Genomic DNA, 273,938 nt, shown 5'->3' with positions numbered 1-273,938 from the left:
CAAACCCAGTTACTTTCTGCATCTGTACTTCTCATCTGTCCACTTTGGCACCAAACTTCTGTTAAAGTGTGGAAAACTTTCACAGGTGAAATGTGTGCTTACCTTTTCTCCTTTTTTTACACGTTACATTTTTTACCAAAAATGCGATGAAAGTCAGGGTTGGATCAAAGTAATCTGGGTTTTTTTTCTGCTCTTATCTTTTGTCAGGTATTGATGGTTTGTCAGCTATAATAATGAGCTGTCATGAGGTATGTCTGCTCTGAAAGATTAACTGTTGCAGCAGGTGATTTCAAACAGCAGTGTAGTTAATGTTTGTTTATCCACCTGGTGTTCAGTACACAAAGAAAGTGTAACCTTCATTGACAATGGCCATCAAACGTACAAGCAGAGCCTTAGAAAGAAAATGTGAAGTTGTTAAAGCAGTAACATGAGTGAGCAGGAAATGATAATCCAAAAGCTTTTATTTTCTACAAAGACCTTCTTGTTGGGGCAAAAATTATATATCCATAACTTGTGACGACAACTTATAGCAAGCTATGAGCACAGTCTGGTCCTGTTGAAAGAGGTGAAACTGCTCACTGAATTGTGTTTACAGTAGTCAGCACTCTGATATACTGAAAGTATTGTGTTCTTTGTTTTCTCATGCCCATGCCAAGAGGTTGTGAACATGGAAATTTGTAAGACTGGGCATGATTTATTTTCCCTTTTATGACTGCATGATGATGTTATCACATTGTCCAAATTAGATGTGTGTCCTGTTTGCATCTTGTCATATTTTGTAAGCTTGTACCCTGCGATGAGCTCTACATCCCTTTCATATTTACATCAATGTCCTAGACTTTCATTGCATATTCAGTTTTTAGTTTTTATCAACTGGCTGCTAGAGGCATCCCTTTTTGTTTTGGACTGAACAAAAACAATCCTGCATGCTGTTGTGATGATGTTTGAGATTTCTCCCATACCAGTCCTTGTCAACCGTCTTCCAAACTTGGGGTCTCTGGAATAGACTCCTTTGGTTTCCACTGACTCCTTCCTTTCAGCTCTGCTCACATTACTTCTGTGAGTTTTATTCATGAAAATGGATTGTTAACCATTACATCTCTGGAACTAATTTAACAATGCAAACATTTTGTTGAGGAATCTACCTCTCAAAAGACAGACTGTCTTTGAAATCAGCACTACAAATTGATAAGGACAAGTGACTGAACAATGGCCTTATAGGGAACTATGCTCTGGTTATCACTGGCCTCTGTGGACTAACAAGAACCAGAAGACTGTCTATAGCAAGGACATTGAAATTGACTGTCTCAAGCTAATATATTTTAAATCAAGGCACTCTGAGGAGTACAAAGGACCTCCTTGATTGGGACAAGATTTGATTGTGCATGATGGGGGCAGCACGCGTTAAACGGCGTTTCAGTGCGGTGGTGGATGGGCCAGTGGAGGAAGAGGAGGTCATGAGGCTGGCACAGAGTGCTGCAGACACGGCTAGGGCAGGGGGGAGCCCAACAGGGTCAGGGACCCCAACAAGCCCCTCCCCAACCCATGCCCTGAACGGCAAAACTCTACCTCTCCAGAGCAACACCAACAATGCACGGAGGCAGAGCACAATTGGAGAGCCAGTTAGGGGAGACACAGGAGAAGGCGGGGTGAGAGCAGGAGGAATGTGCTCTGGGATAAAGAGTGGAAAAGGCAGTAATGTAGGAGGAAGAGGGAAAGGCTGGCCTTCTTCGGATCAGGGTTCTCTCTCTTCCCCCTCCACTACCAGCCGCCGGCGCAACAGGCGCTCAAGCCGCCGGCCCCGACAACGCTTTGTAGGCAAGGACGGACGCTGCAACGTCACCTTTGTCAACATGAGCGAGAGGGGCCAGCGTTACCTTAGCGACCTTTTCACTACCTGTGTGGACATCCGCTGGCGCTGGATGCTGGTCATCTTCACCCTCTCCTTTCTTCTCTCCTGGCTGCTCTTTGGATTTGCTTTTTGGCTTATTGCCTCCGCACATGGGGACCTCTCCATCCGACTTGCCCCAAGCTCGGATTCCTCTCCAGGGTCAGGAGAGGCTGGGTCTGGTGCAGAGTCTGATAGAAAGGCTGTGGCTGAGGAGCCATGCTTCTTCCAGGTGAACAGCTTCATGGCGGCCTTTCTATTCTCCTTGGAGACACAGACATCCATCGGTTACGGATTCAGGAGCGTGACCGAAGAATGTCCCCTGGCGGTGGTGGCGGTCGTTTTGCAGTGCATTGTGGGCTGCATTATTGACGCCTTCATCATCGGGGCAGTCATGGCAAAGATTGCCAAGCCCAAGAAGCGCAACGAGACTTTGGTGTTTTCAGACACAGCTGTAGTGGCGTTAAGGGATGGAAAGCTCTGCATGATGTGGAGGGTTGGAAACCTACGGAAGAGCCACCTGGTAGAGGCACATGTACGAGCACAACTGCTGAAAGTAAGTCAAAGTTGATGGATGATGGCCATAATGTAATAAGGAAGGGGCTAGAGCGTATGGCAAAAAACAAAGGAAATACAAGAGGAAATACATTTGGTAAAAGAGATAGAGGATGGTAATGAAATGCACCAACAACTATAGTGAGTCACAAGAGTGAGAGACAGTTAGAGGTAGAAGGAAAAAGGTTGCTGTAGTGAGAGAGTGAGCTGAGACCATCTGGCCTGTATTCTTTGGACCGTAGTTAATGAGAGCTTGTTTTATTTTCCCTCAGGGGTCAGGAAGATTTACCATGGATTAACTTCCCCACAATTCTTTAACTGAGAACCATTGTCCTTCATCATCTCATTTTCCCTTGTTTGCACTGTATGTGGGATAGGTGATTGTATTATGTGTGTGTTGGTTTGAACCTTGCTGTCCAAAGGAATTTTATACATGATCCTTTTATTTGACTGTGTCGGGTCATCATCCGGGCAGTTTGCTTCGACAAATGTCCAGAAGGTCAAAATCTGTGAGAAATTGGGGCCAGCACAGTAAATGTGATCGCTATTATAAAAACAATCACCTCTAAATTCTGACAGGGCAGATGGGATTATGTTTGCAAGGACCAAAGAAATACTACTCTAATTACTGGTACCGGATACTGTTGAACTGTAAAAGCTGAGTGAATGAACAGCCTATACATGGATGGTATAAGTAAAGACTCTTGAGCCAAACTCAAATAAATATTGTAACCAAATCCTAAGCTTTTGACTCAGGTTAAGACATTTATTTTTCATTGTTCTGTTTAAAAAGTACTTAAAATGGCAAATGAATTCCCACATTTTCCATATAAGGGTATTATGTGATATAGATGGTGACATTATAATCTCATTATCTGATCATGTCACATCTGTCCTGGCTGTTGTTTGTTACATCACTGGAAACTGTTTCTTGTCATCATTTAATATTTTCTATTAGGTAAAATCTAACTTTGCAACAAATGTGGAAAGTTGTATGTACTGAATTGTAACTTTATATTTCTACTTCTCCCCAACTTAAGCCAAGAGTGACGGAAGAGGGGGAGTTCCTCCCACTGGACAACGCTGACATCAACGTGGGTTTTGACACCGGCACAGACCGCATCTTCTTGGTCTCTCCAGTGACAATTGTCCATGAAATCAATGAGGAATCACCCTTCTTTGAGATCGACCGAAAGACCCTAGAGAATGACTCTGAGTTGGAGGTGGTGGTCATACTTGAGGGCATGGTGGAGGCCACAGCCATGACAACTCAGTGCCGTAGCTCTTATCTGGCATCTGAAATCCTCTGGGGACATCGATTTGAACCAGTGCTCTTTGAGAGGAAAGATTGCTACCAGGTTAGACACGAGGAGAGATGTACTACACACCCATTCAACCACAGTTAATTAGCCTTGGTTGTTTTCAGTGTAAATGTGCCAAAATTAGGTCAAAACCGGACCTTGTAGAAGTGGTGTCAAAGAAATGCAAACATAGTCTTTTCTTCATTCCATACTATTGATTTGTGACTTTGTGAAAAAAGGGACTTCATGCCTTGTCCTCTGCTTTTTTTCAGGTGGATTACTCGTTCTTCCATCGGACTTATGAAATTCCAAACACACCTTCATGCAGCGCTAAAGAGCTGGCTGAGCAGAAATGCATTGAGAGCTCACGCTCATCATTCTGCTATGAGAATGAAGTGGCTCTGCAACTTGTCTCCCCTGATGAAGAGCCTGACCAGGTTCCTGAGAGACCTTCTCCACCATCAGGAAGGCCATCCCTGGCAGAACATCTCTACTACAACTAAACCTGTCAGTTAAGAGTTATCATGGAAAACTGATGGAAGTTGTGCATTTCCCGGGAGAACAGGCATAGAGAGAAGGGCAGAAAGGTAGAAATGGACTGAAAGAAAGGCAGGGATAAAAATGGGTAGAGAAATCAGGGTGCTAATGCCAGGATGGAGCATGATTACACAGTGGAAAACTGGGATCAAGTCTTGAGACGGGAGATTTTTTTTTTGAAAGTGTGCAAGTGTTAGTTAGATAAGCCTAAATATGCAGATAGGACAGATAGGAGTAAAAATAAGAGAAAGGCGAACAGAGAAAAGTTCTAAGATAGTCCAAAAGACGGCGCAACTAGTTGTCTGATTGGTCCTGGCAGTCTTTCGGAATCATGAAAAATTGTTCTGCCAAGTCTCGCAGCTGGCCCATCACCACCACAACATGCCGCATCGTCTCCCAAACCTGACTGGCAGAATATGCAACAGCACCCCAAGGTGTCTATAATCTGCAACTGCACCTTCAAGTGTAATGATCTGCAGGCATTCTTAACCTCCACTTGGAGGAGCTTCATGTGAAATGAATAGTATTGTACCTGCTGAAGTATAACTCAGGAATGTTTTCCACTCTGAGGCTGATTTATCATTTTAATGCTTTATTTTCTTATGGTAAGTATGGAAAATGCACATTTCTTTTGATACTTGGGGTGTTTGATCAGAATCTAAATGGTCATTGTTAAGCTAGGTTGTGTCTAGAGCCAAAATAGAGCAACAGTAACATGAAGAAGCAGCTGAAAACTAGCAGCGGTTTTAAGCGGTTTCTTTTCAGTGTTACCTGTTGAATGTTGTTTGTTTTTTGGCTTTTCTGCTTTGCAAAAATATGTTCACAGATTGTAACACTCGCTTTATTTAACATATTGTGTTGAGTTGAATACCACTTGATCAAAGAAAACATTTTAGCGTTAGTTATTTTCAAGTCACTGCAGATGAAGAATGTTACATCCAGACAAGTTGAAAACCATACTTTGTTTCCTGTGCTACTATCTACAGTATCTTTACATTCTGTGTCGCTAAAATCGATAGAACTCTTTTTTTTGCTTCATAACTTTTGGATATTTTTAGTGTCTTGGTACTTGGAGGAGTGTGGGATGAATTAAGGGTAACTAAAACTTTGTGCAGGAAAGCTTTCCATGTCCTCCAGCTTTAAATTTGATAGAAAACTACTCTGTATTTTTTATGCCTATACACTCATGTGACATCCCCCTCTTATTCTGATGTTTTACATTTGGTTTCTCTCACACAGTGTAGTTAGTGGTGCCTTTTGAAAGACAAGAGATCCTGCAACTGTATCTTAATCTTCAGCATTTAACTTCATGTTTTAAAATGCTAACAGCTCTTCAGTTTTTAAAGTACTTTGTTAAAAGTCAACATAAATGTTTATTTAAATTAACTATGGGGGAATAACTTATTAAGTAAGAAGCCTAAGTATGAGTTTGGACATGCACCAACAACATAATGAAGCATTTATCTGAATTTTCTGTAATAGTTGCACTTTGTAGTTCTGTTGAAAGACATCTGGAATATGCTTGTCTGTTTCAAATCTTGTTGCAGTAAAATTTGCCACCTGAGTATTTTTTTGTTTGATTAAGGAGGTGCTACAGTGACTGAAACAAATATTAAGAGCTCAAACCCATTATCTGCATTATGTGCTCTGCTCTACATTAGAAAATATCAATAATGAAGCTCTACAGCAGTATTTCAGGCTGAGCGTGGGTAAACTTTGATGCATCAGTTTATTTCACATCGAAAAGACATACATGTTATCTGTGCTCTAAGGTTTGTTTGTGTCCTTCCCCACACTTCTACTCCATGACCACCATGTTCTATTTATGGGTTGCATGGCAGGTCATGTTGTCCTCCCTGCCTCCACTTCCATGAAATGTAACTTGAATACACAGCACCACTTTCCCCAATGAAAGGGGCTTAACTCCAGAAACAATTAGACTGGTGCTTTAGATAATTTCACAGGGTCACTTGGGATGCACAACTCGCCATAGACATACAATTTTCAAATATTCCTTATCAATGGCTTTAAATCTTCATACCATATGACAGCTGAAAGTGCCTATACTGTTCTCTGCCATATTCAGTATTACTTGGTACTTCATGCAGCCATGAACTTTCTAAGCTTTTACGAAATAATGTCAAAAAAAAAAAATGGAGATGACGATTTATTCTAATTTTAATTCACTAACTCAGACTCATTTAGTCTGGTCTTTACATCACATTTATTTTTTCTCGGTGTTAGTTTTCAGTTTGACATTTTCACTGGTAAGCTACTGTTTCATTAAACAGTAGTATTTTTGTTCAAAATAAAAACCACCAATTTCATATAATAAGGTAAATGTATCTCTTGACAGTTAACAGAAGTGAAAAGATTAGATTTTTTTTTAATTTCTCGTTGAGCTGAAAAAGTGGGCTCACAAAACTTTACGACTGATGAAAAATTACAGTTTGTAAAAACCTAAATTACCCTTGAACCTTTTTGACAAATATGCAAAATATACTTATTCTGCCTTGAAATGTCAAGTGATGTTTTACTGGAATAATTTTATATTTCAATTGCTGTTCATGTTTGTTTAAATTAGCTTTTTTAGGTTCGATGCTACTCTGGTGCTCATTATAACCAGTGTATAAGTAGCAAAAACAATCTTTACTGCATGTTTGTACAATAATCATGGCAGAGCAGTTAAAATATTACTTAATATACAGCTGTATAAGTCTAAATGATTTAATAAGTTAGGGCTTCTTAGCCTAGCAAGACTTGGAGCTGCACCTCACAGTCTTCATGATTTCGTATTCTGTTTCATTCATTACCTACCTTGATCCGTATTAAGATGTAAAACATATCAGAAGATTCAGTCATGACTCTTGATTTTTTTTTTTTTAACCTGTGTCAGAATTTACACACAGCCACGGAATCTTGGCACCTTGGCAAGGATTTTCTGGGATGATCTGAATCACGCCTGGTGTCAGATAATTCCAAGCAAAACGTCGCATGTGTTCCAATGGGGGATTCACAGAAATCTGACCCCAGATCTGTGTCTGCAGACGTTCGCCGCCACAGAGTGGTAAACAAAGGGCGCGCAAATCTCCCGTCTTTAGCGCGAGACTGCCGCACAGGCACCTGCTGCAGCGCTCTTATTGGGTGATTAACGCGTCAGTCACAGTTAACCCCGCCTCTTGAATGTTACCATTGGTCAACGCTTGGGCCTCTTGTGCTATCGCTAGCCCCATTCGTCACCGCACCAGTTTCATGCCAGCTTTGGGGCGGAAAGTTCCTGTTGTGTTGAAAGGGCGGGTCTAACACTCGGTTGTAGATTTTCATTGGAGTTATGTCTTTCTGATACTTGAGTGAAAACCGTCTTCTCGTACGTGGTTGGTTTCCCAGCAGGAAGCTCGTCTCCAGGACTGAAGCCGCCGCCTTGCCCTCACTGCTTTCTGTCTGTTTTATTCTCAGTGAGAAGTGTGAGTGCGGCTCCACAGTGAGCGGTGCAATGATAAAAGCCGCATATGCGGTAGGCTACACACCTATCAGGCAGGGAAATATCTAAGAAACAGCCTCACCCCGGTTCTCCTCGCTTCACAGCCTTATCCACGACTCAGAGCGGAACCTGAAGGTGAGAGATTTAATTGCCTTTACTCTAATCCAACTCGTAAATAGCCAGTGTAATATCCCCATCGTATCATATTTCTGTTTAGCAGGCTAGCCTCGCTAGGTTGGTCTGAATACAGTGGCATTATGCTGAAAAATCAAACGTTGCTGGGACCAGAGTGTTTCATAAAGGTTTCGTCTTTATTTTCTTCATAGAGGGATGGCTTTTATCCAGATGACCTGAAGTCCGACTGAGGGAAACTGTAGCTTTATAACGTTGACGTTATGAAAGAATTTGCACTATTAAATTATAGAGTTAAGGCCCACTGTGATCTATGTTAAATCAAAACGGACATGAAATGTGTTTCTTGTGAACTCGACTTAGTTTTGTGGCTGCCAAATGCATGACTCAATTAAAGGCTGGGGCCCATGTGATTGTTCATGTCTAATGTTCAAGGTGTGGTTCTCTTCGCCAGTTTTGTGCTGGAGTCACAGCACCCTGAAATGCAGGTAAACCTAAAGGCGCAGCTGTAACAGTGATCTGCAGCCGCACTGTAATTAATTATCATAGCCAGTGGCTTCATAATGTCACCTCTCCTCACTGTCCGCTGAAGTGCGCAGTTGCCACAGTATCATCACCGATGCAATGCCACTTCGCATGAAAGCTGAAGAAAAAAGGCGTCTCCACTTCTGCTCCCCTACCCGTTTATCACACGCACATTCACGCATCTACATTAACTGCACACACACACACACATACACAGCAGTATACCCCCCGCAGTGAGTGACCTCAGTCAAAACTCAGGGTGTATTGTCTGTGGGCTGCTGCTCAGTGCTCAGGGTGTTGCTATGGAGGAGAGCAGGCAGGTTTTGGCAACTCCAGCTGCTGCAGGACGAGTTTGATGGTCAGTATAGAATGTACTGCGACAACCTGTGAGGTCCCTGTCTTCTTTGTGTGGGCGTGTGTGTACTGACTTACTGTAGGGGTATCGTTACCATTGAGGGGACCAAGCAGCATCCTACACTGCAGCTATTGTGTCAGTCTTCTTCTATGATCACTGTTTAAGGTGATTACAGAACATGGGTGTGTTGTAATAAATGTGTGTACTTGTTGAACCTTAAAAGGGTAGCCCAGTAGTTGTGATTCCTCTGAGGACTGTTGGCAAATGTTTTATAGATAAGAGGGCCAGTGTTCTATATTTATCTTACCGGTAACAAATCTATTAAAAGACCAAAACCAACAATGAACAGTGAGGGTTTTTTGTTTTTAGAATAATTTTGAAGCCTATATTGATCAGAACTGATATGGATACTTCACAAATGCTTGCTAATTTGTAAAAAAAAAATACTTCTCAGCAGATGTATACGTAGCATTTTTTGCAAAATGTTGTCTTGGTGAAGGTGTCTGTCCCTTGCTGGAACACTTTGGCTTTACAATTAGACGAAAGATCTGAAAAACCCAAAGTCAGACAATGCTGCCTTTGGTCTTTTCATGAGTTGGACAATAAGTTAAGAAAACTAACACCCACCTTTTAATAACAGATACACAGCTGTTTAATGCCACTGAGGGATCACATAGTTTCCATACTGAGTGGCTGGGTGGTGGCAGTTCTTTTGTCATCATGTTCTCTCCACACCCAGAGTCATATTGGAGTAACAGGTATGGTTAAGGCAGGGTTGGGGACCAGCTCCTGTCATGAACAGACAGAGCAGAAACAAAAAAAAAAAAAAAACTGAGACAGCAGGAATCAGGCCAGATGACATACCTGCTGAGGCATGGAGACGCCTAATAGTTAACAAACACACACATACTCACACACACACCACACAGACAAATGCAATAGTCCTACCTGTCTGATCAAAGTTGACTCTGCTCAAACAAAAGTGTGTTTCATCCCGTCCTAGAAAAATATAACAGGATGCAGAAGCTCACAAGTTATCTGGGTTTATTATTATAATGATGGTCAAAGACTGAGCTCTTTATTTCATAAACGAAAAAGGCATATTTTCAATCAATCATCTGCTTTTTATGAAGCCATATTATTATTAGTCCTTAAATTACAAAACTGTGAGCCACATGGATGTCAGTGGTCTTGTGTTAGCATTTAACTGACTGTTATCAGTTTTGTTGCTATTAGTATATTCAGGATTGATTCATCTACCAGCTATTTTCTCCACTCATTGTTTGGTCTGTCGAAAATCTGCAACAGGGCAACCAGTCAGCATCTTAATCCCTCCTTTGTCTGAGTTTAAATCCAAACTATTTCTGAGTACTATCACAAAATACCAAGATGCTTTGTTTGCACATTAATCAAACAGCTTGAGTTTATCCTCTTTCTCAGCCTTACTCATGCTGCTTGAAGTGCAACAGACAAATACGCAATAAGAATGAAAACACAAGCACTTAGAAATTTTATCTTCTTTGATATTTTTTTTATTAGAAGAAACTGTAGCATACCAGACAAGTCTTGTGCTTTGGGGGTTGTAATGTTTGTAAATCCTCTGACTTCTACTCCAGGCTCATAGCAAAGCTCTAAGATCTATCAAATGTTTTGCTAATCGATTTATCTCGGTAAGTCCGCCCATTCTTTCAGCTCAGCAGAAACCAGCCTGTCTGAAACAGTGTCAGCTGTAGTTGCTCCACTGAAAGTTTAAGTGTCTCCTCCACCCTGAGAACTTTTCTCACACAGCCACTCCTCCACACTAAATCCGAGCTGTCACAGCAAATCTCTCCCATCCTGCTGTAGTAACCACAGTCGCTCTGGCTGGAGATGCTCTTCACGTTTTAGAGTAGTAACCACTCTGGAGCTACTGTCACCTCGTCTTTCACAGGAAGGATCATCCTCTTACATTTTGGTTGCGCTCGCCCTCAGTGAGTCCTGCAGCCTGTCGTCGAAGGATGCTTAATTTTCCCTGAGTTTGCTCTAGATTCAGTCCATGCCAATCCTCTCCCTCCTCTGCTATCCCACCCTTATGTCCTCTCCCTCTCCTCCCTCCCCTTCTCACTGTCATGTCAGTTTACTCAGTCAGTTGATGTATCTCGCTGTTCCCTCCACCCTTCCACCCCTGTCATTCTTCCTCCTTTCCTTCTCCTTCATTTGATGTGTCTCTCAATTAGGCCATCCCTGACCCAATCTAAGCTAGATGTAGCCTGCATGCTCCTTGCGTGCTGTTACTGCTCTTCCTTTTTGTAGTGGGTGGGTGCACATGCAGTGTATCTTGACACAGAATCACATCAGTGTCACTGTCAAACACTCCTTTACATCATCCTCGGTGCTCCAGTTCATAAATGCCTCACTTTATTGTCTCTGTTTTTTTCTCGCCAGTGCCAGTTTAACCATGACCAAGCCAGTGGGAGGCGGTGCCAATGATGTTACCCGCTTCCTGTCATCAGGGGCGGGGACAGGACCCGGGTCTCCTACCGCCAACTCTGTGTTCTCTGCTGCCAGCCAGGCCGACTGGGCAGCAAAGAGGCTGGTGTGGGTGCCGTCAGAGAAGCAAGGCTTCGAGGTGAGCAAAAAATGTTGATGATGACACAATCAGCATCTGTGTACAGCAAGCACTGGCAGGGGCAGATGTGACTCAGTGGTGGAGTGTCGGGGAATCGATCCCAGGCCCTGCTCTCACCAAGTCCTCATGGTGTGATGGAGTGAATGTTACATGTAATGTGAGAGCTCTCTGAGTGATCAGAAGATTAGAGAAACAGCTTCACAATTTACTATTTGAGCGTTAAACCAAAAGCACTCTGGAGTTGAAGAGCTTACACGTTTCATGACAGGACTAAATATGTTACTTTATATGTTTATGACTCAGTTTTCACATTCCAGCTTCCCCTTTATCTTACTATTAATCCTTGAGGTAAATAATTACCCACAAGTGTGGGCCTTTAACTGAAGGTGTGTCAAACAGGTAAGGCAAAGCAGCGTAGGGTGTGAGTAAAGTCTTACGCATGTGTGAAATGATGTTTTATGAGGTTCTTGTCCCCATGAGTGTTTTTTCCCACACTTTTCTGTCTTCCTTAATAATCCTTGGCACAGTTTTATAGATTTAGACCTAATAAAGATCACAAGATTGTTCCACTTATCCTCTGTTCTTGTAAAAAGCAGATTTATAAGTTTTCATTGATGCACAGGACGCTGTAGGATGTGACATATGAATTCGATGTCCTATCTCTGAGTGTCTCTCTCTCTGTTGGACTGCTTTCATAGAGCGCTCTATGAATAGAACAATAGTCTCCTTCAGCCTCCTAATGTTGAAGAGGCCGTTGTAGAGACACTGACTTCATTTTACACTCGCGATCAGAGGACAGCACTTTTAGACAAACACACATTTACACATTGATGCCGTACAGCACAGGGAGACACACTAATTTCTTCTAATTCAATATTCTGAGCATTGTAAATCAGTGTGTGACTAATACACACCCACAGACACAGACACAAACATATTTTCAGTGTTGTGCGTGTCAAGGAGCAGAGAGAATGAAGCAGAGCTGAATCCTGTGACCTGGTAAGACCCAGAGTTCACCACTTCCTGTCCAGCAGCATGACAAGACAGCTCCCCTCCTCCATTTTCAGTCAGCAGCTATTCTTGTCTGCTGTCAAAAACAATGACTGCTCTGACTCAAACACTCGCCAAGACACTCCAAACATTTTCACTCACCTATTTTCAATTTGTTTGCCTCTTGTTAAATGTAAACCAGCTAGTTTACTTGATTACTTTGATTGGGCTGAACCAGATTTTTGTGTTCGTTGAAGTTGGGCTGTGTATCACCAGAATCAAAACAACATAACATTATCACAACAGTGAAGTCATGAAATTACTACCATGCTTTCATAACCGCTACTGACTAATGACTGCTTGATCCAGTTAGATAATTGCTTTAGTACACATGAATCCAGTAGCTCTATAATTGCTGTAATATGGAAAAGTTAAGAAAAGAGTCAAGCTAACACTATCATAAAATCAGAGGGGAGGATTTAAACTCTTGTACTCCAACTTAACTAAATGCAAATGCAGCTGCATCATTACAGGTATTCAAAATAATGCAACTCATTTAAAAACATGCAGTGCCTTAAAGGTACAGTGTGAAGTTATTAGCAGTTTTTAGCAAAACAGACTCATTAAATATGGAAATATGATGTTCATAAGTATGTTTGAATCAGTGCGTAATCATCTTTCTTGTTGACTTAGAGTGAGTCTTTTATATTTTCCTTGGCCAGTGTCTTGAACTTCTATGTTTCTGATTTCATTCCTTTAAACTTATAGCAACTCCTTTTTTTCTATCCCATGAGTAGCTGATGAAGAAGAAAAAAGTGATACTTATGTCAAAGAAGTTGTATTGGTAGATTTCTTTGCAGATTATTTTTGGGCTCTGTTGATATGGTAGGAGTAAGAGTGGAACAAAAGGAGAATCACGTGTGGCAAAGGGCTGCAGGTTGAATTTTCACATTAGCCTCCTACTTAAAGGACAATGGGGAACATGGTTTAAAGCACAAGGTCAAATGGACACCCTTGACAGACGTTTTTTAAGGGGTAAAAATTTGACAAATATAGGATAGTACTTTTCTTGCATCACTGGAGCTCTTTGTCTTCCACCAGCAAATGGGGTGAGCAAGGCTGCATTTTAATCTACAATCCACTTCTTCACACTGTACTTTTAAGCACCGGTCTCAATCTATGTTAATCCAAAGTTTCTTTCATTGTTTCATGATTTAAGGTTTGTCAGTGGATCATATTGCTGGTTACAGTACAAGTACAGTGTTGCCTAACCAAATATTATGACACAATGCTGTGTCTTTCCCCACCCTTGTGTTACATCCTAATACCACCAACAAGATAAGATTTTGCCATCAAACACTAACACCCTTAGTTAACCCTCTTTCTTCCTCTCTTCCTAGTCGGCCAGTATACGTGAAGAGCGTGGCGATGAGGTGGAGGTGGAGCTCACAGACAGCCAGCGGCGGGTCACCCTGTCCAGAGAGGAGATACAGCGGATGAACCCCCCACGTTTTAGCAAAGTGGAGGACATGGCAGATCTCACCTGCCTCAACGAAGCCTCTGTGCTCCACAACCTGCGAGAGAGATATTACTCTGGCCTGATCTATGTGAGTGCATGAAACAGTTAACAGCAACACCTTCATCATGACTCTGGTGTACAAAATGTTTGTACATGCCAACAGAAACAGTCCAGTCTGTGACGTTGTGTACATGCATGTGTTAGCAGTTAGCTCACCTTTATCTCCTGTGTAACTGATACAGGCCGGTAAGAGGTGAGGAGTCAGTTTACAGAGTTATTCATGTGTGAGTGGTGACAGTGGGAGGCATCTCGAGTTTCTCCCGTAGAAAAGATGAGAGTATCACACAGGAATGGAAGCCATGACGTAAACCAACGATGAGTGGCTTATCCAGGAAGCATACCTAGTGTTTTATGCGTGATTAAGGTAGAACAATAAACAGGCAATGAAGGTGGTTGAGCTGTCAGCAGTGGGATGAATGAGTGGATGAAGCTGAGAGGGCAGATTAAGAGCAGGAGAATGAGGAGCTGGCAGAAATAGTTGGAATAGTTTTTTGAGGCGTATTACAACTCAAGATAAGATACAGTGGGTTAAATATCATTCATGGCTTTCTCTACAGTTTGAAACGCAGCAGCACTAATCTCTGGGTGTGGATGGACACTTAAAAGAAATATGATAACTGGCCGCATTTACAATCGCCACTTTATGAATAAATATGTAGATAAGTCCTTTTTAAATCGGCAAAACTGAAGATGCAGTCTTGAGAAAAAGTCTTTTAACAACAGCCTTATTGTTATCTCATGCCTATTTAATTTGATTCTTTGTTTTTCTCAAATGTGCCACGTGGTTTGTTTTTTTTTGTCCCTTTTTCTTTGTCAGTTTAATTTATTATAAACATGTGAATGTTCAGGTAAGGTTTCCTGTTTCCTTGTATCTAATAAATTATTGAGTAGAATATTGCTGGCACAGAGCTGCCCTGTGCTTAATATATTTTAAGGCAAAGCTAAAGTTTATTGAGAGTGTTTCATCTGCAGTTATCAGACAGGGCAAGTCAGGCCCTCACAGTGACAGTTAAGCATTACTTGAGTTTGAACTCTGAGTAGATTTCTTTGTAAATAAAAAGGCTACCGTTAAGGAAAAGCTAAATGAGAAATCTTCTGTGTGTTTTTCAGACATATTCAGGGCTGTTCTGCGTCGTGGTGAATCCTTACAAGAACCTGCCCATCTACACAGAGTCCATCGTGGAGATGTACCGGGGCAAAAAACGTCACGAGATGCCCCCGCACATCTACGCCATATCAGAGGCTGCCTATCGCAGCATGCTACAAGGTAATCAACACTATCTGCAACCTCTGACCCCAGACTAACTCTGACACTTTAACAAACCACATACATCTGCTATCAGCTCAGCTGGAACTTACATCTGGTCTGTGATCTTTGCTCACCGAGCCACACAGCAAACTCTGATGAAGGTGTGGTGTTGTATGCTGACTCGTGGCTGTTATCAAAAACAGTAAAAGTGAAAACAATCACACTGAACATTATTTTGTGTGACAGATGATTTTTTTCAGGTGTGGCAGCCCTTGTTGAAAATAGTTTCAGTGATAGTGTCTTTGTTGCGGTGATGATAGTAACCATATATTATAATCCTGGCAACAATGCATGTCAGACATTTTTCTGAAGGCCCTGCCCGTCGTGGTGAGTTCATGAGATGAGGCAGAGAGAATTCCCAGCAATCACTTAAAAAGCAGTTAAGGCCCGATTGAGCAATGTCTCTGCCCCAGGGAGTCTTTATGAGATAACAGGAAAGGACAGATGAGGCTGTGCCTATGTGTTTGTCACCCTCTCACTCCACCCCCTCGGGGTTTGTTGTAGGTGTGTTTCCACAGTGATTTAAACCTGTAAAACCAGTATAAATTCTTCTAGACTGAACATGTGGGAACCTTTAAAGCCATATGCAAGCCTCCAAACAATTGGAAACCAGTGTGTGGTAAAGCAGCCTGTAAAGAGGGACCTGTTCAGCCAGTGACCTGTTTTCCTGGACTCTGCACACTCCTGAAGGAGGGATTATCTGGTGGGAGTCAATCAGTACACATATAATATGTATTAATTTATCCATGAAAACATGAGGTGAGAGCACTTCTCAGAGCACCTCTCACCTGGTTAGTCGGTGTGCAGTAACATGACCTAAGCAGAGGCATAGAGCTCTCTGATTCAGCAACCTACCGTGTGTTTTTTCAAGGAGTCATGTGTCAACATACATAGCCTCTCAAAGAGGGATGTGATCCTTGTTGCTGTTTGATGTTGACTCTGATGTCTTGCCAGTCATTGATTTAACCCCGTGTGTAACCCAGTGCTAAAATTAAATAACCTCTAACCGCTAAAGGATCTAATACTGCATCTTCATTAAGGCAAAAATTTGTTAAAGTATCAAAGTGTTACATTTTTTATCATGGAGCATATTTTATAAAGAAATCCTGGTAGAGAGTGAGGAAAGACATTTTCAGATTTACTTTAAAAATATGCCACACCCAAATTACTGCACGCATAGGATTAAACCTTTTACCCCCTGCAGTGTGTGTGTGTGTGTGTGTGTGTGTATGTGTGTGTGTGTGTGTGTGTGTGTGTGTGTGTGTGTGTGTGTGTGTGTGTGTGTGTGTGTGTGTGTGTGTGTGTGTGTGTGTGTGTGCGCAAATGTCTGTAGACAGAGGGGACTTTTTCCACTTGTCTTGGTTGGATGAACAAATAAAAATAAAATTTGCCACATCAACTTTGGAGGTAGTTTTTTTTCTTTGATGGGATCCTGTGAGGTAAACAGTCATCTGTCGATGTCAGACACATAGACTGGATGGATAGATCTGTCTGCCGAAGGCAATCCTCTCATCCATCTATATTTTCTGTCATCCACTGTGGGTGAGATTTACAGTCTGTCACTAATTTGTCCTCATATTCATTTTTCTTCCACAGACAGAGAAGATCAGTCAATTCTTTGCACGTGAGTAGCCTTCTGTAAGACGCCAGTGTGTCTGCGTGTGTGACTGTAATTTGCCGTGAGGAAAACCATTATGAGGTTATCTTGAGAATGTGTGCTCTGCTGGAGTGTGTGCATGATTTCTGTGTCTTCATTTCTGTTGTTTGGAGCCTGCTAGCACATATGCATGTTATAGTAATTGGTTAGATTAAGCAATTAGCTTTGTTTAAATCTGTCTCTTAAAAATTAAAGATTCACTATTAATGCTCCCTCTGGTGTTTGTCACGGGCTGGAATCAAACACATTTGAGGAATCCAAACATCTTGTAATCCTCCTGACCCTTTGCACCCTTGCTCTTTACCTACCTGCTTGCCTGAGGGTCTGCCATCACTCTCCGTCATCTTGTCTTCCTGCCAGACATTTCCCATCATTGTCTAGAATCTTCTTGAATCATGGTATTTCTGATGAGGCGCCTGCTTCTTTAGATCTTCTGCAGTTGCTATTTTTACTCCATTCTTCTTCATTCTTCTCCAAAAACAACAGCACTGACACCGCCTGTATCCCCTACACCTGCTTTCTGTTTAGACCTGCGGCTTTGAACGTTCCGCAAGGGCTCCAAATTTACTAGTGCAATAAATGTGGGTTCGGTCACTTTTTCCTGTGTGCTCCCTCTCTTTAAAATGCTTTTTATATACCTTTGACAATTTAGCCCATATGTATGTTTGGATCAGGCTGCTCAGGGTGCACATGTGTGTTTGTGTGTATTTCAGAGGCGAGTCTGGAGCTGGGAAAACAGAGAACACAAAGAAAGTCATCCAGTATTTGGCTCACGTGGCCTCCTCCCATAAGGGTGGCACTCTGGGTAGGAACAAGGAAGCTTTACAGGTATGTTGCTCCAGTGACACCACAAAGGTGAAAGTGAAAAAGCTTATGGAAAAACAAAAAATAAGGAGACAATAGTTTACACACAACATTCAAGGCAGAGGTAGCTTCTTTACTTCTATAGTTTCAAAATAAAAGCACATATGTTATCAAAGCAGGAACCATGAAAAACTTTAATGTGAACCCAGCAAAGAAAACTGAATCCTTAGGTGTATTGTATTGTATTATACTGTAATGTAATGTTAAGTAACATCAGCTAACATGATGTAATATGTTGTATCCAAGGTTATAATAGTTTGGGATTTGTCATTATAGTTAAGTTTTAGTTAGTTAAGATTTTTTTTTCCCCATTACAGTTTAGTTTTAATTAGTTTTAGAGCAGGCATTCTAGTTTTTATTTAGTTTTGTTTTTTTCAACAAGGCTTTGTTTTAGTTTAGTTTTAGTTTACTGTCAGTTTAGTTTTAGTTTTTCATACCTTATTAACCAGGTGCAGGATTGAAAAAGGTCAGAGTAAATATTTTGTAATACTGTTTATTTTCCAGTCCAACATAGTGCTCACTGCTCAGTTAATGCTGATACTGAACTGTTGGCTGCTGCCTTCATCACAAAAAAATAATATAAACTTAATATAAAAAATATGTACACAAATTATATAAAAAATAATGTTAACCTAAATTACATAAAAATAATATAAACAAAAACTATATAAAACAATATAATATGAGCTTAAATCTTTAGAAACTTGGACTCTAACAAGAAAGACAAACCCACATGCAATTAAACTATTACAGATGCTCTAATTCATTGCTCCACCACGTTTCGTGGCAGCACAGCGCACAGCCAGTCAGTGCAGTAAACAAGCATGTCCTCGTACGTTGCTATGATGGTGCCGTACGGCACTAACAACTGCCTAAAACTGTCGTTAAATTGGTTGGGAAAATGTGTCGGATTAATTTAAATCCTAAAGGCTATTAATATTGTCAGAAACTAAAACTAAGGGCATTTTCTCTATAATTTTAGTTAGTTTCAGTTAGTTTTGTGAACACAAGATACAGTTTTAGTTTACTTATCGTTTTTGGGTTTTTTTTAGTTTTTATTAGTTTGAGGTAACTGCAATGTATTTTAAATTCTAGTTTTCGTTGTTAGTTTTGTTTTAGTTAACTATTATAACCTTGGTTGTATCACACCACAAATCTTAAAAATTGTATTGTTGTGTAACATGAAGAAAATTTAACTCAGCATAACAAAGCTAATTTAACATAATATAACATAACATTATGTAACATACCATAAAGTACCATAGCAATATTTAACATTACATAATGTAACATTTCATGACGAAACATAATGTAATGTAACATAATGCAACTTGACCTGATGTAACTAAACATAATGCAACAAAATGTGATTGATATGTCATAATGTGACATATGTACTATTTCATGAGTTGAGTTTATTGTTTCAACCTTAACCACAACTCATGTGGTTCATTATTTATGTCATAATATAAGTTGAAAAATGAGCACAGAGTTTCATATTGCAAGTTCTTGGTGTTGAACCGACCACACGCTTCTTCATTTTAGAATCTTATCTCCTGGTAATGTTAGATGTTATATGTAAATTGATGAGCTTGCTATGTGCTACAAGGTATTAATCAGTGTTAATCTTTTACTTCCAAGTGAAGATGCGTAATTGTATCCCCCATGATGCCTCTTGGTTTCTTTTAACCTATGTGACCCTCCTTCTATTGCAGTTTTTATTGTGATTACTTTATTTTAAGTGTGCTGCTTTCTTTGTTCACCAAACCTTGTGAACATCATTGCCTTCTTTACTTCTTCTATACTGATTGATTTTGTATAATAAAAGCTGTCATGGGTCTTCTCGCATGCCTCATTGACTGAATCTAACTTCACCTTGGAGTGGGTTTTCTCAGGCCTATTTATCTGCATGCATTTCCTTCCTTCCTGCACTTTTCTCCTCATTCTCCTCTTTCTGCATTGTCCTCCTGCTCTCTTTCCTGCATGATCAGATGGATGGCTCTCGGTCCTTAACAAGAGGCAGCACTCTGGTGAACAGGGTGAGTTATCGCTATCCTGCTTCCCTGTCCTTTGCTTTCATCCTCCTCTGTTTCCTGCTTAATGATACAGACTAACCACAGAGTAACCTTTAACAGTCAGTAATGATGACGTTCTTCATAACCTTGTACACTGTATTTGATTTTGCTTCTTTGTATTTCTTTGTTTGTTGTTACTGTTGTCTTATTTGTGTTTTTTCATTTGTTTATGTCACCCATTTTTTCACTCATTCTCTTCCCATAAAACTTCTTTTCCCTACACTTCGTCAGAGTATGCAATATGTGAGTATAAAGAATTTAGACAACTTGGGGTTTCTTCGCTGGGGATGATGTTGTGCAATCATAGAATATTTACCAGACCTGATCTGATTCGCTTGATACATAATAAAAATCATGTCTTCTGTTTAAAGAGCTTCTCTTGATATGTAAATGGATAAATCCTGGCTTTCTTGGTCTTTAGCTTTGGGCAGATTTTATTTTATTCTTCTCAGTGGGCTCAGACATGACTCCCCTCGTCCCCCTGCTCTTAAATGCCACAGGTTTTTAGGTACCTGTAGAACTGTGTGGCATTTCTGCTGTAGAGTCATCACCTGTATGTTGAATGATTGGCTGTGAGAGTGGATGTGGCCGTGATCTATATGTACGCAAAGAAACACATGAAATACTTGGCCTGTGTGTGTATGAACAGGATAAGAAGCAGCGACCTTCTGCCCTGTGTGTTTGTGTATCTGCTTCTGGTGTTGGCAAGCTAGCATTCCTCTGGCAGTCTACTGTCAAGCCACCACCTTTAGCTATAGTCACTCCTCATCACTGGCTGCTTCTGCTGCTGCTGCATCAACAGCTGCTGCACTGGCAATGCGACAACCACAGTAACACTTTGCAGCAAGCTCGAATCAGCCTATATGTAGCTTGTGTGAAGTGTTAGCATCAAAGCTGCAGCTTCCCTTTGCCCTTCTATTTCTTCAGCAGTGGTTCTCAACTGACTTGTGCTAGTTTGTGTCTGGAGATTGCCTTTTAATAAAGTGGGAGATTAAATTTTAATAAGTTAAACTGTTGCCCTTGTTATTGATTGCCTCACTAACGAGGACCCATTACTCTTATTGATGTTGAGAACCATTTGTTTCTGGGTGAAGGGATGGTGTGTGTTGCAGATGCTATTTACAGCCTTAAAATGCACCATTTTGTGTCGATGCTTTTCAAACATGAGTCATAATTTATTGTTTTACATAACAGATCAGTAGATACTCTAAAGGAATCTGGAGGAAATGGTGCATTTTAATAAATCAGACCTTGTGGATATCATATGTTGAAGTTCTCTCATATGTAGCAAGATGTTTCTGATGTGATGTCTCCTGTGTGTCTCAGGGCGAGCTGGAGAGGCAGCTGCTGCAGGCCAACCCCATACTGGAGGCCTTCGGCAACGCAAAGACAGTCAAGAACGACAACTCCTCAAGATTTGTAAGAGCAGACCTGATTATTAACTACTGTTAACTTTTATTGCCACCAGAAAGTTCCCTCATCACTTTCATTTGTTTGAGTGAGCATAGAAATAAACTGAAACATTAAATCACCTGTCTTCTACTTTTAGGGTAAATTCATCCGCATCAATTTTGATGTTGCCGGGTATATCGTTGGTGCCAATATTGAGACCTGTATCCTTTTACAAATCTCAGCCAGTTCAAGTTAAGTAAAAAAAGGTATACGTGCATTGTATGTGACTTTTGTGACTGCATGATAAGAGACTTCTAAAAATCCAATGTGTATTAGCTTTTTCATGAAAAAGGGGCAGAAATGATTAACATCTTTAAAAGTGTACCAGGAAAAAAAAAATTAATTGACAGAGAATTATTCCTCCAACTACATCAGGATTAACCCATTAACCAGCAGGCCGCTGTTCTAACTTCAAGTTGAATACAGAACCTTGTCGATTCTGCGAGATGTTTCTAGTCTCAATGCTGCAGTGTCAACATTGTAATCCTTTGAATGAAAAAAAAAAACAGGAAAGGACAAAAGCATAAATTTTGTGTACATTCTTACTTCGCAACTACATACTAGTTACAGTTACTTGTTATTTTAGAAGTTACTACTGCTACACTGCAAAAAACTGAAATCTTATCAAGTGTTTTTGTCTTATTTACAGTAAAAATTGTCTTATTGCACTTGATGTGAGCCACATTAAACTTATCAGCCCAGAAAAATATCTTGTTTCAAGTTATTTTAAGACAAGAATGAGGTCTGACTTGCTTGTAACAAGTTCAAAAAATCCACCAATGAAACAAGAGAAATTTACTCGAAAATTTGCTTGAAACTAGATTGACATTTTCCTTTAAGTAATTTTATTTTTGTTCCATTGGCAGATTTTTTTGAACATGTAACAAGCAAGGCAGAGCTCATTTTTGTCTTTAAATGACTTGAAACAAGACATTTTAGTGAGCTAGTCAGGGGAAATCGGCTCATATTAAGTCTAAAAAGACATTTTCTACTAAAAATAAGACAAAAAACTTGATAAGATTTCTGTTTTTTGCAGTGTAGGGTTAAGATTCCACAGTGTTACCTTTACAGAAAGACCAAACTTTGATATGTACTCCAGATGGTTCAAGAATAGCATCTAATTTGGTTTGAGTACACCTTTTACATAGAGGGGTTATCGGGGTTTAGTGTAGTATCGATACTTTTGCATGCATCCCTGACTGTTTCAACCCAGACCTCCTTGAAAAGTCCCGGGCCACCCGTCAGGCCAAAGATGAGAGGACTTTCCACATCTTTTACCAGCTGCTGTGTGGCGCCACAGAGGACACGAGAAGTAAGAAAGGGGTCAAGCATAGCGTGACAATCAAACACTTTGATCCCGCAGTACAAACTACACGTTTTTGGAAGGAATTAGGTCGTCAAATGCAGTAATTCATGTTTTTGACTTGAATGTGTCTCACCTTTTTATTTTTGTCTCCCGTCCACAGGGGACCTGCTCTTGGGAACTGCTGATCAGTACCGCTTCCTTAGTGGAGGTTCTGTTCCTGTTCCTGGTCAGAGCGACGCAGAGAACTTCACCCAGACTATGGACTCCATGACCATCATGGGCTTTACCCCTGATGAGTCACTCTGTAAGAGACAGGGTTCAAACAAAGAAGAGAAAAAGTCATTTATTTGTCCTTTATTTGATCCTTGCCGGACTAATAAACCACTTTTCTCTCACCCCCTCTTTCCTCTCCACAGCCATGCTGAAGGTGATCTCTGCTGTGCTCCAGTTCGGGAACATTTCCTTCACAAAGGAGAAGAACCAGGACCAGGCTTCTATGCCTGATAACACAGCTGCTCAGAAACTGTCCCATCTGCTTGGCATCAACGTGCTGGAGTTTACTCGAGCCATCCTCACGCCCAGGATCAAAGTGGGTCGAGAGTATGTGCAGAAGGCCCAGACGAAGGAGCAGGTAATATGTAACGTACACCCTCACGGACAAACAGAGGTGTCTCTGTGGAGTGTGTCTCATCACTGTCTTTATTAAACAGGCTGACTTTGCTGTTGAAGCCTTAGCCAAGGCCACGTATGAGCGTCTGTTCAGATGGCTGGTGCACAGGCTCAACAGAGCTTTGGACCGCAGACAGAGACAGGGAGCCTCCTTTATCGGTATCCTTGATATCGCTGGATTCGAGATCTTCCAGGTTTGTTAATCTAATGATGGTCTGTTTACAGACAACAGGTTACCTTCTTAAGTTTGGCTCAAGGGAGGATGGTGTACTTTCACTGTACTGCAACATTTGTTATGACATGATTGTGGTAAATGATCCAGCACAAAGTGATAAATGTAGTTCATACATTTGCATTGAAATTAGACAACTGCAAGTAATACAAAATGTTGCTGAAGTCATTTGAACACACAGGTGTTAGGCTGTGTTACATAAATTGATGATTTGAATTTATTAAATTTCTTGTTTTCTCCTCTGCAGCTTAACTCCTTTGAGCAGTTGTGTATCAACTACACCAATGAGAAGCTGCAGCAGCTGTTCAACCACACCATGTTCATCCTGGAGCAGGAGGAGTACCAGCGCGAGGGCATCGAGTGGAACTTCATCGACTTTGGCCTGGACTTGCAGCCTTGCATCGACCTCATCGAGAAACCAGTATGCACTAACAAGAAGTCCACATTTCAGAATCCACATTTAGTGCTTTTTTAAGTGAATGGATTTCATCAAATTGCTTAACATGCAGACACATACTCTGCTTTGGCTGAGTTTCCCTCAAAGTCAAATTTGTTTGCCTTGTTGCTGCCAGACTCATCCGCCTGGTGTTCTGGCCCTGCTGGATGAAGAGTGCTGGTTCCCTCGAGCGACAGACCGCTCGTTTGTGGAGAAGGTCTCCGCTGAGCAAGGCAGCCATCCAAAATTCTTCCGATCAAAGCAGCCTCGACAGGAAGCAGACTTCTCCATCATTCACTATGCTGGAAAGGTATACCAGTAATTCCTCTTCATCTCCCTCCATGTCTGCCATGTCTCCCAATTAGAAAAATCAAAACCTAAAATGCTTTCTGTGCCCCTTGGTAATGTCTTTTAGGTGGACTACAAGGCCAATGATTGGCTAGTGAAGAACATGGATCCCCTAAACGACAATGTGGCTTCTCTTCTGCACCAGTCGTCTGATCATTTTGTGTCAGAACTCTGGAAAGAGGGTGAGACTTTAAATTTCTAAAACTTATACCCAAAGCATCAAGTCTTTAAAGTCCACCTTTATAAATCTGATACCTGTAGAGGGTAAAACTGGGAGCACCTGGAACATTTTTGTGTCTAACTATAAATACTGCAATGGAAAATGCACTAACTGTATTTTTTCTCCTCTCCTTTTCTACAACGCTACTTCTCTACCCCCTGTCACCTCTATGTTCTCTCATCTTGTCTCCTGTGTCCTTCTCGCTCTTGCTCCAATTTCCTTCTGTTCTTTTCTCACTCCTCTCCACTAATTTGGCTCCCACCTCCTTCTCTTTCCTCTCATCTTTCTCCCTCCCTCCTTCCTGAATCAGATATTCAAACTCTTCCTCGTGTCTACTTCTTTGACTCATATGCCACAATACAGGCCAATGGCTCAGACAGTAGGTTTATCTCCTCTGCTTGCCAAACTCTTCGGTCCTTGTGTCGCTCTTGTGTTTCTGTCTGCCTTTGATTTTTTTTTAGTGTGTTTTGTCTCTTTTTTTTTTAAACCTTATTTAGTTGTCTTCAGTAGTTTCATGACGTCTGTGTATTAACGTAGTTGAGTGTCTGGACTCTTTCAGAGTTTTAGCTTGTAGTGGCAGTGCTGTGTTTTGTGATGTGAAACATCTGTCTTTAGTTTAGTAGAAATCTGTGTCACAAAACAAAATTCAGGATCACAGTGTTGTGCTGCACAATATTTTCATAAACTTCAGTGAAAACCAACATCATGCAGACATATGTGATACTGATCCAGCTCTAGAGATGCATCATGTATGAAAATTTAAATTTAAAAGCTGCAGAATTGGTCTAATTAGTGTTTTTACATTTAAAAAAAGTTGAGAAAAATTTTGAGGATATATCTCTGAGTGTAAAAGTCAAATGAGGAGTCAAATTAGTAATCTTGGTCTAATCTTGAAATAGTAGTTCGACACACCTGTAGTCACTCCTGTCTGAACTTGTTCAAGAGTCAGACAGAAAACCTGTTATGCACCTGCACAAAGCTAAACAAACACCAAAGTTAAGTGTGTGTCACTCACTCACAGGCTGATTTAACAGAGCAAATATTCTATTTGTCTCTGCCTTGAAACATTAGGATTGCATCTCTAATGAGCGGAAAATCCACTGTTCACTATCTGATATCATCCGTCCAAAGCTTGATAACAGATGTGAAAACAGGCGTGAAATCCTAACACAACAGAATTAGTGTGACAGTCGCACAGATAAAGCCGCACCGATTCCACAATGTTGGTATGTGCTGCTGAAACTGGTCTTTTTGCGTGCAGTGGACAGGATCGTGGGTCTGGACCAGGTGTCTTCTGGAGAGAGCAGCGGACCAGTCACGTTCGGTGCTTCCGGTCTGAAGACGAAAAAGGGTATGTTCAGGACTGTCGGTCAGCTCTACAAGGAGTCTCTCACCAAGCTGATGGCCACGCTGAGGAACACCAATCCTAACTTCCTGCGCTGCATCATCCCTAACCACGAGAAGAGGGTGAGCTGGGAGAGCAAAACTGATTAGACAGCAGAAGGAAGAGGATGAAGCTAAAGAGTTAAACTTTCATTTCTTTTCTTGTGCTGCTCAGGCTGGGAAACTGGCACCTAATCTGGTTTTGGACCAGCTGAGGTGTAATGGTGTTCTGGAGGGGATTCGTATCTGCAGACAAGGCTTCCCAAACCGCATCCCATTCCAGGAGTTCAGGCAGAGGTGTGTGTCATCTTTTTGAAGTGTGCAGACACATCTCATCTTATCTCATAACCACCTAAGCTCCTCTCTCCACCTCATACACACACTGAAAACTTTTCAAAGTCACCTACTCATGAGAATTTTCTACACACAATCTAAAAACTCACATTTGTCTCCCAGGTATGAGATCCTGACACCCAACGCTATCCCTCGCACCTTCATGGACGGCAAACAGGCATCAGAACTCATGGTGAGCATAGTTTCTGACTAAACGTGTTAAAATGACGGCATTTTGCATGCCTCTGTAACCTGGATACTGCCTCCTTATTCAGATCAAAGCTTTGGAGCTGGACCACAACCTGTTCAGGGTTGGTCAGAGTAAAGTCTTCTTCAGAGCCGGAGTCCTGGCTCACCTGGAAGAAGAACGAGACCTTAAGATCACTGACACCATCATACGCTTCCAGAGCGCTTCCAGAGGCTACCTCGCACGCAAGTAAGAGCTTAAACCTAGAGGAAACGTAAACAGATAGAGGAAGATATGATCAACAGATGTCTTGATGATTTAAATAAGTAAAACTTAAGCAATAGAAACAGACAAGGGTTTAATGCTTGGGATGTTTTGTGTTGTCTCTCTGAAAGGAGCATCAATTTTTAATCAGCTGTCATCAGCAACTCAGACGTTGAAATAGCATTGACAGATATTTGGCATAGCTGATTGAAACTTGTTAACAACATGAATGATGAATAGATTCTGGGTTGTTCGTACAGCACATCTCATGCCTAAAGGTAGTTTACAGAGATCAGGTTCATGCACCAACATGAAATAAAACACCAAAAAGTGTTAACATGAAACAAAATGTCCCCACAGTGTCCTTACTTTTTAAAGTGCATCTTCATATGTCTTTACAAATATTTAACTGTCAGTGTGATAGAGCTGCCTGTCGCTGAGCAGTGTTGTGAAATGCAGCCAGATAACTCTGTTACGCTGATCCCTTCAATCTGTTTAATGTCCGTCAGTCGTTTTGATTAAAAGCAGAGATTTCCTTCCAGTGTATTCTAATTTGTTATGTTGTCTTTATTGATTCTCAGAGCCTTCATGAAGAAGCAGCAGCAACTGAGCGCTCTGAGGGTGATGCAGAGGAACTGTGCTGCTTACCTCAAACTCAGGAACTGGCAGTGGTGGCGGCTGTTTACAAAGGTACAATTCAAAGATCTCATAGACTGATGAGAGGTATGGACTTGGTTTTTGTGACATCACCAATCTGTTTCTGAAGAGGAGTTTCAAAGTCTGTCTTCAGCGGATGCCATATTGGAAACACTAATTCAACTTTACTTTGGTCGGCCTAGCTGACCAAATGGGAGCCTTTAGCCTTTTCACTACCAGCCACCTGACAGTCAAGTCAGGTGTCCTTCTAATGATGCAAAACTTGTAATCTTAAAGGATAAGTTCGGTTTATACAGCTTTTACATTGTTTATAGAATGAAGTAGAACAAAATACTCACCCAGAAGGCTTTCCTGATCCAAGCAGTGCTTTGGGAGATATTTAGATCCAAAATCGTGCAGCGGACGTCCGTATAATGGGATCCATCGTGGCAAAGACAGTGCCACTCCTAAAACTGCATTAATCGTCCAAAAACTCATGTTTTTCACCAATATTCCATCATAGTCCGCTCCGGGTTAGATATTGATGATCTGCTAAAGTCTGTGTTACTCCAGACAGCGCTGTGTGGCTGTAATGACCTCTGAACTGACGAAGACTTTGTTTACGCTTGCCCCTCAAAGAAAGGAGTCAGCTCTCCAGAGAGTACTGCGCATGCGCTCCTACTACTCCTTTCTTTGAGGGGCAAGCGTAAACAAAGTCTTCGTCAGTTCAGAGGTCATTACAGCCACACAGCGCAGACTGCAGCAGATGACCAACCCCGAGCGGACTATGATTGAATATTGGTGAAAAACACACGTTTTTGGACGATTAATGCAGTTTTAGGAGTGGCGCTGTCTATGCCCGGATGGATCCCATGCTCCGCTGCTCCATTTTGGATCTAAATATCTACCGAAGCACTGCTTGGATCAGGAAAGCCTTCTGGGTGAGTATTTTGTTCTACTTCATTCTATAAACAATCTAAAAACTGTATTAACCGAACTTATCCTTTAATATCTTTGAATCTGCTGATACAAGAAAATTTGCAGTAGTTCTCAGTAGTTGTCATCATGTTTAGGGATGGGAATCAAAAACCAATTCCAGTTGAGAATCGTTAACAGTTCCTTAAAAGAATCGATATCATAAATCTTTCTGCTAATCAATTCCCTCATTAATTCCATTCAGTTGACAGGGTTCAGAAGCGTCAGAATTGTGGCTCAATTTTAATTACACCTACTGCACAACCTTAAGTGAGTGGAAACACCAGCAACTTGCAGAAGCAGTTATCTATACTGGGATGTATGTTTGGCATTGTTGCCACCAGAAATCAGACCATTTGCCCACATGAAAAATTTGCTGGAATCGATAGGGGAATCGTTAAAGAATTGGATGGATTAGCAGGATCATTAACAGCATTGGTATTGATAAAATCTTCTTAATTCCCATCCCAAATCATGTTTATTTGTATTATAAAGATGGGCCAAACTATGTTAAGACTAGCTGTGTTGGTACACTCCTGATCTGAAAGGTCAAACCTAAGAAAAGGCAAATAGAAATTATAAAAGAACACAGAAAAAATTCTGCGTTCAATATCTCTCTTAGGATTTTAGAAAGAATGAAACCAGCCTGATTCAGAATTAATATTAGACACTTTCTTTTTTCTAACTTTGTCTGTCTCTTCCAGGTGAAGCCCCTGCTGCAGGTGACCCGGCAGGATGAAGAGATCCAGGCCAGAGAAGCCCAGCTCCAAAAGGCCAAAGACAACCTCACCCGAGTGGAGCAAGACTATACGGAGCTGGATCGGAAACATGCGCAGGTAAAAAAAAAAACTAAGCCTCCACTGTTTCCACTCCTGTTCCCCTGTTTTCTATGAATCAGAGCCTCACTCCCCCCCCTCATCCCCCTCTCTATCTTTGTCATGGTCCAGCTGGTGGAGGAAAAGGCAGTACTGGCCGACCAGCTGCAGGCAGAGGCAGAGCTGTTTGCGGAGGCAGAGGAGATGAGAGCCAGGTTGGCCGCCCGGAAACAGGAGCTGGAGGAGGTGCTGGGCGAGCTGGAGAGTCGGCTGGAGGAAGAGGAGGAGAGGGGTGTGCAGTTGACCAATGAGAAGAAGAAGATGCAGCAGAATATACAGGTCAGGAGATGAAGTGACCTTTCAAGAGATGTGTGAACAGAAACTGACTCTGACTCATCAGACTTTCTTCCTGCCAGATTTGCTTAGTCATAAAAACAGCACAGAGTCAGGAAAAAAAGAGCTCTATCTCTCCTCACTGCATTTTTCTTAACATTTTCAGGACTTAGAGGAGCAGCTAGAGGAGGAGGAAAGTGCACGACAGCGCCTCCTGCTGGAGAAGGTGACTTTGGAGACAAAAGTTAAGAGTCTAGAAACAGATCTGATGGGTGCAGTGGAGCAGAGAGACCGGCTGAGCAAGGTGGGCATCACATTAAAAACTTTATTTTAAAGTCTGATAAAAAAAACTTTGAAGAATTTTTTTAATAATTCATAAAGAAATATGGGCCAAAGGGTGACTCAGCTAACGTGTATGGGTCATGTGTCTGATGTTTCGTTGCTTTTCTCTGAGCAGGAGAAGAAACAGTTTGAGGAGCGTCTGAGTGAAGTGACCGATCAGCTCACTGAGGAAGAGGAGAAAACCAAAAGCTTGAACAAACTCAAGAACAAACAGGAAGCTGTTATCGCTGACCTTGAAGGTAAATATCCTCATGTGGGTTGGGTGCGTGGTGATAAATACTTTTCATTTGTTTCCATGCTGTGATGGTATAAAAATATATGATTTATTTAGATTTACTGCTTTTATGCTTGGATATATAATCTGACTCTTCATTAATGGTGTTTAGAGCGTCTGAAGCGTGAGGAGCAGGGTCGCCTGGAGCAGGAGAAATGGAAGCGGAGGATGGAGACTGAGTCCCAGGAAGCCCAGGAGCAGCTGTCTGACATGGGCATGCTGTCTGCAGAGCTTCGGGGCAGTCTGGTTCAGAAAGAGAAAGAAATCACCGTCCTGCAGGGCCGGTGAGACACAAACAAAAAACAGAAACATATGGAAAGGGCTTTTTCAATTTACATTGTAACCGTTCTCTCTTTCTCTTTGTTTCTGTCAGATTGGAGGAAGAAAGTGCACGTCGTACAGAGGCTCAGCGATCGCTGAGGGAGGCCATGTCCCAGGTGTCTGAACTGAAAGAGGAGGTGGAGAATGAACGAGGGATGCGAGAAAGGGCAGAGAAACAGAGGAGGGACCTGGGGGAGGAGCTGGAGGCTTTGAGGACTGAACTGGAGGACACTCTGGACACCACAGCTGCCCAGCAGGAGCTCAGGTAAAGAAAATGCAAATTTAAACTAGAAAAGCACTTAGAGAGCACAGACCTCCGCCAAGCATATTGTGATTGTCACCAACACTTTAGTCCTACTTTAATGTTATACTCCCTTTCAGCAGACTGTCTGCTACAATTTGGTGTTAGTTGCAGGTTTGTACCATAATTTGTTTACTGACAGTGTTGAAAATTATGATGACCCAGGACATATTTCATATTCTAGATCTTAGTATCCAGAATATTACCAGGATCTAGATCAAACTTTTACATCTTTCAGAGATTATTGTGACCTTGTCTTGTATTTTTTTGTAAAGTAATCTGACTATTTATTGTGGAGTTATATACACATATAATTCACAATGATAAAGAATCCTTTAAAAAAAATCCAGGATCCAGACGGGTCACCTCCAAAATGTAATCACTTCTTCCTTATCTCATTTTGAACATTTCCTGAAAAATTCATCAAGATCTGTTCGTTACATTTGAGTTATGTTGTTCACAGACAAAAAAAAACAGACAAACTCTCCCAAAAACATAAGCTCCTTGGAGGAGGTAATGAAGCTGTTAAAATCTGTTTCTGATGTCAGTTCATTGAATTTTGATAAACTTTAATGCTTGTCTTCTTCCAGGTCTCGTCGTGAGGCAGAGTTAAGCGATCTACAACGATGTGTTGAGGATGAAACACGCCGCCATGAAGCTCAGCTCTCAGAGCTCAGAGTCAAACACAGCGCTGCAATCGACAACCTGCAGGAACAGCTCGACAACAGCAAGAGAGTGAGAGAAACACTCAACACAACCATTTAAAAAAGCTTTGATCATGTAAACTTGCACCATCACTCATCCATGCTCTCCTTCAGGCACGTCAGTCACTGGAGAAGGCCAAAGCCATGCTGGAGGAAGAGAGGCAGAGTTTGAGCTCTGAGCTGAAGAGCCTCCAAGCAGGTCGCACGGAAAGCGAGAGAGGCCGAAAGAGGGCGGAGAGTCAGCTTCAGGAGCTCAACGCCCGACTGGCTCAGGCGGACAGAGAGAAGGAGGAGAGGGAGGAGCGAGTGCACAAACTCCAGGTGCGATTGGATGTAGAGTCACTGAAACCAAACCCTAACGTCTTAATTTCATCAATTCTTCTGACTTTTGCTTTATTTGTCCTGATGAATTGACTTCAATATATCTTTTATCTACTTTTACAGAGTGAGATTGAAGTCATGTCCGGCAGTCTTTCATCCTCTGACACCAAATCTCTCCGACTCTCTAAAGAGGTGAACAGCCTGGAGAGCCAGCTGAACGATGCAAAGGTAACACAATGCAGCATCCAGAGACACTTAGAGCCCTTCTCTCAATATCTGAGAGTATAGAAAAACTGAAACTGACCCAGAAACACCCACACAAATGCCGACTGTCACAGAGCTCTGGTTGACACTTGTGTTTTCTCGTCTCTCAGGAGCAGCTGCAGGATGAAACACGTCAAAAGATGGCTCTGGGCTCCAGGGTGCGAGCGCTAGAGGAGGAGAAGAATGGACTGATGGAAAGACTGGAGGAAGAGGAGGAGAGGGCCAAAGAGTTGTCTCGGCAGATTCAGACTCTTACCCAGCAGGTAAACAAAGAGAGGCTCAACTCTAACTAGAAAAATTAACCGGGAATATGAGACTTAAGTGGAACATCTCTGGTGTGTATAAACTCCTCAGCTGGCAGAGCTCCGCAAGCAGTCTGAGGAGGTGAACACGGCCGTAGAGGCAGGAGAGGAAACACGCAGGAAGCTCCAGAGAGAGCTGGACAGCACCACACAGAGAGAGAAACAGAAGGAGGAGGAGAAGGAGAGAGTGGAGAGGCAGAGGGAAAGACTGCGGGAGGAGATTGAGGACTTGGCGCTCGCCTTGCAAAGAGAGAGACAGAACTGCATGGCCCTGGAGAAGAGGCAGAAGAAGTTCGACCAGGTCAGTGCCTTTTATTTCTCTATCCTCTATTTCTCTAACCTGAATAAAAACTCCTCAAATGTCTGCTTGATCTCAAACTTTTCCCCCATCTCCTACAGCTTCTGGCAGAGGAGAAGGCTGTGAGCGCTCGGCTGTCAGAGGAGAGGGACAGAGCGGAGGCAGACAGTCGAGAGAAGGAGACGAGATGTCTGTCACTTGCCCGAGCCCTGGATGTAAGCTTGCTGAGAGCAGATAAAATAAGAATGGTAGTTATGTATCTGTGATTGTGGTAGTGATTCTGTTTCTTTGTCTGTGAAGGATACCAACGAACAGATGCAGGAGCTCGAGAGGGCCAACAAGCAGCTCCGCTTGGAAATGGAACAGCTTGTGAACCAGCAGGATGATGTCGGCAAGAATGTGAGACTCTCCATCCTCGGACTCACAGATTTGCATTGTGGCTGTCTCAGTCTTCAGTAACTCAGAGCTTCCTTTCTGCTCTTGTTTCAGGTCCACGAGCTGGAGCGCACCAGGAGGACCTTGGAAACAGAAGCCCAGAACCTGCGGGTTCAGACGCAGGAGCTGGAGGAAGAGCTGTCGGAGGCAGAAAACTCCAGACTGCGGTTGGAGGTCACCCTGCAGGCGCTCAAGGCTCAGTTTGAGAGAGAGCTCAGCAGCAGTGAGGAGAAGGGAGAGGAAAAGAGGAGGGCGCTTGGCAAACAGGTAGAGAGGGGAAGAAGGGGAAGAAGGGAGGAAATACAAACAATGACTTTGTTTGCTCTTTGGTTTACCTTTTTTTTCAACCCACTTAGAAAATGTCACCCTCTCTTTACTAGGTCAAAGAGTTGGAGATCCAGCTGGAGGAGGAGAGGACTCAGCGGGCTCAGGCCGTAGCGGCGAAGAAGCAACTGGAAGCAGAACTGCAGGACTCTGAGGCCCAGGTGGAAACATCCAGCCGTGGCAAAGAGGACGCTGTGAAGCATCTGAAGAGGCTACAGGTAAAAAATAAATAAATAAATGATCATTTTTGAATTCTGTTTGCACATGATAAGCTGTAGTTCACCTGCACATGTGCAGCAGAGAACACTGTTTACAGCAGACACCAAAATCAACACAACTCTGAAGTTCCTCACGGAAGCTCTGATCAATTAAACCCAGCTAAAGAGGAGCCTTAAAGACTCCAGGATTATTATCATCATTGCACAGCTCTGTCAGTGAATATTTTAAGTTGTCATATATATTTTGGTGCAGCTAAAGAATGAAATAAATCTCTTATTGTCTCAGGGCCAAATGAAAGAAGCTTTGCGTGAGCTTGAAGAGAGCAAGCTGTCCAGAGAGGAGGTGATCACACAGTTGAAAGAAAGCGATAAGAAGATCCAGACACTGGAGGCAGAAGTCCTGCAGTACACCGAGGTGTGTATAACTCACTGAGACTCTGCCAGAAATACAGTGCTCTTTAAAAAGCCTCAAAGTGACCATGAAAACCTGTTTGTTCATGTAGGAGCTTGCTGTGTCGGAGAGACAGAAGAGACAAGCCCAACAGGAGAGAGATGAGCTGGCTGATGAGATGGTCAACAGCAGCTCTGGAAAGTTAGTATCTCTTTAACCCAGATGTGTGTTTTATTACGCTTGTATGTTTTGGTATGTCTGACACTGTGTGTTTGTTCAGGAATGCTCTGTTTGAAGAGAAGAGGAGGTTAGAGGCACGGGTCAGTCAGCTGGAGGAGGAGCTGGAGGAGGAGCAGACTAATTCTGAACTGGTATCAGACAGACAGAGGAAGACTGCTCTACAGGTGTTGTAGAATAACCTGCACTTTCACACACACACACACACACACACACACACACACACACTCTTCATAGACAGCATGCAGGCAGAACTTCATGGGCTCTGCTCTGTTTGTGCTCCACAGTTGGAGACGCTGACTGTGCAGCTGCAGGGAGAGAGGACTCTGGCTCAGAAGGCGGAGGCTGCTCGGGAGCAGCTGGAGAGGCAGAACAAGGAGCTGAAGACCCGGCTCACAGAGATGGAGGGAGCAGTGAGGGGCAAGCACAAGCTCAGCGTCGCTGCACTGGAGGCCAAGATCGAGTCGATGGAGGAGCAGCTGGAACAGGAAAGACAGTAAGACACCACATCCGGTCAAAAACAGGTCTTAACAAAACTACACTGCCCCATTTAGCATGACTGGCCTCACCTCGTGATGTAGTCAAACGCAGTCTTGTGTGATGACAGAGATTTGGAGCCAACATGAGCTAAAATCCAATCATCTGAAATCCCTTTCCAGCACATTGAGCAGCTCATGATTTATGCACAAGCTCATGTAAGATGTGCTGAACTTTTTGGTCCAACATAACACTGATAGTGAACTTTCCTTCCTCCCAGGGAACGAGCAATCGCCAACAAACTGGTGCGAAAGACGGAGAAGAAACTGAAGGAGGTGATGATGCAGGCGGAAGACGAGAGGAGACATGCAGACCAGTACAGAGAACAGGTACACAGACAAAGAGTGATTCTCTGTCATTTAGTGCCTGTTGGTGCAGCTGAACTTGCTGCTCTAATTGTGCCTGCCGCTATCAGAGAGTGTTGAAAAATCATCCTAAAATGAGGGATTCATCCGGCTCAATCCAGCCTAATCCTAATCCGTCCCCCGGCATCTGTGTGTTCATTGGAAAGAGAGAATACAGTCTATGCTGGAAAAGCAAATCCCTCATCCACAGTGGAGACACCGACTCTCCTCCAAAAACATCATCAGTGATAATCTCCCAGGTTTAATCTGACTCCTGATCCCTATCACTCCCACTCAGACTAATCCCCTTTTTTCATACATTGCTTCTCTTCTTTTTCTCCTCTTACCCTCCTCCTCCTCTTCTTACTCCTCCAGCTGGATAAGTCGATGGTCCGCCTGAAGCAGCTGAAGAGGCAGCTGGAGGAGGTGGAGGAGGAGAACTCTCGCTCCAACGCTCAAAAGAGGAAGCTGCAGAGGGAGCTGGAGGAGGTCACCGACAGCAGCCAGACCATGACGCGGGAGATCACCTCTCTCCGGAACCAGCTCAGGTAGCCACATGTGTGTGTATGTTTAGGTGTGTGACCATTCATGTGTGTGTGTGTGTGTCTGTGCAGTTTGTTCATCATCATTCGTTGTTCTGTTTGTTTTTAACCCCAACATTAACTCGACATGATTTGTTTTGTTTTGCTCTTTCATTTCTTTGTTTCTTTTTGTCCATCTAACACTGACAAACTGTCCACCTGTCTCCGTCACAACAACTCTCAGCGTCCCAGAGTGGAGGGCCGATAAGTAGGTCACTGTGTGTGTCATTTTTTATCACATTTGGGTGTTTAAAGGTGGAGGTTTAACACATGTCAAATTCACTAAGTTCCCATGTTTACTGTTTGTTTTTGTTATGTTGTCATATTTACACATTTTGAAAAGTCAACTACTCTTTGTCAGATATTTCAATATTGATTATTTTTTAATTTAGAATATTGGAGCAAAACTATCATTTCTTTTTAGAACTTTAAAGCTCAAACATAATTTCTCCACTGTCTCAAACATTTTAGACCATTTTTCTGAAAGCAGTTGTCAGCCGACTTATTCTTTCGTTTTAAGTCGTTCAAAGACTATTTAAAAATGTTTTCTTTAGTTTTATGTCAAAAATGAACATTTTTATAATCATCAGGGATCTGATGTTTCCTGAATCCCGATGGCTGTCTTTCAAAGTTAGAAACAGTGTTAGAGCCCAGTTTAACCCAAAAAGTCTTTTTTGACTGCTCCTTAAGGGCTCTTTTTCAAAGTCATAAGACATTAAAAGAATGTGAACAAAAATGTCTGCCCTGCGCCCGTGTGCACATCTAGTTTTTGGATCCCCTTTTGTCTGTAGCGTTAGCTGCAAATAACTGGTAAATAAACTTAATGTAATAAACAAAAGGACAGAACCAAAAGGACTGATCATGAAATGTCAAAATGAAAAGCAGTCTAATAACCAGGGTGAAATAATCTCCTTTGGGGAATTGGAATTAAAAATCTTCTTTAGTTCCATGTATGGTTTGTACAAAAGAAAAGATTTCAGGGATGACATCTTGTCTGTTTGACACATTATAATCTTCAAAAAATGTCAGCTCAAGATTGTCTTAAGTTTTAGAAAATACTTAAGTGTAACGTTACTATGCCAAAAGCACTTTTTGCACCAAACTACCTTAAAGCCGGCCCTGGTCTAACTTTCACTCTTGCCTCGTTCAGGCGTGCACCGTTGCCACTCTCAATGCGTGGACGCAGAGCACTGGTTGACGACCTCTCCTATGAGAACTCTGACTCAGAGGAGCCCCCCGCCTCCCCAACCCCCTCCTCTGGACTCCCTGGGACCCCGACTCCCTCCTCGGAACACAGCCTAGACCCTCCACCGCCCTACAGCGTCAACAACACTGAGTGATGCACACATAGACTCATTCACACATAAACACACACACCTACAGATAATGGCCTCTCACAGCCTCGACGACTCAGGGGTGAATGAGTGACTCACATGCGCACACACACACATATGCAAACACACACACACACTCACACACACAAAGAACAAACATATACTAGTTTATAAAGTAATTTAGAATGCATACATCGGGTGCTTTAACCTCAGTGACAAACATAAATATGTCAAAATGAGATTTTACTAAAGAGGAAACTGGAGTTGATTTTGGTTTTGTAACAAACTGTGACATAAAATCAAAACAACAGACTGGAAATTTCTATGTCTCTGTAATGAACTTCTGAGAATCTTAACTACATCTCCCACAATTCAAATGGGAACATGAATTGTTTTCAACTAACACCATGATGCTGTACAGCTATTAGAATGCAGAAAACATTATGATAGTGACATCTTTTACACTAGGAGGTATTTCAGAATCAAGCCATGTCTTAACTCTTTGATAAGAGTTGAATATGAAAAAACTCATTTTAAAAAAGGTTAAAAATATTTCTAAAAGGTGTTTAGACAATCTATAAACATGTAACAAAACAAGGAACGTCTAACATGCAAATGGAACAGAGACATTTTATGTCCGTTTTGAATAAATAGGATCAGAATTAGAGAGATCAAAGAATGGCTGACAGCCAATAGGAAGGTGATCAGACATACTGGAGTGGCTTAGCAATAGAGAAAGGGCAACTGATAAAAATCTGTTAATTGAAAAGGGACTTCACTAAGTTCAGACATTTTGATCTCATGTTGTGTCCAGTTGTAAAGACACAATCACCCGATCATAAAGAGCAGCCTGGGTGCAGTTCATCTGCATCAAAGATGTATTAAGTGATAAATCCTTTTACTGTAGATTAGAAACAGTTTGTTGTTAGGTACCGCAGAAGGTAGTATTAGATAGTTTCTTGAACTAAAGTCTTAACATATTGCTTCATAAATTTGTATAATTTATATCCAATGTGAACTTAAGTTATTAATCACAGGTTATGTTCTGTGTAGTCTGGTTATTTTGGCCTGAACTGGGTCGCATCATGGCTCAGACGTGTTTCAGTCAGCGTCACAGCATCAGATCTCAGAGGGGAAGTTGCAAAGATTAGTGGTTGGAAAAGACATATAGATTTATGAATTCTCTACCACAGCAGCATGAGTGGAAAAAATAACCTGTGGAGGGTGAAGTTTACCAATTCACCTTTTTATCCAATCAGGACAATTTGTGACAGCAGATCTTCTTCAGCTGTTCCAGACTGACAAACACATCACATTTATTTCCACAAGCATCTTGTACATTGTAATTTTTACTGAGTAACTTTGTAAATTATTGATCATCAAGCTTTTTTTTTGTTTAACCAAATGGTGGGCGTATGGATGAGAAAAAGGGACTTAAATCAGTAGTTAATGTAGAGTAGCAGTAGAAAAAACTACATGACGCAAGTGGAGGCTTGAGGTTTTCTACGATTGTCCGGTGACTCTGCTGGAGATCAACCCAGTAGCTTAAGCTCAGTCTCTGCTTGCTGTTCATGTAGAAAAAGGTAGAATAACTGAGCATGAGACTCAAAACATTTTAGATACTCATAGAGTTAGATTTAAAAAAAAAAACAGAAAATTGAGGCACTGAGGAATGAATTTTTATGAAGCAAACAGCAAGTAGAACAAAAAGTAGATTTTTTTTTACCCTAGCTGTCAGCTCTAAAAGTCATGTGTGTGTACGTGGTGTTAACACACACACAGCTTGATGACCCTGCTGTCAAACAGATAATGTTTAATGGAAACCTGTTTTGTCCTTCAGTGGAATCTCCTCATTTTAATGATTCTGTTTTAGTAATTTTCATAAATTGTCTTTTTTTTTTCTTGTTTGTTCATTTTTTTTATTTTATTACAACCGTCTTCAGCACCTGTTTGCCTATTGAAGCTTTAAAGTTGTCCAGGAACTTCATGTGATGTATAAATGATGATAATTTTAAAGGGATAGTTTAGAAATTTGGGGAATGCTCAAAGATTGACACAAATCTTAGCAAAAGCAAGCCGCTGGTTAGCTTGGCTAAGCATAAAGGCTGAATTTAGGTAAATGGCTGTAACATAATCTGCTCTCAAGTTCTTCCAAAAATCACTTATTTACTTTCATGTTTACAATTAAAAGGAGGCTTTTATGCAGATCTATTTCCAGAAAAGCAAAGTCTAGATGAAGTCACCAAATCAAGTAATCATCACAAAGATGTTGTTGAAACACATATTTGGCTTATTTCCATACAGCCTGTCTAAATGAGCAAATAGAGGCAGATAGTTTGAGACCTGCTATACGGTGGATTTTGTAATTTCCTTGCACAAAATTGTCATCTTTTTTCAGTCTAAAACATCCTTTGATGTCTTAATTGTATTTATCTAAGCATCAGACTAAACAGAAAAAGTAATGAAGGATATTTCCCAAAATACTATCCTGTCCCTTTAAATTTGAAAGAATGTCACTGGTGCATTCGTTTTTAATTGGAACTAAAGAGCTAAAGATTGTCTGGTAAGAAATCAAACATCCTGTTTCTTTTACTGCAAAGAATGTTCTTTTTATTTTTGTTATATATAAACATATATATTCATGACATATGGAAAGGATTAAATGATTGTGTTGGTGTTTACCACTGATGACTCGCCAAAACGTAGTTTCTGGTGAACAGTGTTGTCATGACAGGTCCTTCTTCTTCCGTCTGTTTTAATATTGAATGAAATACAAAGCTCGCGTAATAAGTTGATCAAAGATCAATAATCACACAGACCTTATGTTCCATGTGTTTCCATATTTTCAGACATTTAAGCTTTGTTTTTGCCATATCAAGTTCACCATGATTACCACTGGGTGTCGGGTGAAGAGAGATCAAACCCGTCAGGTCTAGAAAGAGTTCTGACATATATTTAACGCCCTGACGAAGGGCTTTTTTTAATTTTCTGAATGTACAATTCCTTTATCTTGCAATATGCAAAGGATTTCGTTTGAGGCTTTGTTTTTTAAGATGTTGTGTAAACGCTGCACTTTACACATTACGAGTAGAGATAAACACAGCCGGACATTGTCAGCACATGATGTTCGCTCTGGAGGCTTGTGATTTATCTCAAAGAGGCCGACAGCATCAAGCCAAATGAGCTAGCATCACACGTCCTGAAGTTCATATTAATGTTATCTCAAAATGTCGTATCAACGTCTGAACGTGGCGGCTGTGTTCACGTCTCAAAAGACCAAAATCTGAGGACATGTGGATTTAAACTGCTGAAGTGAGAACGGATGAGTTCTGTTCATGTGTAGCAAGAAACGAGGCCGGTGCTTCTGAGGTGTTATTTTTTTCTCTGCGTTTGTTTATGGCTACTGTGGAACTTGAAACATTTTGGAAAAATGTGTTTTATTGTTTTAGCCTTTTTTGGTTGATGATGCTGTTATTATAAAACATCTGACTGGGGTTAACTTTAATACATGTTCTTGGTTTGGATCTTTGTGTTTCTGAGTGTTTTTTGAAAAGCTGGACACACACATACACACATACACACACAATCATTATGTCTCTGTACTTAAAGCAGAGGTTTTAGCTTTACATGATTTACAGCTCCAACATTACTTCCTTATCTCAGGCTGGTCTCTGTTTCGCCATCATTTTATTTTATCTTCTGCCTGAAAATACTTCATTTTCAGCTATACTCTTATTCTGGCCTACCCAACTCTCTGTTCCCATGTCTTTCCCTGTTACCATGTAATAAAGTATTTTTTTCCTTTTTAAAATGACAAAATCTGCCTTTTGAAGGGGCCCATCAACTGGTGGTGTCAAAACTTGAGCAAATCTCACATTAATCCCATTGGATTCTCTTATGATGTTCTGAACAAGCTGTGGAAAGCAGCTGGAAATCTCACAAAGACTGTTTGAATTATGGTTTTGAAACTGCCTGTTTTTAGACATTTAACCTAACATTGTTTTGAGTATAAAAAAAACTTTAACACTGTAAGAGCGGTAGTGTGTTGATTTAAGTTCATTTAAAATACAGACTAAAGTTCATGAATCGTATATTTTTGGTTATTGTTAGAAGTATAATTGATGCCTGGATTGTTAAATAGTAAGAGTCATTAAGTAGACGAGGGATTAGGGTTGATTGGGCTTCTCCCCTTTAATCTGCCCTTTACGTAAATTTGTGATGCCTCATGCATGGGTAGAAGAGCTGGCATGGCATGGGATTATAGTTTCCTAACCGTGTGATGACGTAAATAAAGCTTCTTTCATTAAAAGTTTAAAAACTAGATACATCTCTCATCATTTGCGCTGAAACTATGTTGCTATCCCTGGAGTTATTTATGACCTATGACACCATAGACAGAGTGGACAGTGTGGCTCCGCCATTAATCATTGTACGGTTTTAGAGCCAAAATACCGTCGTCACAAGCGCAGCCATTGGTAGCAGTTGTGGAGCTAGAGTTTGCGCAGTAGATTGTGAGGGATTCTGGGAGAATCTGAGTGGAGCTGGGTGACAAAAATAAAAAAATAATTATTTATATTTTTCTTTTGAGAGTGTAATCACTTCTTGACTCTACCTCTCAACATATTTTACAATCCCTGAAAAAAATACACGAGAAGGCAGCTGTCAGTCATCATTAAACATTACATAAAGCCTCGTTTTTAACCTCATATAACTAATGAAAACGAAACTTTTCAGAAAGAAGAGGACTTGAATACAAGACAGCCAAATGATATCTTCAAATCAACTCAATAATGGGACATGAGAAACATTTCTACGAGGAGTATTAATTCTTTAAAGTTTGACCACAGCCCATCTGGAATGACTGGAAAGCCAGATTTTTTTAACCTGTACTGCAGCCAGCCACCAGGGGGAGCAGTTTTTGTGAGACATTTTTTTACTGTCTTTATTTGACACTCAAGGGAAACGCCACTTGAAGTCTTGAAGTATTTCTCACCACCTCTTGACAGTTAAACATACTATATAATAATATTTATTGATGTAACTTTTATCTTGGTTTAATAGCATCATAAAAATACGCTTCACCACTTTACCATAAACAGTTCGTATTTCAGCAACATTGCCTCTGCAACTATAACACAGAGGAAGAGTTACACAGAATCAGGAACTCAAAATATGACAAAAAGTAGGTCTGCATTTTGTTTTGTTTTTTTAAATCACCAGGAGTCTCAAATACTGCAAAACAAGCAAAGATAATTGAGAGTCTTTGAGGCAAATGGGATGAATGTTTTACAACCAAAAGAAAAAGTAATCAATGCAAGATGAATAATTATGTTTACCATTTGTTGTTAGCTGGCCCCAGGAAGCATTCCACTTCTCACCCCTGTGAGAGAAGCCACCAGGATTGTTTCACTGGCAGTGCACATCTTGAAGCTCTTGCTCTTGCAGGAGCTTAGACAAATTGAAATCACCTTAAAATTTACATAAACACCAGGAATAAGAGCAAAATTCAAAAAGCGCTGTGTCAGAAAAGATTTGATAAACCTAAATTGTGTATTCAGCTTACAAAACAACATTAAATGATTGACATTATGAATATATACATTGCACAAATAGACTTCCACTATCCAACTAACTGCATACTGCCCATCATAAGTTAAAAGCATCATTAAATAGTACCACACACCATGTTTGAACCCATCTTAGCCTTTCTAAAACACATTGCTGATGGTTTTTTTCTTTGAAATTAAGAAACAGAGATGGGTCATACACTTAACTTTCCCCCCTAATCTCAAGAGAGGAATCAATCCATGCATCACTTTTGAAAGGAGACACATTTTCCTGGCAGTCAGGTGACTTTCTGTCCTTTAAGATATCAGTGAACAGCCAGTCATCCTCATGCGGTGGTGTTGGTATTGGACGGTCCTCAGGAGTGTGAAGTGGGACAGAAAAAGATTGGGCAACACCCTCAAACGGTGTCAAGTTTTGATTGTTTTCACGATTTATCAGCATACAGGAACTCTCTTGGTTGAGATTTTGGTATGTCTGCAGCTCTGAGGGGTTGAGGTAACTGATAGCTGTAGAGAGCAGGTTATGTGTGCTATAAGTATCTGAGGGCAGCTTACAATTGTTAAACTGTGTCTCTTTGTTTTGTCCCATGTAGTTTACACTCAATCCTTGATTTCCACAGCAAATATATCCATATTCATATCTATAGCCCCTTGAATTAGTGTGCATATCCTCCACTTCAAGTCTGTCATTACAGATTTTTGTGTAACTATCTGACTGATCTGAAAATCCCACATCATCTACTCTGCCTTCCTGCCCATCCTCACTTTGACGAGCACAGATACTTTCAAGATAAGCTTCCACGTCCATGCAGCCTCCTAAATCCTTACTGCCAGCACTAAAAAGATCTATGAAATCTGTCCACTGACTCTCCGTAATGTCTGCAGCGTTTTTCTGGGTAAGCACGTCTTTAAACACTTGCATCGAGAAGTCACAAGAGTCGAGAGATAACGGGGAGAGTTGTGGAGAAAAGGAAGAGGAGATGTCCACATTTTGACCAAAGGGGAAGAATGTGGTATCCTGATGAGCTGTTGGAGAGCCCTCTTGGGAGAAGTGGGCTGATCCTGGCTGATTCACTTGCTCCGACCTAAGGCAACTGTCCATACCACTTGCAGAGGCCAAAAAAGTGAAATCCACCAGCTTGTGATTTTGACTCTCTGTCATCTGTCTCTCTTTGCTCTGGTTGGTCTTTCTAGAGCTGCGCATGTTGTGCTGGGATTTGGGGTGTCGTTTCCAAAGATGTCCCACCTCTGGCTGTTTCCTTTCTCTGGTCTCTGTTTCATGTGATTGAACAGACACGGCAGTCCTGGACGTATTCATGCCATCTCTTCCTGAAGGATGGCTGCATTTATCCTGATCTTGGAAGTTAGTATCCTCGGAAGGGAAAACTGACTGGTTAAGAGTCTCTGACTTTTGTGATGGCAGAGACAGCACGTTTGTCTCCTTCTCGTTATTACTAAGAGCAGACGCCAGCCTGTGATTTGCTGCTTCTATGTCTGCAAACTTTCTGTTGAGAGAGACAAACAAGGAGAAAGATGTAACATTTACCATCAGTTGTTCTGGAAATCCCTGAAAACAGTAGATACTTCACTTTGTAGCTTATATATATACATAAAACAGAAAATGAACTCTTGCTAGTCCACGCTACTACATAGAAGCTCCCTCAGACCTAAAGGCAACTTGCCAAAGTGAAAAAATAAAAATAAGTCTTTAAATTGTCGCTAACAGATTTACTCCTACAGACTTACAATTTCTTTCACCAAGATCTACTATCTTAGACTTAAATTCTTTCTTATATAAGCTAAAATCAATTTTTTTTCTTCTGGATGCTCCAACACACCTCTGAATCATGTTGTGAAGGAAGCGGCGATGGTTAACCTGCCGTTTGGACGGTCGGTTCTTTCTGGGTTTCTGAAGAGTCCTCATCATGTGCCCTGCTGCTGAAGTTACAAAGGTGTAGAGGTCACGGCCACAGGGGACCCCTCGATCCAGCCCAGGCTCCAGAGTCAAAGAGATGGACGGACGCATGACTAGAAGAGAGACTGCTGGAGTCAAAAGGTGTGTTTGGAGAGAACAGATAGTGAGACAATGGGTTGAAAAGAAATTCATGATGAGACAGTTAGGGAGGGTTACGAGTCTACATGTCTCTTTTACATTTTGTCTGCACAGAAAAAGGGAAAGAAATTTATTCACAAGGACAAAAAAGATGTCACAATACTGAATCTACTTTGCATCTGAAATGATAATAAACACAAAGGAATTCTAGGCTGTTTAACTGTTCTATTGAGGAAGGATAACTAATAACGTTATTTATCTGCGAGTTAACACTGCTTCTCCTGTATTTCTGAAACAGCAACAGGAACATTTTTCAACAAAACAATGTGACTCATATAAAAACTGTGAAGAAACGAGTTATATCTAAAATTAAGAATGCTGGTTTTTATTTGTTGTACATTATTTTAACACTTTGCTATTTTACATAAGATCTAAGTATTTCATTGCTGTTATAGCAGAAAACTGATCATTTTGACAGATCCAGAAAGTGTCCAAATCGTGTTTCATAGTGCTCAGCTTTGTAGAAAAATACAGTATGAAAAATGCTTACCTTATTCCTCCTCAGGCTGCTGTCTGCTCCTCGTCCCACAAACTGCTCTGAAGACTGAGAGGCAGGCTGCTTCAGGGCGAGAGGTGTGGTAAATTCATTGTCTGTGTACGTCAGGGTGTGTGTTGTATGTCTGCGAGCTGCAAATTAAGTCAAGTGACACAAGACCTCAATGCAAATACTGAAACACCCCACCACCCCGCCCTTTTTCTCCCTTTAGCTGTTGAATGGAAGTCAACTCTACAAATCGATAGAGGAAAAGGAAGTGGAACAAGATGAGAGGTTCTGAAAAGAAAGAGGCAATTATCTGAGAAAGTCAACCGCTGGTGGAGGTGTGTGCACGCGTGTCCTTTGTGTGTCACACTAAAGCCAGCTTGTTAAATACTGAGGGACACAAATGCACCATTTGAGGCAGTTAACAAACCCTTAATTGATCAGTTTAAACTCTGGCCCTCATTACCACATTCTCAGGGGGAAGAGACAGCATGGTTGCTAGTGGCTTTAATTGACCTTTGCAGTTCAATAGCATATCTTCTGTTGAAAGGGACTTTACATATCTATGGTAGCACCACCGCCTTTTCACTAAGATGAGAAACAATTAAGACATGGAATCAAATTATTTTTATTTATCAATACAATTTCAAACTGTTTTTTCAGTATTTTCTTATCGATTATTTCAAGTGTTTACTTTAACTACCAATGGATGGATCTGCCGTTCTGTCAGGGAAAAATTTCACACCAACTGTTTTTCCATCTGCCAGGTGGATGTAGATTGTTCAGTGTAAAAGGAACTAACATATTTGTCAGGTAGTATTTGTGTCATAACTCACCACCCAGCTGATGTATTGCAACACAGTCAAACTTTCTGTACCAGGAAACATGACATCTGTATCACACAAATTGCATCCTTGGTTGGACTCTCCATTTATTATTTCAGCTGTTTTAAGAAATGTTCTTATGTTCTTTTTTGTGTTGGATCCAAGGAAATCACTTATTATGCCATTGTTTTAGCCAAAGAGCTAACTCCTGTTTGAGCAGAAATGACAAGACTTCCATTCATTCACTGCTTTAGTATTCAAAATTGAATAATTTATTAATGCAGATAGAAAATTTTTTGAATGTAAAAATCAGCAACTTTTGTCTAATTTCTCATGTCACAATGACCTGCATAAACATGTGCATCTTAAGAAACCTTACTCAAAGCAAGAACCCTTCCTGTGGGTGTGTCTTCTATTTTAAGACACCATGCATGCTTCTGACAGGGAGCTGAACAGTTAGCTTCTTACTGTGGTCTTAACTTAAACACTTCAAAAAGTGGAACAAATCTGGGGTAAGTAACTCTGTCATTTTAAAAGTATAAAAAAGTAGAGTGCTTGATCACACTGCCACAGAAACTGGACACAGTGGGCTCACCTACACTGCCAAAGGGGTTTAAGCTACTTAATCAAGCTGCAGAAGAAGTTTGTCAGACATACTGTGTTTCTCCATGTTCTTTGTGTATTCTGCTGCAGATTATTACTTCGTTGCTCACTAGTCCTCACATGTGCTGTTTTCTCAGACTCCCCTACAGCCGGCTGATAAAGGTGTTATCACACATTCTCTGCAACAGAGGCAGAACTTTGACCTGGTAAGGAGGAAAACTTCCCTCACTTGGTAGTGCAGTGTCCTCGCCGGCTTTGGATTTATGTCACTACCTCCTCCTCTTTGCCAAACAGGACCAATCAGAAAAGAGCTGAATTTTTTTTTGCTTTCCAACTTTAAAGAGCGGGTTGAGAAGAGCTGAACTGAAAGGTAGGTTTCACTTTTTTTCTGCATAAAATGCCAGGTAAACTACAGTTTCATGTAAAAAAAAATGCAATTTTAAGAAATTAGTGAAGGGTTTGCTGTATATAGCTTTTTTCTCTTTATTCAACACTTTTAAAGTCACAATCTAAACCCTCCATTGGATTTGAACAAATTCAAAAGCCTTACTTTCTGTAAAAGTGTCACCTTTGTATTTAGTGTAGTTTTTTCATCATGAACCGGGCCTGGGCTGCGTTCAAAGCTCATCCATACATCAGCAACGTCCTGGGATACACAACATTGTTTGCCTCTGCTGACCTCATACAGCAGAGCGTGCTCGGAGGCAAACACAGTGCAGGAACCACAGCGGAGAAGTCAGCAAAGATCGACTGGTCTCAGACGGCTCGAGTAGCGACTGTCGGCTTCTGTTTTCATGCCAATTTCAACTACCACTGGCTCAAAGGGCTGGAGAGAATGCTGCCAGGAGGAGGGGTAAAAGCGGTGACAGGGAAAGTTGTGGTGGATCAGCTGATTGCAGCACCTCTCACCATAAGTGCCTTCTATATTGGTAAGGGTGAAAAAGGACACTGTTTGTATGTACATCTGTATTGAAATAACATAAAAAACCCTCAAACATCCTGAAATCGGTGATCAGTAAAATATATTTTTTTCTGTCAAACATCACTGAGAAAATCCTTGTTTTTTGCCAAAACTTATTAAAAAAAATAAAAAATTTGTCTATGAACTTTGATTCCTCATAAAGTTTGTTTGCGTGTATGTTTGATTGAGGAGGCAGCGCTCTCTCTTTCAGGTTTGAGTTTACTAGAAAGGAAAGATGACCCACTAGAGGACTGGAGACAGAAATTTTGGACTTCTTACAAGGTACCATTCAGTGAAAGATTTCTTTTATTAGATTATCATTTCATCAATAAACTGGTATCTATATTTGTCTAACAGTTATTCTGTGATTTGTCTCCCCTTTAAGGCTGGAGTTGTGTTCTGGTCAACAATGCAGGTGACGTATTCTTGTATTACCTTATATTTCAAGTGCCCATATGTTTGCACTCACACCCTCACAACCATGTGCATACAAAACTGGGATAATTTAATGTTTTTGTGTCCTCCTCCATCATCAGGCAGTGAACTTTGCCCTGGTTCCTCCTGTGGCTCGGACAACATTTCTTGGGGGCATCGCTCTGGCTTTCACCATCTTCCTGTGTCACCTCAGACAGCAGCCTGACCATAAGCTCAAATAAAGTCAAGCTCCATGGCTCCATGATGCAAGTTTCTCTGAAGAAAGACTTTTTTGTGAAAGAATTTTGCAAATGATGAATAGTTACATCTTGTTTTTGAAGAAACAAGCAGAGGGCTCTCAATAAAGGCAATACTGACTGAGTGAGTTCAACCTCACTGCTGCATGTTAATGAATTATTTTTAGGCCTACTGTACGCCAAGAGAAGACCATAGCTGTAAACTTTTTGTTGAACTGCTATTTTTTCTCTTTTTTTGTATTACAGAATGACTTTGTTAATAAAACAAAAGTATTTTTTAACTTTGATTTAGATTGTGAAATTAAATGTATCATAATATACCAAATATTATTATTATTATTTTTCAAACACAGACCTAAATTTGGAAACACAAGTGTGGGGCTAAATTTGAACTTTAAGTAACCCCTACCCCCATTAAACCCTTCAATTGATAATACTATGGTCCACAAACAGGCTTTAGCTAAATAAGGAAAGGCTTGACTGAGCACCAATGTTTTCAAAAAGCCTTTAATTAAAGGAAACAACTAACAGGAATGTCCAACTTGAATAACGAGTAAAACGATGACGAAAATCCAGCATGTCATTGCATTCGGTGCAAGCGCTTGACGATAAATATAGACCTGTGTGACAATAGTGGAGTGTAAAATCTGTTTCTTCAGTCTACAATCACAATTTACGCGCCCGCACAGAAAAAGATCAAAAACATAAATCAGAATTAGCCATGCCAACTACAGTATAGTATGACAGGGATTGTTGTGGTCTCTCGTTGTTCTTACCACACGAGGCGCCATCCTCAACAATGAGCACATGTGTTGACTCTAGCCAGCAGGAAGTGCATGCTTCGTAGCCAATCAGAAAGCCGAGACTGCAGCGCAGTGTTTATCGCGAGACCTCAGCTCTTCCTTTTCCCTTTTCGCTCTGAGCCCAAGATGGTAGGTGTCGCTAATAGAAGTTTTACCATACAAGACTATCCACGATCATCCTTTTAATTGCAGAGTCACATCATCTCAGTGGCAACCTCAAATGGTTCTTAACACCACACATGTTATAAACTTATGATTATTTTAACTTCTTTTATAACATAGATCTTTTTAACGAACGCTCTGCTGTACCGATCCGGTGCTGTCTATAGACATAGCTTCATGTCTTAATGGTGATCGAGGGAACCTTTGAAATTCGTTCAGAACCCGAGATACTTAAAACAACAAGAATGTGTGTTTCCCGTAAGCTAAAATTTGTCCTTTTATGGGAAAAATCAGCTGAACTTAGAATGTTTAGCCGCTTTGCTCTGTTACCTGCTAGAGCAGCTAGCTGGAAAGTCAACGTGTGAACCGGCCAGTGCTAACATTTCATGCTAGGTGCTCGTATCGTTAAATATCAAAGGAATATACCTTCACAGTGATTTAACATCCCTGTATTTAAACAGTGCTGTAAGTGTGGTTTATCATTGGTCTCCGTGTGTGAACATAAAAGCATCGGTAGTAGAAGCTGATTGTAGTTATTGTGGTACGTGTCAATGGTGTACTTGATTCTTCAACTTTCATATGCTGTGTATTAATCTCATGATCTTATTCCTTTCTAGGGAGTTGACATCAGGCACAACAAGGACCGTAAGGTTCACAGGAAAGAACCAAAAAGCCAGGATATCTATCTGAGGCTCTTGGTTAAGGTAAATCCTTAAAACTACAGTCATTCACTTTAGCGTATCTCTTGTAAACCACAACTTTGAAACAGACTCATGTTGTACTAACAATGCTGCTGGGGACTCACAGTTGTACAGGTTCCTGGCCCGCCGCTCCAATGCTCCCTTCAACAAGGTGGTCCTGAGGAGGCTCTTCATGAGCAGGACCAATAGGCCCCCCATCGCCATCTCTCGTCTGGTGAGTGTCAAACATCTCTTCCTCTTGTCCAGCATTAATAAGCTCTCCTACTATAAAAAGGGATATTTCATTGGTTAAGCATGTTTTCTTAAGGAAGGTTATTGCTCTTCGTAGCCTTTAATGCATTTTTGACAGTTTGAAGTTATGGGTCCATGTCAAAACCATAAAGTGACATCTGAAATGGGACTTTGCTGTTTTATAAATAGATGGATTAGATATTGTGTACCAGTGTTTGAACTTATTGCAGCTGTTATTGCCATGCGCAGATTCATCATCAGACTCTAAACCTTTATTAAATTTTACTGTTATGGCTAGGGATGCACGATATAATCGGCACAATATCGGTATCGGCTGATAAAAGCTTAAAAACACGTTTATTGGTATCGGCAGTTATGAAAATTTCTGCCGATAGGCACAGCCCATAAGTATTATTTTCCATCTGAAAAATAAGCTCCTTAAATAAAATGTAGCACTTCATTTATTTGCACTGCAGAGCTCTGTGTCTGTCACCAGGTTGTTACAGTAGCTCTAAAATAATCAAATGCAACTTGGTTATGTTTAAAACTGCATTGTACATTTAAAGTTCATGTGATCTAAAGAAATTATTTTTCTGTATTTCAATATTGAATGTCTTGAGTTTGAAAAAATAATACATTTCTTGTTTATGGTCAAATCTATAATGTCTTGTTTTATGTGTGTTTCTTAAACAAGTAAGACCGTCACAATAAGAGTAACATATAAATTCCAGTACAGGATAGACTTAGCTTTCTTTACAGTGAAAAAAACAAACAAACTTGTGATTATCGGTATCGGTATTGGGCAAAAGGGGTTTCAATATATCGGCACATGGGCAAAAATCCAATATCGTGTGTCCCTAGTTATGGCCGAGAGCAATGTCTAGAGGAAGGGTTAGATTTTTTTAAACCAACCTCAGATTAAAATGCAACTCAGTGTTCTAAAATGTGTTTTCCCCGCCTGACACTGTGCCTGTTTAGAGAAAATTTCCATTGGCAACTCAGGCTTTCTTGATGACAACTGAATCATTTGGAGAACCCTAAGCATGCAATCTTCATTCGTGAAGCCACCTTGAGTAATGTACATGCAAGAGCGGTGTATGAGCTTTTGTATGACAGTTTTGCTTGTAACCCCCATATTCACACAAATTTTGCCTATGCGTATTTGGTTCTGTCTGCAAGTTTGCTTTGGCCTACAAGTTTGTTCTAGCTGTCGGAAAATATGTTCTAATTTGATATATACTTGAATAAACCACACTGAATTATTTTCTGTAAAAAGCTGACCATTTGCGCTCATCAGGAAATTCCATCAAATGTTTTTATTAACATGTCAGCAAGTTGTGATCATATCATTTTGCCATACTGTAAAACTTAAACACTTGTACTTGAGTCAGTCCCTGCATGCTGGCATAAATTCATCACCGCAGCATGCCTGCCTTTATCAGTGGAACAAGGAAACACCTGCATTAAATCACATTTAATGAGTAAACTCCAATATCCAGTCTAGATTTTTCTGTTGAAAAAAAAACAAGATTAAGATTCAACTCTCATCAGTATTTCATCCATTTTGGTTAGACATTAAAATCGTATGAATCTAGGAAATCTTAAACTTGAGCAAAGAAGATTCATGAATGTTGAAGTATCAGTCCTGTGGCTTCTTCAGACCTCTAAATTCTGCATGCTACAATTCCTGACTTTGTCTCCATTGTCACCAGATCCGTAAGATGAAGATGCCTGGCCGTGAGAACAGAACCGCTGTTGTGGTGGGAACTGTCACTGATGATGTCAGGATTCAGGATATCCCCAAGCTCAAGGTAACTCCTCGTTACAAGAATGTCCACGTTCCTCTGTTTTTTTTTTTTTTTTCTCTTTTCATTCTTATGTATTGTTGTTGGCAGTCAAAGAGATGGTTCTAACATCCTGTTGTCACACAGATCTGTGCTCTGAGGGTCACTGACGGTGCCCGCCGCAGGATCCTGAAATCAGGTGGTCAGGTGATGACTTTTGACCAGCTGGCTTTGGCTTCTCCCAAAGGACAGGGTACAGTTCTGCTGTCAGGTAATACACTTTCGGATTCATTGACATACTATCAAAAACATTATGAAATTTGGGTTGATTGCATTCATTGTTTGCCTGGTTCCAGGCACCCTCTGGGGTCATTTGTTTTTGAGCCTGGTTGTAGGCAAGTGTGCTTTATCAGCACTTTGCTAAACAATAATGAGGTCAAAACAAACATTTTCCAATGTATTTCTTTATTGGCGAGATCAGGGACTTACTGACGTATGTGATGTTTTTCGGTGGAGCCAGAATTGTGTCGCTGGAATACACTAACATACTTTGCACTCTAAATGTTTTTTGCTACAAAATATTTGTTTGAACTGTGGTGCTATGATACATAGTCTTTAAGTGAGATGAGTATAGGCAAAAGACAACTTTCTGCTTTATGAACCACTTTAATGTAACTACTTCCACAGGCCAGTAAAGATGTGCATGTTTATTGATATCTGATGTGTTATAAAATGTGTGAAGGGAAATGTAATCATGTTCCACTTGCAACATTTAAAAAAATGACATAAAGCTTCAATTTTTCCATTAAAAAAATTTTATTTTATTTTTTAGGACCCCGCAAAGGCAGAGAGGTGTACAGACACTTTGGAAAGGCCCCTGGAACTCCTCACAGCCACACCAAGTACGTTTATATATATCTTTTTTTTGAAAAGCCCAACTGACTCCTTTAATTTTGTTAATGCCTATAATGTTAGCTGTGATTGCGCAACTAACAATTTGATCCAGCTCAGTGGATTTCATCAATTGTGAATTTTTTTTTTTTACTTTTGTAAAAAGTGCTTTTTATCATTAAATGTCTGTCCCTTCTGTGATAGACCTCTGTCTGTGTTGTCCATGTGTATATTTTTGGATACACTCTGAAGCTGAAGAGTAAAAAAAATTTACAACTCTACAGATGACCTCCATTGATTTGTAATGCAATGTTACTACAAAATAATTACCCAAACCCAACACTGAAAATGTTATTAACCAAGGCCTGGTTGGAAATAAAGAACTTGACATTAGAGACCATACAGTGGTGTTCAGTTTATAATCGAATTCAACAAGGGAAATCATCAGCTCAGCTGAGCTATTTGTGAATTGATGATGTCAGATAGTTAGAGCCAAGCATTGATTGAACAAAATGGACTGAATGTTGTGATTGTGTTGCCATCAATTTAACATATACTTGTCTTTTTCTCCCCCTTTAGGCCCTACATCCGCTCCAAGGGCAGGAAGTTTGAGAGGGCTCGTGGTCGCAGAGCCAGCCGTGGCTACAAGAACTAGTGTGTCTTTGTTTTCGATGCAATCTGATAATAAAAGATTGACTGTTCAATCTCAGTTGTCTCTTTGTGTGTTGTTCGGCCTCTTACACAACCTGTCAAATACACAAATAACTGAAAATTGTGGTTAGATAGTTAGGGAGAGGAGTAAATGTTACTTGACATTACTTCAGAGGACTGTATTACACGTTAAGATATACTCAGAAGTGTTTAATTTTTTTTACTACCTTGTTTTCCATGTATAGTCTGGACTGAGGGTTGTTGTTGAATCTTACGTCACAATTCTTTGATCAGTATTGATATGAGCTGGCCAGGAGAAAACATGACTTGGCCAGGAAGTTGTGGGCTGTCTATGATTGGAGAATGTCGGTGGGTGTTGCAATGTTTTCCTTATCGCCATTGGATTTCCTCTCCGCCGCTCAAAGCTGCTGCTTCTGAGTCTCCAGGCACTTCCTGCTCGAACCACAGTTTACAGGGCAAGCAAGCGACAAACTGTCGTCTCCAGCCGGGAGCGAAGATGAGGTACGTTGGATGATAGATGTGATAGATGTGATAGATTTTACATGGCTGTTCCTGAGATGGTGCAAGGAAGATTCAACTCTTTCACCAGTTATTGTGTGACTTTGCTCAAATGGAGTGATATTAAAACGCCAGTTAGCTTACGTTAAAATCTGCTGTTATCTGCGGTAACTTGAATACCTTAGTAAACTTATCTAAAAATGAAACCTTAAATGTCAAATGGGAGCCTTTCAGTTTGACTATAGTGACGCATTGCAGACAGAATTAAGTTTTAATCTTGTTGAAAACAGGCTTAAACTTGGGCTACATGACAAGTAGCAAACCGCTAGCCACCGCTAACTGACAACGCTGTGTTGTTGCTCTTGTGAGGTAGCAGTTTACAGTAGCGACTGTATCCATAACATAAGCTAGCGTTTGCTAACTCCTCGATTTAACGTTTGAGGGATTTTTTTTTCCACATGTACAATTTTTATAACTTATTTGTATTCCACAGACTTCACATTCGTGAAACAGCCTTTGAGCTTGTAGATAACTGTCAGTGCAGCTTTAGTCCAGTTAGTCAGCTGGCTAACAGCCTTTCAACCTGCTAGCTAGCGTTTAATTGGATGCCAACGGTTAAGTTTGACGGTCTAACTGCTTCCTCTCTGTACAATCGACGTGATTGGTTTCATTGTTATCACTTCTCAGAAGTTTCTAGAGGTGTGCTCAGACCGCACCGGAATGCTCTTGAGATCAAAGTAAAAGCCAAATGCAACTTGCCTAAATCACCCCGAAGTCACCCAACAGCAGGCTCATTGTGTTGGAGACAGAATTAGCTCGCTGACATTATTTTCTGGGTGTCCCCGCCCTGCATTTCAAGGACGTAAGGTGTAACAATGGGCATCTGTGCGGTCCTTTTTTTTTTTTTTTTTTACTGAGATTTACTATCAAGACAGGACATCAGCCAAGTATTGATTCTGTCTGCACCTAAAATTACATAATGTTTCTTGACCGTTATAAAACTTCAAAGGAAGATGTGACTTGTGAATTTATACACAAGTCCCTCTGTGAAAGTCTGATAAACTTTTCTTTAACAAAGTTTATGTGTTGATGTTATTTGGGAGGGAGTTTTCTTCAAAGAATTTAAAGTTAGTGCACATAATAACTAGAACCCACCAACTTCCCACCCAAAAGGAGGGTATACAAATTAGTATCAAAATACTAATAAGCTGTACACTGTGAGATACAAAAAGTAGAAAAACACACAACAGAGAGGAGAAGTGACAATGATCCAAAGTGAAATCTTAAGAATCCATTACGTTTTTTGTTTCTGATACACATATTTACTTATCTTCTCCAGGTTGATCAAATGTAGCCTGCCTCTAAACCACTGTGTACATATTGGAGGGTTACAGTCTTTCCATCACATCAAAATGTGTGTTCTGGCAACAAGTTTTTGTGTACTCCTTCAAAGTTAGATTTTGTGTCACCACACCAAACAGTGCAAGGAAGGCAGATAGTTTTGTAGCTCCACCTATAATTTTGGAAAGCATATCAAATATGTAAGGCCAGAGATAAGATAACTCAGAACATTCCCTAAACAAGTCTGATAAACTGTAATCGAAAGGCTTTGATGACTCGCAGCTTTGATCGCTGTACCTTGACACTAGGGCTGCACGATTATCGCAATCGCAATGTCAGCACATGCAATTACGTAATCGAAAGAGGATATCGCAATCGCAATCGCAATGTCAGCACATGCAATTCAGATTTTTCTCCATGATAACCAAGCAAGTCTGTAGACTCATCATGACACAACTTTTTTTTATTAAATCGCAAGCACAATCGCAATCGCAATATTGCCCACCTAATCGCAAATCGCACCTTTTCCCCAAATCGTGCAGCACTACTTGACACCTTTATTTTTCAAATATATTAACTTTGTTAATAATTGGCCCTTAATTGTGATGTTTACAGGAAAACATTCACAAACATGTAACCAGTCAGATTTTTTTTGTCTATTTGGGGAACTGCAGTTTGAGAAATGAGTTCCAATCTTCTTTAGTGTCTTAATAATGAGCCTGCTTAGTCGTTGGATTTTTTTGTTTGCAAAGCTCCAGTGCCCATGTGGGTCAGAAATACACAGACTTCAGATTGTGAAATATGGTTTCCCTAAATCTTGTTAGACAAAAGCCCTACACATGAAAATATCAACCAGCTGTGGTCATTACTCGCATGCAACCTTTCATCCATAGCAATGTGGTGTCTCAGCAAGGCAGTAGAGGATGTGTGATTGTGAGTCATTGTGTTCTGAGACATGCACCTAAGGTCGAGGGGCATAATAGATCTGGTATTGCTTCACACCGTGACCCTAATCTCTTCCTCTTATCGTGGCAGTTCTGCTCTGTTCTTTTTTGACTATTATTGTGAAAATGTGATACAGAAATGTTAACCTTTGCACAGTGCAATCACAGGTGAATTGGCTGCACTGTCAGTTTACTTCATTTGGCTAATGTTCTTTTTAATGATGTTTCATCTCTCTGTGGAGTACATCAGATATTTGCCTTTCACCTACTTTAACAACTGACTATTTTTCTATTGTTTGTTTGTGGTCCAGGAACAGAGATCTTTGGGCAGGAACGTGAGGCTTGACTCAAGGACTTTACAATGACATAAACTTAGGACCCTCCTGGAACTGTCTTCTTGTTTGTCTTTTGTTTTTGTTTTTGTTTGTTTGTTTTTTGTATTTTTTTTTTTTTGATGTCTGCCTGTCTTACCTGTGTTCACCTGCTCCCTATGAAGAACTAAAACTGAAGTTAAGAAGGTGTAAGAGCTTGCATGTAACTTATTTGTAACACTACTGTCCTGGGCTCTGGCCTTGCCATTCCTCTTGTCTGCCTCCTTTAGATCACTGAGATAAAGATTGCAATAGAGGTATCAAAGGTCTTGAAAAAGTCTACACTTATCATATCTTTTTGGCATCACTTTTTTGCAGGCACTTCCAATGCTGCATAATTTGAGACTTCTCAACGTGAGCATATATTTAATTCAATCGTCATAGCCTCCTTGTCAAATCAAGGTGTGTTTGTCTGTCTTATTCATACTTAATGGATCCTTAAGTTTCAGTTTTGTCCTTTTGTGTAATTATTTAAGGATTTGTCGTAAATGTTGTGTAGCGAGTCAGCTGCCTTGTGTTGTTAAGTTGAAACATAGACCTCCTTTTACTAATGTAATCTTTGTGAAGTAGAACACTTGTTAGGATGCCTGATCTCATAGTGAAACATTTACACCAGTAGGCAGTGTTGTCCTTGAGTATGTTGAAGTATTGCTGGCATTAAACTGTAGAAGCTGACAGCTTTTCAGATCAATCTGCAGTGGGAGCTTTAAAACTGTGACACAAAGACTGGTTTTACCAGATTCTGTCTCCACTGGATAAATACTCTAAACAGAATCACCTTTGAACTGGAGGAGATTGTTGTTTTTTCAAATGAAAATACACTTTGCATGGACAGATGGGAACAGACACTTTTTCTGACTTCTTGAACTCAAGCACTGAAGAGGAGGATTGACTTTGCTGAGATTTCAGGGATAAAGTTCTCAGACGGATGTTCATGTATGTTTTGATTTGCCCTGGAAATCTTGAAGAGCTGACAAACTGTATTCTTCAAGCCTCTAACTGTAGGTAGTACTACAGTTAACACTACAGTAAAGCTCGATTGACTGACATTTTCTTGTTTAGCTGAGAATGAGGTCCCCAGAACCTTCGTCACCCTCTACAGCAGAAGCCCTCCTTCATGGCCAGTTTGCCAGCTGGGGGTCTGGCAGCAACAGCAACAATAACAGCTGCCCCAACAGCCCTGGTGGTCCAGGGGGACTCTCCCCGGCTGCATCCCCTACTCCAGCTCTGACCTCCAACTATGCCTTGACCCTCACCCACACCCATATACACATCCAACGTCTGTCACCGCGGCCTGGAAAGGAAGCCCGTCTTCTGCTGCCTTTATCTGAACTAGTGGGATGCAGCTGCCCTCGTGCCCCTGCACCCCCTCTCCTGGTGCTGTACTGGTATCCCCCAGGCAAACGACGGAAAGGGGTGTCCCGGCGCAGACAGGTGAGGGCGTACCTGGCAGAAAGCAGGCCTGATGCTGAGAGGTGGTCGGCTGCTGTGCAATGTCTACTCAGGGATGTGACTGTCACTGCTGACACAGGTGAGTGTGTGTCTCACTAAAGGCTTTCTTCTCAGGTTTTTTAATATAAGTGGATTATACTGTACATCTCTGTTAGAGTTGTTGTACCAGGTACAGAAAAAAACAGAAATGATTTCTGAAACAAAGATCTACAGCTTGGTAAAATGTTAAATAAAAAAGTAGTTTTATACGAGGATTTAAATTTAGCAAATTGCCAGCGATCAGTGTTTGACAACCAATATTATGAACATCTGTTCAATTACACTTGTATCAGGGGTATACCCTGTTTTACTCGATCCTAAAATCTTGGTACCAAAAAGTAAAAGTTCTGTCAGAATCTTGTAACTTTATATAGCTTATGTCCGTTCATGTGAGATCATGAGTTGTCTGATTTTCCAGCAGCCAATTGTTTCAGTTTATCAATTTGCAAATGTCGAGGATTTTCAAAACAAAACGCAGTTGATAACTGTGAATCCAAAAATGCTACGTAAGCAACAAGGAACCCTTTGTATGAAGGATTCCTTGTTGCTTTTACACACAGAGTTTTGGTGGTTAGCCTCATCAGAGCCGCATGTCTGTAAGTTTATTGCTGATAAATGTTTGATTAATGTTGGCTGACCTTTATGCTTAATCCTTGAGTAAGACTTTGCCTGATACCGATGGAAGCGTATTTAGGATAAAATTTGAATGAAAATGCTAACAAAAAAATGAAAATACAATACAGGAAATACATTTTCATTTCAAGGGTATAGGCACATTTTTTGAGTCAAAATGAGTACTTGTTGGATCAATTGCAGGCAAAAACACACCGCTACCTGCTATTGAAGATAATGTACAACCAAGAAGTTTGCATTTCCGTTTCATTTTCATGCTGGTCTGAGGTCTGGTTTGAAAATGAAAATAAAAATGTTCTTTTCCTTTTCATTTGGATTTGTCATACATTGTGCTTGCTAAAGTTATAAATGAAAATGTGATTACTTTAATGTATTATCATTTTCACATTTGCATTTCCATCTGAATTATGTCCAGTATATAGCAGATATAGTTCTTAAAAATGAAAATGCAAACACCCTTTTCATTTTAATTTTAATTATATCATAAAAGTGCTGTCTTCAAAATGAAAATTATATTTGAATATTTGACATTTAATTTTCATTTTGACTCAAAAAATGCACCTATATTTGTTTTTGTGTCTGCATTTTCATTTGAATTTTGTCCTAGGTACGCTTCCATAGGGTGCCAGCTTGATTTATGCCTGCTTTGTTAATGTTTGCTAAGTATAGCTCAACGTCACATTGACCTTAGGCTTCTCTGTACCTTCAGCATACACATGCTGTCTTATGATAAACACTGATATGGGCTGAGGCTGTGATATTTATTTTCCAAAGGAATTAACTCAGATTTTGATTGTTTTACATTACTACACATGTCTTCACTTTATTTGCCTAATGCTTTTTTGTTTTTCTGCCCTTATCTGTCCTGCACACATGGTCTGTATCATGCAATGTTAAATGTAGAGACAGAGAGGGTGGGGCTCCTGCAGCTTGCCACCCCTTCCCACGCGTTGTATCCCCCCAGCCTAAATAATCGAACAGATAGCAAGACCCTGAAGTGTTTACTTTTACTGTGTCCCCCTGCATCTCTTCCTGCCTCCTTCTCCATTTGTAGACATAATCTTTAACCTTTAATTCTCTTTAATCTCTCTGCCACTTCTTTATCTCAGACATTACCTATCACACCACAGCCCTCTTCCTCTTAACATTGATAAAACTGTTGTTTATTCTAAAGTCCTACCACTCTTGTGTTTGTCGCTTGTCCTCTCCTGCCTTATTCATTCTCTGCTGCAGTATTTTGACTGTCTTGCTGAGCCTGATGCTTGACCCCTTGTTTCCATTCCACTGCTCATTTAGCCTTGATTCTCGTATCTAACCACTCTGTTTGTGAATCATCGCCTGTGTTGATTCTGTCAATTTTTATTGCCCATGGACGTTATAACCACAGCAGTTGGAAGTTGTGTTGATTTACTTGAGTGTCATTTGTTGCATAACTCAGGACTATCTGGGAGTGAAGTCACGTCATTGTTTACCCTGCAACACCGGCAACCATCTTTACCTTCCACCATGTTCTATTGATTTCTAGATGCTCTTTGATTATTTATACCTGATCAGATGGCAGATAAGTAAAGAGTGGTTTCAGTTTTCTTCCAGCTGGTCAGATCTTGAAAAGTTTTTAGCCATGCACAGCAGTTTTGGTTTTCACAACCTTGTTTTGTATCATTCCTCTGTTCACGATTCGACACATTATCCTATGTGTCCAAATACAAATGAGTTATTAATGACCATGTTCTCAAGTGGAAGCTTTTTGCACTCTGACTGAGATCCTATAAAGGGGCTCAAATGGTTGATTGCACTCAAAGTCCGGGGTTTGGCAACACTGTGGAATGATAGCTCCCAGTTGGCTTGAAAGTGCAGTGAACCTTTAGTTCCTGTCTTTGTTCTGGGCAAAAATCTGCATCAGTTTAAATGCTCTAATGCACCCCTTTTATTTCTGATAACAGAATTTTCAAGAAGTCTCCTACCTCGTCCCAGGCGACTACTGTTATTGGTCAATCCTTTCAGTGGGAGGGGCCAGGCGATGCAGTGGTGTCAGACCCACATCCTGCCAATGATTAGAGAGGCCAACATCAGCTATAACCTCATACAGACAGGTAACACATCAAAGGCTCCTCAGCACCAAGCAGACACGACACATAAATAAATAAAAGTAGATGTCCGAGATCGTAACCAGATGAATCCCTTACAGAACGTCAGAACCATGCCAGAGAGCTGATCAGAGAGATTTCACTCCCAGAGTGGGATGGTATCATCATTGTCTCTGGGGATGGCCTTCTGCATGAGGTACATGGTTGAACAGAGAAACTGAAGCAAAGATTTTCATTTGTCTTCTCCCCCCTCCATACAATTTCGGCATTAATGGTGCTCACAGATACATTTTTGCATTGCGTTCCTGCAGGTTATTAACGGGCTGATGGAGCGTCCAGACTGGGAACAAGCAATAAAAATACCTGTCGGCATTTTGCCCTGTGGTTCTGGGAATGCGCTGGCTGGTTCCATCAACCACAATGCAGGGTGAGCATGTGTCTTTTTCATAAACTAGAACAAGGTATTTTATTTATTTCCAAGTGAAGGCTGAACATTTAGCCGTGAGGACGCAGGAGGTGTTGGAAGAGTAGACCAAACCTTTTTATCTTCAGCTACATTTTCCTGAGAGTTTACACCCTGATCTGTGCTTTTATAAGTTCCTGTATACCATCAGACATAAAGCATAGAACCATGTTTCAACTGTTTTAGTGCTCTTTGTGCCGATGCAAAAGCTGCTTAGCTCAAATTAAACAGATCTAAACTTCCAGGGCACTTGACAGGTTTTCAGTGTGGTGAGTCCAGAAGATCCAAACGTGGTCATTTAATTGGACCCTGGAGAAATCAAATGGATCTCTAATAAACTTTGGTATAAAATCATAATGAATCTTTAAATGTACTGTATTATTAGATATTTTTCAGAACCTAGTATTTTGTGCAGATAAAATAAGCATACACACACTCACTGTAAGGATAGTCACACTAAATACAGAGGATGTTTTAAGCTTTTTCATTTATACCAGTTCAAATTAAATGGCCATACTGAGCTAGCAGCAAGTATCCAAAGCCTGTATGATAGCTTGTTTACATGAAAAACTTTTGTTTGATGATTTGAACTTAAAGGACATATTAATGTTAAAAATTGTGACCTGAGCACACCTATTCCCACAGAGTTCAAGGTCACTTGGAGGACAAAATGTGCTTCCTAAAGACAGATTGATAAGGAGTTTGCGCCATTCTTTGAGCTTTAATGTGTTACAAACATGCCTTGAAACATCACACTGGATATGTAGATTTTTTACTGCATAAAATCAAAAGCGTCTTATTACATAATCATAAACTCTTATGTTTTATGGAGGCATAGCATTATTGCGGTATCATCATTTGCTTATCTGTGCAGAGATATCTCTGACAGCTAAAGGACTTTGTATTGACCTTTTATCTGTTTATCAGTTCTTTTTTTTATCTGTACTTTAAGCACATGTTGTTGTCTCTTTCTTTTATCTCCCTTAGGTATGATATGTGCCTTCGGGAGCCCCTTCTTTTGAACTGCTGCTTCTTGCTCTGTCGAGGTGGTGTCCAGCCCATGGACCTGGTCTCCGTGACTACAAGCCCTGCTCCAAACAGCCGTACCGCAGCACCCAGGAGACTGTTTTCTTTCCTCTCTGTTGCCTGGGGATTTGTCTCTGATGTGGACATAGAGAGTGAGAGGTGGGCGTTTAAATGCCTATGTTGCAGCAGCATATAGGGCGTAAAACTGAATTAGTCATGCAGTATTGTACACTTTAAACTTAAAGAAAGCTTTATGCTGATTCTGTTTTATTATTTCAGGTATCGTGGCTTAGGCTCAGCTCGCTTCACCTTGGGCACCCTGGTGCGAATTGCTTCCCTTCGATCATACAAAGGTCGCCTCTCTTACCTGCCCCCCTCCATTTGCACCACGTCACCAGATGCCACACCCCCTCCACCAAGGAGACCCCTCTCCCGCAGTATCACTGAAGGCCTGGAGGGCTTCTGCCGAACCCCCATCCATCGCACCTGTTCTGACATGGGCATCAGCGAACAGAGAAGCCTACGGAAGGGTGAGGGGGAGAGGGAGAAAGAGGAGAGGCAGAGAGAGAGGGAGAGGAGAAGGGAAAGGGCCAGGGGAGGTGGAACTGGTGTGGTGAGGGCAAGCAGCTTGGCAGAGGACAGAGAGAGGGAGGGGGAGATGGAGATGGGAGCAGAAGAGGAGAGGTCAGGGACATGTTCGGAGAGGTCGGGGACAAGCTCAGAGTCTAATGAAAGGGAAGACTTTAGTATGGGAAAGGAAAGACTGGAGGGGATCAAGGATGAAAGGGAAGAGGAAGGAGTAGTAGAGCAAGACTCCAGTGAGATGGAGGAGGAGGATAGGGAGAAGGATGGGGAAGGGAGTGGAGGATCTGAGGAGAGGAGAGAAGGCAGCCTGGTGGACATGGGACAAGAAATGAACGATGAGCCAGAGGATTTAGGTTACCAAGATAACCTTCAGGCTGCCAGGCAGGCAGTCAGAAAGAATTCTGCCCCTTCCAGCCAGATAGCCAATGCTCTCTTCAGCCAGCCTCTCAGTCAGGAGGCTGACACAGACTCTAGTGCTTCTTACGGGGTTGACAACGTGGATCTGAACGGAACCTACTACCAGAAAGAGCCCTACCCTGTGGACATGGCCCGAGAACGATCTCTCACCATTTCCTCTCCCTTCCGTCACTCTCCCTTTTCTTACAAACCCAAAACTCTGGACCAAAACCAAAACGCTTCCCGGCCGAGGCCTCTCTCCCTCCTCCAACACTCCCACTCAAACTCCCTCCCCCCTAAACTCCCCTCCCTTTCACTTTCTCTTTCTCCCACACCCCCTTCATCACCCTCATGTGCCTCCCCACACTCCTCATCCTACCTCGTTCCACGTCCGAACACCCCAAACTCCGCCTCACCTTCACCCTTGTTACGCACACCGTCCTCCTCTTTTAACTTTGACATTGCCGAGCCAGCAGGACCCCAAAAGAACCGTCCTTTTGTCTCCCTGCCTTTAAATCTTCCTAGAGATGACTTGTTACCCCCTCTAGATCAACCCCTTCCCACTCGAGACTGGGTCACTATTGAGGGGGACTTTGTCTTGGTCCTGGCCCTTTATCAGACCCACCTTGGAGCTGACCTACATGCTGCACCCCAGGCCAGATTTGACGATGGTCTGATTCACCTGACCTTTGTGCGGGCAGGGATCTCCAGAGCCACTCTACTGAGACTGTTCTTTGCCATGGAAAGAGGGACCCACCACTCTGTTAGCTCGCCATATGTGAGCCATGTGTCCTGCAGAGCCTTCAGGCTGCAGCCTCTTTCCACACGGGGGACACTCACTGTGGATGGAGAGCTGGTGCCCTATGGGCCTCTCCAAGCACAGGTAAGAAAGAGGGGAAATGGTGCAAGTTGGTGAATGTATGCATGTCCTGAAGTACTTTAATGCAAGTGTGAGAAGTATAGATGATTGGATGGGACAATCTCTGCAAATACACAATTCACTTGCTCTTTATACTGTAATGTGCTTTACTGGGATGTGTTGTAAGAGTGTACAAAGGCCCACAGAATCAAGCTTAATTTCATACATAGAGAAATATACTAAACATCGATACAGCAATAAATCATTGTCATGGCTTGTATGATAACAGTTATCTTTCACAGTTGATAAACAGTGTTTTGAATTGAAAAACAATATGGTTCTGTAAATAGATTCCCTCTCTAATGTAGCTCACATCACCATGACTGCTTGAGGCTAATGACATCAATCCCGTACAAACCGCTCTAGGTGCAAATAGCACTCTTTATTTACTCAGTTATTGTGCTGTGTCATTATACACATCAGTTATCATAGAATTACTGTATGATGAAGTGGAGAATGAAGTGGAAATGGCTGCTGATTCTGACCTGCACAGTCTACAGATCCTTAGTGGAGGTTCATTTCTTACAGTTAAAAAATAAAGTCAGCACACAAAATGTCCTTTTACAACTTTTCAGGTCTCACTGGGTGTTCTATCTGGTTAAATAATATAGTTATAACTGTCACTGTCATTATTGATTATTTTATGGAGACTAATCTTACATAACCAGAAAGAACCTATGTTGTATCTCTGGCAGATAAACTGTTAGCTTCAAAGTACAAAGTAGTACTGCTAATAACTTAATTTTGGTCTATTCTTGTTTTGCAGGTCCATCCCTCCTTGGCTCGTCTCATCGTTGGTGACTGTGGAGTGAAAATTACCAGATTGTAATCAGGGGGGGCTGTCTGTGCTGCTTGACAGACACAACACTCTACTGAATTATGTAATCTGTGCTGCCATCTTTTTTCTGAAGGGGGAGGGGGGTGTCTGAGAGACTTATAATAGCCTGGATTGCAGAATCTGCTTTTCTGGAGTTTAATGAAAGGGATAACCCGCCGAGCCATGCATCATTTAAGCGTGACTGCAGGGATTAATAGCAAATTTGAAAATGGATGAAAAATGCGCCTCATTGCAGCTGTTGGATTACATTCAACATACACTGAGAAGCATGAAAACTGCACAGCCTGGGATAATTAGAGGGAAGAACAATCGAATGTGAATGGATTTTTTTTTGTGCAGATAGTGCATGTGTTGGATGTATACATATTAGTATGCATGCAGATAAGCACTACCTGATTGTTGCCTTTCAATGAGATAGAAAGAGATCAGATTATTTTCAGAGACTGTTGTTCTTAAATTTGGAGGGTCATTTAAATTCAGTGGGGCCAACATTCTAACAAAACTGCCCCTAACCTCTAACCTTCTGCCCACTTCAAGAACTTCTGTCCCTGATAGTAATGCCTTATCTGACACTGGACAGTACACTTGTACCTTTGCCCTTATGTGCTCATATAAAAAATACATTTTTTTTCAATCTCTATCTATCTTATCAGCTTCCGTCCACTATAAAACATAGCTGTCCTTGTACATTTGCAGTAGACATGTTTGTAGGCCCACCTACGTACTCTTATTTTTGTGCAGCTCTTCACCATTGGTTTAAGGATCAGCGGAGATAATTGTTGATAAATTTACACTTCAATGACTTAAATTTTGTGCAGTGACTGAATGCACAGCAGCTAGATCAAGCTTTTCAGCATCATATCATTTGTAGGAGCATGGGACCGTTGAACGGTGACCATTCCTGACATTTTTACGTAACCTGCCAGCTTTTCTTTATCAGTGGGTGCATGACGATGAGCATATTGAACTTAAAAATGTGTGAAGCAAGGGTCTTTGTCAGTTGGATTTAAGACTGGTTGTTTCAAGAATTGTATCAGAATGACACACAGTTGCCCTAAGCACTTTTATGTCTAAAGTTTATCAGTAACTCTGAGTAATCATCTTCAGAAGCCAAGAGTAGAAATATCAAGCCTTTTTAAAGTTATAGTAAAATAAGTGCATTTATTTTGCACAGTAACTGGAGCACAGAAATCACAAACACTAGAATGCATATTTATCTGTAGACACTTCTAACTCATAATTAGATGTTCTAGAAATGGGTGCACTACTATTAACAGTCTATTTCAGATTCTGTAACAAATAGATTAAATTACATTCCTGTACTGAAATGAATTGAATGTCTCAGTTTCAGCACTCTTAGCTTTTAAAAAATAGGACTGTCTTATTACATCATAGATACTTTCTGCTGCAGAGAGAAACAAATGCATCAGCAGCTTTGTGTTGTCACATCAGATTGTTTAATCTGGAGTGGAATCAGATGAAGGGAAATCAATGTTCACAATTAGAAATCATGCAGCAATAGAGCCATATGAGTAACTGATAGGTTTGGTCGGAATTTAAAAATATCTAGAGCATCACGACTTCCACATGATGACTTGCTCCTCTGTGAAATGAAACACCATACTTTAGAACCCTACTATGAACTGTTATGTTTTATAAATAATATTTGAAATGTTGTAATAGCAACCTGCTGATATATTTGGTCTGAACAAAGGAGGAATCATTAGCATGTGCAGTGTATCAATCACTGAGATCATGTACCGACTGCCTGGGTCATCAACATACTGTATATGTCTTGGTTTTGCCTGGACAAATGAATGCCTTTGTATAATTAGCCTGTACATTCTGGCTGTTGATCAAGAACTGTTTAAACCTGACTGCAGAAAATGGAGTAAAACTCTTTGCTCATCAGGCTGCTATTTTTTTCTTTGTTTTATCCTTTGAGCACACAGGGCAGCTGGTCTGCCACACAACCTCACTCTGCTTGTACAGCTGCAGTGGGTTTGTGCAACACTTGGAGTCAACGCTTGAACCATCACCAACAGAAGAACCTGTAAACTCTTTACCTGGACTGTTCTGCTAAAAAGTTTACACTCTGTTTTGAGAGCACTAGTTATTGCATTTACCTTTATTTAACCCTTTTTTTTTCATAACCATAGCACAGACTGCATGGTGTTATAGACCAATCTGACTTTGCAATGTCTGGTGTTAACCCTTCAGCTGATAGTGTCATTTGTGTTTCTAAGATGAATCTTCAAAATGAGTCATAAGAACTGATCAAAAATAATATGCTAATAAATAATACAGTTGATAGATTTATGTACATTTTTGGATAAACATTGATGCTTATCCAAAGCAAATTTTCTGTACTTTGATCACACCAATATGTTTACTCATTTATCTAACACACGCATTTGTCATTGGGAATTCTTGGATTATAACCACACACAGAAAGAATTGAAGCTCTGTTTGGCACCCTGAAAACTGAAGGTTCAATCAAAAGTAGTCGGATAAATTCAATAAGCTTTATTGTTTGAAAAGAAATTAAGTTAAACTACGCTTCCAAAAACAATGCATGTCATTACCTTGATATCCCTGTAAAAGTGGGTGTATCACAAGAGGGTGAACACATGTTTTAAACCTGTGCAGGCCAAAGGGAAATTTTTCAATATGCACCTGGCATCAAATTCGGTACACAGGTAAACATGCACGACATGGAGTAGTACACATCAGACATCAGACTTATTAAAAATACCCTCATCTCAAGTTTCTATTTGTGAATAAAAAAGTAATATTAGGTCAGGCTCAATATAGAAAATACTTTCAGCCAGGTACCATGAAAATATTTTGTGAACAATATCCTACTTATATACAAAGTGTGCCATTTATGAATAAATTACCAAATTTCAACATTTACACAAAATAATTGCTGGCACCCTATCCTTTAAGAAAAGAAACCAAAATTAATAACTGAAAGAACTTGAAAATGGCGAGGAAAGTAGTTAATAGAAATGAACTTTTAATTAACGAATGGAAATCAGACATTGCCTTTTTTTAGTTAATTTTTTTTTTTTTTTTTGAAAAAGAAACTATTAATGCAACTAGCGCATCTAACAGTAGTCTACGTGGCTTTATTTTGGAAATCAACTGACCGGAAGTAGTCTACTAAAAAAGTCTGACACCGCTTCCGGTGTCGCCACCTTCTTTGTCTCCGGCCCAACATTTCGACACCAGGGGTTGTCTTTTTTTCTTTTAGTTTTGGGGATATATTTACACATATATCCATAGTTTTCTGATATTGAATGACAGTCGACTCTGAAATATTTATGCCTAAAAGTAAAGCTCCCAAAATGGATGACCTGGACTACAGTAAGTTATTTCTGATTAGACCACAGGCTACCGCGAGCTAACTGCGGCTCGTTAAAGCTTGTGGTGTAGTTTATTTTCAATAGTGTATTATTTAGATGAATCCGGCTAAAATGACTGATGTAATCCTTATTCAATAAATTTTTCTATCTTGTTTGAATACTAAGCGCTTATTGATTATAATAAGTCACACAAATGTATTAGCTTAACCTGTCGCCAACTACCTATTGATTAGTATACTGCAGCTAACCTTTCAGCTATCGTTAGTTAGCATTTAAAACCGCGACTGGCCACTAGGCTTTACGTTGGTCTGATACATTTTGGGTTGTTTAGACTTTCTTAACCGCCTCCTCATACCTTCAGCGCTCTGCTGTAGCATGATTCAAAGTGTACAGTTAATCCAGACTGTGGGCGTGGTTGGTGCTGTTTTTGAGCAGCTGTTTGTTTAGCTGAATACACACACTGGTCTCGTGAGGATTTGGGGGCTACCAACCATCACTGGTCACAAGCTGCTACCTTGAACTTTAAAACCGGAGTGTTTTGGACTACATGATTCATCACAAGATTTTTTCTGCCACACATTTTTGTCGAGATGACGCTACATTGTTAGGCTCTCAGACACTGCACAATAATGTCAGTATTAGGCGCTCCTACCCAAAGATAATCCAGCTAAGACATATACCCTTTATGTAAGACACATTTTGTCGAATATTATGAGCGTTTCTAGTGGTATAGTAGCCTTGCATAGCTGTGTTGAGATTATTGTTTCGTTTTTGTTTTCTGGCATTTTGTCTAGCCCTCTCAATACTTGCACAATACTGAAAAAATACCCGGTGCTACAGAAGACAGCGACCTGTCAAATGTGAAAGTAAGGTTGAATCAAGGTTAAAAACGAAAAAGAAAGAAAAGAAACCACACTGCACTGGTTACAAGAACTGTTTAACTTTGGTTGAATAAAGAGCCCGACCAATATGGGATTTTGGGGGCCGATGTCGATACCGATACTGGGGGCAAAAAGAAGCCGATATCCGATATATCGACTGATATCTGATATATGTAATAAATTCATTGATATACACAGGATAAATACTGTATATGAACACAAATTATGACTAGCTATTAAAAAGTTCCATCTTCCATTTAATGCATGGGACTAAACTAGATTTTAAGAAACAATGTCGCTGCTTTCAAAACATGCAATACATACAATTACAACAAAACACATTTAAACATTTTCAAAAAATTATTTCAACCAAAACAATAACTGGTGAATTTATAAGCCCAGGTTAATCCTGCATTGCATTATAAAGTGAGGCGCTGTGTAGTAGCCTTATATTAATTAACACACAGAAACAGGAGCAACATAATCTCTGTGGGGCAAAATTTTTTTATAATCAGCTACATTTTGGCCGATGTTGATTAATCGGTGACAGGCTATAATCGGCCCGATTAATCGGGTGGGCCGATTAACCGGTTGGGCTCTAGTTGAATATGTATCCCTCCAAAAAACATGAAGACAAAAACTGGCTAGATTATTTACAGATGTCTGAACAAAAAAACAAATAAAGAATGTATGAAGACCCTGCAGGCAGCCTGGTCATTGTGGCTACTGTTGACTAATGTTAATTCCCCCTTAATAATAACCGATTAAAATAAATATTTGTCACATTCTGAAATCTATAGCATAACACGATTTCTATTTCATGGATTGATAGAAATCCATATCAGTGACTGTGTATATTAGATTATTTTGTGCAAGGCTAAACAGATTTGATTATTAAATTATTGTAATTTTATGCAAAATTAAAACCAACAATATTGTGAAATTGGTTTAATACATCACCATTAACTGACCACTCTAATTATTGTCTTAAAAATGATATTTAGGGATAAATCACATGAATTTAATGAATGTGCCTTGGTTAACTACAATCATGTCTTGCAATTCATGCATAGGAGAAGGACATTGTTCTGTATCCTCCCACTAACACCAGATTCATACAAAGCTGTTTTACCTGTTATAGAGCAATGGCAGAACTATATCCCCAATTTCATCTTAAGAAACCCCGTTCTCTGAGGTTGGGTCTGTTTTGTCTGGGTTGTCAGTTGTTGTTGTGTATTTATGGGATCGTCTCAGAGGGCTCTAAAATAGTTAAACCTTGCTGTGTGACTCAGGGGTTTACAGTGGCCTTGTGCTCCTGTCTGTATGGGTTTCTGCTGAATTTAGAATATATTTTCTGCCCAAGTGGGCAAGACTGATAATGCTCTCATAGATTACATTGCCATGAAGTGAGCTAATTTTTAGAATGTTTTTTATGGATCATGTACACTTGTTTCAATAGGAAGGGATGGGAATGGAAAAAGCAGGGAAAGAGAAACATCTGAGCAAAAAAGGGGAATCACAGTACTTTGATCTTGAATTAAAGTCTTTTGTACCACACACACACACACACACACACACACACACACACACACAAGTAACCTCACCCTCTGCTTTCTTTGGTTTCCAATATCTCAACTCAACTCAAGCTTTATAGAGCACATTTAAAACATCCAAAGTTGACCAAAGTGCTGTACAAATTTAAAAGCAGCACAAATTAGTTTTGTATCTGGTTTTGGGAGTGACAAGAATCAACTGACCAGTTGATCTCAGTGTCCTGGCAGGGACATAAGGACAAATAAGTACAATCAGATACTCAGAGCTTCAAAAACAAACACTAAAATTTCAAAATCTGTTCTAAACGCAATTGGAAGCCAGTGCAGTTTCTACAGCAGCGGCAGCAGACACTAAGTCTGTCTTCTTTTCTTACAGTCCCAGTAGACCTGAGCCCAGAGGAGCGCTCTGAGCTGGAGGACATCCGCAGAAGGAAGGGCGTCCTGTTGCAGGAGATCCAGCGGCTCAGAGAGGAATTGAGAGAGGCAATTTTGGAGGTGGAAGGACTGGAGACCAGCACAGAGGGCAGGTAAGCCAAATATCAACAGCGTCATAGCTGCCTTACTCCAAACAATGTGAGATTCACTGTTCTTTATTAACACAGGACCAAAGATAGGATTGTGCATCAGTCACCACAGTTTGCACCAACTCATTCTTTATTCCTAAATGCTTTATTCACATTTTTTAGTCCACATCACATTTTATGGTTTGGATTTTTTCATCCTTCATCTCCTTTTTAAGTCCTACACACATTTGCTCAAGTCATTATATTCTGTAACTGGTAAACAACATTTACACACTCTTCAGTTTTATTTCAGCTTCAGTTTGCTGCTGTGTGGGCTGTTCTTTGTTACATTTCCCTCATTTTCTCTCTGCAGTAAAACTCTACAGAAAAGCAGACATGTGGCAATGGGAAGGAAGAAATTCAATATGGACCCCAAAAAGGTTAAAAGAAAAAGACTCTTTGTTGCATGTTAGTTTCTACTCCACCTGTATTTTGCCTCAGTGGTGTTGACACATTGTTTAATCTCTCTGCAGGGAATTGTGTTTCTGGTGGAGAATGAGCTGCTCAGACACACACCAGAGGATATCGCTCAGTTCCTCTACAAAGGAGAAGGCCTCAACAAGACCGCTATTGGAGATTACCTTGGAGAAAGGTGCATTGTTTGTAAAAATCTCCCCTTTCTCTTCTTCTGTGTCAGACATTTGTAACTGTGATCTTTTTGTTGTTGTTCTGCAGAGATGACTTCAACATCAAAGTGCTTCAGGCTTTTGTTGACCTCCATGAGTTCACTGATCTCAACCTTGTCCAGGCCCTCAGGTGAACACTTTGTTGTTTGTGTTTTTCACCTAAGTTTCCTGGCTCTATCTCATAAACAAACCTGCAATGGAAAGTCTTGCTTTCATTGTAATCATGTTAGATGGCAGGAACATTTCGCAACAGATGAGCTGGGACTCTCAAACTCTACCTTGACTGGAGAATTTGTTCTTACTTGTTCTTAACCCTGACCTTTCTCCTGCAGACAGTTCCTGTGGAGTTTCCGTTTGCCCGGTGAAGCTCAGAAGATTGACAGAATGATGGAGGCCTTTGCTCAGAGATACTGTCACTGCAACCCCGGCGTCTTCCAGAGCACTGGTGAATATGTACACATTTACAATTCAAAAAACTGTCATGTGGGTGGTGCAGCCTACTTTTTGTTACCTGCTGGAGGATGTTTTGACTTCTGTATGAGTTCAGGAGCTGTTCCCTTAAAACAAGCTTTATCTTCCTGGATCACAGGAAGTGGGATTTTCCAGAAAGTGTGCAGTTACATCTACAGCGAGGCTCTTACCAGAAACGACCTGATGTGTGAGCCAACAGAGTCTGCCAGTGTGTAAACACACACTTCATTTCAGTTTTTTTTAATAAGTTATTTCCTTTAATTGTTTGAGATGAGGTATGTAGAGCATCCAGACTTTTGTCTTAAGAGGGCAAAAGTTGGAGAAAGCAATTATCTGAGGAGTGAGAGCAGTAACAATGATATTAATATCTTCATTTATGTGGCAGCTTTAAAAACAAGAGTTCATGAAGTGCTTTTACAGACAAGAATAAGAAAAACTACATAATTAACTGAAACATCACAGGAAACATGGAGAGCCAGGTGATTTGCTCTGGCGCTGTAGCAGTGGGCCTTCCTGCCTCGCAGTAAAAGATAATTGATGGAATCAGGTGAGCTTTAAAAGAAGTGGGCTGTCTACTGGTCAGAAGGGGGACTGTAAATGCTGCAGTTTCAATTGCTACATATTGTTGTTTCACGTAAACCCAATTTATTCAGCATTTCAGTTCAGATTTTTTTTCCCATAACAAAAGTATTCTGTAGTTGAAATATCTTTATTCTGAAACCATCATGTCAGGAGATTGCATGTGTTTGGTAGTACCCTAACATAGCTCAAACCTTTTAGCTATGTAGGTCATTTATGTAGTTATGATGAAGTAAGAAGGGGAGATAAATGAAAATTCAGATAACATAAAGTTAGTTCGAGGTTATGGCATACTAACTACTGAACACACAGTTGCTTTAAAACCACATTTCTCTGGGCTCGGGCACAGACATGAGCTAAGTATTGCATCACAGATTTGTCCAAGAGGGTGAGTGAGTGAACATGTATTCAAATGTGTGATCCCTTTTTATTTGGTAATACTGCAGTATAATATTATTACTTGCAAAGGACAACAAACAGGGTCTTATTGATGGAAGGCCATATCCTCCCAGTCTGTGTGTGGGAACAAGCCCAGCATATTTAATCCGCCTACTTGTCTTTCCTTCCTCCAGATACATGTTATGTGCTGTCATTTGCCATCATTATGCTGAACACGAGCCTCCACAATCCAAATGTGAGGGATAAACCTGGAGTGGACCGTTTCATCTCCATGAACCGAGGCATCAACGAGGGAGGAGACCTGCCAGAGGAGCTTCTCAGAGTATGATGAGCTCGCTTTTCTTCAGAGAAAATTTTAAAAAAGGTTTTTTTATTAAGTTTTTTTACTGACTCATTTATGATCACAGAATCTCTACGAAAGCATCAAGAATGAACCCTTTAAGATCCCTGAGGATGATGGCAATGACCTGACACACACCTTTTTCAACCCAGACAGAGAGGGCTGGCTTCTTAAACTTGGTGAGATGATGCCAGGGTGTCTTCTCTGTGTAGCATTATATCCTTCATGTTTGCTTTAACATATTTTCAGTTATTCTTCTTAAATTCAGATAAAAAAGAGACATTTCCTCTTACACAAGAAAATGAAATGTTTTGTACTCTGTTCTCTTGGTTTTACTGCTTTTTTTTCTGATGAACTTACCCTCCTGTTCCTGACATTTGCTAGCTCTTTGGGCACTTGAGTTGTCACTGTTTCGACATTTATTATTGCTCTAGAATGATGGAGACCAACACTCACTTTCTTGCACAACAGCATCTTAAAATCTGATTGTTTTCTTTTGCATGGCGGGGCCTGTGATCTCTGTCACTAATATACATTTATAATCTCCTTTTCCTCTTCCTCCGTCTCTCTCTTTCTCTGTTTGTCTTCTAAATCCTCTGGTCTGTTTTTGTCTCTGCTTCATCCCTGCGATTTCCACCCTCTACTGCTGCTGCTTGTTTTCTCAGGAGGTATGTACTGACAATGTTGATGTCGTTTAAAATTTTGGAAGTATTAGCTGTAAAGTTAGCTGTGTAGTTAGCACGTAGATTGTAGAGCAGTGTCCTTCAACTTTTACATCCAGGAGAGGATTTTTTCCCTTTCTTTGAACTCACTATTGTGATGGCGTCTTTGTGTTTCAGGGGGACGAGTAAAAACCTGGAAAAGGCGATGGTTCATTCTTACAGACAACTGCCTTTATTACTTTGAGTACACTACAGTAAGTCCTCCTTTCCATGTGCATTATTATTTTTAGGGTTTTGAGAGACATATCGCCTGGTGTATCAAAATGTCCTCAAAGGATTTGGTTGTTGTATTTGCAGTAGCCTCTCTGAATAATTGATTCAGAATTTGGATTTTTGATTTATCTTGTAACAAAATCTTGCATTTAGTCGGCATTGCACAGAGGCTCACACACAAAAACAGTTGTTTATTGTGTCTGCAACGAAATCTGGTTACTTAACTTGAGGGTTGGATGGAAAACATATTAATCTGCAGACAAAAAAATACTAAGCTGGGTTGCTTATGAAGGGCCCACTAAAGGGACAAAAGACTGTGACACAATAGATGATAAAGCACACGTATACTTTACAATAAACTACATACCTCTTTGGGATACAACGACACACAGAATGCGCACCTATTCAAAGAGGACATTGATCCAACTGAGACTTAAAAAACAAAAACAAGTAAAAATCTGTTTACTCCAAGGTTATAAATAATGCAGAAAAGAACTGAATTACAGGTCAATATTTGATGTAATACTGAAGATTATAGTTTTTTTCAGGAATTGTAGAGCAAAAAAACGCCGTATTTTGTTTGTCTGGTTCTTTTGCAGTCTAAAATTCTTCTCTAGTTAAATTAAAGAATTTAAAGCATTTCGATTTCACAGCAGCTCTTTCTGCACTAATATGCTGTTTCTGTGTTTATCTCTCCCTCAGGATAAGGAGCCGCGGGGCATCATTCCCCTGGAAAACCTCAGCATCCGAGAGGTAGAGGACCCAAGAAAACCTGTGAGTTTGCAGTATAGCTGAACAGAAAAAGGAAATCTCACAGTTCAGCGTGGGTTTTAATATGTTTCCTAATGCTTTTCATTTCACTGCCCTACAGAACTGTTTTGAGCTTTACATCCCCAACAACCGTGGTCAGCTGATCAAGGCGTGCAAAACAGAGGCTGACGGCAGAGTAGTGGAGGGGAACCACATGGTGTACCGTATTTCTGCCCCCACGCCTGAGGAGAAGGATGAATGGATCCACAGCATCAAGTATGTACATAAAAAATGATCAGAGGGAATTTGTGAAGTGGTTGACCAGTGAGAAACATGAGCTGAACGCCTGACAGCCTTTGTATAAGGGTCTGATTTAGATAAACCACACTCAATGGTGTTTCTCTTGTCACTCACACAGATCTGCTGTCAGTGTTGACCCCTTCTATGAAATGCTTGCTGCCAGGAAGAAACGTATATCACTGAAGAAGAAGGAAGAGCAACCGTAGATTATTCTCATCATTCTCCTCCCGTCTTCCTTCACAAAGCCATCTCTCCTTCCAGTATGGACACATTTACATCACTGCTTCTTACCCCCTGTTCATAAGTTAAGTTTTGCTTTCCTGATCCCAAACATATCCTTTTCCCCTCATGAAGACTTGCTATCCTGTCTACCAGACTCTCGGAGGTCTCTCCCAGAGGAAGAGCTCAGCTGCGTCTCCTGCTTTATTCTTTCCCGAATGTACCGCTGTTATAAACAACCTTCCACACTATAGCCAGAGCACACCATCTCCTTTCTCTCCCCAGACTCTCCATCTCTCTGCATTACTCTTAAACCCAGACTCTCAATTGAACTGTGAAACACGTTTTAGACCATATTCACACAATGCACACACATGCTCCCAAATTGCCAACACAGGAACAGGAGGTTTCAAGAATACAGGGATTGTCATGATCTCGGACATCTCAGAATTACTGCGTAAACCAAGAATGCTCTCAAAAAGCAACAGAAATGTGTTAGCATTCTTGCCAGAGCAGCTTTTGCTTATTTTCTACATCCGCTTTGGTATTTCAGAGCACTGTGAGCAGACTGTTTGGGTTGCAACTTAAAATGCTTTGACGGATTGTCATCTTCTGAACAGTTATCTCTTGCATTAGTGTGAATATGGTCATATTCAGGGTAGCAAGCAGCTTCAGTTCTTGTGGATTTTTTTCTCTAAAGCAAGAAATTGCCTTTCTTGATTGTGCTTGTCCAGAAAGCAATGTGAATTCACCATTCGGATACTTCTAACATTTATTTTCAGAGTTGATCGAAAAGACTGGATGAACCATCTGATGTCAAGCAGAGACTTATCTCAGAGGTGCACATAGCTTCCTATAGTATTCCTTATGGCTTTAATATACACTACTACACTTAGATACTGTAAACATTTTGTGAACAGAAAAATCGAGTTACTGTGGATCTTCAAGTATGATCTGAGGCACCAAAGTTGACTTACTCGCAGAATTACTGGTGGAAAAGACAAGCAGCTTCTTCACAAGCAGAAAGCTGCTTGTTTTAGCTCACCAAGACAATATGTAATGTCTGTTCCTATGCCTGTTTCTTATCATGTTTGGGCAATTGCAGAGAAAACAGTGGTTTGTCTGGAGGCCTGTTAGCAAACCCTCTCTATGACACTAAACTGAGCAACACACCCTCTCAGATTTAATATTCCAGCATGCCTCAAACCCATTTCATTCATGCTCAAGAAACACTACTACGTCTCTCTCAGACATAAAACTGTTAGAGCTCAGTCTGTCCATGATAGTGAGTTTCACAAAAACCACAAAGGCAGCTCATTACAATGTATACTTTTTTTGTAAATAGACGTTAGCATATTTGTTTACGATACACATAGAAATGATTTAATTTATTCTTTATCTTTTGTTAAAACCTGATTTTTGTACGAGCTACTGTAGGACTGCATGTTGTTAGACTGAGCAACAGTCAAGGTACTGATGCGTCGCTGATCATGCTAGTGCACTGATTTAAAAAGTGTTAGTGTTCCTTGTTGACTTGGAAAATAGCATTTATTATAAAAAATGATTTGTGATGAAAAAAATGTTCTTAATTTTATGGTATGTTTCTTTTTTTTCTAATATTAAAATAGATAAGATAGGCGATATTTAGTAGTCTGGTTTATCTTATGGCCAGCTTGTTGGGTTTAAGATTAAATCAGACTCAGTTGAAGCACAAGCAGTCTCATGTTTTATAAAACCATTCCAAGTGATACTGGCTGCCCAGTCTACTTAAAGTGCTGTGAAAATATTCAAATGTAGAAATTGGAATTTTACATCATACCCCAGTGTTAAAAATGAAGAGACAAAACAAGGAACACTAACAAAGCTTTGATTCATTATATTATAGTAAAATTATTCAAAGGTAATGAATCAGTAACAAGTTTTAGATTTGTGTCCAGTGATAGACTTGCCTGACATCCAGTTCATAAACTTATTCCTTGTAGTTTATTGGATTGGCGTTTTTAGATATTAGTGAATATAACTGTCTGCTGCACTTTATCAATTGTTAGCATTTTGGAGAAAATGCTGTTACTTTGACTGACATTACTTCAATACTCTGTAGCACCCTCTGCTGGTGATCACACAAACACTGCAATATGCTGAAGGATAAACCATGAACTGTGTAGAAATACTGTACAATGCCACTGCCTGGTCAGCACCAGCTATAGCAACAACAGTTTCTGGCCAGTGTGTACTGTATCTTATTCGCATATTTTTGTCACCTGATTAATCTCACCCTGTTTAAAGGAGAGAGTTAATTTTTTCTCTTTAAACAGATCATGTTAACTTATATTAAAGATAAAGCAAGTGGAAAAAAAACAGATCTGGGATTTCCTTTTACTCCCATTCATTCAACTGATGAAGGCCTAACTGAGTACTCTCTGTGTAAGTGCTTCTACATATTACATGGACTGTCTGCAGGCCTCACCTTGTGGGTATTCTTGATGTGCAAAGTTGCCAAAAAGTAATGTTGGAACTACAGATGTTAAGATGAGAACAAATGAATAGATATTGAAATGATCAGATTGTGACTGGGCCTTTGTTTTCTGATTCATGTAACCCCAGAGCCACCTCTTTCATTAAAAAATGTGTTAATTTTGTATTTATTTATTTTTATTTACTGTGAGTTGAAGATGAATAGATCATCTGTAAATGTAGCAAATGGAAAACCACGATACACTGGTGCCAGTAAACTACTGTGTTACAATAAAAGGTAAACAAGACAGTGGACTGATTTGTGTTTTTTTTTATTTCCTAAGGAGTTGAGAAGATCACAAAATGGTTTTAAGATCTTTTCTAGATTTATTTTCAAATCTGGACCACAAATGTTTTCTATGACATGCCATGAAGGCTGTAACCTCTGTGCATCGAGGGTCAGTCCTTTGTTCCAAAATTTCCAGGACAGCTGCAAAACTAGGTCTTGTGCTCCAACAATTCCCTTCAGATTAAGCCCTATCCCTCTAATATTTTTGGTACCACTTTTTTTTTTTTGATCGAAGTCTTTTTTTATTTTATTTTGTGTGTTATTACAGAGAGAACAACATAAACAACAACAAATAGGACAGTCAGGGACCAAGAAAAAAAACGGGCCCCTGTCCTAATCCCCCCTCCCACAATACAGGGTCATCAATATGCCAGGCAATCCAAAAAAAAAAAAAAAGAAAAGAAAAATTTAAAGAAGGAAATTAAGAAATATAATAATAATAATAATAATAATAATAATAATAATAATAATAATAATAATAATAATAATAATAAAACGAAATAAAAGTTATTTTTGGTAGCACTTTAAAGTCAATAAATCAATAAATGAGTAATTTTATTGTGATCATTAACAGACATTGTCACAATAATTTCAAGATAAAATAAAATAGGTTTATTGAAAAGGATTTCAGCTGAAGCAGAACTTAAAGATGCTAAATCCATGATTTCATTCCCTTGAGTCAGACAAAAAAAATATCCTAGAAATGTGGGGACAAAGGGCCTAATTTTTTAAAAAGAAAAAAAAAATCTTAGAAATGTGGGAACAGTGGGCCTTGGGAGCATGATACACTCCAGTACGTTGAGTGTAGGCTGCACTTGCTGAGCAAAACTGTGACACCCCACTGTAACTGACATGCTAATAGTGTCATTTTTTCAAACAAAGATGGGGAACACAAATTATGCTGACGTCTCAATTTATTTAATTATGGCGTCACAACCGTAAACATGGAAGGTTAAACCAACGGTTCCATTGTATTTTTTTTCAAGTTTTGGATCCCATTTTAGCCATTTTGTTAGCTCCTTTGTTAGTTATTTAGTGGTGTTACTTATCAACGGTGGTATAAAACCAACTGAAATGTCACCGGAAACTGCAAATGCCCAGAAAAACATGTAAGGATCAGAGATTAGCTACAAGCTAGTCAGCAAAGGCAACCGTTTGTATGAGTTCGAGTTCATCAGTTTTCGTGCATCTGACAGAAGGAAAACCTCATTCACGGTTTTACCGAGTTTAGAAGGAACTTTCACTGCATTACTGAAGTAAGCCTACGCTGTTTTTTTCGTGAACTGAATCAAACCAAGTTATACCTGTGTAAATTTGTAACGCACAATCGAAACCTGAGTATAGCGGCCGTTTAATACACAAAACTGTGTACCAAAATTAACTAAGACGCATAGCTTGTCTTAGTTAATTTGACAAGCTATGCGTCTTAGTTGTTGATAATTCAATGAAATTTTCGCAATTTCACCTCGCTTTTGGAAGATTATTAAGTTTGGAAAATGTGCAACATGTAACCATAGGTTTTGTTGATTACGTAAGCTATGAACATGTAGGTTTAGGGTTGATCGCCACAAATAATAAAAACATTGACAGGGAATTTTTGTACTTTTATTTACAGTTATAGAACATAAAAATAAACAAATAGTTAACAGTAACTATCAAATATTCTGGCCTGAATTCCATGTTCTATTTACAGTGCAATAACAAAAGTACAGTCAAGGCCAGATTATTTAAAAAAGGGGCAAAAATTTGATTGCACAAAATTATCAGATTTGATAAAGATAATATAGTTATTCAGAGGAAAAGTAAGACAAATGTCAACAAGCTTTTACAAAAACAAAAAACAAAAACAAAAAAAACAGATTTTTTAAAAATCTGTTAGTACAAAAACCAAGAAAATATTAAGTAACCTTTACTAAACATTTAAAGCAACATTGCATTATTACAGTATCACAGAGTCCATTAAGAAGTTGAAAAACAAGCAAAGGCTGCTGTTATTGAATTCCCTCCAACAGGCTTGTTTCCCAAAACAAAACACTAACTCAACTATGACTTATGGAGTATTTAAAAAAAAAATAAAACACCATCAATGCTACCTTTTCTTTGGTAAAGTAGCTGTATTTCTTGTGGAAACCCTTTTCGAAAAGGCATCCAGATCATAATATGCTATTTCAGCACATTTCTAAAACTAAAACATTGAAGAACAACAGGACCAATTCTGTATGAACAAAATGACAATGTGTCACATACAGCACCTGTCAGTGTAAAGTAAATCACTAGTTTATGTGTCCCTAAGCATCTGTAAACACAGATTCCCTTTAAAGGTTTTCGCGTTTGTGAAGTCACTGAAGAAGTTGAAAGGAAGGCAGTGATTCAAGTGATGGTCATTCTAAAAATAAGAAGTCAAAAGGAGTTTTGTCAAATCCTGCAGCCTTGATGTGTCCCATATATTCACAGTACATTCCAGGATATCTCCATGTTCTCCAGGTATATTGAAGCCTTTCAATGACAGGGATCAAAGGGATATTTGGAGACGCCTCCATGAAGCTCCAGCTCTGCTTCGGACCAAGCAAGAACATCTCCTCTCAGGTGGCTGCCGCAGGAGGCCAGGCTGTAGATGTCACTGGCAGTCAGGACATGTGACCACATGTGCACATCTGACATCTCACCAACGAACGACTGAGTGGCATCAAAACGGCCTCCCAGAGTGTCCTAAAGACAGAAGAACAGAGAAATGTATACAGGTGATCAACTGGATTACTAAACACAAAAATACCACAGTGCTGTTGAAATGTAATCTCAAAGTTAAAAGTTTGATCTTGCATCTATTAAAACCCATTTTAGGAAATCCATGAGAAAAAAATGTGTATGTTTTTAGAAGATTAGAATTTACTTCTGCTACTACACGTCTTTTCTTTTATTCTTTACCTGTTCCTGTCCCAAGATGAAGACACCTCCAGGTTTGATAGGATGCCAGGGGGAAAGATTCATCCCAGACCCTCTCTGCACTCCATCCTGGTACACCTCCCACTGTCCGTCCCTCGTTGTCCAGGTTACACAGACACTGTGCCACTTCCCATCACCCAGGGACAGGGGCAGCGTCACGGCCTGTTGGAAATAGGTGAGAAGCCAGCATAAAGAGGAGACATCTCAGTAAGTTGAAGTCAATGTGATAATGCTGCAGAGTTTTTGTTTTGCCCCCCTCACCTTGTCATTGATAAGGAGCTCCATGGGGTTGTTCCCCCATTCGATCAGCACCAGTTCATTGGCCTGTCCTGGTGCTGAGTAAGAAAAGGGCGTCCCCATGCTGGGCCCAACACCAGCTTTGATCCAGAGACACAAAGTCAGAGCAAATATCTCCTGCAGCAGAGTCTTCTTCATCCTGCCGTACATGTAGTTGGTTCTCATGGGGAAGCTGATCTGGAAGGCATCAGGACTCTTGATTTTCTTGCTGCTGGATCCTGTTTTGCAAGAAAACACAATGAGCTACAATTTGAGTCTCACTTTAAATATTGCACTGTTCTGATCTGCAACATTCAGTTTTACCATAAAAGCTTCCACAACAGAATCATTTGTTTATTTTCATGAAATTATATTTGAGATGTTCAGGTTGTGTTCAGTACATCGCCTCCCTATCGGCCAAAATCATGTTGAAGTTGAAGTTGTGTACCTGTGAGGTGAAGCTGGTTGAGCATCGTTTCCAGTTTGTTTGAATGGAACCCGGTACGTGGGCCTGGTACTCTGTATGCCGTGTGTGGAAGGTAACTGTGACTGTCTGCTTCATTATTGTGCTGGTGCTCATGATCATCATCATCCTCGTGGTGACCGCCATCATGGTCCTCATGGTCGTTATGGTCCCTGTCTGTGCTGTGATGGTCATCACTGTGACCATCGTCATGATGATCAGTGTCATCACCACTGTTACCATGACCACCGTCTCTGTGGTCATCATGGTGTCCGTCATCGTCATGATGATCGTCAACATCATGATGGTCTCCGTCACCTTTGTGGGAGCTTTCATCGTCGTTGTGGTGAGTGTTGGGGCTGCCGAGGGCGGCGGTGCCGTGATGCAGCTGCTGCTCCAGAGCGCTGATCTTCCTCTGGAGCAGCTCCTTTAGAGAGCTGGAGTATGTCATGGATGTGTTCCTCTTCTGCCATGAAAGAAAAACACATGTCAAGTCATAGTGGAAAAGAGTAGCTCTTGTTCCCCTGTGCTGCCTAGTTTTGCCCTAAATGGCCAAATGGAGCCATGGAAGAATCTGCTAACATGACAGTTATAAGCCTCAGGAAGCTGTAGTGTGTTTTTATTTTCCTACTTTTTGAATTTTAATAATGTTAGAGACAACAATCCTGTGTACTGTTTATCTGAATGCCTTCCTGTCTCTGTCTCTGCTTCTCTACCTCCCAGGTAATCCAGGCTTTGTTCTGGTGCATGCCCTGATTACCAGTCTGTCAAGGGAGATCACAATAATTGCAAATGATGTTAGACCTGTGCAGCACTCCCCGACTGCGTACACTCTCAGCTGCTTCTGACATCTGTCTGTGATGATCACCCAGAGGAGAAAAAGGTAATAAAGGTAGGTAAATGTTCAAGCATGGACTAACTTTAAGAAAATAGGATCAGAACACCAATTTTAAGCACTTTTTTTCACATTTTAACCTCATTAAAGAGTTTCTTACATAAGTAACATCCACCTCAGAGCCAATTGCTGCTCTAGAGTTTCCTCTTAAGGACATCAAAGTGGTTTTGTTGCTAAAGTAGTGCAAAGCTTTATGGGATTAAGTAACTCATTGTTAACTCGAGTTCTTGGCTGAATCACTAATCAGAGACACTGATGACAGCAGCATTAATGAGTTTAAAGAGGAAGAGCAACAATGAGCAAGCTGTACGTCACCAGCCTCCAGCTTCCTGTGTGACCTCTGGCAGATATTTAACTTTTATTTTGTTTTTCTAGACTCTATTTTGTTATATCATTTATATTACTTACAAAAACATGATTAAATTCACTGATAAAGAAGCACTTGGCAATGATAAACTTTCCATTCGATAGTCAAAAACTTCAGGCTGTCTTTTAGCCCTTTCTAAAGTCATCCCATTTACAGCTAGTGGAGAAAGTTTCCTCTCTTGGCTGCTCACCTGCAGGTTGCCCAGCCTCTCCTTCAGAGCCTGCAGCATCCTCTCCATGTGCTCAGGTGATGATACGATGTCCCCTGTTGCCACATGTTTATCCTTTCCCTGGCTGCCGCTGCTGTGCCCTCCATCAGATCGTTGCCCCCCCACAGAGGGGTGCAGCGCTGAGTCCGGAATGAGGTTGCTGTTTCCATGGTGACTCTGGTGGTTGCTATAGTGCCCGTTGTCAGCATAAGTGTGGCCAGCAAGCCCTACATGCAGGGAGCGCGAGGCTGTTCCATGATGCTCTTCATGATGCGTGGGGCCTTGTGTGAGGCCCTCACATAGGGCTAGCTTGGCCGTCAGCTCCCTAATGGTCTCCCTCTGGTCCAGGATGGTCTCTTTCTGTTGGACCAGGCTCTCCCTGAGGTGGAGGATGGTGGCTTTGGCTTCCTCGCTCGCCCCCCACCAGCCAGCAGGAGGTGCACTTTGATGGCTTGGTCCACTGGGCCCTGTTGCCCCTAAGCTTGGACCTGTCACATGGGAGCAGGCGGGGTCTGCATCCACAGGGAGAGGAGTGCAAATAAAGCGTGGGTGGGCTCCAAAGTCATAGTCAGGCCCAGCGGTGGCAGAGACGGGGCAGAGGAGGAGGGGGAGTAAAAAAATACAAATGGGAACAGAGAACAGTTGTAGAGACTGATAGTTCCTCATGATCTTCATCCTGAGTTCAGCCAGTTAGACTAAGGAGCTTGGCGTCACTTCAATATGTGAGAGGCCAACTGATGCAGAGGTTGTGTTGGCTTCTGTGTGACATCAGGGTGCATGAAGACAAAAATATTTCACACAACGTATCCTCTAACTGTGGAGGACACTCACAGTCAGATCACAAAATAATCTTTTGTGGAGCATGTCCCTCCTTTCTCTCACTGCTCCAAGGACTGGGACAAACCTGCAAAACAAAACCATGAGATGCTGAATGAACCTGTCTTTGTTACATTCTAAGTCCTCGTTTGTTGGTCTTATATCAACTCCCTGGCACATATACGACACAAACACACTCCTCTGGCTTTAACTGCATCTGAGGCTGGATGAGCACCTCAGGGTGACACTTCTGACCTCAGTAAGCTTTACTTTGTCTGACCACTAACTCTGTGTTGTGTACGCATGTGCCAGAAGAACCAAAGTATGTCCAGACAAGGATTAGTCCAAATCAGAGTCGTGACATCCTGACCACTCCAGCCAACAAGACTTTAGTCTGTAACCTAAGCTTTAGGGTTAAGGTTAGAGAAAAGGTTGACTGTGTGGTGTAAATACACAAAAAAGAGGAAGGAAAAATTCAAAAGTTAGATTTGATCAGTCTTTTGAATGATTATTAAACTGATTTAACTCACATTTAAAATCTGGATCCTTAAATGATGCAAAATCCCTGTAATGGATGTGTTTTAAAAATATATATCTTTAGTTTTCCGGGTCTATATCATAAAGGCTTTCTGACCCCTCTAAGCACTTTAACATGTCCTTTATTATACAGGGTCGGCATTTAGAAATGGCAAACACGTGAGGTGGCTGCTAAACCTCCTGACCACCTGTTGCTTGCAGTGACCAGCCTTTAAAATGTGTGTGTTAGAGTGTGTGTGTGTTTGTGTGATTCTGCTTGAAGTTCATACAATATTTATTGTATTTTATCAAATCTATAACAGAGTGATAAAAGCCATTAAAGTGTTGTTGCATGACAAAGTTAATGTCTGCAATCACTTAAATCTGTTTGAAAGCAACCATAAAAATGACTTATTGATCCACAGACGCTGAAGGTTATTTACATTTTCTTATAAAATTGAATTTTATCTAATATAGTGTCCCTTGTTTAATGAAACATCATTCCAACGTTAGAGCTGTAACACGTTCTGTTTCCGCAGCTCCAGTTGTGTTTATGCAGCTTACAGGAGAGACAGATGGTCGAGGCACAGAAGCATGTCACACCCAATCCCCACAGTTTAGCCCTAAGTTTATTATCACCCACAGGTCACTCAATTAACCTAATTGCAAGCAGTTTGTTGGCTACCTTAGCCAAAGATAAGTGGGCTTCTGTGAATGTGTGTGTGTGTGTGTGTGTGAGCAGTAATCCGTGTTGAACATCGGGTGGAGCACCAACCCTGCACCATATGGCCAAGGTGGATATTTAAGTAGTGCGATTAGTTTCCAATTAAAAACTGACAACTGCGGTCAGACCTTTGATTAAAAAGCAGTGACACTCATCAAAAAGCCCTCTTCAATTGTGAACAAAAAGAAGTAAAAAACAGCGTTAAATCTTTTATCATCCCAGTCCCTGACAAGATCATGTCAGTTTCATTCTGTTTGGTCAGTGGGTCTTTCTAACCATCTGAAGTACAAAGCTGAAGAAAAGTCTTCGGCTTAAATCACATTCTGTTTCCTCTTACACTATCATCTTTCACATGCCATGAGCATTTTTGACTGCTTGCCTTGAAAGTATGTCTTAACTATAACGATATAATGACAAAAACAAGTTTAACTTGATTTAATTTGTTATCAATAAATATTTAAAATCTTCATTATTTATCAGAAAGAAATTTGTATTTTACATGATCTAACTTTCATTTAATAATTGAGCAAATGAATGTCTGAATGTACATTTTAACCTTCAATACCACAAGTGAGTTACAAAAACTCTTTAATGCTACCTTTTAAAGCAAGTTTGCCAATTTAACTTCTTGAACTGATTTGAAAAAAGTTTGTGATGAATCAAGTTAAGTTTTTTTTTTATGTTGGTCCAACAGTTGCTGTATTTGACATGACATTTTTCAATCTTTTCAGATTAGTTTAATATTTTTACTCAAGTTCATTTAACTTGAACAAGAAAACACAAAATTTGGAGTAAATAAAGAAAAAATCAGCTTTCAGTTCCTAACATTTCTTTTTAAAAAAAAAAGAAAGAAAGAAAGAAAAAAGCCCATATTCATGTCCACGCATCAAACCATCATCTCTTCATCTTTGGAGAAAATGTTTCCCAAACTGCACTTAAGTCACATGTGCGACACAGCTGCGTTAGAGGATCTCTGAATTACATTGTGTTCCTGAAGAGTCACATCTATGTAAAAACAAAAAAAGGTCTCCCAAAATGTTTTCAGCTTTCTTTGCATGTAGTGCATTTTGAGCTTATTGAAGTCAAAGAATTGGAACTTTGTCTTTTTATAATATTAGCTAATGATCAGTTTATGTCTTTTATAAAGTCACATAATGGTTTTCCTAAACTGTTGGTCATCGTAACTGCAAAAAGATGTTTTCCCATCCTTCACTCTTTGTAAACTACTTTCTTGATTGTTCCAAAACATTAAATTTAACTACAACCACAAAACTCAAAAACAGACAGCTGTTATTAGAAAAAGGGAAATACAATTCTTACCTTTCTGTCCTTGTGAGTGCAGCCTGTGTCCGCCTGTGTCTAAACTTGAAGTGAGTTAGTTCCCCTCACACACTAATGAGCTTGAGAGAGATTTAGCTGAACACTTCTGTTCCTCCTTCATTGTCTCTTCTTCTTCTCTCCCCTCCCATCAGCTCTGTTGTGTTTTACTTGGAAGACCACACCTCTTTTCCTGTCCCACTGCTCTTAACTTTTCCACATCTTTCTCAAATGACACCTTATTTATTTGTGCTACAACAATCTGCTCATTTTAGAGATTACATGTTAACGTGCAAATGTTTAGTTTTTTAAGAATTGAACACTAATTAACTCCGTGCTCCAGGAAAACATCGCTGGCTCAGCACATCCGGTCCGACGTCAAACAGCTCACCCAGATCTCTACATGTGAGTGATTGGCCTGATTAGTGCCTCGTGTCTTCCCATTTGACGGGCAGCCAGAACAGCAGTGACGGGACAGCAGATGGTTCTTTTAGGGCTAGAGGAAATCGCATGGCACACAAACAATGGAGTGGGCATGTTGTTACAGGATCAGGCACACGTACTTACACATCAGCATTAGGTAACAGATTCAGACACACTGGCATATGTTGGCCCCCGACATTGTGCTCTATCAGATACTCAGTACTGAAGATGGAATGTAGCAACTCTTTTTTGAATTTTAATTTAAGAAACTACTGGAAGTTATTACTTTTCCAGTCATTCACCCCAAGACGCTCAATCTAAACCATTCTGGTTACAATATTTGGCAAACAACAATTAGATAGGTAGGTCTTATTATACCATGTCTCATAATATATGATTTTTTTTCTTTTCTCAGTATGCTGTCCAGTTTTTGGCTTTAAAGTTAAACAAAACCACTACAAAAATTCATGGTAGTTTTATATCAACTAGAAAGGCACTCAGAGAGCACAGATCTCTGCCAAGCATATTGTGATTGTCACACTTTAGTCCTACTTTAATGTTATACTCCCTTTCAGCAGACTGTCTGATACAATTTGGTGTTAGTTGCAGGTTTGTACAATAATTTGTTACCTGACAGTGTTGAAAATTATGATGACCCAGTACATATTTCATATTTTGGATCATAGTATCCAGAATATTGGCAGGATCTGGATCGTACTTTCACATCTGTCAGAAATGATGGTGACGTTGTGTTGTATTGTTTTGCAAAGCAATCCGACCATTTATTGTGGAGTTATATACCCATATAACTCCACCCATATAACTCTCTGTCACAATGACAGAGAATCCTTTTAAAAAGTCCTGGATCCAGATGGTGATCCGGATCACCTCCAAAATTAATGACTTCTTTCTTATCCCATTTTTAACATTTCCTGAAAATTTCGTCAAGATCCAATCGTTACTTTTTGAGTTATCTTGTTCACAGACAAACACACAAAGTCTCCCAAAAACATAACCTCCTCTGTGGAGGTAATAGCTAAATATATATATATTTTTTTTCATTTAAAAAAAAATCAAACATTGTGGCACTTCTTATCTGGTCTAAATGTCCCTGAAATAATGTAGATTTTATTAACCTCATCTTGTTCGTCATTTGTGTTTAATCAGATAAGCTTAAGATGGATTAACTCCATCCGTAAACTTGCAGAAGCTTAGAATGTATTTTTACTCAAAGAGGGAAAAGTTATACTTTTAAGTTATAATTTGAACCACTTAATTACCTTTTTTGTTAGTTTATGTCTACTTTAAAGAAATTCTGAGACATCACTGAATGTCTGTGACATTTTTCTGCTATCCCTGAGCCACTTATGCCACTGTATGGTGTTATGCCTAAACTGTCCTATCTGGCATCTTCTGATTGAGAAGTGGAGGCAGAGTCAGAGAGATGCAAACTACAGCCAAACTACAGAGTTGAATAAGTGAGCATGCTTCAAAACTGATGTGACTTCTTTGCTGTTGGACATCAATTCTCTTTGACCATGCTTTAGCAGATATATCACTTCAAGTAATCCTTTTCTGGGCATCCATCCTCTAACCACAGATCTACATCTGCTACCACAAAGATGTGTGCAGCAGTTACCTTTTACCCCTGTCTTTGCTTCTATGGAGAGACGTGGGTCTTAAACAGTTTTTGTTACAAAGAGATCAACTGTGTGATCTTTTTTCAGGTAAAGACGTTTTACTGATGTCTTCATTGACAGCTGTGGCAGATTCACAGATTGGCGTGTAAGAGGCGTGTACATGAGTCATGTTTTTTTTAGGCTGGTGTGAGCCAAGTTCTTCTGTCTTTCAATCTTCTTATCTGGAGTAAATGAGGCCTTAAGGAAGTGGAGCGTCACAAACAGCTTTACGGATCAGGCTCAAAGAAACAGGAACACATACGATTCAATTGTTTCTTTTTCAGTAATGAAAATGAACCGGAGCCCAAAAAAGCTCAGCTTACTGGTCTGTCATGGCTGCCAAACTGGAGGCTGCTGGGATGATGGAAAGAGATGACGTCACATCTTCTAAACGGAGAGATGATCGACCCAGCGTGAGACGGCCTGCTTCTGCTGAGTTAAGACATTTAATCTCTTTCTTATCATGTTGATTTTTATTATTTTCTGGTATTAGAAAGAAGTTTAAATTAGAGTTTTTAATAATATTGAGAAGACTTATGTGGTAAGATCTCAACAGGAGGGTCTCTGAAAACCACACCTGTAGGGGGAAGATTATGTTGGAGCTGTACTGGTGCACGTGTGCATGTGGCTCTCCTTAAACTTTAATCAGCTAGTCAACATTTTATTTAAATGTTGTGGAAAATGGATTTTGATGTACGTCTGCGCTGTTTTGATCCGAGAGAAGCAAAGTTAAGATGTGTTTTTGTTCAGGTTTTCTTGTCTGAGGAAATGCTGTTAGGAATGTGAAAGTCACACTGTCGCCACCTCTTGGCACAAACTTTTACTGCGCCACAAACTGCTCACCTAAAACAGCCTTAACTAATAAAAAAGGTTACAACCGACCACATAAAGTTACATCTTTAAAATGTTTTGTTTTATCCAAAACTGTTATTTGTCAAGAATTGATTTGAGAAAGTAAAAGCAATGCAAGAAATCATCGTCCAAGAAGTTGGTTCATTAAATTTTATGTTGGTATTTTCAAATAGAAGTTGTGTGTAAGTGTCTGAAATAAAAACAAACTAAATGTTTTGTTGTTTTGCTTAAGTTATATCAGCTGGGCTGAACAAGAACTTCAATTTGTGAAGCTGACACTTACTAAAGCATGAAGATTAATGAAGTATACAGCTGTAGATATGTTTTGGTGTTAATATGCCATCTAGTGGTCAAAATTGACTAATGCAGATTTAAAAGCACAATAAATTAGGATATCAAAATGAAGAAACAGTTTATTGTATGGGAGAGACATTTTCAATTCTAACTTAAGATTTAAAAACTCTTCTAATTTGAATTCTTCATCGTTTCATAAAGTTGATTTTTCTCAAGCTCTGAGAAAAAAATGTTGATAACATTGGTTATTACAGACAAAAGAAACATGAATGAATAAATGTATTTTCTCAGCAGATAGTTTGAGGGATTTTTAAGTTTAACCTCAAAAATCTTGTTTACAACTTTAGAAAAATTACATGAAGCTTCAACTCTCTGTTGCGGAAGTATGAACCAGGCAAAGGCAAAAGAAGTTTTAATATGGTTCACCTAAAAGAAATGATCACTTAAAAGAAATGAAATCTATGACAAAATGTAGCTCTGCAAGCTGCTTAAAATGTTAACAGGTACCTACAGTCAGATCACTCAATGTTAAGAATCAAAATTAAAAAAAAAAAATGTTGATGACTTGGTTTTAATCTAAATGTGAAAGTGTCAGTTAAAATGTTGCACTTATAAAAGCTTTGGTGGTTTAAATACATTTCATATCAATGGTCTCTTTAAACTTTACCAGTGCTTTAAGCTCCTATGGGTGATTTTCAGTTTGCTTTGATATTAGTTGAAATTGGTGGCCCATTTCTTCAACAGTCTTATCTTGTATATGCATTTTCAACCCGCTACAAACTCACAGCAGAGGCTTTAAAACTCAGTTTATTTGGTGAGTTATTGTAACTTTGATTTTGTAGGACATGAAATGAAGTAAAAGATAATCTATACTTTGATACTTTGCGTGAACAAATAGTCTGGCTAATGGGGAAACACAGAGGTGTAGTACAAGTACCCACAGTAGTACTTGGGTACTCCAAGTTTAACACAAGAGAAAAAACTCCAAAACTTTTTATACTTTTCATATTTTTCCCATTTGCAGGATACATAACAGCAGTTAATGAACATCTTTGTAGCAGTTGATATAGGCCCTCCTCCTCTGCCCCCCTCTAAATATGGGGAACAGGAACATGGTGATGGTCTGGGTGTATGTAGGCCACTGATTGGCCTTTGCCTGCGCTGTGGCTTAAAAAGTTCAAGTCATTATTCTCCTCCTGCTTCTATTCAGACGGGGTCCTGTTGGCTCATTGTTATTCTGCCCGAGTGACAGGCAGAGAGGCAGAGGGAGGCGGACACAGAGCGCGAGGCTGGCTGCTCTGGGAGCTGCTTGTTCTGGGCGGGGGTTTGTAGTCGGTGGTCGGTTTTTCTGCGGGCGTGAAGGCATGTCAGTAATCGGCTCAGTAATGAGGAGAGGTACTGAACGGCACCAAATATCTGACCCCGATTCCTGGGAGTAAAGAGAGGCAGAAAGAGGGAGGAAGTGTGTGTGAGAGAGAGAGAGGGGGGAGAAAAGGTGGAGAAAAGAGGGAGAGAGAGGGCCATGTGAAAAAGGGGTGGAGGGGAGGCTGAGATTTAGTGCTCTGCTGGATGAAACAACCCCCCACTAACCAACGGAGAGGGAAAGTCGCCTAATAGGAAGAAAGGAGGGGGTGTTGTGCTCTTCATTAAACACTCGCACAGGAAGCCCTTTTTCATTCCCCATAATGACATCTGAAAAGGTACGTAACTTTTTACTGGAGTGTCGCTGAATTATTTGTTACACTGTTACAAATGAAGCTGGAGCTCAACAGGTAGCTGCTACAGTGAACTCTGGAGTGTGTGAGCAAATGGCAGGGTGCACACACACAGGATGGAAACAAGTACTCTTAGATCTATTCATCTATCTGTTACAGAAAGGGCTTACTTGTCCTCTTATTTTATCACTTCTAGCCTCAGAAATACAAACATTTTTATGTATTTGTTGAAACGAGCTGTGACTGTGAATAAAGGCTCACTCTGCAGAGTTCAGTTGTTGCTGTATTCAAAAACTGTTGACTGATCTTTGGATCAGTGAAAAAGGAAAGTGAGTGAAACAAATGAAGTACTTTAACTTTTGGGCAAAGTAATTTGGCTTTAAACTCTCATTGTTATCCTTTGAAGTTTCTGTGCTTTTATTGAAGGCTAAACAGTGTTGCAGTGACCTTAAGACTTCAGCTATTAAATGTCACGAAATGGATGAAAATGTCAAATTGCAAATTAGTCCCAAACACAAAAGATGTTGAATTCATTACATAGAAAAGAGATGAGCATTCTAATTTAGGGTTATAAACCAGAGCTAATAGCTTTTTAACTTACAATGGTGGGGTAAATTGTATTATTCTAAATGATCACATATTATTTCTCTGAACTGTCTAATGCTGCTCAAGAGACATTTTTGTTTTAAGCTGCTCTATTTGAATTTAGTTTCAAAGCCCAAACCACATGAATGCACCTTCTGTGTCAGTGTCCCTAACACCTGCAGGCTGTTCTGTTGCATCCAGAAACAAACCACACTTTATTTCTTTGAATTAAACAGCAAATCACCATGATTAAAAATGCTGTATCCATCTTCAGCATTTACTTCATCTTTCAAACCACATGCACAGCTGTAAAGTGTTTGAACTATTTGAAAAAGTAGCAAAAGAACAGCAAACGGGTACAGCTACTGCTCCTGAATTACACCAGACTACATGAGGGTGGCCCTAATGAGCAAGAGTCTGCAAATGTTTTCTTTGTGTCATATACCATTAGTTGATCTGGGTCACCGTTTTCTCTGTAATCTCGCTGTGATAACAAAAGAGCGCCGCTCTGGGAAAACAGAGAAAGAGGATTTTGCCATCAAATCCAGACTGGAAATCCTTTGACCCCGGATCAGTCCCCCCTTGATCGTCCCCTTGGCCGAGGAAGCATCATTGTCGCGTGTTTATTCAGCACTTTGACACCTATGACTTGCTCCGGAGGAATCCATTGTTCTTATCTGAAATGGTATAACTCTTCTGGCCCCTAAATCTTGGAGAAATATTTGGCTTGCTGTAATGTTTTGAGGTGATAATGCAGAAACTGGCAGGCTTAGACGCAGAGGAGAGCCGTGTGAAAATGACAGAGCTGCCCTTAGACGAAACCCAAGACAGTCTGACATCCTCACCACTTGTTGTGATGGTGGATTGGCCTTAAAAGTCCTCAGCTGTTTGAAACCCTGATCTCACATTTATGATGTCTCAAAGAGGGGTGACGAGATTCCTGCTAAAAACCTTTTAACAGTTTTACAGTATATTCTGTAATCATCGAGTTTTGTCAATGAAACAACAAAAACAGATGAATTTGTAGTCATTTAAATCTGGGTACAGAGTGGCATCTTTAAGATTCCTTTTTTGTCAATAAAGTTTGAGTTGGTGTCAATAAAAACAGGAATTTTGGCGCATGAGTTGCAAGAAATAGTGTGTGTTTGGGGGTCATCGGTGTAGCCCAGTGGGTGCACCTTTGGTTGCAGTGACCTTTCTTGAGTGTTGTACCTCTGCTGTTCCCTGTCTGTCCCCTTATTGCTGAACTTTTACAAAAAAAGGTGAAAAGACCCCAAGAATTTTTCCAAAGAGAAACAGAATGACAAAAAAGTGCTTTGACTTTTACTTTTGTGGAGATGAAACCTGAAACACCTGAAGTTTTTTTCATCAGTTAAAAGTCAAAGTGATGCATTCTCGATGCTCATGCCAACTTTTTCTCCTCTCTCCTTCAGTGGACTGCAGTTTTCTGTAAAGAGTAGGACCCTGAAAAACAACAACAAAAAACAATTCAGACGTACTAAGAAGCCAGTGATAACAAGAAGCAAAATGTCTCGGACAGAAGAAGTGAACAAGATGACAGAAAATGTCTACAAGGTAAGACTCGTAACTGGCACAACAGTGAACACCATTCAGATGTTTTCATCACAAAATCTCACACAGAACAATGGGTTGTGAAATGGTAAGAAATGTCCTCGTATTGTTGCCAACAGGGGATTCTGGACCAGTTTAATCCCAGTCTGAAGAACTTTGTGACCATGGGGAAACACTACGAGAGAGCGCTGACAGGTCAGCACAACACACATCTTTAATTTTGTCACATTGTGCATTTTAGACAAAGCTTATGTTACGACTCATATTTCTCCTAACATGAACTCTGTTCTATAGGAGTCACTGTGGCTGCCAAGGGCTACTTTGACGCTCTTGTGAAACTGGGAGAACTGGCGAGCGACAGCCAAGGCTCCAAAGAGCTCGGTGAGTGAGGAAAGCAGGGGGAACATAACGATAAATCTGCAATGGCACCTAATAAAGTGAAGAGAGTTGACTTGACAGCTGTAGGAGAAGATGAAAACAGTCTGCTTGAATGTGTCGGTAAGGGAGGAAAGGAAGACGAGAGGGGACGAGGAAATGTTGAGAGAGGGAAAGAGAACAGAGGGAAAAGGGAGAGAGTAGGGTCATTGTTGGGAGATTAACAACACCACATGATCTCATTGTAATGCTGAAAACAGCGGGGGAGGCAGGCAGGAGAGTCGGAGGGCGAGATGCCAGCCACCACATACTACAGCGCTGTGTGACTGTGACTGAGGGAGGCACTCACAGCTGACTGCCGCTTTGTAAATGAGAAACTGTGTAAAAACAGAAAGTTTGAAGCCACTGATGTGTCCCCTGCGTTTGTGTGGATGCTGTTATTTTTTTTAAATCACTATTAGAAAATCAGATTAGAGCATAGCTTTATTCTGCATGCACAAAAACTATTTAAAAGGCTGCTTATTTATGTCTCTTTATCAAACATCATGTTTCCTCACAGGGGACACACTGTTTCAGATGGCTGAGGTTCACAGACAGATACAGGTGCAGCTGGAAGACGTGGTAAGACTGCACAAAACACTTCAGTGAAGCATTTAGACAAATAAAGACTGGTTTGAAAAATGTGGATAGGATACTTTCATGATGTAAATCTTATTATGTGACCATAAAATGCTACAATTTCTAGAGTTTTACTGGGTACTATTAGTATTAAGTAATTTTTGGTTGTAATCAAGCCTGTAATGTTTTTAGCATTTTTGGAGGCACAGTACTGAGGTTTCACTGGATGTCACAGAATTTGTTTTCCTGGCTAATTTTTGATGTTGTCATCAACAGTTAAAGCTGTTTCACTCCGAGCTACTCGCCCAGTTGGAGCAGAAACTGGAATTGGACATTAAATACCTCACAGTAAGTTTTATTCAGGCTAAAATCTCACACACCTCACTTATTGGCTACAAAACTTGTATTTGATTTGATGCAGAGTTCATTAATCTTGTTTTATTTAAGTTTTTAACAGTTATTTCTAATGAGTGTTTTGATTGGTCCAGAAGTTTCCCATCAGTGCTGGTATAGATTACTAAAGCATTGGGGCTTTGGCTTATTTGCAGCTCTTCAGCAGTTTCTCTAAATACTATGAGTCAGAAATCCAAGAAGTAGCCAGTGAGAAAAAACTTCATGTAGTTCTTGTAAAGCTGTGAAAATTGTTTTGTAGGTGGAGACACTTGAGTGATACAAAAAGCAGGTATAAGCTGATATCCAATGATCTTCTATGAATTAAATATCACCCAAGAGTTACCAACGTTGCACTGAATATCAGCACAGCTTTGATTAAACCCAAAAACGTATCAGTGCTTCATCTTTGTGACACTGGTTATATTATCATAAATCTTCTGTTTTTCCCCTCAGGCCACTCTGAAGAAGTATCAAAGTGAGCGCAGGTCCAAATCAGAGTCCATTGAGCGCTGCCAGTCTCAGCTGAAGAAACTCCGCAGGAAGAGCCAAGGCAGTCGGCACCCAAACAAATATGGAGACAGGGAGATGCAGGTGAGAGAAATCCAGAACTAAGAGTAACACACACATAAAAAGTAAAATACAAAAAAGGAGTTAGCTTAACTCAGTTGGATCATTTTTATTTTGAGAAACAAAAATCCTCCTAACAATTGGATCGTCTTACTCAGCATTACAGCAGATTAAAATCCAGGGTTATGTGAGCGTTTGTGTAAGAAATAGCTGGTGTGAATAAGATTAAAGAACAATCTGCCTCAGCTGATTTTTCAGAAAACAAGCAACTTAGTTCACAAACACATCCCTGGAGGAAATTGGAATGACATAAGAGGATGAACTGATTTAGCCACTTGGAAAGTGAAAATGAGAAATTAAGGGTGAGGTTGAGGATAAAGCAAAAGGTTAAGGGTCACAAGGTCATTTGATAACCTGTTTCTCTCCTCAGAGAAAGCACTCAAGGTCACTCTGTCTCTAAATTCACGCGGTAACATGCAAAAACATTTCTTTGACTTTTACCCTCAGTTTGTGGAGTTAATGAGTCGTCGTCAAGGTGAGCTGGATGCGTTGGTGGCCACAGGTTACAAGTCTGCGCTCACTGAGGAGAGGAGGCGATACTGCTTCCTCGTTGACAGACAGTGTTGTGTCACCAAACTGCTGATCAGCTACCACTCCAAGGTGATGAGCTTATATTAAACCACGTTTTTGACGTAGCAACATTTTAGCTTTCTCATGCTAAAATATTGAAATCCAGACAAAATGCATCTCATTAAAAGTAATTATCCTAGCGTTGGGGTTGTGAAATTGTATTTTATGAACAGAAATGCTGTAGCTTTTTTGATTTTACCCCTGTTAGCGCTGCGTTAAAATGGTAGATTTGGAGAGTAGAAAGATACATTCAGTCTCGAATTGTGATTCTGTTTTGCAGAAAACTACAGTGCCCTCAAAGAGTTGAATAGCATTTTTATACATATATGATATGAAACTATATAAACATAAAAAATGTATAATTGTGGGATTCATGTTGCAGCTGAAAAACTCAGTCTTGGGTCTTAAAGCCACAGGCAGACAGAGAAGTTGGAAGTATTGTTTTGAAGGTTTTTGGTCTCTTTTGGGATTATTTGGTGTAGACTTAAGGACAGAGTCTCTCCAGCCTTATCTGGTAACACTGTTGTTGTTTCCTCATGTTCTGATTTTTTTTGATCCCATCCAGGTGAGAGAGCTCCTGTCACAGAAACTGTCGTCCTGGCAGGTGTCGTGCTCTCTGCCCACAAAACTACCAGAGCGAGCTCTGAATCTGCTGCGTCACACCGCGCCTCAAAGCTCAGGGGCTGCTGGGATAGCCGAGGTCCTCCGTCACACCAAGCTGGGCTCTGCACAGCCAGAACAGGTCAGATTAATTTTCTGTTTATTGAGTGTTTATCGGGTCAGACATTTGCCTTGGTTTCAGTTTGGACATTTGAGTTTATAATCCCTTCTTCTCTATTGTTGGTTTTCACAGAAAGATTATGTCACGGGTTGATATTTTAAAACTCTTTCAAAACTTAACTGGATAAACTCAGACATCTATTGTTGTGGTCAAACACAAACGAGTCTGTTGGGTCAGCTGTGTTTGTTTATTAGTTCAGAGATTTGAGAGAAGCTTCAAAACTTACATCTGAAGAAGAAAATGATAACTTGTCCGTTCAAGTTTTGAATCACAGAAGTTAGGACTGAACTCTTCAGACTTGTTCAGAGTCTTCTCCTCTGGTGCCTGGAAACCCAAAGACTCAGAATCTGTAATTGAAGTTTCTGTGTGATTTCTTTTGAAGTTAAAACTTCAATATCCTCAATTTTTCAGAGGCTATCTCTTCTTGAGATCCCCACTATGTTGAATGGAGACTCCAGTCGCCCCCAGCAGCAGCAGCGCCAGCTCCCCTCCTCCTCCCAGAGTGAAACCTGTCCTCCTCAGGGCTCCCCTCAAACTTTTGGCTCCCTGTCCTCTGGAGGAGCTGCTGGAGGTTCATCACAAGGAGCATCCCCTCAGCACAGCAGCACTCCCCTTAATACATCAGTCAGCCTCCTCCCTGAAAGCGGAACCAGTGGCAGCACGAGTCCTGCAGCATCCACTCCCACCCCGTCCAGCACCTCTGCCCTGCAAGGCCCTCTCCTCCTGACCACCAACACCTCCAACCTCTCCCCATGCCTCATCCCCTCCACCGTGATGTCGCTAAGCCACATCTCCCCACCTGGCAGCTCCTTGCAGGGCATGACCCTCCCTATCACCCACAGTGCTCCCCACAGTCCTCCCCTGCCCCACAGTGCTCCTCTCTCCAGGGCCATGACTCCCGTGCAGCTTCTGCACCAACAAGTGGGACCAGGAGGGAGCAACACTTCATCACCATCACACAACCCCAGGCTGCTGAAGACCCCTGAAATGAGTGCAACAGCAACTCTCCCTCTGCCTCGAAGACCCAACAGTGAAATGAGACTGGGAGGCCTTCAGGGTGAGATGTGATGATATAAAAACTGTAGTCTCACAAAAACAAGAGAAGAGAAACTCTCAACTATCAAAACTGTAATCACTTCTTTTAATACATGCTCTATGATCACAAATCATTTTAATAACTGCATCAGAGCAAAGTTTGTGAAAAAAGAAGGGGTTAACTTGCTGATAGGTTGGAGTTGTTCCAGTAACAGCCTTTCAACGCTCTGGGTGATCTTTCTAATATGCCCTGAAATGTTTACAAATGAACTGCTGATGAAAACAGCTTGTATTGTCAGGCAGCGGCTGCAGGAAATGATGTGTTTGCATTTGCAGTCAGTCGATACAGTGTAAATACAGCTGTCATAGACTGAACACTCAACAGTTACTTTCTAATGCATCATCTCAAATCCCTCCTTTGTGGACTCACAATTTGAATCATATCACAAGGCAGGGTGACTCTATAATACACAATGATAACGACTATGAAAACATGCAGACTGAGCATATCACAACCCAGACTTGGTTTCAGAGTTTATAAACAGATACCATTTTATTTTTTTCTTCCTAGGCGCCACTCTGCCCAGGATCATGCCTTTATCCGGACCTACTCGTGTGGAAGCCTTGTTTGCTCACTCACCTGGCGAGTCAGAGGGCTTTGGTGGGGGCGGTGGTGGAGCTTGCTTACTGCATTTCCAGCAGGGTGACAGCATCGCGTTGCTCATCTCTGAGCCCAGAGATGGGTGGCACTACGGTCAGAATGAACGAACTGGACGGTATGTTCTGTGAATCACAGTGAGGAAGAATTAGTGACATATAAAAAGAACCACTGAATAATGAACTGTTTCGCTGTAGAGAGATTTTTTAATGCTCAATGCTGTCAGTTAGCAAAAGAATCCAGGACTGAAAATATTTAATGTCATCAAAAAGGGTCATGACTATTTTCAGCTATCACGATAAAAAAAATCATGTTTTTTAGCCAACATACTCTTGTCTTGCTCATTCAACTTCTTGCTTAAATGTTAAGCTGTTGTCCCACAAAGTGTCATTTTCCTCCACAGGAAAGGCTGGTTCCCTTTCTCCTACACTCAGCCCCAGCACAGTGTGTTGGATCACCTTGAGAGGTAAGTCAATAAAGAAAAACATGGCATTTTATTAAGTTTTTGAGAAACTTTTAGTGACTGAATAGACTTCACCTTTGATAACAGGCTGTCACAGCATTGACTGACCTGAAACAATCCGGCCGTTTCAGATAGAAATTCATTCTTCCTCATTGCCTTCTCAGTATTTTCCCTCTCTGTTTCCAAACACATTCAATGTGTCTTTTAAAAGTATGCATACCTCTTGAATTTTTCTACATTTTGTCATTTTGTTGCAAGCACAAGCTTAAATGTATTTTTTGGGGGATTCTGTGATATAGACCTATACAAAGAGAATGATGATGTGGTAGTAAAATACATTTAAGCATGTGCTTGTAACTTATCAAAATGTGAAAAGTTCAAGGGGAATAAATACTTTTGCAAGGCAATGTATCTCACTTTCAAACATTCATTTCCTTGTCATTTGTCCCCTTTGCTTCTTGTTACCCGCTCCATCTACAAACCTTCCCTTCCCTTCAGCTCCCTCTTCCTTTCTAAGGCTAACAGCACGAGTACAGGTCAGCTCGACAAGCTGGGCTCTCAAGCTAGCGCAGCCCTCACCCCAGAGTCAGAGGAGGAGCGCTCTCTTCCTCCACAGAGGGTTAGCACTTTCCGCCCGCGCCCGTACAGCATGGCTGACAGCAACAAGGTGAGACACTAAAGGATGTTTAGGGGGGAGGGTGTGAGCTTAAGAGAACTGCTTCAACCAAGGGAAAATTAGGGTTAAAGAAAAGGGAACAGATGATTTGATTTTTGATGATTCTACATTTCAGATCACTGCTGCATTGGCCTCTCCACCACCTTCTCCAACCAGGTAACTAGCTTTGAAAAGGTGCCCCATGTGTGTACATGTAAACCAGCTAGAATGTTTTTTTGTTTTCTTTTCTTTTTTGTTATGTTTTTAGATTTTAAGTTCCTGAAGCTCTTCCTCTTCTTCTTCTTTTTATAATAACTTTGAAAAGTTAATTTGGTTCTGCTTCTAACCCAACTATCAACCAGGAAGCAGCTAAATGCTAACATATGCTGTTATCTGGTTTAAGCTGAAAATATACATCACATGTTACAACATTAATTATAAAAAATAATTTGAAAAAATTTGTCGGGATACCATTTGATTTGTGATAGGATTAATTTCACCTTCAGAATTGCATTTAACAACACTGAATGCCTTTTGACTCCTAGTGCAAACTTCTGAGATGTCTGTCAGCCTCAGTTATGCTACCAAAGAAATCCCGCCATGTCCAACTCACCTGACCTTAATGTTTGATATGTAAATTATGTGACATTAGAAACATAAATCTTGCTGAAGAGCCCTATTTTACCATCTTTCATGTTTTCCTCCTTACAGGATCAATCCATTCGCTCACATCCGCCTCAGAAAAACCGTCACCAACGATCGCTCTGCTCCAATCATTGAGTGAACTTTTTATTTCTCACACTGCAGCAGCAGCAGCAATCATATATTTTGTGGTCTGTAAGTTTTTAAAACATCAGGTTGAACACTGGAAACAAACCACTGGTATGTGTCAATTTTTGTTCTTGATGGTAATGATTTTTCTTTTTTTTTAAATTGATAAAACAGCGTTATTTTCTTGATACAAACATTGAATCAAGTATAAAAAGTTTATTTGTAAGAATCTGTTATAAATGTGATTTCAGTCCATTTGAGTTTGGAGTAATAATTGAAAAATTAATGGATTAAAAAACTATAATATCTGAAAAATATCTGCAAGACGTGTGCGTAGAAGTATAGGGTAGTTTTTAAGATACAGAAGTTGTGATGTTAGGCTGTGCTTAGCTTAGTGTTTGAGATATCATTTGCTTGTCCAGGATGACTAACATTGTCAGAAATATGAAAGATGCCTCTGACTTCTCTTACTGTGCAATTCAACCTAACCTTTGGTCTGATTATTTGGAGGTTTATTGTGCCATATTCATAACTGTGTTCTTTGTGCAGTTGATTTAGGGACTGGTTCCTAATAGCGGGTTGTGAACTTTGACTGTAACAAAAGGTTATGGGAAGAGAGCAGGCTCCTACTATAAAAGTGCTATAAATATGTTCTATTTTTAGAAATGCTGCCAGATTGTTGAGTTTTCCTGGTTTCAGTGAAGTTAAAGTTTGCATCTAATCAAAGTGTCTTTTCTATAACAAAAAGTGTTTTTGTTTAAGAGAGACTTGGCATGTTTCAGAAAATGGCCATAAAATGTATTTTTGAGCCGTTTCTAGAATTACTGAGCAAACCTGTTCATGTATTTAAGTCCATGTCGGTTATATATTTTTGTTACTTCCAGGTAACACGATGCATTCTGCTGCTGTAACTTTACATTTGAATGTTTTAAGGAGTTGTCTTATTTGTTTTTCTGAATAATTTAATCTTCACTGGCCTCAAAAAATAGTGAAACAATTTCTACCTTTCATTTTCAAATAACAGCTCAATAAGAGTTGTAGGCTCTTATAAGTTTTTTTTTCTTAACAAAGGAAGTCATAAAACGAAGCTTCTGAGCTCCACATAAACAAACTTTGATAATTAATAGATGATAAATGTTTAGATGATGGTGCTTGAAAGAAGTGTTTATTTCAGAAAGTTTCTTATTGTTGAGGGTTCAAAGTGTGAAGTATGAAAGTTTTGCCTGATTAGTCTTTGGATTTGATGTCTTCTTGATTTCTTTTCAGTCCCAAATCTAAAGCTAAACAACGTCTAGGCTAGTTGTTTGTAGCTGTATGTTTACCAGTCAGACTGAGCAGAATCTCAAAGAGGGATGTGAAAGCCAGGACAGACGACAGGATTTTTTTAAACGGGGAAATGTGTTGATGAAAGTGATGATGAAAGTGCAGCAGAAAGTTGACCAACGTCTGAGCAAGTGTTTATGGTAAACTAGATAAATCCAAAGTAATACCCTATAGCTCTATAGTTTCCTTTAGAGAAGTGCGGTTTAAGATAAAACTGTATCTGTGAAAAATGAAATGGTTTATGTTCTTGTTGTATTTACTTTGAGCTTCTGTGATCTTGTAGCACCTTGAAGATTTAAGATATCTCCTCCAAGCATTGTAGAAAATAATCTAACAGCATTGATCCTACTTTGAGTAGTACTACATCATTAATAAAAGTGACAGTAAATGGTAGAGCTAATGCCTCTTTGTGCTTGGCTTGTTGATGCAAAAATGAGTAATTGTTTGACTTTATTTAACTTCTTTTTAAAAAATAATATTTCGCTTTGGTAGAACATTTGGACTTTGCTGACATAGCCAAATCCTAGCTTTCCACTCACCACTGCAAGTCAACTCAGAATAAGACCTCTGAGACAGTGACACAGTCAAAGAAAAACTGTGGTCTGAATGTGTTTTTAACTGAGACTATTGTCTTGTGGCTGCAGAGTGGGATGAAACATTAGCTGAGTGTGGTGCAGAAAATTAGGAGTTAGATGATAATGATTAATTCTGAAACAAATGTAAAACAGAAATAAATCTTACTATGAAATATTTTGTACAAAATTAAAAACTGAAGAGAAACATGTTATTAAATCAAAAAATCATATGAAAATTAACAGCTAGTCTCCAGTCTTGTATGTTGATTTGAAGTGCTTTGCGTGCAGACCTCTCATCACAGCCTCAGATGTATACGTACGGCTGAATGTACTACACAAGACTGTTTCTACTTGATTACGGAAGAACTGCCACAACAAACAGGAAACCAACCAAAGTCTGAAACTCTTCTGCCGTAGTGAAATATTGTTACTACATTACACCCACACATCTTAAACAACACCACAGTTCTGTTCAAATAAAACAAAGCAGTTTAAAGCCGTTCTCTACGCTAGGTCAATAAGAGATTTTGCTGACAGCAGAAGATATTTTATTGTGGTGATGAACATCGCTGAAGAACACTTTCCTCATCTGAAACACTGAATATTGATGTGATGTGAAATAAAGATCTATGAAGGAAATGTTTGCCTAATGTACTTCTTGTATATAACATGTTTTCCCACAAGAATAATGTTAGCTCTTGTGTTTTTTAATGTGCCTAACATTAATAGTTCATAGCATTATAAACACTGAAAGTGTGGAGTTCACATTATATTAATGCTCTATTTTTCAGAGGTTCCATGTAGTACAACTCCATGCACTGTTAAGCTGCCTCTATCACTCATGCAAACAGACTAATGTAGGTATGGAACAAAGAATTCAGTCCAGCTTTGTCAAGTTAAGCCCCTTCAAGGATCAAGGTCATGCTGAAGCTTAGTTTCAAAACTCTTTTGATCTGCTCTGGAAAATCAAACGGAGGTCCTCATGCTGAGTTATGATTTCTGACAGAGAATTTTGATTTATCTCACATTTGTAGATATTATAAAATGTTAGTCCATCAATTTAAAGCTGAAAGAGTTCATGCATATTTCTTTAGTCTTTGTGTATTTAATATGCCCGAATGACAAAATGTGGTACAAAAGTTGAATTAAATAGAGAATCTTTATTTTAGGACACTTTTGGGAGCATTTCCCCAAAAACATATGAACAAGGGAACAGAACAGGTGTGGACAGAGATTGGTGCGGTTACAGGTTTTTAAGAAATTCCATGTTGTCTCCACTTGGCTTACAGGGATGCTCAGGAACATCTGGCATACTTCCATCATCCCGTACTGGAACTGCAGAGGGAAAAATGAGGGAAAAAAAGAACCATCAGTTTTTGATCTTTTGTTGAAAAAATACAGAGCTGCTTCTGTCACTCTTTCACAATAAGCTTTTAAATGATCAGAAGCAGTGTTTACCTGGATAATTGTATGGAACTGCTGCATTGAGCATTGATGAATACTTTGTGTAGGGGCTGACAAATGGAAGAACAAAACCTGAAAAGAGATAACATTCCGTTATACATTTACATCATATTGAAATAATACTAACACCCCACAACGACCAGAGAGGTGAAAACACAACTTCCCCAAGTCTACTGCTTTAAATTTCAGTAATATGTTTTCTGATAGTTGAATCATAACAAGCACGGGTGCTGACTGATGGAATTACTAAAATCTATAATGTATTCACAGGTAGTTTTTGGACATTGTAGACTTCATCTATGTCGCAGCTGATCAATTTAAAGGCAACTTAATACATGACCATTTTCGATATTTTCTATAACCGACCCATGGTACAAACCTTCTGATGTAGCATTATGTTGTCTTAGGTAGCATAACCATTGCTTAAGTCTTTGTTTGTTTATGCCCAATACTACTACTAATAATAATAATTATGGTAATAATAGCCAAAATTGTATGCAAAAGTTGAATTAAACAGAACCTATTTCGGGACACATGGAGCATTTAACCCTAAGCATATAAACAAAAGAAGAGAACAGGTATGGACCGGAGGATATGTAAAGTCACAGGTATTTTAGAAGTGAGCTCGTCTAAATCCTCAAAATGCTGCTTGTAGGCAGTATCTTTAATCTTTTTTGAATTCGGATATTAAATTTACTTTTATCTGGTTGGGCTAGAACAAACAACAATATAAAACAAGGCTATATAAAAATGCTACAATTGTAGCCGTGCTCTAAAGATGATAAACATATAAATAAAGTTGATTTTTATTTATCATTACTGCATCAGTTTTAACCAGGTATGTTCTCACATAGACATGATCTCGTTCTAGGACTTGGCTGTATGTATTTCAGATCTCTCAGGATATCATCGTGAAGTTGTAATAAGTACGTACCAATAAATAGGACAGCGGTAATTTTAGCTTTAAATTGTTAAAGGATTGGCACTAGAGAATGTTTTTTAGCTTCGAAAATATATTCAAGATAGTACAATGCAATGTTTTGCTCTGAATATGACACACTGCTGAATTCGATTAAAAAAGCCGACCTAGTAGTCCAATTGCACATGACGCCAGGATAACAGGCTCCTTGTTCCAGGCATTCTTCAGGAACGCTCCGATTCCTGCAGGTGAAATAATAATGTTAGAAATAAAGACTGAACAATTGTGTTGAAATCAACCTACTATATAAATGCTAATGTTAGCCAAAGTTAGCAACATAACCAAGGTCACGAATTACGTTAAATTTCGCGTGGATACTGAAGAGTTTAAATTAATCTAAGCCCATGCCAGCGGGATTTTGCATGTTTAATGTTTTTATTAACAATACTGAGGCTTGATACTAAATCCTGTTTTACACAGAGGATAGAAGAAAGATGAAGAAACGTTTACACACCCGCCATGTTGACTTGTGTCGTTATCAACCGCGAGGGTGCTTCTGGGATATTTAGTTATGACGTCTATTTTCGGCGCCCGGCGCATAAAAACACTTATTAACAGAAAGACTGATGAAAGAGTAGCCGTTTTGTTCCCTTATAGATTAATATTACCTACTCTTATGTTTTTAAACCTCAGCTAAAGCTATAGTCCGTAATACACAGTGGTCATTTAAACTACCTGCAGTTGCTACTGAACCGACATCCGTGAGTTTGGACTTATTTCTCTGTAATGTAAGTTCTTTTACATATGTTAAGCATGTTAGATAAATTGAAGTCCATTGTCGACTGCATTACAGCGTACTTCAATCGTAAGATCAACAGGGAGAAACTAGACGAAATCTAGGTTTACCAGGTAACCCACACAGGTGAAGTTTTATAATGAACAATTCTCTATGTTTTTAAGATGATGGAAGATTTCTCTGGGTTGGCTCTCCCTCCTCTTTTTGGAGGACACATCTTGGAGGCAGAGCTGGAGCCTGGTGGTGTGGAGCTGGGACCAGGAGAGGTAATGTGTTTCATCAGCTTAGGCTATATCAAGGCTGTGTACACCTTTTTGTTCAGATGTAATGATTATTACATCCTTAAATTTACATTCAAATATTTAAAGAATGAAAATTCCTTTAATAAGTAGTTGTGTCAGGACAAAAGTAAGAAATTCAATTTATTCAATGGGTCCTTGAAGCCAGTGCTCCTTGTAAGATCAATGGCAGAGGAAACACTTCACAAAGCTGTCTGATCAACTTTATCTTATAACGAAAGAGAGAAGCTACAAACTATACATAAGTAAGCATCCAGGTCTTATTGTCTAATTATGATTAATGAAATTGAGTGTTAAATATTGTGCTGATAACATACAATTTTTACACAACATACAAGTGTGTTTGTTTTTTCAGGTGGAGCTGGGTCCGGGAGGCGATGAGCTGCTGGAGAGTACTGCACAAGAGGATGAAGAGCGAAGAGCTCTCGATAAGAGGAAATATCTCGCTCTGAGCCGGAGATGCAAAGAAATTGAACAGGTTTATTTGAGCTTTCTGTCCCATTTAGAGAGGTTGTGGTATTTTAAGAAAAATGAATCACTGGGTTTATTGACACAAGCTTTGATTGTATCAAAGATACATATCTTTGATATGCATCTATTTTTTTATTTTTTTATTTTTTTGTAACCAACATAAATCTCTGAATTGTTCTCCTCCACATCTGATTATTTAATTTTGGTACTACACATGCAGAGCATAGTAGAATACATTGCAAAAAAAAATCTATTGATTACATGATTTCCTTAATTAAAGACTGATACAACCTGTTATTCTATTGCTACTGCCTTGGCACAATTACCTAGAAAGATATCCAAGCTTTTCTGACAACATTCAGGTACTGGAACAAAAATTACAATATATGTCTCTTTCAATTTTGTCCTTTACAGGTAAATCAGAAGATTCTCAGTCGCCTTCATCAGGTACAGAGAATCACTCGTCGCCTAAAGAAAGAGAGGCGGTATGAAACCCCATCACCCCAACTTTTGAGATTCTGTCTAAGGTGTTTTCTTCTTGGTTTAAAGAGTATTTCTATATATTGCAGGTTTCTCATGAAGACTTTAGATGCACATGGAGATGACTACAGAAATGCCCAACTCACGATACTTTTAGAGGTGAAATTTTACAGTATTAGCTACACCAATATTTTTGTATTGTTATTATTCATGCAATAAAAAGGCAGAGTTGCAATTTATTGCTCAAACTGCCTGTCAACTTAGTTTGCCAGATGAAAGATTAAGTATGTCCAAACTCATGTGTATCAAATGCAGTACAGGAAAAATACCAGGATGTCCAGTTGTCATCGGTTACACTTTGCAGTTGGCAAACCAGCATGCTTTTGTGGCTTTTCTAACTCACAATCCTGTATGTGGCAGAAAATACACCATAATCATCCATTAAACAGCTATACAATTTTGGAGAGGAATATATGTTATTGACAAATATACTAAGCAAAATAGAATTTTTTCAATGAGGTGAATATGATACTAGATGGAAACTTAATACCTGAGGCATTATATTAAAAAACAGAAAGCTGATTTCTGAGAAAATGTCAGAAAGGACCTCCAAAACCTGCTTTGTAAATGATCAGCTACCATTTCTTCAACAATGTTTAGTTTTTGCACTCCTTTCTTTCTTTTACTATCTCTGGTGTTTTATACACTCAATAAGAGGATGGAACAGTGATTACAGCAGGAAACAGGGTGACGGTTGATAGTAACATGCGGAAAAGAGGCAGAAGGCTGGATTTGTAGCCAGGTCACCCGTTCATGAGGCATGACCTAAACCTCTAGGCTGTAACTCGGCACCTGCACTACAGTCTTGAATAGGAATTTAAGCAAAAAGGTGATGGTGATAGTTTGCAGGGTAGTGTTATAACAAAGTAGAATGTCAAATTTTTAGGTTACATGTTCAGTTGACAATTGTACAGTTAGTTTCTGCTCCTGAAAAGAGTGTTATCTTTACTAAATTATTGAATATGGAACTGATGATAAATATTGTTACAATAAATACAATATTGATTTAATCAAGAAAATGTTATATGTGAGGATCAACCTTTCATGAAGACCCTAAAAAGAAGGCTTTTAACGTGTCTCAATATCAAATCATATTGCTGTGAGACAGGACCCTTCTGCTTGGCAAAACCACAAGATTGGATAGTACTGCTGAACTCTTTGTAGTTATTGTGTGTAGATTTAGATGACAAGACTCACCACACACAGTACAATTAATCTGGCAGTCGATTTACATTTATACATGATGGAAATTGTCTCTTGTTTTTGTACCAGGAAGAGTCAGGGGCACATTTAGATCCTGCAGTAGGAGTTGAGGACGATCGGCTCAATGGTGTGTCTGGTTCAACTACGTCTGCATCTTTGCATCATCCTGCAGGACCAAAGAAGAGGAGGCACCGTATTTTAAGACAAGACCAAGACAAAGATCAAGTAAATACAAATTTATTTGCCCTTTTTTTCTTGAATGGATGTTTGAAAATGCATTTGGGTTTCTTCAAAAGCGCATATTCAGACATCTGACAGTGCTGATTAAGGATTTTCTGCTTTTTTTTCCAGCCCGAAACTGACATGTCTTTGTTGGCAGAGACACAGTTTGGAGAAATGCCCAGCCCAACCTCACTGTCTCACTAATCATTGCACTGCCCTGGTGATGTGTATAATAGTGAGGACGAGGAAGAAGTACAAAGTTTCTTCAATTGTTCAAAAGATCCAGCTTCATCTTTTCGGTCAGATTTTGCACTGTGTGTACTTTTACTTGAACAGTATGATCCCAGAATGAAATTTAGGTTATTCACCTGATTCATTCATACATTTGTTTTAAGTATATGATTTTTTTAATTTCATGTTTTGTACCAACAACATACAGTTCTAAAAAGTAATAAACTACATACTCGTGAAAATTCTTATGTTTGTTTTGGTTTCATTTTTATATTTCAATTTTCAAAAATGTTAAAAGAGTGCTGATATTTTATTGTATAATGTTTGCAGGTAGAAAATATGAGAAAAAGAAGTCACTTAAGTCCTCACATATGTCAGTAGCGATGGGTTTATCAAAAAGAACACAGTGTTAAACTGCTTTTGTTAAAAAAATAAAATAAAATTCAATCACATTTTTAAGAACAGGGCTCAGTTTTACTATTTACCTATTAATTTGGTAGTTTTTTTGACAGGGAAAGTGTACTGCCATTTAGCTGTGCTTAAGTTAACTATTAGCTAATTTACATCTGTAGTCCCTTGAAAGGAAAAAGGAGACAATGCCGTTCTCAAAGCCAAACATACACACAAAAAACTCACAATTCATAATCACTGAACAACTACATTAGTACTTTCACTGTGAAATCAACAGTGCAATGTCAAAATATTTTTAAAAAAAAAGAAACGGACGAAATACAATAGTGCCCTCGGCCTTTGGCCGAGGGCACCTTCTCAGGCCGAGGACCCTAACTAGGTGCACTACCTTAAAACAATCATACAACAGTACAAAATAGTTATACAGTACACATTGCGTACAAAGAGACTGGCATTACTGAATGTACTACTGAAAAAGCTGCACAACAGCAACAGCATATTTTGGTAGCAACATACCATCAAACATCATGAAACATGATTAAATTACATGATTTAAAGGCAGAGTTCATAAAAGATTCCATGTTTAAATGTGAGGTATTCATCATTTATCCTGTATATAATTCTGGAATTGTATCACTATTAATATTTGTCAATTCTTTTTTAATTTTATAAAGATAAATGATGTTTAAATCCTAAAGTGGCATTTAAAATTTCCCAGGCAGTTTCGGTTTTGTTGTCAAATCAATTTATCAGACGGTTAGGCCAATGGTCGGAACTCATTCAACCGGATGTCCTATTGTGACAGGCGTAAGTTCTATCCAATCACATCTTGTAGATTTGATTTAGGGCAGGGCCTTCACGCGGAGGTTGGATCTTAGCTACCGTCCATCTTCAGCTACATTACAGTGAGCGAGCTTGTCGAAAAGAAAACACAATTTGGAAGTAAAGAAGACTTGCTGGAATAAGTTTTGGCTGTATTTGAAAAAAGACAAACGAAAGCCCATATCCTAGGTAATTGTCGTAATCAAGTATACATCTAGCTCGTCGGGTTGACCCAGTTTCCCTTTTTCCTAAATTTGGCTAGCAGGCTAGCTAAGCTGCTAGCTAGCATTTATGCATTAGCTAGCCAGACAGTTAGCAATATTAGCTTACAGGTTAACGTTTAAAATGGATTCTGATATATTGTGCCTTTCAAAATGCAAAACCACCATATAATACCCGATCTGGACCCCAAAATATTTATGCATGAGTATGATAAATATAACCCTGAACATGCTTTGGGTTACTTGTTTTGAAACGGGCCAGTTAGTTGCCGAGCGAGGTGTACGAGCTAAGTAACAGGCTAGTACTGAGGTTAGCAGGCTAGGTAGCTAATTGTAACTCACATACACGCCAGTAACAGAGATCGGCTACGTATTTAAATAGAGAGATGGATAAATGTTGCTTTTAAAGTTCCATTTGGAAATGTACTCAATCTATTGGAAAAAGAATTAAGTGTTTCGTTAACGTTTATTGAAGAGCTGCATGGTGTGCACGTCAAATCCACTCTCGGGATACCGATGTATTGTAGTTCTTTTGAATGAATTTAAGTTTTGTTTCAACGACACATTGCTACACGTTTCTTTGTGCAGCTTACTTTGTGACAGACGGAATGTGGACATTGTCGTAGTCAGAGCCATGGCTGACAAGAGAAAACTTCAAGGTAAAACTCCGTATGAATCAGTGCTGCACAAGATCCATCACACCATCCAGCCTGGCGTCTTTCACAGACTCAGGATTCTTTTATTTACCATTTTAACTTATTTATGTTATACAAGTTATGTGGATCTTTTAGTATAGTTTAGAGTTATTCATTTTGACGACTACATCTTCTATCCCTGCAGGTGAGATCGATAGATGTTTGAAAAAAGTAGCTGAAGGTGTAGAACAATTTGAAGACATTTGGCAAAAGGTAAGCTGATGTTAAGTCTTGGATGTGTTTGGAAATATGTCTTTTTGTTCTATGATGAATCAAAGACAGAAATGATCATTATTTTTTGTTAATGTAGCTCCACAATGCAGCCAATGCAAACCAGAAGGAAAAATACGAGGCTGACCTCAAAAAAGAGATTAAAAAACTACAGGTAAAAACAAATCTACAAGTGCTTTGTCATCTCACGTCTGCTCCACCCTTTATCAGGAATTTGTTTGATTAATCCTTGTAATGTTCACCTCATTCTTACTTTATCTCCTCTTTTTCAGCGATTGAGAGATCAGATAAAAACATGGGTGGCCTCAAACGAAATCAAAGACAAAAGGCAGCTAGTCGAGAACCGCAAACTTATAGAGACGGTAGGGTTCACCTGCTTTGCTTCTTATTTGGTTTATTTGCTAACGTAAAACTTTGCTTTGAAACTCATCAAGTCATGGATTTTGTGATTTATTTATTTTATTTTATTTTTTTTGTAGCAAATGGAGCGGTTCAAGGTGGTGGAACGGGAAACAAAAACAAAAGCATACTCTAAAGAAGGCCTGGGGCTTGCTCAGAAAGTGGATCCAGCTCAGAGGGAAAAGGAGGAAACGGGACAGTGGCTTACAGTAATGCATTCACCCAACCTATCCTTTGTGTTGTCTGGAGAAAAAAAACATAATAACACCTTTCTTTTATAATATAACAAATTGATACAAATTTTTTTAAAGGAAATTTACTTGACATGTATTATAATTACTGTTTTGTTTGATCTTTTCTCCAGAATACGATAGACACTCTAAATATGCAGGTGGATCAGTTTGAAAGTGAGGTGGAATCTCTGTCAGTTCAAACAAGGAAGAAAAAGGGCGATAAAGAGGTAAGCCTTTCATTCTCAAAATTTTCAATGGTGGCCTTTTAATACATGCATTGAGAGTTATTGTAAAAGTCTTATAAAACCAGTGGAGAACTGTTTAAAGTAACATTGCAAACCTTTGTCTGAAATCACAATACGATCTTCTGTCTGTCATGTAGAAACAAGACCGTATTGATGAGCTCAAGCGGTTGATTGAGAGGCATCGATTCCACATTCGAATGTTGGAGACCATTTTACGAATGCTGGATAATGACTCTATACCAGTAGACTCAATCCAGAAGATCAAGGATGATGTAGAGTACTACATCGATTCCTCTCAAGACCCAGACTTTGAGGAAAATGAGTTCCTCTATGACGACTTGGACTTGGAGGACATCCGTGAGTAAAACATTGTAAAGTTTTGGGATGCACCAGAGGGTTCGTAAGGAAAACGATCAACTTAACCCTGTCCTATTTCTTTATCACAGCTGCAGCTTTAGTTGCAACGTCTCCATCAGGTCAGGGAAATGTGGAAGATGAAATGTATCTTCACTCCAGCAGCACTCCCACTTCCACCACCTCTTCTTCACCCATCCCTCCATCCCCGGCCACTTGCACTGCTGTAAGTTCTTTTCTTGGTATGATTATACTTGGTCTTTGGGAGTTAAAGAGGATGCTGGGTTGAACAATGACATTCTGACACAATGCATTGAGTTTTAGGATACCAGTTGTGTAATCCACTAACTAATTTGCTGATTCAACATTTCAAAAGTGGATTGTCATATCAAGGTATCTCCTCCAATAGGAGAACTCAGAGGACGATAAGAAAAGGGGACGATCGACAGACAGTGAAGTTAGTCAGGTGAGAGGCTCTCATCTGTGCTGTGCCAGTAGATGAAAAGTTTAGTGCAGCTCTCCTCACCCTTGGTCCTGAAGAGTCTCGGTGGCTGAAAGGTTTTGGCCTCTCAGGCACCGAAAAGGATCAAGCTCTGTCTCTGTGGGACCATGGTTGGAGACTCCTGATTTAGTTTGTACCATCTCCTGCTTAAATGGGCTTTTTTATTTCACAGTTAACTTTGGTCCTCGTACACTTCTTACAGCTGTAGCTGTCCTGAACTGTTTTATGTTAAATACTTTTTTTTTGGTGCTTTGTCATTTTCAGTCACCTGTGAAGAACGGCACCCCATCCCTGTTATCATCCTTCTCCTCCTCCACCACCTCTGGGTCCTCCTCATCCTCCTCCCTTGTGTCCATGGCGAGTGTAGTCGGAGGTATTTCTGCAGTTCCAACAAGCAGCAGTCTCATAGGGAGCTTCAGCAGCGCGGTGCAGCAACATCAGCATCCACCTCCACAACAGCAGCAACAACCTCAGCCGCAAAACCAACCACAGCAGCAGCAACAGCAGCAGCCACCTCAGACAAAACCCTCTGTCCCCTCAAACAACACCCCAAGCCCACCCACAAACCCCCTCCTTCCTGCCTCAACTGCCCCCTCTCTCCCCACACCCAGCACACCCATTTCATCAGCTCCAAACTCTCAGCCTCTGCCCACATCAGGACCCACACCTGCATCCAGTTTGGGACTCGGGCTGGGGCTGGGATTGGGCAAAGTTGGCATGACGGGGACCAGCAGCACCAGCCAAATGTCCAGTTTAGGTCTGGGTGGCCATCCCACTCCTCTTAATACAATAGCAGGGCTCATTTCGGGCTCCACACCTGCCCCTTACGCTCAGGCAGCAGCACCTGGAGGCTTGGGTTTGAACAGCACCACCCAGTCCAGCATTTCAGTGGAGAGCAGCACTTCCATCCCCACCTCTGGCTCCAGTGGAGTCACCACCAACGGGGCAGGGACAGGGCTTGGTCTGCTGGGCTCTAGCCCTGCTCACAGCTCTTTGAGTGGGAGTATTCTGGGCCTGGTTCCTGGGCAAAACTTGGCCCCTGGTGCCTCTCAGTTGCCACCAAGTTCTGTCAGCAGCACCCCTGGCGTGGTTGGCATGATGGGGGGTAATGGAGGTAGTGTTGGTGTGGTTGGAGGAGTAGGAGTTAATGCTGCCCCAGCGAGACCACCCAGTGGACTGAAGCAAAATGGAAGCACAAGTACGTTACCTTGTGTAGCTTTCACTTTATGTTTTAATATTTCCTTTTGCTTATATCCCCTAACCTGTCCCACCTTGTGGGTCCACAGGTTACAGTGCTGTGGTGGCAGAGAGCTCCACAGAATCAGCTCTAAGCACACCGAGCCAGTCACAAAGCAGCCAACCATCATCTCTCAGTTCTTCAACCAGTCAGCCGTAAGTACCTGCTTTCTTTGTTCCATGTGAGTCCAGAAACTTTGCAGTCCTCTCATTTTTCACAAGATGCTTTTAACTTCTTTTTTCCTTTCCTGTCTTTGTGCAGGATGGACAATGGCCCCAGTTTAATCAGCTCCATCACCCTGCCTCCCAGCTCTCCGTCCCCCTCTTTCTCAGACAGCACACCTGGAGGAGGAAGTCTTCTAAATGGGCCCCACTCCTACACACAGGCCTCTGAGGGCCTTAAGGTGAGACGTTGAAGCAGGGGGGTTGTATTGGGTCATCAGGAATTGGCACTTGAACCAACAAAGCCATGATCAAGTATTAGGTTGTGATTGTCAGGCTCTGGATTTCAAAGCTTTCTCTTTTAATGCACTTTTCCAGGATGACTGATCTCATATTAGGACCTCTCATCACTGTTTTCTGAACTTCCATCACCCCTCATAGCTATTATAAACCCTATATTCACAGTGACGCTTTAGATGTAATAATTATCTAAGAAAGTGGATTACTGAATGACCCAACATGCTTTGATAGTTATAAAGGTTATTTTTGTTGAGCGCAGTACACAACAAACTTAAAGTTCCCTGCTCTAAATTAAAAGTGTTTTTGGCGGGCCAAAAACCTGTGCACAGAAAAGCTTTATAAAGCTGTGGCCCTGTGTATAGAAGCTCACATGGACACATTCATGTGTTAAGATGTAAATGAAGTTATGCCAAGATAAATTTGTACTCGCTGAAGCACACTCCCACATCTAATTATCTTCACTGTAACCACCATAAAGCCTGGGCACTGCATCTATAAAATATTTCATCAAGCTGTTATGCTTATCAAGCAGGTCCAGTAAACATTTCTCATCCACAAACTGTTCCTGCTGTAAATATTTCCCTGTTTCTCTTCTGTCTTTTGCCTCCTTGTTCTGATCTCATCTCTGTTTTGTTCCCACCTTAGGCTCCTGAGCCTCTCAGCTCTCTGAAGGCAATGGCTGAGAGAGCAGCGCTGGGATCAGGCCTGGATGGAGAGATTCCCAACCTGCACCTAACAGACAGAGGTCAGAACAGATTAGGGCTGCACGATTATCGCAATCGCAATCGCAATCGCAATGTCAGCACACGCAATTATGTAATCGCAAAAGAGGATATCGCAATCGCAATCTCAATGTCAGCACATGCAATTCAGATTTTTCTCCATGATAACCAAGCAAGCATGTAGACTCATCATGACACAATTTTTTTTATTAAATCGCAAGCACAATCGCAATCGCAATATTGTCCACCTAATCGCAAATCGCACCTTTTCCCCAAATCGTGCAGCTCTAGAACAGATACTTGTTCACTGACATTTATTGCAAAAGAAGAAGCCATCAACTACGCACACTTAGCCTTCCTTTATATGCACACAACTTCTTTAAAATTTGGTGAATCAGATGAACTTTAAATAACATTGTGTTCTAAAACATAGGCTGTATCCTATACATGTCATCTATAAACCAGTGGAAAATACAGACAGAGGTATTGTGTTGCGATATGGGAATTTGACCTAGAAGACTGTGTGATAAGAGGTAAAGCTTCATTGAGAGCATTTGCCACTATGACTGCAAGTGCAGCTGTCACCCACTGCTCGCCACCTGACGCAGTTGGGAATCCGCGCGCTTTCATGGTGTAATGCAAGTGGCTGCTTCAACATGCCTCGCATGTACAGCAGTATAGAGCAGGCTGACAGCATCCGTTTCACACATCTCTTCTTTCTCACTAAGTCATAATCATGTGTTTGAAGAAACCTCTAGTTCACTTTCTTGTCAAAAAAATCTCAAGAACACTGGTTTGACTTCAGAACAAGTGACAACAGGAGATGGGTGGCATGACTCCAGGTAAATAGGTCATGGGCAGCATCTCGCAAATATCAGCACAACTGCAAAATAAAACCTAATCATCTGCTTTATAGGCTGCTAGCAGGACTACAGACTCCACATGCTGAAAACAGATAGGACTGAGGATGTTGCTAAATGCAATGGAAGTCATCCCATGGGAAAAACCTTCTTCCCTCTAAGAGATCTCCGAAAACACATGACATCTTATATTCTGGGTTTTATAGTCATTTCTAAAGAGTTGTTAACCTTAAACAGTAATTCATGACCTCACTGTACAAAATCAGTGGTTGCTTCTCTCAGTTTCACATTGTTTCCTTGGTGATCAGCCAGAGGCAGAGAGTGCTGGAATCTTAATCACATCTTCTTTTATTAAAACTTCTGTTCTTGTGTCACTCACTTCTCTTCATTTTTCTTCTGTTTTGACAGATATCTTCTCTGGTTCATCTGCAGCGCCCGGCACACCTGCAGCTCCTCAGCCGTCCGTGTCAGAGGTCAGCATCCCCCCCTCGCTTGGGGTGTGTCCACTTGGCCCCACCCCTCTACCTAAGGACCAGCTGTACCAGCAGGCCATGCAGGAGTCTGCGTGGACACACATGCCACACCCCTCTGACTCTGAGAGGATCAGGTGAGGACGTCTTACAAATTGCAACAAGACCCTCAAAAATTCCTGATTGTCTGGGCTGCCCCTAAAGTCTGATGCATGCTCACCATTGGCTCGTTTTTTTTGATATTGAGAAAAAGCATTGAAAACCAAAGCAGACAAAATGTTGCCTTTTTTTCAAGTTTTACTTCTTTTTATTAACGACAAAAAATCTGCGGATTTCTAACTCTCTGTGCTTCGGTCCCAAAGGCAATACCTGATGAGGAATCCATGTCCCACCCTGCCCTTCCATCATCAGGTACCGCCGCACCATTCTGACTCCATAGAGTTCTACCAGAGACTGTCCACAGAGACTCTCTTTTTCATCTTCTACTACCTGGAGGTACACAAATGAATCCTGCACCATTTCATGCTTATGTCCTGTCGACTCCTGTTGTTCACTAAAGGATGTTTTCTGATCTGGATTCCTGATCTTATCGTATGTTTCTGCTGCTTCATTCAGGGCACCAAGGCTCAGTATCTGTCTGCCAAGGCTCTAAAGAAACAGTCATGGAGGTTTCACACCAAGTACATGATGTGGTTCCAGAGACACGAGGAGCCCAAGACTATCACTGACGAGTTTGAACAGGTGCAGATTGGATACGCTTCACATCCTCTTTATTTTGAGCTACAAGAATTAGGACTCATGGTTTCACTGTTTCTCATCTTTGTTGTTTCCACTCGTCCATCCCCACAGGGCACTTACATTTACTTTGACTATGAGAAATGGGGCCAGAGGAAGAAGGAGGGGTTCACCTTTGAGTACAGGTACCTGGAGGACAGAGACCTGCAGTGACACACAGAGCGGACGCAAAATACGGAGAGAGACAAAACGTGCTGCTGTTGACATTCCGAGACTGAACTTCAAACTGTGGATAGAGATTGTGATGTGTAGTAGAAACCCTCTCCTGAAATGGAGACTGGTGTCTGTATAGGCTGCATCTCGACGTGATACCCTCGCTCCTTGTGCAGCGCTTTGCTTTTTTTAAAAAAAAACTTCCCTGTGGGACTGATGAAAGGCTTGGCGCTGCACAACCTGGGGGGGCTCTCACTAGAGATCTGCGTTTGTGCCTGTCTGTGTGCACACTCAGTATGTGGCATTAGGAAAGCCTACCCCATGCATGTTTCTCATGTTTTTGTTTTCTTTTCTCCGTTTCAACAAGATTCTCTGTACCACCTACCCAACATGAGCCTGGAAGCCTTTGACTTGACACAAAACAAACCTTGGATTTGATTGTTGAGTAACCTGCCCTTCTTGTATTTACTGTAATTTGGTGGTTTAGAAAGGGGAGGTACAGCAGACATTTAGTCATGGTGTGTAGGACTGGCTTCTTTTAAGACCCTACGATGCCTGTTGAATATGGTCACTATTAGGGATAGTGAGCGTTTATCAATAGTTTTATTGATATTGTCTTGGTTTAAAACGCTGATTGAGAGTGACCACAGGGCCTCTCCCTGTGACAGGGAAAGAGTCCTTATTGGACATGGATTAAATTGCTATGCAATTGAACTGGTCTCTGACTCCCTCTCTTTACGAATAAAATGTTTTTAAGTTAACATGTCAAAGAAAATGCATTATTATGGCGCATTCATGTTTGTGACAAATTAATAAACTTGTAAAATAAATCTTAAAAATAGGGTTTGAGAAATTTACTTGATGTATGATTCCTTCACCGTTGAGGAATTTTCATCGGCCTCACTGCAAAGAGCCACGCTAAGCGTAGTGAATGTACCTGCACCCAGAATCCCCTCTGAGTTACTCTAAGAATACACAGCATTAGATAATGAATCTGAGTTTGCTTTGAGTCAAACTTCCAACTTTTAGTTCAGGTTTTATTCACTTTAGTTGATGTTACTTCATCCTAAAAGCCACTGTGTTCAATTTACCACCTGGTTTTTAAGTGGAGCCCTATACAGTGAATGTGCACTGATAAACTGTTTACATGTAGAGTGGAAACACAGAAATCCTGAAATTCTGGTGGTAGATTAAACTTGTGGGTTTGAGTTAGATATGTCTCATCTCTACTGTGGTTGTTTACGTGCTACCCTGAAGAACACTCACATGGACTCTGGTCCTGAATCCACAGATCCCACTGTTTCTTGGAAGTCTTGGAATGGGGAAAGTATTAAGTTGGATCAAAATTTTCCATTTAAAACAACCATGAAAATTTCAGCTCTGTATTGCAGCTAAACCTTTATGTTGTGTGTGATTAGTTTTCAGACTTTTGGGGGGAGGGGGGCAGAAGAAGATGTGAAAAAAAGAAAACAAAGCAAAGTTATGAGAGATTTGCCTTCTATAGATTCTATTTTTTGGGCGTTTAAAGGTTTTCAGAAAGGGAAGGTCAGTCAAGAAATTGCTAAAATGTGAATTTCAAGACGTATTTACAATTTTTCTCATTACAGTTCTGCATGGGAGATGTCATAAAACGGGGTTATAACAGGATTGTAAAATTTCAATAAATACTTTTAAGAAATTACAAGTCAGTGTGGTGTAAAGTCCTGTTATTTCTATATGGAGGGTGTCCATTCAATGAAGTCTTAACTTTATATTCACTTGACTTCCATTCGTTCTGGGAAATGGATTCATCTTGTTTTTAAAGTGTTTTAAAGGATATAGACGGGTTACACAGGGACAACAATCCAGATGGTTATCCTTGTTTGTTTAAGCTCAATGCACGCTTCATTCTAGAGGAACTGTTTCATCAGTTAAAAAACTTGAGTCTTTCCTCAAAGACCAACAAGATGCCAGGTGAAAACGTAACACTTTTATTAAAACAGAAAACAAAGATCAAAAAGTAAAAGTTAATTCAGGACAACAACGCCAAATTAATACACCATTACACTGTAGTATTCAGTGTAGCTCTCTATGTGCAGGATGTCTCTTTACATCTTAGCATCCTTCTTGACTTTGAGGAACTCAGCCATGTTGGAGAAATATTTCTGGTTGGCTTCAGCCACCTTTTTCTCTGCTGCCTGTGGGTTCACAATCTCCAGCCCCTGCACACAAGAGCAGAACAACAGTTAAACCCTTACATCATTTAGGAAGTAAGATTAAATAAAAGAGGAAAATAAAGAAGAAGAATTTTTGTTTTACCTGTAGAGGAGTGAATGCCACGCTGGAGCTGGTTCCTGATGAGCGGTCTCTGACTGTGGATTTTCCTCCATATGTCATGCTCTGCTTCTGCAGCGTCCTCTGTTGGAAGAGGAAAAAGTCACAGAGAGGTAAGAAAATAAAGAGAAACAAACTGCTCAGAGATTAGAAGTCAATCGAGTTGAAAGAGTTTACCTGGAGGGATTTGGAGATTCTGGCTTTTGTGGCCTCGTTGACCTGAGCCTGCCTGACACGCCCGCTGCCGCTCTTGCCCAGCTGACCCAAACTGAAGCCCAGGTCCTCCTGATAGGCATCGTCTTCAATCTACATCATATCAGAGATTTAGATCAAAGTAGCTTTGCTTGGTCTACCGTTACCAAAAATGTATAAACAGTAAAATGAAATTCCAAAAAAGGAAACTCTAATCAACTTCGTCGATGTGCCAACTGGCTCAAATATGACAAGCGCCAATCCATCCCTCAGCAAAAATTTAAAAGTTGTGACAGAAGCTCACAAAAGAGTCACATTAAATACATTTAGGTAAAAGGCAAAATACAGGGACAAAAAAGGATAAAAGAATGTCAATATAATCTATTTTAGATTAATAAAAACACAATAGTATTATATTTGAGTTGCTTTCTGTACTTTCAGAACAGGAATCACTGTCAGAGTGAAGTCATGACTGATTTTTCTTCACAAAAAAGGGCACTAAATAAGTGTCTTGAATCTGTTTCTACCCACAGACTACGATTTCTAATCACTCACAGAAGCTGGACCAAGAGTGACACCCCCCTCTTACTTAAGAGTCTGAGCCGTCAACATTAAAAGTGACTCTGCTTCAAGGCTGTAATACAGGAGCATACTGTGTCCCATAGGCCTTGATGTAGTATCTGTTTTAATGTGGCAGCACAGCGACTATTCTTAGTGTCATCCTCACAGGAGTGAGATCTTAAAACTGAGGTGAGCAACATGTTGAGTGCTGTAATCTTTGTTTATATTAAGATGCTCCGGAGGACAGAACATCCAATGAGATCATCAGTTTGTGTCATTTGAGCTACTTTCGTCCGTGTGAAAAGCTCATTCTTTTAGTACAAACATAGTGAACAGAAGCAAGACTGAACATAAAATCTGTTAAAATAAGCAACACAGGGTTAAAGCAAGTTTAAATCTGGAGGGAGCACACATACACAAAAGATGTAGAAAAAGGCATAAAGGAGGCACGGTAAAAATATCTGACCTCTGCAAAGGTCATCCTGTTGGCATGTTTCCTGATCTCAGTCAGCCCGAGACGCTCCTTCATCTTTCGGTACCTTTGGGAAAGGAGACAGGAGCAGTGAGGTGGTTATACTGAACATATATTTGGACATGATGCTGGTACTCTAAATTTGGCTGTTCACATTATGTAAGCTTTGAGTTGTCCTCGAATTTGTAGCTCAGTTTCCTGCTGTTGTACTACAATGTTACTTTAACATCCATGAGTAAATGACTTTGTAATTAAATAACCTGCACATTTCCCTCCAGTGTTTTTATATACATATGCTTTTGTAAGGTGATTGGCAGGTTCTGTACCTCCTCCCTCCTCTTTTCTTCCTCTGTCCATCCAGTGGGGCTGGCAGCGGTTTGACCTGCTTCACAGGTGGAGGCTCCTGCCATTTATCAAACTTCCTCTCTATCTCCTCTTTTAGGTCATAGCCAACCTGGAAAAAAAAACAGACACATTGAGGTAAAAGTCAGAATCAAATCACATTTTTTTCAAAAAGCAAAGAAATGTGAGTTTTCTTGCTATTAACCAAAAAGAAAAAAATTGTTAAAAAATTGATGATGTTGTGAGGTTGGAAGCGTTCCATCTCTGTGATATTTCATGTTTTCAAAACATTGTTTCATCATAAATGTTAATATCCTCCAGAATCTGATTGAGTTGGATTTTAAAGTTGTATTTCAAACAGCTTTACTCCTGAGTTCATTCATTTACTGTGCATAGATTTTTACCTTTCCATCTGAGCTCTCGTGGAAACCGTCCACTCGGGCTGCCAGCGTGCATTTTGCAGCCACCAGGCGAGCTGCCTTCCTCCTCAAATCCTAGAGAGAAAAATCAAAGCATGGGGTCCATGAGTCGAGTTATAACCACAAGCATGAGCTGTGTTCTGTGAATGTATTTACTGACAGGTGGAAGCGTCTGTACGACATCACAGTGGTAGATGAAGCCAGTGTGGGGCAGCAGGGAGGTGCTGCTGAAGCCAGACAGAGTTCTCCTCTGAGCTCCCAGCAGCATGAGGTTACAGGCGGGCATCTTGGACAGGTTTGTAAGGCCGCCAGCAATACCTGAGAGAGAAACAAGTGATAATGAAATGAAGCTTCATCAGAAAATATCCTATACTTTTCTTTGATTCTTTTAGATCTCTCACCCATGATCTTGGCTGCCGTCGATGCTCCAACGATGATGGACAGATTTGGGGCAATGAAGGACATTCTGGACTCCACATACTCGTATATCCTGTGTTTTGACTGGTTCAGCTCCAGAGCCATGTCACATGCCTCCTCCAGCTGCTTTAATTCCTCCTCACTTAGCTGTGTCCTAAAACCATTAAAACACACCACACACAGTCCCAGTATTGATCAGTCTTTAAATGGCCAGAGTCACTCCCAGCAAATTCAATCAATGGACCAGAAAAGTCTGTTAACTCACCCTTGTGTGGTTGAGGCTGTGACACTGACAACCATGATGGTGGCGTTAGTTAGGATCTGCTGCAGAGTTTCATTGTTCTTGCACTTCTCTAGGTTATTTCCCAGTTCCTGAGCAGGAGTCACAAAAAAGAGAATATAGTACTAAGAACACATCTGAAAATGACAGACATTGACAATTTCCTTCAAGTAAGAGGAAAAAAGTGAACCAAACATTTATGAGCTATGAAACTGTTACAAAGAGAAGCTTATTATTTCACAATTTATAACTTTTCTCCTCATTTTGTTCTGCTGAGCAATCATCCATTCTGCAAAAAGAAGATAAATAGCACTTCTAACTATAAAAATTATCAAAGGAGCTTAAAAATTGCAAATCAGGAGAGTTACCCTAAGAGTGGTAGCACAAGAGGTGAACTAACATTTCAAATGATCTCACCTTGACTGTGCGGATGTAATCCAAAGAATCTGGCACCAGAGACTCAAGCTCTGGAAACCTCTTGGAGTACTTGTCCCGAGTAAATTTATGAATGATATCTAAAAAAAAGACACAGAAACACAAGTTATAATAAGAATTGCAACATTTCAAGCTTTACATTGGTTTGAAGTTTCTTTTTTTTTCATTCACTAGAGGGTGGAGGCAACTCACTGAGCTCGTTGTCGATCTCTACTGTGAGGTTATTGGCTGCAACAATCAGTCTGTATTCTGGGTCAGCCTCAACTGGCCCCGAGACTAAAGAGAAACAAAAAAAAAAAAAAAAAAAAAAAAACACACCGATGATCATCACAATAAATATACTCAAGGTCTAGATACCATTCAACTGAAATAACTATAGTAAAGATATTCTTAACATCGACAAACATATTATGATAACATGTACATTTGTCCCACTTACCCTCTGAGTTCTTGCGCTGCTTGCCGACATACCCTGATATTTTTTCCATAATCTCTGAAAACTGCAGACAAAAGTCAGAACACCGAGGAAACAACCAAAACAGGCGTGTAAGTACAAACATTACATGGAATAATGACCTCTTGTGGTACTCACCTGTTTACTATTGCGGAGTTTAGCAATCGACCCGACACTCTCAGCCTTGCTATAGTCCACCTCCATCTCCTCTGGGATGTCTTCCAGCCCTCCCTCTGGTCTTCCCTGAGTCGCCTCTCCATCACTCTCCCCCTCTTCCCCCTCTGGGTACAGCCCATCCTCTCCCTCATCTCCGGCCTCCTCCAGATCTGCCAGGAGCTCGTCCGCCAGGGACATCTTAAATCAACAGCAAAGGTTGAGGAAAATACATTACAGCATCTTGAAAAGATCAAACCTCAAAGATACACAGTGATTAGGATGTGAAAATAAAATGCAGTTGCTAACATGTTGAACAGTTCGTTTGTCATTTTCAGAGTGCGCATCAAATCGGTAGTAAACACAAAATTTACACTGCAAAACACAAAAACTGTGAACAATGCCAATTCATGGCCCTAGGTCCTGGGCTAAAGCTTACATTTTAAAACCTCTAAAGTGTGATTCTTGTTACTTAATAATGTGGACATTATAGAGGCTGTTTTACAAAACTAGCTAATAATTTTAGATCTAGGTCCTGTTTAGACTCTCCGTGGACAGCAATAAATAATTATCATCGTGGTTACATTTTAACTTAAAACTATGAAGAATTAGCACTTGAAAATGTCACTTATACTTATGTCAAACACAAATGTTTGGTGCTTGGTTGATTTTAGCCAGCTAGCACAAAGTAAGCCTGCGTTAGCCAGACGTAATTAGAGACGATTTTTTTAAATCAAACAAACTCACCTTTGTGCTTAAACTCCAGCCGCCTACAGAACAGACAAAAAATAATTTCCACGGAGGCTTTGAGTTCTTCTGTTTTAAGTTAAAACACCCGTTGTGTGAGGTTAGCCAGCTAACAGGTCACTGGTGGGATGTGTGTGTATGGTCCCGTCGCAGCCGGCTAAGTACGTCACAGCAGTCGCGTGGCTTTCTGGTTAATGAAGTCAAACATAGAAAAAGTGACGACAAAGGCGACGCACGCATCCTCTTTGTGATAAAAGGAGTGTTAAGGCTTACCAAACAATACGATTTATTGTGATGAAAAATTCAATAAAAGATTCACATTTTGAAGTTTTTATTTCCCCTCCTTTATACATTATCCCTTGAAAACCATTCTTTAAACAATACAGGTTTTAAACCAACATTTAAACAGACTAAACAAATGGACTAGTTGGACCTGAACTGCATGTCGGGCTGTTATTAGTAGAAAATGAGATAAATTAACAGATACAGTAACAAATGGAGTTATTTACTGATGAAAGGTGTTGATTTTTCATGCTAAGCTACATTAACTGTCTTTAAACAAGAGAAAAAAATGACAAGACAGCTAAAAATTCATAGACATTGGAAAAAAAGGACACATTACAGGACATAGTTCCATACAGATTGGCATATATTAACAAGTTAAATTATACAAAATACTTTTTTCTTTTAGCAAGTAAGACGTTTGGGAAAATATTTTGATTTATTTGTTATGAAGATCTTACAGAAGGTATAACCTAGGTGCATTCTGTCCCAAACAAATTATAGCTAAGTTTATACGTTAACCAGACAGCAGCAAATAAATAAATTGAATGATAAATAGTTAAATAAATAAATAAATATTGAATGGAAATTTGCTTTACTTAAATAAATAAAACAATATAACAAATATAAAATCATAGATTTAAATTGAGATATTTCATTAGAATTAAAAAGTAAAGAAGCAAAGCTTGTTTCATTTTTCGTGCAGTCTAAGAATACATCTAAAAGTAAACAGCTCTAAAATTATATTGTTTACACTTGTCTTATGGTATTGTACAAATGCAAATGAGTATTCTCAAATACAGAAGTCAAGTGATTGCTGTTCTAAACTGCTGCCTACATGAAGGTCTGACTGACTGCAATGAAATCTGTAAATAAGAGAGGACTGGAATCCAAGAGTTTACATAGACTGATGAATGACCAACCAAAGTACATCCCCACTCATCTGGGGAACAATGCAACAAAATGAAGCAGAAAAAGAGAAGGTTAGCTGGTACACAGCAAGACTCCCACTGCATAGCTGTCAAATTTGTTTCAGATTTTACAAAGCTCCAGGTTCCTCTTCTTCTAGCATATGCTGCCTTTTCCAAAGATTTGTAGCTGTGAATAAACTCTGTAAATAGATGCAGGCAGGAGCACAACAACCCCTGTCATACAAAATCCTGTCGCTGATAAAACCTGGAAAGGGTCCAGCTTTTAGATCGGGAGTCTTGTTCTTGCAGTTGCCTCTTCAATACAAAAATAGCCTCTGGGTGAATGGCTGGTTGTTGGGATTAATTCACTGGCCAGTCCAAGAGGGTTTCAACTCTAAAGATTCCCGTGATGACATTTAACATCACACCAAGTGGGGGTCGTTGGCAGGGCTGACTGTGAACCGGGATGATGTCACTGGATTGGCCCCCACAGGCGACCTTGGTTTAATTGATAAATCCTCTTTTCTTTTTGACTCTTTGCTCTTGATGTTTGGCCCTGATGGAAAGACAGACAAAAATCAAATATACAGATTTGTGTGTAGAAGTCGGGTGAGTGTCTCTTAAGAATAAATCTTCCTTTAATCATTTCACATTTACACAATTTTATCATCAGGAGTTCAACCATCCTGACCAATTTTGATTGGTTTGACGTTACATCTCATGCTTGCCTCTTTCTGTGTTTACCACTGGCCTGACAAGCATACATTTCCTCCTTTAGTCTGTCTTTGTGAGTCTCACTTTCTGTATCACCACTGAATATTGAATGTAGTACCAAGACTAGTACTACAAGTCCTAAAGCAATTGAAATTACAACTACTGGTGAATGTATAGTGTGTAGTAAACAGTTATATTCAGGTTTAGTTTTTACACCATCAGCATCGGAGATCTTGTTTTCCTGCAGAGTCTTAGTGTGTTACTATGAGAGGAAGAACTGAGCGCCTTAAAAATGTCTATGTATGCCGTGAAGCTTGTTGTTCCTTCATAAGATGTGTATTACTGAGACGTGTGCCTTCAACACTGCAGACAACCAGCCAAATACAAATTGGAAAATAAAGTAAAAAAAATTATCTATTAATAAAATCACACTGATGCAATACAAGACAGGGTTTGGTTTATAAATAACTCAAAGGGAACACAGCATCTTCTCGCAGTGCTCTGAAGTCTCAGCTCTAAAGGCTATGAAAGATCATGAAAGCATCTAATTTTGGAGTTTCTTCCATTTTCTGTGAGTGTGTGTGTGTGTGTGTGTGTGTGTGTGTGTGTGTGTGTGTGTGTGTGTGTGTGTGTGTGTGTGTGTGTGTGTGTGTGTGTGTATACGCACAGCCCTGAGGACATACTGAGCACAGACTTTTATTTTTCTGTGAAATGAGGTGATCAGTGTTTGAGATGAAGAGAGGAAGTCAAGGGAGCAAATGAAAATGTGTTGGGAAACACGGCTTAGGCCTGCATTGTTGAGCACAGGATTTATGTCCCTGCTTCGTTCCACGTGTCAGAGTGTCAAGAAGGATAATTATAGAAGATTAATTCTGGCTGCGGTTTTGGAGAGAAGTTGGTTTAAATTGAGTATTTTCATTTAGGTAAGGGGGAATAAGTTAAACTGTTGGTGCCTGCTCAAGGTAAAGAATGAGTTTGAAAACATTTCTGTTGAAAAACAGACTTAATGAACATTAGATCCATAGCCACATAATGTCAACAACATGTTAAAGATAAATGCAGCTGCTCTTGATTTAGGATATTCATTATCTGTAGACTGGTTAAATAAAACCTGGAAGAAATTTATCAAAGAGTGGTTGAGATATTTCAGTGCAGTGGACCAACTCTCAGACTGACCATCTTTCCTGTGTGAGTGTGGAGTGTTTTTATCTTACCACGTGAACCCAGCTTGGTGCTTTTGATGGACACTGGAGCTGGAGTAGTGGGCGCTGAAGAGCTCAACTCATTAGTTGGAGTTTCCTGTTGAGAATGAGACATAAAATCCTTCATTAATGATATCTGACAGTATCATTTATAAACTACACATAAAATGTTTGGTACACACCTGATCAAATAGATATATCGTGACATCATCAAAAAAGGACACATTTCTCCCTCTGTCCCTCTCTCTGTCCATCGGCTCCTTAGGTGACTTCAGCAGACTCCTCAGCCCCACTCGCTTGTCCACGTCTGTTTCTGTGACAACAATGACCCTCCGAGAGCTTTCATCCTCAGGTTCATCCTCCTCCTCCTCGTCTTGGTCACTTCCTGAGGACAGACCTCTCCGTCTTCCAATACGACTTCCAATCGATCCATCCCCAAATCCCCCTTTGCCGGTTGGGGTGAGGGGAAGAGTCAGTGCAAGAGGAGGAAGAGCAAGAGACAGGCGAGCTAGTTTTGCTGGGTGTGAAAACAACATAAGAGGAGGAAGAGGTTTAAGGGACTGGGCAAATGGTTCCCACTTGTACAAAGTGAATAAAAGCAGTTTCTTTTACAACAAAGAAAGGGAGCCTGTCAAAATGGTAGAAATTACTGAGATAATTGTAGCAGTAGTTTCTTTTTCTTCCAAAGTGCCAAGCACCAGAAGGGTGCCCAGCCCTCATGGATTTACAAGACGATACAAAACAAACAGGTGAGGGCAACAACAAGGAGAAAGACGAAGAGCAACAGCAACAATTATCAGAATGTTGCATCTCACACAAAAATGTTATGGGCCATTCCATCAAATTGGTGCTATTTGCTTGTTGTAACTTGTCTATATCTGATAATAAATATATATTGAGCTACTCAAAATGTGCTGGCTCATCTCAGGCACCTTGGTTGATATTTTTACAAGGTTTCTAAGCTTAAGATGTTTGCACTTTTCTCAGTCCTGTTACCAAAACTTATGTGACATCTAAAAATACATGACATATGAAACAACATGAGCATGAAACAATCCCATCTGTCACAGTTGAAATATCATCAAATATACAGTACAACCTAGAGACACCACTAAAGTATTTTTTTTATTTAACCTTTATTTAACCAGGAAGAGAAACTCATTGAGATTAAAAATCTCTTTTACAAGAGTGTCCTGGCCAAGTATGAATTCTAACTATTTTGTTTTAGTATTTTTTTAAAAGAAAATATAACATCTTAAGTATAGCTGTGATAAGGAGTAACACAGATATGTAAAAATATCACATTTCTGAAGGATTTCAATTATTATATTTCATGTTAAAGTTTAATTTTAGGGACAAGCAACAAATGCGAATTTCCAGTGTCAGCATAGTTGACATGAATCTTTTAAATTATTTTTATTAAATATGCATAAGATTAATGTGCAGGACACTTGGCTAAAGACAAAATGTCTCCAATTAATTTGGTTTATTTCACAGACCATGTATGCCAGTATGAATATAATGATCACTGGTTTGAATGTTTACAATCCACGTACCTTTCATAGCCTGGTTTGCGGTGGGCTGAGGGGTTGTGACCTCAGGTTGTTCAATCACAGTGAAAGGCTCAGCTTTAGTCTCATCAGACTCAGTGTTTGCCTGAATGCTCGGTAAACTTCCCTGGTCATCAAAGCTGCAAAAATAAATATAACACGATTAATATAACATAACTACTAAAGGGACAAGTGCTCCACATCTCCAACACTCATTAACTAACTTTATGTGGTATCTGCCATGCTGTTATTTGGTTACATCTGATTTTAATGCTGATCTCTGTGATTTCTGTTGCAATATTCTCTATGATGGAGCACAAAGGAAATTCAGTTGTGGTAATCTTGGATTTTAATTAAATGTAAAAATATCTGTAATACAGTTATGCTTATTTTGAACCTGACTGAAATTAAGAAATGTGTCTCCACAAGTATGAGACCAGAATAGTATTTTTCTTTTTACACCTGTAACCACTGTGAAAGAGAAGTCTATCTTGAAAGAAAAAAAAAACACATCCTTGCACTTCAAGGGCTCTTCACACACAACTTTTTCTGAAACAATGGATTCTTCAAACACTGACTCTGATATTCTGAATATAGTCATAAAGTAAGAGCCTTTTTAATACCTTTCATCCTCTTTTTGTTCTTCTACAGCGACTAGCTCTTTGCTGTTTTCTGCGATCTGTTCCCCCCAGGGCCGGAGCGTCACTGTGTCTGTAACAGTTGCGCCCCAAAGCACATTTGTTTTCACATTTTCACTGAGGGAAAACTGCAGCCTCTCCTCACACACCTGAAGCAACAAAGCAAAACAATAACAAGTGGTAAATAAACTACAAGAGACAACATAAGAAGCAATCTCACAACAAACCACCTAAGAAACCCTGCCCACCTGCATCATGAGGCCGTTTTTTGTTGTCAACTTGGAGAGCGATCCCTGGTCTTTGACATCAGATGTTTGTCCAGGGGATTTCTGCCCACTCTCTTCTTGAGGTGATAGTTTGTCTTGCGTGTCCAGGATGACATCCGGCACAGACTCTGCCAGCTTATCAGAGTTCTCAGAAATTCTGCCCTCCATCAAATCCAACATGCTCCCCTCTGGAGTAGAGGAGCCACATATTTCTTCAGTTGAATCACTTTCGCCAACACCAGCAACTTTTTGATCTGTTGTTTTCTTTAAAGACTCAAGGAGCTCCAGGTTCCCAAGAAAAAGATCCCCCAGAGAATCTTCCTCATCTCCAGATATGCAACAAAGTTGTTCCAGTTTTTCAAAATCCTCCAGGGGCTCCTCGTCCAAATCTTTCCACTCAGAAATCAGTAATTCTGGAAGATTATTGAGAGGAGCTTGGGGTAATGATGAGTTGTCAGATGAGGCTTCCTGGGTCAGATCATTCTGGTCATCTTGCCTTGTTGTGTTTGATGCATCGCTGCTGTTATCATCTAATGTTACATGCACATGAGGGAGGCTGAGACTGGCTGAGATCCCTGCACTCTGAGTTGTAGCGGGTGGATCCAAGACTTTTGTGTCTTGAGCTACGGAAATATATGGCTCTGTCTCTGCACCAGCAATAAAGTCTTCCAGACAAATGTGGCTAATAAACTCTTCTGACTCTACAACAGATGGAGGTGGACTTGGAAAAGAGTCGTCTAAACTTTCCAATTTATCATCCTGCACATCAAGGTCTATGCTTGGTGGAGGACTTGGAAAATCCACCGAGCTGAAATTGTCTACCTGTGGGTCTGAATGATCCTCCTCCTCCTCCTCCTCCTCCTGCACATCAAGGTCACTGGGACAAGAAACAGGATTGGAGGGAAGAGGCATTTCTCTGTAATCCTCCTCGACATTACTAATGCTGACTCTATCTTCTCTGCACTGCTTAACAGGCCACGGTCTTATTTCAGCCTCTGAATCTAAGCCTGATTCAACATTTTGTGGGTCTGAAGAGACACGAGAAGCCTCGCTAATGCTAATAGATACATTTGTTTTGTTCTCTGAAGTGTGACTGAGGTGGTTCTCAAAGTCTGAACTTGAGCCTTTGTCAGTGTGCTCAGCTAATGTCTGCACATTTTTTTGCATGTCCCAAAGTTGATTCTGAGGCCATCTGTTAAAATTTTGATTCTCCCTCGTCTCTGTGGAGTCGAGCAGACCTTCCCCTTTGCTGACTGCCTCTGTGCAGGGAAAAATGTCTCTCCCTCTGTGAACTACGGTCTCTTGCTCAGGGATTTCTTCATTCTCTACTTCAGCATCTCTTTTCAGGTCTTGGCTGCAGATTTCAGTCTCTCCAAAGTTCTCGATATTTTCTTCCTGCTGGATGGTGGGTTGGTCATCGTCTTTAGACTCCCACTTTTCCTTCATGGAGGGATGACAAGCAAGTCCTTGTGTTTCATCATTCCAGGTTTCCTCACAGCCCTCTAAGATGGCAGGGTGAGGCTCACTTCCTGCAAGTTCGTCATTTTCTTCAGTCTCCCAAAACTCCTGACCCACAACCAGCCTCTCCCCCACCTCCCAGGCCTTGTTACTGAACCGAGAAAAAAACTCAGATCTCAACTCAGAGTCCTGGCTCCTCCTCTCTGGAGAGGCCCACTGGTCGTTTTCATCAGGCCACAAGTGCAAGTCTTTAAACCGTGGAAAACGGTGGCAGTCAAACTCTCCTTTGACAACACCAGATCCTGGACTTCCCTCATCTTCCTCCAGGGCGCACCATAACTCTTTCGCCTTCACCTCTAAGCCCTCGCAGGGATCCTTATCCACATTGTCAGAAGGTTCCATCTGACTTGCTGAACCTCTGAGGGGTGACTTAACAGCGTTACTAAGCTCTGCAGCAGCCAGCTGTTTATCCGTCTCTGTGGTGACGTTTCTGCCCTTGCTGCCATCCAGGCAGTGGAGGTTTCTCAGGCCCAGTTCGTTGTGATCTATACTGGGCCTTTCTTCGTGTTGCTTTAGCTCTTCAGCAGCCTCCACAGCCCAATCCGGACATGCCAGATTACCCTCTTTATCAGAGGCAGGCTCCCCAGCATCACATGGCTCAGCTGTTGATGGGATCTCTTCACCTCCTTGAATGCCGCACATTTCGGATAATCTTGACTCCTTGTCATAAACTTGCGATTGTGTCATAGATTCCACAGTGTCATTTCCACATTTGCTGGAGTTCAGCGCAGAGAAGAGATCAATATCTGTCTTTGTAATGCTTGTGTAATCATTATTTCTTGGCCTTAACGCAGAATCCTTTGACTGGCTGCCAGAAACCGAGTCGATCAAAATATTAGTCTCAGCAAACCTCATGGAATGAAGGTTTACATCATTTTCTTTAGAGTCCTGATATTTGCAGTCTGCTATTTGAGAGATAATACCATCTGTGAGGTGGTTGTCAATATACCCACCACAGTTTGAGAGCCCTTTCTCATCATCTAAGTCTGAGAACAACTTATCAATCAAGTCAACACAGTCTTTGACCTGCAGATCATCTCCAGGCATGGTTGAATTTATGCTTTCATTTTGAAAAATGCCCGAGTCATCTCTCTGTGTTAACTCCAGCCCTTTATGAAGAATGTCTTTGTCGTTATCTAAATGAGAGGTGCTGTTTTCTGAAGCATCTTGATTCAGAATAATAGTTTCATCACATGTTTTTACAGTTGTACTTTCTTCACTGTTATACAATGTCTGTACACTATTTCTCAAGGGACTCTTGTCTCCCATCTCTCCCTCCTCTTCAGTTTTTTCTTCAATCCCTGTCAGCGTGCCCCTATCTCCGGCTCGACTGCTGCTCTGCCTCGAGGAAACCGTTCCATCACTGCTCCTTCGGTTCATCCCGTCGCTTTCCCAGTCACTATCTGAGAAGTAGGCAGAGTCTCGATGTGGGGTCTCATTTCCCAGAGCTCGCCAACCACTGTTTCCCACTCCTCCTCCTCCTCCTCCTCCTCCAGCACTGGTCCATGAATCACTGGGTGTGAGGCAGTCAGCTGAGCTGGATGTCAGAGGTGACAGGACAGAATCAGTGGGTGTGATGAGTGAGACATCCGTGGACAGGTCCCAGTCTGGAGTGGTTGGAGTGGCAGCAGGAGTAGATGCCATTTGGGAATTGTGACGGTGTTTTTCTCTACCTGCATCACTTTTTGGCTGTAAATTCTCTCTTTGGGTCTCTCCAAAGCCTTTCTCATTACTCAGAGAACCCAGGTTTTTGGTGTTTTGCAAGTCATGAGATGCCGTGATGTTTTTAAAATCCATTGGAGAAACTTTATCACCGTGGTGCTTTTCTTTGTCGTCTTCAGATGCCGTGGTAGCAGTCATTCCACATGTTTGATGTCTCTCTGGGCTGCTAGCCTGCATTTCTTCTTTCATTATCTCACCATTCCCTATCACAGCAGCCTTTTGAATATCTGTGCCATTTGCTATTAGGGATTTGTTTTCGCACAGCAGCACAGTGTTGAATGCTTTAACACTCTCTGTGGACTTGGTAGGAGAGTGATCTAAGAGATCTGTGTGCTCTCCCCTGGCAGGTAAAGCTGGACCATCTGCACACTCCTCCTCTTTTTGACAGCTAAGTGTTTGGTTGTGCAGAAGACCATTTTTGGGCATGATTTCTGAAAACACAAACTCGTCAGATTGGCAGTGGTCAGCATTGCTGTCGACGTTGAGTGGTTGTTTGTTGGATCCTATATGAAGGATTGGAATCCCAGGTCTCATGGATACCTTTATCTCACTCTTTTTGGCGCGCTTGGTCACTTGGGCATAGATTGCCTCAGTTTGAGTGTCATCCTTTCCTTTGTTGGATGCTCGTATGGAGCTCTCTGACTGAAATCTGATGGTCTGAGCGGAGTTTGGGTCAATGCATATGGACTCATATTCAGGAGAAAGGGGAGTGGGGGAGTGTGGAGGGTCTGCCTCCTTTTTATTTGCAGCAGCATTTTGTCTGGATATGATTTCAGTCAGGAAGGTCTCTGCTGATTGAATCTCCTTCAGGAACTCTTCCCGTGTCATTTCTGTTCTCTGAGGCTCCTTCTCCGGCTGCTGAGGTTCTGACTCCTGCTTCCCAATGGTTATCTCTGAGAGGAGAGAGCGAGATCTCCTAATACCCTTTGAATAAGCTTCCTCAGCCTCTGTGTATGAAGGAAGGCCAGGGGCGCAGACATAGGGCCGCAGTCTGGATCCTGCTGGATAGAGGTACTTCACTGAATCGGGCTCTGATCCTCCGTCCAGATCTGAGTCCAACCTTCCTGTATTGATCTCTGTGAGGAAAAGATCCCCTTGGAATGATTCTTTAGTGACTGTATCATCCTCCTCAGATCCTGTCCTATCATTTTGTTTCTCGGACCCCCATGAATGAGTTGCTGATCCCAACTCTGTGATCAGAGACTGGGAGCGGCGCATGCCTCTGTTAGGAAGCAGAAAGTTGCCCCATCTCTCCCCATCTATTTTGTTTGTCTTCTCTCCCTCCCATGAATTCCCTTTCTTGGATTCACCAGACTCTGTCACAGTGGATATCTCTGTCAGGAACAGATGCATAGGGGATTTCTTGGCAGCGGCCACACGCTCTGCTTGAAGTTCAGCATCTTCCCTCCAAATTGTGGGCAGGATGGTGTCAAGACGTGACTGAGTCCTTTTCATCCCCCTGGAGAAGAGCTCTGCACAGGCTGGGTCTGCATCTTCAGATAGGCTGGAGTGAGTGACGGTAGTCCCACCGCTTTGTCTCTCAGGGGACATGAAGGGGGAGTCATCCTCATCTGAGTAGGTGGGACTGGATGAGGACTGTCTTTCAATCTGAGGGTTTGTTGGCTGAGGGCGGGGTAAGTTACGATAAATGGGACGCAGCGGGTTTTCTCGACGAACAGGGGACTCAAAGTCTTTCACACGAGAGTGAGAGGTCTCCTTGGAGTTGAGCAATGGTGCTGAGGGCCTGGTACCTCCATCTCTGTCGGACAAGTCACAGGAGAGTGGGTCTCTATGAGATCTCTGCATCTGCGGCTTACTGTATCTGGAATAAGTCTCTGCTTTGTTGTAGCTGGGGCAGGTTCTTTGTGGTTTGGAGTGAGGAGGAAGAGGTGGGGGACACATCTGGGGAGGTTGGGGGTAAATTGGATGGCTTGATGGGGGAAGGGAGGGGGAGAGTGATGGGGATGGGGGTAGAGTCTGTCGGGCCCTGTGGAGCCCTAGGTGATCAAAGGTAGAGGGTGGACAGCTGCTCATGTGATGAGGATCTGTTTCTATTTTTCCACCGATGGTATAGTGCGGCAGTCCTCTGTATCCCAGCGGAGGGGCGGGGAGGGGGCGGGAATGAAGGTGGTTGGCAGATGACATTGACATGGAGCGAGGCTTGGGAGGAAGGACCGGGGCTTGGGAACTTGTGGATGATTTTTTATCAGCGTGGCTAGTCTTTCTCTTCTCCTCTTCATCATCATCCCCTAAATCAACAACTGAGAAGTCTGTCACTCTACTCGAAGTGTCTCTGAACTCAGCCACACCTGTGTTTGGCACCTGGAGTTGAACCTCGCTTGATCTGACAGTCTGGAGGCCCTTTCCACACCTCTCAGAGGAACAATAAGGAACTCGCTCTTTTCCCAGCATTCCACTGCGAATCTCCACCAGCTCCACATCTCCATGGCACATCGAGTCAGAGCGGAAAGATGACGCAGTCTTTCCTTTAAGAGTTGGCGACTTGTCCTGGGGAGTGTGCTCCTCTAGTCTGATGTAGTACTCACTGGCGAGGGAGGGGCTGCGAGCACTTATCACTGGGACCACAGTGGGCGTGTCCAAAGACTGTCTGTGGTTGTTGTTCACAGTTGGGATCGGCTGAGGGGGAGGAAGAGGTTTGTAGCCTCGTCTGGCGTGAGCCTTCTCCCAGAAATACTCAAAGTTTAAGCCTTTGCTGGTTTCAGTGACTGTTAGGATATCATCCAGTTCAGATGAGGATGGGGTGATACAGTTCCCCACAGGGTCCAGCAGGGGGTAGGAGTGGTCTCTGTCCTCCCTGCTATAGTCTCTCTCCCTACGTCGCTCATTTGCAGCTGTCTGGAAAGCAGGAGGACGGAGTAAGTCCCAACGTCTTTCAAACGACTCCTCACTCTCTCCTCTCCTTCCTCTGCCATCCGTATACTCCTCATCCTCTTCATCTTCTTCCCCAACACTCCCTCGTACCATTCCTCGCTCGGCAGCCAGGAGCGAGGAGAGGAGGAGGAATATTTCTGCTACAGAGGGGCGCTGAGATGGAGGTAACCAGCAGGACTGCATGATCTCATACCTGTGGAGAGGAAATACGAAGAGGTAAGTTCAGAGCGTTATTTCTTTAATCTACTTTACCATCATTTCTGCACAACACACTAAGCAGATTACTGACCAGTAGTCAGCATGAGAAAGTTTGAGCCTTGGCTGGGCCAGAGTGATCTGCCTCTCTCTAATGACGAAGGTCAGCACCTCCTCGTCACTCAGGTGTCTGTGGGGCTGAGAGCCAAACTCAAACAGCTCCCATATAACCACCCCCAAGGACCTGGAAGAGTAAAAAAAGATAAAGAGAAAGTGTCAGACTAATCTTCAAAGGCATTTTTGTTATGTAATGTTTTTTACAGTAACACCTTCACAGAAGTCCAACTCTCAGGAAGAAAGCTCACAGAAGAGTAACAAGATAAAATAGATGACAAGATTTTTTCTTGGCTTTGCCAACACAATAACTTGTTTGGTGAAGACAGAACAGTGATCATCCTTCCTAAAGTTTCCAATAGCTTATCTGCTTTGCCCACAGAAACTAGTATTCCCTTCTTTGTGACTTTTTTTTTTACCAGAATACTGTCTTCCTGGTTCAGCTGCTAAAACGTGCATTTTCATTCATTCATTTATTCATTCATTCATACCTATCTATCTATCTATCTATCTATCTATCTATCTATCTATCTATCTATCTATCTATCTATCTATCTATCTATCTATCTATCTATCTATCTATCTATCTATCTATCTACACACACAAACATAAAATAAAATTATATGTAATTTGAATATATAGATATGTATTTGTTTATATATATATATAAATATATATAAAGAGATAGATAGATAGATAGATAGATAGATAGATAGATAGATAGATAGATAGATTTAAGCAAAAAATATCATTTAAAACAGTTATAGTGAGAGGAACAGTGATCATTAATCAAGATTTTAAACCTTGTAAGAGAGGGGAAAAAGTTAACATTTAAGAAATGAAATGATAGTGGACCAGACGGTTTGGTGAGTTATAGTTTTTTTCAGCAGCGCTCAAGATAGACAGCAGTGACAGCATTAAAACTTACCACACATTGCTGGTTTTTGTTTGGTCCGTAACAATAAGAGATCCTCTATACTCCTCCAGCAGCTCTGGAGCAATCCAGCGGAGTGGAATCCACAGCTTGTCCGGAGTAAGGTAATAGTCCTCCTTTGCAACACAAAATAAGAAGTTAATTTTTTTTTTTTTATTGAATGATATACTGAAATCAGTTATGTTCCAGTTATTAAAAAATGGGGTAAAAGCTCTACACAGGTAAGTTATTTTGTGCATAGAATATCCACAAACCTTATAATGGTTGTGTGACAGGCCATAGTCACCTATCCTGACAGTGAGGTCTGAAGTCAGCAGGCAGTTTCTTAAAGCAAGATCACTGTACAGAGCAAAGCAGAACACAACCTTGAAAAATCTGTCGCAGTCATCAGAGACATTCACACTCTTCCTATCAGAGAGATACAAACTTGTTTATCAACAGAGATGACGCCCCTGACTGACCTGTGTATGTAGTTGTTCTCGTGAAGATGGAGCAGACCGGAGGTGATCTCAAAAGCCATTCTCTGCAGAGTCAGGAGATCTCGAGTTGGCAGGTCAGGGGTCATCCCGTCTGACTTGCGCTGGGCTCTCAGATACCTCTTTAGGTCACCCTAGTTGTACCATGAAGACACAATGCAAGCTGTTACTGGCAAGCAGACTTAAAACAGGGGTTGAGTTCAAGCCAGGTCAACCGCAGTGTTTGCCAAGTTCCTATGCCTCCCCCTAAAAGAGGCATAAAACCTATCAGGAACATCCTATAGGCAAAGAAGATACTTGTGACTTCTGCAGTAAATATGTCTCTTTTTAGGTGTTTTCCACCACAGAGCATCAAAAGCACCAGGGGAATTGGTAATGAGCTGGCAGCCTTGTATTAGTCATTTGTGCTTTGGGAAGGGCAAGGAAATAAAATGGGTCCCATATAAAAGGATGAGAATTATCTGAGAGGAGAGGGACAATAGGAGACTTTATCAAACAGGGTAATAGCAGTCTGTGAGGTCCCCTGTGTTGTTTGGCTTCTCTCACTGTGTTGCTGTAATTGATCTGCTTGTGTCTTTGTTTGGCCTGAGAGTCAACTCATACAGCTTCCTTAATCAGTTAGCGATTAAGCCAGCTAAGGGAATGAAAACAAACTGAAAGGATGCAAAACCAATTTCAGCGATCAATAGTTAAATGTAAAATATAGCTACAACCCCGTGTCTTCAAGTAATTTAATGGCTCATCTGCACTTACCAGTTGACAGAACTCCATGACCAAGAGGAATGGGATGTTCTCACTGCACTGCCCCAAACACTGAAGGATGTTTGGATGTTTAAGACTTCTGAGAGATAGAGAAATAAATTACATGCTGGTAAAATAATGGCATAAAGAATTCTTACAGTCTCACTTTAAGGACAGATATGTAACTGGTGGTGAGCTTTAAGCCTGAGTATCTCACGTTCTCATGTAGAGAGGAGATGGAGGAGGCACACATGAAGCACTGCAGCAAAGCCAAATTAAGTGTGAATGAAAGACGGGAAATTGAAATGAAGCGTAACAATGTTTTCACAATTCATCGCCTGTGTTGTGTGTTAAGGGTTGTGCAGAAGCAAGAGTGGAACAAACAGGAGATGAAGACAGCAGAAGAAAGTTTGTTAAAATAAGGCTTTTTGGGGTGTTTACTTGTGTTACACTTTGTATGTGTGTAAGAAAGAGAGAAGGTTGCCTTTGTATTGAGGTGTGTTAGGTTTTTGTCCAAAGAAATGAGCAAAAAAAAAGACTGATAGAGACCTGCCCTTGAATGCTTCCTCTGAGCTGTGTGCGAGTTTTTTTATGTAGACAAACTACAACCCAAACACAGTTTGCATCTGGTTCAGTTTTGAATTTTAAGAACCAAGTTATCAGGATGTACCTGACCTAGAAATACCAACATAAGAGCACAAAAACCTTAAAACACCCTTTTGTGTTTATTTTCAGTGACTTCAGAGAGTAATTCTGGTCTGACCAGTTGTTTATGACAGCATGCTAATGTAAGCTAATATAGGACATAAAATACTCTTTTACTACTCTTTTGGTTTAGACCTTCCTCAGCCTAATCAGCCATAGTTTATGTCAGGTAAGGTTGGCAATTGTTGGCGATAGTGACATTGGGAAGAAAATGCTGTTTTTTGGGGTCAAAAATTTATTTTTTTTTATTTAATATTTATTCTCTTATATTATACAGCAGTGTTTGTAGGCTAGTCTAAACTAACGCTATCTGACGGGATAGGTTAACTAAATTCATCCCAATGACTGAAATCCTGCGTCTCCTTTAGCTACTCTTATGCCAAATGTCTCTATTCCATTAGCTTTACTTGTGGTCATGGAGGGTCCATGTTCCTTGGAGCCTACGTGGACTTCAGCTCACCTTCAGCACAGATTGGTATGGTGACCTTTTTCTGTAAGAACATTGGAATATTCTTTGCATTTAGTATCAAAAGCAGCCACCATAGTCTCAGCATTTTCCCTCACCTGTATGGCTCAGACTCAGCCAAAAACTTCCTCTGCTCCAGGGGGCTGGCACTGACACGCAGCTCCTTCACCACGGCCTGAGAGGAGCTGCAGTCACACAGCACTTCAGCCAGGATCACCTAGGAGAGATCGATGGACAATAATATGGAAGAGTGCCCAGGAGAGGCAGTAAAAGAACTATTTTGAGTTAGGACTCCTGATCTGGTCAGCAGCCAGTGTTAAACTTAACACAGCAGAGCGTGCTATCGGAAAGGAAATATATTTTTCTGGTTGTATTTTACATGAAAACACAATGATACTTGAAGTTGAGGGGGTCATCATCTTACCTTTCCAAACCAGCCATTTCCTATCTCCTGAAGGTAGTTTAGAGTGTGTCTTTTGAAGCACTGAGACTTGGAGTCTGTAGCAAAGGAGGACAAATAACAATCGCACATTAGAATTTTTGTTTTAACATGATACGGTATCACTCAATAGGAGCAAGAAGGAAATCTCTTTTAAAAAGCAATCAAGCCATCATTCACAGTTCTATAAATATATGAAACCAAAAAGCCCTATTTCCATTAGCAAAACATGTAAGAGTTATCCGAACAAGAACCCAAGGCTGGGCTTTGTGAGCAAATATATCATCACCATTGTCATTTTTGGGAATTATTGATATAAAACTTTAACAAATGTACACAACATCTCCTTTACCTCAGTGAAGTAGCTTTCTGCATTTGCAATATAGACATTTCACATTCAAGGATCTAATTTGTTCAAATTGCTTGCTAGACTGTAAACAGTCCTAAAATTGCCCAAAATAATGCTCATAATCCACCTCTTCACCACAGCATGCAATCTCTGCTGTAAGAGGTCTCTCTTTGAGGAGAAGCCTTTCCTTCATCAGTGTAAAGACTTTTGTTTCGGGGGTTGAGTATTGTTGGCAAATTTTGAGGTAGCCCAGTGAAACCTGTTTTGGAAAATGCTTGTCATTATTCATTCAAACACCGATTAAGGTTGAGATTTGAGAAAAACTGTCAGCTAATTATTGTGTAAAAAACTTCAGGTGTTCGATTTAACAAAGATTATTCTGCACAGCAAAGGTTTGAAAGCTCAGTGTAGCCAAATCCATCTGAAAGTGAAGGGTGGGCACAATACCCTCCATGAGACCTCATGTACAGCATTCCTGAGCTGTGCCGGTATCATCCTCGCTCACAAAACAAATTTCCAGCCATTTCTACTTGTAAGAAGCACTGAGGCAGAATTTCCACAGATCACAGTTTCCACTCCATTGAAATTCAGCATCTGGTTGTACACCCAGTTTGAGACCTTTAATGGATCCGCATCAGCGACTCAGGCAACAGACCGTGAGGGAGGTCAGTGCAGGACAGAAATTCAGCTTCTTCCCAAGGGGGTGTAAGCTCCAGCAGATTTAGAGCTGTTTGTGGTTGTTACCTGCTCCATCCTGCAGGGCGGGGCAGTTGGACCTGTCTCTGACTGGCAGGGTGTAGACCTCAGGGAGGGAGGGACATGATGACAGGCTGTCCTCCTGGATGGGACTGGAGCCTCCAGAGCACTCCTCCCCGTCTGCATTGTCAAACTCCTGGTTCATCCCCAACAGCAAAGATAAATCACAAAACTGGCATAAACACAAACTTAACTTTTAATTTTTAAGAAAAGAGCCGGATTTAGAGGTAACAATCAAAATAGACAATGAAAAAGCAGCCATTCTGAACTAATGACACCGTCTGTAGGCAACACAGCAACACATTCAAGCCAGGAGATGCATGCTTAGTCAAGATTAGTCTGACAGATGATTATTGACCATTTCTACTTCATTAAACCTGGATTATTGACTCCTTTCTTCCATTTCCATACAGTTTATCAAAGTAAGCTCATTCTAAAAGCACAACAGCATGCAAAATAAGATGTGAAAATCCAAAGAAAGGAGGGAGAAGTGAATAAATCTCTTACATGTGGAAGACTTACATTGAACCCCACTCCTCCTCTCTTACAGCACAGGCAGGTCAGGAGCAGAAGAACAAAAGAGACAAGCCCTGAGCAAGAGATGAGGATGACGACGTAAGGTGGAGGAGAGAGAGACGCAGCTCTGGTCTGGGAGACTGAGAGGGAGATAGTGAGAAAATACAAAAAGGAGGAGATAATTTAGTAAAGTCAGAGTATTTCTGTAAACATCAGGGGGCACATTGTTAGGTCTGAGTCAGTGAAATGAGGAAGAGTATTCATTGAATTGGAAAAGTGCAAAATCTTGTTGCATAGGTGGTTTGTTTAGAGGGAAACCATTGGAGTGTTTTCTTAGCAGCAGGTTTAGGACACAGTGCGAACCCCAATGGACAACTTGCATCACGGGGTTTGGGGTAAAGCAGGAAAGAAACTAATTTGAAGTTTAAAAAAGCATTTGTTTAAATCAATAAATAAGATAGAGACTTGGAACAAATACTGAAAATGGGATAATATGCTATTTCAGTAAGGAAGAAAGCATAGGGAAAGGGGAATATCAGAAAGGGTATTCCACTGAAGAAACACAGTTAAGAAGCAGGGAGGGGTGGCTGGAGTTTCATTTAGGTAAAATAAGGTAGCGCGAATCAGGAAGGGTTGGAAAGAATTACTCAAATCAGGAAGGTTGACTACTCAGGTGAGAGAAGGAGGGATTGGGACATTTGATTTTTGTACCTCAAAGTGGTCGATTGTGGGAAGTGAACCATCTGTAGAAAAGAAAAGGGGCAGGGCAGGGTGGTTAAATACCCTTCAGATTAAAGCTATTTCAGTACTGTAACCAAACTACGTAAAACATTCCATCACTCGTGACAAAAGAGCTGCAAGAGAGAGCAACAGTGACACCTTAAAAAAAACAGTAGATGGGTTGAAAGGGTGAAGGACTTATATATAAAATATAAACATGAATATTTAAACCATGCCTGGGAATGCATGACTCAGCCTGTTGTTTCTAAGTATGAACAAAGCATCTTTTTAGGCCTTCACAACATTCGTAAGATAGTTAGCCAAAATTTCACCAAGGGTACCCCCTTCTCCATTTTTTGGCAGCATTTATTGTAATTATAATAAACTTTTGGTAAAAAATAATTACAAATAAATGTTAGCATAAGAAATGCTGAAAAAATAACAGTACCATAACATAGAGAGCTACATGGATATCAACAATAAAACAGTACCTTTAAATGTATGACTTGGGTTTTTGTTTCTAAGTATGGCATGCCTTAAAATATCCCAATTTCCCTCTGCATCCCTGCACAGACCCAGAAATACATTCATTCATAAGGTCATGATATTATAAACACAGCATACATAAATTACAAAGTACATTTAATAATTCACTGACTTAGTAAATATTTCAAAACAAGGATCACCATTCCATTTAAGACATGAGGTGATGTTTGTTTTCTTCGCAAGGTCAATATGTAGGCTTTGTTTCTATAAGCACTGTTTTTTTTCTTGTGTTTTCCTCTTTTTTGCTACAAGAGTTGCGAAATAGATTAAGCAGGATCCACTGGATTCATATGCTGAGCAAATATAAGTTAGGATGTGCACAGGATGTAAATGCACCGTTGCATTGGCCCGGACCACTTCGTAACTAATAAACAAAAACGAGTCTCTGGGTTGCGATACACCTTAGATAGTGAGTTACACATGAGTTTTCACACGTCAGAGAGAATAAAAAGCTCATCCATTATTCCTGAATTACAGATCACAGCACCTGCAGCACAGGTGCTAAATGTGAAAACTATAAGACACCATTATCAGTGCGGTCTCCTAAACATGCTTTCCAAACATACAAATCCGATCTTGATGCACAATTCCTGAGCAGTGCTATTCTTTCATCTTTCCCTAGACAGATGTCCAGACAGACACTGCATATAAATAGGAAGCTAACACAGGGCCTTTTCCACCAGCTCCGGTGCCAGCAGCTCTTATCAAAACAATACACCACAATACAATGACTGCACACATTACACAAACACAACACTCTGCCAGGTCTTGGGGGTAGAAGAAGGCATATTCAGATGGATGAAAATAAAGATGCCAGCAGTGGTTAATAGGCTAAATCATTTCAAGTGCCCAGCAGAGGCTATTTATAGACTAAATGGTCGACGATTTTAGCCTGCTATTCATACAGTATGCTGTATTAAATGCCATCGATGAGGCCCGAGAGCGAGACACCCCTTAATATTTTCATCACTGTATGCAAATATGGTACCCTACCCATCTCCAGATCAGCTCCGCTCCTGTTTTCATTAAACCAGCCACGTAGGCTACGGCACTGATAATTCGCATTATGTCTCAGCCACACTGGCTAATAATACAGTATCACCCCCCAATGTATAGCGGCCTTTTCATGACAGACCACATACCCCCTTTTCTCTCCTTTCTCCAGCATCACTGACAGGTTTTCAACACCCCCCTCCTCCATCACCCCCTCCTCCTCTCCTCCGACTCCGCTCACCTTCCCTCTGCGGGGCTCCGAGCGCTCTCTCCGGGCTCAGGTACGACATGATCCCCGCCAGCGCTACCATCACCCAGCAGTGTGGCCGCATCGTCGCCGCGTCCGGTGCAACAATAACAGCATCCGAGCGACGCTGCCGACTGTCGGTGTCGGTGTCCTCCTCTCTCCGTTCCCCCCCGCCACGGTCTGTGTCGTCTCCGGTCTCGCGCTGTCTCTGTCTCTCCCCCCTCCTCTCCGCTTTTTCTCCTAATAATGAAGAGCGTCTCCTTGCCTTCCTTGTTGTGCCCCGTCCCCCCTCTCTCCTCCTACCCCCTCCTCTAATCCGCAATTAAACACGGTGTGAGCGATGCCCTATTGTGCATCCTCTGCCACCGTCTGCGTAGAGCTCCGGTGAAAACAACCGTCCGCTATTTCTCCCCTTCTATGAATAAAGATGACTCTTTCTCCTCCTCTCTCCTTCTCTCCAAGTGTTTGAGGGTCGTCTGTGTTTTTCTCCTCCGACTGCCTACGTCAGACTCACACGGCGCGCATTGTCATGGTCCAGCTTGATCATCATAATATCCGTAAAAAAAAAAATAAAATAAAATAAATAAATTAAAAAAAATCTGTGGTAATATTCACAGAGAACGATAATGCTGAGTATGTAGGGCCCAGAAGTGGGTTCATATTTTTACCAAATTGGATTTTTAATCCCTTAAAATATCAATCAGTGTTCTCCTAAATAAATAAATAAATAAATAAATAAAATGAAGGGTTACTCATAGTCACTTTCTTTGGGGAAGTAAAGGGATGATATAAACATGATAACTGCACTATATTCAAAAGACAACTAAAAAGGGTTGTAGTAGGGGTAGCATTTTTACAAAAAAAATAGACAAAAAATAAATGTTCTAACGTAACATTAAAAAATGCTCCAATCCTGACCTGTCTTTTGACCCTGGAAGGCACCTTTTTTTACCTAGTCATATAATTGTGGTTAACATAATATGAGAAATACTCAAGCAAACCAGAAGTTTCATAACCAATGGAAATTATACAAGTAAGTGGATTTAAAGTTTGTAATTAGAATTTGTGGAATGATTTCTTTAGGATACATTTCAAAAAGTTTAATGTATAGAAATTACAAAACCCAGTCTTCAGTCATCCATTTTAATATACAACTATCGTTTTTCAAAACAAGTGAAAGGTCAGACCAGAGTGTTATAAAATATGATGTTAAGGACTCTTTGACATATGGTGTGAACCCTCAGTTCTCTTTTTTTTTTTTAATAATGATGATTTTCAAAGCAGAGAAATAAACTCTTCAAAATCACCTCTGGCACCAAATTTTAAATCAACAAATTAATTTTCCATTCTGTCAATTAAGATGAACATAACTTTTTTGTGAACTATGAAAGAAATGTCATTAAGAAAGCCCAGTTTGACATTGTTTATAGGTTTATTACTAAACAAAAAAAAAAACACTGATGGAAAAATTGGTATGACAACATAAAGCATTTGACCTATACATTTGGGAGGCTTGAAACAAGAGTGATTGCCAACTTTGCCTGAAAATTCATAAATAATTTTCTTTTGCACAATGTATTAAGCCACAAATACTTTGTCAAGAAAGTATTACATGTTAATTGTAAGGCTGGTTTATTTGGTGATTGCAGATTTTTTCCCAAAATGAAAATTATTTAACAGCTGTTACTGAGTGTTTTCTTTGCGGACAGCCTGGACTTCAAGCCCCCTGTGAAGCAACCACCTGCCCGGCTGACGTTATAGAGAGCAAACGCTGCACCTGCTGCTTAAAACTGAAACACAACCTGACTTTCCAGCAAGCACTGCCCCCTCTGGGCAAAAAAATAAATAAATGATTATCAACCAGGTTACGAGTATGACATTTTTCTGGGTTTACGTCTCCCATGTCACTGTCTTCTTTATGGCCATATCACTACTTTCAACATTTGAAAACATTCTGGTCACAGTAAATGTCCGCTAAAAGGGCAGAAAAAGAGATCTCCCCAATAAAAATAGTTCACGACTTCAGTATTTCGTCTCTCCAGCTGTCTCGATCCCTTCTTTGACGCTTCCGGGCCAGTTCTGGGAAGTATGCACTGTTGTATGGTTTCTCTCTCTCAGTGAGCTCTCTTGCCGGCTCCTTTCCTTTGTTGTTCCTCTGGTCGAGCAAAGCCTGGGCTCTCCTTCTTTCTTCTGCCTCCCTCTGCAAACGCTCAGCACGAAGCCTTTCAATGGAACTGGGAAAAAAAACAGGTGACTTATTAACATCTTATGTCTCATGTGTTTAATCCTTATAAAAAGTGCTGTCTGAGAAGGCCATGCAAGACAACAGACAGAGGCACAGTGGTAGAACAGCACACACTGTGTTTTGTAAATTGGACAAACATGATTAAGGGTGTTCAAATTTAGCTTTGAAAGGGTTTAACTTTGACAAAGCCAGGCTGTTCCCCTACTGGACTTAAACTGATGAGTAAGAAGGAGCTGAATAACAACAACAAAAAAAGACTTTACCTTTCACCACTGCTCCTCCTCTCCCCTCTGTCTCTTTTTTCTGATTTCTTGCTCTTGTGGTGTTTTCTTTCTTTCACAGCCAAAGCTTTCTTCATTTCATTCAACGGGTCCAAACTATCTTTCAATCGCCTATCTTTTTTCTCTCTCTCCTCCTCACTTATACCCTTTCTTTTTTCTTTCTTTTCTTCTTTATCTTTACTCTCTTCTTTTTCTTGGCTGGTTTTCATATACCAAGGTGTGACCTCAGTCCCTGGTTGGGGTCCCAGGGACACCAGCAAGCCAATTGCTCGCTCCTGTTTCTCCTAGGGAAAAAAAGAATCAAACATTCAAATTTGCGTTAACTTCTCAGGTAGAGGAAGAGAAAACAGAAAAACTGAAATCAGCGAGAACTTCAGATTATTGCAAAGTGAAATCTTCTAAAATATGAAACTTTAAATTGTTTCTTATGTTGACACTTTGCCCTGTAAAACCAATGGCAGTGATACTCATAGGTCAGTCAAGTTCTATAAAACAGAAAGCCCCTTGGTATGTTTTTGATTGCTACAAGGCCGTAATACTCAGAAATGTACAATTATAACCAGAGAAAATATTGATAAGGATCTCCAAAATATGCAGACTGAATGATATTGCAACCACAGAGTGAGTGACAAGGCAGACAGAGAGTTGATTCAGTGTGAAGCAGGAAACAGTATCAAATATATTTTGATACGTCATGAAGGAGTGTGTACAATCACCTTCTCATCTTTCTTTTCTTTGAGATATTCCTCGTTCCCCTTCTTTTCTGAAGACTCCTCAAGGGGAAAAAGGTTGAGATGCTCCAAAGCTTTGCTTCCTCTACTCTGTCCTTCATCTTCATCATACTGACCTTCTCCTGTCTGGAGAGCAGCTCGGGATTTTCTTCTCAGATACTCTGTTCGTGCCTGTGGAGAGGAGCAGCAGTTAGTCTAAACAAATAAAGCTAAAAGCAATAAAGACTTGCTTATAATGCTTCAGAATTAGTGGTTACTGCGCAGGTGTAGGACTTTCCTATAGTCCTGTTGTTGATGAAGATACAGAGGAAGATATAAGATACTCAACTAAAAATCAGAGGAAAGGTATAAAGACTACTGTCCACAACTTGTTTCAAAAAGGCCCCCTCTTTTAAGATTGTCCTCATAAGATTGCACATACAAATTCAAACTTATTTACAGTGTGATGCTCAATGAAGACGACTGTTTAGGAGATATTAAACCAGTAAGTCAGTCACAGCTGTGTGATGTTATCCTGGTCTGAGGGTAGAATAAAAAACACAGAACATACTCCTCCAGTCACAGATGTTCAGCTTGCATGTCTCGCCTCCCAAGTCACTGGATATCCAGGAAGGGACATTATCAGGGTTAAAATTTCTATTAGACCCCCATTCCCACAGTCAAAATGCACGTAGTCCCTGGAAAAAGGTCCTAGTTCTAGGTAAAGTTCCTATGGTTGAAATGCAACTTGAGCATAGACTGTATAAAGCATAACATGTATAAAGCTTGAGCAGACAACCAATGAAAGCTTGCCTCCTTTTGTAATCTTTTGATTGAGTGATTGATTGATTGTAATCTCAAACATACAAATGAAAAAGGATAAGAACTCTTCAAATTTTTCAAGGCAGCTCAACTATTCCATAGAATAGATTGTAAATATTTGGGGAACACCATTTGATACTGTATGCGGCCAGTGTTTTACAATAATGATATAACAAGTCTGAGGTGACCTCGGGAAAGCAAATTATTCCACACTTCACAGTAAACAACTCCTACTTCACACTCCCAGTGGAAACCTTAGCATCGTATCGTCAAAGCTGCATGGTGCCGACAGGTTTACCTCTTGCTCCGCACGCTCCACACGGCGCTTGGCCTCGCGCTCCTCCTCTGCAGCTTGGGCCTCGTCCCTCCGCACGCGCGCGACGTTGTCCTTGTTGCGAACGTGCCAGCTCTTTTTCGGAAGGATGTTCATTTTGACCGAGTGTCGACCCTAACCGTTAAACGTTTACTAACTGAACAAGGGGTTGTCGTTGACTGGGGAAAAAGCCAACAGGGAGTAAAACAAAACATAGGCTAATAACACCAGGGGGACGACACGAAGGGCAAAAATAGAAAAGTACCCCGTATTAAGTGGTGCCAAATGTTTCTGGTTTGCCTTGTAGCAATTTAGCTAACGCTACTACTCAGTGTTTTCTGAACTAACGCATCCAAACGTTGGATTTCAACGACACATTTGTGAGCACAGACATTTCGCCTGCCCCAGCACAACAAACTTATCATTTAAGTAGCAAGCATTCAAAGCATACTAGAAATAACGTTATCCACTCGTAAAAAAAAGCTGCTCTTTCAGGTCGCAGAGTAGCTCACAGGAACTAGCAGACACAAACAGGAAGTAAACATTACACAGGTTGGGTAATAGCACACAGGTGACACCAGAGGGGGCTATAAATCTGTTTTATTATTATCAATTGTAAAAGTGATTGAACAGCATGGGTAATATTAGTTTTCTATTCATTTATTTATTTGCACGAGTAAAAAGTTGCAAAAGATGTTTAGAAGAGAAATAAAAAGAGTTTGTCAGGAAAGGTCAAGAAGCCACCAGGAATATTTATTAGGGCCTCACCATTCTTAAGGAACACAACTACAATCAAAACACACAAGTACAACAATAATCACACCTTATCCAAGCAAATCAAACAACTGAACTTAAAACACATGAATGGCAGGGAAACGTGAATAGACAAAAAGATCACCTTCATGAATTTATTATGATGACATTTTCTTTATTTAATTTCTAAGAATGGTGAGCTCTTAACTACATCCATGTTAACATTCCATATTTGTACACCATAGTATCTGAGAAAAAACTGAGCATTTGGGATTTTAGAGTAAGGGAGATAGATCAGCCTGCCTGGTAGATTATAAAAGACTATACAAATAGATTTTTTTAAAAAAATAGAGTAATGTGACATTAATAAACAAGATACATGGAAAAATTGGAAAATAAATTGCCAATGACCTCAAATGAATTTGCAGGGTTTTTGTGAATGACATCAATGTTTTTTTCCATTTCAGGTATTTAGTATTTCTCAGGCACCTTTTGCTTCTACCTTCAAATGCCATAACATTTCATTGACAATATTTATGAAAGCTTATACTAAAGCTTTAGAGTTTAAACCATACTTACAACTAACCTTTACTTTCACCTTAGCTACATAATGTGCATAGTTTTCAATTTCTTTGACATTTCCTTATTCTAGTACGGCAGGTGTCAGAATGTACAATTCACACAACAGCACAGGTTATTATCTTTTTATGTTTTACACAACAAAGATTCATGGTGACTGATACATATGACTGTTAAATGACTGAAGGGAGTTGTAACTAAGAACACCACTTAATTGTGTGCACAGAAAAATTAGAATAGGAAAGAGACATTATCTTCCACACAAACTAAAGGTTCCTCACAGGAGCATTAATAATATCAATTTAAGATTATTTGCTCAACCTCCGCCAGCTTTATATGAAACATTATTTACAATCCATGTATGCATTCCTTTGGGATTCCACATCCTGATGTTCTGTCTTTTTTGAACTTCATATTATGGCCCTCATGATGTGCTCAGTCCCGTACTCCTGCAGCATGTGTTGGTAAGTGATGCTTTCGACTCAGCTCCTCAATCTGCTTGACCAAGAACTGCTTGTCACGGCCTTCCTGTAAGCCACAAATGCACCAATGCATTTATAAATATGGGTGTTGAGGAGTATAAAAAAACATGCCAGACTCTTACAGAGTACACATTATGAGTTAATTCCCAACTTACCTGCTTAAGCTGCCTTTTGAGTAGGGTAACGCTTTTACCATGGACAGATGCTAAAGCTACAAAATAGCACATCAACACACTGCAGGGGAGAAAGGAGCCATGAAAAAAATGTTATTGAATTAAAAAAAGAGACTATGCAGTAGGTGAAAAGGTGAAATATAAGCTGCATTATATATTAGAAATTACCTTATTATCACAAATAGGGGGATGGAGAATGCCTGGGAGCCAATGAAGAAGAGAAACTCTTGTGTAGTTTCAGTGAGGCTGGAGAAAGTAACTGGAACAATTGACCACATGCTAGGGAAGACACGGAAAGGGCCGCAACCCCAAGAGGGATGAATTCTGGGAAGAGAGAAGGAACATCAGAACTTTATAAAGCGCTGAAAATAACTTTATCCAATGATTTTCAAATAACTTTTTCTTCTTCAAAGCTACATACAATGGTCCCATTTCAATATAGTTATATGTCACAGCCAGAGCTAGGCTAAAAATACAGCTGTTGTGCTTGTTACTGGGAGGAAAAGGAGGCTACTGCAATCAGCACTCACGCTGCAAGACTGTAAACCATGACACCTGTGGCCATGCCCCCACCCAACAGGAGCACAACCAGGAAGAAAAAAGTGGAGGAGGTGGAACGAAAAGTCTTCAGTGCTGGCCGACAATTATTGAAGAGTGTAATCTGAGGAGGAAAATAATACATAAAAAGGGTTAGGAATAGATGATAAACGGTAATGATCATTGTGTGAAATGTGTGCTGAGTCGAAATAACATCTCTACCCTCTTGCAGTAGAAGAGGATGATAAACTTGACGGTGTTGATGAGCGGCAGCAGAGGGCAAAAAAGAGCTCCGGTCCACACCACAGTCTGACTGTAAACCAGCCCAAGCACGTTGGCGGAAACTACAAACTCCTGTCGACCCACCCACGAAGCCAGCTTATGGGACCAGTTGTCCACCACCAGCCTGACATGAACACACACGCACACACACAAACAACAATGACAACACAGTGAAATTACACAGCTGACTGGTCTTAGTTGTTACCACAATACCTGTGTTATCTCATGTAAACAAATGACTCAAACAGGGTGTTTTCTTTTTTTTACCTGCGTGGAAACTCCACCAGTAAGAGCATACCAATATTAACGAGGAGGTCAAACAGAGTCAACTTGTACATCTCTTGTCCTACACGAGTTTCCCAGCACTACATGACAACACAAACATGAACAGATGAACACCTTAAAATTTTTAAATATTCAAAAAAACATTTTTTGCAAACTTGTTTTTCTCCCAGACTCCTCAATTATATCGACTTACACTCTTTGTATATTTTTCCTTAAAGACATTAAAAATTAGCTGTTCCCAAGGTTGTTAAAAGTCCGCCTGTCTTAAGCTTTTAGTACCAGTTGAATTGCTTGAGTACCACTTCGATCCTTAATATGAAGGCATGTCTTTGAAAATGATGAAAATGGATGTAATTACCGGGTAGTCTTTATGGTTGTATTCACACTCTGAACACTTAAGAGAGGTTTTGTTCCCTTCACAGGTGATCTGACTCCACAGAGTGATGATGAGGACACCCAGACCAGCCAGCCGAAGGACCACAGCTCTTCACAGGGTAAAGAGAAAAGATCTCAGTGCAGTCATTAATTTTTTTTTTCCTTTTTTGTGGACAGATCACTTTTAGATCACACAGGGCCTACAATCTAACCATTGTGCTAAGCTGACACCCAAACACACTTTACATATTCATTCCACTTCAAAATTGTTCAAGGTTATGAGAAACCAATATGTCATAAAAAATCTAGGATCTAAGAATAGAACAGAGGATATACATTTAGGAGACACATTTAGTTTTGTTTTGGTTTTAAGTCTTTTCTATCACTGAGATGTATCTGTTCTCACATGGTTATGACTGTTTAATACCTCACTAAAGATTTTAAGGTATGCGTCCACCAGCCTCTCATCATTCACAATCATACGGACAAGTACAAATTCTCAGATACAGAAACCAGTGCAAACCTGAATAGTGCCGCTATGACAGTGGTGCTGGGAGAATACTTTTCCATCAAGGCAAGCAGGTCACACAGTAGTGGCACCACAAAGTTTGCAGCCGTGATAACAATGGAAGGGAGATATTCAAGAATCAAACCCAGAATCCCGTCCTGCCCACTTTGATCCTGTTTATTTTTGAGAAATAAAAGCCAAAGCATTACCAAAAACTTGAAAATGACATCAGATTTATGGTCATTTCTCTTCTTCTCTATCATTTACCTGGCTGAATTCTGTGGCTTCAAAGATGCCATAGCAGGCTGCCGCAATGAGAGCAGTTGAAATAAAGAAGGACAAAACACGAAGGGAGTATAAAACTACTTTATGAAATAAATCTAGAGAGGCTGCTCTTTTCTTTAAGCTCTCCTCCTCCAGATCCACCTGACAGAGATGAGGAAAGACAGCAGAAGAAGAGGTGAATGGGGTTTTAGAAATCCGTGATTATGAAATACTGCCACATGTTGATCATTACTTTAAGTAGGACACATCCCTTCTGACCTGCAGCCGGTAGTGGATATTTTTCTGCTTCAGTTTGGTAGCTCTGTCTCCTAGACAACCGTAGTCCCAGCTGGTGAACACGATCATGCTGTAGTTGCCCACAGCGCTGCCTCCTGTTGCCACAGCAACTCGAGCTGCAGTCCCCATGCTGTTTTGTGAGCAGCCAGTAAGGAGTGAGGAAACCATATGGGTCAAAGTTGCTGAACTCTAAACTCAGGTCTTTATGTATCTTTCATTATGATATGATGTTCATTACTGTTGTGGGACTCACCGTGCAGTGATACAAATAAAACAGAAGAAGAAATAAAAGACGACAGTGAAGAGGTAAGCCAGAGGGATGTTGTAGGAGATGCTGGGGTCCGCCATTGTGTTTGTGTAGAAGCCGTAAAACAGGTATGAGTACTCCAGGAAGCCCTGGACAAAAAGAAAAGGAAAGTTGCTGAGGATGTCTGATGTCCTCACTGTCCATAGGGTGTACTCAAAGTTATCTAATACTTTATGAGGTTCACACCCAGATAAAAGCTCAGACATATACAAGGAGGGTCAGTTCATGTTTGGCATTAAATGTGATTTAAAAATCTTTGAATCAATCCCTGAAACAACAGGCAGCAAATACAGATGAGCTCATATTTGAGTGACAGCATATTTTTGGTTCCTGTTAAATGTCAAGTTGCTGCATTTTGAAGTGTTTGAAGGCAATGGATTGATTTCTGGCTAAGATGTGTCAGAGAAAGAAAAACTGCAATACCTAGCCAGGAGGATATAAAAACTAGAACGAGTTTCTCAAGATCTTTTGCTAACATAAGGAACAACTTTTATCAACTGTGGCTCAAATGAAAAGTCCTGGTTGAAAAATATCAAAACAAATAATCTGGATATACTGTATGCTTCCAATGAGCTATATTTAAGTCAGTGGATCAGTGACATAAACAGTTAGTGATTACAGTTACCTCCCATGTGTTTTTATCTTAGCTTAGCATAAAAACATTACAACATTAAAAACAGGCAAAGAGGCAACATGCCCAAACATATCCTGCTCTCTTCTCAGAAATAGTTCTCGAGAAAATCTTAAAAATTGCATGTTTCTTCTGCTATTATTGTGTTAAGAGGAAACAAACAGGTTATAACATGCTCTGTTAAGTATATTTGGGGGTGTAACAAAGAAAACTGGAATTTGGAAAAAAAAAAATCTGTTTTGCAAATGTTCTGCTCTTATATTTTTGCAGGTGATTATGATGCTGCAGTTTCTCACCGTTCCTGAAAGAACATGGAGGAAGTAGTTATAGAACAGCACCAGGCCCTCAGGATTAGGGTCATACTGCATGCATTCCTCTTTGTCTGAATCCCTCATGGCATTCCTCATGGTGTCTGAAAAACACCATGAGAGTACAGCTTTATGATCTCTATATGTATGCTCAGAGATTATCGTATATAAGCAGGTTTGCACTCTGAATGTTGAAGTCTACAGAAGGAGCGAAGGGAGAGAGGAAGGAAAGTGAACGCTGCAGTGGTGATTATTGCAGGCCTGTGGTACACTATACGGCACAGTCACAGTCTTAATCCCTACATCTAGATAAAGCTTTCTACTCGCCTTCAGAGAATCAAACGGTTTCTTTAATGGAATGAAAATTTCTTCATATTGAAAAAAAGAAGAATATGTATGAAGAAAGACTCAGAGCTTGATATTTCAGACACATACAGGCAAACCTCAAGTTACACATTCGCTTATCTCTTTAGACTGCAGATACAGATTCATTACATTCTTAGAAAATTAATAAGTCAAACAGAGTTATGTCATGTTATCAAAATGCAGAATCCTGAACGTCTCATTACCTGTGATGTTACCAGTAGTTGTCCCAGATGATCCCAAAACAATGCTTGGGATGATGACTAAAGCTGCGATCAGTGAGAAGGAAACAAAATTGAGCACCACCAAGAACCGCAGAAAAATGAAATAAGACTGGACGCCACCTCCGAAGTTCCCTGTGGTGCAAAAAGACCATAAGTGTTGGAAAACATTTACAGAAAATGTACTGTGACCATTGTATTAATGGAAAACACAGTACACATAATCACTTCTTCAGCTGGCATCAACAGTTAAAGGTTTACCTCCAATCTGCTGCAGGGACTTGTTCCACAGGGCAAAAATGTAGATGAACTCCCTGGCAATGTCTTTAAGTTTACGAAGATACTTGGCCTTTTTCCATTTCCAGGAATCCTGTGCAGAAACCATGGGCACCTGCATCTGCTGCACCTGCCTGGAAGAAGAACTTAAATGACTGCTAACAATTATGAATAACATTATAATGTTATTGCTCGGCTGCTTCAAATGATTCCAGAGAAATGTCCTATTATGGGCCAAAGACAAAAAGCTAATCTGACACATTCTTCTGGAGATACTCACTCAGCTGGTTGGATTAAGAGAGAAAAACTGGGCTCTATTGGATTGGCAGAAAGATAATGAGTGGATGGTTTTGGTTAGCAAAGTTCATCAAACATTTAGAGGTCGGTTTGATACCTCACAGCTCTCTTCAGTGCCATGGGCAGGGGGCTGCTCCTGAGGTCCCGGGGCTGACCATCACTTTCCTCCTTTTCTCCAGCCGCCGGAGTCGGGCTCCAGGCAAACTGAGGGTAATTCTGATAGGTGCCTTGAGATGGATCACGTCGTAATCGAAGAGACTGCTGCTCACCTTGGTAACTATTTTCTGTTTGAGGGAAAAAGAACAAAATAATTTACTGTTTAAAAAAGACGATTTGTTGTGACAATAGCATTATTCAGATAGCCATTAGCTTTGGTATTCTTAAATGAACATATAAACGTGATCTCCTGAAAGAATAAACACACCTCCATTGTAGTCGTACACTCTCCTTAGGTCTCGTCTCAGTGGGTCCATTTCTTGGATTGTGGTTTAAACAATGAGCCTCACAGACGTTCTTCTGTCAACGAATTAATGACTTCACTGGCAGAAAACTCATTTAACAAGCCCTTCATGACGAAATCTAGAAATCTCTTCCGTGTTGTCTTCTCCCATGGACTTTACTCCCTCTGTAAATGACCACACAGGTACTTCCTTGTGTGATTTAACCCACTATTTACAAAGAGGTGGTTACCATGGACTCAAAGGTTGACTACAAAGCAGGAGGGAGCACAGCAAAAAGATCAAACTTAGCTATTTGTGTTATTATAGGATTCAATAGAGTTATATTGTGCACAGGTGGAAACTTGAATCTTGACCTTATACATAAGTGGAAATAAACACACCCCAAAAATGTTAATATTATGATTAAACCAGACAAAGAAAGTTACATTTAAGGAGTTGCATATTCTTAGCTAAACGGAACATTAAACACTTTTGGAGGAAACTCTGCAGGTGTTCACAGATGATGAAGAGTGAATTGTTTCCCCATCTGGCAAATGAATAAAACTTTATAACAATATTCATATTTGCAACTCACAAACACACAAATAAACCACCACAGACAGCCATCACCAAAATGACAAAAAAAAAAAGTCATGCGAGTTATATACACAAGGAAAGCTGATATGTATTTGACAACTGTTACAAAGCAGGGGGTGTTACAGTCGCTGAGGTATGTGAAGCTTAAAAGTCTCTGGAGAAGGGGGAAACAGAGGGTCTAATATCACTGTCATCACTGGAAAACAAAGGGCTGGTTTTGGGACACAGAGAGTAAATAGTCTGTTTGTAATTCAAATTATATCTGTAACAACTGGAGAGGCCAGACAAGCTCATTCAGATAAGAGATGCATTAGTAATTACAGTTTGACAGTAGAAGAACAGCATTTGTTTGTTGTAGTTAGAGCTAGGTGATCACTCAAAACTTACCTTTTATAAACTTTTAGCGGAAGCACACCATGATAAAAAGCTGTTCTTGAAATAACTGCTGTCAGAGCAAACTCCAACCAAAAGACTTTCTGTTTATAAATGTAAGAAATAATGTGAAGCTGTGATAGTTTACAGCTTTTAACACCAGTTTGATTTCCACACACAGGAGAGGATGTCTTTGGTTCCTTTTGCTTGTGTGTCAGCAGGATTATGGGAAACCATAGCCTGATTTACATGGTGTTTGGTTAAAATTTGCATTTCCACCACATCACCCAGCTCTAACTGTGCTGTAATTCATAACCAACATTTGCAGCTTGCAGTTACGCCGTGGAACTGACACAGTTTTGTTATCAAATGTTTGGTCCCAACCCTAAATGGTCCATGATGGCAGTACGGAGAGACAGTTTGGCAGTGAATGGACTTTCTTTCACATTTACTCGTTCTGACTCACTGCTTCAGAGATGACTGTGCTTATGTTCCTAGAGAGATGTAATTTGCTTACAAATACAGGCAGAACAAGTTAGGGGTAAAAAAAAACTCTAAGTAAATTAGATTCACTGGATCATAGGAGGAAATGAAAACAAGCAAATACACCGTCATTACACCAATGAATTTGGAAAATGCTTGAGGTAACTATAAACATAAACAGGAAACAAAAAAGCAGGACAATTTTATAAGGATGGTTGAATTTCATATAGCTCTGTGCTTGTATATATGAAATGTAAACTAATGTAATGGGCCTCACTTTAGGTCACAAGTTACATTGAACAAGAAAATGACTCCACATTGGTTCACACTGGTTTCTGTGTAAAAGAACGTGTGAATTTAAGATGCTAAATGATAGTAGAATATTCAATTCCTGACCACTAAAAAGCATGAAACTTTGACAATGCTCTCACACAGGCTGAGAAAATGAAACCCTGGAGATGAAAAACCTAATGTTTATTTCCTTTTCTCCAGTATTGATGTCCTGTATCACCTTACTGCTGAGTCCTGTTGGAATGTTTTGTCTTTGAAAACTTTTTCAGAGAAATCTAATTAAATGTGCCTCCCTTTCAATCACTTATAAGATCATAATGAGGTTTAACGTTAGACTTGACCTGCAGCTTAACAGCATCTTGATATTTCAACAACCTCATTTCAACCTGCACTCAGGTCAGTGAACCGTTTCAAACTGGGAATGTTGGCATGTAATAAAAGTACACATACTGTACAGGCAGACACAAAGATGACGGGAGCTCTTCACTATTCAAACCCCGTTCTCCATTCACACTATGAAAGTGACATTCAGTGAGCGTAAACATTCCTTTTCCCCGAGTTCACAGCACTTGATGCATATGTACATGGATATAAAATGTTGGCCTTTTCAGTGTCTCACTTTTGTCTAATTTGCTGCAGTTTGAACTGAATCTGTTTGAACTTTGTTTTTCAAACAAGATCTCATCTGACGCATGTGATGTTTGCTTTTTTAAAGCTGAGTGTTGCTGTGGTCAAACTTGAACGTTCTTGTATCTTGAATCCAACCACTTCTTGTTTTCTCCACTCAGTCATTCTTCTCTCCACTTTTCTCTCCCCCACTCTCCTTTTTGTCTCCCTCCTTTCCCCCTCTCCTCACGTCCCCTTTCCCTCCTTTGAGGACCTTGCCAATGACGATGCAGCACACAGCGATGATGTGCATGGTGAAGTAGATGGACGTCCAGTAGTTGATGGTGTCAGACGCCTTCAGCAGCACAAAGCCCATGCACATGTAGTCGTACGCCCGCATCTTTAGAAACCAGTGGACCCAGTCGAAGATGTTCTGCCCTTGTGGGCCCAGTTTGGATCGGACTGAGGACTCCATGGCAGACTCAGCAGCGATGCACAGGGGGATGGTGAGGAAGGAGAGGTAGTATCCAGCGTGGAGTCCATGCCAATATGCGCTGATGAACATGGTCCAGCCAGCTCTGAGAGTTAAAACAAAAACAAAAAGCTATTTATGTTAATTATTGTCACTAACATTTTACTTAATACTCCCTGAACTTATGTCTTACAGGGAATAAAAATGAAGGATGTATTCAACCAAGTAAGACTGTAATATTCTGTATTCCTCCCCTTGCTAACAAGCAGTAAACTGATCCCACTGACAACTAAACCTCATCTGGCTTCCTGTTTTAGCAACACACCTTCCTTGTTTCATCCTTTTTCTGTTAAAAACTTACAAATAACAAATCTGTGACACTTTGTGAGACATTCCAACATTACCACAAACACTCTGCTGTAGTTATTTTTTAAGAGCTTGCACTTACATCACCCTGCTGCCAAAATTACTCACTAGAGAAACAAATCAATGGCTGTAAACAGTCCAGAAGATTTGTTTTAGGTCTCCGAGCAGCAGTTTGCCAAAGACAAAGGGCTCCACTGTTATTAGCCTTATTTGGTGATAAATCCATACAACTGTGACCCTTTGCATTCATTTACATGTGAATAGGAGTGAGCACACACAGCGCAGAGGTGGTAGTGAAATATTGACGTTTCATTGACAGAAAGTGCTTAAAGCATTGTTGGTTTTTATCTTTCAATAGCTTATATTGAAAATAATTCTCATACAAAATTAACAATATCACCTCATCAAAGGTTGCAGGATTTATCACTTCTGCTTGAATAAGAGACGCACAATCCTTGAGCAAATCAGCTTGAGGAATTCAACTCAAGCAAATCAGCGCCACCTGATAAAGCATTACCTGAGTGTGTAGGCTTTGAAGGGGGAATTTGGGTAGATGTAGTGATGGAGCCACCATTGTACAGTCATGTTCCAGTAACGCATGCCGTGCCGAACCTTCACACAAAAGTCAGTGTTGTAGCAGTCGATGTTCTGGATGGTTCTGAAGTCATATTTCTCTTCAGTGGAGGGATCAGGACTAATCAGAAAGAAGAAGAAGATAACATGAAAAAGAGGGGAGAAAGTAGCAGAAATCCTAAATCTCAAGATGTCAGGGAGCAAACACTGACAAATCCTTCTTCACTAATCTTATTGTTCTGCTGATAATGTACCTGTAGTTCACAGTGGGCCCTCCCCCAGGTTTGGACAGTGCTTTCTCTGGATAGCAGCCCAGACCAGCACTGATACAACCAGCCTCAGCTCCACACCAGGCGGCATAGAAACGCATCCGAAACACGAAGAACACAACAATCATGTAGAAGAACCTGGTGACACAGAGAGAGTTATCTATCTTTATCAGAGAAAAGAAACAGTGCTTACTTTGGCTTTAGCTAAAGCAAACAGCTACAACCAAGTGGCTCAATCAGCAGACTTCAAGTCACTGAAGTCTGAAGAAGTCTTTCAGAGGAAGTGACATGTCTTCAAGAATTCTACAGAGTCTGAGTTGCCCTTTTTAGATCAAGTTAAGGGTTATTTAAGTCTCAGTGCAATCTCAAAATACTTTGAAATCAAATAAATTACCTTTAACAAAAATTAGTATTGTGTAGTGTACAGAAGTGTTATGTAGGTAAACCTTAAGCCCCTATAATAACGGCCATTTTGTGGTTAATGAAGGAAAAAGTCTCAAATCTGAGACTTTAAAGTCCCCCTAAACAAATACTTTAAGTTTCATATTTTGTTTCTCGTTTTTTTTCTAAAAAAATAGTTTTAACTTACAGAAACTATTGGAATTGAATCATATTCCTCATTGCCTTGAATAAGTGAGTGACTATGAAATGCTAACACATCATTTCATGCCTCATGTTTTGACTATAATAATGTCACAATAACCCTACGGCTCTAATACCAGTTAACTTTACTGTTTTTAAAGAGCAGAATAAAAGAAGTAGCTGGAGCACCTGAAGAAAAAGTTTCGATCAAGGAATTCCTCTGTGCGAACGTAGGCCAGAGGAAAGACAGAGTTCACAGCCAGAAACAGAGCGCCGTAGACAGGAACCAGCTTCACACGCTGCAGGCATGGCGCCCAGCAGGGCAAGGCCTGTGGGGTTGGCTGCTTCAGCCAGTCGGCGTACGTCTGGAAGCGGAAGAATGGACCTTTAGGAAAATTAAGGAATGAGATAAGGGAATAAAGACAGTTTTGATAAGACAGTGATCAACATAAATGGATTATTGGGGAAATGCAAGACACAAAAGGAACCAGAGGGGGGCAGTGTGGTTCAAGTAAGATGAGGTGTCGTAGGTAGTGAGGGAGAGCAACAGAAAAGCAAAAAGAGAAGTATGAGAAAATCACATGTAACAGTACTGAAAACAATATGGACTCACACAATATTGGACAAGTAGCGGCGAGTGAGACAAAGAGAGACATCAGTTAAAAGTCATGCAAACACAATAGACATCAGCATCAACACACATGAGTATAAATGGGAAAAATTCTACAAAGTGTCAGGTGTTTCCACAGACTTACCGGTCATTATTCCCACATAACAGTAGCTATAGGACAGAATATCATAGAGAGACGGCTCCTGGGACAGACCAACTATGACAGGAGACTTGGCAAAGGAGCTGACTTCCTTTTTCTTCTCGATGTGGAAGCTGTGCACCTCGTTAGCGAGACTCACCATCTGCATTCAAAGTCAGGTAACACAACACAAAGATGTCAAGATGCTGTGTGATACTGCACCAGACCTATCCATTGGTAATGTTTCTGTACCTTGAGAGTGAGAAGAAGCTGGACAGCGTTGGCAAAAGGTGTCGGCTCTGGAAGCCCAAACCGAGTGACCAGCCGGAAGAAAAGGAGGTAGAGGAAAGTCCAGCCGAGACTTAGAGCTGGTGCATGCCTTGCAAAAAAACAAGAGCCCTAAGTGAGTGAGTGCTAAACAGGGAACTCTAATAAGAAGTTTATTCCAATTCTATTTGAGATATGTTTTTGATTTGCAACTACTATGATCATCATTGTCTTCTTCACAGTTTAGTTAGAAACATCTCAGAAATCTCTAGTTGCCAAGTTACCTCAGTCACCTACTTTTGTCCATTGGAAAAGCAGATTTTTAACAAAATTTTCACTTTTCTGAGAGTTTTATTCTGCTTTCGCTTTCTGACATCTCTTAGACTTAATACATTACCAGACCAATAGACTCCGTGAATAAACTATAATTACTGCACACTGCTGTGCTATTTGTGCAAGCATTCTGTGTTACACTGTGACAAAACCTTGTAAAAGAATCTGTTTGTATCCCTCACCTCCAGCTGCTCTTTATGATAATCCATGTTCCAATCACTGTCACCAGAGAGTGGAGTGTGTGGATGTTACAGGTGGCGATGATGATGGAGAGACCCAGAAGAAGAGCTGCCCCTTGTTTCACAGGAGGACCTGAAGTGAAAGCAAAATGATGTGTTTTAGCTACTGTTAACTACCCACCACATGAGCCAAAAAAAAGTTGTCACTCAAACTCTGTAATTTTCTCTCTCTCAATCAATAAAAATAGCCTAAGTTAACACAGCTGTGAAAAAAATATCTGGGGTCAAAGCAGAGCAGAAAAATTGCCTCAAGCTTTGACACTTCAAGTGTGAAGAAAAAAAGAAGCAAAGAGGTTAAAAATAGCTCTGGTGAAGTCATACTTTTTATATAAATCTAAATTATAACAAACCAAAGTCACAAACCAAACGGTCAGCTCTGGAGTTGTATTGTGATTAGTGAAAGTGCCAGATCTGACAAGTGGAACCAAGTGCAGAGTAGACATTATGTGATGATTTCAGAGTTAGGAGATAGTACATATGTCAACAAATAACAACACACATGGTCAGTGGACAGATGCAGCTTGGTGCTTTTGCATTAAGTTACACTGCCAACCAGAACTAGTGCTTTTAATTTCAACATTCTTCCAAAGTATCTAAAGGGAGAGCAATTCTGTGTGTGCAAACTATTTGTTTACACTCAACAGACAGGTCTTGCATATGTAAGTGCATGTTTTCACAACATGAACAAAGGTGCAAAGGAACAGTTGAGCCAATAAAGCAGGGGCATCAGATACAAAACTGACGAGACAAATGTAATGCAAAGAAATCACAAAGAAGCTTTGCATGAGGTTAAAAGGCACTGAAGTCTTAGACTTGAACAAAGATTGCTTATAATTATCCAAACTTTTACTTATGGCTTTCCAAAACTTGATTTATAAAAATTAATCCTCCACAGGAGTCCAAGGAACAGATGCTGCTTAGTAGATTTCTCCTTTCCTCTACCCTATAAAGGATGAGAGGCTTTCCTTGCAGTGAATGATTACCAAATATAAACACATGGATCAGGGGCAAGTTTTAAGTCATAGTCAAAAAGTTATTCTCCATTCGTAAATAAATACATCATATTGATTGTGTTTGATATCTTGTCTGTCATTAAGTGTGAAGAAAACAATGTTGTGTTTTTATTTGACTATTTCCTGTCACAATGCAAAACACACAAAGATGCTTAAATTTTGAAAGACATCTTATTTGAGAAACTGAGCCAGAGAGACTGTGGAGTACAGTATCTCACCAACAGCACTGAGAAACATTGAAATAAAACATATGTTTTTAATTGAGTATTCAATTCATGTCTGTAACTTGGTTTTCAAATGCAACCTGACCAAAATACTTACTGAGGTAACGAAAAAGGTATCCCACAGGGATGGAAGCAGCGAGGACTCCCAAGTACACCAGCTCATCAGGCGACATCGCTCTGTTGGCACAGGTCAGATGAAATCTGTCTCACACAGTGACTACATTAACATTAAATAGAAGCATAATATGATAGTCTGTTATGGTTGTTGATCACATTTACTTGCAACAACTACTATCTGGTGAAGCTGGTTGTTTTATTGGTAGAATTAATTGCAGGTTCTGAATCCTGTAGTAGGTTTTCAGGGAGTCTTCGGTCAAACCTTTTCACTTTGGGATAAATTTGCAAAATTAAACACAATACATGCAAGGTTTATTTTGGTACAAGCTGCTTTTTTCATTTATAGCACTCAGGGTGCTTTTCCTCAGGGTGTATTTCACATTTTTTCTAGTTGTGGAGCAAGAAAAAAACTCCCATTCAAGGTAACTTCCTGAGTTGCATGCAAGAACACACAGTAACAGCTGAAACACCGTGCGCTATTGGGCTTATAACGTGTTTTCAAATGACGTTATGAGTTTGTCGTAATGAACCTTAAAGGACCCTCTTGACTTCGTACATACGCTTAGTACAGGAGAGAGTACCATTGTAAGTGACCATATACATGCATTCTTCAACTATACCTGTGACTGAATTTCAGAGGTGGCGTTAGCTAGCAGCAGCGTAACCTCGAAACAAAAATTGGATTACATCCCAAATGAACCATTCTTACTGCCTTTATAATGGTTAATTAAATACAAAAAATAAATAAAAGGTAAGGACTGAACCACTGATCTTGGCCGTTTAGTTAACCCTAACCCTCTGTCAACAAAAACGTTAGCACTGCTCAAACTAACCGTTAAGTAGCCTGGCTGCTACCACAGGAGCTAAATGATGAACTACCAAGCGTCGGTTAAGGGAGCCGTTTACTCACATTTATAACGACAAATGCACCACGGTTAAATTGCTGTAGTCTCTGTTCGAGCACTGCACACCCTGATACACATTCAAACAGCAGGCATCGTGTATAACAGGTTGCTTACTTCCCGGTAGCTGACTAAGTTGGACGCCCCCAAGTGTTGGACTGTACTATTGTAAAGAGGGTGGGGACTGTACCATTCCGCTTGCAGGGGTGCCAAACACACTTTGCTCATACCTTTTAGAAACTCTGCAACAATCTATATTTGGCCGCCTAGGATCGTACTATCTTTCACCATAAATTTATATTCATTCTTCAGTATTGTTAGTACTTGTACACCTTTACCTTTCACTAAGAATAAAAACCACAACCTTGTTCTCTGGTCAACCCAACATTTTTTATTGAAAGTTTTGACAGAACAGGAACATCAAATTTCCTGGACAATATCCTTCTTAATCCTCCTCTTCGTCGTCAGCTCCTCCAGCTCCACCCTGGCCCTTCTTGGCGTTCTTTCTCTTGACACGGCCTGGGCGTCCACCACCGTATGGAGACCTCAGGGAGAAGTCAATGTGCTTCTGGCTGTCCAGGCGTACCACGAAGGAGGGAATGTTGACCACCTGCTTACGCACACTGCAGACAGAGAGCAATACTTTAAGAGGCATGGAAGCACATTTATTGCTCCACATTTTCAGTTATGTTATGTTAAATTTATCATTCAAACAAAATATTGGTTACTGCAGGCTTCATTGACGAGGAATTCTTGACACCACAGAAAATCTGAAATTTGTACTTAAATCATCAGCCTGAGTAACAAACTATGAAAAAACAACTTTATTGCCCGAGGTGCAATCCCCCAAACCCTTACCTGACAGCCACAACACCTGGGTGGCACAGTCCAAGCCCTCAGCGGCAGGATTGGCTCTGGGCAATGTCTACTGACAAGGTATACGGTTTTGATACCGAATTGACCTTGATGAAAAGTTAAACCGACCTCAGCCGAGATCATTATGAACTGATGGTCCTCTGATGGAAGAGGAAGCATTGAGTTTCTAATGAGTTCCTCTTGTGATTAATAAACCCCTCCCTTTATTATGTTTACGGAGGATGAAAACTTACCGAATGTGCCTCTGGCGGATAAGGACACGGGCATGGTGGATGCTCTTGGCAAGCCCAAGCTTGAAGACCTGTGTCTGAAGCCTCCTCTCCAAGAAATCTTCAACCTTCAGACCCAGGATGTAATCGAGCTTCATCTTACCCTCATCAAGCACACCGATCCTCACCAGACGCCTGAGCAAGGCATTACCTGGCAAACCAAACAGAAGGAAGTTACAAAATCTGACGACTGTTACTTAGAGTTTACAGTACAACGACACTTTTGGCCTCATTGACGAGGAATTCATGACACCATAAGAAAGTCTGACAAGCTGATATTTAAATCATCGGCCAATACAACACATTTTCTTTTGATTGTTTTTAATACCTTCAAACAGACGCTTGGGATCCTTTTCATCAAGAGTGAGCAGCTCTCTGGCAGCTTTGCGAATCTTTGCAAGGGTGAACTTGACCCTCCACACTTCACGCTTGTTCCTCAGGCCATACTCGCCTATCAAAAGAAATGAAAAAGTCAGTTTAATTTCACAGCGGGTTTAAGTGAACACGTGTGAACAGCAATAGAATACCAGCATACCAATGAGTTTCAACTCCTGGTCGAGACGGGACTTCTCGAAGGGACGACGGGGGGTGACATACGTCTTGCGACAAACCCAACTCCTGGCAACGGGCATGGTGGCTTACAAATGCCTAAAACAACCAACATAGAGTTCGTCATTACAAGTTCATAATACAAGACAATACAAAGACAAAACAAAACAGGACCGGCAGCGCACTAAAGCTGAGTATAATGATACTCAAAGCTATGATGGTTCCTCCTCACTCAAATAAAGTGAGGAGCAAGCGAGACTTTGAGTTTGAAATCTGACGAAATATAACAGTTGCACTGTGCGGCTTAACTTCATCGCCTAAATGTATCAAATTGTCAAGTTGCACTGATAAAATTTCAACTAATCGGCGATTTGAATACAACAAATCAACTCAAAAAAAGAGTAAATACGTAAGAAAAGGACATATCTGACAAGATTCGATAGATTTTTGGAAAAGGACCAGGCACGTAAAACGCCGCGTGTGGTTTTGATAAAAAGTTGCAACCTCCGTTTATTTGCAGCTACCTTCAAATTCCTAACTATTCGCATTAATCAACAGAATCCTTAATCTATTCCATTGGAGTAATTCCGCTAAAACACATTTGAGCAGACAACACTAGCACCGGTTAGCAGTACTATAATGTTCACATTTCGATTTTCTGTGATGTCGCTCATTTAAGTTATGACATGTGAGATAAAATAACAAAGTAGGAATAAACTTCACAGTGAAACTAATATTTATTAGAATGTTTAATTCACAAAGATACGATAAATAGCGCTAACTCCACTGCCACACGACTAGGCCGCAATTGCACCGGACCACATGTTAGATGTCGCATGCAAGTGTTAGCTTAACCGAATTAGCTTTCCTAACGCTTGAAGGGGTAAGCAGCGTTTTAAAAGGACCTTTATCCCGTAAAAAAACCTTTTATTTTAAACTCCCCTGAACTCCTGAGTATTTTAAGACAAACGTGGCTTAAACATCTTCTTATATTTGTAAGTAGGCTAAGGTCCGTACCTGTCTTGCTCAGGCTCGCGCAGTAAAGAGGACGTAAAAGGAAGTTCCCATTGACTTATAGGGCCAGCCTGCGCACTACATATCCCATCGTGCTTCTGGTAGTCAAAACGGAAGTTGGGAAGATGAATATAGCGCCACCTGTTGGTCACATCTACAAACAAAGGCTAGAGGCTTAAAATCTACGAGCTGTAAATGAGCACGTCTGCGCCATCATAGATTCTGTAGTCTGTGTCCCACCCGTAGATGCGTTTTTAATTTTGTTTTTCGTGGTATCATTTTTAACACTTTAGATACAGTGGTTTAGATTTTCTTGGATTTTTTCAAAAAATCATTTTAACACCAAAAGTAACTACAAGACCAAAATAAGGCGTAATATTAACTATAGGATATAGGAAAATAAATAAGTATTGCAAGTTATGACAATGACAAAGTATTGTTATTATTATTATTATTATTATTATTATTATTATTATTATTATTATTATTATTATTATTATTATTATTATTGTTGTTGTTGTTGTTGTTGTTGTTGTTGTTGTTGTTGTTGTTGTTGTTGTTCATTTATTATGAACAAATAAACAAACATTAGTTGGACAATTATGACTTATAAGTACTTTTTATTGCTTTTCTATTAAAGAGGGTACCAAAAGGTGTGTGGTGGTGGTGGTGGTGGTGGAGGGTGCCCTTTGGATTGAGATGTATTGAATTACTGGGTTCCATAATTTAAAGAAAGTGTTTAGGTTGCCTGATAGTTTATAATTCAGACTCTCAATATGTAGGATATCCACCAATTCCCTCAACCAGATTTCAAAGTGAGGCAGAGTCAGATTACCACAGTTTTATAATGCATTTTTAAAATTTTATTTTATTTATTTATTTATTTTTGCGCTTACAGCAGTTACCTACAGCCAACAACCTAGATTGTTGAAAGGTTGATTTACATGGAGTTACTGTTTGTTTATTCAATCGGACATGGCTCACAACTATATATAAAACAAAAACAAAAACAAAACAAACTTACAACACTCTTCCCTGCACTTTCATAAAAATATTTGTTATCCTTCATAAGAACTGCAACCTCACAGTACTATAAGGGTCAACATGAGTAACTTAATATCATGACTTCTTCTTCAGCCAAACATCAGTTTAAAAGGTTGTTATTGTATGAGTGTGTACAAGCAATAAGAAGTCTTGCATGTCTAAGAGTAAAGGTGGTAAGGTGGTAAACTCAGAGAGGACATGGGCGACTATTTATACAACTCTGAAATGGGACCCCGTGAGCATGTGTTTCTGTCTGTCAGGCCGCATGATCAGCAGATGGACACACAGAAGCTCACTTGCTTTCTGTTTCACTGCTCTATATCCTGTCTTTTCTAGACAGGATCTCACTTGTTTTTGGGACTTTTTATTTTCCACTTTGAATTATCTGCGAGCTTATCCAGTCTTAAAGTACCTTCCCCTCACCCTCCTGGATCTTCTGTTTTCTCCTGTTGGGATTTTTTTCTGTTTTTTCCTCTTTCCTAGTCTGGCTGCCCGTCCTGTGTGAATATCAACCTTTACCCTGCTTTGCTTTTCCTTCTCCTCTTATCATCCAACGTTCCTTGTTTCCCTGAGTGTAGTTTTTGGGCTATGCTCTCCTCACCCACTGTGATTCTCCAGCCTTATGGACTCCCTGTCTACCCACAGACAACCACATGCTACCCCAGCATAGTTCAGGTAAAGTCTTTCTCAACTAATGAATAATAAAATACTGAAAATTTATCCATAAAACTGGTAAATATGTTCCTCATGATCAAATACTGATTTTTGTGATCAAACCAAATGCAACGAACCAAAGTTTAAAATAAAAACCACAGTGGGGAAACAAAAAGAGGAAACGCATGCTACACTAGAATCACTAAATCCAAAAGCTTACACTTATATTTTATTAGTTTGGTTTGGTAAATGATAAATGTAATGATTCATAATCAACTCATTTTGTCCACTATATATTTATCTTGTAAGGTAGTTATGAATGTTTGTTTGGCAAAAACATAAAACAAAACCCATCATGAAATCATCTCCCACCTCTAGAAAAAACAAAGGATTCTTTTTTCTTTTTGTAACATAAATGTGCCAAGTCTTAAACTTTATTGATGTTACTGATGTCTTTTTTTTTCATCAGTGTCTGAAAAGTTTATACTGGGATAGATTTAAAAAGTAATACTAAGCAGGCCAGCTAGGCCCTGGTGAGGACCACTGATTGTAAAAGATCTTATTTATTTTGAAGTAAGGACACATTAGGGTTATCTTTAGTCCACTCATGTCAGTGATGCCAGCAGCCGCTGTGTGTGTGTGCGTGTGTATAAGTGTCCCTGACATACCATTAGTGCCACAGTTCATCTGGTATGTGTCTACCTTGTCTCTGTGCTTCACACCAGCTGTATTTTTAGCCCTCCTCCTCTGAGCAGATAATCACTGGAGGAGATTCTGTCACCTATCTTGTTGCCTGCAGTAAACTCTACTTAAGATAGGTGTAAAACCTGCCTGTTGTGCACTTAAATGTTGACTTTTTCAGCTGTTTTGTGATATTGTTCACACTGTTTTGTTATCTAAGAAAAATCTGGGGGCATTTGGAGCAAACCAGAGTAAACAGAGGTGCAATTTGAAGAAGAGAAATTAAAAAAAAAAAAAAAAAGTTCAGACCCTGAGGACTGAAATGTAAAATCCCAGCAAATGCTTAACTTTTAACTTGTGTAAAACAGAACATTTTCAAACTACAAATTCAGATTTTTTCACAGAGTATCTGAGTGCTGTTAAAACGCGTCTATTAAAGGAAATTTGGTTTTAAAAACTGGACTATAGGGACTGTCAAATGTCAGTCTCTGCCTTCCGCCTGTCATCTTATCATCTTCACAACCAAGTACCTGATAAAAGCCAAATATATCAGTTTAGTAATTACAGCAGAAAAGCAAGATGCAGGTGGTACATTTGGAAGAAAGAAATAGCTGAAATCATTTAATCATGCTCCATGCCTGCTAACATTTGAAACTCCAACACTTAAAGGCCACATCTGCAGTTAACGTTTCTGTCAGTGTGTAAATCCTGTGGCAGCTGTCCCAGCAAGCACCTGGCTCTGAGCCGTTGACCTCCGACCCTGAGCTGACAGCTGGGGAAGGAGACGAGAAAAAGAAGGAGCAAATGTGTATCAAAAAAGCCTTTAAGAAAGAGTAAGGGGACACAGAGTCTGATGCCTTCTGACACTGTGATACTGGATAAGACACAAAGGCTGGTACTTACAGTCTGTGGGAATGTAAAGCCAGAGGGGAGGACTGGAAGTGATTGCGTGATCGTCACTCACATCACTCTCTTGATTTATCCGTCTGAAGGGTCGAGATAGTCTCACAGTTGTTGGATAGAGGGAGCACAATACAGGCACGTTGTTTTGATATGATTGGTTAACTAAGCCAGCACAAAACTGGCTGATACCTCCATTAATTGTTTAATTTATATCTAGTGTAATGATAATGGGCTAAAACTTTTAAGAAAAGTCAAAACCACAGAGATTCCAGCTTTATACTTTATACTACTGTTTCTCCCCTACCTTGAGTTTAGTGATTAGCAAAGCTTAGCAAGCAACATACTTAAAAGTGCCAGACAGATGTCTTTGTTTGGAGTTTTAAAACTTGGCCTGCTATCACCATTCCTAACTAATTCCTTCTTAATTGTACAATCTGTGTCTACATATCTCTGTTTTCACGCCTCTAAGTGCAGTAGTTGAGTTGCAATTAAAGAGGATCTGTCCGAGACCTAAAGTTGGGTGATAAACTTGTGGCATTTTGCTCATATGGCAACGTATTGATAAATATGAATCAGACTGTGAGACAAGAGAGACGTAGGAAGCTCTGTGAGCCTTCAAGTGAGTGAAGATAAAAACAAGACATCAGAAAATCACCAGAAATATGTAAGGAGTAATACATTGAGGAGTTGCAGTAACTTGTTAGCTTAGCTTAGCATAGACACTGTAAACAATAAGAAAGAAGGCAAAAGAGATCAAAAACAACACATTTTCACAACCTTAATTTTCTATATCTTATATATTTAATCCACATAATGAGCAAAGAGTACAAAAATGTGAGGTAAGCTAGCTGATTTCTCCTATTTGAAGCTGTTGCACTAAGCTAAGCAAACAAACTGCTTGCTAAAGGTTCGTAATTACTGTTTTTTTTAATGTTCCAGGTGGATGTTGACATAGTTGTCAGAAAACAATACATATGCTAATACAAGACAATATATTTCAGTACATCTGTATTTCTTTTTCCCCCCCATTCACAGAAATACCATTTGTAAACTAACATACAAGATACACACCAGGAGCCATTTGATGTTAAATAGCTGATTATTGAACATGTCATGATAACTAAACCGACTAAACATGAAGATTTAAACTCTTGTTTTAGTTAAAAGTTAATCAGGCATATTTACAAAGCACAGGAAGGATGCAGGCTAGGGTGTATTGATCAAAAAGTGTTACAGTAGAAGTCATAAAGCCATGTTGGCCTCTCTATGTGATATTCTTGGAATCAACCTTTAGCATGATATACTGACTTGCAACTGAAGGACCTTTTAGATTCATAGATACCCCATCCAGGGGGATGAGCTCTATCTGCCATCTGGGCTGAGTGTGTGTTCATGTATCTTTAAAGTGAAGGCAGTTAATGTGATTGACAGTTACAGATGACCACAGCTGGTCTGCCCCCCACCCTGGTCTTTTTGCTCTGACAATCATTTGGTGTGATTGGTGGATGAGTAGCACTTATGGTGCAGTAGGCGGGTGGTCAGCTGGCATTAAAACATGCTGCAGTTGTTGGACAATGCAGCAGAGGTCCAGGAATGCAGTAAAGGGGTAAGACAATGCTCTAGCTCTTAACTGGATAGTTTGCTTGTGTCAAGACTGTATTGGATATTTTTTAGCTCTATTTAAATACAGTTCAGATAAATTTAAATTTAAACACTAACATTCCTCACCTCTGCATCTCTTTCTCTCACTTGAAGGAATTACTTATACTTGTTCTTGGTTTGACTGAATTCAACAGTTCTTTATATGTGTCTAAATCTTACTTTATGTCACCTAAACTGAAAAGGGATGACTCTATGAGGGATTAAAAGTCATATATTTTTGTACTAACATATCTTTTGATCTATCTTATTTGTTTTTTATTTAAGTTCTCTTGGTTTTTAGAGTCATAAATTTCAGTCTAGTTTTTTTATTTTTGGTTCTGGCTTTCTGTGTGTCACTTTCCTGCTTTACCTTCACATGAAACAAAATATTAGAAGACAAGTTTTGTTTATTGAACAAATGATTATTAACCAAGTATTTCATCCATATTACTGCTTGAAATGTTATAAATACATTGTATGTACTCCATTGTACTTTACCGTATACATGATATCATTGGAGGTTAGCTTTTAAATGCATCAGTTTGTGAATCAATTGAAGTTTAAATCTTGTAAGGCTGGAGCAGTGTTTATGCTTTTACACTCTGTTTTTTTAATCGAATTGCTAAATTTAACCTATATGGTTACTTCATAACACACTGTTTAAATTCATTTTGTATGATTTATGATTTATTTCTGAATCTATGGAGTGCCATGAAATATTAAACTAGGGCCGTGGAGTAATCTTTCCAGCAGACCAGTCATGTCAACCACAGAGAGTAATTATTTATTGTATAAAAGTTAAAACAATACCAGAATGGTGGTTGGTTTGTTTACACCTCTGACATTTGATACCTGGTTTATCAGCAGTGTCTGCTTTCTCTCTTTCTCTCCACAGGGGGGCCCCACACAGGAGGCCGGCCCTGGCAGTGCTGACCCCGCCCTCCCCCAGGTCTATGCCCCTCCCCCCACCTACCCTCCACCAGGTCAAGGCCCGCCAACACCTGCTGGCAGACTCCCACCTCTTGACTTCAGCTCTGCCCATGCCAGTTCAGAGTACCCTGAACATCCTCAGCTCAGAGTCTATCAGGGGGCTCAGCTCGATGGGGCTGAGGCTCTGACATCCAGTAACACGGTAAGAGAAAACTCACAACAGAAATTCATGCCCTAGTTAAACATGATCTTGTCTTGACTTAAATGTGACTAGAACCCCTGCTGCCACAGGGTAGTACATCCATATGTCCTGTTACAGAAACATGGACAGATAGAGTTTCCTTCTATATTTAGAGTCCCACTTCCACTGTGCGGTCCATGTACGGGAATTCAGCAGAGACAGGGGGACAGCTGAGGGGGGATTTGTTGATGAAAATAAATCTCCACTTTCCTTTTCCCCTGTGTCTTATTTAGCCACCAATAAAACAGATCACTTTTCAAGATTGTAGCTGTCTAATGTTGAGTTTGTATTGACAGTTTAAAGCTGGTAGAGGATGTAAACAACATGACATGCACTCTGTGGTTTACAGTTTTATGGTTTGTGAGATTGAAAAGTTAATTTTGGTATTCATAAAATAACAAAAACAATTGTATCTTAATAGGATATTCATTTTCCAGCAGATTCAAACACCAGAAGTGGTCCTGTCATAATCCTCATTCACTTTTCAGACATTACAAAAATTTAGTCCCAAAAGTGAGAACACACACCATTTCTGAAAATTCTCTTCACAAACCTGCGATATCTTATCAGTCTAGCTCTGCTTATTTCATAGCACTGCTTGTGGTTAGTCCTTTTCTTCACATTAAGTCCGGGCATACTTGATAGGTGGCTTTGAAAAGTGCAACACATCATCAGGTCAAAAGTTAAAAATTGTAAGCATAATTATATAATTAGCTAACTAGGAAATGACACCTTAGCTAACAAGCTAAAACTAAACACTTTGATTTGACAGCACAAACTTAAGTATAACATGTTAAATTGTCAGAATCAAAGCTAAGATTTAGCATGTAATCATGCTAACACAAAATTTGGTGTTGTTTGTAGCCTATGAAATGAAATTTTCTAACAGCGTACACTAAGATTTAGCATTCCACACTTATGTGATACAGAAAGAGCTAAGATGTAAAAATTCTAAGAAAATAAACTAAAGTTAAGCTTGTTGAAATGCTCAGATTGTAAAAATGATTTACAATTAACTCGCTTATAACTAGCACTTTAGAAATATCTGACCATGTTAGCATACTAGAATTAGCTTATGTAGAACAGATTGATGGAGCTACCAGCAGGACTCTAAACCTTCATAAAATGCTTTGAAAATGTGACAACATTTAAAATAAGGTTTAAATCATTTGCTATCAGAGTTATCTTTAATGAAAAAAAAAAAAGAAATATTATTGATCTTCTTTTGCAGTGTTGTTAAGCTTTGAAAAACGCTAATCAAATCTCTGTCAGGACCAGGACAGATGTGTTTAGTCTGATCTTTTTGGCAGGCCAGCTCTTTGTCCTGCTCCTACCAATCTCTTTGCCTCCTCTTATAAATGGTGTTTTGTGGCCCCATCTATATATTCTATTACTAGAGCCCCTGACAAACTTGGGTCTGCGCTGATTTTCGTGTGGGGAAAGTTGAGACGCCACCATGGAGGGCGGGGGTCAAAGGGGGATGCTGACCAGATGACCCCCTTTCCTCCCCTGAAATATCGCTCAGGTCCAGAAAAATTATTCTGCATCGTGACATGACACCACCACCCAACTCAACCTCCTCTCCCTGTCTCCCTTCCACTGTAGCCTGTCTGTGGTGTGTGTGTGTATGTGCGCGTGTGAGTGTGTGTGTGCGGATGTGACAGTCTGCTATTTTCAGTACTGAGCTACAGCAAGCCAGTGTAGTATAATCCAGTGGCCTGTGTGAGTTTATGTGTGTAAATTACTCTCCTTCATGAATGTGTCTCTTTTTCTGTCTATACCAAACTTATTAATTACGCCCCTTGACAAATGACCTTTAACCCTTGGCAGAAAAGCAGCACCTTGACCCCAGACTGACCCTGTTGGAACGTTTAGTTTTGATCTCTGCCCCTTTGCCTTTCTCCCTATCACCCTTTCAAGCTTTTTGCGCACCTTATTTGCCTTGTTTCATTTAATTTGACTCTTTCCTGCTGCATTAAGGCCTTTTTTCAATATTTGCCTCTTGGTACTAGAATGCTAATAATCAATTCTTCACTTCTGCAAACAAATCTATGATTTTGCGGCACACATCAATATTTTCACAGATATTTTTTCCTCTGCTTCTGACGTTTCTTTTTCTTTCTGGTGCACTCTGCTCAATTTCTTGCTTTCTAAAGCTTTTATTACTTTTTTCCTTGCAGACCTTTCCACTTTCTTTTTCTCATTTGAGCTCATTCATCTGTCTTAAAAAAACATTTCTTTAACATTTCTACTCCTGCAATGGTTGACCAGCACATATACACACATATGCGTGCACACACTAGCATCGTGGTGCATTGTGGGTCAGTGAATGTTTCAGTTTTGCCACTCTAGGCCTTGAACTTTTCCTGCATGGGTCATTTCTGATCAGTTAATATGAAGGTAGTTTTATGTGTATTTACAGAATATTACAACTACATGAATAATCTGAGTACTCATAAACAAACTTGGCACTAAGTCACTGTCTTTTTTATCTTCTGAGGAGATTAAACTTGATTTAACTCTCTTTGCAACCACTTGAGTGATTAGCTTTGGTTTTAGAAACTGTTGATATTGTGCGGTGCCTGAGAGGGATCACTGGTTGCTGAATGCTCTTTGGTTTGGATCACTTTATGAAAATTGTCTTTGCCTAATGATGTGATGCTTACGCAACTGAACTTTTAGCACATACTCTGCTGAATCTAATTTCTGAATTCATTTTATTATCCCCTCCATCTTCTTTTCTTTCCCACTGATGCTCTCTCCCTTCCTTATCCTCACTTCTACTCTGTTCATTTAAACTCTTCTTTTTCTATCTTTCTTTTCCATCCTTCTGTTCTTGTTTGTTCTCTCACGTCCTCTTCCTTCCTGTCTATTCTTCTATCAACATGCATGCTACCTCTCTTCCTTCTTCTGTTCATACTTTCTCACTGTCAGGAGGATGCTTTGGCCCCTGTGACCTCTGATCCCCAGTCTCTGGGCGTGTCGGTGTCATCAGGGGGTGGAGCAGGAAGTGGAAGTGAGGAGGAGGGGTCAGGTAAGGCCCAGCCAAAACGCCTCCACGTTTCCAACATCCCGTTTCGCTTCAGAGACCCAGACCTCCGCCAGATGTTTGGGGTATATATATCTTGGTTTCTATCTGCTTCCACATGTATTTAAAACACCAAAAACTGAAATCACATGGACTCCTTTTTGATCATTTCAGCAATTTGGGAAGATCCTTGATGTAGAAATTATCTTCAACGAGAGGGGTTCAAAGGTGAGAGTTGCAGGAACATAATTCCTGAAACATCATGTCTGAAAAACAGAATAGAGTGTGACTTTGGTGACTTGCAGGGCTTTGGGTTTGTCACCTTTGAAAGTGCAACTGAGGCTGATCGGGCGAGAGAAAAGCTCAACGGGACAATTGTGGAGGGGCGGAAGATTGAGGTAAGGAAGAATCCTGACTTTTTCCTTCAAAATATTTTCATGGTTTTCCTCTTTTGATAAATATTTTTTTCTGTTTTGTGCCCCCTCCAGGTTAACAATGCAACTGCAAGAGTAGTCACCAAGAAGCCCCAGACGCCTCTTGTAAATGGTGAACTTTCAAGTACGATAAACTTCCTTCCAGTCAGTGTTTACACTAAGATTGTGAACTGATAAACAAACAGACCTGGGTAACTGAAAAACTTAACAGACATGACTTTTTTTCTGTGCAGCTTCTGGATGGAAGATCAACCCTGTGATGGGGGCAATGTATGCACCTGAGCTTTATACAGGTAAGTTCTTCTCTATGACACTGAGCTCTAACTACCAAATCAACACAGGAATTGTACTTTTTATCCTATTTGAAATATGACATGTGTGAAATATGTGTTTTTTCCTTCTCCATCTTGTTAGTTGCTAGTTTCCCATATCCTGTAGCAACTCCCACCCTGGCTTACCGCGGCTCTGCTCTCCGTGGTCGAGGCCGAGCCGTCTACAACACCATCCGTTCAGCTGCCGCCACACCTGGCACTGTGCCTGCATACCCTGGGTAAGACTCTGCTACCAAATGCTACAGCCAGCTTTATACTCATTTTATTCACTGCTTCATCATTTGATGCTGTATGCTTACCTTCATCAGGGTTGTATATCAGGATGGGCTGTATGGAGCAGAGGTCTATGTAAGTATGTCATTTCCAACAATTCCTTAGAATTTGCTTGTAATGTGGCATCTTTATTCATGTTATTTGTCTTTTTCTGGCCCAGGGAGGATACCCTGCAGCTTACAGAGTGGCTCAGTCAGCTTCAGCTGCAACAGCAACATTTAGTGATGGGTAGGCATCAATAAATGATTTCACCAGTGTTTTCAACAATACAACTCTCTTTTAACTCCAAACAGGACAATATTAAAGAATAATAAGTTTCAGCTACAAGAAGTTATAGAAAAGGCCATCACTGCCTGTCAGAGGGGTAACCTGTTAAATAGTAAAGGAAGATGTCAAGTTAAAAAACGAGGCCTTTCAGTCTTGGCTGGCCCAGAGTTCAATAAGACCACTGTTTGACATGAACCTACATTTAAAACACAATGAAGCAGTTCAACTAAAGCAACTGTGAAGAGTTTTTAGCTGGTTAATAGTAAGACTGATATGAATACTGATGAGTCTTTATGACCTTTAAAAGCACACAAGACTGTCTGTGGCATTATTGATTCTCACAACGCAGTTATTAATAATGTCCAAGACCACTGGCAGGAGGTAGTTGTCAGTTGACTTGATCAATACATTTTCCATGGCAATGTTAAAATAAATGAATCAGGGTGTTTGTGTTCAGTTTTCTGAGATCAATTGAGACTCTTCTTCTCATGTTTTTGAGCAGATATGGACGGGTCTACGCCACAGCTGCCGATCCCTATCACCACTCAGTCGGACCAACAACAACATACGGAGTTGGTACAATGGTAAGTAAAGCTCACAGCACCTGTTGAAAGCTGTCCTGTGACATGCACCACAGTTTCTACTCAACTGCTTCTGTCAACAGGCCAGTTTGTACAGAGGAGGATATAACCGCTTTACCCCGTACTGAGGTACCTGGCAGGGGGCAGGGCTGACATCGCTCCTGAACTTGGGGACTGGCTGATCCATGAACACTGCAGGACAGATGATGAGATCCTTAAAATTGTAAAAATGTGGAAATGGCTGTACCTCCTGCTTCTATCACCATCCTCTCCTTGAGAGGCTAAACGAACTCAAAATGTAAATACTGTAGGACTTATTCTACCAATGAATACTTAGCACCTGGAGGAGGATGTCATGTAGGACAGTTGCTTAAAAACCTTTGAAGGATGACTGTTTTCTTTATTTAAGGATGTTTGCTCACACTACAGGAGGGGTAGTTGGTGGTAAATACTGTGAGATTTATTTTTTTTTCTGAGTTTTATCTGAGATTTTTCAACTTTCACGGGTCAACTGTACAAAACCATTTATACAGTGGAAATTGACTTATTTATACTGATAGATATTTACTAATTTTCAAATTGAGTGGTTGTGGGCGTATGTGCGTGTGTGTGTGTGTGTGTGTGTGTGTGTGTGTGTGTGTGTGTGTGTGTGTGTGTGTGTGTGTGTGTGTGTGGACAATGTATTGACATTGTTTATTTACTGACTGAGAGACAGCTGTGACTCTGGTATCATTATTACAATCGCAGAACTAATGTTTGGACTTAACTGAGCTGGAATATTTTTTTCTTTTCTTTTTTTTGCCTTTCTAACAATCTACCTCTCACATTTGTAGTTCTAAATACAGCCATTGTTTCTTTATTTTTCCTTCTTTATTTTTTTTAAAGTTATTTTTGGGCCTGTCATACTTTTAATGATAGAGGAGGGGACAGTGTATAGAGTTAGAAAAGGGGCGAGAGTGGGGAGCAACATGCAGGAAACAGGCTTGATTTGAACCCAGAGGCTACCCTCTTGAGGGTGAACCTTATGGGGCACCGCCTAAACTGCGACCTTAACCGCTAGGCCATGCTCCCCAAAGAGGATTTTTTCTTATCCTGTATCACTAATTTTCTTCTTATTTCTAATTTTCCTTGCGGAGCTTTCTTTAACCTTTGCTTTCCATTCTTTTAAAATCCTCACTAACACAGTCTTGCTTGGTTTATAGCTCACGTTTGTACCTCCCTATCCAGGAAAATTTTAATTTACTGAGCTGCTTCAACCCTGCTTTACATTCAGACTGAGCTGTGCATTGCTGTCGCCTTAACCTGAACATGCAAAGCTTTTACCTTCATCTTTAGATAGACCTGTGCTGATCTGTTCTCCTTTGAGACTCTTCTCTCGTCTGTTGCCTTATTTCACTTCATACTGTCATTTTACTTTTTCCTCTCTGTTCTCTCTCAGAGCTGCTAAATGCCTTCTCAGTTATTATTCATCATTTCTTCTCTGCATTTTCTTTTTTTTTCTGTTTCATTCTTACCTGGTGTGTTTGATGTTTACCTCTAAATAAAACCTGTTTTCTCTCCTGCCCTCTTCTGTCCTTTATTGATCCAGACAATTTTCTGGCTTTTTTTTTGGTCTATTTCTAACAACTGCTTTTAATTTACTCCACCTGTTTCCTCTGTTACTTCCTTGTATTCAACCTCTTTTTCTTCTTTCCTCTTGTCTTCTTTTCCTATTTCCAATCCTTTCTTTGCTCCCTTTCTGTGCATCATCTTATAATTTTAATGTAGCTTGTTTGATTACTTTTCTATTTTCTCCCTAATTTTCCAGTTTCATTCTCTTCTTAGATATAGTTGTATAAGTAAAAGACTTTAATATCTTTCTATCTAATTCTGGATCTTAATTCTCATTTTCTTCTCTTTTCTGATGACTTTTTCTTTGCATGATTTATAACCTTTTTCTTTTTGACTTAGTGCCTGTATTTTCTTATTCTTAGAGCTTCTGTGAGGAGTTTTAGCCAACAATGCAGCCTGTTCTGTCATGGTGACTAAAAACAGACATTTGGAATATATGAAATTAGTATTTTCACAGCAAGAATTAATAATACAAAAGTCATCCCAAAGAAATATGCATTGACAGAAACTTCTGCACGGGAGTTAAATCTTAGCTTCTTTCACTCTTATCCTCGTAGTGCCAAGATCTGTCTCTCTTTTTTCATTATTTATACTGTTTTGAGCTCTTTCTTTCTTACTTCCTAGTATAGTTTTACTAGTTGTTTTCTGTTGCTCTTAAAAGTCTAAGTGGTTTCCTTTTCTTTTAAACAACAGCTAGGCTGTGTCTCGTTAAAAAACTTTCTTTAACAAACTGAAACTGTTCAACCATATTCAGCTCTGCGATTAAATAGGCTTTTCTTTTTGTTTCATTGGGATGGCAGTATTAGTTTAAGAGGTACACTTTTTGTTTTTATATAATGGTAAAACATGAAGTAAAATCTTCAGTGCAGATGATAAAGGGGTAACTCAAGTGAAACCAGTTCATATTTGTGAATATGAACTGGTTTCACACATATTTGTGTTTTCAATCTTACTTTGGAAAAATCTTTAATTCCCCCCAAGTTCTGTTAGAGCCTTAAACCTGTAAACTTCTCCGGTTTCCTGTTTAAAATAAGTTAATTCATACTTAACTATATGTTAACACCCATCTCTTTGCTTTATATATATATATATATATATATATATATATATATATATATATATATATATATATATATATATATATATATATATATATATATATATATATTTTTTTTTACCCTTTTTCCAAGTTTCAGATTTTTCTGGCAAACAAAGTTCCAAAAATACAATATCATTCATGTGTTTCTTTTTTCTTTACTTAGTGTCACAGATGCCTCTCACTCAATACTTCACAATAAATTGTTCATGTAAAACTTGACTCCCCTGTTCTATGACTCATTTTTACAATTAATCCAGAAATTTACATTACTTATTGTTTTACATCAAACAGCTGACATTCAACTAACATGGAGAGACTTTGGCTGATAATTTCTTAACTAAATCTGGATTAAAAGGCATTTCCTCCACATGTAAACAAACCCCCAAAGTCCCCTCGTAGCTGTGCTAACTGATGAGCCTCTGTCGTCTGGGTATGTAGTGGGTGTAGTTTGGCTTCTTCAGGATAGCAGCATGTTACATGTAACCTTTGTACTGGATAGTGTCCAGCATTGATGTCTCCTTTCTAGATGTTTCTCCGTGCCACCAAACGAGTCATGGTAATAAACTAGGTGGTCCCTCTCCTTTTTGGAGAGGAGGAAGCTGCATCCATGATTTTCAGAAAGAATGTCAAATACAATTGGCAACACCACTTCAGTCCATATAAAATACACTCAAGCTCAGAAATGACATTTGTGTCTCATATTTTGTTTGGTTTCTTCTTTTTGCCTAGTAGTCTTCATCTCCAATTTTGTCCCAGAACAAAAGGGGAAAAGCCATAAAACAATACTGGGTGGAACTTCGGGTCCTCAGACAGCACTGCATTGAAAACATGAAATGATTCTGCAGAAGTTACCACAAGACCAGAGTCACTCCGAAACGTGAACTCATTTCTTTGCATCTGTTTTCTCATTGACATCTTGTTCTCCACTCAAAAGAGGAGAGGGTTTACCCAGTTCAGTACCAGCATTCATAAGCCAGAAGCCATGATAAATGCCCATAAGCATGGGCAGTATCAACATCTGGGAAGGCAACAATTTATGCCAGAAACTGTGGTGCAAACACGTTTATCTATAAAGCAAAGTGAATATCCATCAGCCAAAGCCCCATAATTCCCAGACAACAATGAATGCTTATCATAATCAGATTTTATTCAAGTTCAAAATGTACACAATATTTACAAAATGGCAGTTTCTTATGTTAGATCTGTAGAGGAGTAGGGACGAGGATAGGATGGAAGAAGATAAACCTTCAGCTTCAGTTGTTAGTGAGCTGCAACATGAACTACCAAAGCTTTGCGGAGGAAACAATACTTACTAGTGATTGTGACTAGTTGTACAGAGGTCAAATAGTCACAAACATACTCAACATTAAAGGGAAAAAGGATGAGAAAAGACATAATACTGGTTAAAGGGGAGAAGAGAGGACAGCATGCAGGGAGAGGAAATATGAGTGAGTGAGGAAAGACAAAATAAAATCAAGTGGAAAAAAAGGTGCAGCAGCAAAATGAGAGGGGTTAAAGAAGTGGAGCCTGGAGTGTTCTCGTGTCAAATAGGAAGGAATTACAAAGACCGATGGGGTATACAGCAACATGGGAGCAAAACAATTCTGAAAACATAAATCAGGCATTGGAAGGGGGAGAACACAAATGCATCTAAAATGAAAATGTGTATAGTTAGTTTTCTGAGCTGAATGTTCCACTAAAAAAATATAAGTCAAACATTCTGGGCTGATTCACTGTGGAAAGCCTAAGACATCAGATATTCACACTTGTAACATATTTCACATACACACAAAGAAGCATCAGTGAAATTCATGACATCAAGAGACCAAAGAGCAATTTCTTAGCATGGGAGCATACACCAGCAATTATAAAAATAAACTTTGCCTAAAAAAACACCACTGTGTATTAACAGAAAGTAAAGTTAGGAAATGAAAATGAATTTCAAATATACATCTTCTGTATGTCCAGATGCATTTTTTCAGTGAGAGGGCAAACTCTTGCAACATGGCTTTTGTAAGTTCTGTGAATCTTGCTAATTTAATGCATACTCACTATTATTAAAAAAAACCTGAAGGACAGAAAGTACAATTGGTGTATCAATACAGCAGCATTAAATGCATCTGGACAAACAGAAGACAGCATGTTCACTGTATCAATCAAGTGTTGCTTAAAAACTCGACAGGTATCAAGTTCAACCTCAAATATTTGGGTTAGCAGCAAAAAACACATTAGCAGCAGATCAACACTTTCCACATTTCACTGAGCAAGACTCCAATGTATTTTATGAGCTGTATGGCTTCAACTTCAGTGGGGCAAACCAAGACTTGGATTGCTCACAATTCACTCTCCTCGGCTGGCGTCTGGAGGTGGTTGTTGGCCCACTTATCACTCCTGTGTGCTCCTGCAATGCAGCAGTACAACAAGCTGAAGAATGAGAAGTCTGAAGGCGTGAAGAGAGGAGGGTGTGGGGAACTGAGGGTAGGAATCAGCAAAAAGGAAAGAGGGGATGAGGTAAATGAAAGTGGGAAGAAAGAAAACATGTTGAGATCATTGTCAATACAAGATGTTTGTGGAAACTTTAACAAGGAACATTTTTGAAAAAAAAATAAAAAAAAATTCAGATCAAAGTTTACAGAAGAGTGTTTTCAGCCAGATGGAAAAACTATTTTCCTCACGGTGTTAACATTGCTTGTGTTGAACATTAGGTCCCAATCTCCAAAAGATGTGTTCAAGATTCACATGAAGCCATCTGCTAACACTAAACCGCCATACAACAGGCAAATTACTCAATTTGATTCAGCCTAAAGAAACAATTTCAAACTGTGATTTGACTTGAAATTTGGAATTAGACTTAAAATGGTTCAAAAGTTTTTCTCAAATGTTTTAGACTTCACTGGGGAAATTAGGAAACTGGAACTTCCAACTCCACTACTACATCCTGCAGTTACATTGTCACACAAATGTTTAAAAGAAAATATCAGGAAATCCCACTTACCCATGTGTGAACAAAAACGCTATCATATGCACCAAGTGAAAAGAACCACAGCAGTAATATACAATATTTACAAAAATATACTAAGCAGACATGTAAACATGTTGATTGTTCAGCAAGCCTGCCTCCACTCTTGTCCTGCTCAGTTGGAAAAGTCTGAATCCTGAGGCTAAACTTTTAATACTGTTCAGATTTACAAAAGCCACAGTACCAAGGTAACTTCCCCTTATTTTGTAGCTGGCTCATGTGGCAATGATCGTTTGATGACATGCGTATACCACCAGCGATAACTATTCAACAACTCCACTGCCAGTTACATTTTAGGCTCAATTGGATTTATTTAACTACAATGAGGCTTCAGCTGCACTTTCCTTCTAGTACTTAAACCACTTCTTTTAATGAGTAAACATAAAAGCATCAGTCTTTGCTCAACTTGCTTTTCCTCCTTTATTGTACAACTGCCTGCATCAGTATCAAGTTTAGCTATAATGTTAATACTTAACACTAGATCAGCAGCATGTATCTGTGCAGAAACATTTCCAGGTTCATACCAACTCAATTATTTTGCATTTTAGGCTATTGTATTGTTATGACTCTCAATTCATCTTCATTAAATTCTGTTTTGAATCTCATAATCTTTAATAATGTAATAAGAGGAAGGCTTATACTGTGGTCCACTTAGAAAAACACAAAACTATTGTGAGAAATGTGAGAGAACACCTCTGTTGCTCTGTCATCCACCTCCTCCAGAGAAGTCCTTTTTCTCTTACCAGCCTTGCGAACACTGGAGCCACACAAAGCATACAAACCACTTGTTCCCTCTTGAAGCAGCAGCAGATTTCTCAGTGATGCTCCAAACACAAAGGATCCTCCTTCAGCTGATCTTTGTGACCAGGGGAAGAAAACACTGCTGATGTGGATGGAGATGGAGATCACCAATGCTTTGCTCAGCGATCAGAGGTTGCTGGATTCCAGGTACTGGCAGAACTTCTACCTGAGGATGATGGAGGCAGATTTCCTCTCTACCTCTGAATGTTTGGATTCTGGTGATAAAGGCCAGAGTGGAGGGCTTGGGAGAGTGAGCGCATCACCTTGGATAGGAACACTTGCCTGTATTCCTTTCTTACAGTCAATGCTTAGCAGATGATGACGTTGCCCAAATGCTGGCCACCTATTTCATGACTGTGATCAGTAGAAATGTTCTTCTTAAAAAAATCCGGAAAAAGACTTAAGGCTTTAGTCCACTGCTTTCAAGGGCCGTTCAAAAATAGAAGAGACGCAGGATGAAGGGCCAGCCTGGATACCTTAAGGAAACAGGGTGTAGGGCAGGGCATACAAACCACCAACTCTTCTTCCACTCACTGCTAGCACAACTCTTTGCTGCTGGCATCTTCTCACCTTGTTGTTTCAAAGTCTCTGTGAAGAACTGGTACGCCAACCTGATTGCTTGCTGCGTTTCAAACAGGACGGCTCATTCAGTGACGTCCAGAATAGCTTTTTAGATTTCCCTTTAGCTTGACAGGGCTTGGGACTTCAGGTCTTGGAGCTGTTGACTTGAGGAAGGAAAAAACATGACAGAACACCGTTAGCTTTCACATCTGATGGTGGTACAGGAACAGGAACCGTGATGATTGACTGTCTCCCTGATCTGGTTCTGTTACTTGTTGGCCTCTAAGTGCTGAAAGTACATGATAATCTTTACTGAACTGTTCCCTCACTCTAAATGTGGTTAGATATAATGGGAATTAGGCAAGTATAGAATGTTTGTATGAAAGTATGTGCTAACTTGTGTTTAGAACAATAATCTGCCTTTGGTGAATCTTGCAATTCAGTGATGTCACATGTATCATTCTGTATGATAGTTTGTATTTCTTCCATGGCCAACTACTGTCTGAGGTGTCTGAAGTGCATTGTAAATGTAAAGATCCCTCCCTCTATAGTTCTATCCCCACCCTCCTTTCAAGAAGCAGCTAAAGAGGCTGTGCTGGTTTTGCAGTCTATCTTTAGGGGGTCAGATGGGGTAAAGGTGACACCTAGCCCAGTGAGAAAGGCCATACAGGAGTCTAAACAAGGGAAGGCCAGAGTGGACTGCACATACTGCACCGACACATCAGGCCTGAACCTGTAAACAGAAGAGGAACAAAGCCATAAAGGTTAGCGTGTATCTTGAAATTAACACATTTGCATCTAAGCTCTGCAGAAGCTCTTCTTACGTTTTGACTATGGCCCGAAGTGCTGCTTTTCTCTCCCTCTCTACAAACTTGTCAATGAGGTATGAAGCCATGCGTGGGGCTTCCAGGTACAGCTTAAAGAATCTACGGTAGTTTCCTAATGCCCAGGCAGCACGCAGTGCAAGTGCATGAGCCACACACACATCTTCCCGCAGTGCAGGGGTCAAGTATACCAACTCAGTCGTCAGATCTGAGAGGAGAATGAAAGTCCAAAGTTAATATATGACAAGAAAACATCTGAAAAGGACGTGTAATGATAGCTTTGAAAAAACGATGACGTTATACCTCCAAAGTTTTTGGTGAAGATATAATACAGCAATCTATAAGCCGTGAATTCTCCAATGTTCTCCGAGTGATTATCCTTATACAGAGCCTTCAGCTGGGTCTGGCACTGATTGAATTCTTCATGGTCTCCCTGGAATTAAAAACAGGCACGTCAGTAAAGACGGTGTAATTTCCTCACTCAACAATGGAGGAAAAAATAAAAATACTGGCTCACCTTTTCTAAAGCAATACGTGCGTGACACTCGTACACTTCCACTGTGAAGTCAGTACGAACTCCTTGGACCTGAATGACAACAGGTTAAAATAAACGTACAACAAAAAATACAGGATAAGCTCAGAAGATAATTCACATTTCAATAAGTCTAAGAAGGCAAGTCAGTATATGTAAAGATGACCAACCGTGAGGTCCTGTCGTATAGACTTCATCTGTTCACAGGCGTAGACGTAGTCCTGGTGGGTTTGCCAGTGAGTTTTTACAGCCTGCATGGATTTTCTCAGGACCTGGGGCAGAAACAAGTTCAGATGAAAGTCAGAGTCTGGTAGAAGTTACAGAAGACATGGAGATTCTTCAGGCAATCCCTCCACTGTCCCCCTACGTTTTTTAAAAGAAAACCACTTACAGAGACAGGGCGAACAGTGGAGGGGTCTGGTGCACAAGTGAGCCTCAGGTACGGCTTGGTGATGTCCTGGCATGTTCCCACGATGGGGCAGTCCTCCCAGCTGAGGCCTTCCTGAGTTCCATCGGGGAGGTCTAGGGAGTTAATGGAGAGAACCAGTGGCTCTGAGCGAAGCTGCTTGTGAAAGCGAGCTGCTCTGCTCTGCTTCTTGGCTTCTCTGTTGGGATCGTGGAAATCAAGACCAGCGTTGCCACCTTTCCTCTTCTTTCCAACAGCTGCGCTGGCATCTTCCAGATTTCTGAGGAAGTGAGTTATAGATTATTCACATCACAAGCTATTTTGAATGCACAATTTAGCACTTAAAGACAGATTATCCCTTAATTTGACCTTCACATTGGAACAATAATCAAATGAAGCGATTGGGTCTTATAAGACAGTTAAATTTTTTTAAACAACCAAATTTACCTTCTTCCTCTGTTGGCTTTCCCTCCTCTTCCCCGTCCTCGCTCTCCACCTCCACGTCCTCTGTCTCTGTCATTACCACGACCACGGGCTCCTCTCTGGCTTCGTCTTGACAACTGAGGCCGAAGGTCACTGGAGATGCTGCTGTCTGACTGGGAGCCAGAATCACTGGATGACAGAGACATCAAATGTTTTAAAAGTTCATACAGAAGAAACCCTCCGTAACAAAAGTTAACAGAAGAAAAAAAGTGACTCACCTGCGTCTATGCCTTTGGTTGCTTCTGTCTCTGTGTCGGCCATGTGAGGGGGATGGTGAACGGGAGGAGGAACGAGATGAACTAGAGGAAGGGCTCCTTTGAGAAAAGATATTTCGGTAATTGCCCAGTCTGTGTCCAACACCCCTGCCTCTTGAAGCTGCCGCTGCTGTGCTTCCACCCCGGCTTAAAGCACCATCTGACGCCCTCTGGGGCTGGACTGCTTCCCAGCGAGATTGTTTGACTTTTAGCCTACAAAAAAAATTAAAGATCCACATGTATAAATGTCAATTCAACCACCACCATCAAACTCTCTCAGTGGTTTCTAAAAGAAAAAAAAAGGTTCATTTATACAATAAAACATACAGCAGGTAAATGCTCAACTCACTCTGGCAATGGTTCGCGAGTCCAGTCAATAGTATAAGCAGAGCCATCCTTTAACCTGTCCTGAAGAACCTCTTTCAGCACCTTCTCTGTGCGGTCTTTGTCCTCCTCAGTCTCACAGGCTGTAAAGCAGCGCTGCACATATTCCTTCATGGCTTGGGGCCAGTCCTGAGGTCTGAAAGACAATGATTTTGAGTAAGAATTTAACTCCAGTTATTTAGAGATTTACAAACACACACATAACAATAAGGAAAAAGAAAACTTGTGAAGACAGAAAAGTTCTCACCGTGTCTGAGCACCTCCAGGTGCAGCTGTGGCACTAGCTGGGGAGGAAGGAGCCGGATTTAACCCTGAAGGCTGCTCGCCAGGAGGGAAACTCTGATTGGAAACTGGACCACATTGAACCTGATAGGGTCTCTTTGAAATATTAAACTTCACAGAAGCTGCCCCAGGTGCCTCTGTGACAACAAATTAACACACAAAAAAACATTCTGTAAAAATTAACAAATATAACAGATGGCTAGTGCTGACACCTGATCCATATCCTTCAGAATCTGTTCAAAGTTTTATCTGAAATGATTTCTTTGACCCGCAGTGTTTTTGACAGTCTTACAGCTCAGAGCTCTGGTACACAAATCCAACTTTTGTTGCTTTAATATGTGTGACATACGTATATATCTGAGCAGCACTTAAGATATACAGCAATTAGAAAAGGTGGTACGCTTCAGGTACATCACAGCAGTAAATCTTACGTTTCATGCGGTGCCAAAGTTGCTGTCCTTGTTTCTGGTTTTTGTTTTTGTTGGCCTCTCCTCTGCCAAGTCCTGGCAGATATTGGGGCATAGGGGCAGTCTGAGACGACTGATAAGTATTCTGGGCCTGGAAGCCTTGTCCATAGTTGGGCCTTCCCTGGGAATTATTATCATATAGTTGCATTTGGTTAGGGTCACCAGGTGGATAAGGCATGGAGTTATTGGCACTGTAGGAATTTGGAGAGGGGGGAGGGGGGTACTGGGAATTGGGTGGTGGGGGGATAGGTGGTGGAGGAGGAGGAGGGGGTTGGTCTGAGGTGGTTGGACTCTGGGGTGGTTGGGGTACAGCAGGGGGAGGAGGTTGTGGTTGAGGTGGGTAGCTTGGGGACTGATCTTCCATTCCTGGCACTGGGGGAGGCTGGGAAAAGAGAGAATGAAATTTATTGTTAACTTTCAATCAAAACAAAACTTTTTTTAAGCCTCATTTTAAAAAGACATGATGATAGACTTCACTCAATCTTGACTATAGATTTGCAAAAATTCTAGCACACACCTGTCCATTAGAGGTTGGTGGTCCTGGGTAAGGCCCTGATGGCATTCCAAACTGGTTTGTTGGATATGTGGCTCCATACTGAGAATTCAGCAACAAAACATTCAGAAACTGAAGAAGCTTTTCTAAAACGCTATAACACTGATGTTGGAATGGTATCTTAAAATGTTTCCAAGAAACTAAGACTGAACACCTCCATGAATTTTTAAGTCTGATGCTTTGTTAACTAGTTAACTAGATGTTGCAGTGACGTTAGAACCAAGATTCTCTGTGTACTTACTGGACCCATTGGGTAGTAGTAGTTGTAGGGGTATGTATATCCAGGATATGTTTGCTGAGTTTGCTGGTACCAAGGATAGTATTGCTGTTGCTGCTGAATGGTTGTAGAATCAGATACCGCTGGCTGGAACTGACCAGCCTGAAATAGATTTGGAACAGAGGAGAATGACAATGGGACAAGGACAGATACACTATATTTGTGAAACACACTCAGTGCAATTACTATTACTGATAAATAACACTACAAACATAAAACATTAATATTTGAAATCTATTTACCATTCAGAATCCCTGTGTATTAATAAATGCTATGTGTACTAACAAGGTGATGCAATGTGAAATATTTCAATTAAATTATATCTGCTCAACTTACTTGTTCACCTTTAAATGGATAAATTGCAATATCAACATCTTGCAAGAGTGTTAAACAAATTCACACTTTGGATCTTTGAAGACCACAGATAGTTGTCAATACCAAGAGCACATCCACACGATTAAACAAAAGCAAACCTCTGTTGTGGTCCGGCTGGCTTGTGAAGACTTAGCCGAGCTCTGGCTCTTGTTAATGGACGCTAGTGCTTGTCTTGCTTTTTCCCATTCTGGGTTTTCATGAACCTGGCCTTCTCCAGGAGCACCAAAAGACCTAAAATAAACACAAGGATGTAAACAGGATTGGAAAAGATTGTCATTTTCTCTAGATAATGTCAATATACTATCAGCAACCTGCTTACAATTAGATAAGGGTTAATCTATTCGCTTTTAAATAGCTATCCCAACAGCTGACATTTGAAAGCCACCCAGCCAAAATATTTCACTAAAGCTTTAAGGTCAGGAGAAGTTAACGCTGCTTATTTATAACATTGAAATGCACCATATTTTTACCTACTGCTGATAAACAACTGTGACCTCAAACCGTCGAATTACAACCGTCATCACCGTTGGCATTAACCGGCTAATAGGTTAGCTTTCAGCGACACAAACCATTGGCCTGAATGGCTGGTTGGGCTTGTCAACATCCTGTGCTGAAGCACTTCTCTTTAACTCATGTTTCCAGAAGACATTCTACCAAACCATAGCAGATACAACAGTGACAGCTTTAAGTTAAGCGACATATACTCTCAAACACCAGTTCCACTTGATATATAGCACAATAAAATGTGACCTACCAGTTTGTTGAAGGTGTTGCTTGTGCCGTGTTGGCCGCCATTTCGCCACACTCTACAGTTAGCGCTGGTACAGTTGGAAGCCAGCTAAGCTAGCCAGCTAGCGAGAAACACAGCTAACGTCGTTAGCGTTAGCTCTCTCGCTAAAGGAAAAGGTAAACAAGATACAGGCTGGGAGGAAAACACGAAACAAATCGAAGTTATAGCTGTCTCTACGAATACGAGAAACTATATTATACTTCAAATTAATATATAATCGAAAAAAATGACAGGAAAACTCTGCATATTTGCTACCCTTGTCGTTAACGGCCAACTTCGTGTAATCAGTATGTGAAGATACAAAATGGCAGATGAGTAAATTTGGCCAAGTCACGTGACGTGGTGCTGATCGCGCTTTTTCCCTGAACAAATTCTAACAGGGATGAAAACATGTATTAAAAAAGACTAGATGCTTACCCACTCTTTCCTCTACTTACTCCGCAAATTAAGTAATCCGTTTTAGGTCGACTGTCAGCCAAAACCTTTACCATCCAGTCTGGTCCGACCCCTATCAGTCCACTAGACTGTTCATCATGACAAACGGGAGCGGATTCTGATACCTGGTAGACAAAAATCAGGGTATGGCTTACGAGAAGTTCTTTGTACTGAATTGTCAGACGGAAAAAAAGTTTTAAACAACTCACGTCAATAAAGGGACCAATCTTTGAATTATTTCCCGTTTTCCCTGTGATCAATGCTAACAGCCTTAACATGATATCTTGTGTTCAAACATTTTCCATGATCATATTTTGCGTCTGGGAGACTCATTTACCACATAAACAAGATATGTTATTTAAGTCATGTCAGAGTTTTTATGCTGTACGTGGTAGCTATTACACACTCTCTCATATTTTTTTTCCTTCACTTTCTGGTGAAACATATACAGCTGCAGGATGTTTGAACTGTAACCTTGTGAGAGAGGAGTCATTTCCTGTCAGTCTCAGTTCTTGAACCCCCAGATCATCAAGAGGATGTGTTTTTTTCTTGGGAAGTTTACTTATGATACTTTCAATGGTTATCTGAAATATTAAAATCCAAATTTCAAACCCACATAAAAATCTCATGAAGTTTAAGCTGATGTACAACTATCACTAAACACTAAAAAGTAAAGAACATAGTACACTCAATGTCTCTCATTTTTAAATCAAGTTACAGTACAAATATGAATTCTCTTTAGAGGGTATTGTCCTCTCTGAGGTTTGGTTGCACAATGTTTGAATGAGATACTGTAATGAATTCAATTTCCAGCCCATTTCCCACAGTGAATTCTGTTCCTGCTGAATGAATAGTTTGTTCTAATTGTCCTGTTGGCTACATCATCACACAAATATGCTGAGCATTTGTGACAAGATCTCACAAACAATGACTCACGAGCCAACGCCATTGTGTTTGTACCTGCTGTTAAGTCATGCTTATTTCTTTAACCCATGGGAGGAAGCTGGATAACATGGACACCAAAAATATACATATCTACTCTGATCCTGTTGTCAATCCTTATGTATGTCTGTATTAGACCAGAAATGTGTAGGTGGATTCCTTACTCACAGGTTTTATGTGTGAACAACTGTAAGGTCAGGATTTCATCAGCTCAGAGGTGTAAGGCACACAAGTTTACTTCGCTGACTGCATTCCACTATAATTGCAGGCGGCTGTAAGTCAAACCCTTCATAGCAGTTAAAGTGTGAAATTCTATATGGGTGTCAAGCTTTGCTTTGGCACAGGCCAAATTGATACAACGTCCATGTCTGACCCCGGTTAAAGCATTTTGGGGAAATATATGCAAATTGCACATATAGTTTTGGCTCATTATATCATTTTAAACACATTTTGATATTCTTTTCCATAAACTGGATTAGTCATTAAGAAATGTTGTTCCTGTTACAGACAGATGCTGTGGCCTTTATTGTTGAAAATACTGTAAAGTATATTTGAAATGTGCTCTGCTACAAGATAGAGCACAATATTTTACTACTGTCTGATTTTTGTTTCAGTTTAGAGTCCCTGACTTTCTATTTATTTAAATTTCATTTGTTTGTTTTTGTAGAGCAATAGTTGAATTGTTTAATATGTCATTTCAAAAGAATTCCATACATATCTGATGTTTTTTTGGGGGGCTAAATAGGTTAAAAAGAAAGAAAGAGAGAAAGAAAGAAGTTGTTAATTAAACACGACAGGACAAACCACATTAAAAGTGGCATAAATTTGACGGATGATCCCATAAATTCCAGCGGCAGTCTGAATTTTCCACAATTACATAACAGTGAAATCGAAATTTTAATTGTTTTGTTTTCTATGATATATTTTACCCACTATATATAAAATCCCCACGTCTACTCTGCCCTGTTTTTAATTAACGCAACCATCAAATGAAGGACAGGCTGTAATACAAGCCTCCTATCGAATACTGACTGTCGATCTTCTTTGATCCAGCTTTCACCAATAAGTGTCGCGTCACTTCCTCGCCCCATGCCCATCCCTTTGGAAAGAAAAAGAAAACTCACACAGACAAACGACGGCGAGAAAAAGGGAGCGAGGGAAAAGTCGAGGGGGAAGTAAAAGCCAAAATCCAGATGTAAAAGTTGGATACATGTGAGGGAGCCGACCAGAGAGCAGAACATTCATTTTAAAGTAAGTTCAACACTGTTTTAATGTTTCGGTAACTCCCAGTCAGATCAATCGATTAGTTTAACAGTGATCTGAACGGGACTCTCACTTCTCTGTTCATAAGTGTAGACCTCGCGTTCTCTGCTTAATGGTCATAAATTAGCCATAAAATTGTGTCACAAACATTTCTGTATTGGTATTATTCGAAAGTTTTGACACAGGGGGTCGGCCGTAAAGCCCCCTCCTCTCCCAAATGTAACTCACACACTCACACAATAACCAACATGACTTTAGAAATCAAGCCTCTTCTGATTTTGATTGTAACACGTTGCGGATGAAATTGATAGTAATCTCACTGGGCTTGTAAATTATTATCACATAATATATACCTGCTTTCACATTCAGTAATAATGATCAACTATAGAGTTGGTCCTCGTTGGCCTGGTATTACCATGCTAAACTTTAAATTTGATGCCCATCCACTTCCCTACAACTTAATGGCTTATTGGTGTCAGACATTTAGTTTCTTCTTTCAGAAAGAGATACAGTCTTGTTTTGTCCACATACATCCCTGAGGGAAGAGAAAAGTATGTGCTAGCGTTGCTTGAGTGTGTCAAGTACAAGTCTCAGCATGGCCTTCACAGCAGAGCTGCTGAAATGCTCATTGCTTTTCTCCAACATTGCACAACATGGTAAAGTGTTGACGCTACTCCATCTTATCAGGGGGCTGGGAGCCAGTTTTTCAGTTGCTTTCAGCTAGTTTGTAGTTACACTGTGTTATCTTGTTTTCTCAGAGTGTCACGTCTGTCATTACACCCTGCAAGCATTTTTAAGTAATTCACCCTCTCTCTGTTTTCTTTTTTGTGTGTGTCTACAGTTATGCCGCTGCACAAATCATCCCGGGCTCCTCGCCTGGACCCCACCATGATCTCAGCCCCATTAGGTGACTTTCGCCACACCATGCACATCGGGAGGGGAGGCGACGCCTTTGGCGACACCTCTTTCCTGTCCACTCTTGGCCCAGGCCAGGCCAGCAATAACCCAGGGAGTACAGGAACTGAAGCTCAGTCTGAGGTGATGGTCAACCACAGTGATCCGTACACAGAGGCCTCTGGGAGCCCACAGAACAGTGAGCTTCAGCACTCAGAATCAGTGTCTTCTTTTGACCTGGACCTGGATCTGGGCCCGTCCATGATGGGGGATGTACTAGGAGTGATGGACGGTATGGGGCTTGACTCCAATGAGGAAGATGTGTTCAGTCCCAAAAATGGCCCTTCCTTGGTGGGCTCAAAGCTGGGAAAAGAGCCCAGTGAAACGTCTGTGAACATGCAGAATGAGCTAAACGGGAAAGACTTGGTTGGTTTGGATGAGAACCAGGTGGGAGACAGCAGGATACCAGATGGGAATGGGATGAAGCCCAAAGGGTTACGACCAAAAGTGCGATTCAGTGACAAACGAGAGGAGATCATTCGCCACGCATCTGAAGAGGAAGAGGGTCAAGGGTTCGACTTCCAGGATGAGGATCAGTTGAAGTGTCACAGTCCAACAAGTGGTGAGGGTGAGAGGGGTGGGAGTGTAGGAGGTGAAGGTGAAACTGAGTTCACCAATCACAGGGTAGATCTGCCACCAAGCCCTGCCTCTTCTCACAGCTCAGAGAATGAAGGTGAGACCTTACTGGACAGAAGGAGGGTTGACAGCTGCCCCTCAGAGACTGACTCAGAGGAGGAGGAGGGGGAAGGACGGGGTTACACATTTGAAGATGAGTTTGATGATGAAATCGGCCTATAGGGAACAGGCACAGTTTCCCTTTGAAACAAATCTTTGCTGTCAAATCAAGCATACTGTATTTTCCTTAAGTCATTACTCTCGTATCATCTGAGTGGGAGGCTTTGAAAGAATTTAAGCTGGATTTTATCAAGACTCTGGAACATTCAGTCTGACGATGTTGCTCTACAGGAAAAGACTTTTCGTTTTATCTTCATGGGTAACAGATTTGCAAAAGACAATTCCCTGTGTAATTTAGGTGACAGCAGTGAAAGGTTCGTAGCACTTTGATGCAGTATGCTCATCTGGATGCTTCGCCGTGATGCTCAGTGAAAGATTGATTTTGGCTAAATTAATAATGCTTGCTTTGTAAAGTTCCAGTGTCTTACATTTGCTGTCTTAAAGGCACAGGTGTTTTTTGAGCTTTACATTTATTGCCTTAAACAGAGCTCTGATATTAATGTACTTTGTGCCTTATCTATCTCAACAGTTGTATCTCATATGCATGTTTATTACAGTCTCCATGTCTTCTTTTTATTAAACTTTACAGGTTCCCAAAGACTTAGTTTGGAATTAAAATAATCCTGTGTTAAATTTAAAACTGTGAATCTGTCACATTCCAGATCTAAAGGTTTGACTGTCTCTTGTTTCACAAAATCAGATCTGTTTTCTTACAGTTTCTGGAATTTATTTAGCATGTTAAAGCATACCAAAGAGTTTCTTTTGCTTATGGACTTGTACTTTAATGCTCAGACAATCTTGGGAAATTTGTCAATTGTGAATAAGGACCAGTGGTGTATTTTTGCACGTCTCTTGCTTTGACAGTGCTCCTTATTGAAGTATTTTATTACACAATGCTGTAAGGGAGAGATTTTTCTGCTTATCTGATAAAAATGCTGGTTTGGACACATTTTCTTTTAATCCTGTGATTTCAAAAGGATTAAAGTAAAAACAATAAAACAGTCATTGGGATATTTTAATATTCACCCACCTTGCCTTGGACTCTTTTTTTTCTTTTTTTTAAAAATGTTTTCAGGGCAAACAAGAGCACAAGAGGTGTTCACTGTGTATCTGGGGATCATGAGGCATTGCCTGTTTTACATAACCCCTGCTTGAATTAAAGTCATTTTGTGCTTTCCTCCATCCCAGTACCCAAACAAGTACAAGCAAAATCGTTCCTCTTTTAAATCTCACACAAAAATGATAACTTTTTTTTTTTATTTTGAGCATGAAATAAAGAATGCTTGAATTATTTCACACATCTGTAAAACATACAAGAAGTTTAACTACAGATTTTAACACAGTATGGCACTCTGTTGGCCAGTAACTGTCAAAGAGAAATTACTAACTACACAGTTTGGTTATGTACAATGTTACACATATTGATAATTACAGATCATAACACATATGATGTGTTGTCTTCTTTAAAATGAAAAAAAGTATCTGCTTTTTTTAAACACACACATCCACACACTAAGACAGGCTACACAGATATCGTCCTGAACACATTAAACCCCGACAGAGCAGTGGAAATCATCACTCCAGGGACCTGTGGGTGCCAGTGGATCTCCTTGATCTCTGACTGGCCCTGGTGCAGAAACAGCAGCTGGGGAGGCAAGTCCTTCACCCCCTCCACCCGGGCACCCACATCACATGACTCCACAGACAGATCCCACTGGCTGATGACATCATCTGCGCCAGAGGCGGCAAACACGCTCGAGTCCACAGGGCTCCACTCCACAGATGTGATAGGAGCACTGTGCTGTTTGAAGTTCGCCACAGGCCGCCCGGTCTACAGGTACAGGTGGAACAAGAGAATATTTTAAGTGTGATGCTTTTGTAAATCACGTGCTGTTTGAGGATAAGAAAGAAAAGCCTCAATACAAACAGTGCTTATCAGTCAGTATGTTCTGTTTTTCTTTTTTACTTAAAGCAATAAGTTACCTGCTTGAAATGCAGATTAAAAAAACGGGTTCCTTTCTCAGGGATTAAATGGGTTGGCGCACAACACACCACTGTGTTACAGGCACAAAATAGAACAAATGTTAATAGTTAGGTGGAGCAGCCTGGCTGTGGTGATGTTTGATTAAGTGATGGCGTAATACAAAAAGGGCTTAGCACTGTTTGTCTGGCAGCTTTTAATGTGGGGTTATTGTGTTGTGATGACACACACTGACAAACCAGTAACATCCTCACTCACTGTCATACATTAAGAAGAAATGAGTCACAGCTGTATGGAAACAAATGAATGACTTTGAATGAGTTGAGTTGTGTAATTCTGAACAAAGTTGTTTTTAAAAAAATAATATAACCTTACCTTAAACTGGCGCAAGTCCCAGACTTTCAGAAGTCCATCGTCCCCCCCAGACAGAAGGAAGGGTTCACTCCTGTTCCAGCTAATCACGTTGACATCCGACGAGTGGGCTTCATTTGCTGAAAGCATCGAGTTTGGAGGAGCACGGATGTCCCAGATACGAATAGACTGATCAACTGAACACGATGCAAAAACCTAAAGCAAACAGGAAAGAACAGTTTCGTGTGTAAATTCAAGATGTGAGAAAACATACACAAAAGAAAAAAGGAAACTTCAGTAATTCTTACGCAAACACCCCCCAACCCCCCTTTACTGTTTGGGAGGAGTGTTTGAGACTTGATCTGTATTTATTATAGTTGGCCATCTTTGCTGTATTGCAGAAAAAATAAAGTCAACACTACTTAGGTTGCATAAGTCAGCCTGACAAAATGCAAATTTTGTGCACTCATCATGTGTGAAGATAAGAAAAAGCAAACAGACTGTAGGATTCCAAGCCACATACCATAAACTAGTTTAGTGACTGAATAGTTTCAGCATTAACACATCATATACTTAAAATCTCAGTCCCTGTCATTGCACATAGCTACAGTGTAACAGGTGGTGTTTTACAAATCAACCTACTTTTGTTCATTCCAATCATTCATTCATACTTGGAATGCCCTGGTGACATGGTGAGCTGTTATTAAAATATAAATTATCCAAATTTGAGAAGGTATGAAAAATGGCCTCCCATCTATTAATCTATTTATATTTTCCTTCAAACATACCGTAGCTTCAGTCGGCGACCACTGCAGATCCTCCACAGACTTGCTGTGAGAACTGAAAGGTCGTTGGTCGATCTGCCATGACGTTCCCCCTTCTCGAGGTTCCCAGAGATGGATGTTCTTTTTGCAGTCGCCGCTCACAAGACGACCTAAGAATTAAGACCATGCAAAACACATGAGAAATTGTATAACTAATATTCAGTTTTTCCTCACCTTTTGTAAAATTCAAGTTATTTCAATCCAGTATTTGAATCTAATACAGAAAAAAAGACCTCCAGAAAAATATTTTTGTGCTCATAAATTGCTTTTTCCAAGGTCCCTCTCTGAGTTGTTCCATCTTTATCAATTTCAACTGGATTTTTTTGTATTTATTTTGGCACAATGTATCTTTTTTTTTGTAAAGTGAAACTCTGGCTCGTCACCTATAAAACTGATCCACAGGCTGAGTAAATATCTGGAGTAATCTCTGGACCTGGATCAAAGTACTCAAAGATGCTGGACACAAACATTTGATAGTTGCTGGCCATCAAGCACATTATGTATTTAGTAATACATGCATGTAATCTGTCATTTTCGTCAACCCACAACTCAACATCTTTTGATACAGTAAGATTTGGCCATCCTCTGTATAAAAAATTTGCAGCTTAAGATTTGCACAGAACTCTGACAGACATGTCCATCGGGTACACAAAGTTCTTCTCATGTTACTTTCACTTTGCAAAGTTGGCCTGGGGCCTGTGCTATGGAGGGAGTTCAACATACCCGGGATGTCTTTTCATCAACTGGCTTGACAGAGCGACCGTGCCATGTGGTCACATGACAGTGATTATAAACTCTGTAGGTCAACCAAAGTCTTCTCTGATCTAGCCATAAGCATGTAGAATGTACATAAAGAAGCTGGTTGATGCAAATGTCCACAACAGTCAAGAAGACTGTTGTCAGTTTAGGAATCAAGCAGCATATTTGCAGCAGGTTAATGCATGAAGAACTGCGATAAATAATTATGTTTGCTTGGATGCATTTGTTTCATGTGCTCCAAATATTACAGCAATCAAGCAAAGTAGACTATGATCTCATCTTTGTATAAAATGAAAGAGTTCCTTGAGTATTTTCATGTAATTATGACAGTTAGACTTGTACTTTGAACCCTGTCAGAGTCAAACATAAAAAAAAGTAAAACATCATCCTAACAAAAGGCTACTTCCTTGAAGTATAATAAGTACAAAGCTCAAGTGTTTCAATCAGACTGCCACAGAATGAAACTATAATGGATAGCCAAAAATTTGCTGCTCTTTGAACTCATCTCTGCCTGCAGAACGAAACCTCAAAGATCTTTTATATGTGGTGTCATACTTAAGAGGTTTGACTGCTGAGCAGTCTTTGCTTATGTTCGATCGTCACAATAACATAATTTGCCCTTAAGCCGCTGAGATGCACATAATTAACTTACGTCAGTTGTACATTTGAAAAAAATTAAACTCAGATATAGTACAGACAAAGTTGAATACTTCAAGCATTTTTTTCCTTGAAATGTGACAATTATGGTTTACAATAAATAAAAACCCCAAATTCAGTATCTCAAAAAATGTAAGTATTACACAAGAGTAGGGATGGGTGAGTACTGGCATTGGTTTCAGGTATTGAGTGATACCTGCCTTATTTCAAGGTATTGGTACACTCTGCGGATACCAGCGGCCCGATACTCAAGAGAAAAAAAAATTACGTCCAGTAAGTAGTTGGCACTACATTGCTGCAGTGTGACACAACAGAAAATGTGTGTCCTTTTCAGACAACATGAATGAACTAAGGAGAGTTTAAAGAAAATCGTAAAACTGACATTTTTTATTTTGCACTTTTGCTAATTTATTAAAAAGAAACCATAAACTCAGAGGGAGTTGTTTGTGCTTTATTGAACTTATGATCTGTCACTGTTAATTGAAATGTTATCTATTAAAAGTAGTATTGTTGTTGGTACTCAGTATCAATGAGTACTCAAGGAGTACTTGTACTGGTATCAGACTAAAAAAAAGTGGTATCAAACATCCCTGCACAATACCAATGTAAAGGTCTTCTATTAATACAGAAGTGTTTGGCTTTTCAAAAGTTTGTTATTAGATTACTAAATAATGGCTTGGGGCTTGTTTTGCATTAAATACTGCATCAGTGAACTGTGGCATGGAAGCTATCAGCCTATGGCTTTGCTGAGGTGTAATGGAAGCCCAGGTCATTTTGATAGTGGTCTTCAGCTTGAGGTTGCAAGTTTGCTGACCAATCAACCATTGCAGTATCATGGCCATTTAAGGTTTTGGTGCTTTTGGCAGTGTGGGCAAATGGTTGCTGTGTGCCAAGTCTTGCTGAGAAATTAAATTAGCATCTCAGTAAAGCTATCAGCAGGAGGAAGCATGAAGTGATGGAAAAAATACTAACTCTGGACTTCAGAAAGTGGACCAGCAGAACACATGGCACCTCAAACCATCACTGACTGTGGAACCTCAATACTGAACTTTAAGGGACCAAGATCTGGTGCTTCTCAACTCTCCCTCCAAACTCTGGATCCTTGATTCCCAAATATAATGCAAAAATTATGCTCATTTGAAGGACTGTGGTTTACTGAGCAAAGGACCAGTCAAATATTACTCACAGTGTGTTAAAATGAGTTTCACTTTTTGAACTGAACTACTGAAATAAATGAACTTTTCTAAGATATTTAAGTTTACTGAGATGCACCTTTGTGTTATGTATGCAATTAACATGTTGTAATTTTTACATGTAAAGTCAAGAATTACCTGGCACTGTGGGTGACCAATCAATTGCAAAGCCTTCAGTCATGTGTCCTGAGAAACTGAAGAGAGCTGTAGCTTCCTTCTGCTGACTGACGAAAGCTGCCATGGCAGCAGCGTTGTGGACTGCATCTAGCTGAGGCTGGAGGTCAAATATCTCCACCTGTCCCTTCTCTGACCAGACAGCAGCCAGTGACTGTTTTCCACGCTGAGTCACCTGGAAATATGAGAGCAAAAATGAGCACTTAGGAAACTTTACCAGTAAGGCATAAGACATCTTGGAAAGTGTGTGTTGAAAAAAATGGTACACAACATACCCTGACTCTATTAATCCCTCCATAGTGAGGCATCATGGCCAGTTCCATCTGTGGCTTCTTATCTGCATCCTCCTCATCCTCATCACTTTCATCCTCACTGCTCTCTTCCCCCTCCTTTTCTTTCTCTGTTCCATGAAGGTTATGCATGCGCATGACAAGAAGTCTGCAAAAAAGTATGCACTCGATCAGGACTTGGGCAACAAACCTTTTCTCTACGTAATAACGGGGTGCTGCATTTTTAAAGGGACTGTGAGGACTATCTGTTTGAAGTGGATTGCAGCAACACCTTTGGCCCTGAGTTGCGCACACGGTCATAATTTTGTGCCTCTGAGGTGTGTGTTTGTTTTGGAAATAAATGGGGACCATAACTTCTTTTTAATACTACTTTTCTTTGTACAAGACAACTTTTTACCAGATACAATACGAGAAGGTAGGTTTTAACAATTACATAGCCCTGTTGTTTGAAATGTAACAGAAAAGTAAACTTTGTAAGTTTGTGGGTAGTTTAGTGCTCATATACCAAACAGAGCTCACATAACCTCATTCTTCATTTTATTCATAGACTCTCAAGTTTTGAACAGACCACTTCAGTACTTTTTCTGGCAGACAGCTCGGCTCTAGTGTCCACCATTACTACAAAATTAATCACCGAAATTGTTTTCAGGAGAGAAAACACAGATTCCTTCTCTCACAATCAAACTTCATCAGCTGATGTGGTGTTATCAAAGACACTTCAACATAATGTAAATCAATCCGATCAGGAAGCTAATAAATTTCATTTAGGCTTAACCTATAGTGTCGGTGATAATCGAATTTAATGTTGTGAATTGCAATCAGGCACATATCTAGAAGGGAGACTTTTTCAAGATCAATAAGAAAGCCCTCACAGTCCCTTGACCTCTTAATTCAGAGTATTCAGGTGATAGCAGACAACTTAAAGTGGCCTGCATTCGAGCACCGAGTTTAGCTGCACTGCAAAATATCTGCTGTATTTTCCAACACCTTTGGTTGACTTTTAAAGTATTTCTAAAGAGAAATATTCCCAACTCGTTTACAATGAAGTCGTCACAGAAATAAAACTCAAAAAGGCCCAGATTAGCAGTTCTTTTTTACTCAATTTTCAATACAGAATCATTAAGCCTGTCACTTTAAGGTCGTTTTTTACTTATCTGAATCCATTGTCCAGGGAACAAGGGTTTTAAATGTTGCACTAACTATGATATCAATCCCATTTAAGTAAATTTGTAAAGAACATATTTTTTGTTGACCAGTCTTATTATTTAGCTAGTATATGTCCTTTTTCAATTCTGATTGAGTCATTTTAACTTGTGCATGTGCATACTTTATTTAGTGCAGACAGTTCAAAAGATCTCCTGAGTATTTCTTGCATAGGCAGCATTTATAACCAGTATGCTGTATGGCGTGTGTACCTGTTGCTCATTGCAGTGTCTGCCTGTGTGCCTGCACACAGCAACATGGAGAGGGGAAACTGCTCTCTGCCATCTCCATCTCCATCTCTCAACACGTCAAAGCTCAGACACGGGGCACCTTAACATAAACAACAGAGCACAGTTGCTGAATTTACACTGCAGATACAGTATAAAGACAAAATTAGATGTCCTCGTGGGCTAACTTTAGCGGCTCCAACTTGCCTGTTTGGCACTCATGGTACATGCGGTAAGCGGAACGGTCCATCTCCAGCTCCTCTCCGGGCTGAAGCGGCTCAATCCCAGGGACGTACACCTTTTTCTCCGCGTTTCCATCCTCGCCTTCTTCTTCCATATCTACTCCTTCATCCTCATCGCTACCCGCTTCGTCCATCTCCTCCATCTCGACTCCTTCTTCGGCAAACGTGTCTTCACCGGGCGCAGACATGTTGGAGGAGTTTGCTTACTTCCGGTATGCTCTGGAGCCACGTGGTTTAAACACCCTTCATGCTCCCTCCCTCCCTGTCTCCCTCTCTCCCTCCATTTACGGGAATTCAGCTGGCTTGTTCTCATGTAGATCCTTGCTGCCAGGAAGAATCAAACTTACAAATATTTGTGTGGGAAATTGCAACAACGGCACTTAAACATGAATGTTAACGTAGTCTGACATCCGGGAAATTAAGTGGATGTTCAGTGTTGTCTCCCCTCCTGAGAGAGCAAGATTTGTTTGAGAAATCATTTCATCATTATTTAGGGTTCATGCGCTGATCCAGACAGGATCTCTAACTTTTTCAAGTGAGTCAAATTACTTCTGATTTTGGGATCAACAGCTCCTTTAACGCTGGTGGGAAATTGTTTTGCAGCAGCAGTAAGGTGGAGACAGTCTGATCAATAAAAGATTTCCCTGTAGGGTACTAAGGATTGCCCTAAAGTACTATCAGGTACGGATTTAGCACAGTTGCCAACCTTTAAACCTTTGATTATTATTGGCTTTTTTTTTCAGGGGCAGGATTTGACCAAATTATTCATACCGTACTGCAATAGGCTGTGGGAGGCTTTCTTTGTAGTTCAGTACAGCACATCAAATTGTCACTTCAGGCACACATTATCTCTGAGTCTTCAAAGGTTGAGTTAAAACTTACATAAGGCTACTCTGTGTTGCTTTGATACATTAAAATATATACTCTGGAACGCAACATCTCATTTAGTTCCTTTAAAGTCAGTGAAAGTAAATCTGATTGTTGGACAAAGAAAGGGAAAACAAATGCAATTATGTGTGAACAAAAATCACATGCCATCCCTGCATGAATCGGTGGCCTGGCTGAGCCACCCCAGTCAATAAAGTCTCGATCCACCCCTGCTTGTACACTTGGATTTTTGTTAGTCTTCTTTCTCAGTTTGTCCAAATACTCTTTCAGTCCATTGATTATCTCATTTAATTTCTATTTGTGCTGTATCACATTTGACTCATCCTCTCCTGTTATGATGGAAATTCTGTAGAAAATGGTCAGAAATCAGAAGACTGAAGTGCAAGCCAAAACTCTTTTTCCATCCTGGCCTGAGCAAAATGTCTGGGTCTGTGTTTTCAGAGTTATGAAACTTGCAGGAGGATCCAGTCAGGACAATGGTGCACATAACATGTGTGGGCGTTTACAAGCAGGGGCAAGTGTGAGCAGCAAACGGTTCACTTTTATTCCTTGTGCAGAGCTTGACAGAAGTCAGACCATCCCCGGAGTCCTTTCCCATCCAGAGTGCATTCCTTACTCATCTGCAACTCATCTTTCGCTGTTTATCAAAGTTACAAAATAGTTGTGAAGGATCTGAACATTGCGGATGGCTTGTTTGATAGACAGCACTGATGGCTGAGCTCACATGGATCCAGTACAAACTGTGAGTGCTGTTACTGGAATGCAAAAATCATAAACACAACACAATCTCCATTAGAAGACGGGGATAAATAAATATTTGAGTTATCCTTCTGACAAACAAAGGAAGCTAAAATACTGCTTTCACTTAAAATGTGTAAAACAATTTTAAATGTTTTAAGTGTATTTTTTGATTACTTTGAACTATTTTTTACTCATTGTATAAAAATAAACACTGAAAGCACTATAAGTAATGTGAGCTAAGCAATGCAGTATATTATCCTTTTACTGATACAGTAAGTTGACATTTGAGTAATCTAAATAGTTATTTATGATCATTATCATGTTTATGAATTAACCATATCCTATATCAGTAGATCAGTTCTTGAATAAATGAACTTTCATCACTGATAACAAACAGCAAAATCACAATAAATAAAGCTTTTAGAACCGTAGAAAGTTAAACCAATCATCAATATATATATATTTATATATATAAATGTCTTTAATTTAAAGTATGTACAAAAGTAAACACCCATAGAATGTAATATCTTACATTTACATAAAAATCATTGTAAACAGTGATGAATTCCACATCAATAGACGTTGGCTTATGTGCATTGGCTTTATCTGGACTTGTTAGCATATAGAACATAGCTAGCTTTAGCTTGTAGCTAGCTCCAAAGACGATGGCTATAGGTATATATGTGTGTGATATCATTTGTTACAGAGCACTTCTGGGCAGTGAACGTAGCTATGTGGACTAGCTTTGGACATTAAATGCACCCTGTGCATGTCACTTCAAAATAAAAAAGCTTAACTGCATTCAAACACAGACGCACAAATTTAAGAAACAAACATTCAGTGCCTGGAAATGTCTTTGCATTTTGTGTGCAGCATAAAAATGATCCTTTTTAGTAACTATGGCAACAGTCCCCAGTAGAGTCTGAATAGCAGAGGACTCCAAAAGGAAGCGTAATATGTTGAGGATGTTGGAGGGCCACCGCTGGACGGCAGCTGTGTATTGTCTATCATCCTGTCAGGCTGAGCGTCCTCCTCACTGCTGACGGCTCGGGTGGTCAACAGTCTGGCCCTCGAGGGACCGTAGTCCTTCCTCTCCACAGGAGGGGGCAACGTGGGCAAGGAGCACGTCTCGATCGCTGACGAGCAGCCAACCTCGAGCCAGCGGGTAAAAAGTTCTGACGTTAGCTTGAGGAGTTCCTCAGGAGGTGAAGACAATGTGGGGTACTGGCCCAGGTCCGTCTCCTCCTGGAACCTCTGGGAATTATGGGGCAATTTTAGATCTTCAGTATCAGGTGAGATGCATGAATTTATGTACTAACACTCAAATTACCGTTTAATATGCATCAGTGTTATTCATTTATTTATTTGTTTGCAACTTTTTTTTTTTTTACAAGAGTTAGACAAAAATTTGGGTTAAAGAAATTTGAATGAGAACCTTACTTCTGTATTTTTGTTTTTCCTTATAATCTTATCCAGTGTCTGCTTCAGATCCAGGATGAGAGAGTGATTTAGGTGCTCATCCCAGAGGTTTCTAAGGAGCACATGCCAGGAATCCAAGAGGACCACTGCAGCAGGGAACACACAGCACTGCAGGGAAATAGTAAAAAAAACACCTAAATTCAGTTTAGCTTTCAAACCACGTGACAATCACTAAAACCACATCAATCTCTTGTTAAACAAGCAAGACTGTGGGTAACATAAAATGCCAATCATTAACTTAACACAACATTTAGAAGACATTCCTCAGAAGCAGCAAAACTAAAGTCACCATGTCTGAAATAGCTATAGATTAAGGGTGAAAAACAACTTTGAAATACAGGAAGCTTTCATTGCATGTCATACTTCTCTTCCCCTGATTTTATCTGATAATACACTCACCGGATCAGTGTCACACAGCATGCTTCTTGTGTAATGATGCACGACATAATAATCTTTTGGAAATACTTTTCGCTGAAAGAGAAAAAAAAATGATAGAAAATAATAAGAGCCAACCTTTAAATGGTAAAATGGGATATCATTTAAACTGATATGCTTATTTAAATTTTAATAAAAAAAAAATAAAAAGAATAGAAAAGATGAGTAGCAGGTTATCAGAATAAACTCAATAAATGATCATATAAGTAGTGCTTGTCAGATCTTCAACTTTCACAATATCCAAAGGAGCTCAGTTAGAGATTTCCTACTAAAATGATCATAAATTTGGCAATATAATTTAAATATATTATTATTACAGACTTGGAAGGGGATTATTTTCACTTAAGAAGCACCATATGGTCAATATAAAATCATAAACAGCATCAAATGTTCTCAACTTACAAATCCACTTGGATTAGAGTCGATAGTTGTTTTAATGTTTTTCACGCCTTCCCAGTCAAAGTCACATCCACCACATTGGACAGTCAAGAGTGATAGCAACAGCAAAACTGTAAGTGTCATGGGTGAGAAAGACAATAGACAGACCACATTCAGATAATTGATGGAAACTTTCTGTGGTTTTGCAGCTTGTTCATGTAGCATACCTAAGAAGAAACATTACATCACATCCTGCCTCAATTAGGTACTTCTGCAGAACAAACATCATGAAATGTTGCCTGTTGTTGCAACAGCTGTGATTAAACAGAATACTTGAAATGCTGAAGTAACAGTGAAAACCAATCAGGTTGATTCAGTTTTTAAACTTGACTAAAGAGCAACATTTCTTTCTCTGTCTTCACGCGAAAGTTTGCAAAGGGGCATTAACATGCACTCCATTCAGTTCCTCACCTGGCAGTGACATCCTTTTTATCTTTCTAAGAAGGGACACTTCTCCATTTCTTCGTGTTGACAGCAGTCACTCTGCAGACAGTGGTTTCTGTGTCAGTCTGTGAAAGGCAAAGTTTCCTCCTCGTTTCTTGAGGTCTTTGACACTGAGTGCGCTGCTGTGTCTCCTCCTTTCACAGCTTTATGTTCAGTCTTCTTGTTGACATCCCTTATGTACTCCGTCTGTATTAGTTCCTTTGGTACTTTCCACAAAAACGCCTTATTTATCCTCTCACGCCATCCTGCTCTCTCACTTTGGATTTTCCCACTTAAGCCAGAGTGGCTGCAGCCTTTTCCCTGTGAAAGCTTGTTGTTTTGTCCTTTTTTGTTCCTATATCTTTCCCTTTCCCTTCTCTCTCCCCACTGACCTAGAATCTTCCTGAACAGCCTAAATTGAATCAGCCCTCCTCTCTCTCGCAGCTGGTCAATGGATAAAGCAGGAGAGACTCTGGCCTCCTCTTCCTCTCTCTCTCCCTCTGGCCACTCTGTGTATCCTCACTCGGCTCAAAGTGAAAGTGCTAGGCTGGATTGCTTGTCTGCTCCCTTTAAGTCTCAGCCACTCCCACCACCACACGTTTTACCTCACTATTGACTGACCCGGCCCCTCCCCCCCCTTTGCTCCCCACATTCACTCTTACCCCAGCCCCCCCTCCTTCCCCGCCGCCAAACCAGGCCCAAGGAGGCTTAGTCATGCAGTTGGAGCGTATGTTTTTCATTTGGACTCTCCCCCACACCTCTGCGCCCTCAGATCCCCTGCTCCTTATCCATCCTGTTTAATCATCACATGATCTTTCTTTCTATTTTTTAAAGATCACATTCCTCACAAAGAGGGTTGCAACACCACGTTGTCAGAACTTGCAAGTCATCCCATGTGTGACAGCTTCCTTTAGTCATTACTGTTAAAGTGGGCTGCACAGAGGTGGATGGTGTTGATTGTGAGGTCTAATTTTGTACACAGCTGTCATCATATTGTCCCTCCAGGTCATGTGAAGCCTCATTACGTTTTGGTTTTCCGATAGATGTTAGTGGAGGTGATAATTACTCATGAAAGGAAGGACAGCAAAGTAGTTTCTTGAAGTCAAAGACAAATTTTTCTTCGATGTGTCCCTTTCTGGGCACAGGCCAAAGACAGCAAGGCAGTTACCCGAAGTGCGCTCTACTCAAGACGAAAGGGAAACCAGAGACCAGCAGGGACATTAATACTCCCTGAGGCATCATCAACTCGAAACCTCTTCACCTACACTTTATGTTTTAATGACGGGTATAAATATCCAGTCAACATGCTGACTTCCTGTTTCAAACATCTAGCATGCTGAGGAGAGTTAATATGTTACTCATTTGCGGTGCTGCTGCAAATTATGTTTGTGCTTCTATTTGTGCAACTTGCAAAATGAAATCCAGATTTGAGAAAGTTACAGAGAACCATAACAATAAAAAAGTGAATTTATGAAGACTCAGCATCATGCTAACATTGTTTAGGAAATTTTATTACTTGAAAAGCTGCAGTCAGAGCCAGTGGTTATACATTTAATTCAGAGAAAAAGTAAATAGAAAGACTTGTTTTTTTCACTCCATAGGTTGGTAGTAAGATAATAAAGCGGCCTTCCATGTTAAACAAAGCCGTATGTTGCTGAGTTTTATTGACTAAAGTCTGCATGCTTCAGCAAAGCAATACCCTTGAATCACTGAGGTATGTAAAAACCCTGCTTTATAGTGGATCATTGTGCGACTGGCTCATTAAGAAGCTGAAATCCTGCTGATGTGGTCTGCTGTGCTGGAGCGAGGTCGTGTTATGCAACCATTTTGTACATTTCAGGACAGAGGGAAAACCTTAAAAAAGTGTTGTCTTACACCACTTGGGGCTCTTTGGCTGACGGCCACTTAAACAAGTGAGTGCGAGAAGGCGGAGTGAAGCTGCTCTGCTCCTCTTAATCACCCTCACTCCCTCTATATTCCTCCAGTTTGCCACAAGATGGAGCCAAGTGTGGAATGCAAAACAAGAGGCTGCCAACGACTGTTCATGATCATTGATTTCATTTAAAAACATCAGAAAAATACTCACAAAGTGCAAAGTCCGTTTAATAAGTTAAAAATACACATTTTAGTTTTAAAGGCCCTCTACAGTTGTTCCCTTTAACAAACAAAAGCAAACATTATCCTAACTGGCCACGTGTAATAATCTGAGCAGCAGAGTAATCAGGGTTATTAACAGTAGATTTCCTCTTACCTAAAAAGAAAAGAATGAATGAGTCAAAAAACTCCTGACATCCATTCATTTTTCTCTTTTTTTTCTACTAAAAGTCACAAATACACTGAACTGCTGGTGGTGAAAACAACCTGGCTTTCACTTTCCCTTCTTTAGTATTATTCCTCTTTTCAACCCCTCTTTTCAACCCCTCTGCCTCCTCCCCCTCTTCTCTTTCACTGGCTGGGGCTCCTTTCCCCTCCGCGCACTGCCGTCATCAGATGACTCTTGTAAGTTTTGCTGAGTCCTGTCATCCAAAACTTGAGCAGTCTGACATTATCCTCCTCACCAGGCCCTGTGGCCCCAAGAAGGGCCAGAACTTTTTGGGTGTCCTCCCTCCCCCGTCCGTCCACTTTGGAGAACTTGAACAGCACTTTGACCTTACTGAAAGACAGAGAAAAAAAAAACAAAGAGGTGGTGAAATCTCACCAAACCCCGGGTGGTCTTCTTTTTTTTTTTTTGTAGATGATTGAATAGTACTCACTTCATCCATTCCTCCTTCAGACACAACAGGCAATGAGACACAACGTCCACAGATAAGTTCTCATTAGACAGTGCAACCTCAAGCTTGTTCAGCAACGTGGGACCTGCAGCAAGATGGTTTAAGAATTCACTGTCAAATCATAAAACTAATTTTTGATGGCAAACTTTTTAAAAGTGTAAATAAAAATAAAGATGAGATCCTTTTAGTCAGCAAAAAACAGCTGTTAGTAGCTTTCAAAGTCCTTTGACAAAAACAGTGATTTTTTTTCTCCTAGTATGAACCTGTGTGTCTCTTGTCTTTTTGCATTGTTTGATTATATGTCAAAATTTCTGTTCTGTCATGGTGTAATGAGCAATAAGCTCTGATCAAGTACAACACAACAACATAAAAAAAATCAAGTTTTGCTAGTTTCAGTTGTCAGGCATGTAGAATAATTATCTGAGCTTTATGGTAGGAAACATAAACATGTGTGATTGATGTACTTTGATCAGGTACACCTTCCTTCAAGGATAAAATTGTAGCCTTTGCAAGTTGCTTCCAAGCTGCCAACCGACATCATCTCATCAAGAAATATCTACAAATTTTGTTTTTAGAACTTCAGAACATGTTTTCAGTTGTGCCCCAAGTGTTCAACTACTTTTTCTTTCAGTGCCTTTAACACACAGGTTAAGTTGCAATCCATGTGTTAGCTCAGAAACTGTACTAATCTGAGTGAAAGTTCTCTGGAAGACAAAGTTTTCTAATCATGTGAAATCAGATCTTTGGATACTAAGTAGCGGACATGTCCAGACTATTCCCATCCACATCTGTTTTTGCTTTGATGAAACAAAAAAAGAAAAGAAAAGAAAATGAAACCATGGCTAGCGAAAGTCAGTCTTTCAAGCATCTTGATGCTGATTCAAATCTAAATGCTATTAAACTGTCTAAATTAAAATCAAATTAAATTAAAAAGTTTATTTAGTAAAATCAGTTCTGCATTGGAAACAATAAGCACCCTGTGTTCAAATGTATTCAGGTTTTTTAGTGCTCACCCCTGTCTGTGGGCTGTGTATTGGCACTGCTGATGGTGAACTGATAAAGCGGGGAGATGTCATCTTCACCTACAGCAGACATCTGGCAGCTCCTGTCTGAGCTGACATCCACCAGCACTGAAAACTCTACAGGACAAACAGAGGAGAGATGAAATCAACAAAAATTAATAATATGCTAGTAAAAACCTTTAAGAGCAAGCTATCATGGCATGAGTTTAACGACTCTTGTACCTGAGGAGCTCACATGTGTTGGAATGGGCACATCTGGACTCAGACCCAGGAAGTTGCATTTGTAAGCCTCCTCATACTGAGCACTGTATGGCACAGAGCGCACGCAGCCCACAGGGAGCAAAGACTGATGGGAAGCAGAAGAGAAACTCGAGTTGAAAATAAGTAAGCATGTTGCTGTGATAGATAGTCCTCTTTGACAGATGTCACCAAGGCTTCTTTCAGGAAAAGTGCAGGCTTAACTATTGCTTGCTTGATTGCTGAATTTGATATACCTACATTACATTGTGCCTTTTTCTACACTGTCATGACCCACTGTGATACTGAAAAAACATAAACGTTAATTTGTTCAATTAAACCAGATTTTCATAAAATAACAAGGGACAGGCGTCCTATGGAAAAATCAGGAAGAAGCTAAAAAACTAAACTAAAAGTAGCTAAAGCACACTAAAAACCCATCAGTATCAAAAAGGATCACTCACATATGTTTAAAAACCTCTTAGAAGTAATATGGATAAATAACTGAATAACAGTTACGTGCTCTGTCTTGTTGGCGCAGTTTGCATACACAGTTCAAAAGAGCAAGTCCAGGCAAAGGAAATGCCAAGCAGTGTAAGTTTGCCATGGACAAAAATACAGTGTGTCTTAATGTTACAGTTGTCAGAAAGTAAATACACAGAGACACTTTTCTTGGGAAATAAACACACATAAAAAGTTTACAGCAAATAAAAATATAGTGTTAGTAAATGATTGCTGATTAAAAATTATTTATATGCCCAAACAGTGAAACTTCCCTGCAAATGAACAGTAGAACACTCTTCAAGCCTAAATTGAAGAAGTCTGACATTGCGCTCTCATACATGTTCACTTACATCACAACAACATCATGTCTCCCACCCAATCAGAAAATAGAACAGAGTTAAAGCAAAGCACCTTGAGCACTATAAAAGCTGATTGAATGAGCCCGGGGTCTGCGCTTCTCCATATGACCTGATTTCCCATGAGCACGTGCCACACAAGCTGACGAAACTCAGCTGCCCCGAGGACCTGCAGAACCAATCAGATTGTGATGAACAACAGATTAGAGCAATGGGGTACAAGTTAATGTGGAGATGAGAATGATCATATAATAACAAATCTTTAATAATAAATAAAATACGTTGAAGATAAAAAGCTTGAGATGCTTGCAAATGTTGTTTTCTGCTCCTGTTTAGAACAGTTGTCTTTTAACTTAGAACATGCATTTAGAATAAATGTGCACAAGACAATGACATATTTAAAAACCACCTAAATTTACCTGTCTTAAATGCCTCAGTGATCTAAATTTTGGTCCGGGTAATTCATCTAATTTTCCATCATCACACAGGAAGTCATGGGCCAGCTTGCCCCCTGATTGGATCTGCTGGGGTTTAGGACCACCTCCCTCTGCGCCCTCCCAGCAGCTCATTTCTTCCTCTTGCTCTGTTGTCAACAAAGAATGACATATAAACAAAAACCACTGATGACAGAATGCTCTAAAAATGTTGGGGAACTCCACAGGAAGTTATTACAAAAACCTTCAAGATATCATGCTCCACTTACAGGCTGCACGTGATACCAACTGCCCCTGCTTTCCAAAACAGAGCCAATAGTGTAAAACTGGTCTTTTTCCATATTTAACCCTGATCTCAGTAATGCTACTAAAAAAACACAATTCAACAGAACAGGTGATCTATTACATCAATGTTTTAAATCCATTATAGCTTTATCGTTGCATGTAATGTGTATCTGTTTATCCTATTTTAACTGTGATTTAATAAAATGCAGAAGAAAAAAGGTTATTACTGAAAATATTAACAATAGTGAACCGAGGGTTAAAATTACTCAACCTAAAAGCTGAGTTGTACTCAGAATCATCACTGCAAATCTTTTAACCACTTTCTTAATCTTGAATAAAAACTGTGTAAACCCTTTCTGGAAAAGCAGTCTGTGTGAATACAATGGTTTAATAAATCACGCTGTTGTCTTGGCCAGAGAGTCTCGCGCTGAGTGACCCAGTGATTCAAACTTTCACAGAGACATTCAGACAGATGATACAACACTGACACATTGTGCAAACACATGACATCTGCTGATATCATCCTCAATCAGGAGACAAAAACTTCCCTGGAAGGTGATTCATTACTCAGGTACTGATGTTCAAATTCAACCAAAGCCAAGCCATTTCATTTCAGTTACAAGTTAATATCATTTCATGTGATTGAACTTGGATCAAAGCTTAAAACCTCACATGGATCAAATGTTTGGAAGACAAAAACAGGATCATAGGACTTCTTTTATCATACTGTTTACAGTAGACTATTAAAAAACATACATTAAACAACACAAATATGTGTTAACTGTTGGATGTTTATTGATATGGTTGTACATATTGAAATATTCTGTCTGAACTAGTAAAGCTAGTTAACACTGAAATGCCAGTGGTCACCTTGTCAAGTAAATGATCACCTTCTTTCACTGAATGTTTGACTTTGTTGGGGAAAGAGCCTTGTTGTCTCAGCCTCACTTGTGTAACCATGTCCAGAGTTTCTGCTTTCTTTTGGTTGCTATGATTTTTTTTTTTTCAAAGTTTGAGGTCTGTGATCCTTGACTTAAAATCTACCTCTGACAGCGAGGGAATGTTATGCCAATTAAAACTCTCTTTTTGGGAGAAAGATAAAGTGTATTTCTGAACTGGAAAGAAAGGGGGCTTTTTCAATGTGGGACTGGCACCAATTCTGGGACTCCCTTAAAAATAAGATACTGCATCTCAAGGAGCTGAAAAAATAAATCAAATTCTTCACCAATATAATAGTGGTAGTGGCAAAATCCACTTTCTCATTGAAATAAACTTTATTTAATATTATCATACATCCACAACCCCTTGCAGTGCTGACCCCAATCTGCTCACCTTTAATATCTTCTATGTATGCAACAGACAGGGCTGAAAGTAGTCAGTCTGAAGTCAGAGCATGCTCTGAGGACAAACTGCTTAATGGCACTATTACCAAATCACCAAAAGCTCTTGATTATATGATTTCTAAAATATATTCTCATATTTGTGCCAATGCTAATACATCTGGGAGAGGTATTGGCCTGATGCTGTAGGACTTCCAATTTTACGGCTGGGCAATCCCCCCTTGTCAGAGAAATTTGACTGTGCTTTTGCCTATTTGCAGTCTGAACATGCATTAAATGATCAATAACCAAACTGTGTATTACCTGTCTGTCTCTCTATGAGCACCAGTGTATCTTCTGTGGGGGCTCCCTCCAGAAGTTTCTCTGTCAGGCGACTGCCACAGGCCTTCAGCAACCTGAAAACAATGTGACAACTCAGACTGTCATTGTAAACAATTGAAATAAAATCAACAACTTTGAATTGCTTACAGAATACTCACTCACCAGCTAAAGGAGGAGTGCAGACTGGCCCAGAGGTTTGGATGTTGGGTTAAAGAAGTCAGTGATCTGGCAGCATTTCCACTCCTTTGATGAGGGAAAACTGCAGGTGAGAAGACGCTGTTCATCCTCACCGCTCGCTGGGGACATACTCCTTGTTCACTATCAAAGACCTGATGGAGATCAGAGGACATTTTAAACTTCTACATAGATTGCCACACATCAAGATGACTTCATGTTCTGGTTAAAGTAAAGTGGGTAAAGGGGCTGTAGTGGCCATGTATTCTCTTACCTTAAGGGCTGTGCTTTGTAGGCTTTGTATAGTAAGTCGAAGATGGCGTAACAGAAAAGGCCAGGAGTTGATGAGGTAGATCCTGTCCATTGCAACCATAACAATGCTGTACCAGCGCTGGAAGCCCCTGGCCAGACTGTCTTTGATAAAGAAGGTGTGTGAGAACACAAAACCATGCTGCTCATCTCCAAAGAAAATTGGCCCTTCACGTCCAGGACACACCTGAGGAAGTGTAGAAATAATGCACAGCGATGTAAAACAACTAAGGATTCAAAAAACTGCTGCACTTATTTTATGCATGATATCTGTGACTTCAACAACAGACACGCAAACGTACGTCACTGTTTACCTCACAGCTGAGGCTGCGCACGCAGGCCTGGCGGACAACACTGAAGAGCTGCGGCTGTCTGGGATGCTGATGGCTCAGGAAGCGTATGCCTGTTTCATCATCAATGCTCACAAAGCCTGGGTGAGATGCAGGTAGAGATCGGCATCCCTGTGTGTGTCGGGGGGGTTCAACATTTTGAAAATTAACACTTTGTGATACAAGACTATACTCCTCTACAGTAAAAAGTGTAGAGGCTAATGAGTTACAATTGAGGGTAGGTCTAAATGAGGGCGCATTGTTCTGATAAGGTCATAATGAGATACATCATCACACTGTCACCCTCCACTTACATCACACATCTCTCCTCTCTGTGTGGCCGAGCTGTTGGCCCTCATGGTCAGCCCTTCACCTTCCCGGTCACCATCTCGGTCCCTGTCCCCAAGCACCGGGGCACCAGCCTGGGACGACGGGGATGGAGATGGAGGGTGCAGAGCTTCAGTGCAAAACAACGTCCGAGGGCCATGGAGCTCACAGAAGTGACATAGAGCAACCAAAGCGTTCATCTGGAGGACAGAGAAGCAAATTAATTTGCGAGTTGTACTTAATAATTATGATGATGATGATCCGAGATAAAAAACTATCAAGCAGTTCTTCACTTAGTGTTTGTTTCATGTGATTTACTGACACTTCTAGGGTTTAAGACACTGCCACAACAGCTGTCAGTATCAATGAGTCTTACCTTCAGAACAGAGCCAAGTTCAACAAATGCCTGGTACTCGATGCTACTTCACAAAGAGACATTCATCGGTCGCAACGTCCAAACAGCTGATACATTACAAGCAGCATATCAAATCAATACACAAAACAAACCCAATTCCTATTGCATTCCGTTTTTCAGAAATAAGTTACTATTCAATTCTCAATGTTTCATATCTTTTCTTGCTCTATTTTCCTTCTGTGCAGCTGCTAGCTGGCGTCAACACATCATGTCACATGACGCAGAGTCACGCGCTCGTGCTCAAGTGACGTATGGCAGTTGGCTGCATTTCTTTACCTCGAATTTAACAGTTTAAATCCAAAATGTACGACCCAAAATCCTGAAAGTTAAAATGACAGAAAACTACAAATTAACTGACTCGTGTAAGATTTCACGTCATATTTCCAGTTAGGCATTATCATACAAAATACTAACACAAACTTCATTACCCATGATTCCCAATGAGACAACAAACTGGGTCAAAGGGTGATACTTGCAGAAATCGCTCACTCCTTTGGTCAGTACTTTTAAGATAAATTCTATTTTTTGAAGAAAAATAAGCCACAGAAAGCTTTTTTTTAAGAAATATAATATTATTTTGATTTTTCTGACTTTATTTTATTGGTAAATCTTGAAAGGTTTATATCTACTTCCGCATTCGGTGTGCTCGTGGGGAGAACCTAATTTTCCTGTTTGAGCAGTGTCAGGTCTGTATTTGTCGTTGTGTATGTACAAACAAAGCCAAAGGTGTAGCGGCAAACACCAGAGTGACACAGCAAACTTTTATTAAGCAAAAAAAAGTTGTCTTGAAATCACAGCCATGGCTTCAGACGGAATGAAGGTGCCTCCAGCTCCACCAGAGGACCAGAGCGATGATGTGGAAGACACTGAGGAAGGAGTCCCACCTGATCCTGAAAAGGGCAAAGACATCCTGAAATCTTCAAAGGGTAAATCTTTCCCTTTACATACTCACATAATGACAATGATAATCCCTTTGTTTTTTTTCTTTAAATAATTGTCATTCTATTAACTTCATCTGGTAAGTGATGTATGTCCAAATTTCACATTTTGGAGAGGTAGTTATTAAAACTTTAGAAATGCCTTGGAATAACAGTACTGAAATCTGCTGAATCTTTCCTCTATCTCCCCCTCTGTAATCAAAACTTCTTGCCTGTGATTCACTTCAGAGAAGTCCTGAGCTAATTGAGCTCTACTAAGATCTCAGTTTGTTATCAGGTTGCTGGAGCCCATGATTTTGAAAGGGGAAACTCCATAAATTAGGGAATTATTTCAAAGTCTGCCAAGAGCCTCACTTCATGCCATGCTGCCATGCTGGACACGTTTCAGGAGCTGGGAAGTGAGTCATAATCCACAAGTACTGCTCCTGACCTCTGTAAGAATTCTGTGTCTGCACCTACGCCCACTTTCTTCACTGGGCCTCCATCCAGACAAACTTTTAATGAATCTACATTACTGTTATTATACTCAGTTACTACCAGTAACTTAAACAGAGCACTAATGTCTGGAGGCAGCTTCAGCTTCAACTCATGCTCTTTTGCGTCAAGTCCTGGATGACCTGTGCCAGCCAGAGCTCTCTCGGATAAGGAGGCTATTACAGCAAATAATTAAAAGATTTGGACTGTGAGTCACATCCAGTTCTACTATCTGGAAATAGCATTATAGGGTGTGTGGTATGTGTTTGAGTTTGAAGGCATCCACATCCCAACCTACTTGGCTGACATTTGAGCCTCTGGAGCAAGTCATTGCCACCTGCTACAGGATTCATACTCTTGGGAAGTCTAGTGGAGAGGAAACCAGTTGTCAAAAACATCTGTTTTTCCCAGAGCTAGTGTCCTCCTGGGAATTAATCATCAGTATAGTTACGATTTTGATTGCAGTATCAAACTTGCAGAGAAGCATATTTTTGTGCTGTCAGGCATTCTAAGGACAAGTGATAATTTTCTGGTGTTTGAGGGGAAGCAAAATAAATCACACTGACATAGAAGCTTTTATGAAAGTCGACAAGGTATTAAAAACCAAGAGACAAATATCATATCTCCTTTGTGTGATGAGATATTATATAACACAAAAATATTTCACTATGAAAATAATAACTTTCCGGATATGATTATCTTCACTTGTGTGTTTTTAAGAGTTATTGCTCATTCACATCACATATAATCAGCATATTTTGTTTAAATTTCCTAAAGTAATAAGCCCAGATACAGGTTTATAGTTGAGTCACACCATTTGCAGGGGCTAAAGTCCTTAAAGGGGGCAAGTAGGAATCATTTTAGACCCTCTGCCTTTTAACACGTCACTCCTCACTCCCTCGTCCCACTTTCATATAGATCTGCTGATTCTTCTTGAAAAAAGGCATCAAGGTGAAAACAGTCTTTATTTGAAAAAAAAAAAAAAAAGAATCAAAGTGTTGCAAGTTGGACAGGATTTGTTCTTACTGTGTTAATAACAACTGGTATAAACTGCCTGGACACACTTTGTACCTGGGTCCCCCATCTCCTGCACCCTCCCCCCTGATTGGAGAGGCATGTTGAGTGATTCACTATTTGTGATTTTTCTTTGACCCTTAACTCTTTTACCAGAAGATGACCATGTGAAAATCAGATCAGGATCAAGTGGCAGGTGATACAAATGTTTAGCACCTAAGTCACGGTGTAAAAAGCTATTGCTCTGTTTCTTTGAAATCATTAGAATCTGGAGGTGTATGTTTTTATTATGGCAGGATGTGGTAACACTTTTATCATTTTCACTTCTCTTTGTCTCTTTTACTGACAGAGACGGCGGGACAGGAAGAAAACAGTGTTAATGTTTGCAAGTTTTTCCTGATGGGGAAGTGCCACTTTGGACATAGATGTCGTTTGTCTCACAGGTGTGTTCACCTAATCTGTTCAGTAAACTAAGCAGTAAGATCGAGAATGACTTGCATAATTTGTTTTTAGTAAAACCAGTATTACATGAGTCTGTAAATAATTGTTGCATGCAGACCGCCCTGAAAGGGATGGGCTTCTAAGTGTTAAAAGGCACTTTCAAATTTAATTTTGGGAACAGCCACATGCCTTTACAGAAAGTAAAATCCAAGTTGTTGTTAATTCTGTATAAAAGTATCTCAGAACATTTAACATTACACGAAAGTGGACTCATTCATTCAAAGCTCTAATAGGTCATGGACAATTCTTTAAAAAATGTTTTTATTTTCCGTTTAACATTCATCTAGAAACTCAAACACTTAAGATTATTACCTGAACTCTTGTTCCCTGTTTAACTTTACTGCTTCTAGAAGAAGTGTCTCCAGGGAAACTGATGAATACATTGTGTGTGTGTTTGTTTTATGAATAATGTCAATAATGGTTATAACTGGGATACGTAACCTATGACTAACGTTGAGTACTTTTTCTGTGTTGTTTTATTTTGACACATTTCCACCTCTGTTGCCCTTTCTTCTCAGTAACCCTTCAATGGATGATTCAGAGGCTGCAACTCCTGACCAGGATGACAAACCAAATCAAGAAAAATCAGAAAAAATCAAGAAGAAAGTGAACAAACCCAAAAAGCTGAAACAGGACGCAAAAGGTCACACCATGTGTAGCTAGTTTCCTATATCATGTGCTGATGACATCACACTCTCAAGAGGCCAACGAGACTTTAGTCTGTCATGACTCACTTTTTCCCCTCATTAATCCGTCAAAATATTTTTTCTTACTCTGCTCTTACAGAGGTGAACAAAAAGCCCCGGATGCGCACAGCAGATGATGTTATCTCCCGGATCCTGTGGGACAACTCAGTGGTCTCATCAGAGTTTATAGTGGGGTACGTGGATCGCTTCCTGGGTGTGTTGGAGCGCCCTTTCGATGACTTTAACTGGGATACCAACCCCTGTGACTGTGATTACACCACTGAGCTGGCCCTCCCCAGACACAGGATCCAGTACTTCACCTACAGAGGGCTCCGTGTGTGGGACCGCCACAGCAGGACTGACAGGGTGTTTGGATCCACAGGTCAATCTCTGGCTCCCCCCTTTGGAGGGGAGGGGGAAGTAGAGGGTAAGGAAAAATCTGTTATGACTCAAGCACAGAGTTTTTTCATGAAGCAAGCACACATTTTAGAGAGGTCTCTGACCAAATGTTTTTTGTTTTACAAAAATCAACACAGAAGAACAGGAAGAACAACAAGAGCCTCTTGAAACAACAGAAGAGCAGCCACCTGCTGCTCGTGGGCAGGAAGAGGGGGAAACAGACGACTGTATTCATACTGAGGACACACATCTGGATGAGGAGAAACAGAGGGAGATGAATATTCACACCTGTGACTCAACACCAGCAGCTCCACAGTGCAGAGGAGAGACTTCTCAGGAACAACAAGAAGCACAAGGAGCATGTGTTATGGAGGATGCTGATAAGAGGTCTGCTGTTCATCTTTATGTATTCATGAAAATGATAGACAACAACACCTGATGAACAAAATTTTAGTGCCTACATGTTCATCACACCATTTGTTCCACACAAACAAAGACCTCAACATTACAGACAGAGAAATATCACAGCACATTTGTGATTTTAAATTTTTGACTCAAGAGAGAGTGGCAACAATACTTTTATTGTCAGTAATCAAACTTTAGATAACAGCTCATCTGTTTAAGCCAACAGGCGAAATAATATGTGGATCTCATTTTTCAGAAAGGGAGTAAAAGTTTTACAGTAGATCACTGACCATCATTTCTAAATTCTAAAGCATTTTTGGTCATTTTCTGATAAAAAAAAAAAGGCAAAAGCTTCCTAAAAAAACAAAGAAGTAGCTGACAGTAAAGAACATTTTTAAAATGTTTCCCTGCCTATCTGAAAAACAAAATATCTCACACCTCAGTTAAAGATGAGTCACCAATAGCACTGCCATTTTTGAAACTTAAAATGGATTTGTTTTTTCTTTACATCACTAAATTGAAACTTTTATAGTAACATTTACAAATTTAACATCATTTATAACACCATGAAACCAGATTAAAGCCTGGATACCATTATTCCTCCAGGAAATTGTGCTAAGGGACTTGTAAAGCAATCTTGATACTCTTCTTCCATGTTAATAATTTAACTCCACTGTTTTTAATTTAGACTGGAGTCTTTAACAGACGAAATGGCCTCACCTCAAAAAGAAGATGGTATAAAAGAGGAGACTGAGGAGGACATTTCAGAAGAATGGCAAGAAAGCTGGGAAGGAAATAAAGAGGCTTCGGTGGGTGTCACACAGGCCTTCACCCTGATATCATTTATGTTTCTGCTTTACAAACTGTTTTTCCCCTTTGTTCAACACAGAACATCAGCCAGAATCAGTCAGCACCTCTGGAGCAAAGGGAGGAGAAGCGAGGTGGTCGACCCCCAAAAATAAGACCCACACACTTCATCACCTTCAGAGCCAACACCCCTGCCGTCCTCTCCTGTTTCCAGCAGCTGCAGAAGGAGATCACCTCCCTCCTGCCTTCCTCTGCCCCTCACTGGCAGACCGCCGCCAGCCTCCATGTCACCATGTGCCTCCTGGTGCTGCCCGGCCCTGCTGAGGTAGCTGCTGCTGAGGAGATCCTGCGACAGTTTGCCCACTTGGATCGAAACCCTCCTGTGGCGCTGACCTTTCCCGTGAAGCTGAAACATTTCAACGGGAAGGTGCTGTACCTGAGTCCTCAGCCTCATCTCCACCTCCAGCAGCTCAACAGTGGCCTGCAGGAGGCCTACAGGAAGGCAGGCTTGCTCCACAGGGACTCCTTCAACCCACGCTACCACCTCACACTGGCCAAGGTAGAAGAAAAGGATGGGGAGAGGATATTTGAAGGGGTGGGAGACCTGAAGGTGGGAAAGGGGTTAAATTTTGGTCGCCTGCCTGTAAACACCTTACACCTTTGTACCATGGGAGTCTCCAAGATAGATGGTTTTTATGAGACTGTGTGCTCGGTAACGCTCAGATGATAGAAGAGCTGCCTTCTCTACATGTATGCATACCTACACGTAAACTTGAGATATTCAAGTAAGTGCAATACGGCTGACATTTGCACTTTTCATGAGGCCTTACAAACCAAATCTAGTGTTTAACTATTGAAATTGACACAATGTTACTATTATAATTACAAAATTGTTAAATTATTTGATGCACTTTCAAAAATTCACTTTAATGATATTCTGAGGGATTTAATGAAAATGATTGTATTTTTTTCATGGATGCTGTCCAGTCCTATAAGGGTTTTGTATTTATTACACACTGATATTTCTTGAAGACAATTATTGCTCATTTTAATTTCAAAGCTAAGGAGACTAAAAACAAACCATCTTCATAAACAAAGTTTTCACAGACAGACAGTCTGGTTCATATTTCACACTAAAATGTTTCATCCTTCTTGTTTTCTTGTCCCTGTTTGGGCTCATTTTCAAATTTACTGGATCCTTTATGATAAGCCATAAACTATAGTACTGTCAATTGGAACATCACCTGCTGCTGTAAGACACATTACCATAAAAGCAGATTAGAATATTTGATGTTGAAAAACATAAAATGCTTTCAGTAGAATGTATATTAGTTCTGGTGCACAGACCTGACGTCTTTCTTCCCTCACTTTGATATCTACTGTTTTACGACCTCACACACACTACACATGCATCCGCCGTAAAGGCTTATGAACCAGACATAAATTGTTTACGAGGGGAAAAGATTACGTTTTCTTTGTGGCCATGAATTAACCAAAGTGGATGTAATCTGCAGCTCTTAATTCCACGGTTTTTAACAATGTTTTCTATAAATATTGAATGGACTGTTTTCCACAGAAGCCTTTGTACTTTTTATAATGAATGACAAGCAGTAAATTGTAAAGGCTATTAAATATTGAATTGGCTGTTTAAGATCCTGTGTGTTGTGATGTTTTACCATCGCTGTGTGATGGACAGCCTGGATGCGGTAATGTCTGTTGCTGTGGTCTCATTCTCAGACACACGCAGGCTGCGTGAACAACTCCAGCATACATAACATTTCTCTGTTGTCTTTGCCGTCTTCCTCTCAGATACATCCACTATACATAGTCTATATGAGTCAGTGAGTATGCTCTCTGGCTCTCTCCTGTTTGCTCCCTCGCTGGCATTATCTCCCAGCCTCCCTTCCCCCACTCTCTTTCAGTGACACAGAAAAACTAATGCCGCCCCCTCCCTCTCTGCTCACTCGCTTGCTTCTGCCCCCCTTTCTCCATTGCCAGACAAACACCATACTCTTTTTACTCCTTTTGCTGCCATTATGGCTCAAATCTGCAGACAAATCACCCATAGAGCATCTGCATCAGCGCACTCTCATCACTTCTGCTGCACATCTCCACCTCCTGGTCCCTTAATCAGTGCTGCTGCTGTTCTGCAGCCGCTGCTGAGAACTGCTTTTGCCTAAAAAATCCATTGCATGCCGTTTTCCCCCTTCTCTATTCATTGTTCACTCCATCTCACTCCCCCTCCCTTTTTTCTCAGCATCCCTCCATGGGAACCCACTTTTTCCCCCCTCCTCTGTATTAGATGTTGCTTCTCCCTGCATCTCCTACCCCTCTAAATTATCCATGTGTGCTTATTCTCTTATAATTTTATCCCTACCTCACATGAGTTTCCAATGCAGCCCCACCTGACTGTGCTTTTTAAATGGGAGTCAAATAATTTGCATCCAACATGGGCGTAAATTCCTGAACAAAACACTCTCTGCACAATTATTTCGCGCACACACTTGGCTGGAAGGTTTGCATTTTTACCCCTTCTCTCAGTAATCTGGTCAAGGTTCAGGCTGGAAGTCTGGGCACAGATTGGTCAGGTTGATGGGAGTGTGCGTGGATGTTGGTGGGGGTCGTCGGTGGAAGTGTGCCGCTGGTATCTCGGTATGAAGCAAGAGAGGGGTTGGACCCCACTAATCCCCGTTAACAGATTAATTATCTTTGGGCAATATCGTGTTGCTGCCGTGTTGTGGAGTCGCATGGGCGTTGAGCTATGAAGATCTACAATGCAACGATAAAGGGTCCCTTCGGGGTGTCTCCTCAATCTTAATCCCTCTCTCTCTCGCGCTCTCTCTCTCCCTCTCTTTCACTCTCTGACTCTCTCGCTCGCCCGCTCTCACTGAGAGCTCCTCTCCCATCCATCACCACAAGCACCTCTCCACTGCCACCAGACAACCATACAATTATTGGCTATTTGATATTTCACTAACTGCAAGAATTACGGTTTATTTTTTCCCCTTTTTTCCCCAACATTTTGATCTATTTTTGGCATGTCTCCGAGCCTTTTTTCAGGATGATGTTTTTTCAAGAGCATCAAGCGCTGATGGCTGGCAGTATACCTCTTTGAGTGGGTAAATATTTCACGGACACCGCCGAAGAGACGAGACAGAAGGAGAGAAAAATCTCCCAAGGCAGGCGAAAGAGGTAAGAGACTGATGTTTTCTTCACCCGGACAGTTATTCAGTATTTTATATGGTTGCTTTAATCATCCTAAATCAATTGAAATAGAATATTTAAATGCAGTGTTGTAATTTTGCATTAATGCATTATTAAAAATTCTGCTCAAAAAAACCATCACACCAAAATGGATTCATGCACATCTTTTCCACTATGTCACCTAATGGATGCACATCCTCTCATGCAGAAAAAAGAAAATTATCACATGATGCTGTAATGATTTGATTGCATCCCATCATTTTTCACCCTTTTTCATCCATCATGTTTTTCTTTGGATGTTTAAGACTTTTTTTCTTTGATATGTGGTGTGATTGTGCAGGCTTTGGTCAGTAGAGTGGAAGCGTTTTGTCACCATCAACTTGTCATGCTGGACTCTGGCACACACCACAGCACTGATTCGCTCTGACTTACTGACTATGAGCTGCACTTACTTACCTTCGGTCAGCTGCACTCACTTCCAGGTCTCATTGTTGCAGCTGAGCATTAATTTTGCAGATGAATGTCAGATGAAAATTGAATTTTAATTGAAATTATTCTTCTTTTGCTTGTCTCTAGAGACAGAAGTTAAATGTAGCTTAGCTCCCTTCATAAAGATGTTAATGAATTTCTCCTGGCTGCTGTGGAGTGTCTTCAGTCATAAATTACAGTCATTAAGGTTGTTGTTAAGGAGCTGCTGGACAGATACTTTGGCTTTAATGTGGATCATTACTGACTTCATGAGGCAAAATGCATCGTTACGGCAGCAACAGGACTACATAAATTAAATTCTCTGATCAAGTGAGTGCCACTGTGATAAAAAAAGATGAAGGTGGAGTGCTAAAGATGATCCTAAATTCGGCTGACAGAGATGCCTCATCCTTGCTCTCATTAGCTGTCTCACAAAATGGCCCTGTACTTTACATTCAGACATGATGGAGTCTTATATCATGCAGCTCATTTCATCCTCGCTGTCGTCCTCAGCTCGGCGCAGACTAAAAACAAACTGTGATTTTTTTTTCTCTTTCTTTAGACATTCACATTTGGAGAGAGGGGGGGTCGGTGCTTTTCTCCAACATCCTCCTCCCTTTTTTAAAAAATCCTTTCCCCTTTTCTCCTCTGCTGACGACTGAGCTCAGAAATCACATTTATTTGGCTTCACTTTTGCAATGGTAACAGGCATGGTAACAAGCTGGCAGGAGACATCAAGTCAACATGAGGATTCATATTTGTGACAACTGCTGAGTAACTGCTGCTCCTGGACAGTAACACCCGCCCCTCCTCCTTCTTGTCCTCCTTTAATGCATCATTAGGTCCCCTCAATAACTGTCAGCATAAATATTCTGCCTGAACTTTGACCTCATGAGTGCCATCATTTTTATTACATTATTTTTCCTGCATTAGTAACGTGCACAAATTGACAACACAAAAGGACAGATCACCCTGTTGTCAGCATTTAGATAATTCTCTTACAAGTTTCTCATGGTTTGTGCCACCTTTTTCAAAACATATTCAGACACCTTTCTTCCTCCTAAATACCTTTCTACATACTGTAACACAAGTATCGTTCAACTAACCTGCGGGCGGGCTCAAAAGTGCCAATGAATTACAGCTTTTAATTTTTTTTACACTGCATAAAGACATAATTGAGTTACATCAACCTATAGTCACTCCTATTGTCCTCAATCTATAGAGGTGCTGCACTTTAATTTATGGAGAAAAATGAAACCACAGTGAGTAAAAATATGACAGAAGCAAAAAAAACCTGTTGAATGGTGAATTTTTAGGCTTTGAATCTCGGTCGCCCCCTGTGGCCAAAGTGTAAATTGTATCTTGACGTACATGCACTGCCATAAAAATATCTATTTTTTCTTGATTTAATAATCTAAAAATGAAACTGTGAAAGAAAAGACGTTGATGTGACAAAAACCATCTGTTTTGGCAGTTTTTTGTTAATAACCTCCACTAACACTATCTCCAGCAGGGCTGACAGGTGTGTAAAACACCTGATACCGCATAAAGAAATAATCAGTTCTGTAGATGATTGTCTAATTTTCTTTTTTAGGTCACATAGAGGCATCAGTTTTTATTTTGGCCTGTTTGATCACTAGCTAAAACCCCTTACAGCTGCTTTGAATAAATTATCTTGTAAAAACCCAGATTGCTAGATTATTAATCTTCCGCTTAGCACATTTCTTTCTCTAAGATGATTCTCAACTAACTTTTAGTTTTGGGGTTAAATTGTTTACAGTTTCTGATCTGTGCTTGTACTATTAAAATCTGTAGTGCCTGATGCAACATGTACACAGTACTTGCCTGTTATTAGCGCTGTTATCAGTATCAGAAAACCCCTCCGCAGTGAAAATCATTATTGCATGGTAACATTATCCATCAAAGAAAGTGCTTTTCTATACTGACCCACTTTATTGGCTGTGGTGAACACAACAGGTAGCTTGATTCTCCTTTGATCGAGGAACTATTCCCTCACTTGATAATAACACAGCTCAAACTCCTTTTATCCTCTCCAAACTCTGACAAATGCGCCTCATAGAGCCGTCAAACAGCTCCTTATATACATCTAATCCAATAAATTCACACAAGATGAATGATTATGAGGGAATACCATAACAGCAGAGTGCAGAGTGTTTGCTGTGCTGATGTGTGGTGGCTGGATGCAGCTCTCCCAGCGTGTGAACCATAATGTTCAGCACAGTTTTAATAAGGGAAATGGAGTGCTGGCAGTGATTCGATTTGTGACAGTTGGGCTGCTGGAACCATTAAGGTGAACCGGCTTATTGTAATGGGCTTAGAGCAGCAGCCCTGTCTGGCCTGTGGGTGAGCTGTTAACTTGTTCTGGGCCATAACCGCCCCAAATGTGATAGGGAAATTGTTCGGCATTGAATGTGACACGTGGGTCCATCCAAAGTTTTATCATGCAGGGCTTTATGGGCCATGGATTGGATCAATAGAGGGAGTAAAAAGCCTCTACAGCGTAGAATAATGCACTGTTTTAAAGCTAAGATGAACAAATAACAGCTGCATTAAAAGACAATAAAACAAGCCTCTGATTCAGGATCTATCACACAGTATTCCACTCAAACACAGAGCTGTATCTGCCTGTAATATCAGCTCTGAGCGCAGCTGTGACTCTTTGTGTTGAAGCGTCATCACTGTTGCTGTGTGAATGGTCCTCTCTCTGAACTGTCATTATAAAACTCTCTTTTCTTAAACACTAAAGCTCTGCTGGTCTCTTAATCTGGGCAGCCAGTATCAGGACCCTACCAGGCCCCTGTCTCGCCCCCCGTCCTCCCTCTGCTCCGTCATTGTAATAAGGATTGCAGTGTATGTTTTGGATAAACGGATTTGCCTTTTGTATTTACCCTACTTTCTCCCCCTTGGCTGGCTTTAGCAAGAGAATGCCGAACAGAGGGTTGATGTTTGAGTCAAATATAGCTGCCTTTGTGTCTTCTTGTTGCCTTGTGTAGTTTTCTTCTGCAGCATAGACTCCCCCATGAAGACTTCAAAGACCCTCGTACAGTCCTCATAACATCCATGCTGCTCCCATTTCATACACCCTTTCTAGAAGGTTAAGAAGAAGGCCTGTGAATCACAGCCAATTGTCAAATAAGGTCATGTAATCTCCAAGGCTAAACCCCCTCTGGCTAATGATTATTTGTATTATCATTCAATCTTCTGATTGTTTTTTAACTCACTGATGAATTATTAATGCCTTAAATCGTCAAAAAATGAGGAAATGCTTACACAGGCCTTTTGAGCGCGCAAGGTTATCTTTTGCCCGTCCTACTAGCAGTCAAAGATCTTAGAAATGCTGATTATGGTGAAAAAATGACCGTCTATTCCCTGACTTGTCTCTTTATTTGGGCTGTTATCCCACCTAAACTCAAGACAATTAGCTTTTTCCCCTGAAATATGTCCAAAACAGTTAAAGGGAAGTTAAAGCTCCTTTGAGGAGAGTTTGGCTGGTTCTTTACCAGACGTGATAGTTTTCTTGATGCCTCTATTTGACCTGTAAGAGCAAACAAGACCGTCAGCATAAAAAGACAGACTGTTTCTTAATAACTATATTGATGCAAAATTGGTTTCTGGTAGGTACGTGTCAGCCAAAACTATTTTTTATTCACAATGGCCAACACTTATTTTTAAAGATTTATGTACTGAACTGTAAAAAGACAAAAAAAAAAAGCTATGTTCGTGCACACGTTAAAGTTAATAGAGCTATAAGGTACTGTTTAAATCTGACAATGACAGTTTCCCACAGGAGCTTTAAATAAAGTGATTCAGTCTCATAAATTTGAAACATATTTAAATTGACATCCCCAGCATCCTCTACCTAGAAAACTTTGGGGAAACTTAGAGGTCATTTATGATGAGCCCAATAAAGATTAACTAAATTATACTCCAAATTAAATAATAACCACATTTATGTATTCACGTTAATGTGTTGCTTTCTCCGCAACCCTTCACATAGATCCATCTTGATTCATTTTATGAAACTACCCACCTTATTTTGCAGTTCCCATCATTAGTACCCACCAAGGTTAAAATAGTTTTGGATTTGCCATTATAGTTTAGTTTTAGTTAGTTTTGACATTTTATTTTCCATTACAGTTTAGTTTTAATTAGTTTTAGAGCGGGCATTCTAGTTTTTATTTAGTTTTGATTTTTGCAACAAGGCTTAGTTTTAGTTTAGTTTTAGTTTAGTTTCAGTTTTTCATACCTTATTAACCAGGTGCAGGATTCAAAAAGGTAGAGTAAATATTTTGTCATACTATTTATTTTCAAATCCAACATAGTGCTCACTGCTCAGTCAATGCTGATACCGAAATGTTGACTGCTGCCTTCATCACAAAAAAATAATATAAACTTAATATAAAAATTATAAGCATCAATTATATAAAATAATGTTGACATAAATTACATAAAAATAATATTAACATAAATTATATATATAAAAAAAAACAATATGATATGAGCTTCAATAAATAAAATAGAAAATATTACAACCTTGGTACCCACCCCTCATTGCAAGTTCTGTTGAGGAAAAAAAAAGCAGTTTACAAGTGTCGTAAACATTGCAGCCCTTTATATGAACACCTGTTGCAAGCTAGCTAAGCTAAAATCTTGAAGACAAAACAAAAATACCATAACGGTGCCCTGAGTGAGGTTCATGCACTGATTTCTACTCCCAAAAGCCTGATTAAATTACCTATGGCTGACATCTGGACCCTACCTTTTCTCAGGTGATCTCTGTTCATAAATCGTGCTCTCTGTGTCCACCTGGAGCAGGCACGCGGAGCTCGTGCTGAGGCCGCGCGGAGCTCGCCGTGACCTCCGGCTCCACTCTGTGCTCTCTTTGCCCTTCACCTCCTTCTCACCTCCCCTCCGCTCCTTCTCCACACCCATGCTTTCTCTGACCTCTCTCCTCTCTTTCTTCTTTCTCGTAGGGTTGGAGGAGGGGGAACAGCGGCAGTATAGAAAATGGCTGCCATGACAACGGTGCCCAGTTATACCCCTTCGCTGTGGGTGAGAGTGTGTCACGCCCTCCCTCGGCTGGACCTCAGCATGCAGATGAAGGACAACATCTTTGTCCCCGACAGCTGGGAGTACCAGCAGGTAACCGACACCTGCCACACCTGCTCGTAGCGTAACACGCTGTAACCACATGCTCAGTCTGAGGGGCCTTCATTGCATAATGATTGCAGCCCTGTTGCTCCGTTTCAGTGTACAGGAATGCTGATCTACTATTAAGCAACTAGATTATTAGCAATTTCCTCCATGTGCACTATGAAATCCTTTAAAGAAGCAGCGCTACAAAAGTCATTCAGTGTATTTTAAAACAAAATCTTTTCCCCTCACTATTGTCTGTAAAATTGCACTTGACACCTTTAAGAGCTCTTTAACTCAGAGCTACTTTTTCCATTTTCTCTTCTGTGTCTGTGCATGCAGATGTTTTGCATACTTTTCTCTCAGTAAGTGCCCAAGATTCATTTGCAGGTTTCCACTGCCACCATTGTCTGCTCTATTTTTTTTCTGCTAAAAAACTGCAAAGGTTTCATCCTTCCTCTCCTCAAACAGGCTCCCTCTCAGACCAAAAAAAAAAAAAAGAGCTCCAGCATCTCACAGTGCATGTTTGTGACTTCTCTGCAGTACAAAGAAAAGAAGGGAGGAGGGGGACGCAAATTATCCTGCAGAACAGAAAGACAAAAGAGAGGGAAAGTGCTTGGAGAGGGAGAATGAGAAAGAGGGAATGAGTAATGCGAGGAGGTTGTTGAACAGAAGACCGGGCACACACAGAGAAAGAGGGAGGCAAGTGAGGGAGTAGGAGTGAAAGAGAGAAACGAGAGAGAAAACCAGAGAGAGACAGGGGGAGAGAAAGCGAGTGGCAGTGAATGTATTTAAGTAGGTCACAGATTATTAATAGAGATTCAGCAGTGTGGATAGAAAGAAGGAGAGAGGGAGAGAGTGGGGGAGAGGAAGAGTGCAAGAGCGTGGGGGAAAGGAGGGATGGGTGGAGTGGGGGGAGGTGGGCAGGGGCGTCAGGGAACAGGAGGTGAGATAGGGAGAAGGTGGAGGAGCGAGGAGTGACAGACGGGCAGATGGATGAAGGATAATGCTGTAGATATGTGTGAGAGAGAAATGCATTTCAGTAATGTTGACTTTATGACATGGAGCCTGATCAGAAGCAAAGTCTGATGGCTTAGTGACATTAATATCACTCTGGTGCAGAGGCAGATTGGGGATTTGAAGGGTTAAAGCCTTTGAATTGAATATAAACAGTCCAGGATTGCCGCAAATGATGTGTTTTCTCCGTTTGAATGTGTGTTTCCAAGACATGATGTGTAGCTGTTTCCCCTCATTTCCCTGCCTCTTTTTAACACATCTAATGTTTTCTTTCATTTGAATCGCTATCTGCTGCTAATGGAGTGACAATATGACAGACTATGGAGTTAAACAGGATTGAATGATATTTGATTCCCCCCAAATTGCTCCTCTCCTCTTGTAAAAATGGAATTAAAATGCCATTTTTCTCATCTCCTCGTTGCTGATTTTTCTTCTCCCCTTCTTTCTTTCAGACTTTGCTGGTTTTGTCCAGCTTATCAGCCATCGCTCTCGTTATCTCGCTCCTGGTGGTGCTCTCCTTCCTCATACACTACTGCTGCTGTCACCGTGGCGACCGGGGTGAGGGATCGGAGGAGGAGGAAGAGGATGAGGATGGCAGCACAGGTCACGGTTACAGCGGGAAGAAGGGGAGGGGCATCTGCTGTGTCACGTGGGTGGCAGTGGCTGCTGTCACACTGTGCTGGTGAGGAGGAAGAATCAGTCGTCATAACTGACCTCTTATCTGTCATATTTAATGGAAACGCACACAGACATGTCACTTTTTTAGCAGGGTCAGGATATGTGTTTTCATATTACGCTGAAATAAAACTATGCAACAGTGTGGAGACAGAAAACAAAAGTAACATAATATTCATTTTAATGATAATGATTCATAATAAAGAAAACACTGGGTATGCATAGCCAGATTTAACACATTGTATAGATGATACACTAGAAAAATATGATACTCATCTGTAGTAATTAGGGATGTGCTGATCAGCTTTTTTGGCCCCAAGCCAGATCCAGATGAGTCTGCTGATACTTCTCCTGAGTCCTGATCTGATACTTGTATTTGTCTCAATAATACAGCTCAGCTTATTACAAATCACTCAGCCCAGCAAGCATAAGGTAAAACTCACATAAACTCCTCCTCTGAATGATGTGATAGCTTAGTTTAATTTCAATACTCAGTCACAACTATAAATCACAGACCCACTCAGTGCTGCGTTATATCACATAGACTCCAAAAGATGACAAAAAACACTGCACTCTCCACAGTCACAGACATGGGCTGGTGGTCTAAAACAAATAAGTCTAAGCTGAGTGTCTTAAAATGTGAAGCTACTTGGGTGCGTCTCTTTGTGGCTGCCTGCAGAAACACTTGAGACCAGAGTCATATATAATCAAAAAAAGCAGATTTCACCACAAAAATGACGTGTTTACTGCGTGGTTCATTTTTTTTATTTCTCTATTTTCCCTATCATAAAGATGATTTTACAGGGACTACATTCACCTTTTTTAGAGTCTATGCTTTAACCACCTTCTCTGTTACCCCTTTGTCTTTTTCCTGCTCTCAAGGCAAGATATCCTTCTTTTTAAAAAAACAGTTTGGTGCTCCAGTGCTGCATCTTTTTCCTCTGTTGCTTTACAAAGAGGTCCCCAATTTCTGCACAGTTATAGGGTAATGAATGAACTAGCTACAATCTATCCATTATTTAATGGGTAGATAGTAGTAGGTGACTAGCTCAAAGTCTTAAGAGTAGCTAAAGATTACTTAGTGGCAAACAACAGGTATGAGTGTTAAGTCAAGTTAACTTTATTTATGTATTACATTTAAAAAATACCAATGTTGACCAAAGTAATATAAACCACACTACATATTTCTAAAACAAAGAGTCAAATCAAGTAAAATGTTATCATGGGTAGTTACTAATAAATCATCTCTTACTCTTTACCTAATCATGACTCACTTATGCTGTGTACCCTGTAGTGAAGTCTTTTATCACAACGGGCCATTACAACAAACTGAACATTTCACGATATTAATAGTGATTTTCTTTCCCGCACTATCAGTTTTTATTTTATATTTTAAAAAAGGTAAATAATTTCAGCTGATATGAACAGTGGGGTGATATGATTAGCTCAACTTTCTGATCTATGATCAGTTCAATAGGGGATATATTGGCTGATTTGAGAGGTGAGGTCAGGAAGGGATGTCCCTTTGTCAGCTAGCAGCCCTTGCAATGAGTTTGCAGTAATAAAGCTGTAACATAGTATTTGCCAGTATTGCAATCACAGGATCATCACAGGACATTGTGGACAAGTAACAAAATTTGAAACTTTTTTTTTTTGCTTATTTAAGTTCAACCTACTTATTTTATCTTGTTAACCTCAGACAGCTAGGTTAACATCTTTACATTTCTTTAAGTCTTTATGTGAAGCTAAGCTAAAATGCTGTTCACCTTGCAGACTTAAAAGTGACTCCTCTTCTTACTCTCTGCTGGAAGGCAAAGTTTATACCCCAAAATGCCAAACTAGTCCTTTAAAGTGAACCATCTGTCTGGTGAAATTAAAAACAACCCATGTGGCAGGAGTCCTTAAGTAGACAGTTGTTTAATATTTCAAACTGAACGGTAGTTTGTGGATTTCGCTCTGCTTTTTAAGTTAGGGTATTTCAGAGTGAGTGAAGCTGCAAGACCAATGCCTTCAAAAGCTCAGCATTTCCCCTGAAACTTTGTTTAAATTCTGTCTTTGACTAAACATACTGAGTTACGTCACACCACTGCCTTTAAGGTGGAGCAGCATGGAGGCTGTGAATCACACGCTGTCAGCCTCTATCGTCATGTGCTTTTTAGTCTCCCACACAGTCACCAATGTCACTGGAGAGAAGACAGGAGGCCTGGGTGACAGCTGACGGTCATGTTGAGCTGCTGTTTACCAACCACAAGCCTATGACAGTGCTCTGTGTGTGTGTGTGTGTGTGTGTGTGTGTGTGTGTGTGTGTGTGTGTGTGTGTGTGTGTGTGTGTGTGTGTGTGTGTGTGTGTGTATTTCAGTTGTTCCCCCTCACTCGTGTCTGTGAGGATGATTTCAGCATGCCCACCTACAGTACAGTCACTTCAGCCAGTGTTCCCCTTTAAATCTGGTGAACATGCAGTCATGGAGTCGCTGCATTGTCTCTGCTGTACATTGGACAGAGATGCCGCTTGACATCTGTCCACCGCACACTCACATTGAGGAAGCACGACTCAGCTGTCCATTAGACCCTTTAAATGTGTGCTGAGAGCCCAGCTGTGTGCTGTAATAAAAATTACACTGCATTGAATGCTCCAGCACTGCTTGTTATTGTATTCCAGTCCGCGTTATGCCTGATTATACACACTGAGTCTGTTTTTATATCATAGGACATAATGTACTGTGGATTAGAATTCAACTGCCACAATGATGTCATCTTATACAGACTCTAGGTTGGCGTGGTTCATGTCTCCCCCTTATGGATCTTAATGTAAAGTAATGGAGTTGTCTCCTTCACTGATGCTCCACAGAAGAGCTCTTCATGGATGAAAAAATTATGCAGCGTTTAACATCTTGAAAATATTTCATGTGACACCCTTTTGCTCCAGATGGTGGCCTTTCATTGCAAAAAACAACAGTGTGTCATCTGAAGTGCAGCTGCATTACACTGCGCTCACATTTGCCAGCTTGAAATGCAAAGCACACACAGACGCAGACACACATTCCTCCTTTTTTCCCCCCTGCTTTCTAATCTGGGTCACATACTTTGTGGGAGATTGGGTCGTACCATTCCTCTCGGGTTTGAGGGGATTTGACAAACATCTGGCTAGAGCGGTAATCTGAACATTTGAATAACAGAAAGATTTGTAAACACGTTGTTATGTTAAACATATTAGATATTTCCCTCCCTGGAGTCTGACTGTTTTATGCTTGGAGTCAGCTTTTCTTCCCACTCATCATCTGTTTATTTCTTCCCCTGCTCTGCACTGTTGGTATGCTCACATAAAGCGCACACATCCAATCCACTTCAACTCTATCTGCTTGTGTCACATTCATTTAAAATGTACATACACACTAAATTAAATATTACATTTATGCCTCTGCTATCCCCCCCCAACACACAAACACACACTCACATACACGTTCATCCTCCCACAATGTTTTCATGTCTCCTTTTTTTCTCTTTGCAGTGTTGCCATAGGTATCGGTTTCTATGGCAACAGCGAGGCTAATGATGGGATGTATCAGTTGACCTCGTCTCTTCTCACAGCCAATTATACGCTAGCTTCCATCGATCTGCTGGTGAGTGCTGCTCTTCGCAAGTAAACTGTCATGCAGAGTATTTACCCAGTGTGTGTGTGTGTGTGTGTGTGTGTGTGTGTGTGTGTGTGTGTGTGTATGAGAGAGAGAAAGGGAGAAAGAGGAAGAGGATGTGTTGATGGCTTGCATGTGGTCTGCAGAGAGCCAAAGACAATCAGATACAAACTTCTGTCGTATTGATCTCCCTGTGGTCAGACAGTGGTTTGTGTGTCAGGCTGATAAATGTCCTCCTTCTGCTGAGCTCTGCACAAAAAAAACAGGTCAGGAAAACAAAACAACTGACACGAGTCTGAGCAAATGAGATGGAAAACACACAAGATAATCAGTCTAACTCATATCCATTCAAAACATATGTGGCAAGAGTAATAATGATCTTATGTCATCGAACCAAATCTAGTGAGCCTGTTAAGCTTAAAGCGTAAGGTTGGGTGAAAGTGTGAAAAAGTGAGGCTAAAGGATTCCAAAACATGCAATCTGATCCATAATTATTCAACTCCAGAGATTTAGAAGTAGTAAAACCAAAAACTGGCGTAAAAAAAAAAAACTCTAAGCTTTTATCAATCACACAAAATGTTACCTTTCATGACACAGTAAGATTATCCAATCAGAGAAGAGGATTCACTCAGCTGCTGTTTTAAGCTTTTGAAAGAACTTCCCCTCGTTTTACATCTATACCTTTTACACCCAAACAACATGAATTTAAGGCTGTAAAAACATCCAAAATATTCAAATACTATATCACCAAAAGAAAAGTAGAACTGAAAGTTTAAAAATGTGACAAATGTGGAGTTTTAACTATATACAGTGTATTGCAGTCACATCAGTACGTCAGCTCACCCTTCATCACGCTGTAAAGGAGCTGTGCCAGTTTTCAAGTGAATCATAGTAATAACAACAATGATGCTTTATAAACATAGTGCTTTTCAATACAGGTATATAAAGTGGTTCACAGTGGTCAATAAAAACAAGTAGAAATAAATAGAAAACAAAAGATCTGTAAGCATACATTAAAAAAAGCTAAAAAAAAAGAAAGATGAGATTAAATCACAGAATAACAGCTTTCCTGTAAAAATGGCTCCTGAGTAATGACAAAAGGCAATTAAGAGACACTTTTAACACTGAATCAGGGTTTTTGCAAAAAGAGATCTAGTCCAAGCAGTTTGTTCCAACCCCGCCTGTTTTAAATCAGGCAGGTAACAAATAATTCATCATGATTACACAGGCATTTCTACAAGCCGTCCTAAAAAGCCTGCACTCTCTTGTTTCTCTGCGCTACTGCTGTCTATTATCTTGTCCAAACAGCTTGTAAAATGCTTTATATTCATCCAATTTGAAAGTATCTGCATGTCAGAGACAATCAAGTAGCTGCTTTCAAGTTGCTTTCAAAGTCTAGAGTTTTGCATTAAGCAGTTTGGTCAGTCAATAAGTGGCTTTATAGACTGTGAGGAACATGCATTAGAAAGCTGCGGCTTCAAAATGCCCAACATCTCCAGTGGTTTGTCTCTTTAAAACAACCACAATGAGTTTACAAGCATCATCCTTCTTTTCTGTGGTTGTCATCCCACTTAACTCCCTTCACATTCTTCCTTCTGCAGATTTCAGACACCATTTCCGGGCTGCAGCTGTCCATCTCTGGCCCTCTGACCTCAATGGAGGAGCTCTTTACGGGCAGCAAACCGTTCCTGGTGTCGACGCGGAACTGCCGGAGGTTATCGGAGAACGTTATCAACCTCCTCTCCTCCATCTCCCTGGCCCGCTCCAGTGTGGACACAGGCCTAGGGAATGACAGCAGCGTGAGCGGGGCGTCCATCATTCCTCTGACCCCAGTCCCTCCGTCTGTTGCCCCAACAGCGGTGCCCACTGGTGGCTTACTGCCAAACCCCTTCTCACCAGGCTGGGCAGCTAACACGCTAATGGTCAATGAGGACTACAGGTGAGGTTGCAGTCAGGAAAAGATAGCTGTTTTTTTAACTCATAATTTAATCTGACAAAACAACAATAAAAATCACAACACTGAGAGATTGCCCTCCAGCATAACAAGGGTTCATTTTACAATAAACTAAAGAAAGAATTATAATTATAAACATTGTTCTGTTTAAGGTGACTGACTCCTGTTTTCACAACTCCCAGCATGGCCTTTGATTTAAAGCTGATATAACAAGGTTCAAATAACCTCTCTGACAACTGCTCCGGTCTACAATCGCTGATGGTGCTCACTCCACACATCTCACCCCCAAACTTAAGCCAGCTGTACAAATCAAAACAATGTGGTTTCCTCACCATCCAATTCAATCTGTTTCATTGATAGAAAAGCAGATCAAGTTTTGTAATCTGTTAGAATTCTAAAAATCTATCTTATTTCATAGTAGAGCCGCTGTCCAACATAATGATGTATTGATACCTAATACTTCACCTCTAATCTGTGCCACAGCAGATGCATCATCGTCCCCCAGCCACAGCAGCACAAATCTGAAACTACAGAGTTCTTTTTTAGGGATTTGATATACAACCTCAAAATCTTCGCTTGAATCACTTCACACCTCACACATTTGGACAGATAGCTAGAACAGCTTAGTATTTTTTTTTACGCTGCTCCATTATAAGAGGAACACAGAAGAGTGATGTTGTTGAGCATGTATTTAATTCATATCAGAAACACTATTTGTGTCTTATCACAGAGTTTTGCCTTTTTGTTGAATGGGCCAGAACGTGAAATGCAGATGTTTTAATAACCTGTGGATAAGGCACCACTTCATTTTCCAGGTCTGAAATTTCAAACTGAAAATTTTTGAAAAGGTTTACTGGCAGCTAACACATTAGCATTCTGTATTTCAAGAATAAAGGTTTCAAGCTATGAATTAAATGTCAGTGAAATATTAGATAGAGATTAAAAAGGACAGTTCTTCTGAAATAACACCACATATCGAGTAACTACAATCAAAGTTCATACACTATACCCTGATCCATACAAACACTGAAGAAAAACGTCACAGCAGCATGAGTCAACATTGGCAATGTAAGTTAGCTTTCTGGGAAATAGGAGTAAACAGGTTCAGGATCATAAATTTATTTTACAATCTTTCTTTTGTTCATTGTGTAAGATGTGACAATAACTCCAAGTCAAGCCTCAGAAGAGCTCTTTCTGTCGTCTTTCCACTTATAAAATCATCTGAGTTTAAAACCTATTCTCTGAAAACTAAAGAATAATTTATGAAACTACACGCGCTTTTCTCCTTTCTGCGCCAAGTCAAACGTCTTAACTTTCATCAGTCTTTTACTGCAACACAGAGGCAACAAAAACTCAGTGAACATCCTGAAACTGCTCCTATTCTGACAAGTTGACGTTACAGACAACCAGATGGAAGCATTTGGAGAAGAATGCACATAAACCCTGAGGATTTCACAAACTTCAACATGTACACATTGTTTATCAACACTGCCAGACCCTTGCTCTCAGTTTCAAGAGATTGTGAGGAAACTTGTCTGACCAGCATTCATAAATGTTGCATATTTGTCAAGAGGTGGCAATGGTTGAGGTTTTGCAATGGAAACCAAACAACCCACTCATAATGTGGTGATGGTTGGCCTCTATAATGTCTTTATTACAGCCATAATGTTCGCTCTTAAATTGTCTAGAAAGCATCTACAACTATAGATAATAATGTTAGTATTGAATGGATTGTGAAAGTACAGCTTCTCATAAACTAAAGCACACACAGCAGACACACAGGATGTCATTCATCAGTGTCCATAGACCATAAGAGGTTAAACAGGGTTCAGCTCCTTCATAACTTCACTTCTCCCCTCCTCTTTCTGTCTCTCCTCTTTTAGCAGATAAAACTATTCAAGCCCACCAACGGGAACGCTGTGAGTCAGTGACTCACTTTTTCTGTTTAACACTGAAAGAAATTTCCTCATTATCCGTTTATACTTGTCAGATGTTTCATTCTGGGAACAGTGTGAAAGGGGAACATTTTAATCCCAGATCAGGCAGAAAAAAAAGCTGACTGATTAAGACACAGGTTGTCTGTCACATCACAACAAAAACAGCTGCTAGTGTGACAAAGCAACACAAATATGATCAATAATGAGTAGTAGTAGAGCTATCCTCAAAGTCAGAGCAAGAAAAGGGGAGACAGGAGGATGAAGTCACCACATTTTTGTAAAAGAAGTGCCTCCAAGAGGCAGGTTCACCCCCCCACCCCACATTTCCTGTCTCTCTCCAGCTGTCCCCTCCAAAAAAAGGCAAAAGGCTGAAATGCTTTAAAACAAAAACACATTGTTTCTCTACCTTTGGTGCTTATAATCACTCTCTAACACAGTAGTGAAGACATAAATGCGCTAATTAACACTAGCTAAGTCACACATAACATATCTTTATAAATACCACATATCAAGGGGCCAGCTAAGCTCAGCTGTTAAACTGCAGGCCTCGTGTACAGACTAGTCTTTGATGCCCTTAGCTGCTTGTTATTCCTCATCCTCTCATCCTTCTTTCCTCCTCTCATTCACTGTCCTATCCTCTAAATGAAAACAGTAAAAGTGCAAATTGTAGTCTTAAAAATATATATCACATCTCATTTCCATAAACCACAGTAAACCCATACCTTAAAAGATATTCAAATTCAAAATGACCATCACAATAATGATGATTAAAATGATCACAGTGATCTATCTATCTATCTATCTATCTATCTATCTATCTATCTATCTATCTATCTATCTATCTATCTATCTATCTATCTATCTATCTATCTATCTATCTATCTATCTATCTATCTATCTATCTATCTATTCATCCATCCATCCATCCATCCATCCATCCATCCATCCATCCATCCATCCATCCATCCATCCATCATCCATCCATCCATCCATCCATCCATCCATCCATCCATCCATCCATCCATCCATCCATCCATATGACCAGCTATTCACCCAGTCAATGCGGCAACACAATTAAGGTTATCATATATAAATAGCAAGAACATCACAGAATATTCAAACATAACGTGTCCAAACCCTTAGACACCAACTCTGACAATTTATTCATGGCTCCTACAATGACCGACTGAAATCTCGGTGAAAGTAACCCCATTAATAACACAAAACTGTAATGTTATACTTTCTTTCAGCAGACAGTCTGCTACAGGATTGTACGATAATTTATTACCTGATAGTGTTGAAAATTATGATGACCCAGTACATATTTCATATTCAGGATCTTAGTTTCCAGAATATTGCCAGGATATGGATTGAACTTTTACATCTGTCAGAAATTATGATGACCTTGTCTTGTATTGTTTTACAAAGCAATCCGACCATTTATTGCGGAGTTATGTACACATATGGTAAAAACGGCCCTATCTCACAATGATAAACATTCCTTTAAAAAAGTCCTGGATCCAGGCGGTGATCTGGGTCACCTCCAAAATTTAATGACTTCTTTCTTATCCTATTTTAAACATTTCCTGAAAATTTCATCAAGTTCCGTTTTATTACTTTTTGAATTATGTTGTTCACAACAGACAGACTCTCCCAGAAACACAACCTCATTGGCCGAGGTAACTGCATAAAACTACAGGTTGTTAAACTGAAACTACAATTTATTCTGACTGCATGCTTTTATTTTAAAGTCGATAGGATTGTTGCAGATGTAAACTGTATGCAAAAAATAACAACTGATGTGTTCCTGTATGTGTGCACATAATTTATGCCACCCCTGCATAAGCCGAGAGCTGGGACCACACCCCTGAACACAGATGGAGAACACTTGCAAAAACATAGAATCGAGATTTTGTGGTCAAAGTATTTTTTTGACATAACAGATAAATAAAAAGAAAGAAAAAACACATAGACCTTCTTGAAATGAAGTCTTCTTTTTGTGTTATAGGTGGCTATCATATGTGCTGTTACTGCTACTCGACCTCATCGTGTGTCTGTTCATCCTGCTGGGACTGGCCAAGCAGGCGCGCTGGCTGCTTATCTTGTCAGTATACACACACACACACACACACACACACACACACACACACACACACACACACACACACACACACACACACACACACACACACACACACACACACACACACACACACACACACACGTTTCTTCTGACACAAACCATACAGCTGTGTATTGATGTCAGAGTGCCCTGTTAGCTGAAGAGTTTGTTTTGCTCTCCCCCCACAGGATGACTGTGCTGGCCTGGCTGGCTCTCTTCCTGAGCTGGGGCTCCCTGGGTTTGGAGACAGCCACTGTGGTGGTGAGTAAACCCAGGAAAAGTGCTCTGCTGAGCAGAGGGATGGGGGGAGAGAAGGAGCAGAAGGATGAAGAACTAAAGGAATAGGAAATGAATGAGGCTGTCATTGGAAGGATTGGCCGGCTATCGCTGAGGAAACAGAGCTATACGGAGCTGACCCATGATGGCAGGCCAAAGCAGTGTGTAGATGTGTGCATGCGTGTGTGTCAATTCTGCACTCATTGTGCTAAACTGTGAAAAGACTTGCCTCCTAGGGAACACTGCAGCCGTGGCAGAGGACCAAAAAGGCTGGAAAATGGGGCAGAGATTAAAGATTCAATGCGAGTGTGCACATTTGTGAACAAAGTGTGTTTGTGCAGAGAAGAGCGTGTTTTTCCATGTTAGTGTGTTTCATGTGAGTGTGTGGGCGTTTGGCTCGGTGAAGTGAAGATGGAAGATGAGAAGAAGTGCTTTCATGAGAGGAAGAGGAGGAGAGTGCATCTCCAGTTTAGAGAGAGTGAAGCCAGCAGTATGCCATAAGGCTCTAAGATGGAGCTGTACCTCCCTCTCTGGGGCTTCTGAAGGAGGATGTAAAGAGAGGCAAGTGTGAGTTTCATCCTTTAAAAGTGAAACTCACAAACATGATAGCATGACAAAACTCAAGCCGTGCTTTTAACAGCGAAACACAACGACAAACAAGAGGGATGTGATTGCAGATTGCATGTGAAAAAATTACCACTTTTAACAGTGGGGACATGAAAAACATGAAGGTTTTCATGTCGGAAACAATGTAGTGTCCTTATCCTGTTCACCCTGTGAGGTTTGCTCATACTCTCTGAAGAGAGACTCTGTTTTGGGTGTGTTTGAAGAGGGCAAAATGTGGCTGTTTTTCTGCACTGCTGCCCACTTTAAAAGTCCCAGTGTCATGTGGAGCTGGCAGGAGATGTCCCAAGTTCTTTTGGTCCAAACAGAGCTGCTCTGTCCCTGACCACTGACAGGGAAACAATGGCCCAGCTGTGGGTCTGCCCACTTTATTCTGTCCCGGGTTGCTGCGTTTCCCGTCAGCCACTCGGCGCTCTGTGTGTCTCTCACTCCCTCTTCTGGTAGGGTTATCTCAAGCTGAGCAAGTTTGTGGGTGAGCTATGTCTCAAAATAGGCCAGATTTTACGAGAATGTGTGGAGATGATGTGGAAAAAGAGGTTAACAGATACATGGAGATGATTGATGAGCCAATGGAAAGTAAACTTGATGTCAGAGTGTAGTGCAGGTTTATTCAGGACAGCAGGCGATGGGTTCGATCAATATTCGCTGCTGTATTTTGAGCTGCTGTCAGATATCCGAGGAGGTAAGTATGTCAGTCGGTCAGCGTGTCTACTAACTTTTCCCTTGTGATCATTTTCTCTTATGCCCTCCATCTTTTGCCTCATCTGTCTCTCTTTCCTGCTGCTTTTCTCCCCTGTCATCCTCTCTGCCTCTCCCTGTCACTCTTCCTGCACCGTCAGGCTCTCAGCGACTTCTGCTCAGATCCAAACATGTTTGTCCTCAACTCCACCCAGTTCAGCTCCGGGACCAGCTCAGGTACGGCCCTGCACAAATGACTCTACCCTGAAAGTGCTGGTTGTTTTCTGATTCTGCGGTAAACTTGATTTAGCTCCAGACTGCACTCCTGTCAGCACAACCTGTCATAAAACAGTGTTCCCTTTTGTCCTCTGCTGCTTTGTTTCCCATTCAGATGTGTTGGATTATTACCTGACCTGCAGCAGGCGCATGAACAGTCCGTTCCAGCAGGTAATGTGACCTCACATGTCTCATATATTCAACACAGCACATAGACATTCAGCTGACGCTCTCACCCTCATTGATTTAAAGTAAGTGCGCAGGCTGCATGTCAGGCCGGCTCAAGGCCGGTTAAGGACAAATTATGTGAGGACGGGAGGCACAGCTGTTACTGCGTGTCCTTTCCTTACATGATGTGCTCTGCATGCATGGAATATTAATGTTGTATTTCAGCAATAATGCAAAAAAAGTTTTTAACTCCACTAACTTGTTGGCTTCAGCTGCTGACCCAGTCGCAGAGGGCTCTGTCCAACATTCACACACATCTCTCCAGTCTGGACAGAAATGCTCTTACACAGTTCCCCAAAGCTGAGGTATGTGTTAGAGTGTAAGAAAGCAGCTCAAAAACACAAACAAATCATGTAGCTCTGGTTAGTTTTTAACGTTTGGCCTTGTTCTGCTGTGGTAGAAATCACTCAGGGAGGTTCAGCAGATACTTAACTCCACAGAGGGCAACTTCCATCAGCTAGTGGCGCTGCTGAACTGCCGAGGTCTGAATAAGGTAACAATATGCGCTGTGCACGCATACTAATGACAAAAAGAAAAAAAAAACAGATGTTACAAATCACTGCTTCTTTATTCTCATTGATTTGCCTGTTTCTGCAGGACTACATCGACTCTTTGAAAGGCCTGTGCTATGATGGGATGGAAGGATTGCTCTACCTCTCCCTGTACTCTTTCCTCTCTGCTTTGGCCTTCACTGCCATCCTCTGCTCCCTGCCCGGTGCCTGGAGGAGCTTCCCCAGGTGAGAAAGAGTGTACACCTTGTACAAAATAAGGTCAAGTAGCATAAAAACCACCTAAAGTGTTGAAAGACAAAGCAAGACAAGCTAACATTAAATGATCTTGGGTCAAAGTTACGACGGAAAGCAGTAAATCCACAGTATCTATGAGGACATAAACTCTAATGAGAAACTGCGCATGAGGAAAACAAAGCCAGTGCATCTTGATCATACAAGAGAAAATATTAAAGCATAGTGGATCTAGAAGAAATTTAAATTGTTATGTCGTAGCCAAAGGTTTGCTCAGTTAAATTTAAATTTGTCTTTTGTGGAAATTCACTGTAAGAGAGAAATAAATAAACAAGGGACAAGTTTTTGAAGTCTGCTTTGAGGATGTTTTTTTTTTCTTCCAACTATGTACATGAGACTCTTCTCAAAGTATTAAAACACTACAGTTGTGATAGTTTGTGATTGACTCTGTAAGTGCTGAACCTTTTCTGCAGACACCATTTCTCACCATTTTGAGTGCATGTTTTTTTTTTTTTACACCTGAAATGTGGGCCTCTAACCAGCTTCAAAGAAAGACGTAGTCCTGAGAGATGTCTTAACATCCAAAAAATGTGTGTTAAACAGAAACACTGTGGTACTCGTCACCTCTCTGCTCACACGTGTCCCTCTGTCTCTTTTTCATTGATGACCGTAGTGAATCCGAGGAGTACGAAGACTCAGACAGCGAGAGTGAGGACCCCTTCACCTCCCATCAGGCACGTAGACCTCAGGCCTCGGGGTCTCAGCGAGGGGCCATGGCCCCCTTCTATAATTACCCGGGGGCCGGGTGGACACCCCCCTTTTCTAGCGCGCCGCCCCTCCCGTGAGTAACACAGACACACAGACACGCAGACAGACAGACAGACAGAGCAGCCCACTTGGTGCAGGATGGGGAGGATCTTGCTCTTAGTTACAGCTCTGCATCAGAAACAAGGTTTTGTGTGTAGACCTGATCTTATGGGCAGATTTTCTTCTGATGCCCCCCCTAGATGAGGGACAACACAACATGAAACACAGAGTATGCTCAAACAACACACAGATACTGATCATTAAAGAAGGTACTACAGGCACATAGTATTTTTTTTTATAATTACTCTTTATCTTACCTTAAACTGCAGATTTTTCCATCAAGAGCAAACATCTTTATTTCAACACAAGATGACACACACACACACACACACCTACCTTCATGAGAGAGAAGAGTCAGAGTAGTACAGTCAGCTAGGTTTGCACACTTCTGTCTATACTAGTGTCAAACACAGTCAGGTCAAGCACATGCATTGCAGACAGACACACAGACAGGTCAATATGGACTCCAGTGTAGGCAGAGAAACAGACACAACTCCAGAGGTCTGTCTGTCTGTCTGTGTGTCTGTCTATCCGTCTGTCGAGCGTTTCAGGACAGACGATGTGTAGACCGCTCGCTCATTTCACAGACCTGGTCTCAAATGGCGTCCTGTCTCCTAAACAGCAGCAGAGTGCTGCTGTGTTGGGGGGAGGGTGTCATTGACAAGGCTGCGCTCGTAAAAACTCCGGCGATGTGAGGCTCAGGTTGACTGTAGGTAACCCCCCCTTCCCTCACCCAGCCACCCACTCACCGACAAACAGCACCCTCCTGGATCTCTCTCATCCGTCTCCTCAGTGTGGTGTCCCAGCCTCTCCGGTTATCTTTCTTGCTTTTTGCTTTCTCTTCTGACCTGCTTTCCCTTTTAGTTTTCCCTTTTTCTCACTTTCAATTTTCTTATCTTTTTACGTTTCCTCCTCCCTTTCACACTCACTGGTGTTTCAAGCTTAGTGAGAGCTCTATGGACTATTTACCTTCAGCATCTTCTCTGTCTTATTTGAGGACAAAAACGAATGAATAGTGACTGAATTGAACAGATAAAGCTCAGAAACTCAGCCAGCACTGAAAATACAGTTCACTCTTTTTAGTTGGAATCTGCTCGGGATCGCTTTAAAGCTTTCTGGGGTTTTTCATGCAGATAAACAGATTCATGAAGAAAACAGCTGAGAGGAGACAGATGAGTCACACTCAGCTTTAAATGCATGCTAATGCAGACTGCTGTATGAATCCTCCAGTCAGGAGTGGACTGTATGGTGCTCACAATGCCATTAGTAATGATACAAACTAGTTTTAATGAGTGCTGTGTTTTCCGCACTATATTTCTAACCGCTATCTCTCCTTCTTTCCTGTTACCTGTCCTTGGGTCCTGTCACCCTGCGGCCTTCCCCTCCCTGCGTCCCCTCTGTCTTTCTCAATGTGTCTTACCCCTGTTTCCCTCTCTTCTTCATCCTCCTCTCCTCCTCTCCCTCTCTCTTCTGTCCTTGTCTCTTTCTATCTCTATACAGGACTCCAAACGTTTCCTCCAATGGCAACCCTGGCTATGAGAGCCTCCCCTTGACTGACAGGCAGTCCCCACCCCCCTCTGTGAGTTCCTCCTTCCTGTACTTGTGACACCATCGCAGTCTCTGCCATTTTAACCGTAGCTGTCAGTGCACACGCTCGTTTTGAGAATCAGGGACTAACGAACTAACCTGGTGGTGAGGCTCTGGTCTCTCAGGGCCGGCCTTTTGTGGAGAGAATTTACATGTTACTTTTAACAATGAGCTTGGCGTGACTGTTTCTAACACCGATCTGACTGTATCACCATCTGACCGTTACAGAAGACTTTGACCATCACAGCATTCATTGAGTTTAACGTTAATAAAACTTCAGCTTGGTAGTTTGTTCCGAACTACATGAACAGGACTTTGATTGCAACAAAAAAAATCTACTCAACGTTTCTGAAAGGGATTGTTTGCCTCTTTGTTTTTTAAGTGGGGTCGTATCAGACAGAGATTCTCAAATTTTTCAGCCTGTGTCATGGGAATACATCAAAAGGCCAGTTTAAAAAGTGACAAAAACAAACACGAAGATAATTCGTTTGTCGGATCGTTGAAAATGAGTCTACCTATGTGCACTTATTGTTGTGTTTTAATTTGCTGCCACTGACACCTCCACTACCCTGGCTTCACCTCAGGGGTCTTGTAGTAACAATAGAGATGTGGCTCAAACTTTCTCAGTTTTCATGGTTTTATTTAAGATCTAAACCCATTTAGTTTATACGTTTGCATTGTTATATAAAAACATGCCATTTTAAACATTTTTCAGTTTTGGAAAGGATTTTGTAACCCCGATACTGGTCTTTTGCAACCCCCAAGGGGCTCCCTACTCCCACTTTAGGGACCACTGGTTTAAGGTACATATCAGAAAGTGCTTTTTTGTTAAAAATCAGTGTGAAGGCTCTACTATCAACCACTTCAGACAGAGTTGATATTACCAGATAATTTAACTAACCTACGGAAACTCAAACTGCAAAAAGTGGGTGCGCCACAGGTGGAAAACATTTTGCGTTTGTGCGAGAAAAAAAATTGCTCACTGACAGATCTTCTCATGGTCTTCTTTGGCAGCTGGAGTCTGGAGTTGCTGTACCATCATCGGCTTAAATGAGCAAACCTATTTTCTCAGAGGAAGGTCATGAGATGGCACTGATATCTGGGAAACATTGTAGAAAATGTTCTGATCATTAACATTTTCAAAAAGATGATTTTAAAAAAAAGTTTCAAACAGCTTACACTGTTTTGATAAGTTTTTCTTTTTAAGTGTGAATAATAAGTTTTTTTTTCTCTTCTCTTTCATTCTCTCCGGATCCACCTTTGGACCACGTCTACCTCTCTTCTGTTGGCTGCCACCATCTTTTCTGGAAGTACAGTACTCTCCCAGCATGCTGACTGGTTACGGGGGGAGTCAATCACACCCCAACCCTGCCCATTCGCGGAACCTGTATTCACGTTGATTATAAGTTTCATTATTTTGTTAGGAAATGTATAGAAAAAAAATGTTTAGTTTTCATATGAATGGACACTTTACTGAAATGAAAAGAAACTAATCTAAATAAAATGAATGCTAGGTGTCAATTAAAAGTGCGTAACGTCATTACCACTGAGTATTATTATGATTAGAAGCACTTAAAAGAGGAAGCGGGTCTAAAGGGACTGCTGATGTAACCCACAAGGTTTACGCTGGTTGAGCAAAGCTTTGAACCAAGTCCACTTGGTCTAAATTCTTTCCCCTTGTCTGTCCAAACTCTGTGTAAACTGTGAACAGTGGTAAGGCAAGTCAGAATGGTATTGACGTTACAACGTTGTAGTTTTATATTCTTAAATGTATCAGTACCACCAATTTATTTTGAAGTTTTTATATAAATATTGTTGTAGGAAAGCACTGGCACGTAGCAACACGACACATTTTTTTCTGTGAATGGTAATGCAGTTTCCTCACTTGGTATCATTTTTTTTTATTATTACTTTTTATAGGTGGCAATTCTGTATTTTCCTTGTATTACCTTATGGTATTCTGTATATCTCACTGTCTATAATATCTGAATAATCATGAACCTTTGCTCTTAAAAAAAGTACTTGAGGGCTGCCAAGACCCTTTTTCAAAGATTAAATGGAGAACAACAACTGCCACTCAAGTCCTGAGAGTGGAGAACTACAAATCCCATGCAACGACAGCAGGTACATAGCAATATGATTCTTGCTACTGGTGCTGCAGTAGCCCTACCGTAACTAGCAATAATGACTATGTATAGCATTGGGTTTCTGAGACTTCTCCACAATGTTTTGTGTATATATAAGGTATGGTTTGTTGGAGATTTCATTGAATCCCCCGTCCCTGCCAACTGACCTTGTTAACCCTTGAATTGAGTTTGTATGGTTATCAATGCTCCTTTTGAACGGCATCCTTTTACACTCAAAGAGTCTAATATAAATAAAAATAACTTCAATAACCTTCATACAGGCTGCATTGTGTCTACAAGTCGGTGCAAAGAAAAGAAACACACAAGAGGCTTAACAACAGATCCATACTTAAAACAGGAGTTCAAACTTTAATATAAATAAGCTTCAATAGGTCTATGTGTGAGTAGGTCACTAGTGGGTACCAGAGTGTTCCTATTCTTTTGGATATGCATAGATCATAAAGGACAGACACAATACAAACATAAAAGTTACATCAACAGTCACAGAACCAGTGTTTTTGCATGTTTGAGAAAATAGTGTTTTTCTTTCCTGTGATGCTTTGACAGTTAATTAAATGTGATTCTTTAGAGGGCTACAGGCTTTTATTTGTGACACACCCGTTTGATACCTAACTAACTGTAGAGATTTGAAATAGGTTCAGAGAGATAACCCATCATAATCAACATCAACTCTGCTTTTATTTAGTTGAAGCCTCATCACTGTTTTCATAACACACATCAGTAACTTTACTATGACTCTGCTTTCTGATGGATTATTGATCTCAACCACATGTCAAACCTCTGCAGGTGTTTTCTTTCTAATCTAGTTTAATGACAGGAAATTAAAAGGCTGCCTCGAGGGAACAACAACACTAAATTCAAAAGCTAAGGCTGGCTGTGAAAGATGTTTAGAAGGTTGTAGTGAATGTAAGGGATAAAACATGCAAAGACACTGGTTTTTCTTCAATGCCTCACCAAGTGTTGCCTTCACAATCCCTGCATCTGTACGGACTTGCACGGACAAACGGAGAGTGCTAACAATTCTGATTCTGCAGTGCATAGTAGGTCCAAAACAAAAGTGTTGAGAAGAAATAGTGCACTCTGATTTTACACAACCATCCTGCACAAACACAACACACTGATCTTGATTTGGCAAACCTGGGTGTAAAAATCTGGGGCTAGGCTACCTAAGATGGACACTCCAATAAAATAATACACATCTGAGTTTAAGATATTAAAGAAGTCCAGTTAATTTTTTTTGCAGATGGTTTTTCATGCACTAACACGGCAGATGTCCTTCCAAGAAACAGTGAGATCAGTCATGTGTCACAATCCACCTCTCGTCAAACTAGCACACTTTTAGCTCCAACCATATTCGCTTCAATGCACCTTCCCAGTGATAAACAAGGTACCAAACAGGACAACGCAGAGACATGAGTCACATCCAAGTATTAGCTTCTACAGCTGTTACAATCGATACAGTTCTTTATGTCAGAAGTGAACAAACGTCTCTGCTTCTCTTTGGATTATCCTCTGTGAGTCTGAGTGTAGATACTAAATGGATTTTAGTGCATTCCCTGAAGAGGTTTCTGTCATGAGGTGTTTGTATTGTAACAAAAAAGTTTAATGTTTCCCAGAGGAGTTTTTTCCTTTCCCATGCTTTGTCCTCTTACAAAAATAAATCACTTCTTGGGGTTGTCAGAGTTCAGCCATGAGCCGTCCTCCTCTACCTCTCGCCTGACCACCAGCAGCATCTCAGCCACATCCTGAGAGAGCTGTTCACTGAGAAATGTGCTGAAAGAGAAACAAAGAACAACACAAGAATAGAGGTTAGAAAACTCTGGACGCAGACAGAGGGCAGTTTGCTGGAGTGAAGTATTCAACACAAACAGTGAGGTAAGCTCCATGTGACTGCTGACACGGGGTGAGTCACTCGCTGAGACGAGTTAAAGCAGAAAACAAAAGCCAAGATTTGATGGAACTCAGAGAAAACTCACAAACACATGGATTGCGCATCTGCTTTTGAGTGCTCAGTGGAATTGCCATGATGTTAATACATTTTTACCGTAATTCTGCTTCTCCTCCAATACAGACAGGACTCTTCAATTTGGAGTCCAAGTTGTAGTACTGTCCATTAACTTGTCGAACCGCCAGCCAGTGCCGCCGTCGAAGTGGGAGGGACACAATTCCCAGAGATACCCGTGATGGGACATTAAGAATGAAACCCTGGACTTTTGACATACAAAGGCTTTGAACTGTCCTGTATTTGATAAAAAAAAGAAAAATGATTGAAATTCTTTTAGTCATTCAAGGGTTTTTTGATCCACTTCACCACTTCTTGGCTGACTACTTTTGAAGAACTAGACTTCCCAAAGTAGGACATCAGTGATACTGATGAATATGAAGATTAATGAAAGTGCAATTTATAGTGCAAATGCACACATGCTTTACTGTTATGGTCTACTGCTTACGCAGTCAGGGGGCTGCACCAGCAGATTAAAAGACGACCCCTCAGTTGTCAGTAAAACTGAGAGACCCAGAAAGTTTCCAGTCTCACAGGAATCCATGTCCCTCTCACCTGCGTTTGTCCCACCACACTGCAGCCAGGTCCCTGCTTTGTAGTGCTGCCATGATGACATTGACATCATAGTTCCCCGTCCCCAACACTGAGCGATGAGGGTTCACCACGCACTGTGGAGCCAGCCTGCAAATATGATTCATCAGTGCCACAGACATCTTAGAGAGGGGCATCACATTGTGAACAGCTCAGTACAGCCACTGTTTGCTCTTTCTTCTGTATTTAAGTCTTGGCTCTGGGATTATCCATAAAACCAAACATCTCCAGTAAATACACAAGGCTGCAGAACAGGAATTGTTTCCAAGCAGGTCACAAGTTTCCAGCATAACATTTTTTGACCATGATCATAAGCTACAAAGGTTATGACTCATTATTTCCCTTAGTCAATTTGGTTAGTAAATTATGTCTGTAAGCATTAGCCACATTATGTTATTCCCTTTGCTGAGGAGAGAAAGCAGGTGAGGGAGGGAACAGCATTAAGCCAAATAAGTTAAGACTTGAATTGAGACTAAGAATTGACCAAAATAATAATTAACAAAATGAATAAACAAGATAAATATAAAGGTCAGACTTATATACAGCATTTACACATTTGCATAAATGGAATTTAACAGAATGTATTTTCATAGGATGCATAGGTGAAGTTTTTGATAAAGTGTCATGGTGAATGTATAAGGTGCAGTGAGGTACAGAAAAAGAGGAGGCACAGGTCACTCAGCGTAATAAATATCTGGAGCTTCCGGTGTTGTTAAAGAGTCTTATGGATACCAGTTACACAACTTTGGAACATTTCATGCCACCTTTTTCTAGACAACTTTAAATTATATGATGGCATGGGAGAAAACCACAACGTTCAAAACCGTTTGGCTCCTCTCAATAAAATACATTATATTCCTTTGTTAATTTATTATTTTAGACAAGCAGCAAACATGTAGGCTCACACTGATAAACTTTATCAGGTACAACCGGCAAGGTTAAAATGATACTTTTCACTGGCATTGCGGCGTGATGTGTGGAGTACTGACAGATATATGTTAATTGTGCTATTCACCCCCTTTTTTTTTTTTTTTTTTTTTTTTACAAGATTACAACTATAGCAGAACTTCATATGTTTCTTTCTCTCCCTTTCCACCTGTGCCACTTTCTTATGGCAATTTAAGCAGTAGACACACCGATATGCCATGAAACGTTAACCCTACCGTTTGCAGATGTCATCGGCTGTCTCTTTGGTGAACACCCGCTCCTGGAGCACGTTGTTGAGTGCATGAATGGCGCACAGCTCCAATCGTTGCTTCTCATGAAACACTTCTCCCTCGCTCATACTAACGCTCTATCAACACAAACAAGAACACAGATGAAATACAATGTCATCACCAGAGGTAAATATAAGCACCCAAACAGCTATCGACATGGAAGCTAGCAGTTTACAGCCCATCTCAGAATAACAATCACTCAACAGTGGCTGAAGTGGAACATCACTCGAATTATACACTGGTTTGGGTGCTCACATTTTAAAAATCAAATGGGAAGTAAACAATTATAATTAAACAATGGCGAAATGAAGCTACTGACCTGCTGATGAAGCAATTTCCCGATCAAACGATGCTGGAGTCTGACAGCTACATCCAGAACCCCGGAAGCACTTCCTTTGTTTTTGTTGTGTTGTTATTGAGTAGCGGACACTCCCATTTAGGTTATTTGCTCTGTCACTTTGCATAGTCTGCTTAAAAACATTTTTAATCTATTATATTATTTTAGTATGAAAAAAAAAAAAATCAAAAAACATCTGCTTACATAAACGTTACCGACCACGTATCTCCTTGGGTACACCCACTGAAAACTAACCGCTCGTCTTTGGTAGTTATGTAGCAGGTTATGTTAAGGCGCCCTCCAGTGTCCAGTCTGGGAATCGATAATAGTAGTCGAGTCCCACAAGTGCTGGATAAAAACGAACTACACGGATAAAACAATATGAAATTTAAGTATTTATTGTCATTATGAGCTAACTAAGTACATTAAACTAGGTACTGCATTCAATCACATTTTTTGTTGTTGTGTATCCTAACTGTAGTTCCATGTGTTACTGTATTTTAAGTGGATATTGCTATAACACTTACAAATTTACTTAGATAAGTCTTGCGACTGTTTTTTTGTCTCTCTCTCTCTCTCTCTCTCTCTCTCTCTCTCTCTCTCTCTCTCTCTCTCTCTCTCTCTGTGTGTGTGTGTGTGTGTGTGTGTAAATTGTATTTCACACACACTGCATCATTGAAAATCCTTGGACAATTAAAAAAAATCAGCATCAACAACAAAACCCTTAATAACAATACCACACAACAGACAAAATAAAAAAAAAAACAATACACTTCTTATAAATCAGGAAATCTCCTAATGACATCATCATTGCCAGCTGAGAACTCCAACAGATAATTTTACATATTGTAAAATTTTAAAGCCTAAACTTTTGTTTAAAAACGCAGTGATAGAAGGAGTGACATTATTTTGCCACATTAACTATTATGTATGTGTGCAACCTTTCGCCTCTTGTAAAAAGGAACACATTAAAGGGGTTTAGACTGGCGAAAGTATGCCAATGTAATGCACATGCTTTGAGAATACGACAAGTGTTTTAGCAGATTTTTTTTTTCCCAACAGAAACTAATATTCACTCTCTTTTGGATTAGTATTCCTGTCTTGCAGTTTTGGTATAAAAATAAGGTATGTGCTTATTTTGGTGTGTGGTACTTTTGACTGTGGATTACTGTAAAGGAAGCAAGATTGACCCAAGAGAGAGTTTGCCTGTTATCATAATGGAAATTATATTTCAAGGTTCCTAATTATTCAAACCTTTTCTTGAATTGTCAGTCAGTGCCATAAAATTATCATTGCCGAGATTATGATAATTTCATTGCAAGGTCAAAGTCTATGTAAACATGTGATTAATAATTGTAGACTTTGCCATATTTAATATTGCATTGGTTATGCGAGTGTAATTTGTAATGTATGAGAAATTACCTCATTAATAACAGTTTTGCTCTTGGTCAAATTTTGCCAACAGTGTGATTTATAATAAAAATAAATTATTATTATTGTTATTGTTATTATTATTATTAATATTAATAATAATAATAATAATAATAATAATAATAATAATAATAATAATAATAATAATAATAATAATAATAATCTATTTCTATTTTTATTTTTTAGTTGCGCTGTGGGTTTTTTTTAACCAATGCAATCTGTGTAAGGTTTAATTGCAGCTTTACATGAGTGGACCCAAAGAAGTTGCTTCCTTGGTGCCAAATAAACAAATTAACAAAGTTACTTAACACATTTTCTGTAGTGGTCAATGTGGTCATTCTGCTTTGAAAGTTCAGCTTTTTAAAAGCCAAATCTAACCAAAGCTATTATAAACTTGGATAAAACAATTGTATGTTCGCTTAGCCATTTGCCCACCCTATAATAAGTACGTCTGAAAGTAAATCTTTGACTTTATTTCGCTTTTGTCTATTTAATTTGATGTATGATTTAACGTTACAGATGGCTCATGGGTGATGTGAGTTTTTCAAACGGTCCAATGGTAACGTAGACTTGGTAATGTTCTCCTCTCTGTGCGTCTGATTGGATTTCCACCGACAATTTAGTTTCAAGGCTGCTCTACGATTGGCCCATTTTTTCTGACGTGTCAGGCCATTGGTGAAGATAGTAGGTTAAACAGGGGATCGTATTTTTGTTCCTGTGTCAACGAAAAGAAGAAAAGAAGAGTCGACTGTGAGATCCGAATAAGTTTTCTTTTAAGATAGATTCCAAAAATAACGGAAAGTCTTCTCATACCTGACATCATCCAAACATCCACCACTTTAGCAGAACTCAGTTTGAAAATGGTAAGTCGTTTGGTCGAGCTTATTGCTAACAGCTCAGAGCAACTGCTAGCTTGATTTGATATTGAGCCGTCGCCAGCCGTCGAGCTTTAAATTCGGTTATGGCTACTTGCCGTGCTCAAGGACAGTAATTTGATAACGTCATCTACATTTTTTCATTGTTCCAAATGTTTTTAACGGCTTTATAAATTATCATACCTTTTGGGACTGCGCAGCTTTATTATTTACGTTATCAGTCTGAAGCTAAGCTAGCGATGCTAGAGCTAACGATAGGTGAACGTAACGTCAATGTTGAAGTTGGGTATTGTCTGGATGGTTGTCATTATATCGTGAATAAAAACTGGCGTGTGCTATTAGGAACTTGCCTTTTTCTATTAAAAAAGTGAGTTGAAAACTTATCTAGTTCCCGATTGTAAACTTTTTCTGCCAAAGAGGTTTGTAGCTTACTCACCTTCATCTGTATTTATCAGAGGTAAACTGATTTTAAGAAGACATCTCGATTAGCAATTACACAACTTCATCGTGCGTGTACTTGTATAATTTAAAAAATGGATGCTTGCTGTTTATTTTGACTGAAAATCCAACTCGTGGCAGTTGATCTGTTGCGATAATTGATTCACTAGAAGCACCAGCATTAGTGTGCTACGATATCACTAGATCACTAGAGCCGTTATATGGTGTACTTAATACAATCTAAACAAGAGGTTAGTGAAAAAGCTCCCATCGTTGGTGGGATTAGTCTGGTCATAACTTAATGTACCAGTGCTGTACCAGCAACTATTATTATTCAGTAGTGTTTAACCAGCATATCAAATGCTCTTCTTACCTGCAGTAGACTAGCATATTATTATATTACACTGGCTTATTGAATACTGTTCCTTACTATGGTTTCTCCTGTAGATCTATACTATCACTCACAATAGTTTATCCCAAGAAACTCTAGCCTGCATTTATATGTAGTTTTTATCACAAGGGAGGTGTAAACCAATTACCCATAAATTTAACTGAAAGCTTCTGGATTAAAAATTCAGATTTTAACACATGGGGTTTGTAAGTGTGTGTTTTTACATATGTTAAACCCAAGTTGGCTAAAACCTCTTTCCAAAAAAATATTTCTAACGGTTGTGTCCTGAACAGAACTCCAATGTGGAGAATTTGCCGCCTCATGTTCTTCGCCTGGTCTACAAAGAGGTATCAGCTTTAGCGGCAGACCCGCCCGAAGGCATCAAGATTTATCCCAGTGAGGAAGACATTACTGAACTGCACACAGCCATTGAAGGACCTGGTAAGGATTACAATGTGGTGCCATATCAGATCTGCTGTAATCATAACAAGAAACTTGAAAAATTATTTTAACTTCAAGGAAGTTTTTGTCTAGTTTACCACTTTAGCTTCAAATGGCTCAGCTTAAACAGCTGTCCTTACTACTGTGAGAGAATTCTACAGGCTTCATAAACTTGTTTTTACATTTTTTTTTTTTTTACACCTTAAAGATAGTATATGCATTTGTTCATTGATTCTCTTTCCTGTCACCTCTGTCCTACATGTTAATGGAGCAGTTTCAAAGTAAAATGTCTCTTAAATCAATAGGCTTTTATTTAAGGATTTTGAGGATGTGGCTTGATGCTGTAAGTCACAAGCCACACAGCTGACAATGTCCATGCTATCTTGTTTCAGACCTTGTTGTTTTGAGTAGGCCTGGAAGAACCAGACACTTGACCACTTTTCTTAACTCCTCCACACAAGAGCCTTTGTGCATCAGTTTAATTCACTGGCTCCAGACACAAGTATTTATAACCAATATTTGCACCAGGCATGTTGCTCTCCTCTATAACACATTGATGGTGAAACTGTCGTGTGTTCAGTCTGCTCATGTAAAATTAAAGTGGGAGGAATCAAAAATCTTCTGTTTCTGTTTGTAAACTCAGTTCTCGCTCTCTGACCCTCTTTCTTTTCTGGAGCAAGTTTGGCGCAGTCAGGACATACTGTTCATGAGATGAATTCTTTATGCTTTGACAGAGGGAACTCCGTTTGCTGGTGGCGTTTTCCGAATGCGTCTGGTCCTTGGGAAGGATTTCCCTGCAGTTCCACCCAAGGGGTATTTCCTGACCAAGATTTTTCATCCCAATGTTGGCCACAAGGGAGAGATCTGTGTCAACGTGTTGAAAAGGGACTGGAAAGCAGAACTCGGACTCCGACATGTCTTACTTGTAAGAGGATTGTCAGTCTTGGTTGTGTTCCAGTTTGCTGTCCTCACTATTCTTTTTACATTTCCGTCTCCTGTATTTTTCTTTTAGACAATCAAGTGTCTTCTCATTCATCCAAATCCTGAGTCAGCTCTGAACGAAGAGGCTGGACGTTTGCTGTTAGAGGACTATGCAGAATATGAGTCCCGAGCTCGTCTGCTCACAGAGATCCATGCCATCGGCGGGCCCGGCGGGACCTCGGGGGCACCTCAGGACCCTAATGATGGCCCACAGCCGAAAAAGCATGCAGGCGACCCCACAAAGCGGGCAGGACCCAGTGCAGCAGCTGTTCCCGCTGCTCTGGGTAACGGAGCTAACGGAGCCAGCACCACCAGCAGTAGTAGTAACAGTAGTAGTAACACTAATAATGTAGCAGGAAAAAAGAAAGCAGATAAAAAGCGTGCTTTGAGGCGACTTTAATACCTCTTTGAAATTTTCTGTGTGTGTGTGTGTGTCCAAGTGTGTGAATGAGAGGTTGTGTAAATATAAATATTGAAGTGTGCCGATAATGTTATCGTTCCCTTTTTCTGACTATTTCTACCACCACCCAGGACTGTCCACTTTGTACTCATATCTGAAGTTTGTCCCGTTGGCGTTAGAGGTGTGTCTTTTATTTCCAAGATACAATGAAATATATTTGTTAGATTTTAACACAACAGCAGCTCCCTCACAGATGAAATCATGCCATTAGCTGCATTTTGAGTTTTTGAGTCTGTGAAAATGAGAAGCACAGCAATTAGATTTTACTGTTCTAAAACTTCTGAAACCTGCCTGTCCATTAGACCTGACTTTTATCTTCCAGGACTTGTCATCAGCCCTTTTTTTAAAGTGATTCTTGGTAAATACTGCTGCGATGGTACTGTGTACTGCTCAGCCGGGGTTGCTTGTGCGTCCAAACCAAGATGGTACTTGAAGGAAATAATGCTTGGGGGAGGGTGTTGAATAATGTTAAAGAAGGCAGCAGTTTTACTCCTGGGAGAGAAAGATTGTTACACAGAACATTTCTCTGCTTTTAAAGTGTTTTTTTGAAGCATAGGTTTGAAAGGAGTCAGTGGATTAAAAGAGGTCTGCTGTTTTCCTCATAGTGTCACAGCCCCTTTCTAAGTTTGATTTTTATTTTTCTAAAATAGATTCACTGTCCAGTATTTTCAAAAGTTGTTTATAATTGACATGTTCATATTCAGCTGTCTTGTGGTTTTGTGTAAAGACCTAGATCAGTGGCTTTAAGGGAACAGGGTAGGTTGCCAGACAACTTAATAAAAATACTTTGTAGAAAGCATAAAATGTATCCCTGCTTCCCGACAAAGCAGTTTAGTGCTCTCACATACCCAATTCTAGCCAAGCCATGTGGGTAACTTAGGAGCCATCAGCAAGAAAACCTCCACGTTTGATAGAATTTGTCTCCCCACTTGTCGCACTGGCCGGTTTCTTGGGCAGGTTTTCTCCCTTTTCTAAATGCATGCTGGGCTTACATTTCCCAAGGAAAAACACTGAAGCTTTGTGTTAATTTGGATGGAAAATGTGCCTCTGGAACTCCTGTCACTGTGCAGACTGTTGGCTGGATATTTTGTGTCCATTTTAAATTATTTAAATTAATAAAACTTTGAAATACCAGAAGTGAAATGAAAAATGAGTCATATTTGTTCTTTTTTGAGTGGCGTTTTGTATGCACAATTCTTTAACTGGGTAAAAAGTTCAGTGTTGTGTGTGTGAGAATGAAGCTTTTACTGTTCGGTTACATATAATATCCTTTCATTTTGTTTATAGTGCTCTCCTGTTCTGCAGTGATGGAATAACCGTTATAAGAGGGAATCAGTAATTGCATCCACCCCAGCAAACCAGTGAGTGAAAGTGCACCCGGTAGAGCGTCATTGGATCGTCTAATGAAGGGCTCCAGTAGCCTCTGCTGCAGACATGCAGCAGCCCACCCACCTGTGTAGAAATAGCAGCCTGCCATACAGGTAATAATCAGGCCTTTCTTGGACACCTGGGGCTCCACAAAACCCTTTACACCTTCCCCAAACCACATTTAAAAGTGCTTACCTCCTTCACAACCAGCCTTCCACCTCCTTTCTCTTTGCTGTCATTTTTAAAAATGAGTGGTCTGTTGCAGTCTGGGATAGCTGTTTAGGAAAAGACATGCTTGTTTTCCTGTGTCAAACACAAGATAAACCTGTTTCCCTCTGCCTGCTTTATGTGTAATTTGAATCCATGCAATGCAATTCTCGTGAACAGTCTACAAAAAAAAAAAAAAAAGAAATCTGGTTTCATTCATGTGCTGCTGCTCTGAGGCTCGTGAGGAGGCTGTTACTGTATGGAGACAAACAGGAGCCAACTCCATCTCTCACAAACCTCACAATGTGTCTCCTTTACTCTTCCTTGCATTTTTTTCTTGCAGATCTCAAATCTGTTCCTAATGCTCCACCTAAACTTGGAGAAATCTTTGAATTGGCAGTGCAGGTCTGGGTCTAATTGACAGTTTCGTTCACGCTCCAGTGTTAAAGCTTTTGCGCCAATCCTCTCCCCTTCCCCTTTTTCATTGCTTTCATAATTGCCACCAACATAATGACACAGTTGCTGTGGCAACCATGTCTCTCTTTTTCTCTCTCCCTCACACACATACAAAGAAAGAAAACACATACACACACATTTTGCATCCTGAAGGTTTTTCTTTCTGAATTTACCGGCTGCTTTCATTCCATTCTCCCCCATACATTTTATAGCTTGTTTGTTTCATCCCTGCCTGTTACTTTCTGCAGGAACAATGCAAGCAGATCCCTAATCGATATAAAGGTAGATTTTGATTTTGTTTTTTTTTGCTGGAGTCAGTGAATTGGAAGCCTCCAGGGTCATTCAATTAAAGAGGGGAGTGAATTGAAGGGGAAAACACATGAACGCCACCAGTTGAATGGGCTTAATGACCAGCATCATCATCATCAACAGCAGCGCGAGCTGAGAGTCTCATCAGCACCAGACTGAGCGACCAATCACAGCGCTCCCCCACCGGCGGACCTCCGTCAGGCCAGTCGCAGTTAGGCGGTGTAACCTATATCTCGCTTGGAAATTATGAAGGCAGCCAGCTTCTGTCAGTTCTAGGAGGAAAGTTCATTTAGGGAGATTTTTTCTATTCTTTTTGACGCTTGACGCATATTGATTTTCGGTTTTGTTTCCAGGATAGTTCCTTTATAACTTATACTGTTCAAGAATTTTCCTTTGTATTGAATTATTTAATTGCCACATGTTTCAGAAAATAACAGAACATCTTGTTATGGACACTGACTTGCAAGGTCTGCTACTCGCGTATTTTTTCTTTCTTTTCTGTCGCAATAATGGATTAACAGAATCCGGATGGAGACAAACCAACAAAGGCGATTGAGATCTTCACTTTACTGAAGAAAAAAAGCATTTTAAACAAGTGGAAGATCCGGCAACAGTTCATGCTTTCCTGATCATCCTCTGTTTCAATAACAGGCTGCCATCTGAGAGAGATCCAGTGCGCAAGCTCTCCCAGCGCTCCTCTCCAGCATCAAACCCCAGAGCAACGCACAGGTAAGGCACGACATTATGCACCTTTCATAAATGCAACATAAGGAACGCAATTACGGGAAAAAACATTTCGTACCTTCATTGTGTGTTTGTGTCTGCGTGGAAATTGACTTTGGCGTCTCTGTGGACGCATCAGCTGCACCGTAGGGTCTTAGACAAAACATTTGAAAGAAAGCTGCGCCACAGAAAAACATCTTCACACGGGCTGTGTGCGCCACTGACATGTTTTTCACCACTTAAACGCTTTGACCGACAACTGCCTGCATATTGGGATGTAAAGAACATACTGATATTAACACATACACAAACCAACACATCCAGCCGGACTACACACACACACACACACACACACACACACACACACACACACACACACACACACACACACACACACACACACACACCGGCACGGATACACCCACGCACTTTTAGCCTACTGATACATGCAAGTCATGTCCATAACCTGCATGCTCCTTCCTTACAACTTATTAACCTAATGAATAAAAGAGTCTGAAGAGTCTTATTGATAATTATGACGCGAAGTCATTGCGCAGCATTTTTTCTAACTGAAAAAAAAACAAAGCAAGCGCTGTCTTTTTCTGCTAAATATCATTTTATTGACATGACTTTAAAGACGCGTCTTTCCTAACTGATTCTCGTCACAGTGCGTGTTTTGCAGAAGCCTTTCTGAAGAAAAAGAAGCCATTTTGTTTCATTTCCAACAAACACCTGTTGAAATTGTTGCACGCTCAGACCGTCTGCACAGCTGTTCGGCTTCCTGCAAGAAGGAAGGGGGGAAAGTGAGGGTGCCGCTTGCTTCATTTGCTTTGAAACGATTGCTCGAGTCTGTGGAAACGTTTGTTCTCGCTCCAGTGGCCACGTAACTCAGGGACGCATCTTCACAGCTCTGAATGTGTGCCCTTCACCCTTTGGTTCCCAGCACCCCCCCCCCCCCCCCCCCCCCCCCCCCCCTCGCTCTCTGCTGCATTGCCTCAACAGCACTGTATAGAGATCCCTAAAGGAAAACATGCGCTTCTTTTGTATGTTGAGTCACTTTGCTTGAAATGTTGTGTATCAGTTTAGTCACGGGGGGAGCAAAGCTCTACATTTTCAAATCTTTTCCAAGCATTTCAAATGCCAATTCTTTTTTGTTGTTGAAATCAATTTATACATACAGATATATCATGAAGTGTTTTGCATATTTGTGTGCAGAATCTTCAACAGGAAAAGAGCAGAAATTTGGCAAAGGAAGTTGGAAGGAAGCTCATAGCATCAGTGTCATTTTTTTTTTTCTTCTTCTTCTTCTTTTTTTTTTCCACCAAGAGACATTCAGCAGATGTGACTTTGAAATCTGGTTGGTCTAATGGGTGTAGATTTGATTCTGCCTCCCTTCTCTTTCACTGCCTCTTTCACTCACACACAGCCAGAGCTGCAGTGCTATTCTGAGAGAGTTAGCTGCCTCAACCCACGCACAGAATCTGAGAAAGAGAGAGAAAGGCAGAAAGGGGGAGAAAAGAGGAGAAGGAGGGAGCAAGGAGAGAACTTAAGGTTTAAAGAGTGCATACTACAGTCTCTCACATGCAACATTTTACATGCATGCAAATAATTTTTCAGTTCAGCCTGTCCTCATTTAACTGATCAAACAGCAGCTGATTAATAGTCTTGATTAGCACTCGTCTTGTGTGTGGCATTGACTGTGTTTGCAGCTCTCTTTGGTGGTGCTGTTTGTGTGATGTTGTATTGGTAAGTGCTGGGAGAAATGTACTTGATTCTGTGCCACCCACACGCCGCCCTCCCACTCACGGTCGTCTCTGCACATCTATACCTCTGGCTCTTCCCCGCTCGCCACAATCTCTTTTTTGCTCATTTAAATCCCTACCCTGCATTTATCCCTCTGCCTGCTCTCTTTCTCGTGTCCCTCCTGCAACCAAACAGACACACTAACACACAATTTGCCTCACAGAGTACACATGTGTCAATTAATAAAAACGTCTACACATGTGTGCTTTTAATGTGCACGCACTGAGGTTGTAGAGCTGGCTTCTCATCATGTTTTTCGTCTGTGTTGCAGTGGACTTTCCAGGTTTGACTATTGCCGAGCAAACCCCGAAGACCATTCTGGAAATCAAGCAGAGCATCTAGATTCATCAGAGGAGCAATCTTTCCTTTTCTAGAACATTACTCAGTGCTTTGTCTCCCTCGTTTTCCCTCTGCTGAACCCTCCCCAGAAGGTCAGAGGAGCATGTAACTGAAACAAGCGAAGCCCTCAGTGATTTCAGTGTTCTGTCTCCCCCCCATCTGTGCCTACATTCTCTGCCACAGATAGGGACGTTTTTGATAATTACATGTAATTATAATTTCTGTGGGAGACAGATCTGCTTCTGTCTATTATTGCCAACACCTCCAACACAATAACTTCACACATTTACATATTTCTCAACAAAAGTGATATTCTTTGAACCTCTGAGACTAATCAGGAATAATTTTACTTAGGGAGACATGTCACAGGGAGAAGCCTTTCAGTTCACGTCTAATTAGAGCTACATTTGAATGACGGGGGCAACTTTTTGTGCCTAAAAGCTCAATACAGACCATTTAAAATTGTTCAAATTTGCCTCTTTTTGGTTTGTGCTTACTCCTGATTTTTCCGCTGTTTTTTCTCTCCTCGCACTTAAGCCGAGCCTCCCTCATTAACACCCCCAACTCAATCGCAGAAACAGCCTGTGCCAGTCGTGTCCTGATGCACAATAATCCAACAGAAAACATAGAGACATAGAGATCAAGAAATATGTGGTGTTTCTATAGATGTGACGAGTGCCTATGACAGGTTAACATGAAGCCACAGAGAAATTTGGCATTATTAGCAGACAGATTTCAATAAAGATGCTGTCTCTATATGTCATTTGAATGTTTACGATGCCAGAAAGCATCAATCAATAGAATTTAAGATTACAGACATGATTCGCTTAATCTTTAAATAAGTGCCAATTTTGACGGTGCCATACATAAAGAGCCGTCCAGGAATGAACCAACCAGATCAAACTGTTTACATTTGATAAAACACAGGCCATATCCTACTGTTAAAGTGCCATGATCAGCACAGGAATGTACAGGACTGCCATAGTTAATAAAAACACTGTCAGAGCCTAATTGTGCTGGCCTTTGTCATACAAAAACATAATTTACTCTGCATTAAGTCAGATTTTTGGTCTTTTGTGCAGGTGGACATTTAGGACAAGGCATTTAGGACTAAAAGCATGAAGATTGTTGTTTTCAGTTTGTCCTTTTTGCAAAGATGCACAGTGTTCTAGACTTGAGAGGTGTTTTTGGAGGGCAGAAGAAGAAGTCATTACGCATTCAGAGTTCCTCTCTAGCAGTAAATTAAAATCATTTTAACACCATTATCATCAATTATTGAAAACCTGCCAAGGGATTCAGATGGTGTTGGTCCTTGTCTTTTTTACTGTTCCTGTGCTTTTCTAATATTACACCCTGCAGATACAGTTTCTGAGAACACAAGCTTCAGATTTGATCATCCTACATACAGTAGGTGAATGAGACTGTACGTCATCAGATTACGGCAGGTCGTACATGCTACTTGAATATTTCACATGGCATTTTAGTGGGTTAAACTGCAAAGCGTATACCTTATTGTAACTGCATTGACTCAACAACAGAAAATAGATCTCTTAGTCATGTAAAAATGACGCCCACCACCAATCTCAGAGTCTTCGCTGTTTCCTTACTCTCCCTCCTTACGGCCCCCCTCGCCACTGCTGTGGAGACCTCTCCATCCCCCCAGCATGTAGACCACTCAGGGTGGCTGTCCACTGAGCAGCCTCAGACCAACCCCAGCCCCTCTCAGCTGCTCCTCGCCATGCAAGCCAACATCAGACCTGCTGCTTTGCAAGGCCGCAAGGAAACCCCAGAGAAACTTCCAGAAACCTCAGAGGGAGTTCTAGAGACACCTCCGAGACCTCTCCCCCAGGTCATGTTCCCCAAAAATGTGACATCCTCTGAGGCCCTCGCTCCTCCATTAGGTGCGGCCCAGGTGGCGCCCATTCGACCCCGATTGATGGATGTATGGATGGATGTATGTCGGGGTTATTATGACGTCATGGGACACTTTGACAGCGCTTTCAACTGCTCCAAAGACACCTTCATCTTCTGCTGTGGAACCTGCCACTACCGCTTCTGCTGTCCAGAGCGAAGCCGGCAGCTGGACCAGGACAGCTGCAAAAACTACGACTCCCCAGACTGGGCCAAGCCGCAGACGGACTCCATGATCATCTCAGAGGAACTGGGCCCTGACCCAGACGTTGATCCCCTGAAGCAGCAGAGCCACAACACAGGCTTTATCATCGGCGGGGTGGTCATATTCATGGTGGCAGTTGCTGTGGGCATCAAGGTGGCCTTCAACAAGGTGCAGCAGGAAGCCAATCAAAGAGACCTCAACATGCCCAGGTGAGGGTTTTCCTTTTGTCACGTCTCACTGCTGGAATCATAACTTCACTCCATGATTTGTTACTTCATCCCATGTATGAATGCTGTAATCAAATTGGGTTTTCAGGCCTCCATGAATGGCCCAGATTCATCATCCTGGCCTCAGAATAATGTCATTAGTCATCCTCTGAAACATATTTGATCTTCGTCAAGTGGCTTCTGTGGAATTCACGGCTGTTTTGATTTCTCTGGTCTTTTTATCTTGTTGACGGCTGGTAGTCTTTGCAACAAAGATTGTGTTTTAATTTTGCCTTTTATTCTAGCTTTTGGCTGTGTTAATGCTCTTTCTTGGACTACAATGTTTGGTTAAGGCTACAGTTACTGAGTGTTTATGGCTTCTGAAAGAATGCAGATAAACATGTATTTTAAATTATTGTAGCTACATCTAATTTTAATTGATAGGAAGTTGAAATTAAAAGTGAGTGTGGCTGATTCTTTTACATTTCCAACACAGTAGAATAATTTACAGTAATGTCTCATTGGCCTTTATGCTTCACATTAACAAATAAAATGATTGATGTGTTTCCTATGAAATATAAATCAATCAGCTTAAAAAATAATACACAATAAAGTATTATCATTATGACAAATAAAGAAATCATCACAAAATTGCTAGTCATTGGCCAAAGGCTGCTTAGCATAATGACTTAAGGTGCCAGACGTGTTTGTCACTTAAAATTCTATGTGATAGTCTGTCATTACCCAATAGTTCCCTCACATTTTTCTTATTATCTTGCTTATTCCCTTTTCCTTTTCCCTTTTTCCTCGTGTTTGTGGCACCATCAGAGCCTTGGTGGACATGCTGCGGCACCAGTCGAGCCCGGTCCAGCAGGACGAGAGAAACAACAGCGTGGCTCTGACTGTAGGCGACGGAACGGGCACACTGGGGAGAGCTCCAAAAAATCTGTACGCCCCAGGCCTGCCCAGCAAGGACAACAGATGTGAGCGTCTCAGGCTTTTATTGCGTTGGTGAATAGCAGACTCAGAGGCACAATCAGAGCTTTTGTAACTGCATCCTCTGTATGCCGAGGCACATCGTATTTGTCACGTCTGCATGTAAAAACAGGGTTTTTCTTCTGATTCCCACCCCCAAGATGTCTTTGTAACCGTGTGGCATTATGGGAGAAAATACTCAGTGGTGGTGTGCAACAAAATTTTGATTTTTGTATCTGAAATTTTTCCTTATTGGCTGGAAATGCAGTTCTTCTTATATCATTAAGATTTCAATTGAAGATTTGAATAATTCAAAAGATGGTGGAAGTTGGTGGTATACAAACATGAATCATTTATGCTGAAAGTGTTTTGTAAGATGATCTGATTTTAACTTTTGTTTTATGTGAAAATAATTTCCTGGGAAGGTTATTACATACAGTCTGAGTGGACTAACTTATACTTTTTTGACTTGCAGTGGGAAATTTGCAACACAATTTTATCCACTCATCTGGCACCAGCCCCAAACACACTGCAACTATTGGTAAGACAGTCCATATGTGACTACCACATGCTTTGTTTACTTTATTTATTCTGGTAGAGTAAACTCATTTTTCCAGCTGTTATACTGATTTTAGGGTTTTCTTTGTAAGTGTCAGCTTGTTAAATTGCCTGTTATGGCAAATGCTGGCACATTCACACACTTTCATGTGCAGCATGCAATATTCAAAGGAGCAAATTTCATTTAACACATGGTTGTTTTCTCCCCATGGTCTCTGCAGAGCGCACGCCTCGAATGAACAATGCTCAGCTGGCGGCTGGAGGCACCCTGCTCTCCAGTAAACACAACAACACCAAATCCCAGCCCTCCTTCCACCACTCCCTGCACAACCTGGCTCAGCTGCCGCCCTCCTATGAGAGTGCCACCAAGCCAGAGCTCAACAGATACTCCTCACTCAAACGTCTTGGTGAGTACCTGCATGTTTGAGAAATGTCTGCCCCTCACTCTGCCTCTGCAGCTGCTCCATGAGCACTGAAACTCGGTGACACTCTTGACACTGCGGCATAGAGTGCAGGATGCGTCATTATGTGCTGATGCTGTTTGCTGTGGTGATAAACAATTCAGAGAAATTTTCTTTGGCTTTCAGAGAAAGGTCTCGATGAGTACTCTTCCGGTTACTGCACCACTAAGCGCCGGCCTCACACAGCCCAGCCGGCCCTCCAGTCCTCCCAGCACCATCTCCACTGGGGGGGAGACTACACACTCAGTGGGAGAGGAACCCTTCCACGGCATGCAGCTCGTCCCTGGATCCCTCCACCGCCTTCTGGCATGCCTGCCTCGCCCACTCCCAATCCTTACCCTCTGGATCCCCCCGAGCCGCAGTACAACCCCAACTACGACACTCTGTCCAAGCCCCCGAGGAAAGTCAAGTCATCAGACCAGCTGCTCAACATGGGTGATGTTCCCGGGAACACAGGGACGCTGTCCAGGCTGTCAAAGAACCAGCAGCACCAGTACTACAAAGCCATGGCTGCCTCTAATAAGAACTCCAACACGCAGACGCTAACCAGGAAGACCCAGGACAGGAGAGAGGACAGGCAGGACAGGCAGGACAGGCAGGACAGGCAGGACAGGCAGGACAGGAGAGAGGAGAGGCAGGAAAGGAAGGAGAGGCAGGAAAGGGAGGACCGACTCCTCATGTCACCTGACCATTTGGAGGACAGGATGGGAGTCAGTGGTATTGGGGTGGTGGATCCATACGCCCACACACCAGGAGGGATCGTCCCCACGCTGCCTCGCCAGCAGAAGGCCCAGTCCCAACAAAACGTGTGTGCCACGCCCTCCCTCGACCGGCACCACATGATTAAGATGAACTCTCACCCCACGTCTGGGCGGGAGCAGGAGAGAAACCCGGGAATGACGGGGCACATGAGTGGGGGCATGGGCTGGGCAGGGGAGCAACCCGCACAAGGGGTAGTCATGGGTACAGGAACACTAGGGGGCCATAGTGCCAGGAGGATGGCTTTTGCAACTAAGAGGCAGAACACCATTGAGCAGCTACATTTCATACCAGGAGGGGGAGGTGGGGGGACAGGAGGAAGTGGAGGAGGGAGTCAGGGGATCAGGACGGGGAGTAAAAATGAGGTGACGGTGTGAGGTTAGTGCCTAAAATAGAGTTTACTCTCATTATAGATATAGGGATAGATCACCCTTCTGCATTTAGCTATTAGATATATGACTAAAGATAAAACTAGCAGTACAAAGTATAGTAACAGTATAATGTGCTTAGGCTATTCAAATTAATGTTATCTTGTTATTAAATAGCTTGAATATTATACTCAAAGAAAATCCAGGCGGGATTATCTGTTCCAGTTATGTGATAGCCTACATCAGCCATATTTTGTAAGACAGTTTGCCATATTGCCATAAACAGCAGTGCCATTACTCGCAGAAAGACTGACTCGGAGGGTGAAACAAAACCAATAGAAGTGTCGTTCATGATTTTGTTCTTTCTATGTTTTTCCAAAAAGCACTCAGGAGCCATATTAGATAGGATTAAGATGATATATAGATATATAGATGTATATATTAAGAAAAAAGTTTAACAAGAGGAGGGCATTGTGGGATATTGTATCAGAATCAAACAGCGATTTGAGCAAACTACCTGCTGGACTGTCAGCCTGACGTATTAAACTGACTCTCACATTGCAGAGCTTGATGGACCCGATGAAACTGCATGAACCGTGTGCCTGATGACGGTTTTTGGAAGATCTGAAACTCTCATTCACCAACCTCATGCTCTCACAGAGAGGCAGAACTGTTTTCTATTGCTTCTCGTTTGTATGAGTGAACAAAGTGGGGGCTGTTTTCTGACTGGGACTCAGCAGCCTGACACCATTGGCAGGACTCCGCGCCCGATTTAAACTTGGGGACGTACCCACATTACCGATCTGACGCCTGGGTTGCCTAGTTTTCCATGTGACCTTAGATAAAACTCCCACAGGGACTCTCTCTCTGATCACTGCTACACCACAGAAGTGTTAACTGCTGTTAGATTACATTTTAGATTCTTTTCCCTAGCGATCCTATCTTTAGATCAGGACCTAACTGTTAGATCAATGGGCTACCAAATAAAATAGAGCCATCTGTTCTTAAGAAGTCTTGACATTACCATAGATTCGTCAAGAGCTAACAGAACAGACCTGTGTGTTCAGTTTACCAATAAAAGGGCAACTTTCTTAAATGTAGGCTGTGCACAGAGAGCTAAAGGTTTTCTACAGAGCACAAATGAATAGACCGTGACGCAGAGGTTGCACTTACACAACTGTCCTTCAGAAGCCATTTATGGAAATACAAAGAAAATACCACAGAGGAAGCTGGTCTGACAATCACCATTTTCTTAATCTCTCCAGGTGACAAATCACACAAGTCTGTGATACTTTGTACAGTCAAAGAAGTCGGCTTCAGAGAAAGCCAAAAACAACAAAAAAAACAACCACCTCTGAGTCTGGAGACCCGAGGCCTCCTCTCGCCTGGCTCCACACCCCATGAAAGACTCAGATGGTTAGGAAGCCCTGCCCGTCCTCAAGACGAAGATCTTGCTGTATCATATCGCACTTCAGCCAGTATGAGAAAAAAAAACACAGAAAAGTGAAAAAAAAAATCTTCATCAATAACAATGCTTATCAATACTAAGGGCTATCCTATCCTATACTGTAGTATGTGATATCTGTGGTCCATATACAATGCTATCTCTTTCTCTTGATTTTGTGTTGATATTGTCATGATGTATTAAGTATTAACGTGTACAAAAAACAAAGAGCAATTTAAGCACAGTTCAAAGAGAAACACAGAGACAAAACTTTGCACAAATCTTTCCCCTGATATTTGCACCAGATACAAATATGCTTTGTATCGTGTCCTCAAGGTTTACATTCTGTACGAGCACAGCTGGAAGTGTGACCGATCAATTGGAGGCAGAGTATCCAGAGAGGATTTTTTTTAAATCAGCAGAGGGAAATTAAAGAAGGATTTTGTCACTGCTGTTTTTTGTTCAGTCATGTGAAAGGATACAGAGATAAAAAACGGACGAACTGAAATTTTATTCGGACAATCTTCCTATACACAGTGCTAAATGTAGTTGTTCTGAATATGATGGAGTGTTATTATTAATAATTATTATAACTGTTATGGTTATTATTAACAATTATCTTATGATGTGATGTTCTTTTACTTGGTGGGATTTAAGTGTTTATTGTTTTTAGATAATTAGCATTCTCATGACTGGTTGTTTTTTTCATACATCTGGTCATAAATTCGAGTTTTTCAAACATTCAGAAATCTTGATGCATGCCAGCTCCATTTCAACAAGAGGCATTTACAGTCCACCTGGATTTTTAAGGTCACCCATGCTTAGATATGGCCGATTTCCCAGCTGTACGTACTGTGCCTAGACATCGGCCTTATGACGTCTTGATCTCAAGTGATTACTTTGGTTTCCACTCGGGTACAAAACCATCTATTGAAAAAATCTTCAGCCTTCTAAATGTATGTGAAGATGATGGTGTTACAATGAAAGATAGATGTGATTGGGACGGGCTTGATGTTGTTAAAGCCAGTGACCCAATAACTTACTGAGGGATGTAAAATCAGCCCTTGATGCCATAATGCGTGTGTGTTGGGATGAATGTTGGAGAGACACAGAGGTGTGATGGAAACCTGAGCACAGTGTCTCTTTCAGGGAAATAGGACAGGTGACATACAGTAGTATTAGATTTTTTTAATAGAGCCACAAAAGGTCTGTAGCAAAGTCTGTAAAATCTCACAAGCCATATCCATTGATTCTCATGATCACAATTTTATAAATGGTTACTCTAATTTGTGCAAGTATTGTATTTTGTATAGCTAGTACAATCAGAATATTTTGAGTGACATTAATTTGAGGATTCAACAAATGACGTGTTAGTATTTAATGAACTGTACAGTGCCAAACTCATAACATTTTGTTGTCTTTCTATTGTCCGAGCTCCCCTAAGAGTCGAAAGGGGTAAATTCTTTTTCACAGCTCAGAACTAACACACAGGCAAGTAAGCTACAAAGCTAGGTGTCAGACAGAAATGAATGAATATGGTGTATGTCTTTACCATTATGAATTCATTTGGAGAGAGAGAAAGAGAGAAAGAGGATGGTTATTGGCCACCTAAAATGTGAAGATTTATGACGAGTATATTATGTGGACAGGGACCGTGTCCACAACAGAAATTTATTTTCATGCCTATAAATTTCAAAACGACCCTTTTGTTATTGTTTAATGCATTGATCCCCTTGGATACAACAGTGACTTAAACAAAGAGTTTGTATAATAAAGTTGGTGGAAAATGTTTGGTCTCTCCTCATGGAGCGTGATGTTTCTTGCATCAGTGTTCTTGACTTCTCACCATGAAATTCTCATTTATTTTTTTCATATTACTTCTACCTGAGCGAAACACCTAAAACCTCTGCAACCATGCCGACTCCTCTTCTCCCCTGGTTTTTATTTTACAAATACACACATTTTTCTCTATGGGAGAAGCAAATGAAATGTTACTACTTTGTTAACTAGCTCTTTGCTGTCTGCGTTGTCCTATCTACTCAAGAGCAGTTAGTATTTTACAAAGATGCACACTGCTTTTCAAACAAATCTTCAGTTAGTTTTAAATAAAGCTGGGTAAGAACGTCTGATCTATATCTGAAATAAGTTTCTTTATGTGACATCAGGGTAGGACATCAGGGTAGTCCAGCTAAAATATGGAGTTTTATTTTTACAAAAAAAGTCAATAGTAAGTGTTGAATAATCAGTACTATATCTCAATATATTGCTGTATCGATATTTTTTCACACCTTTAATACATACACACACAAGCTAAATAAACCAATGCAGTCAAGTGTCAAATTTGTCTACAAATGTAAAAATATATACATGATAACAAAGACAAAATGAGTCTGAGTTTCATCACAGATGCATAAGGAAAGGAAGGAGGAGAAAAGGCTTTTTGCTGTTTGTTTTATTTTATTCAGGGTGGGTTATTTTGTTATAAATTTATGTATAAAATTTAATCTCTAAAGTTAAACATTTGTTTAACGTTTAGAAATGTCTCAGAAACACCCTCATTCACATGTTTAATAAACTACCAATCTATGGCAAATGTTCTTTATGCACATGCACATAGGACTGGCAAATGATTGCAACATTTTTAGTTTTGTTGTGTCAGTTGATCTAAGAGTGTGCCATATTTTCTAAAACGTAACATATCTTCTATATGTTTAAACCTTATTCTAAAACCAGATAGTGTTTTCTTTGAATACATTCAGTGTGATATGTGCAATATTCACCTTTAACCTGTGACATACTAAAGAAGCTCAGACTGTAGAAGTTTCCCAAAATT

General features: G+C 40.4%; 29 protein-coding genes across 45 annotated transcripts; 15 read left to right on the top strand and 14 right to left on the bottom strand.

Moving 5' to 3' along the window:
* Window positions 1-1,033: 1,033 nt before the first annotated feature.
* On the top strand, window positions 1,034-4,839 carry kcnj14 (potassium inwardly rectifying channel subfamily J member 14). Its single transcript, XM_074683113.1, has 3 exons — window positions 1,034-2,444; window positions 3,484-3,801; window positions 4,017-4,839. Exons 1-3 carry the CDS (start codon window positions 1,386-1,388, stop codon window positions 4,245-4,247), a joined length of 1,608 nt encoding a protein of 535 aa, XP_074539214.1. The 5' UTR covers window positions 1,034-1,385; the 3' UTR covers window positions 4,248-4,839.
* Window positions 4,840-7,725: 2,886 nt separating this feature from the next.
* On the top strand, window positions 7,726-40,835 carry myh14 (myosin, heavy chain 14, non-muscle). Of its 5 annotated transcripts, XM_074683107.1 has the most exons (45): window positions 7,726-7,897; window positions 11,199-11,382; window positions 13,773-13,979; window positions 15,062-15,218; window positions 16,857-16,884; window positions 17,631-17,745; window positions 19,773-19,820; window positions 20,088-20,099; window positions 21,183-21,275; window positions 21,406-21,469; window positions 22,522-22,620; window positions 22,775-22,918; window positions 23,031-23,245; window positions 23,325-23,477; window positions 23,763-23,936; window positions 24,088-24,261; window positions 24,367-24,481; window positions 24,830-24,898; window positions 25,781-25,986; window positions 26,078-26,199; window positions 26,359-26,428; window positions 26,511-26,671; window positions 27,268-27,376; window positions 29,002-29,133; window positions 29,245-29,451; window positions 29,612-29,749; window positions 29,903-30,026; window positions 30,174-30,345; window positions 30,435-30,647; window positions 31,274-31,418; window positions 31,502-31,708; window positions 31,832-31,936; window positions 32,083-32,235; window positions 32,327-32,575; window positions 32,674-32,787; window positions 32,873-32,971; window positions 33,062-33,274; window positions 33,388-33,549; window positions 33,836-33,964; window positions 34,053-34,141; window positions 34,221-34,344; window positions 34,465-34,673; window positions 34,935-35,043; window positions 35,434-35,606; window positions 36,790-40,835. In XM_074683107.1, the coding sequence occupies exons 2-45, from the start codon at window positions 11,212-11,214 to the stop codon at window positions 36,977-36,979; spliced, it is 6,162 nt and encodes a 2,053-aa protein (XP_074539208.1). In that variant the 5' UTR covers window positions 7,726-7,897; window positions 11,199-11,211; the 3' UTR covers window positions 36,980-40,835. The 5 variants fall into 5 exon arrangements, with proteins under 5 accessions (XP_074539208.1, XP_074539210.1, XP_074539212.1 ...); XM_074683109.1 differs by lacking the exon at window positions 20,088-20,099; XM_074683111.1 differs by lacking the exon at window positions 24,830-24,898.
* A 1,538-nt stretch (window positions 40,836-42,373) lies between these two features.
* On the bottom strand, window positions 42,374-45,217 carry c16h19orf85 (chromosome 16 C19orf85 homolog). 2 transcript variants are annotated; one of them, XM_074683114.1, is made up of 3 exons: window positions 45,144-45,217; window positions 44,379-44,568; window positions 42,374-44,045 (listed from the first exon to the last, which is right to left on the bottom strand). In XM_074683114.1, the coding sequence occupies exons 2-3, from the start codon at window positions 44,564-44,566 to the stop codon at window positions 42,743-42,745; spliced, it is 1,491 nt and encodes a 496-aa protein (XP_074539215.1). In that variant the 5' UTR covers window positions 44,567-44,568; window positions 45,144-45,217; the 3' UTR covers window positions 42,374-42,742. The 2 variants fall into 2 exon arrangements, with proteins under 2 accessions (XP_074539215.1, XP_074539216.1); XM_074683115.1 differs by having other exon boundaries at window positions 44,379-44,580; window positions 45,144-45,190.
* Window positions 45,218-47,156: 1,939 nt separating this feature from the next.
* LOC141801450 (mpv17-like protein) lies at window positions 47,157-48,178 on the top strand. Its single transcript, XM_074684504.1, has 4 exons — window positions 47,157-47,490; window positions 47,734-47,804; window positions 47,908-47,937; window positions 48,059-48,178. The coding sequence occupies exons 1-4, from the start codon at window positions 47,157-47,159 to the stop codon at window positions 48,176-48,178; spliced, it is 555 nt and encodes a 184-aa protein (XP_074540605.1).
* Window positions 48,179-48,996: 818 nt separating this feature from the next.
* rpl18 (ribosomal protein L18) lies at window positions 48,997-53,474 on the top strand. Of its 2 annotated transcripts, none has more exons than XM_074683688.1 (7): window positions 48,997-49,125; window positions 49,776-49,862; window positions 49,966-50,073; window positions 51,803-51,901; window positions 52,022-52,145; window positions 52,707-52,776; window positions 53,345-53,474. In XM_074683688.1, the coding sequence occupies exons 1-7, from the start codon at window positions 49,030-49,032 to the stop codon at window positions 53,418-53,420; spliced, it is 660 nt and encodes a 219-aa protein (XP_074539789.1). In that variant the 5' UTR covers window positions 48,997-49,029; the 3' UTR covers window positions 53,421-53,474. The 2 variants fall into 2 exon arrangements, with proteins under 2 accessions (XP_074539789.1, XP_074539790.1); XM_074683689.1 differs by lacking the exon at window positions 48,997-49,125 and adding an exon at window positions 49,137-49,219.
* A 349-nt stretch (window positions 53,475-53,823) lies between these two features.
* Window positions 53,824-67,142, top strand: sphk2 (sphingosine kinase 2). Of its 2 annotated transcripts, none has more exons than XM_074682757.1 (8): window positions 53,824-53,938; window positions 56,532-58,122; window positions 60,659-60,808; window positions 60,904-60,998; window positions 61,114-61,229; window positions 62,253-62,450; window positions 62,571-64,155; window positions 64,958-67,141. In XM_074682757.1, the coding sequence occupies exons 2-8, from the start codon at window positions 57,660-57,662 to the stop codon at window positions 65,018-65,020; spliced, it is 2,670 nt and encodes an 889-aa protein (XP_074538858.1). In that variant the 5' UTR covers window positions 53,824-53,938; window positions 56,532-57,659; the 3' UTR covers window positions 65,021-67,141. The 2 variants fall into 2 exon arrangements, with proteins under 2 accessions (XP_074538858.1, XP_074538860.1); XM_074682759.1 differs by having other exon boundaries at window positions 53,868-53,938; window positions 57,654-58,122; window positions 64,958-67,142.
* Window positions 67,143-68,191: 1,049 nt separating this feature from the next.
* cyth2 (cytohesin 2) lies at window positions 68,192-78,375 on the top strand. The gene is made up of 12 exons (XM_074682762.1): window positions 68,192-68,398; window positions 71,208-71,358; window positions 71,708-71,774; window positions 71,868-71,986; window positions 72,070-72,150; window positions 72,353-72,465; window positions 73,643-73,791; window positions 73,877-73,988; window positions 74,649-74,725; window positions 75,447-75,518; window positions 75,616-75,770; window positions 75,913-78,375. The coding sequence occupies exons 1-12, from the start codon at window positions 68,332-68,334 to the stop codon at window positions 75,998-76,000; spliced, it is 1,251 nt and encodes a 416-aa protein (XP_074538863.1). The 5' UTR covers window positions 68,192-68,331; the 3' UTR covers window positions 76,001-78,375.
* A 2,355-nt stretch (window positions 78,376-80,730) lies between these two features.
* On the bottom strand, window positions 80,731-87,474 carry LOC141800322 (neuronal pentraxin-2). The gene is made up of 6 exons (XM_074682761.1): window positions 87,345-87,474; window positions 83,951-84,872; window positions 82,484-82,964; window positions 82,021-82,274; window positions 81,742-81,921; window positions 80,731-81,525 (listed from the first exon to the last, which is right to left on the bottom strand). The coding sequence occupies exons 2-6, from the start codon at window positions 84,641-84,643 to the stop codon at window positions 81,316-81,318; spliced, it is 1,818 nt and encodes a 605-aa protein (XP_074538862.1). The 5' UTR covers window positions 84,644-84,872; window positions 87,345-87,474; the 3' UTR covers window positions 80,731-81,315.
* Window positions 87,475-91,835: 4,361 nt separating this feature from the next.
* LOC141800321 (BAR/IMD domain-containing adapter protein 2) lies at window positions 91,836-103,545 on the top strand. Its single transcript, XM_074682760.1, has 15 exons — window positions 91,836-92,289; window positions 94,323-94,464; window positions 94,581-94,656; window positions 94,756-94,842; window positions 95,396-95,457; window positions 95,731-95,802; window positions 96,301-96,438; window positions 96,922-97,074; window positions 97,610-97,786; window positions 98,237-98,882; window positions 99,432-99,636; window positions 99,922-99,984; window positions 100,480-100,648; window positions 100,773-100,813; window positions 101,348-103,545. The coding sequence occupies exons 2-15, from the start codon at window positions 94,417-94,419 to the stop codon at window positions 101,418-101,420; spliced, it is 2,010 nt and encodes a 669-aa protein (XP_074538861.1). The 5' UTR covers window positions 91,836-92,289; window positions 94,323-94,416; the 3' UTR covers window positions 101,421-103,545.
* A 900-nt stretch (window positions 103,546-104,445) lies between these two features.
* On the bottom strand, window positions 104,446-106,281 carry ndufa3 (NADH:ubiquinone oxidoreductase subunit A3). Its single transcript, XM_074682765.1, has 4 exons — window positions 106,203-106,281; window positions 105,856-105,930; window positions 104,764-104,841; window positions 104,446-104,640 (listed from the first exon to the last, which is right to left on the bottom strand). Exons 1-4 carry the CDS (start codon window positions 106,207-106,209, stop codon window positions 104,549-104,551), a joined length of 252 nt encoding a protein of 83 aa, XP_074538866.1. The 5' UTR covers window positions 106,210-106,281; the 3' UTR covers window positions 104,446-104,548.
* Window positions 106,278-109,568, top strand: tfpt (TCF3 (E2A) fusion partner). Of its 2 annotated transcripts, none has more exons than XM_074682764.1 (7): window positions 106,278-106,449; window positions 106,649-106,750; window positions 107,139-107,261; window positions 107,669-107,739; window positions 107,824-107,893; window positions 109,067-109,222; window positions 109,349-109,568. In XM_074682764.1, the coding sequence occupies exons 2-7, from the start codon at window positions 106,649-106,651 to the stop codon at window positions 109,421-109,423; spliced, it is 597 nt and encodes a 198-aa protein (XP_074538865.1). In that variant the 5' UTR covers window positions 106,278-106,449; the 3' UTR covers window positions 109,424-109,568. The 2 variants fall into 2 exon arrangements, with proteins under 2 accessions (XP_074538865.1, XP_074538864.1); XM_074682763.1 differs by having other exon boundaries at window positions 106,280-106,476.
* A 1,146-nt stretch (window positions 109,569-110,714) lies between these two features.
* Window positions 110,715-118,449, top strand: cnot3a (CCR4-NOT transcription complex, subunit 3a). 3 transcript variants are annotated; one of them, XM_074683644.1, is made up of 18 exons: window positions 110,715-110,872; window positions 111,493-111,563; window positions 111,745-111,812; window positions 111,910-111,984; window positions 112,103-112,192; window positions 112,310-112,438; window positions 112,594-112,689; window positions 112,845-113,064; window positions 113,154-113,287; window positions 113,471-113,527; window positions 113,828-114,761; window positions 114,850-114,955; window positions 115,062-115,203; window positions 115,907-116,006; window positions 117,252-117,450; window positions 117,676-117,808; window positions 117,929-118,054; window positions 118,163-118,449. In XM_074683644.1, exons 2-18 carry the CDS (start codon window positions 111,539-111,541, stop codon window positions 118,259-118,261), a joined length of 2,733 nt encoding a protein of 910 aa, XP_074539745.1. In that variant the 5' UTR covers window positions 110,715-110,872; window positions 111,493-111,538; the 3' UTR covers window positions 118,262-118,449. The 3 variants fall into 3 exon arrangements, with proteins under 3 accessions (XP_074539745.1, XP_074539743.1, XP_074539744.1); XM_074683642.1 differs by having other exon boundaries at window positions 117,929-118,449; XM_074683643.1 differs by lacking the exon at window positions 113,471-113,527 and having other exon boundaries at window positions 117,929-118,449.
* Window positions 118,450-120,215: 1,766 nt separating this feature from the next.
* On the bottom strand, window positions 120,216-125,208 carry prpf31 (PRP31 pre-mRNA processing factor 31 homolog (yeast)). Its single transcript, XM_074683621.1, has 14 exons — window positions 125,047-125,208; window positions 124,285-124,500; window positions 124,132-124,192; window positions 123,885-123,968; window positions 123,675-123,772; window positions 123,243-123,349; window positions 122,962-123,131; window positions 122,721-122,878; window positions 122,546-122,635; window positions 122,126-122,253; window positions 121,794-121,866; window positions 120,752-120,880; window positions 120,560-120,658; window positions 120,216-120,462 (listed from the first exon to the last, which is right to left on the bottom strand). Exons 2-14 carry the CDS (start codon window positions 124,498-124,500, stop codon window positions 120,349-120,351), a joined length of 1,527 nt encoding a protein of 508 aa, XP_074539722.1. The 5' UTR covers window positions 125,047-125,208; the 3' UTR covers window positions 120,216-120,348.
* Window positions 125,209-125,368: 160 nt separating this feature from the next.
* On the bottom strand, window positions 125,369-145,213 carry lmtk3 (lemur tyrosine kinase 3). The gene is made up of 16 exons (XM_074683590.1): window positions 144,934-145,213; window positions 142,440-142,573; window positions 141,906-142,053; window positions 140,798-140,871; window positions 140,472-140,590; window positions 139,215-139,302; window positions 138,447-138,595; window positions 138,240-138,324; window positions 137,980-138,101; window positions 137,031-137,180; window positions 130,592-136,934; window positions 130,329-130,492; window positions 129,712-129,845; window positions 128,338-128,672; window positions 128,168-128,252; window positions 125,369-126,795 (listed from the first exon to the last, which is right to left on the bottom strand). Exons 1-16 carry the CDS (start codon window positions 145,022-145,024, stop codon window positions 126,662-126,664), a joined length of 8,355 nt encoding a protein of 2,784 aa, XP_074539691.1. The 5' UTR covers window positions 145,025-145,213; the 3' UTR covers window positions 125,369-126,661.
* A 997-nt stretch (window positions 145,214-146,210) lies between these two features.
* leng1 (leukocyte receptor cluster (LRC) member 1) lies at window positions 146,211-149,829 on the bottom strand. Its single transcript, XM_074682664.1, has 4 exons — window positions 149,296-149,829; window positions 148,182-148,367; window positions 147,448-147,749; window positions 146,211-147,173 (listed from the first exon to the last, which is right to left on the bottom strand). The coding sequence occupies exons 1-4, from the start codon at window positions 149,425-149,427 to the stop codon at window positions 146,954-146,956; spliced, it is 840 nt and encodes a 279-aa protein (XP_074538765.1). The 5' UTR covers window positions 149,428-149,829; the 3' UTR covers window positions 146,211-146,953.
* Window positions 149,830-150,295: 466 nt separating this feature from the next.
* On the bottom strand, window positions 150,296-157,110 carry tmc4 (transmembrane channel-like 4). The gene is made up of 16 exons (XM_074684400.1): window positions 156,673-157,110; window positions 156,346-156,532; window positions 155,937-156,085; window positions 155,661-155,810; window positions 155,080-155,195; window positions 154,099-154,241; window positions 153,828-153,975; window positions 153,552-153,710; window positions 153,300-153,457; window positions 152,760-152,886; window positions 152,384-152,481; window positions 152,057-152,240; window positions 151,828-151,958; window positions 151,466-151,621; window positions 151,280-151,358; window positions 150,296-151,170 (listed from the first exon to the last, which is right to left on the bottom strand). Exons 1-16 carry the CDS (start codon window positions 156,719-156,721, stop codon window positions 151,078-151,080), a joined length of 2,127 nt encoding a protein of 708 aa, XP_074540501.1. The 5' UTR covers window positions 156,722-157,110; the 3' UTR covers window positions 150,296-151,077.
* Window positions 157,111-157,247: 137 nt separating this feature from the next.
* On the bottom strand, window positions 157,248-165,295 carry mboat7 (membrane bound O-acyltransferase domain containing 7). Its single transcript, XM_074684401.1, has 9 exons — window positions 165,152-165,295; window positions 164,222-164,301; window positions 162,831-162,960; window positions 162,301-162,427; window positions 162,055-162,211; window positions 161,489-161,684; window positions 160,703-160,855; window positions 160,393-160,569; window positions 157,248-159,615 (listed from the first exon to the last, which is right to left on the bottom strand). The coding sequence occupies exons 2-9, from the start codon at window positions 164,295-164,297 to the stop codon at window positions 159,216-159,218; spliced, it is 1,416 nt and encodes a 471-aa protein (XP_074540502.1). The 5' UTR covers window positions 164,298-164,301; window positions 165,152-165,295; the 3' UTR covers window positions 157,248-159,215.
* Window positions 165,296-165,508: 213 nt separating this feature from the next.
* On the bottom strand, window positions 165,509-167,969 carry rps9 (ribosomal protein S9). The gene is made up of 5 exons (XM_074683771.1): window positions 167,855-167,969; window positions 166,824-166,936; window positions 166,617-166,739; window positions 166,253-166,439; window positions 165,509-165,766 (listed from the first exon to the last, which is right to left on the bottom strand). Exons 2-5 carry the CDS (start codon window positions 166,918-166,920, stop codon window positions 165,589-165,591), a joined length of 585 nt encoding a protein of 194 aa, XP_074539872.1. The 5' UTR covers window positions 166,921-166,936; window positions 167,855-167,969; the 3' UTR covers window positions 165,509-165,588.
* An 8,955-nt stretch (window positions 167,970-176,924) lies between these two features.
* rbfox1l (RNA binding fox-1 homolog 1, like) lies at window positions 176,925-180,464 on the top strand. Its single transcript, XM_074683639.1, has 10 exons — window positions 176,925-177,059; window positions 177,148-177,201; window positions 177,279-177,371; window positions 177,462-177,531; window positions 177,641-177,700; window positions 177,822-177,957; window positions 178,048-178,087; window positions 178,173-178,240; window positions 178,782-178,863; window positions 178,944-180,464. The coding sequence occupies exons 1-10, from the start codon at window positions 177,051-177,053 to the stop codon at window positions 178,986-178,988; spliced, it is 657 nt and encodes a 218-aa protein (XP_074539740.1). The 5' UTR covers window positions 176,925-177,050; the 3' UTR covers window positions 178,989-180,464.
* A 2,228-nt stretch (window positions 180,465-182,692) lies between these two features.
* leng8 (leukocyte receptor cluster (LRC) member 8) lies at window positions 182,693-191,892 on the bottom strand. Its single transcript, XM_074683360.1, has 15 exons — window positions 191,543-191,892; window positions 190,887-191,019; window positions 190,378-190,515; window positions 190,101-190,178; window positions 189,548-189,965; window positions 189,082-189,253; window positions 188,800-188,970; window positions 188,415-188,663; window positions 188,161-188,325; window positions 187,699-187,993; window positions 187,478-187,579; window positions 187,293-187,361; window positions 187,079-187,208; window positions 186,776-186,983; window positions 182,693-186,684 (listed from the first exon to the last, which is right to left on the bottom strand). Exons 1-15 carry the CDS (start codon window positions 191,581-191,583, stop codon window positions 186,522-186,524), a joined length of 2,532 nt encoding a protein of 843 aa, XP_074539461.1. The 5' UTR covers window positions 191,584-191,892; the 3' UTR covers window positions 182,693-186,521.
* A 2,105-nt stretch (window positions 191,893-193,997) lies between these two features.
* On the top strand, window positions 193,998-196,708 carry cdc42ep5 (CDC42 effector protein (Rho GTPase binding) 5). The gene is made up of 2 exons (XM_074684319.1): window positions 193,998-194,206; window positions 195,060-196,708. The coding sequence occupies exon 2, from the start codon at window positions 195,062-195,064 to the stop codon at window positions 195,968-195,970; it is 909 nt and encodes a 302-aa protein (XP_074540420.1). The 5' UTR covers window positions 193,998-194,206; window positions 195,060-195,061; the 3' UTR covers window positions 195,971-196,708.
* Window positions 196,709-196,924: 216 nt separating this feature from the next.
* grwd1 (glutamate-rich WD repeat containing 1) lies at window positions 196,925-204,075 on the bottom strand. Its single transcript, XM_074684318.1, has 7 exons — window positions 203,774-204,075; window positions 203,552-203,669; window positions 202,122-202,284; window positions 201,811-202,021; window positions 199,028-199,173; window positions 198,264-198,455; window positions 196,925-197,738 (listed from the first exon to the last, which is right to left on the bottom strand). The coding sequence occupies exons 1-7, from the start codon at window positions 203,994-203,996 to the stop codon at window positions 197,430-197,432; spliced, it is 1,362 nt and encodes a 453-aa protein (XP_074540419.1). The 5' UTR covers window positions 203,997-204,075; the 3' UTR covers window positions 196,925-197,429.
* Window positions 204,076-205,926: 1,851 nt separating this feature from the next.
* On the bottom strand, window positions 205,927-208,770 carry LOC141801050 (uncharacterized). The gene is made up of 5 exons (XM_074683941.1): window positions 208,201-208,770; window positions 207,754-207,860; window positions 207,316-207,387; window positions 206,878-207,024; window positions 205,927-206,691 (listed from the first exon to the last, which is right to left on the bottom strand). Exons 1-5 carry the CDS (start codon window positions 208,211-208,213, stop codon window positions 206,335-206,337), a joined length of 696 nt encoding a protein of 231 aa, XP_074540042.1. The 5' UTR covers window positions 208,214-208,770; the 3' UTR covers window positions 205,927-206,334.
* A 989-nt stretch (window positions 208,771-209,759) lies between these two features.
* Window positions 209,760-217,280, bottom strand: flcn (folliculin). 2 transcript variants are annotated; one of them, XM_074683427.1, is made up of 12 exons: window positions 216,998-217,280; window positions 216,609-216,821; window positions 216,268-216,426; window positions 215,931-216,152; window positions 215,645-215,811; window positions 215,465-215,556; window positions 213,522-213,685; window positions 213,158-213,271; window positions 212,228-212,351; window positions 211,997-212,122; window positions 210,966-211,068; window positions 209,760-210,865 (listed from the first exon to the last, which is right to left on the bottom strand). In XM_074683427.1, the coding sequence occupies exons 2-12, from the start codon at window positions 216,819-216,821 to the stop codon at window positions 210,658-210,660; spliced, it is 1,692 nt and encodes a 563-aa protein (XP_074539528.1). In that variant the 5' UTR covers window positions 216,998-217,280; the 3' UTR covers window positions 209,760-210,657. The 2 variants fall into 2 exon arrangements, with proteins under 2 accessions (XP_074539528.1, XP_074539529.1); XM_074683428.1 differs by having other exon boundaries at window positions 209,762-210,865; window positions 216,280-216,426.
* A 190-nt stretch (window positions 217,281-217,470) lies between these two features.
* On the top strand, window positions 217,471-223,898 carry leng9 (leukocyte receptor cluster (LRC) member 9). Of its 3 annotated transcripts, none has more exons than XM_074683429.1 (8): window positions 217,471-217,532; window positions 217,654-217,962; window positions 219,812-219,905; window positions 220,482-220,606; window positions 220,750-221,076; window positions 221,186-221,435; window positions 222,142-222,262; window positions 222,343-223,898. In XM_074683429.1, the coding sequence occupies exons 2-8, from the start codon at window positions 217,836-217,838 to the stop codon at window positions 222,985-222,987; spliced, it is 1,689 nt and encodes a 562-aa protein (XP_074539530.1). In that variant the 5' UTR covers window positions 217,471-217,532; window positions 217,654-217,835; the 3' UTR covers window positions 222,988-223,898. The 3 variants fall into 3 exon arrangements, with proteins under 3 accessions (XP_074539530.1, XP_074539531.1, XP_074539532.1); XM_074683430.1 differs by having other exon boundaries at window positions 217,489-217,722; window positions 217,834-217,962; XM_074683431.1 differs by having other exon boundaries at window positions 217,489-217,962; window positions 221,189-221,435.
* A 944-nt stretch (window positions 223,899-224,842) lies between these two features.
* ttyh1 (tweety family member 1) lies at window positions 224,843-250,104 on the top strand. 4 transcript variants are annotated; one of them, XM_074682907.1, is made up of 15 exons: window positions 224,856-225,452; window positions 230,927-231,095; window positions 232,556-232,785; window positions 236,287-236,398; window positions 238,012-238,349; window positions 242,310-242,405; window positions 242,612-242,684; window positions 244,163-244,238; window positions 244,393-244,448; window positions 244,718-244,810; window positions 244,906-244,998; window positions 245,103-245,242; window positions 245,922-246,089; window positions 247,616-247,694; window positions 249,019-250,104. In XM_074682907.1, the coding sequence occupies exons 2-15, from the start codon at window positions 230,961-230,963 to the stop codon at window positions 249,100-249,102; spliced, it is 1,773 nt and encodes a 590-aa protein (XP_074539008.1). In that variant the 5' UTR covers window positions 224,856-225,452; window positions 230,927-230,960; the 3' UTR covers window positions 249,103-250,104. The 4 variants fall into 4 exon arrangements, with proteins under 4 accessions (XP_074539011.1, XP_074539009.1, XP_074539008.1 ...); XM_074682911.1 differs by having other exon boundaries at window positions 224,872-225,452; window positions 245,922-245,982; XM_074682908.1 differs by lacking the exon at window positions 245,922-246,089 and having other exon boundaries at window positions 224,853-225,452.
* A 72-nt stretch (window positions 250,105-250,176) lies between these two features.
* josd2 (Josephin domain containing 2) lies at window positions 250,177-254,180 on the bottom strand. The gene is made up of 5 exons (XM_074682912.1): window positions 253,979-254,180; window positions 253,606-253,736; window positions 252,407-252,532; window positions 251,894-252,088; window positions 250,177-251,622 (listed from the first exon to the last, which is right to left on the bottom strand). The coding sequence occupies exons 2-5, from the start codon at window positions 253,725-253,727 to the stop codon at window positions 251,511-251,513; spliced, it is 555 nt and encodes a 184-aa protein (XP_074539013.1). The 5' UTR covers window positions 253,728-253,736; window positions 253,979-254,180; the 3' UTR covers window positions 250,177-251,510.
* A 1,910-nt stretch (window positions 254,181-256,090) lies between these two features.
* ube2s (ubiquitin-conjugating enzyme E2S) lies at window positions 256,091-260,148 on the top strand. Its single transcript, XM_074682635.1, has 4 exons — window positions 256,091-256,290; window positions 257,425-257,572; window positions 258,307-258,497; window positions 258,585-260,148. The coding sequence occupies exons 1-4, from the start codon at window positions 256,288-256,290 to the stop codon at window positions 258,951-258,953; spliced, it is 711 nt and encodes a 236-aa protein (XP_074538736.1). The 5' UTR covers window positions 256,091-256,287; the 3' UTR covers window positions 258,954-260,148.
* Window positions 260,149-261,265: 1,117 nt separating this feature from the next.
* shisa7a (shisa family member 7a) lies at window positions 261,266-272,895 on the top strand. The gene is made up of 6 exons (XM_074683849.1): window positions 261,266-262,082; window positions 264,151-266,543; window positions 267,369-267,523; window positions 267,991-268,056; window positions 268,295-268,480; window positions 268,661-272,895. Exons 2-6 carry the CDS (start codon window positions 265,783-265,785, stop codon window positions 269,668-269,670), a joined length of 2,178 nt encoding a protein of 725 aa, XP_074539950.1. The 5' UTR covers window positions 261,266-262,082; window positions 264,151-265,782; the 3' UTR covers window positions 269,671-272,895.
* Window positions 272,896-273,938: the final 1,043 nt, after the last annotated feature.

The sequence above is a fragment of the Halichoeres trimaculatus genome, unplaced genomic scaffold, assembly GCF_033239565.1.
Source record: "Halichoeres trimaculatus isolate MK-OKI-2021-1 unplaced genomic scaffold, fHalTri1.1 fHalTri1_scaffold_12, whole genome shotgun sequence".
In the NCBI taxonomy this organism is placed as follows: Eukaryota; Metazoa; Chordata; class Actinopteri; order Labriformes; family Labridae; genus Halichoeres; species Halichoeres trimaculatus.
The sequence above is the reverse complement of the archived record's forward strand: the minus strand, read 5'-3'. Positions and strand labels throughout refer to the sequence as shown.

What these genes read in the sequence shown, in the direction of transcription:
- shisa7a (XM_074683849.1), top strand. Translation starts at nt 265,783, where the DNA reads ATGACGCCCACCACCAATCTCAGAGTCTTCGCTGTTTCCTTACTCTCC. An exon ending in GCCCAGCAAGGACAACAGAT is followed by an intron (nt 267,524 to 267,990) that starts GTGAGCGTCTCA and finishes TTTGACTTGCAG; the next exon opens with TGGGAAATTTGCAACACAAT. An exon ending in CAAACACACTGCAACTATTG is followed by an intron (nt 268,057 to 268,294) that starts GTAAGACAGTCC and finishes TGGTCTCTGCAG; the next exon opens with AGCGCACGCCTCGAATGAAC.
- rpl18 (XM_074683688.1), top strand. Translation starts at nt 49,030, where the DNA reads ATGCTTCGTAGCCAATCAGAAAGCCGAGACTGCAGCGCAGTGTTTATC. An exon ending in TTCGCTCTGAGCCCAAGATG is followed by an intron (nt 49,126 to 49,775) that starts GTAGGTGTCGCT and finishes ATTCCTTTCTAG; the next exon opens with GGAGTTGACATCAGGCACAA. An exon ending in AGGATATCCCCAAGCTCAAG is followed by an intron (nt 51,902 to 52,021) that starts GTAACTCCTCGT and finishes GTTGTCACACAG; the next exon opens with ATCTGTGCTCTGAGGGTCAC.
- leng8 (XM_074683360.1), bottom strand. Translation starts at nt 191,583, where the DNA reads ATGGCGGCCAACACGGCACAAGCAACACCTTCAACAAACTG. An exon ending in CCAGCCGGACCACAACAGAG is followed by an intron (nt 190,516 to 190,886) that starts GTTTGCTTTTGT and finishes AATCTATTTCAG; the next exon opens with GCTGGTCAGTTCCAGCCAGC. An exon ending in CCTGGAGGTGCTCAGACACG is followed by an intron (nt 188,971 to 189,081) that starts GTGAGAACTTTT and finishes ATTGTCTTTCAG; the next exon opens with ACCTCAGGACTGGCCCCAAG.
- grwd1 (XM_074684318.1), bottom strand. Translation starts at nt 203,996, where the DNA reads ATGTCTGCGCCCGGTGAAGACACGTTTGCCGAAGAAGGAGTCGAGATG. An exon ending in GACACTGCAATGAGCAACAG is followed by an intron (nt 202,285 to 203,551) that starts GTACACACGCCA and finishes ACTTTTTTGCAG; the next exon opens with ACTTCTTGTCATGCGCATGC. An exon ending in GAGGGATTAATAGAGTCAGG is followed by an intron (nt 202,022 to 202,121) that starts GTATGTTGTGTA and finishes TCATATTTCCAG; the next exon opens with GTGACTCAGCGTGGAAAACA.
- leng1 (XM_074682664.1), bottom strand. Translation starts at nt 149,427, where the DNA reads ATGAACATCCTTCCGAAAAAGAGCTGGCACGTTCGCAACAAGGACAAC. An exon ending in TGGAGCGTGCGGAGCAAGAG is followed by an intron (nt 148,368 to 149,295) that starts GTAAACCTGTCG and finishes TCCTCTCCACAG; the next exon opens with GCACGAACAGAGTATCTGAG. An exon ending in AGGAGGAGCAGTGGTGAAAG is followed by an intron (nt 147,174 to 147,447) that starts GTAAAGTCTTTT and finishes TTTTTTTCCCAG; the next exon opens with TTCCATTGAAAGGCTTCGTG.
- josd2 (XM_074682912.1), bottom strand. Translation starts at nt 253,727, where the DNA reads ATGAGCGAGGGAGAAGTGTTTCATGAGAAGCAACGATTGGAGCTGTGC. An exon ending in GCCGATGACATCTGCAAACG is followed by an intron (nt 252,533 to 253,605) that starts GTAGGGTTAACG and finishes TCATATTTGCAG; the next exon opens with GCTGGCTCCACAGTGCGTGG. An exon ending in GGAGGAGAAGCAGAATTACG is followed by an intron (nt 251,623 to 251,893) that starts GTAAAAATGTAT and finishes TTTCTCTTTCAG; the next exon opens with CACATTTCTCAGTGAACAGC.
- sphk2 (XM_074682759.1), top strand. Translation starts at nt 57,660, where the DNA reads ATGAGGTCCCCAGAACCTTCGTCACCCTCTACAGCAGAAGCCCTCCTT. An exon ending in GGGATGGCCTTCTGCATGAG is followed by an intron (nt 60,999 to 61,113) that starts GTACATGGTTGA and finishes GCGTTCCTGCAG; the next exon opens with GTTATTAACGGGCTGATGGA. An exon ending in ATGGGCCTCTCCAAGCACAG is followed by an intron (nt 64,156 to 64,957) that starts GTAAGAAAGAGG and finishes CTTGTTTTGCAG; the next exon opens with GTCCATCCCTCCTTGGCTCG.
- tmc4 (XM_074684400.1), bottom strand. Translation starts at nt 156,721, where the DNA reads ATGGACCCACTGAGACGAGACCTAAGGAGAGTGTACGACTACAATGGA. An exon ending in CTGGTGGAGTTTCCACGCAG is followed by an intron (nt 152,241 to 152,383) that starts GTAAAAAAAAGA and finishes TGTTCATGTCAG; the next exon opens with GCTGGTGGTGGACAACTGGT. An exon ending in CCCCTATTTGTGATAATAAG is followed by an intron (nt 151,359 to 151,465) that starts GTAATTTCTAAT and finishes TCTCCCCTGCAG; the next exon opens with TGTGTTGATGTGCTATTTTG.
- leng9 (XM_074683429.1), top strand. Translation starts at nt 217,836, where the DNA reads ATGGCTTCAGACGGAATGAAGGTGCCTCCAGCTCCACCAGAGGACCAG. An exon ending in CATCCTGAAATCTTCAAAGG is followed by an intron (nt 217,963 to 219,811) that starts GTAAATCTTTCC and finishes TTTTACTGACAG; the next exon opens with AGACGGCGGGACAGGAAGAA. An exon ending in ATGGAGGATGCTGATAAGAG is followed by an intron (nt 221,436 to 222,141) that starts GTCTGCTGTTCA and finishes TTTTTAATTTAG; the next exon opens with ACTGGAGTCTTTAACAGACG.
- LOC141800321 (XM_074682760.1), top strand. Translation starts at nt 94,417, where the DNA reads ATGTCTCGGACAGAAGAAGTGAACAAGATGACAGAAAATGTCTACAAG. An exon ending in GCTCTGCACAGCCAGAACAG is followed by an intron (nt 97,787 to 98,236) that starts GTCAGATTAATT and finishes TCAATTTTTCAG; the next exon opens with AGGCTATCTCTTCTTGAGAT. An exon ending in GCATGGCTGACAGCAACAAG is followed by an intron (nt 100,649 to 100,772) that starts GTGAGACACTAA and finishes TCTACATTTCAG; the next exon opens with ATCACTGCTGCATTGGCCTC.
- rbfox1l (XM_074683639.1), top strand. An exon ending in TGTAAATGGTGAACTTTCAA is followed by an intron (nt 177,532 to 177,640) that starts GTACGATAAACT and finishes TTTTCTGTGCAG; the next exon opens with CTTCTGGATGGAAGATCAAC. An exon ending in CATACGGAGTTGGTACAATG is followed by an intron (nt 178,864 to 178,943) that starts GTAAGTAAAGCT and finishes TTCTGTCAACAG; the next exon opens with GCCAGTTTGTACAGAGGAGG.
- mboat7 (XM_074684401.1), bottom strand. Translation starts at nt 164,297, where the DNA reads ATGTCGCCTGATGAGCTGGTGTACTTGGGAGTCCTCGCTGCTTCCATC. An exon ending in AGCTTCTTCTCACTCTCAAG is followed by an intron (nt 162,212 to 162,300) that starts GTACAGAAACAT and finishes CTTTGAATGCAG; the next exon opens with ATGGTGAGTCTCGCTAACGA. An exon ending in GGGCCCACTGTGAACTACAG is followed by an intron (nt 160,570 to 160,702) that starts GTACATTATCAG and finishes CTTTCTGATTAG; the next exon opens with TCCTGATCCCTCCACTGAAG.
- myh14 (XM_074683107.1), top strand. Translation starts at nt 11,212, where the DNA reads ATGACCAAGCCAGTGGGAGGCGGTGCCAATGATGTTACCCGCTTCCTG. An exon ending in TCGACCTCATCGAGAAACCA is followed by an intron (nt 23,937 to 24,087) that starts GTATGCACTAAC and finishes TGTTGCTGCCAG; the next exon opens with ACTCATCCGCCTGGTGTTCT. An exon ending in AACAGGCATCAGAACTCATG is followed by an intron (nt 26,429 to 26,510) that starts GTGAGCATAGTT and finishes CTCCTTATTCAG; the next exon opens with ATCAAAGCTTTGGAGCTGGA.
- kcnj14 (XM_074683113.1), top strand. Translation starts at nt 1,386, where the DNA reads ATGATGGGGGCAGCACGCGTTAAACGGCGTTTCAGTGCGGTGGTGGAT. An exon ending in TACGAGCACAACTGCTGAAA is followed by an intron (nt 2,445 to 3,483) that starts GTAAGTCAAAGT and finishes CCCCAACTTAAG; the next exon opens with CCAAGAGTGACGGAAGAGGG. An exon ending in AGAGGAAAGATTGCTACCAG is followed by an intron (nt 3,802 to 4,016) that starts GTTAGACACGAG and finishes GCTTTTTTTCAG; the next exon opens with GTGGATTACTCGTTCTTCCA.
- ttyh1 (XM_074682907.1), top strand. Translation starts at nt 230,961, where the DNA reads ATGGCTGCCATGACAACGGTGCCCAGTTATACCCCTTCGCTGTGGGTG. An exon ending in ATGGTCAATGAGGACTACAG is followed by an intron (nt 238,350 to 242,309) that starts GTGAGGTTGCAG and finishes TTTGTGTTATAG; the next exon opens with GTGGCTATCATATGTGCTGT. An exon ending in GGCAGTCCCCACCCCCCTCT is followed by an intron (nt 247,695 to 249,018) that starts GTGAGTTCCTCC and finishes CTGGAAGTACAG; the next exon opens with TACTCTCCCAGCATGCTGAC.
- cdc42ep5 (XM_074684319.1), top strand. Translation starts at nt 195,062, where the DNA reads ATGCCGCTGCACAAATCATCCCGGGCTCCTCGCCTGGACCCCACCATG.
- ndufa3 (XM_074682765.1), bottom strand. An exon ending in ATGTGCAATTGGACTACTAG is followed by an intron (nt 104,842 to 105,855) that starts GTCGGCTTTTTT and finishes ATCTCTTTTCAG; the next exon opens with GTTTTGTTCTTCCATTTGTC. An exon ending in AGTTCCATACAATTATCCAG is followed by an intron (nt 104,641 to 104,763) that starts GTAAACACTGCT and finishes TTCCCTCTGCAG; the next exon opens with TTCCAGTACGGGATGATGGA.
- LOC141801450 (XM_074684504.1), top strand. Translation starts at nt 47,157, where the DNA reads ATGAACCGGGCCTGGGCTGCGTTCAAAGCTCATCCATACATCAGCAAC. An exon ending in CATAAGTGCCTTCTATATTG is followed by an intron (nt 47,491 to 47,733) that starts GTAAGGGTGAAA and finishes TCTCTCTTTCAG; the next exon opens with GTTTGAGTTTACTAGAAAGG. An exon ending in TGTTCTGGTCAACAATGCAG is followed by an intron (nt 47,938 to 48,058) that starts GTGACGTATTCT and finishes CTCCATCATCAG; the next exon opens with GCAGTGAACTTTGCCCTGGT.
- flcn (XM_074683427.1), bottom strand. Translation starts at nt 216,821, where the DNA reads ATGAACGCTTTGGTTGCTCTATGTCACTTCTGTGAGCTCCATGGCCCT. An exon ending in CTGCACTCCTCCTTTAGCTG is followed by an intron (nt 215,557 to 215,644) that starts GTGAGTGAGTAT and finishes CATTGTTTTCAG; the next exon opens with GTTGCTGAAGGCCTGTGGCA. An exon ending in CAGCTTTTATAGTGCTCAAG is followed by an intron (nt 212,352 to 213,157) that starts GTGCTTTGCTTT and finishes GCTTCCCATCAG; the next exon opens with TCTTTGCTCCCTGTGGGCTG.
- LOC141800322 (XM_074682761.1), bottom strand. Translation starts at nt 84,643, where the DNA reads ATGAAGATCATGAGGAACTATCAGTCTCTACAACTGTTCTCTGTTCCC. An exon ending in AGAGGCTGGGCAACCTGCAG is followed by an intron (nt 82,965 to 83,950) that starts GTGAGCAGCCAA and finishes CTTTCATGGCAG; the next exon opens with AAGAGGAACACATCCATGAC. An exon ending in CAACCAGCTTCACCTCACAG is followed by an intron (nt 82,275 to 82,483) that starts GTACACAACTTC and finishes CTTGCAAAACAG; the next exon opens with GATCCAGCAGCAAGAAAATC.
- ube2s (XM_074682635.1), top strand. An exon ending in CACAGCCATTGAAGGACCTG is followed by an intron (nt 257,573 to 258,306) that starts GTAAGGATTACA and finishes ATGCTTTGACAG; the next exon opens with AGGGAACTCCGTTTGCTGGT. An exon ending in GACTCCGACATGTCTTACTT is followed by an intron (nt 258,498 to 258,584) that starts GTAAGAGGATTG and finishes TTTTTCTTTTAG; the next exon opens with ACAATCAAGTGTCTTCTCAT.
- lmtk3 (XM_074683590.1), bottom strand. Translation starts at nt 145,024, where the DNA reads ATGCGGCCACACTGCTGGGTGATGGTAGCGCTGGCGGGGATCATGTCG. An exon ending in GAGGAGGAGTGGGGTTCAAT is followed by an intron (nt 142,054 to 142,439) that starts GTAAGTCTTCCA and finishes GGGATGAACCAG; the next exon opens with GAGTTTGACAATGCAGACGG. An exon ending in CACCAAGCTGGGTTCACGTG is followed by an intron (nt 126,796 to 128,167) that starts GTAAGATAAAAA and finishes TCTTTCCATCAG; the next exon opens with GGCCAAACATCAAGAGCAAA.
- prpf31 (XM_074683621.1), bottom strand. Translation starts at nt 124,500, where the DNA reads ATGTCCCTGGCGGACGAGCTCCTGGCAGATCTGGAGGAGGCCGGAGAT. An exon ending in GACGGCAGCCAAGATCATGG is followed by an intron (nt 122,879 to 122,961) that starts GTGAGAGATCTA and finishes TTTCTCTCTCAG; the next exon opens with GTATTGCTGGCGGCCTTACA. An exon ending in ACGAGAGCTCAGATGGAAAG is followed by an intron (nt 122,254 to 122,545) that starts GTAAAAATCTAT and finishes TTTTTTTTCCAG; the next exon opens with GTTGGCTATGACCTAAAAGA.
- c16h19orf85 (XM_074683114.1), bottom strand. Translation starts at nt 44,566, where the DNA reads ATGCGTCCGTCCATCTCTTTGACTCTGGAGCCTGGGCTGGATCGAGGG. An exon ending in CTTCACAACATGATTCAGAG is followed by an intron (nt 44,046 to 44,378) that starts GTGTGTTGGAGC and finishes CTCTCTCAACAG; the next exon opens with AAAGTTTGCAGACATAGAAG.
- cnot3a (XM_074683642.1), top strand. Translation starts at nt 111,539, where the DNA reads ATGGCTGACAAGAGAAAACTTCAAG. An exon ending in AAGAGATTAAAAAACTACAG is followed by an intron (nt 111,985 to 112,102) that starts GTAAAAACAAAT and finishes CCTCTTTTTCAG; the next exon opens with CGATTGAGAGATCAGATAAA. An exon ending in CAGACAGTGAAGTTAGTCAG is followed by an intron (nt 113,528 to 113,827) that starts GTGAGAGGCTCT and finishes TGTCATTTTCAG; the next exon opens with TCACCTGTGAAGAACGGCAC.
- tfpt (XM_074682764.1), top strand. Translation starts at nt 106,649, where the DNA reads ATGATGGAAGATTTCTCTGGGTTGGCTCTCCCTCCTCTTTTTGGAGGA. An exon ending in TGGAGCTGGGACCAGGAGAG is followed by an intron (nt 106,751 to 107,138) that starts GTAATGTGTTTC and finishes TTGTTTTTTCAG; the next exon opens with GTGGAGCTGGGTCCGGGAGG. An exon ending in AACTCACGATACTTTTAGAG is followed by an intron (nt 107,894 to 109,066) that starts GTGAAATTTTAC and finishes TTTTTGTACCAG; the next exon opens with GAAGAGTCAGGGGCACATTT.
- rps9 (XM_074683771.1), bottom strand. Translation starts at nt 166,920, where the DNA reads ATGCCCGTTGCCAGGAGTTGGGTTTGTCGCAAGACGTATGTCACCCCC. An exon ending in TCCCAAGCGTCTGTTTGAAG is followed by an intron (nt 166,440 to 166,616) that starts GTATTAAAAACA and finishes TTGGTTTGCCAG; the next exon opens with GTAATGCCTTGCTCAGGCGT. An exon ending in ATCCGCCAGAGGCACATTCG is followed by an intron (nt 165,767 to 166,252) that starts GTAAGTTTTCAT and finishes CTCTGTCTGCAG; the next exon opens with TGTGCGTAAGCAGGTGGTCA.
- LOC141801050 (XM_074683941.1), bottom strand. An exon ending in TGCTGTGTGACACTGATCCG is followed by an intron (nt 207,025 to 207,315) that starts GTGAGTGTATTA and finishes ATTTCCCTGCAG; the next exon opens with TGCTGTGTGTTCCCTGCTGC. An exon ending in GGAAAAACAAAAATACAGAA is followed by an intron (nt 206,692 to 206,877) that starts GTAAGGTTCTCA and finishes CATAATTCCCAG; the next exon opens with AGGTTCCAGGAGGAGACGGA.
- cyth2 (XM_074682762.1), top strand. Translation starts at nt 68,332, where the DNA reads ATGACAGTCGACTCTGAAATATTTATGCCTAAAAGTAAAGCTCCCAAA. An exon ending in GAGACCAGCACAGAGGGCAG is followed by an intron (nt 71,359 to 71,707) that starts GTAAGCCAAATA and finishes TTCTCTCTGCAG; the next exon opens with TAAAACTCTACAGAAAAGCA. An exon ending in GGAGATTACCTTGGAGAAAG is followed by an intron (nt 71,987 to 72,069) that starts GTGCATTGTTTG and finishes GTTGTTCTGCAG; the next exon opens with AGATGACTTCAACATCAAAG.